This window comes from Lithobates pipiens, unplaced genomic scaffold (genome assembly GCF_037356315.1).
Source record: "Lithobates pipiens isolate NorthernLeopardFrog02 unplaced genomic scaffold, aLitPip1_a1.2 Scaffold_30, whole genome shotgun sequence".
NCBI lineage: Eukaryota > Metazoa > Chordata > Amphibia > Anura > Ranidae > Lithobates > Lithobates pipiens.
Genome location: NW_027507791.1, coordinates 184,020,073 through 184,308,430, shown reverse-complemented (window position 1 = coordinate 184,308,430; position 288,358 = coordinate 184,020,073). Strand labels below are relative to the sequence as shown.

General features: G+C 46.4%; 1 protein-coding gene and 1 long non-coding RNA gene across 4 annotated transcripts; one reads left to right on the top strand and one right to left on the bottom strand.

Annotated features, from left to right (window-relative positions):
* Window positions 1-68,389: 68,389 nt before the first annotated feature.
* Window positions 68,390-192,178, bottom strand: LOC143943382 (receptor-interacting serine/threonine-protein kinase 3-like). Of its 3 annotated transcripts, none has more exons than XM_077465116.1 (11): window positions 191,722-192,178; window positions 165,069-165,342; window positions 134,234-134,561; window positions 124,308-124,438; window positions 104,589-104,638; window positions 100,945-101,106; window positions 95,785-95,885; window positions 92,844-92,898; window positions 74,534-74,580; window positions 70,284-70,338; window positions 68,390-68,769 (listed from the first exon to the last, which is right to left on the bottom strand). In XM_077465116.1, the coding sequence occupies exons 2-11, from the start codon at window positions 165,200-165,202 to the stop codon at window positions 68,489-68,491; spliced, it is 1,344 nt and encodes a 447-aa protein (XP_077321242.1). In that variant the 5' UTR covers window positions 165,203-165,342; window positions 191,722-192,178; the 3' UTR covers window positions 68,390-68,488. The 3 variants fall into 3 exon arrangements, with proteins under 3 accessions (XP_077321242.1, XP_077321241.1, XP_077321243.1); XM_077465115.1 differs by lacking the exon at window positions 191,722-192,178 and adding an exon at window positions 174,672-174,808; XM_077465117.1 differs by lacking the exons at window positions 100,945-101,106; window positions 191,722-192,178 and adding an exon at window positions 174,672-174,808.
* Window positions 192,179-248,587: 56,409 nt separating this feature from the next.
* Window positions 248,588-266,757, top strand: LOC143942302 (uncharacterized). Its single transcript, XR_013264752.1, has 2 exons — window positions 248,588-248,721; window positions 266,458-266,757. It is a non-coding gene; the product is annotated as an uncharacterized LOC143942302 (long non-coding RNA).
* Window positions 266,758-288,358: the final 21,601 nt, after the last annotated feature.

Genomic DNA, 288,358 nt, shown 5'->3' with positions numbered 1-288,358 from the left:
AGACAAGTGAAAATATCATATAATAAAGGAAGTCCTCAGAAAGTGCTTGTATCCTTAAGGGTTTATTCCTCATGGCATCACATGAAAAATACACCCGAAAAGTAGTGACCCATTCCAAGAGAGAAGTCCTCCACCTCTACACACACTGTCGCTTACCAGATTTTATGATCTCTTTTCAGGGAGATCTACACAGGCATGTAATCTTTTCACAAGCAGGAGTTCACTTTCAGGTTTGCAAAAGCAGCTCTCATAGGAACGTCACAGATGGCACAGAGATATTTTAGGCAATGATCCTCCCCCATGCAGAAAACAAAAATGCCTCTAGTGTAATTCGTACAAACAACAATTTATTTAAAACAAAGTATTGCACTTACACACATATTCTTTCTCATACGCTCTCTTAGTAAAATCAACAAGCCAGCCGGCTCAGTTAAGCGCTGCCCGTGTCTTCCGGATCCACCACAGTACGCGGTGACGTCAGCACGTCGCTCCTCCCTACGCCGTTTCGTCACAACTGACGTCTTCCAGGGGCACGTGCTGATTTTACTAAGAGAGCGTATGAGAAAGAATATGTGTGTAAGTGCAATACTTTGTTTTAAATAAATTGTTGTTTGTACGAATTACACTATGGAGGCATTTTTGTTTTCTGCATGGGGGAGGATCATTGCCTAAAATATCTCTGTGCCATCTGTGACGTTCCTATGAGAGCTGCTTTTGCAAGCCTGAAAGTGAACTCCTGCTTGTGAAAAGATTACATGCCTGTGTAGATCTCCCTGAAAAGAGATTATAAAATCTGGTAAGCGACAGTGTGTGTAGAGGTGGAGGACTTCTCTCTTGGAACGGGTCACTACTTTTCGGGTGTATTTTTCATGTGATGCCACGAGGAATAAACCCTTAAGGATACAAGCACTTTCTGAGGACTTCCTTTATTATATCATATTTTCACTTGTCTGATTGGACGTTTTGAGAATTTGCATATAGAACCATTTTCTTAAACACTGATTTCTTTGGCGAGTGTGTCACTTATTGATTGATCACAATCAGCTATACATGTATATTAACATATTTTTTTGTTATTAGTCATGTAAACACTTTTTCAGCGGGGCTAATTGGTTTGTAATAACAAAAGTATTAAGTGAATCTGGGATCGACAATGACAAGCATTCTTTTTTTATCTGTGAAATTTTGACAATTCAGGAGCGCATGAAGGCCATGGAGGAGAGGAAAGGTCAGGGCAGGGTATGAAGATGGTGCAGGACATGATCACCCGAACCGTGATAGAGAGCTCTGACACCAGCACAGTGATAGAGAGCTCTGACACCAGCACCAAGATAGAGAGCACTGACACCACACCAGCACCGAGATAGAGAGCACTGACACCAGCACCATGATAGAGACTGTCCCTCAGTCCCTACACTGATAAAAGACAGCTGCAGAATCAGGCAGCAGTCAAGTATAATATTCTTTCTATATTTGAAAGAAAGTAGATTATACGTGTACAACCCTATATACTGTACCAGTCCTTAAAAGGACCTTTGTGGACCTAGTAGCTAGTGATTTGCAGACTGTCCCTCAGTCCCTACACTGACAAAAGATAGCTGCAGAATCGGGCAGCAGTGCACTCAGCAATCACCAGCACCCTATATACTGTACACCTATACCAGTCCTTAAAAGGACCTTTGTGGACCTAATAGTAATAGCTAGTGATTAAACGGACTGTCCCTGCTCCACACAGCATCCTGTCCCTACACTGACAAAAGACAGCTGCAGAATCAGTCAGCAGTGCACTCAGCAATCACCAGCACAGCAGTGCACCGAACCCTATATACTGTACTACACCTATACCAGTCCTTAACCACTTAAGGACCGCCGTATTGCCATTATACGTTATCAGAATGGCACAGGCAGGCACAAGCACGTAGATGTACGTGCCTGCCTTCCAGTGGGTGGGGGGTCCGATCGGACCCCCTCCCGCTGGATACGGTGGTCCGTTTCCCTCCGGGAGCGATCCGTGATGAGGGGATGGCCGTTGGTTTCTGGCCACCCCCTCTCGATCGCTCCTGGCCAATGACGAACTTCCTCCCACTGTGTATTGTTTACACAGGAAGGAGGAAGTGATGTCATTCTCCTCGGGGCGGTCTTTTTGACCGGACTACGAGGAGAAGACTAAAAGTAAGTGCACCAAAACACTACACTGACACATAGGTACACAAACCCCCCCCCCCGTTCCCCCCCGATCGCCCCCCGACCCCCCCCCCCCCCATTCACAGTGTCACTGATTGCATTGATCATTTCTTTACTGATCAATGCATTCAGTGTCAGTTGTAAAAGTAAAAACTGTCAGGGCAGTTAGTGTTAGGTCCAGGAAGAAATCATTTTTGATGAAACGACGTAGGGTGAGCGGCGTGCTGACGTCACCGCATTTCCACGTTAATCCGGAAGGGCGGGCAGTGCAAACAAGAGAGAGCCGGCCGGCTCGTTTTTTATACGCTATACGCTTACACTCTGCTGGGAATTCGTGAGTTGTTACTTTACTTTTTATATTTTAATAAATCTTTACGGAATTATGCTATATGGGAGCTTTTTTTCTTCTCTCTTTGCCGTACTAAATGATTGTGGTGGAACGAGATATACCATAAAGAGGGAGCAGATAGATTGGTGTTACCAACAGAGCCCAGTGTGGGGACCAGGAACGTAACATTTTACAAGCCCGTATGATCTCCTTAAAAAGAGATCTTGACAGCTGGTAAGCCTCCTCTAATTTGGTGGTGGATAATCTCTTTCTACTCTGGGTGCACCTGCTACGTGTGTAAAGGGTGGTTTTTGAGAGTCACCGAAAATGGACTAAGATTCAGCATCCTATCCATCTTTCCTTTTCTTTGGACTGCTTATATGCCTGGAAATTATTACTTTGGCACTATTTTTGCATGTTTTTGGGATTTTTTGTAAATTAGAAAAATTATGTCACTTTATAATTTTGTTTTATAAGTTTTAGCGCAGCCATATTTTTTGACCCTATCACCCCCCAATAAAGATTTAACCCCCTGATTGCCCCTAGAGTTAACCCTTTCACCCCCTTTTGCCAGTGTCACTAAGCGATAATTTTTCTGATCGCTGCATCAGTGTCGCTAGTGTCGCTAGGTAGCTAGTTATTTTTTTAGGTTCACCGCCATGTTTTTATATCGCTAGGTACCCCGATATACTACCCAATAATGGTTTTAACATCCTGATTGCCCCTAGTTAACCCTTTCACCCCCTTTTGCCACTGTCACTAAGCGATCATTTTTCTGATCGCTGCATCAGTGTCGCTACTGTCGCTAGGTAGCTAGTTATTTTTTTAGGTTCACCGCCAGGTTTTTATAGCGCTAGGTACCCCGATATACTACCCAATAATGGTTTTAACATCCTGATTGCCCCTAGTTAACCCTTTCACCCCCTTTTGCCAGTGTCACTAAGCGATCATTTTTCTGATCGCTGCATCAGTGTCGCTACTGTCGCTAGGTAGCTAGTTATTTTTTTAGGTTCACCGCCAGGTTTTTATAGCGCTAGGTACCCCAATATACTACCCAATAATGGTTTTAACATCCTGATTGCCCCTAGTTAACCCTTTCACCCCCTTTTGCCACTGTCACTAAGCGATCATTTTTCTGATCGCTGCATCAGTGTCGCTACTGTCGCTAGGTAGCTAGTTATTTTTTTAGGTTCACCGCCAGGTTTTTATATCGCTAGGTACCCCGATATACTACCCAATAATGGTTTTAACATCCTGATTGCCCCTAGTTAACCCTTTCACCAGCGATCACAGTATAAGTGTCACTGGTGACGATGGTTAGCCAGTTAGTTATTTAGGTTCCCCGTCAGGTTTTTATATAGCGCCAGGGACCCCCATATACTACCTAATAAAAATTTGAACCCCCTGATTGCCCCTAGTTAACCCTTTCACCAGTGATCACCGTATAAGTGTTACGGGTGACTCTGGTTAGTTTGCTTTTTATAGCATCAGGGCACCCACCATTTATTACCCAATAAAGGTTTAACCCCCTGATCACCCGGCGGGGGATATCAATTAGGTTTTAGAGTCAGGGTCTGCGTCGCCCCAGGCAGCGCTAGGTTAGTGCCAGTACCGCTAACACCCACGCGCAAAGCATACACCTCCCGTAGTGGTATATAATCTGAACAGATCAATATCTGATCTGATCAGATCTATACTAGCGTCCCCAGCAGTTCAGGGTTCCAAAAAAACGCATTGTTAGCGGGATCAGCCCAGATACCTGCTAGCACCTGCGTTTTGCCCCTCTGCCCAGCCCACCCAAGTGCAGTATCGATCGATCACTAAAACACTAAACACATAACTGCAGCAATCGCAGAGTCAGGCCTGATCCCTGCGATCGCTAACAGTTTTTTTGGTAGCATTTTATATTTAAATCCGGAAGGCAGTGCTTGGTTTTCGGGGTCCCGTACGTGGCTAGGCTCCCAAAAAGTCCCCCACATGTGGTATCCCCGTACTCGGGAGAAGCAGCAGAATTTATTTTGGGGTGTAATTTGACTTCTGCCCGAAGCATGTGTGAGCAATATATCATTTAGTGACAACTTTGTGCAAAAAAAAAGTTTGTAATATTCCCGCAACTTTTGGCAAAATATAAAATATTCCATGGACTCAACATGCCTCTCAGTAAATAGCTTGGGGTGTCTACTTTCCAAAATGGGGTAATTTTGGGGGGTTTTGTGCTATTTTGGCATTTTATGGCCTTCGAAACTGTGATAGGTAGTGAGGAGTTAAATCAAAAATTTGCACCCTTAGAAATCCTGAAGGTGGTGATTGGTTTTCGGGGTGCCGTGCGCCACTAGACTCCCAAAAAGTCCCACACATGTGGTATCCCCATACTCGGGAGAAGTAGCGGAATATATTTTGGGGTGCAATTCCACATATAACCATGGCATGTGTGAGCAATATATCATTTAGTGACAACTTTTTGTAAAAAAAAAATTATTTTTTTATTTTTTGTCATTATTCAATCCCTTGGGACAAAAAAAAAAATATTCAATGGTCTCAACATGGCCCTCAGCAAATAGCTTGGGGTGTCTAATTTCCAAAATGGGGTCATTTGGGGGGGTTTTGTGCCATCTTGGCATTTTATGGCCTTCAAAACTGTGATAGGCAGTGATAGGTAGTGAGGAGTAAAATAAAAAATGTATGCCCTTAGAAATCCTGAAGGCGGTGCTTGGATTTTGGGGTCCCGTACGCGGCTAGGCTCCCAAAAAGTCCCACACATGTGGTATCCCCGTACTCAGGAGAAGCAGCAGAATGTATTTTGGGGTGTCATTTCACATATGCCCATAGCATGTGTGAGCAATATATCATTTAGTGACAACTTTGTGCAAAATAAAAAAAGTTTGTAATATTCCCGCAACTTGTGGCAAAATATAAAATATTCCATGGACTCAACATGCCTCTCAGTAAATAGCTTGGGGTGTCTTCTTTCCAAAATGGGGTCATTTGGGGGGGTTTTGTGCTATTTTGGCATTTTATGGCCTTCGAAACTGTGATAGGTAGTGAGGAGTTAAATCAAAAATTTGCACCCTTAGAAATCCTGAAGGTGGTGATTGGTTTTCGGGGTGCCGTGCGCCACTAGACTCCCAAAAAGTCCCACACATGTGGTATCCCCATACTCGGGAGAAGTAGCGGAATATATTTTGGGGTGCAATTCCACATATAACCATGGCATGTGTGAGCAATATATCATTTAGTGACAACTTTTTGTAAAAAAAAAATTATTTTTTTATTTTTTGTCATTATTCAATCCCTTGGGACAAAAAAAAAAATATTCAATGGTCTCAACATGGCCCTCAGCAAATAGCTTGGGGTGTCTAATTTCCAAAATGGGGTCATTTGGGGGGGTTTTGTGCCATCTTGGCATTTTATGGCCTTCAAAACTGTGATAGGCAGTGATAGGTAGTGAGGAGTAAAATAAAAAATGTATGCCCTTAGAAATCCTGAAGGCGGTGCTTGGATTTTGGGGTCCCGTACGCGGCTAGGCTCCCAAAAAGTCCCACACATGTGGTATCCCCGTACTCAGGAGAAGCAGCAGAATGTATTTTGGGGTGTCATTTCACATATGCCCATAGCATGTGTGAGCAATATATCATTTAGTGACAACTTTGTGCAAAATAAAAAAAGTTTGTAATATTCCCGCAACTTGTGGCAAAATATAAAATATTCCATGGACTCAACATGCCTCTCAGTAAATAGCTTGGGGTGTCTTCTTTCCAAAATGGGGTCATTTGGGGGGGTTTTGTGCTATTTTGGCATTTTATGGCCTTCGAAACTGTGATAGGTAGTGAGGAGTTAAATCAAAAATTTGCACCCTTAGAAATCCTGAAGGTGGTGATTGGTTTTCGGGGTGCCGTGCGCCACTAGACTCCCAAAAAGTCCCACACATGTGGTATCCCCATACTCGGGAGAAGTAGCGGAATATATTTTGGGGTGCAATTCCACATATAACCATGGCATGTGTGAGCAATATATCATTTAGTGACAACTTTTTGTAAAAATTTTTATTTTTTTATTTTTTTGTCATTATTCAATCCCTTAGGACAAAAAAAATAAATATTCAATGGGCTCAACATACCCATCAGCAATTTCCTTGGGGTGTCTACTTTCCAAAATGGGGTCATTTGGGGGGGGTTTGTACTGCCCTGCCATTTTAGCACCTCAAGAAATGAGATAGGCAGTCATAAATTAAAAGCTGTGTAAATTCCAGAAAATGTACTCTAGTTTGTAGACGCTATAACTTTTGCGCAAACCAAAAAATATACGCTTATTGACATTTTTTTTACTAAAGACATGTGGCTGAATACATTTTGCCCTCAATGTATGACTAAAATTTAGTTTATTCGATTTTTCTTATAACAAAAAGAAGAAAATATCTTTTTTTTTCAAAATTTTCGCTCTTTTTCCATTTATATCGCAAAAAACAAAAATCGCAGAGGCAATCAAATACCATCAAAAGAAAGCTCTATTTGTGGGAAGAAAAGGACGGAAATTTTGTTTGGGTGCAATATTGCATGACCGCGCAATTACCAGTTAAAGCAGCGCAGTGCGAAATTGGAAAAAGACCTCTGGTCCTTAAGGTGTTTATTGGTCCGGAGCTGAAGTGGTTAAAAGGACTTTGGTGGACCTAATAGCTAGTGATTTGTGTCACTGCAGTCTCTCCCTGCTCCACACAGCGTCCTGTCCCTACACTGACATAAGACAGAGTGTAAAATGGCCGCCAGATCAGGTCTATTTATAAGGTAGGGGGAATGTCCAATTGTCCATGTGCTGAAATGTCTCAATTGGCTGTCCTGTACCCCATGATGGATGTGTCATCATGGGTCAAAGTTCTTTCACAATGTAAACGCATATGCCCGCCGGGTGAACAGCGCCAGAAGTCCGCCGGTTTGGCGAATTGCGAACACGCAAAATTCGCCCCGAACCGACCGCCGGGCGAACCGCAAGGCCATCTCTATTCAGAAGGCATGGGCGGGCAGACCTTGGAGACCGCCTGATGCAAAGTTCACCATGTTTACCCCTTTACAGATGCATCAAGTACAAATAAAATATGTGTTGATCTGTCTGCCAGAAATTAGGTGTGCTACTGAGCTACCCAACCAGTGTTTCAACCCTGCCTGCTGGACTACAGAACTCAGCATGCATACAATATTTTATTTTTTTGTAAAAAAAAAAAATGCTGCTGGTTTGACTCCAAAAGCCTACCCACACACTATGTGTAGGGGAAGGGCTTTGTGAGATGTAGTTCTGGGGACATGCCTAAATCAATAGGAACTGAGCTTTCAGCAGTTGACCCTAAATAAATGTTTGGTAATGATGTCACATGGATCAATGAAAGTTGTTTTTTTTCACTACAGTTACAAGGTAAATTAAAGGAGCTCTTTTTTTATTAATTCATATTTCTCCTTTCGTCTTCCAGGATAGCCTCTGAGACATAGGGCTCTTCCCTCCGGGACAGGTAACGTTCACCCAAAATCTAAAATGTGGTTCTCCAGGCCTCTCCTTTCAGTTTTTTGTGTTTACTGCCATATGGGAAGGGAGCATGTAGGAACCTTAGGGACAGCTCTATGCTCAAGGCTATCCTAAAGGAGCCCTTGCCGTACCTTCCCCTCCATCCAGTCAGGGAGGAGTGGTGCTGCGCGTCCCATGGTGCCTTAAGCTTGGGGAGAGCAGGGCCCCTGGAGTTTGTTGTGGTCCCCACCGCACTATGCAGGAGCTTCTCATAGTAGGGGTTACCTGGTCCAGGATTCTTGGAATCGTGGGGATGTTTCCTCCTCAGCCTACCCTCCCTGAGGGAGGACGGGGAAGAGGGCGCCGTTTCACCAGGGAGCTCGAGGTTTAGACAGGTCTGTGTCCCTTTCTGATGTTGATGTGCTGGTCAGAGCGGATGGATTATTTCTTCAGTTTCCAGCACATGCCCATTCAGCCCCGCTCACATGTTCTTCTGCCTTGGCTCAAATCCCGGCCTGCCTGCTTATTTCCTTGTCTTCCCCGGCAGAGTCATTTTCCTCCTCTCCCCACGCAGTAGTAGTCGGAGCCCGAAGAGTGAGACCTGAGAGGCTATAAGGCGGGCGGCGGCGACGGGCAGAGAGAGGCAGCTGAGCTCAGCTGACGATGTCCAGCAGCAGGAATAGAGGGGAAACAGATCCAATCGTGGGGCTGCCAGTGCCTTCAAGGCTTCAACACAGGTGTGCTTTGGGGGTGTCTGTGAATAGACTACATTGCACTGTGCCTGTCTCTCTGGCATAATGGGTGGTATTAGAACTCACAGGCAGTAGGCACTTATTGGTCATAAGTTAACAAAATCAGCACCCAGCAGCCATGTTATGTGACACACTGTGACAGAGCCAGCCAGAGCCATGACAGAGTGCCAGATTTACTGGTACAGGCCGTGATACTGCATTTCTGGGTATTGGAGCCAATCAGCTGACTTGCCTAGTGGTCAGCCTATGTAAACAAGGCAGTTCACCATTCTGTCAGTATGGAAGGCATTGATCCTGTGTTCCTGCAAAGCAAGTACAGGGATCTATGTCTTCCCTTAGTAAAATCACCCACAGTGAGAAAACACTTGTTAGGCACACATTTAACCCATTGATTGCCCTAGATGTTATCCCCTTCCCAGCTAGTGTCATTAGTACAGTGGCAGTACATATTTTTAGCACTGATCACTGTATTATTGTCCCTGGTTCCCACAAAGTGTCAAATGTGTCACTAATGCCGCGTACACACGAGCGGAATGTCAGACAGAAAAAGTCTGACAGAATCTTTTCATCGTATATTCCGATCGTGTGTATTACTCATCTGACTTTTTTTTTTTTTCGAAAATTCTGACCTGCCTAGAAATAGAATATGTTCTAAATATTTTCGACTGAACCATTTCCTATCAGGAAAACCGCTTGTCTGTATGCTGTTCCGGCGGACCAAAAAGCACGCATGCTCTGAAGCAAGTACGAGACAGAAGCTTTTGGCTACTGGCTATTGAGCTTTCTTTTTCTAGTCCCGTCGTATGTGCTGTACATCACCGCGTTCTAAACGGTCGGACTTTAGTGTGATCGTGTGTAGGCAAGACGGTTTCAGTGGAGCTCCGTCGGAACTCTGTCGGAAAAACCTTTGGAGTTTATTCCAACGGGAAAACCGGTCGTGTGTACAGGGCATTAGTGTCCGATTTGTCCACCGCAATATCGTAGTCCCGCTATGAGTCACTGCTGCCATTACTAGTATAAAAGAAAAAGTATGTCCCCGGATTTCATTTTAAAAATCTGGTCACCTTAGCCCATGGCTTACTCTGGCGTGTATCCTTACTTTCCCTAGTCCCTGGGTGGGGAACCACAGGTGACGGGGGGGAGGACTTTTTTCTGATAGACCCCAAGCACAGTGGTGGTGAGGGTCCGGAGCACACACTTATGGGCAATTGTCACTCTGAATTTGGCCTTTAGGTTAAAGCCCAGGACAAAGCCCAGATGCAGCCTCCCAGAAGAAGATGTGCCATGTGCAGCAAAGATGAGCACCAACTGGGAAAAGCCTCTTTGCCCTGAGTGTGTCAGTAGTCTGGTCAGGGACAATTCGATGACTGCGTGTCATAAGATCCTTTTGTCCGTTAAGGATGAGATTGCATCCACTTTCCAGTCTTTTAAAGGGATGATGGATAGGATGCAGGGTCCCTCTATTTCCCTATCCAGGGCAGCTAGCATGCCCTCTCTGGCAGAGCCTAGTCAGGAGGATAGTGAGAATAGGGAGAGCGAATCCAGGTTGCTTGCCTCCACCCAGGCAGACTCGGGTCTTATTTAGAGGGAGAAGAGGATTACTTCAGGGGGTCCAGGTACAGGTTGTCGCTGGACAACCTAGATGACTTACTCAATGCGATCTACGACACTTTGGAAATTGGAGAGGAGTCGGTATAACTTTCATAGCACAACATCATGTATCAGGGGTCCGGTGCACAGAAGGCCAGGACATTCCCCATGCACAAATCTCTAGTGGAGTCAATCTTGCTGGAGTGGGAACACCCTGAAAGGAGACCCTTCTCGAAAGGGAACCTGCGTTTAGGGCTGCCTGAGAAGAAGGACACGGCCCATCCTTGGAACAAGATTCCCAAGTTGGATGCACCGTTGACCAAGGTCTCTAAAAAGACAGATTTGCTATATGACAACCAAGGGTCCTTTAGGGACCCCATGGCTAAAAGAGGACATGCTGCTTTAAAGGGCTTGAGATGCCTCTTCCATTGGGCTTAGGCCAGCTCTAGCATTTATTTGTGTCACCAGGAACTTTGAGTGCTGGATAGCGCAGTTGCAGTCTCCCATTTTGGTAGGCATGTCCAGGCAGAAGCTACTTAAGTCATTCCCATTACTGTTTAAGGCAGTTGGCTTCTTAGCGGATGCCTCAGCAGAATCAGTAAAGCTGCCAGCCAGGACTGCAGCACTAGTGAATGCCACGAGAAGGGTTGTGTGGTTGAAGGCTTGGGGCAAGGGGATGCAGCGTCCAAGCTGAAACTGTGGAGGTTACCTTATTAAGGTGATCACCTCTTTAGGCCGGGTCTACAGGAGGCACTGGAGCAGACCCAGGACAAGAAGAAGGCGTTCCCAGAAAAGAGAAAAAAGGCAGAGGGTAAATGCTTTTTCTTTATCGTACATCACGGGACACAGAGCCACAGTAATTACTGTATGGGTTCTATAGGCACCTTTAGGTGATGGACACTGGCACAGCCTAGCCTGGCACAGCTTAGACAGGAAGTTTAACTCCCTATATAACCCCTCCCCTTACCAGGAGTATCTCCGTTTTTTTCGCCAGTGTCTTAGGTGTTGGTCACGAGTAGAGATGTGCTGTGCTGTGCTGAGCTCCGCTGGAGTAACCCTTGCTGGGGCAAGCCATGCAAATGGATCCATTCAAAGTGTCTTTTTAGGCCAAATTGAATGGTACCCGGGCCTCGTGTCGGTGTAACGCTTCTCTTTTTTTAGAGAGCAGGATCCAGTACTTTGGTTTTTTCAGCCATATTTCCTGGCGGGGTGCTATAAGGGTCCAAGGGTGTTGAACCCCTGATAAAAAAGGGGCCCCGGTCCTTGAAGGTTTTTTTAATGGAGTCCGCCGTGAGGGGTGAAGATTGGGTCTGTTTGGTTTACCACAGAACCCTGCAGCAGGATAAGGTAAGTGGAGATTCCTAAACATTTTTTTTAATTCTTATGGGTTTTCTCCTTTAAGTAAATGTTGTTATGCCTAAAGTCGCCACCGGGGCTGTTAAGAACATGTACTTCTTCCATGCTTGTCAGTCTCGCTCTGTGTCAGTACAAGCTGCAGGCTTCTTCTAGTCCCAAGCCTCAGGTAAGATGTTGGAAGGGGTTTTTTTTCTTTTTAAACATCCCTCACCCGGACAGAAGTATCTCTTCTCTCCAGGAGGCAGAGGGAGCACGGGCCAGTCGGCGGTATGCTACACCGCTCCCGCTGCCACCATCATAGTATGGTGGTTCTCCTTCCATCGGCTCTCCTACAGCCCACCCTCCCCCCACATGCCAATCAGAGGCCCACTCACACGGGAAAACAATCTTTTTTGAAAAGAGTGGGGGGGGGGGGGGCACGGTGGGAAGTCGGAGGAAGGGGGGGCAGGGCTTAGCATGGCATTAACGTGCCTCAAACGTTCACAATGCAGGGCTGTGTAGGCAATAAGTGCACCTTTTGCAGGTGCATTCAGCTGAATGGGCAGATGGGGGCATGTGAGTGTTGGTGACACAGGCATTCCCAATGCACGTTTACTTAGCATCAGGCTGAGCATTAATAGCAGAGGCAGTTGCTGGACTATTTGCTCAGCAGTGAGTGCATTTTTGGCAGTACCTCTGCATTTGTGCTTGGCACTATGGTCAGAAGGGGAGGTACAAATACCCCAAAAAACAAGGGCTCAAAGGGATCGCCCTCAGGCTCTGAGGACCCTCCCTCTGCAACACCATACCCTCCTGAAAGGCCTAGGGAGGCTGGTCAGAGTGAGCCATTGGGTTCGTCAGGGGTTGCAACTGCTTCCAACATTTCAGCCCCTGTCTATATTACTGAGGAGGTTTTCTCCTCAGCCATGACTGGATTTGAGGAAAGGTTAGCAGCTTTAATCGCATCTTCCCAGTATGGGAGAAAATGCATTAGGTCCCCTTCTACCACCCAGGACCCTCAAACAGAGGAACAGTGGGAGGGGGAAGATGAATCCCCCTCAGGGGACCGTGAAGAGGCTGATGACTTCTCTTCCAAGGGATCAAGTGGGGAAGGACCTTCTTCAGCTTCACAAGCTGAGAAATTGCTGGTGCAATCTCTTACTGAAATGGTCTGCTCCACATTTTAAGCTACCCTTAACTAAGTCGGTTGAAAAGCCCACTTCTTGTTTGGGTTCACTAAAGCCTCCTCAAGCTTTGCATGCCTTTCCTGTACATTCATTGCTGGAAAAGCTTTTTCCCTCCTAAAAAGTTTTCAACACTTTAACCTATGGAGGAAAAATTTACTAAGATGTGGGGTATACCAAAAATTGACGCCGCTGTATCCTCTGTGAATAAAAGTTTGACTTGTCAAGTTGACAACGCACAAATGCTTATGGATCCAACTGAAAAAAAAATTGGAATTCCTCAGGGGTTAAGTCCTGGGAAAATAAGTACAGGAACTCATCCAAGATCCCCCACCCCCCACCTCAAAAATACAAAATGTGTGTATATCGCCTTTACATCAGGGTCTGCAGAGTTCCCCCTTGCAGTGTAAGGGGGAATCCTGCAGACTCTTACGTAAAGGGGAATGCTGGGAACTCTGCCCCCTTCACTCTGCCCCCTAGTGTTCTCTGTATCCTTCACCCCCCCATTAATGTCCTCTGTCCCCTTCACTCCCCCCAGTAATGCTCTCTGTCCTCCCCCCCCAGTAATGTCCTCTCTCCCCTTTACTCCCCCCCCCCCCCCAGATATAATACTAAAGTGCAAAGTACTCAAGCGCTGGTGTGGTAAAAAATACTCAAAAAATTACTAAAAAAATTAATAATAAGAATAATAATAAAAGCTGCACCAAAATGTCAGTGATCCCTCACTCGTACAAATGTAAAAAACGATATAAATATTAGTGCACTAATATCAATACTCAATAAATACTTGTGCCATAAACATCTGTAATTATGTGAATAGATTGATAAAAAATGACCGTATATGTGAATAAATGAATTAAATGTGAATTATAAATAAATTAATTCTCCATAAATAAATACACCTCCTCCAGATATGTACTCTGTCCCCTTCACTCCCCCCCCAGTAATGTCCTCTGTCCCCTTCACTCCCCCCCAGTAATGTCCTCTGTCCCCTTCACCTCCCCCCCAGTAATTTCCAGTTCCTGGAAGAGTGGGGGCTGGTGAGATCTCAACTGAGCTGTCAGCGAGGGGGTGAGCTGTCAGTAGTGTGGTTCTTTTCCTTCGTTGACCATGAGGTGGCAGCAGTGGCCCTGTAGAGCGGAGGCTAGGTGGTATCGGTAGTAGTGGAGATGGGTGAAGGATGAGGGATTGAGAAGGAGAGTGGAATGGGGCACACCTATGACATCACACACCAGGCATGCCGATTCTATGAGGTTTGCCATTACACCAGGACACTCACAGCCAGTGTTTGGGACTCGGGAGTTGTAGTTTCCTCCTGCGCTGCTCAGTTCTCTCCAGTCTCCACCCACTGCCACCAGAAACTTGAGAGTGGTCCAGACTACAACTCCCGGAATGCAGTGCAGCAAACTGCCCTCCCAGCTCAGCCCGCCCCTGTTCAAAGGCCAGTCCTGCTAAAGGGAACTGCGTTCCTGCTATGGAAAAAGTACAGGAACGCCGTTCCCATGCGGTCCCGCAGGACACGAGCTCTGGAATTCCTGATGAAATTTTTTTTCTCTTTGGCAGGTTCAGTAGCTCGACAGTGGAGGCAATTGGGGTATGTCAATCCTTGAGAGACCATTTGAAACAGGTGCTCAAGGTTTTCCTTGAACAGCAGTCCCAGGATTTATGTGGCTTTGGGGGCTTTGTGTTTTTTAATTGACACAATCAGAGATTCTATTATTTAGACCTCTCGACTTACCCTTGGGTTGGTACATATGTGTAGAATCTTATGGTTGAAAAGTTGGTCAGCCGAAGCTCCATGCAAAAAAACTCCTGGCTGGTTTTCCTTTCCGCGGTGAAAGGCTGTTTGGAGATGATTTGGACAAATATATCCAAAAGATATCAAGTGGGAAAAGTACCCTTTTGCCAGTTAAGGAAAGGAGTAAACACCCCTCATTTAAACAAGCTCCTTCTCCACAGCCAGGGGCATCAGCCTCCAGGCAGTCGCGACGGCCTCTACCAACAGGTTCAGAGGTAAACCTCAGGGTCAACCTCAGGGACTAAAGAAGTCCTGGGGGAGGAAACCTACAAGACAGAACACTAAAGCCTCTTTATGAAGGGGCACCCCCCGCTCACCCAAGTGGGGGGAAGACTTCTGCAATTCTCAAGGGTCTGGCAGGAAGAGTTTCGAGACAGATGGGTGGTCTCCACAATAACTCTGTTACAAACTAGAGTTCCAAGAATTCCCATCTCCTCGTTTCCTCAGCTCAAACGTCCCTAAATTTCCAGAGAAAAAGAAGTCTCTCTTTCAATCATTAGACCGACTTTTGTCTCAAAAAGTGATCATGGCGGTCTCCGTGAAAGAACAGGGGTTGGGGTTTTATTCAAACTTTTTCACTGTGCCAAAACCAAATGGGGATGTCAGACCCATTCTAGATCGCAAGGATCTAAATGGATTCCTGAATATCCGCTCTTTTCGCATGGAATCAATCCGATGTGCTTGGAACAAGAAGCGCTAGATTTTCCAATGCGTTTGTCACCAAAGGTGCGCCAGTGCCTCAGTTGTTGGAGGATATACAAGAATCTGCAGAAGGGGAATTCCTTCTTACCAGATACCTGGAAGGTGGTAACAACAGATGCCAGCCTGTCAGGTTTGGGAGCAGTCCTGGAAGAAGCGACCGTCCAAGGAAAATGGCCCAGGACCAAAAGGACCTTGCCCATCAACATTCTAGAGATTTGAGCAGTGCGCCTAGCCCTAAGGGCCTGGACATTCAGGTTGCAGAATTATCCTGTCAGAATTCAGTCTGACAATGCCACAGCAGTGGCTTATATCAATCACCAAGGGGGCACCAGAAGTCATGCAGCCCAAGAAGAGGTAAACCATATCCTAGCCTGGGCTGAAAAGCATGTGCTGTGCATATCAGCATTTTTCATTCCAGGGATAGAGAATTGGCAGGCAGACTACTTGAGTTGCCAGCAGTTGTTCCCGGGGGAATGGACCCTTCCCCCGACATCTTCCTGGCTATATGCAAAATATGGGGAGATCCCGGATGTAGATCTGTTTGCGTCCAGGTTCAACAGCAAAGTCAACAACTTTGTGTCAAGAACAAGGGATAAACTTGCATGCGGAACAGATGCGTTGGTGACCCCGTGGGATCAGTATTCACTGATTTATGCATTCCCTCCTATTCTGCTGCTACCACGACTTCTTCGCAGGTTCAAGCAGGAAAAGAAGTCGGTGGTGCTTGTGGCCCAAAAGATCTTGGTATGCAGAGATCATAAAGATGGCGGTAGGGGACTCATGGACCCTACCACCACGTCCAGACCTGCTTTTACAGGGACCAGTGTTCCATCCTACCTTCCAAACTCTACATTTAACGGTTTGACTATTGAAACCCACATTCTGAAGAATCATGGGCTTTCAGGCTCAGTGATATCTACATTGATTAATGCAAGGAAGCCAGCTTCCAGAGTCATTTATAATAGAGTCTGGAAGGCATATGTTTACTGGTGTGAATCCAGGGGTTGGCATCCCAGAAAGTATATCACAGGTAGAATCATTGCCTTTCTGCAAATGGGGTTAGAGATGAAGCTGGCCTTGAGTACTATCAAAGGCCAGGTCTCAGCCTTATCAGTATTGTTTCAATGACCACTTGCTTTGTAGTTTTTGGTCCATAGCTTTATACAGGGGGTAATCCACCGGTTAGGTCACCCCTGAACCCTTGGAACTTGACTTTAGTTAGTTAGTTTTGTGTCGGTGTTACAGAAACAGCCTGTTGAGCTGATACGACATATTCTCTTGGTCCTTTTGACAAGGAAGCTAGTTTTTCTGGTAGCCATATCTTCTGCAAGAAGGCTGTCAGAATTGGCTGCTCTTTCTTGTACAGAGCCATATTTAATTATTCACAAGGATAGAGTAGTATTGCGTCCTCATCCTAGCTTTCTGCCGAAAGTGATTTCCGCTTTTCATTTAAACCGGGATATTGTTCTACCTTCATTTTTTTCAGAACCCTTTTCTATGGAAGAAAAGTCACTACATTCTCTGGATGTAGTGAGAGCAGTCAAAATCTGTTTGGAGGTGACTGCTCAGATTCGGAAAACGGATGTTTTGTTTGTGTTGCTTGAAGGTCCTAGGAAAGGACAGGCAGCTATTAGCTACTATTGCTAAGTGAATTCGGCAAGTAATTATTCAAGCTTATGGTTTGAAGAGGACAGATCCACCTTTTCAAATCAAAGCGCACTCCACCAGGGCTGTTAGTGCTTCATGGACAGTGCATCACCAAGTCTCCACGGCTCAAATCTGCAAGGCCGCAACTTGGTCTTCAGTCCATACATTCACTAGATTCTATCAGGTTGATGTAAGAACGCATGAGGATATCACCTTTGGGCACAGTGTGCTGCAGGCAGCAGTATAGGTCCTCAGGTCTAATTGCACCCTACTTCTTTGTGTCTCCCTCCCCTCAGATAGCATTGCTCTGGGACATCCCATACAGTAATTACTGTGGCTCTGTGTCCCGTGATGTACGATAAAGAAAATAGGATTTTTATAACAGTTTAACTGTAAAATCCTTTTCTTGGGGTACATCAAGGGACACAGCGGTCCCTCCCCTCTTTTGATACACGTATATTGCTTTGCTAAAAAACTGAGGTATTCCCGGTAAGGGGAGGGGTTATATAGGGAGTTAAACTTCCTGTCTAGGGTGTGCCAGTGTCCATCACCTAAATGTGCCTATATAACCCATACAGTAATTACTGTGGCCCTGTGTCCCGTGATGTACTCCAAGAAAAGGATTTTACAGGTAAGCTGTTATAAAAATCCTATTTTTCAAGGCCACAATCAGCAGGCCCAGCAAGAGAGAGTTGGTCACCCCAAAAATCACTGGACCAGGTCACAAGGGATGAGGAAAAGGAGGAATCTTATTCAATCCTCAGACCGCCACAAAGCCCCAATGATGCCTGCGTTCCAGTGGGAGGAAGATTGGGGGACTTCCTTCCACAATGAACTACGACAACTTCAATCCGTTCATATTAGAAGTTATAAAGAATGGCTAAAAGTTGGAATTCAATTCAATTAAAATCCCCTTCCAGTTGTCTTGTCACCCCATTACCCCACGATCGTGAAAAAGCAGGGGCTATGAGTCTACTGTTAGGGGAGATGTTGGATCAGCAAGTCCTCACACAGGCGACCCATGGAGAACGCTGCCAGGAAGTTTGTTCCGACTTATTCGTGGCTTGGCGCATGGAGGAGACGGCAGCTTGAGACCTCAGCTCCCGCTCCACATCACGGAACGGCGCACGGCACAGCCATCCATCACTTCGCAGCCTTTCCCCATGAGCAGGAGAGGGACCGGAGACACCCCCCGAGCCTCGGGGGACCTCAAATCCAAAGAAATCGGCAGTTATTTTGCCACGAAAGGTCCCGCAGGCCGGACCACGCCGGCTTCCAAGATGGCGGCGACCCGCGCGGCGGCAGCACAAGCGGCCCTCACTGCCTCTCAGGTACCCGCACAGCTACCTACACCCTCCCCTCCCTCACCGCAATCCCCTGGATCAGGGAACCGGAGCCCCCACAGCCCTCCATGTCCCGGGAGCCCTCCGCCCCAGCCATACACTCAGCCTGGGACATGGGACATGGAGAGTTACATCAAGGCCCTCCCCACTAAAGGGGACATTGAGGCCTACATCAGCAGGCTTGAGCGCTCCTACAAGCGTGAAATCACTGACCTACACCATGATATAGGACAGCGCTTTGATGATATTGAAGCTACTGTGGAGGAGTCTGTGACCAGAATTATCGAACATGATCACATCCTTCAAGAACACACTAATCAGATCCAACAATTGTTTTACGGTCTCGACGACCAGGAGAACAGAAGTCGTCGCAATAATATTCGCATCCGAGGGGTACCTGAATCTGTTGAAAACAAAGACCTTGTTAAAGCAGCCACCACAATGTTTAATCAGCTACTGAACAAACCTAAGGAAGAGCACCTAGAAATTGACAGAATTCACAGATCCCTGGGCCCCCGCAACCCTAACCCTGCTTACCCCAGAGACATTATATGCCGCATTCACTTCTTTCATATCAAGTCTGAAATCATGCAGGCCGCCCGGAATCAGGAATCCATCTTTTTCAATGGCTCTCCCATCATGCTTTTGACGGACCTCTCCCGGCAGACTCTTCTTATGCGGAAAGCCCTGAAGCGGCTCACGGTCGCACTCCACTCCAAGCAAATTAAATACAGATGGGGCTTCCCTTTCCACTTGTTTGCATCCCATGAGGGTAAATCGGCCACATTTCGCACCCTGGGAGATCTACCTAACTTCCTAGGGGTATTTGAACTACCGCAGATTAGGATTCCAGATTGGCCATTGGAGGCGGCTACTCCCGGGTTCCCTAAAGCACCTAGATGGGAAAAGCAATCCAGGAAGAAGCGATCCAGATCTCGCACCTCTAAGTCTCCACCGGGATGATTTTTTTGTCCCCCCCCCTTTTTTATGGGGGTCCTCCCCCCTTTGTGTTTTTTTTCCCTTTGCACTTGTTGGTTTGAAGGCCTGACCCTCCGTTTTACAGTATTTTCCTTTCCTCCTCTGGGAGGCCATTGGTCGGGCCAATAAACACTGCTGACAAGTTCTGGCCTGAGAAGTTTTGCCTTTTCTACAGGACTGCCTACTGGTTCTACCTATTTTTGCCAACCCTTTGTAGAGCTATGCTCGACATAGGCCCCCCTGCGGGCCACTTAAGCCATGGGTGGATACCGGCTTTGAATAAAGACATAGACTGTACTTTAGTCACTTTGTTACTGACTTTGCACTGTTCAATGCTGATTTGAATGCTCTGAATGCACTGTGCTGTGCGCTTTAGACAAGCACTTTTTCTTTAGTATTGTTTGTTTTGTCATGTTGGGGCGGAGCCCCTGAGAATTGCCTTTCCACGTTCCCCACGTTAGGGCGTGCAGAGTCTTTACTGCCTCTGTTTCTTGATATTTCCTAGGAAACCTGTGTAGTGTTCACTTCCCTTCTCCCCCCTGAACACTAGAGGGTGGGGCTTGACTGGGCCCTACCCACCCTTCCTGAGGGCACCGTATCCCAACGCACCCATACAGGCTCGCCGGGGCCCTCCCGGGGGTGCTGTTACCCCCTGTGTGTTTTCCCTGAACGGTAGTATCACCCCTCTGCTGGAGGGGGTAACTGGTTGTTTTTCTTGACGCCCTCCCCTCTCCTAAACCTACAATCCATTCACTGACCTTTTGCTTCCTCAGCTGGAGGCTACCTCCTCTGGCTCCCATGACAGAAACCCTAGCACTCCCCCCTCGTCCCCCCCTCTTGGTATGTCCTCCCTAGGCATAAAAATCTCCTCTCTCAACTGTAGAGGGTTCAATACCCCAGAGAAACGTAGACAGCTCCTACACCACTTCCACAAAGCTAAAACGCACATTCTACTGCTGCAGGAAACTAATTTCAGGTCGGACAAGCTCCCTACCATCTCTGACAAGCGCTACCCGACTTGGTTTCACAGCACCAACCCCGACGCTAGAACACGGGGGGCCTCCGTGGCCTTCCATAATTCCTTTAACCCAACCGTCCTTGACCAGGAAATAGACCCCAAAGGTAGATATGTGTTTTTGAAACTGCAGGTTCAACAAACGGTTTTAACCATTGTTAATGTTTATTTCCCTAACCAGAATCAGTACCGATTTCTCTCCTCCGTGGCATCCCGCCTCCGTGTATTTGGAACTCATAATTTGATCCTGGGAGGAGATCTGAACGTACCGTTAGTACCGAGACTGGACTCATCCACTGGTAAGTCAACCATACCGCCTTCCACACTGATTAATATACGCTCCGCTCTGAAAGACCTCTCCCTAGTAGACCCATGGCGGGTACTCCACCCGTCTGCGCGGGATTATACTTACTACTCCCCTGCACATAACTCCTACAGCCGGCTCGACTAGTCTCCCAATCGTTGTTCGACTGTGACCCTACATGCAAGATCGGACTGAAAATCTGGTCTGACCAAGCCCCGGTGCATCTGACACTGGGGAGACCCCCACACCTCCACAGACACAAATCCTGGAGACTGAATGATAACCTCTTGCGGGACTCTGTTTGCAACGCAGCGATAAATGCGGCGATCACAGAGTTTAACCTGACCCATGCTCACGACGAAACCTCTAGTCTAACCAAATGGGAAGCACTTAAATGTGTTCTTCGAGGCATTTTGATTCAGCATGGTTCTAGGTTAAAAAAAAAGCCCGTACTGCCGAAATTCATAGACTGTTCACGCTGATCTCTACTCTTGAAGATTCCCATAAACGTTCCCTTGACTCTAGGACACTGGCAGAACTCTCTAATGCACGTAGGGATCTCAAACGGATTTTCACGGAACGTTCGGTGATTGCCTGTACTAAAGGCAGACATATCTACTATGCTCATGCGAACAAATACGGGAGACATTTAGCCCGCACGCTCCACCCCCAACAACGTAGACAAAATATCTCCCACCTTATGTCCCCTACCCACGTCAAACGCTCCAAAAACTCGGAAATAGTTTCGGATTTCCGTGACTTCTATTCATCCCTATACAACCTACAGTGGTGTGAAAAAGTGTTTGCCCCCTTCCTCATTTCCTGTTCCTTTGCATGTTTGTCACACTTAAGTGTTTCGGAACATCAAACCAATTTAAACAATAGTCAAGGACAACACAAGTAAACACAAAATGCAATTTGTAAATGAAGGTGTTTATTATTAAAGGTGAAAAAAAATCCAAACCATCATAGCCCTGTGTGAAAAAGTGATTGCCCCCCTTGTTAAAACATACTATAACTGTGGTTGTCCACACCTGAGTTCAATTTCTCTAGCCACACCCAGGCCTGATTATTGCCACACCTGTTCACAATCAAGGCATCACTTAAATAGGAGCTGCTTGACACAGTAAGGTCCACCAGAAGATCCTTAAAAGCTACACATCATGCCGAGATCCAAAGAAATTCAGGAACAATTGAGAAAGAAAGTAATTGAGATCTATCAGTCTGGAAATGGTTATAAAGCCATTTCCAAAGCTTTGGGAATCCAGCGAACCACAGTGAGAGCCATTATCCACAAATGGCGAAGACATGGAACAGTGGTGAACCTTCCCAGGAGTGGCCGGCCGCCCAAAATTACCCCAAGAGCGCAGCGACAACTCATCCAAGAGGTCACAAAAGACCCCACAACAACGTCCAAGGAACTGCAGGCCTCACTTGCCTCAGTTAAGGTCAGCGTTCATGCCTCCACCATCAGGAAAAGACTGGGCAAAAATGGCCTGCATGGCAGAGTTCCAAGGAGAAAACCACTGCTGAGCAAAAAGAACATCAAAGCTCGTCTCAATTTCTCCACAACACATCTTGATGATCCCCAAGACTTTTGGGACAACATTCTGTGGACCGATGAGACAAAAGTGGAACTCTTTGGAAGGTGTGTGTCCAAGTATATCTGGCGTAGAAGGAACACTGCATTTCATAAAAAGAACATTATACCAACAGTAAAATATGGTGGTGGTAGTGTGATGGTCTGGGGCTGTTTTGCTGCTTCAGGACCTGGAAGACTTGCCGTGATAAAAGGAACTATGAATTCTGCTGTCTACCAAGAGATCCTGAAGGAGAATGTCCGACCATCTGTTCGTGTACTCAAGCTGAAACGAACTTGGGTTCTGCAGCAGGACAATGATCCTAAACACACCAGCAAGTCCACCACCGAATGGCTGAAGAAAAACAAAATGAAGACTTTGGAGTGGCCTAGCCAAAGTCCTGACCTGAATCCTATTGAGATGTTGTTGTATGACCTTAAAAAGGCCGTTCATGCTCGAAAACCCTCTAATGTAACTGAATTAGGACAATTCTGCAAAGATGAGTGGGCCAAAATTCCTCCAGGACGCTGTAAAAGCCTCATTGCACGTTATCGCAAACGCTTGGTTGCAGTTGTTGCTGCTAAGGGTGGCCCAACCAGTTATTAGGTTTAGGGGGCAATCACTTTTTCACACAGGGCCATGATGGTTTGGATTTTTTTTTCACCTTTAATAATAAACACCTTCATTTACAAATTGCATTTTGTGTTTACTTGTGTTGTCCTTGACTATTGTTTAAATTGGTTTGATGTTCCGAAACACTTAAGTGTGACAAACATGCAAAGGAACAGGAAATGAGGAAGGGGGCAAACACTTTTTCACACCACTGTACCAGTAGCCAACACGTCCACCACCTCCTCGCATCTGGACCTCTTACAATATGTACGTGACACCTCATTACCATAGTTACCCCCAGATGCAGCAACAGACCTGGAACAACCACTGTCCACATTAGACTTTTTAAACGCCATAAAGGGGCTCAAGAAAGGCAAAAGTCCGGGTCCTGACGGTTACACGCCTTTGTTTTTCAAACAATACGCCCAACAATTGGCCCCACTGATGGCAAAGGCATTTGAGGAGGTTGACGACGACCACCCACTATTCGTCGCACTTCTGCAAGCCCAAATAGTGGTGATCCCCAAACCTGGGAGGGACCATGCACTGTGCGGTAACTATCGCCCTATATCCTTATTGAATGTCGACCTGAAACTTTACGCTAAAATTCTTGCCACACGCTTAGCCCCCCTCCTTCCCTCTTTGATACACGGGGACCAAGTGGGGTTTGTCCCGGGCCGAGAGGCCAGGGACAACACCACGAAAACACTCCACCTGATCTCTTACGCTAAAGCACATAATATTCCTACCTGCCTCTTGGCCTGCGATGCTGAAAAGGCGTTCGACAGGGTGAGCTGGAAGTTCCTCAGAGCATCCCTGCAACAAATAGGCTTAGGTCCCAAATTACTGTCGAAGATCATGGCCCTGTACTCCCATCCTACCGCTCGAGTTTCAGCTAATGGGGAATCGTCCGCACCATTCCAAATTAGCAATGGTACCAGGCAGGGCTGTCCTCTTTCGCCCTTGCTGTTCGCAATCACGGTGGAACACCTGGCACAGGCTATCCGTAACAATGCCTCTATTCATGGTATTCCCACTCCCTCGGCTCCCCGCAAGCTGTCACTTTATGCTGACAACTTACTTTTGTACGTCACGAAACCCCACACTAGCATACCGCACATTCTCGCGGAATTAGACCGCTTTGGTAGCTACAGTAACTTCAAACTTAATATCGCAAAAACAGAAGCCCTGAACATTTCTCTACCCCACCAGGAACTGACGGCCCTACAAGGAAAATACCCGTTCCGGTGGCAATCACGCTCAGTTAAATACCTAGGGACCGCAATCCTGAGGGACCTGCAGGACATCTACTCCTTGAACTTTAGCCCCCTGTTGACTAACCTTAGGCGCTCCCTTGACTCGTGGCACAAACTGAAACTTACTTGGTGGGGGAGGATGAACGCCATTAAAATGGATATACTGCCTAAAGTCTTATATCTGTTCCAAACCCTCCCCATACTCCTCCCTAGGACTTTCTTCCTCTCCCTCCGCTCTGCGATAATCAAATTTATATGGCTAAACCACCCTCCCAGACTGAAACATAAGGTCCTCTGTGCCCCCAAGCTTAGAGGCGGTACTGGCTTGCCTGACTTTCAATTGTACCACACGGCGTCCTTACTATCCAGGCTATTGGAATGGTTCCCGAGACCCCTGACTAAACCCTCAGTGATTATTGAACAAGACATGACTCCCATTGATCTTAGGGCCCTTTTATGGGGACATCACGCTAAACTCCGCTCGCTCTGACAGGTTTCCCCTCTGACGGTCGCGGTCCTGACCAAATGGTATGAAGTGTCTAAAAAAGGGGGCTTGTCCACGGATCCCAGCCCTCTCTCCCCCCTCTTTGATAACCCACTCCTTCCTACTCTCCTCTCGGCAACCCATGTAGGGGCATATCACAGAGAGGACTGGCCCACGGCTAATCAATTTGTTCACCCTTCCACAGGTCATCTAAGGGACCCGGCAGCATTATCACCCTCGCCCAGCTTGGACTGGCTTTCCAAGCGATCCCTAAACCAATTTTGTAAATTGCTACATATATCCGGTAATATCCATAGGCCGCTCACCCTGTTTGAGGAATTTTGCACCCTCCCCCACACTCCTAAACACACTCTATCTCTCTTCTATAAGGAGATCCAATCACTCACCTACACCTCTCTTCCTATATACACTAATAAGTGGTCCGCTGACGTTGACACGGAGATTACCCCAACACAATGGCATACAGCCTTTATACTTACCCATCAATCCTCCAGATCAGGATTCACTCAGGAAAAGAATTATAAACTGCTGTCACGGTGGCACAGAGTTCCAGTCTCGGTGCATAAGATGTTCCCCGGATCAACGGATGTGTGCTGGAGGTGTCACGGAGCAACAGGTACATTTCTTCATATATGGTGGGACTGTATTATGGTCCGTCCTTTCTGGGATAAGGTTTTTGAGACGTATAATGCTATGTATCAGACTGCCATGTCCCCCTCGCCCTTGGTTGCTCTACTGTCCATCATACCGGGCTCCATTAAATCGCACAAAAATTGCCTCCTTAGATTCCTCCTTTCTGCTGCCCGCCATAGCATCACCCTTTATTGGAAAAAAGATCGTACCCCATTGGTAATTGGCTGGGTTGACATTCTTAATGATATGATGGTCATGGAGGAGCTACTGGCGAGGGCTGATGACAGGTGTGACAAGTTCACCGCCCTGTGGTCTATTTGGCGCCATCACTCAGCCTCGCTGAGCTTTCTGGATGGTCTATGCTCGGGAAGCGTTCCGTACTGAAATTTCATGTTTACCGGGGACACCATCCAGAGGGTCACACGGTTCAGGTGTCTGACCTCCTGGTTGTCTACACACACCCATTTTTAACTGGTTCCTTCTCTCCTCCCCTACCCTTCTCTGAGACAATCTATGCTAGAAGTAAGGTCATTACCCTGGGGCTGCCCCGGTGGTTGTAAAGAGAGTCCCGGAGCAGAAGGACAGAAAAGAATTAGCGCAGGGACGGCATGACAGGTGTGGACAGCACAGTCAGGCTATTGGGAAAGAAAAAGGTGTCCCCTTTAAGAAAAGGGGAGTGGCCGGAGCAGGGGAGGCACTTGGGTTAGGAAACTAGGAGGAAGGAGGGGGAGTGACATCAGCAGTGAGCGACGGTGGAGAAGATTGCACACACTCTCTCCGCTCGTTCTCCCCATCCTATAAGCTGCAGTAAGGGCGGCAGAGGAGGCATCCCAGTGCGACCAAGAGCAGCGGCGCAGGGGGACAGCCTGTGACAAGCGCGGGTGTGGGGCCAATCTGTGCTGAGGGTAGCGAGCGGCGGTGGAGAGGATTACACACGCTCTCACCGCTCGTTCTCCACCTGCTATGACCTACAGTAATGGCGGCGGAGGAGGCCTTCCAAAGCGACTGTGAGTAGCGGCACAAGGGGATGGACTGTGGCTGGCACGGGTGAGGGGGCCAGTTTTGTGGAGAGAGAGCAGCGCCAAAACGGAGGAGGGGGGGGGACCAGTGCCTCCGCGTGCTCAGCAGTCATTACCGCTGGAGTACTTCGGCACGATACCTCGACAGGGGAGCGGTGGCTGGCACTCACAGCCATGGAGAGGGAGAGAACGTCCACCCCTCCCCCCCTCCAGTGAGCGGCGGCCCCAGGGATCCAGGAAAGGTGATCGAGACTTGCACGGCGCTGGGACAGGAGCACAAGGGTGGGGGAGCACAGCTCAACGCATGGCTCGGCTCCACACCCCCACACCCCCCCCCCCGACCGGGAGGCCAGGGTTACAGGAGAAGGTCGGAGCAGCCAGATGGCCCTGCAGGGGAGAGTCATGATGCGGGTCAGGCGGCTGGGTAGGCCCGCTGTCCCATGTGACCAATGGGAGTACGGGAGGAGCGCTGTGAAGGCGGGAGTGAGGTCCGAGGTCGAGCGACAAATGCCTAGGCCGGGAGTGGGACCAGGGGCCCCGCTAGGCGGGCACGAGCTAGTCTGGTGCATCAGGACGGAGAGAAGAATGAGAACAGCAATGCAGACCCCTCGGCAACCAGCGCTGGACCCTCTGGGGTGTAGCCAGGGGTCGTTCATCCAGGGGATGACAACGACGGATCGAAGTGAGAACTGTCCTGGTCAGGGAGGGTCGAGGACCAGGGACATCCGGGAGCGGCGGTTTCCGGAGTGGCGGCTGGTGGGCCCTGTCCTGGGCAGCCCGGTGAGTGCTATTCTTTCTTACCTGTTTCTTCTTTATTAACAAAAATGGAAAAAAAAAAAAAAAAACTAAAACGTAATTGGATCAGGGTGGACAGCAGGGTCCCCGATTGAGGGTAGTTTGTCAGGGAATGGAAGTCTAAAGGGGAGAATAGGTGGAGGGCTTGACATTAGTGCCGGTAGAGCAGTTCGCTCTGGTGAGTGAAACGCAGGGATCTGCTATTCCTCATACCTTTTTTCGACTTGGTTACAGGCGTTTGCTTTCTTGGGGGGTTGTTGGTGTACCTGAAGGCCATTGGCGAGACGCGTCTGACGAAGGGTGTTAGGGCATGGCTGCGGTGCAGCGAACAATTTTGACAACGATGGGGCCGTCCTATAGCTACGCCGATAGAGATTACGGGGATATTCGCCTGGGTATGTAGCTCAGGACAGCGGAGCGGGCTCCTGATCAATTTCAGGTGGGGTCGGAGGTACCGCAGCCTCTGGACAATCCACTGGAAAAGGTAAGTTTGGGGTTAGCTGTCGCTCCAATCGCACGCCTTCTGGTCGCGGGGGTTCCGATGCACTGGTAGGTGGTTCAGGGGACAACGCCGGTGGAGGGATCGGACACTTCCTTTTTCTCAGTAAGTGCCCCGGCCACAATGCGGCTCAGGTGTTGGAATCGGGTTTCTCGAGCGGTCTCGAAAATAAAATGCTCATTAGTGTCGGGTTTTACGTTTGGCCCAACTACATCTCACCGAGGTCAAATAAGCTCTGCTTGATTCACCACCTTACCTTCCTTAGGGGGTTGGTTAATTATTAGAGTGCTCCAGAGGGTTGGGCGGTGTCATAGACTGGTTTGGTGCAGCAATATCTTGGGTTCGTCGTTATGGGTAGGGGTCACGGTTTGAAAGCGGATATTGACTCGTCTTTACGGCCTTTGCCAGTTCGTCCAGACAATTGCCATCTGCCAGGCTGTACTTGGAAGGTGGCGTACTACATGGATCGTTGTCTTCCATGGAGAGGCTCCACATCAGGCATTTTCTTCATAAATTGGGTAGAACGGGAAGTCCCCGGGATCAACGCAGTCATTCCTTATATGGGTGACTTCATATTCGTTTTTCAGCCAGGTTACAACATAGGCATCAGTGGGGGGACATTGCAACATATAGTGGTACATTTGGGGTCCCGTTAGCGAATCCCCACGTCTACCATTGTTTTCCTGGGGATTGCAGGGGATTCGTGGAATGGTATGCCGATTGTCGACGGAAGAGCAGAAAATCTCAAGGCAGGAGTCGTGGGACCTTTACTAGGCGTGAGTACAGCAGCGTCAGTTACAATTGCTGTGGGGAAGAAAACTTTTGCTTGCCGTATATTTCCCATAGGTAGGTTTTGACCGCCAACTGTCAGCAGCGTCTGCTGTAGTCAATGCCCCCGATGTACTTTGTGAGCTCAACTGTGAGCACGGAGGGCTCTTGCGGGGGTGCAGGGGTTGCTGGAATTCCTGGGGTAGTTAATGGGCACGCTTTACGGATGACGAGTTAGAGTGTTCACTTACGCTTCAGGCTCCGCGTGCTATCGGGCCTTCTGTCGGGAGAAACGTAGCGCCACCGTCTGCCCCCCAGCGTGGGGGGGTAGGCCTGTTCTTGAGGAAGTTTGTTCTCCTGGAACTGTTTCCAATGGTGATAGTGATGGAAGCGTGGGTGGAATCCTTCTGGAACTTGCAGGTGCATTTCATTTGTGGCAACCTGGGGGTGGCGGTTCGTAACGGCTGGTCGGCAGCGTCCGGGCCGTGGTTCGGTGGTTGGGACATTGGGCAGTGTGCTGCTTGCACAATGGAAAGCTTTCGATTACGCGGTGTACCTGCCAAGTATTGATGACATCTTGGCGGCAGCTTTGTTTGTTTTCAGCAGGCCAGGTGCTGGGAGTTGGCACCGGACGTGGAACAACACGAGTCAGCTGTTCTGACTTAGGTGGAGCATTGCTTTGGGGGATCGCAGCACAGGGGATTAGAATCCATGTGGTTGCGACAACTTGGGGGGGGGCTATTCCACGGCAGGGCAGTTATGTGGAGTAGGCTGGTACAGGCGCAGCACTGCCTCTGAGGGTCGATAGGCAGGCCACGCAGATCTCTAATTTTCTTAACCTAGGATTTGAGAGAGGGATGGCGGCAGCCGCCTTTGATCGTTAATTGGCAGAATTGGCCTTTCTTTTCAAAGTATGAGGCAACCAGTTCCATTGCCATGCTACACGGTCTGATTTCGGGGCTGAGCAACATTGGTAGCTCAGAGTATAAATGTCCCGTATTCTGCTCGGCCTTCACACTGATTTTCTTTGGGATGTTGCGGATAAGCGAGTTTGGCGAACCCCTTTAAATTGTCTCCAGGGGGACAGCTGATGGAGGGCTGTGGGTATTTGCGGGATTCGGTCAGTAGGTGGGTAAGGCGGTCAAAGAACATACAACCAGTCTGACCGGCAAGTACATGCGACTGGAAGGTTCCGGACTACTGAGTCACACATTTGTCCGGTAAGAGGAGCATGATCTTTAGGGACAAGTGGCCTGGGTTCACAGGCTCTGTGCGGAGATATAGTGATGGGTCGTCCTTGCCAATGCTACAGTTCATAGCCAGGTTTTGAAAATGGTTGACAGCGGTGGCTATGATCCAAAAAAATGTGGGCCTCCCAGTTCTTCTGGACTGGGGCGGACACGGAGGCTTTATGGGCCGTCCTCCGTCATGAATCACATAAGCGCCTTGGTGTGTGGGGCTCGAACAGATTTGAGTTGTATAGTCTCCCATATTCATGGCAGAATTGGTTTACAGATGTTTTTTCAGGCTTTATTTTGGTGTTAACTATGGGGGAAAGTGCTGGTTGGTCTGTCATTTTGTTGTTTACAGGTGCAGAGGTTGGCCAAGTGGATCCTGGGTCACTCATATGTTTCCTGGGGTGGGCCAGTAGAGCTTATGTTCAGCTGAACAGTGGGGCATCTCCAGTCAGGAAGCTCAGCCGGGATGGTTATTGGTCAGATATGGCGGGAAGTACGTCTTGTACAGCTAAAAAGGTTGATGGGACCCGAGTGGAAGTAAACACGGAAGTGAGTAAGTTTGTGATTAGGAACAGGGGTGCGAGCATACGTCAGGGAGTGCTATAAGTGGTTAGAGGGAGGTATCTTAGAAGCGATGGGGTGCACTTTAATGAAGTGGGAAACGATCTTTGGACTCTGGGTTTGCAGGTAAGCATACAGCGAGCAAGGAGGGTGTGGAGGCGCACGCAAGGGTAAGGTTTTACCCCTTTCGTGCTGTGGCAGTGGTTGGGTCTTTGGAGGAGGAGAATATGGATGTTATATGCATATATAACATGGTTGGTACCCATCTGTGGCATGGGGTTAACATGGTTGGTACCCATCTGTGGCATGGGGTTAACATGGTTGGTACCCATCTGTGGATGGGGTTAACATGGTTGGTACCCATATGTGGTATGGGGTTAACATGGTTGGTACCCATCTTGTAGTATGGGGTTAACATGGTTGATACCCATCTGTGGTATGGGGTTAACATGGTTGGTACCCATTTGTGGTATGGGATTAACATGGTGGTACCCATCTGTGGATGGGGTTATCAGGTACCTTCCGGTTAATGAGGGGTTAACCTGGAAGGGGTAAAAGGTCACTGCGAAAGTTGAGTACCGTCTCCGGGTCAGGGGGCTTGCGACTGGAGGCCTAAAGTTAAAAGAAGTTTGTCGCAGTGACCAGTGATGTGTGTTACCCTCGAATACCCCAAGAGGACATAAGTTGGGTTAAGATTTATTTTAAAAAAAAATGTTATTTGTTTAAGTTTAAAGGAATTGTTAATAAAAGGCCGTCAAGGCCATTTACTCCAAAAAATCTTGTCATGTCATTTGTGAGGGGTTTGGAGGTTTTGGATATTATGTGTAACGGGTGGCTTAACCGACTGTGGATTAGGTCCTTCACATGTCAAGTTTATTCGAGTGCTTTTCATTCTAGGGTTCCTGTCTACCTTGCTTTTCCCCTGCTCCCTTCCCACTGCATCCCCCCCCCCCCCCCCTGTCCTCTCTATCAACTTATTCCTCCGTCTGTTTATGTTTAGAATCGGATATTAACAAGTTCTGTTATACACGAAGCTCTCTCTCTCTCTCTCTCTCTCTCTATATATATATATATATATATATATATATATATATGTACCTCAGCACTTGTGTATTTTTGGAAATGTTTTGCCATTTTGTATTCCTGACTTGCACTGAACTTGAAATAAAAATATGTTCAACCTTATTCGTGGTCAAAAAGCCATGAGGCATGTTTAGGCCAATCCGCAATCTCCTTCCTCTAAATAGATTTCTATGGTACGAACACTTCAGGGTGGAGTCCATCTTCACAGTAACAAATCTTCTGTTTCCAGATTGCTATATGGCAATGATCGATCTCAGGGATGTGTACCTCCATATACCAATACATTGAGATTTTCAGTAATTTCTCAGGTTGGCGGTCAGAGTGAATTCTTCATTTTTAGTTATGGGCACTGCCATTCGGACCAGCGTCCTCACTGAGGATTTTTTACAAAAGTCCTGGCAGAAGCCTTAGCACCGCTGCGCATCAAGGTCATTACAATGATCCCCTACTTGGATGATCTGCTGTTCGTCACCCGATCCCATCATCAACTGGAGATGTACTTGGAAGAAGCACAGGATTTCCTGCAGTGTCTCGGTTGGCTGATCAACCTGAGCAAGTTCCAGCTTGTTCCAACTAAAGAAGTGCATTATTTAGGCTACAGGATCTCCTCAATAGAGAGAAAGATCTTTCTCCCTCTTAAAAGATTGAGAAGATGGGTCAGGAGGTGGCACTGCTTCAGACCAATTGGCAAGCCCAGATTAGAGAGGTAATGAGGGAGGTAGGACTAATGACATCCTGTTTCCCACCAGTAGGGATGAGCCGAAAACCCCCCGGTTCGGTTCGCACCAGAACCTGCGAACGGACCTAAAGTTTGCACGAACGTTAGAACCCTATTAATTAGAATGGGCGCCAACGTTTGAAATCTAAAGTGCTAATTATAACGACCAATATGCATGTTATTATTTGGGGACCCGGGTCCTGCCCCAGGGGACATGTATCAATGCAAAAAGAAGTTTTAAAAACTGAAGTTTTTTCTGGAGCAGTCATTTTAATGATGCATAAAGTGAAAAAAAAGTAAAATATTTCTTTAAATATCGTACCTGGGGGGTGTCTAAAGTATGCCTGTGAAGTGGCATGTGTTTACCATGTTTAGAACAGTCCCTGCACAAAATGACATTTGTAAAGGAAAAAAAGCTGTTTAAAACTGCTTGTGGCTTTAGGGCCGGTTCACACTGCGAGCCGCGGCGAGGCGTCTCCGACTTCCTCGCCGCGACTTGCAGGGGGGGTCAGCGGCGACTTGCAGAGGACTTCTGCATAGAAGTCAATGCAAGTCGCCCCCGAAGTCGCCCCGAAGTAGTACAGGAACCTTTTTTCTGAGTCGGAGCGACTCGAGTCGCTCCTCTCAGAACGGTTCCATTGTACTCAATGGGGACGACTTGCGGGAGCGAGGCGAGGCGAGCCGTGTCGCCTCGCCTCGCGCCGCAGTGTGAACCGGCCCTTAATGTAATGTCTTGTTCTTGCAATATGGATGAAAATCTTTGAGAAAAATGGCATGGCTACCCCATCAGCCCCCTTACCCCAGCCCATTACCAGCCCGTTTGGGTCTTGTAGGGATATTAAGGGGAACCCCGCATCCAAAATATGTTATGTTAAAGTTAGGCAGATGCCTGTGTTGCACAAATCAACTACACAACACCAGCAATGAGGTGGGGTAGATTCAGGTATATGCTGTGCAGGAGGCACACTACACCCACTGTAACAGCGCTAGGTTAGGAAGCAAAGCAAAGCTGACACTGTCCCTGCCTATCTTGCTCTCTCCCTGAACACTACACTCGCTGTAACAGCGCTATCTAAAGAAGTAAAGCACAGCTGACACTCTTCCTGCCTATCCTTCTCTCTATGAATGCCGCAACACACTACACAAGGCCGCCGCGCTGTCAGCCTTAAATAATGTGGGGTGTGTACTAAACCCCGTGAGCTATAATTGGCCACAGGCAACCTGTGGCCAATTTTGGCTCTCCTCGCTGCCGGCGCTGTGATTGGCCAAGCATGCGGGGTCACAGTGCATGCTTGGGCAATCAGCCAGCAATGCACTGCGACTGGCGCAGTGCATTGTGGGCCGTTCATATCACACAAATTTGATGCAAATGGCCCACAAAGTTCTGGTTTCGACGAACGGACGAAGGGCCGATGTTCGATTCGAACATGGGTTCGAATCGAACACCGGGGTCATCCCTACCCACCAGTCCACTGGGCAAGGTTTCACCTGCTGGACAGGGGTTGGACCAGCCTACCGTCCAGAGTCAACTGGAGCGCTGTGGTTGTGGTGAGCCAGTCACAATCTAGACAGGTTTATTGTGGTAAAGACCGACAGCCCTGATAGTGACAACAGTTGCCAGTTCTTTCAGCTGGGGTGCCCAGTTGGAGGAAAACTTAGCTCAAGGAACTTGGTCTCCAGTGGAAGCCAGACAGACCTTCAAATCAGAGAGAGTTGCTGGCAATTCAGAAGGTTCTAGAAGCCTTCCAGTCATAAATAAGGGGGCAGAACCTTCAGTTGCGGATGGACAATGGGCAGCAGTCGCATATATAAACAAACGGGGGGGGGCGGGGGACGGACCAGGAGCCCTGCCTTACAATTAATTAAAATTTTCAGCTGGGCTGAACTAAACCTAGCTTCATTGATTGCCATCAACTTAAAAGGGACTCAGAATTCTCTAGCGGATTTTCTCAGCCACCAACTCAACCACTTGAGGATATTGGGCGGTCATGGGGCCGGCCAGAGGTGGACCTCTTCGCCTCAGAGAGCAACAAGTTCACCCAGTTCTTTTCCTTGCATCCACGGGATTGAGCCAGGGGGATAGATGCCCTTGCCAATGCATGGGAGTTCAGCCTTTGCCAGGGCCGGACTGGCCTACCAGGATACCGGGAGATTTCCCAGTAGGCCGTCTGCCCTGGGGCCACTTTGCAGCTACAGGGCTCCCTTCTCTCCTGCTCCTGTGGATCACAGAGCTCGGTCTGTGTTCAGCGGCTGCACTGTAACAAGTTCCCGCCCCTCTAGATCGACTCATGTGATAGAAGATAGAATATCACACAAGCCGGTCTAGGGGGGCGGGACCGTGTTACAGCACTGCACAGCTCCGTGATCCCCAGGAGGAAATGCCCACCCTGTGTGCCTGGATAGGGGGGCGGCATATAGAGAAAATTAGCTTTCTATATTCCTCCATGCACCCGCTGAATGCTTGCAGGAGGAAGAGGAGAATTTAAGCATTCAGCGGCTGCATGGAGGAATATAAAAAGCTAATTTCCGCTATATGTCTGCCGATCCCAATCCTATCCAATCCAACTTCCTTTACTGCCCCCCCCCCAGTTCTCCTTGTGCTCCTTGGCTCCCCCCAGTGCTCTTCTACCCCACCACACATTCCAGCCCCTCCCCCACAGTTCTCTCAACCCCTGTTCTTTCTGCCCCCCCCCGCTCTCCAGCTCTCCCCATCCTTCTCTAGCCACCATCCCAGTGCTCTCCACCCCTGTTCTTTCTCCCCCCAGTGATCTCCAGCTCTCTCCATCACTCTCCAGCCCCCACCCCAGTGCTCTCCACCCCCCACAGTGCTCCTCACCCCTGTTCTTTCTGCCCCCCAGTGATCTCAAGCTCCACCCATTGCTCTCCAGCCCCCCCCCCCCAGTGCTCTCTGCCCTGTGTTCTCCACCCCTGTTCTTTTTGTCTCCCCCTCCAGTGCTCTCTCAAGCTCCCCCTCAGCACTCTACGCTGCCCACCCCTGTACTCTCCACTCCCCCTGCATTTTGCCCCCACCCATGTGCTCTCCAACCCTGTCAGTGCTCTCCACCCTCCCATAGTGCTCTCCAGTCCCACGTGCTTTCCACCCCTGTTCTTTCTGGGCCCCACTGGTGCTCTCAAGCTCCCCCCCATTGCTCTCCACTCCTCCCTGCTCTTTGTACCCCCAGTGCTCTCCAGCCCTGTTCTGCCCCCCCAGTGCTCTCAAGCTCCCCCCAGTGCTCTTTGCCCCACTCCACCCTCTAACCCCCCCAGTGCTCTCAGCCTCCCGTGTTCTCCACCCCTGTTCCTGTTGGCCCCCACCACTGCTCTCAATTCCCCCCTAGCACTCTCCACTCCCCACCCCTGTGATCTCCACTCCCTGCTGCTCTTTGCCCCCACCCATTTCCTCTCCAACCCCACCAGTACTCTCTGCTCCCCCTTCTCTCCAGCTCCCAGCCAGTGCTCTCCACTTCCCCAAGACCAGAGGACAGGCTGACTGGGGCCGGAAAATTAGGACAGCTGAAAGTGCATGTGGCCAGGGACCAATTCATCTCACAGCAAACAGATCCTCTGGAAGGAGAATCGTCCCCATCCAAAACGAGAACAGACTCTGTCTGCTGCTGGCCGTCATGCTGGCATGCAAGGTACTGTACCGAGCATCAAAATACCTTCCCACAGACAGGGACTGCAGACTGGGACATGGGGCACAGGAGGGGCTGCAGACTGGGACATGGGGCATAGGAGGGGCTGCAATGATGGGTACAGTGAGGCTGCATTTGTGGGCACAGTGAGACTGCATTCACAGCACAGTAAAGCTGCATTTGATGGGCACAGTGAGGCTGCAATGATGGACACAGTGAGGCTGCAATGATGGGCACAGTGAGGCTGCAATGTTGGGCACAGTGAGGCCACATTTATGGGCACAGCGAGGCTGCAATGATGGGCACTGTGAGGCTGCAATGTTGGGCACAGTGAGGCCGCATTAATGGGCACAGTGAGTTTGCATAACGAGCAGAGTAAAGCAGCATTTGATGAGCACCGTAAATCTACATTTGATGAGCACAGTGAGGCTGCATTTGATGAGCACCGTAAATCTACATTTGATGGGCACTGGTGAGGCGGCATTGAGCTCTTCTATCATGTTTGCAGTCTCTGACCATCTCCTGTATCATGTCTGCAGTTTCTGACCATATTCTGTATCATGTCTGCAGTTTCTGACCATCTCCTGTATCATGTGTGCAGTCTCTGAGGGAGTCTGGAGAGGGGTCAAGAGTGGGAGCGCCACCAGGATGGGGGTCGTGGGAGAAGTCGGACATGGGTGGGCTGTGGAGAGGAGGCTATAGGATAAAACCAGAGCCACCAAGCTGGAGCTAACTGACTGAGCCCTGCATGGTGCACCTGAGAGGTCAGTGACAGCACTGCCTGGCCAGTCTGAAGGGGGGTCACTGATGTAAGGGGGGAGTGAATACAATAATGTAAGGGGGCACTGATATAAAGCTGATATAGGCCCCTTTCACACATGCTGACCGTACATTCGATCAGTTCAGTCACGTTTTTTATCATCAGTTGTCAGTTTTCATCCTTTTCATTTCAGTTTTTCATCCGTTTTTCATCAGTTTATGTCCGTCTTCATCCATTTTTTGTCAGTTTTTCATCAGTTTTTGTCAGTTGTTATCCGTTTATGTCCGTTTTTCATCAGTTTTTGTCCATTTTTCATCCGTTTTTGTCCGTTTTTCATCCGTTTTTCATCCGTTTATGTCCACTTTTTTAGAACTGTATGCAATAATTTGTTCATGAATTATGTGGATTTTCCCATGATTCCTTGTTTTCCCCAGCATGCATTGTGCTTCCCATGCTGCTTTGTGGTTTTAGCTGGCTTTGTGCTTCCTGATTCCTTGCTGTAGTGTATGTGCTTATTTAGCAATGGATTTGGACAGATTTTTTGAGCATGTGACATTATTTGTCATGCTATCTTATTTGAGGAGACAGAAACGCATGAGCAGGAACAAATCTGCAATAAGACACAGGTACTGGACACATCCCATGCTGCTGAAGAGGCCCACTGAAGGGTTTTTTGCTCTGCACTATGCAGATCTGCGACAGTTCCCGCAAAAATTTTTTCATTTTACGCGAATGTCTCTACCAACGTTTGAATTTTTATTAGAAAAGTTGCAACCCCGTTTGGAAAGGATGAACACGGATATGAGACGTTGTGTGCCTCCAGAGGAGCGACTTCTACTTACCCTGAGGTAAGCCAGCCAGCCTTTCTGCTTATGTCCAGCATAATGTATGGTTCCTTTCATTATTTGTTCTACTCTTCCCAGGTTTCTGGCATCTGGACTATCCTATACGTCCCTAAACCACTACTTTTTGTTGGGAATCTCTACAATTTCTGGAATTGTGCACGACACCTGTCAAGCAATATGGGAGGAGCTTCGGTGTACTGCAATGCCTGTTCCAGATACATCTATGTGGCAGGAAATTGCAAATGGGTTTTGGAATAAGACCCAATTCCCTAATTGTGTTGGAGCCCTGGATGGGAAACACATCCGAATTCAGATGCCACCTGGATCTGGCTCACAATATTTTAACTATAAGAAATACTTCTCCCTTGTGCTTATGGCAATCTGTGACAGTAATTATAAGTTTGTAGCTGTAGATATTGGGGCGTATGGATGTACTGCAGACTCAAGAGTGTTTACAGCATCAAAAATAGGGAGAAGACTACTTGAGGGCCACTTCCATTTTCCATCAGACAAACCTCTTCCAGGAACTGTGGGGCCAGATATGCCAGATGTACTTGTAGCTGATGAGGCATTTGCACTTTCTATGAATCTCCTAAGGCCTTATGCCAGGCACAATCTAACTCCCCCCCAAAAAAATTTGTAACTATCGGTTGAGTCGCGCAAGGCGACTTATTGAATGTACCTTTGGCATTTTGACCAGCAAGTGGCGCAAATTCCATACAACAATTCAACTGAGCCTGAAGAATGACGAACTAGCTATACAAGCATGTTGTGTCCTCCATAACATTATACGTGAGAAAGAAGGAATTACTGTTGAGGAAGAGGACGAGATCGATTTACCTTCTGTACGGTTTACTGGACTGCAACCAACAATTCAGTTGTTACCATGCGTGATAAGTTTGCCAACTATTTCATGTCCCCAGAGGGAGAGGTTCCGTGGCAGTATCAACATGTGTAAAAACACTCACCAGACACTTTATTAGGTATACCTTTGTTAGTACATGTTTGACCCCCTTTTGGTACCCTGCATTGTATTTGTTTTCCCACATAAACTGGAAATGCAATAGTTTTAAGAAATAATGCATTTTCATGTTAGACCCCTTTCACACTGGGGCATTTTTCAGGCGTTTTTCAGGCGCTTTAGCGTTTAAAAAAAGCGCCTGTAAAGCGCTTGAAAGAAGCCTCATCTGCAGTCCCAATGTGAAAGCCCAAGTGCTTTAAGAACCCTTTCACAATGTCAGCGCCCGAAAAACGCTCGTAAAGCGCTGCTTAAACTAGCAGCGCTTTACCAGCGTTTTTCGAGCGTTATTGGGGCGCTTTTAACCCCTGCTAGTGGCCAAATAAAGGGTTAAAAGCGCCCACAAAACGCTGCTGCCAATAGCGTTTTTCAGGCGTTTTTCTGGCGTTTTTTTCAGGCGCTTCCCATTGATTTCAATGGGAAGGGGCGCTTTAGGAGCGTTGTATTCACCGCTCCAAAAGCGCTGCAAAGAAGCTGCTTGCGGGACTTTTTTTGACGCCCTGCCAGCGCAGCGCCTTGGTGTGAAAGCACTCGGGCTTTTACATTGAGATTGTAGTTGCAGCTTCTTTCAGGCGCTTTTTTTAACGCTGAAGCGCCTGAAAAACGCCCCAGTATGAAAGGGATCTTGGTGTGAAAGCACTCGGGCTTTTACATTGGGATTGCAGTTGCGGCTTCTTTCAGGCGTATTTTTTAACGCTAAAGCGCATGAAAAACGCCTGAAAAACGCCCCAAGTGTGAAAGGGGTCTTAGCAGTATAGCAGTCTTGTAACTGCTATCAGTGTATAAAGCTTGTAGTTTTCATTCTCCTAGTGCCAAGATCAATCACCATTGACCCTATGACCATCACATTCTTTTGTATCAGTTGTTTTTGTGTTATATAGAGTACAATAAATACAATAAAATATTCCATGCAGTCAATTATGTTTATTAATGTCAGTGACGACAACATAGAAATGCAAAAATAAATTCAAATCTACAACCATATTTCCAAAAATATATATAACCCAAAAAAAAAAATATTGCTGCAGTGCAAACTGGGTGGCCAACTACAATGGGGCAACATAAAATGTTTTTTTTTTAAAGGTCTTGATAACAAGGACTGTGGGAAGTGGGATAGGGATTGGACGACTGGGGAGAACTAAGGTAAGAAGTGGCCGGGGAACTGGATGACTCAAAGGTGGGTGCCACTTGACGTGGGGGTGCAAAATTTTGGGCAGTGGGGGCTGGAGCACGTTGGTGATGGGGGATAATGCCTGGGTGGTGATATGGATGGGGATAAGGATGCTGCGGAGCTTGCTCACCATATGGACGTTGGGGATGGCTAATAACTGGTGGCATGGGATCTCCAGATAGTGCAGCCCTTACGCACACACCAGTGAAATTGAAGATGGCCATGTGAACGTCCATTTTCCGTGCAGTGGGAACCTTTGAAATGTGGTGGTATAGGTTTTTCACAAAACTTGCATCTTCGTTATTGGAGTCGGAAAATGGATCGTTGCTATCCGCCCGTCTCATTGCCCTCATTTCTTGCATAAACGACAGCATAGCTCCATCCATGTCAGGCCTATGCTGTCCGTGTCGTTTGCTTCTGGAAGCAGTAGTTCCAACAGAATGAATCTGAGGGTTGGAACATTTATTAGCACATTTTATTCTATCAACATTTCAAAATGGGACATTTTATATAGGATACTTACAGGCACACGTTATGGCACACGTCTTTCAAGCGTGGCTGTAGATTGTGAAGATGGGATTTCCTCAGGAGCTTGCTCCCTACCACCAACTCCAATGTCTTCCTCTGCCGCAGGCTGGGTATCCACTGCACCCCCCTCCTCTTCTGTATCCGAAATGTTGCTGGTGGTACTGTAAAATATTTGTTAATAGATGGATTACAGGTGAGTACAGTAGAGTTATTACAATACATGGATCCATGTGTGTCATTAAAGTGGACCACTTATACATACAGGTAGGTGCAAGAAATATCCCCTAAACCTACACGGTTTGGAGATTTTAGCAGAAAACCCGTAGACAACGGCGCCTAAGCGTGCCATTTCTGAAGACGATTGTGCCATGACTGGTGGATCCCACGTGCATGACGTCATTGTGGCTAGGGCCAGTCAAAGTACCGAAGCCATGATACGCAGAAGTCACTCAGGGAGTGATGGCGGCAACGGAGGAGGGGAACGGGGACCACAGCGGGGGCTTCCATCACAGGTAAGTAATTCATAATGAGCTAGCATGCTTGTACTTTTCTGTACGTTTGTACTTCCTCTTTGGAGTATATCATTTTTTTTACTCGGCCAAATAATTTAATATAGGGGAGAAATAATGTATTTACTTACTTTCTTAAGTTCATAACACTTCTCAAGAAGTCCAGTGACTCAAAAAAGGGGCTTTTTTTTGTGGATGGTCCTGCTCCGCTCCGGCTTTCTCTTGCCTCCTCCTTTAGCTCCCGTCTGTAGAGGTCTCTAAGGGATCTCCACCTTGTGATGATTTTATCACCTGTATAGGAACAGTAGACACAATGACCTGATAGAACTCCAACATGACAATTACTTATAATATGAGGCCACGTGGCCTCGTGACCATGTGGCCACGTGACATGCCACATGGCCACGTGACATGCCACATGGCCACGTGACCACGTGACCATGTGGCCACGTGACATGCCACATGACCACGTGACCATGTGGCCACGCGACATGCCACATGACCACGTGACATGCCACGTGAAATGCCACGTGACATGCCACGTGAAATTCCACGTGGCCACGTGAAATGCCACGTAACCACGTGACATGCCACGTGGCCACGTGACCACGTGACATGCCACATGGCCACGTGACCACGTGATATGCCACGTGAAATGCCACGTGACCACGTGACATGCCACGTGAAATGCCACGTGACATGCCACATGACCACGTGGCCACGTGACCACGTGACATGCCACATGGCCACGTGGCCACGTGACATGCCACATGACCACGTGGCCACGTGACATGCCACATGACCACGTGGCCACGTGACATGCCACATGGCCACGTGACATGCCACATGGCCACGTGACATGCCGTAACCACGTGGCCACGTGACATGCCACATGGCCACGTGACATGCCACATGGCCACGTGACATGCCACATGACCACGTGAAATGCCACGTGACATGCCACGTGAAATGCCACGTGACATGCCACGTGAAATGCCACGTGGCCACGTGACATGCCACGTGGCCACGTAACCACATGGCCACGTGACATGCCACATGACCACGTGACATGCCACATGGCCACGTGACATGCCACATGACCACGTGACATGCCACATGGCCACGTGACATGCCACATGGCCACATGACCATGTGGCCACGTGACATGCCACATGACCACGTGGCCACGTGACATGCCACATGACCACGTGGCCATGTGACATGCCATGTGAAATGCCACGTGACATGCCACATGACCACGTGGCCACGTGACATGCCACATGACCACGTGGCCATGTGACATGCCATGTGAAATGCCACGTGACATGCCACGTGAAATGCCACGTGGCCACGTGACATGCCACATGGCCACGTGACCACATGACATGCCACATGGCCACGTGACATGCCACATGACCACGTGACATGCCACATGGCCACGTGGCCACGTGACATGCCACATGACCACATGACATGCCACATGGCCACATGACATGCCATGCCATGAAATGCCATGTGTTTAACCATGCCAAGCCACAAACTGCTTACCACGTATCCGACTGTGCTTATTACTAAGCGACAACCAGTTTGGTGTGACCTCCTTGAAAATCTCCTCCCACTTCATACTGGTGATGTTGCGGTCACTGTACTCAGCACATGTTTTGTCCCATAAGCCTGGCCTGGCATGCACGAGCTGAATGAGCCTTTCATGGGAGACATCTCTGGCCATTTCTTCACTTCTCTCCAGGCTGCTCTCCTCTCTCTCTCTCTTGGCAGGTCTCCTCTCTCTTGGCAGGTCTCCTCTCTCTTCAAATCACACAGGTTCAGGCAGATTTCTCTCTACAGTAGGCAGCTCTCTTTCTATGCACTCTCCTCTCCTCTCTCCACTCTCTCCACTAGCAGCATGTGCTTGTGCATGTGACTGACCACTACCTGGGTCAGAGGTCACCTGTACATTAATGTATATTTTTTGCTTAAAAACGGATGTCCACGGAACGGATCGTCCGCAAACGTCAGTTTTACGCCCGTTCCGTTTTTTTGACGGAAGAGAAAATAGGGTTTTCTTCCGTTCAGAAAACCGGAGCTGAACGCTAACGTCCGCAATGCCATTGACATGCATTGTGCTCCGTTTTAATCCATAAACGGATGTAGGGAAAAACGGACGGTCCGCACATGTGAAAGGGGCCTTATATCAGTAACCAACCCCCTTCCCCCCCTTACCTTAGTGCATTCTTTTTCCAGAAGGTGCTCCCACCTCCCCCCCACCCCCACACACACATTCTGAGTTCCTGGGGTCCCAGGTTCCTGGAATTTGCTATATATATATATATATATATATATATATATATATATATATATATATATATATATATATATATATATATATGTGTCATTACATGTCTGTCTTATCTATATATAATACACTCTTCAAATGTGATTTAAAATTTATGGTTTTCCCTTTTATGAACAAGAAAAATAAAATGAAAATAATATAAAAAATAATGACATTATGCTGTTGTGCTGTTATAATAATGCTGTGGGGCTGGCATAAAAACATTTCCAGGGCTGGATTTTATTCCCAGTCTGGCCCTGGCCTTTGCTTTGCCTTCCCACCAGTAATACTAGTGTAATGGAAATTTGTAGGTTCTGTATATAATTGTATTCTATTTTATATGCCCTCACTGTGCACACGGCACTAATAATGTTTTCAGTACATGTTTTGCATTCTTTCGAGTTCTGATTAGAATAAGCCTGCCTATGTAACGCCCCTTGTTACCATAAACGTACAATTGTAATATTAATGTGATACCTACGTAATCATGTGTATAAAAACCTTCACATGCGTCATAATAAAGGAGAACGGTTATTTGGAAAGATGCTGAGCGTATCTTTTGTGTCTGTTCCCTACTGCAGTAGTTATTAATTTGGAACCACTAATCAATATGAGGATAGGAGTTGCCTATCATCAAAATATCCATTTCAGGTGGCGAAGCCAGCCCGCAGGGGTTATTAGGTGACCCTGAGTATCCGAAACGAGGAGCTTGAGACGATCCGGGAATTTCTGATAATCAGCCGGCTGAGGTAAGCCTTTTGCTTACATTTGAGTTATCAGACTTCCTTGATCGGTAAGGCATTTTCGGGACAAAGGGTACCTATTTTACTCCCCTTAATCGAACTGTATTGATTGGTGGTTATATGTTATGTTGTCACTGTCTACTGTCCATCAGAGTGTTATAGAGAAAGGGAAGAATAGTGCTGTTCACAGGTATATGTAGTACATCTGCTAGATAAAGTAGTTTAGAGGCAAGAGGGTATAGGCACACGTAGAGGAGACTGGCCAGTCATTATGGGCATTAAATTAAGTAAGGGAATGAAGGGTAAGAGACCCTCAAAAATGCCCAGCGCAAGAGGAGCACTATATATGAACCGAAGGTGCGGTTCCACCTATACTGAGCCCCTAGATTAATGGTTAAAGTGGACAGGGATCCACAATGGGTAACTGGGTTACCACCAAAGTCCGCAGGGACAAAGAATCATGCAGATTATACAGCTAGAGAAACAGCTATTTATGTGAGCAGGATGGATCAAGAGTGACATTAACACTAGACAGAAAGGGACTTTTTGATGTTAAGTTGTGGGATGAATTTGGGGTCAGGCACTACAACTAGTAAAGTCAAGAAACAAATGAGAGTTAAAACAGAATGCTTTATATGTTGTCAGAGAGGGAAGATGGGATGAGCACTATAGCTGCCCGTCTGATCATAGAAGGTACAGTATGTGAAGTATGGAATTACAATACATTGGATGCAATAGGAAGTATTTAAAAAGCGTTAAAATAAAGAGAGAATGAAATGCATGTGTTGTGTACAAATGGGAATAATGTAAGCGATTTTAGAGCGATACTTGTGTATGTTTGTGAATGCTGGAACTTTTAGTTCTATCGCTTGTGTCATGTACGCAGATGTGGCCCCCTCCTTTGTGCTCTCCTGAAAGAATGTAGCTGAGATGAGAGTTTAGTGATAAGCTGGAGGACACCATGCCAATTTCAGTTTTTTAGACAAAACATTTATAACAAAATGTGCCGGGTTAACGAATCTAATGATAAACAATGTGATCACAATTATTTTTTAATCTGTTTTCCAAACATGGTAAATTGAAGGTTACAAATTAACCGTGTCTTACACAAATTTAATATCCTGTGATAGTGGAAACAGTGCATTAAAAAAAAAAAGAGAGAGAAATTTAAAATTAAGTAATATGTCCCCCTTTAAGGACATTTATCTGTGCATATATTTTAGTGTGTGATATTGAAATTATCATATGAGTATTAATTTCTAATATGAGTTTAACAATTTTATTAATAAATATAGATATATTGAAACTGGTTTAGACAACCTTTGGTTGGAAATGAAATCAAGGTTAATGGGGAAATTGGTAAAAATGGAATTAGTTTAGATTAAGATTAAGATTTTATATTTATTGAGTGGAAAGAGAAAAAATTAAGATGAGGTTGTTAATTTGAATACAGCTGCAATAATGTTTAACAAAGCCAAGATGGATGGGATACATAAGGAAGTTTTTCTACAGAAATTAAATCTTAAAGTCTGATAATAACTTAATGTGCGGTCCATGATGTGAGAGTAATAATAAAATTTAAATATAACAGACCCATCACATCAAGTCCACACACCCTGTTAGGATAGCTGCTGCCTGCAGCCAGGTGGTTTATAGTTTTTGATGTCCAAGTGCTTTCTGGTCCGTCATACATATTGTTGGTCCTTTTGTTTTTATGTATTTTTATTTTTGAAATCCAAAGCAGAATGTGTGGATTGTGAAATGATGTGCCCCTTTTCCTTGTAAGTGCAGTGGGTATAAGTAGAAGAATATTTTGGATTTATGGACATCTCTGCATGACTGCAGGGTATTCTTATCATTTATTATAATATTGCCAGGAAAAAGTTGTCTTTTTGAAACATGAAACTGGAGTTCTTACACAAACAGCATGATAGAAAACAAGCCATTGTTTATGCAAGCTGGACCCAGTAATGAAGGGTTCACTCTGATATATCAGAGCTGTAGCTTTATGCAAAGGTGCTATTAGACAAAGTTAGGCCGCGTACACACGCGCGGACTGTTCGCCCAACCTTGTTCGGCAAACAGTTTGTCAAACAGTCCGCTCAAAATTTGCATGAGCGGACTTGCCCACACACGAGCGGACTGTTTGACGAACAAGGTTGGGCAAACAGTTCGCTCAACTTTTGAAATGAACGGACTCGCCCACGTAAGGAGGAGGCAAATCCGCCCATTTCGAGCGCGTGTACAGGTAGGCGGGGCCCGCGAGGGATACGTCGCGGGCTCCGCCGCCTGGAATGGGCTTAAAGGGGAACCCCAACGCCGAAAAAAATCGGCGTGGGGGTTCCCCCCAAGTCCACACCAGACCCTTGTCCGAGCACGCTACCCAGCCGGCCAGGAAAGGGGGGCGAGCGAGCGCGCCCCCCCTCCTGAGCCGTACCAGGCCGCGTGCCCTCAACATGGGGGGTGCCTTGGGGAAGGGGGGGCCGCGCGGCCCCCCCACCCCAAAGCACCTTGTCCCCATGTTGATGAGGACAAGGGCCTCTTCCCGACAACCCTGGCCGTTGGTTGTCGGGGTCTGCGGGCGGGGGGCTTATCGGAATCCGGGAGCCCCCTTTAAGAAGGGGGCCCCCGGATACCGGCCCCCCACCCTATGTGAATGAGTATGGGGTACAATGTACCCCTACCCATTCACCTGTGAAATAAAGTACAAAAAAAAACACAACACATAGAAAAAGTATTTTATTGCACAGCTCCGGGGGTCTTCCGTCTTCGGGGGTCTTCTCGCCGGACTCCTCCGCTATGTGTGTGTAGCTCTTTTGCTAGCGGAGGAGTCCGGCTTTCTTCCTCCCCGCCGCCGGCCTCTTCTCCCGACTTCGGGGGTCTTGTCCCCCTCTTCGGTTCTTCTGCCGGGCCACCGCGCCTGGTCCGGTGGCCCGGTCTTCTGTCGCCGTCTTCCGTTCTTCTGTCGCCGCCTTCGGTTCTTCTGCCGGGCCACCGCGCCTTCTTGTAGCTCTTTTACAGGCGGTGGCCCGGTCTTCTGTCGCCGCCGCCGCCTTCCGTTCTTGTTCTTCTTCTTGTTCTTCTTCTTCTTCTTCTCCTGGAGATGTTGACTCGACGAGCTCTCCGGCCGGAATGCCAGGGACGCGCTCTGCTGCCACTTATATAGTGACAATGGGGCGGGGTCACATGGTATATGTCACATGGGTTGGTCACATGGGTTGATGTCACATGGGGACTATGACATCGTAAGGGGGCGGGGTCACCATGTGACCAACCCATGTGACATATACCATGTGACCCCGCCCCATTGTCACTATATAAGTGACCGCACAGCGCGTCCCCGGCATTCCGGCCGGAGAGCTCGTCGAGTCAACATCTCCAGGAGAAGAAGAAGAAGAAGAACAAGAAGAAGAACAAGAACGGAAGGCGGCGGCGGCGGCGGCGGCGACAGAAGACCGGGCCACCGCCTGTAAAAGAGCTACAAGAAGGCGCAGTGGCCCGGCAGAAGAACCGAAGGCGGCGACAGAAGAACGGAAGACGGCGACAGAAGACCGGGCCACCGGACCAGGCGCGGTGGCCCGGCAGAAGAACCGAAGAGGGGGACAAGACCCCCGAAGTCGGGAGAAGAGGCCGGCGGCGGGGAGGAAGAAAGCCGGACTCCTCCGCTAGCAAAAGAGCTACACACACATAGCGGAGGAGTCCGGCGAGAAGACCCCCGAAGACGGAAGACCCCCGGAGCTGTGCAATAAAATACTTTTTCTATGTGTTGTGTTTTTTTTGTACTTTATTTCACAGGTGAATGGGTAGGGGTACATTGTACCCCATACTCATTCACATAGGGTGGGGGGCCGGTATCCGGGGGCCCCCTTCTTAAAGGGGGCTCCCGGATTCCGATAAGCCCCCCGCCCGCAGACCCCGACAACCAACGGCCAGGGTTGTCGGGAAGAGGCCCTTGTCCTCATCAACATGGGGACAAGGTGCTTTGGGGTGGGGGGGCCGCGCGGCCCCCCTTCCCCAAGGCACCCCCCATGTTGAGGGCACGCGGCCTGGTACGGCTCAGGAGGGGGGGCGCGCTCGCTCGCCCCCCTTTCCTGGCCGGCCGGGTAGCGTGCTCGGACAAGGGTCTGGTGTGGACTTGGGGGGAACCCCCACGCCGTTTTTTTTCGGCGTTGGGGTTCCCCTTTAAGCCCATTCCAGGCGGCGGAGCTCGCGACGTATCCTTCGCGGGCCCCGCCTACCTGTACACGCGCTCGAAATGGGCGGACTTTCCGAGCGGGAACAGTCCGCTCATTTCGAAAGTACAGCGGACAGGCCCACACACGGGCGGACTGTTCGCTCAAACACAGTTTCAGCGGACAGTTTTTCGGAATTTCCGAAAGACTTTGTCCGTCCAACTGTCCGCTGAAGCTGTCCGCTGAAAGCCCACACACGAGCGGACTGTCCGCCCAAACACTGTTCAGCGGACAAGGTTGGGTGAACAGTCCGCCCGTGTGTACGCGGCCTTACAGATATTATTTTGGTTGAATATTTAATTTTTAATGGTCCGACATTATGCACAGCAAATATATAACTAAGTGTTTGTCTAATGAAAGGTTCAAAATGTGAATTTGTTTTGTGTGTTTATGTACAAATCTAACAATGAAAAATGTGTACATTTGAATCCAGCCACCTTATTGCCTCTATTGGAGGAGGCTGGAGACAAAAAAAAAGCACATGTGTTAAATTGATGACGTGGGAATCAGCTGCTGTGAGCCCAGTGCAGGACACACTCCCTGAAGTCCCGAGTATTTACTTTTTTGTAGTGTTATTCCTGGTTTTATACCGAGGATGAAGTTTATCACCCAGAAGTATTCCCTGTATTCAGAGTCATTGGATCCTTTTTCCCCAGCTCAAGAAGCAGAGCTCCATGTTTTAGAAAAGCCCGTGAGCTATAAAAAGAGTATATATTTATATAGATAGTCAAGATGGAGAGCTTTTGGTTCCATTTGAAGGGCCAGAAGTTTGTTTTTACTTCGGCAGGTAAAGCAATCAAGCATGCCAAGTTAATTTGATTGGCTGTTTTCAGCCTTCCAGGTTCTTGCTGAGGTAGCCATACTAACAGTAAAACTCACACATGGAAGCAGACCAGGCGACTCTAAGGGTGCTGCATTTACAGCCCCGGACACTTGCTGGGTCTGTGCAACTCACAGATTCCACCCTAGTTCTGGCCCAGTATAGCTGGGATTAATAATTGAACTTTAAGGACCCCAGAACGAGAAGCACAAGTGGTCCACAGAGGGCAACTTCTTACGAAACAAGACTTTGGAAAAGGTGATCATTTATGTCTGCCAGACACTCTTTTCCCTTCAGCTTGACACATGGACCGTGTCATCAGTCACAAGTAGTTATGGCTGCCTTAGTAAATGAGCGTGGGATAGGGCCAGGGTTCAACACAGTTGTTTTTATAACATACCACTTCTTGTTTTACCTGTTACCAAAGGTGTTACCAAAAGCTGAACATCCCTTCCAGAGATAGCAAAAAGATATATCCAGATGCCCAAGTCAGGATCTTACGAGTATGTATTTTGTGTGTATGGACATGTTTTCTGGATGTCCAGTGGCAAATGCTACTGCAAAGGCCACAGTGTTATCAGAAGTAGTTTGTAAGTACAGAGTGCAGAATCTACAGAGAGTAACAGAGGAAATCATTTTTATAGGAGAGTCCTTATTAGAAGTTTTGAGGTTTTATTTTTTACACCCCCTACTGTCTACAATGTAGCGGACAAAGTAGAGTAAGAAACTAGAAAACTTTTGCCTGAATGTTTTATTATATTTTATCAAGCCCGTAGGGGGATGTTGGACTCTCTCCCTATGGGATTTGGTTTGGGAGTGTGTTACTCACTTGCTTATATTTGGTCTCAGCAGCTGAAGTCCTCCTTTCGGATCTCACAGAGAATGGTGCTGATTTTTTAAGGTTTTTGACAAACTCATTTATGTGTTTTCTCCCCAATTCCAGATCCTAAAAGTTTGGAAGGATCTAAAACTAAAGCCAGTTGACTTGTGGATTGTTAAGAGACATATATATATATATATATATATATATATATATATAAGGAAATGTTTGGTGACTCAATACAGCATCTATTTCATGTACAGTTTTGCAAAACTTGAAAGAAAAGTCACCTGGATCCACACCAGACACTGCAAAAATGACTAAATGAAAGAAATCTCTGTGTTTGATTTGTTTCCTTCTTGCGATCACAGTCTAGGGTACTTTTTGATTCAATTACTTTAATTGTAAGGGATACATATATTTGAAAAGTAGTCTAGCCATGTTGAAGTCATATTTGTCTTTTGTACCTCCATTTTATGTAGAATCGTCTGTGTTTACATATGCTGATAAGTCAGCATACCAGCAATTACGCTAGAAGGCCATTCTGGCCACAGGAGTGTACAGCCAGTACTCTGTAAATATGTCTTATCAATCATTTGTTTTTCACAGTGAAAAGTCATTTTGTAATGAAAAAAGCTGCTCGGCTATTATTTTCTCCACAATGGAATTTTTGCTTCTTTGGCCAGGACTACCTCCACCTAAGCGTGTGGAAGTTCCAGGTTAAAGGTGAGAGCAGGTATGGTTAGTGATCAAAATATTGATCAAAAGAGAGGAGACTGTAATGGAAATTTGTAGGTTCTGTATATAATTGTATTCTATTTTATATGTATTGCACAATGCCCTCACTGTGCACACGGCACTAATAATGTTTTCAGTACATGTTTTGCATTCTTTCGAGTTCTGATTAGAATAAGCCTGCCTATGTAACGCCCCTTACATAGTTACATAGTTAGTCAGGTTGAAAAAAGACACAAGTCCATCCAGTTCAACCAAAAAATAAAAATAAAAAATAAAATAAAATATACTATACATACATATACACATATACATATATACATATTGTAATATTTGGGGGTTATTTTAGCTTAAAGGTAGAGCTTACCAGTGAGCTGGATCCACACCAGATGTCGTTTAAGGGCTCGTAGGCCCACTTTTATTAAAGAAAGAAAAGTCAGATAACAAAATAGTTGCCCACACAGGGGTTTCAGCTTTCCACAGCAGTAATGTATGTAGAACCAAAAAATACCAAGCCACCTGGCTCTCTTTAGCAGCACTGCTGCTCAGACTTCTGCTGCAGCCCTCTTGGCTCTTTAACAGAGTTCCCGTACACCCAGTACCTCAGCACTCTTTAACAGCTTCTCTTTCAGCCCACAAGCTTGGACCCTCTGTCTACTCTGACAGACCGACCTGTGCAGACATGCACACTTCTTCTCCCTTACACGGCTGGACTCCTCGGGAGGGTGGAGCCCAGAACCATGGTGTTGGCTTTGTTTTAAGCCCAAGACCCACCTGTGCAATCATGCAGCCAGACTTCTGGCTGTTCCCAAAACCCGGTCCCAGGATTGGAGATTCCGTACTACCACATATCCCCCCCCTTTGTTTCGACCCCGAGGGCGGAACACCCAAGTTACTTTTGGCACCTCTGTGCCAGATACCATTTACAGAAGTACCCTCCTGTCCAACCTCGCTTCTCCTAACGGGGAACTCCACCCAATGCCTCCTTTGGTGTCTCCCTCTAAGCCTTACTGTCACTCTGCTATGAGCTTTGATGCGACCTTCCCAACTTTTCTTCCGAATGAATTTCCATAAGCACTTCCTCTCCTGAAATCTAAATGGGTTCCCGTTGGTCTTTCTACCAACCCTTCTGCCTCCACGCTTCAGTTTCCCAGGTTTCCCCAAAACTCTCTCAGCAGCACTGTTCTGAGACTGTAGGGGGCCCATTTCTATAGTGTTTAGAACGGAAACCCACCTCTTATTTCTGGTACCTGACGCAGCAGTCACTAACTGATTACCAGGTTTACCTGTACCTTTGGACACCACATTATCATGTACCATTAACACATTATTTGGTTCATCATTGACAGACATATTCAAACCAACATTAGACCTCTCAATGTTGCCCATGTCACCAATGCCTTTTTTTTCAAAATTTGCTAGGGCAGAGTCTGCAGAGGGCACACATACTGGAGGGCTGCCATCACCCACAGGAACCTCACAGGACGCCACCTCCCCTGGGTTCACCCACTCTGCAGGCAGCTGTCCTATCACTTGACCCGTTCTGATGCCATCTGTATTTTTATCCACCGGAACAGGCAAGCTCTGGTCTGATCCACATACAATTTTTATCACACTCCTTGTCCATTCCCCTGTCCTGGGGACCTTAATAGGTTTGTCACCTAAACCAACCACTGGACTGGGGACCCAGGTCTCTTTAACCACCTTTGTTTGAGCACTGGTCAGGATCTCTGCTGCTTTCAGGTTCACACTTGGCCCTTCCATCTCATGTGGTTTTTCTACCGGTGCAGTAAACGCGCCCTTAATCGATAACTGACCAGCACCACACTGGACCATAGCAGCAGAAATGCTTCCCATCTGGCTGTTAGGAGGTGAATCCACAGACATTTTAGGCTTATTTACAACTTCTCCAAAGTCTGTCTCAAATATTTCTTCTGCACGTAGTCCAGCAGCATACATAGCAGCAACTTTTAACAAAATTAGCAAATTTAGGAATAAACCATTCCTGTCCTGTTTGGCTTTGCTCTGTACAGCCTGCCATACAGTGCTCCACCTAGTGGTACTGCGCAGTACCAGCCCATCAGACTGTGGAGGAGACACACTAGTATAGATTGGCTGTACATCCCAAAGTTCAAGCATCTCTTTTAATGCTTCAGTTATAAACCAGGCCCTTGACTCCAGACCCAAGTCCTTCCTGGGGACTTTCATGACCCTGGGGATGCAGAGAGACTCACTTGCTGAGACTTGAAAAGTTGCAATGGTTAACGGAACCTCCTCCCGGCTGGAGGTAAACACAGCCTGATGCTCCACCAGAGCGCTGCCAGGTACTGGACTCATACTCAACTTCTCAGGCTCAGCATCAGTGAACTGCTCCAGCACATTACCAGTGACGTCACGTTGACACTCCATGTCAACCTCAGTTTTGTGGGTCACGGACAATGTCTCTGCTGCGCCCTTATTTGGTTCATCCTGCTCACCAGGGTTAACCCCTGCAGCAGCCACCGTGCCCTCAGGTACAGGCTGTTCTGCAGCCCCTCCTGCTGGCCCAGCAGAAACCGTGTCCACCTTATCTTTGTGCATAAAAGCCTCATCTATCAGGGAGATAAGATTTTTGCTCCAACTATCCCAATCTGTTGTATGTGCGCTCCCTTCTGCGGTACTCCTCAGCACCGATCCATCTGCCCAAGGAGACACATAAGAACAGACTGGCTTAGTTGCAGACTCATTACACCAGTCATTGTAAATCATGTCAGACTGTGGTAGCACAGGTTGCAATACACCATATTCACCACCTTTCTCTGCTTGCATTTCATAAGCCTCACACACCTTTGCATTTTTCACAGGTTGTGTTAATCCACCATTTACCTGCACATTTTTAGTACTAGCAGTTTGCACCAACACATTACTATTACACGGTACAGTTCCATTCTGTCCCACCAGAGTGACATCGCAGTTGTCCAGGGCAACCTCTGACTCCAACACATGAAGTTCCCTGGAGATTCCTGTGGACAACTGTGCTGTCTTACCACCAGTTGCTACAGGCAACCGCCCATTTTTCATAACCCCAGGTTCTTTCAGAGCAAAAGTTTTCCCAACAGCATTAAACTTTTCATTAACAGTAACACTTATAGCATTTTTCACATTTGTAGGCTGTCCTAGCCCATGGTCAACTTGAGCCTGATAGTCATTAGACACAACACTTTTAGACATCAACACAGGTTCTATGTGGATTTTAACCCTTGCATTCCCACTATATAGGGAAAAGTCATTCTCAAGTGCACATTCAGTGGCCCCACTAACTGGGGTCACTCTCACATCATCATGGACAGTCTCGTAACCAGTCCTTTTATACATGAAATCAGCAGTTCCAGCCATCATTTCATTAAAGACAGTCTTACCCACCGCAGTAGTTGGGGTCACCATCTTCATTTGAGTACGTCGTCTTATGCACCAGTCCTCTGCTGCACTTTTACTGGCCAACTCCTCCTGGGGGCCATGGGATGAAACTACAGCAGGCATCTCCCACCGTTTAGCACCCCCTGCAGGCACAACAGGAAACTTCTTGTTGCTAGGGGTGACTGCAAACATATTTTCACCGGAATCTGGGCCTACAGACAAAACTTTCTCAGCAACATTATCTCCAGCCGTATTCCACAACCTAGGGCAAGAAAACATGCCATGCCCCAGCTGGCCACATTCCAGGCATGTTACTGGACGACTTTTTCCCAAAGCGATTCTCTCCTGGTGATTCCCAGCTGGCCGGAATGCACAGGCCTCTTTGTGGGGACGCTGAACCAAACCTCTACTGCAGCTCCTTTCAGGCATAAATTTCACTCCGGTTGCCATGGGAGACCGCACTCTCCCAGCAGAACTTTGCTGGCTCTCTCCAACATAATAAACTGGCTCCTCCTTAAGCCACTTTCCACGATCCTTATTAGACATAGCCCATGGTACAGAGACAGCCCGACTGGCTTCCTCTGCGTTGCTATGGGCAACCACTCTCATCCTCAGCCTTTGATCAGCCTCTCTCCTTGCATATAGCATGGGCTTCTCTCTGCTGGATCCCGTCTCATGCTGTGACACATTCACATCTTTCACAATAGCTGTTTTAACTGCATCAGCTTTGCCAGGGGCAACAACAGCCCTCTTCCAGTTATGGACATCCAGCGGCTTTCCCCTTGCACTGAGGGTTGGCTTCCTTTCCTCTGTAGCTTGGTTCAGTGCTGCTAAATGCCGTTTGCACCAATCCACTGCAGATTCAAATGCTGATGGACTCTCCATAACAGCAGTCACCTGTGCACTCATTGCACCAGTGTTGCTAGGGACAACCCCAGCCCTTTTTCTCCTTGATACACTCTGATCAGGTATGTATGGGGCTCGTTCAGGCGGTAACATCCCCTCCAACCACAGAGCTCGGTCTCTCATTTCAGCAAACCTGGCTTCTTTTAAGAGCTTTGACCGCCCCATACTTAGAGACTCCAGAGCAACTTTAAACAGTCCAGGAAAATGAAAGTGTCTCTTTTAAAGCAAGTTGCTTTTCTCTTCAAGCAAGCTTTCCTCACCTGCACATTGCACACACTGATTGTGCTGTCTCATGCACACAAACACAGTTCATAGCAAGAGAAAAAAAAATAAAAAATAAAAAAAAAAATTTGACTTTTCATTCACAGGTACACCACCTGCAACACGCAATGCCTTTTGCCTGGCTGCACTTCCACACACAGCCAATAGTTCCTGACTTGAACTTACTGTGGAGCAAGGACCCGGATTCCACCGTCTTCTGCCCGCATTCGAACACCACTTGTAATATTTGGGGGTTATTTTAGCTTAAAGGTAGAGCTTACCAGTGAGCTGGATCCACACCAGATGTCGTTTAAGGGCTCGTAGGCCCACTTTTATTAAAGAAAGAAAAGTCAGATAACAAAATAGTTGCCCACACAGGGGTTTCAGCTTTCCACAGCAGTAATGTATGTAGAACCAAAAAATACCAAGCCACCTGGCTCTCTTTAGCAGCACTGCTGCTCAGACTTCTGCTGCAGCCCTCTTGGCTCTTTAACAGAGTTCCCGTACACCCAGTACCTCAGCACTCTTTAACAGCTTCTCTTTCAGCCCACAAGCTTGGACCCTCTGTCTACTCTGACAGACCGACCTGTGCAGACATGCACACTTCTTCTCCCTTACACGCCTGGACTCCTCGGGAGGGTGGAGCCCAGAACCATGGTGTTGGCTTTGTTTTAAGCCCAAGACCCACCTGTGCAATCATGCAGCCAGACTTCTGGCTGTTCCCAAAACCCGGTCCCAGGATTGGAGATTCCGTACTACCACAATATATATACATATATATATATACACACATACATACACACATACATACATATACCAGCCCATATACCCAATTCTATACCCACAGTTGATCCAGAGGAAGGCAAAAAACCCCAGCAGAGCATGATCCAATTTGCTAAAGCAGGGGAAAAAATTCCTTCCTGATCCCCCGAGAGGCAATCGGATTTTCCCCGGATCAACTTTACCTATAAATTTTAGTACCCAGTTATATTACGTACACTTAGGAAATAATCCAGGCCTTTCTTAAAGCAATCCACTGAGCTGGCCATAACCACCTCTGCAGGGAGTCTATTCCACATTTTCACAGCTCTTACTGTGAAGAAACCTTTCCGTATTTGGAGATGAAATCTCTTCTCCTCTAGACGTAAAGAGTGCCCCCTTGTCCTCTTTGTTGACTTTAAAGTGAATAACTCGACACCAAGTTCCCTATATGGACCCCTTATATATTTGTACATGTTGATCAAATCCCCCCTTAATCTCCTCTTATCGAGAGTGAATAAATTCAGTTCCTCTAATCTTTCCTCATAGCTGAGTTGCTCCATGCCTCTTATCAGTTTGGTTGCCCTTCTCTGCACTTTCTCCAGTTCCCCGATATCCTTTTTGAGAACTGGTGCACAAAACTGAACGGCATATTCCAGATGAGGTCTTACTAATGATTTGAACAGGGGCAAAATGATATCTCTCTCTCTGGAGTACATACCTCTCTTAATACAGGAAAGGACTTTGCTCGCTTTGGAAACCGCAGCTTGGCATTGCATGCTATTATTGAGCTTATGATCTACCAAAACCCCCAGATCCTTCTCCACTATGGATTCCCCCAGTTGTACTCCCCCTAGCGTGTATGATGCATGCATATTCTTAGCCCCCAAGTGCATAACCTTACATTTCTCAACATTAAACCTCATCTGCCACATAGTCGCCCAATTAGACAGAGCATTGAGGTCTGCTTGTAAATTGGTGACATCCTGTAAGGACGTTATTGCACCACATAGCTTGGTGTCATCTGCAAAGACGGAAATGTTACTCTTGATCCCAGACCCAATATCATTTATAAAGATATTAAAAAGTAAGGGTCCCAGCACTGAACCTTGGGGTACACCACTCATAACCTTAGACCATTCAGAGTAAGAATCATTAACCACTACTCTCTGAATTCTGTCTTTTAGCCAGTTTTCTATCCATCTACAAACTGATGTTTCCAAACCTGTAGACTTTACCTTACACATGAGCCGTGTGTGCGGAACAGTATCGAATGCTTTTGCAAAATCCAAATATATCACGTCCACCGCCACCCCTCTGTCCAAGGTTTTACTTACCACCTCATAAAAAGAAATCAGGTTTGTCTGACAACTTCTGTCTTTCATGAATCCATGCTGTCTGTTGCTCAAAATATTTTTTTCCTGCAAGAACTCATCTATGTGGTCTTTTATTAATCCCTCCAGTATCTTCCCAACTATAGAAGTTAAACTAACGGGTCTATAATTACTTGGTAAAGACTTTGTTCCCTTTTTAAATATAGGCACCACATTGGCCCTGCGCCAATCCAGTGGTACTATTCCTGTCATTAATGAGTCCCTAAAAATTAGATACAATGGCTTTGAAATTACAGAGCTCAATTCTTTTAGGATCCGTGGGTGGATGCCATCAGGTCCAGGTGCTTTCTCCACCTTTATTCTGTCCAAATATTTCTGGACCATATCACTTATGAGCCATTGTGGATTAGGGGCTGTGTCAGTACCACCCCCATTGTGGACATGAGCTCCCCCATGCTCCTTTGTATACACAGAGCTGAAGAAAGTATTTAATAAGTTAGCCTTCTCTTTGTCCCCAGTCACCCACTCCAGATTATTTTGCAAAGGGCCTACATGCTCAGACTTAACCTTTTTACTATTAATATATTTGAAGAATTTTTTGGGGTTTGTCCTACTGTCTTTTGCAATTTGTCTTTCATTTTGAATTTTTGCATCCTTGATTTCCTTTTTACATATTCTGTTAAATTCCTTGTAACATTTAAATGACACTAGTGTTCCTTCATTTTTATATTTTTTGAAAGCTCTTTTTTTTATAGTTTATAGCTTTTTTAACTTTGGCCGTGAGCCACATCGGCTTTATTTTTAACCTTTTAAACTTATTGCCCATGGGAATATACTTTGCCGTGAGATCACAAACAAGCTTTTTGAAGAATTCCCATTTCTGTTCTGTGCCCATTGGTGCCAATATTCTCTCCCAGTCTAAGTCCTGGAGAGCAGCCCTCATCCTTGGAAAATTTGCTCTCTTGAAATTAAGTGTTTTTATCTTTCCCGTATGTGATTTTTGCTTACAGCTAACATCAAATGAAATCATGTTATGGTCACTGCTACCCAGATGTTCCTTTATCTGAACATTAGTAATACGTTCTGCATGGTTTGAGATTACCAGGTCATACAGAGCATCATTCCTAGTTGGGGCCTCAATAAACTGTACCATAAAATTGTCCTGTAATAGGTTTACAAATTTTTGCCCTTTAACTGTCCCAGCAGTGCCATTACCCCAGTCTATTTCTGGGTAGTTAAAATCCCCCATTATTATCACTGTCCCAGCCCTTGCAGCCCTTTCTATCTGTGCAAGGAGCTGAGTCTCCACCTCCTCATTAACATTGGGTGGTCTATAACAAACTCCAATGATTAACTTTGAACTACGCGCATCTGTATGCAGTTCTACCCATAATGCCTCAGACTCATCACACTCTCCGCCCACCAGGTCCTCTTTCTCACTTGCTTTGAGATTATTTCTCACATACAGACAGACCCCTCCACCTTTCCTTTTTACTCTGTCTTTCCAAAAGAGTGCATAGCCAGGAATATTAATAGCCCAGTCATGTGAGGAATGAAGCCAAGTTTCAGCAATACCGATTACATCATAGCTCTCCTGATGCACCAGAGCTTCCAACTCGCCTATTTTGCTTGGCAGACTTCTGGCATTGGCAAACAAACATTTTAATGTATTAATATATTTTGACCGGTCACACACTATCCTCTTGGGTGTTCCAAGATTACAACTAGGACTTGCTACTATATTTACCTTGGGTTTATGTGCTTCGGTTACCCCACCACTAATGCCCCTAATATTACCCTCTGGAATATGCTCCACGCTGACTATCTCTGTCTCTGAACCCACCCCCCCATCACCTAGTTTAAAAAACCCTCTAACTTTTTGGCCATCCTCAATCCCAGCTGATCTGCACCCTCCTCATTTAGGTGCAGTCCATCCCTTCTATAGTACCGGTTGTCGACTGAGAAGTCGTCCCAGTCCTCCAGGAACCCAAACCCCTCCTTACTACACCAGCTTTTGAGCCACTTGTTTACTTCCCTAATCTCCCTCTTCCTTTCTGGTGTGGCTCGATGTACTGGTAGTATTCCTGAGAATACTACCTTGGAGGTCCTTTTCCTCAACTTAGCTCCCAAGTCCCTAAAATCATTCTTTAGGACACTCCATCTGCCTCTGACTTTGTCATTGGTGCCAACGTGCACCATGACAGCTGGGTCTTCCCCAGCCCCTCTCAGTAATCTGTCCACCAGATCCGTGATGTGCCGAACCCGAGCGCCCGGCAGACAACATACAGTTCGGCACTTCAGGTTGTTGTTACAGATTGGCCTCTCTGTCCTCCTAAGAATTGAGTCCCCTACCACCAGAATCTGTCTTTCCTTTCCCTTCTCTCCCCCCCCACTCTCACTGGAGGAGTTCTTCTCCTGGCAGCTAGGAGAATCCCTCAGCTCCAGCAGTGCTGGTCCCTGACTGGGATCACCAATGTCACTCAATGGAGCGTACTTATTGGGATGCTCCAGCCCTGGATCGGCCTCCCTGGCACTTGCCCCTCTACCCTTCCTGACTGTCACCCATCTACTCTCTGCTACTGCCTGCACCTTCTCGTCTCCACCCACCTCTGTGCTGGCCCCTGCCGGCACCTGCCGTGTACTATCCTGGTTCTCATTTAGGGTGGAGGGGCCTCTCAGTGCTGACAGTTGCTTCCCCAGATTCAGAACCTGGGCTTCCAGGGAAACAATGTGCTTACATTTTGCACAGCAGTATTCACCCTCGATCAGATGATCAAGGAACGCATACATGCCGCAAGATGTACACCGAGTCGCCTCTCCACACCCGCCAGTCATCGTACCTATTAATTTAATGAGGATTAGAGATTATACCCAGTCCAAATTACATAACAACTAGCTTCCTGACACTAATACTCAACAAGACAGTACACAGGTACTCACAGACCACTGTGCACCCACAATACACAATTACTAATGATACACACACACTACTCAGACAACACTCAGGTACTCACACTACACAGGTACTATGACCCCTGTTATAACCTCCTGTTTTCAACTCTGGGTTTTAACTCACCACTTTGACCAGTTCCACTTAGAGAGAGTTCTCACAAACTCAAGATGAGCAGGCTCAAATGAGTTCAACCCAAGCTTATATAGACCTCAAGCACCTGTGCCCAATTAAACCCTCCCCTTAATTAGTAGGCTGAAGGAAGGAAAGGCCCCTTGTTACCATAAACGTACAATTTTAATATTAATGTGATACCTACGTAATCATGTGTATAAAAACCTTCACATGCGTCATAATAAAGGAGAACGGTTATTTGGAAAGATGCTGAGCGTATCTTTTGTGTCTGTTCCCTACTGCAGTAGTTATTAATTTGGAACCACTAATCAATATGAGGATAGGAGTTGCCTATCATCAAAATATCCATTTCACTAGTTACTGAAGTTCTCCAGAAGTTTTTGAGCTTGGTTTGCTAGCCTAATGAGGCTTCCCATATATCTCCTGATTCCTATCCCAGTGAGGGAGGATCTTGTCACACACGGACCAATTTGGCACCCTCGGGTATATAGCGCTCTTCTCCTGATGGGCAGACGCTATTATTTTTTCAAATTTCGTTGTCTGAAGCTGTAGTTTGGCTCAGACTAATTCTCTCTAAAAGTTCTGGTTTCTATACCAGTCCAGCTGGGTTACACTGGTTCCCACTTGACCATAGGTGTCGCTCTCACCGCAGGTAAGTGTGGAAATGCAGCAGGCTGGATGCATTGGATGCCCCCTCTTGCTTGGAAATAGCTCAGTGGGAGTGGTTTGCCTGTTGTGCATTCTGGGAGAGGGTATTTAAGGTACAGACACCATTTTTGTTTGTCTCTTTCTGGGGTCCGCTATTCCGACCTCATGGCCCTCCTGGCCTGGGGTCTGTGTCGCATGGTTCTGTGCCTCTGGGCCGGCTGGCCCGAGCCCTTGCAACTGAGAGTGTGGGCCCAAAAATGTCTTGGGGCCTGTTGATCCAGGGGTGTTCCTGTGCTGTCTCGCCTGCAGGGAGAAGCCAAGAAAACTGGAGGATCCAGGGGAGGACTTCTCCGGTGGAGGACCAAGTGCAAGGCTGGTGTCTCTGGAGGAGCCTGGAAACTCAGTTGGAGGACGCAACCCAGATCAATACCCATACAGTATTGCCGGGTCAGCTGAAAGAATCTGGTACTGTATGGTAGTTCTTCTCAAACTCTCAAGATTTCTAAGTTCAATTGACAAGTCTGTGGCAGAGACTTTGTTGAGCATCTCATTGGCTGCTAGGTCAAGTGAGAGGGGCCTATTTGGTGATTGCTGCTATTTTTTGCTAAACAAATAAAAAGTTTTGCTTTTGTTTGTATTATAAAATGTTGTAAATAAGTTTTCTCTTTCTGATGGGCACTGATAAGGCGGCACTGAGGGGCACTGATAAGGCAGCACCGATGAGGTGGCACCAATGAGTGGGCACTGACAGACAATGGGCACTGGTAGGCGGCACTGATATGCACCACTGATGCGGCACTGGTGAGCACTCATGGGTGGCACGGGTGGGCACTGATGGGCAATGATAGGCGACACTGATGGGCACTGAAAAGATGGGTACTTATGGGTGGCACTGATAGGCGACACTGCTGGGCACTGATAGGCGGCAATGATGGGCATTGATACTTGGCACTGATGGGCACTGATACACGGCATTGATATGAGGCACTGATGGGCATCCCTGGTGGCACTGGCAGTGGTAGGCATTGTCAGTGGGCACTGATTGGCAGCTGCCTGGGCATTGATTGGCAGCTGTATGGGCACAGATGTGCATTTCCCTTGGGGTCTAGGGGGGAATACCTGGTGGTCCAGTGTGGATGGCCATCCTGGTGGTCCTGGGTGGCATGATGGTGGTCCTGGGCGGGATCTGAGGGGGACTGCACTGATAAACAATCAGCACAGACCCTCCCCTGTCAGGAGAGCCACCTATCAGCTCTCCTCTACTCGCGTCTGTCAGAGTAGTCTGTCACACGCGAGTGAGGAAAAGCCGATCACCGGCTCTTCCTATTTACATCGTAATCAGCCATGATTGGACACGGCTGATCACGTGGTAAAGAGTCTCCGTCTCAGACTCTTTACCTAGATCGGTGTTGCGTGGTGTCAGACTGACACACTGCAACAACGATCACCGCGATGCGTGCCCCCGGGGACGCACAGCGGCTTGATATCCTGAGGACGTCATAAGACGCCCAGTCTCGATATTGAAACTACTGTGCCAACGTCATTCTGTTATATGGCGGGCGGCAAGTGGTTAAATTGCCTACACCAACCCTTATCATAAAAATCAGTTAAAAATAATATCTGACCAGAACTTGTAATGAGGACTTTCCACAGACATGGATCAACAAAATTTTGAGTCAACAAAATCACAAAATAATTAGCCAGTAAAGAGAATAGCTGTATACATATTTGTTTGTTGGCCACTTTTGGTAAAATATCATGCTATGGCAGTTGTCCAATTTTACAATTACAGCTGAGTGGAATAGTGCGCCCCCCTCTGGCTGCTGTGGTTCTTTCCAACTATGTCAGCAGGAGGAACCAGAGTGGTCAACCAGGGTACCCACTCTTCTACCAGCCTGAGGAGTCAAATTGGATCAGCATGGGAGCTCTGCTACAGAGTTAAACCCCGTACACATGGGCTTAATGTTCACACTCTGGCTGTTCTCCTCACACAGGCACATCATGTCTCATAGCATGTCTCTGTGCAATATCACCAGGTAACTATCCCCGTGATGTCTTCTCTATCACCAACACTGCACACCTCTTTATTCTTCTTCACCCTTTTCCCTTTTTCACTTTTTATTTTCTTTTCTCTTTGTGATATGATTCCCTTCACTTTGTAGCAACTACGCTTTTCACTTTTTCAGGCAATAATGGGTGATGGTTTATTTGTTCATAAATACTGTATGTATATACTGATATAATTCACACGTATAGGTCCAATATCATTTACTCTACAGACATACAGTGTTTGCATTTTTACAACCTTTGCCTATTACATTTGGAGGGTGCTCCTTGGGTGTGTTGGTGAGCTTGCTTCTTCCTTGGGTTCATTCCCTCAGCTCCTGGGACAGAATTGCCTCGCAGATCCTGACTTGCAACGCTGCTTATTTAGAACAATTTATATGTAAGTGTAGCACTGACTCCTGAAGGAGCGGCTGAAATTATTGGGCTTACCGTTACCTTCTTCACCTCATATGCGTCTAGGGGTTTCCCGAGGTAGATGGCCCAAAAACTGCAGAGACTGATGACAGATCCACTTAAAGGTAGTTAACAACACAGTCTCTCAGTATAGGATCAGAAGGTTTAGGTGAAAAGTCCAGGTACTCTTAATGTTAAATTCAGTATGAAAATTCTCTCACTTTGAATATATCCAGAGAATGGCCATTCATAGCTGGATCCTCACCCTAATTGGATAGTCCTTCTCTCACCAGGACTAGCAGCCAACAGGGTGCTTGAGTCAGGAACAAGTCTCTGCCACAGACTTTGCTATTGAACACGTGAGGGAAACTTGAAAAACTTGTAGGACACTCGTGTGGTACCAGTATCTTGTAGCCAGTCCGGCGATACCACCCGAGGTTGGATTCACTTGGGTCCTTCAGCTTGTCCAGGCTCTTGTTGAGAAGCCAACCCTTGCGTGGCCTTCTCCCGAAGAGTCCTCCCCTGGAAACTTCACAGTTGCTGGGCCTCTCCACTAACCGAGACGGCACCGGACCACCTCCGAATCCTTCTTTCAGTTTCCTCGCCTCGAGCTAGCCAGCCCCGGGACTTAAAGTCAGGTGGAGCAGCACCCCAGATCATGGAAGTCCTGGGAGCTGGTCAGGAGGACCAGGACCATGCAGTCAGAACATACTTCTGGACCAGAAACCCGAAACACGTGACATCCGCACCTTAAGTATCCTCTCCCAGAAGGCACAGCAAGAGTGACACACCCACTGGGCTGGTTCCGAGAGAGAGTAACGTTAATGCACCCAATTAGAGTTTCCATGCCTGCCAAAAGTGACAGCGCCCCCTATGGCCAGGCAGAATACCCTGCAGTCCAGTCAGACTGATGCTGAGGTCAAAAATTTAGAACAATTAAACCCAAACCAAACTGCGGTTTTAGGGTAACATTAAATTGCAAAAACAAATAGCGCGTGCTCTTCAGGAGTCGGCGCTACATAAGTATTCCAGGGAGATATAAATATTGTTTCCCCTTGCCCCTCACCTTCTTTCTTACAATCTAGGCAAAACATTAGATCCTATTTGGTACCTTTTTTCATTTTGTTCAGATACGCTATGCGTTTTCTTCCGGATGAGTGGCAACTGGTCACGAAACGCGTCAAGTCTAATCAATGTCATCATGTTCGCAACACATAGCTTGACCTCAACTGTGATTCATTTGTATCCTATAACCCATTTTTATCCACTACTCAATAAGCATTTGGCTTTTTATACTAGTTACTTCCATGGGATACTATGCGATGTCAGATGCCATCGCCTTGTATATCCACTTTCAGATCGGACCATTTTGCGGGCTTAAGACCAGACCACTTTTTGCGATTCGGCACAGCGTCACTTTAACTAAAAATTGTGCAGTCGTGCGATGTGGCTCCCAAACAAAATTGACGTCCTTTTTTTCCCACAAATAGAGCTTTCTTTTGGTGGTATTTGATCACCCCTGCGGTTTTTATTTTTTGCTATAATTTTGAAAAAAAAACATTATTTTTTACTTTTTGTTATAATAAATATCCCCCAAAAATATATAAAAAAAACATTTTTTTCCCTCAGTTTAGGCCGATGCATATTCTTCTACATATTTTTGGTAAAAAAAATCGCAATAAGCGATTATTGATTGGTTTGTGCAAAAGTTATAGCGTTTACAAAATAGGGGAAAGTTTTATGGCATTTTTATTAATAATTTTTTTTTTTTACTATTAATGGCGGCGATCATCGATTTTTTATTGTGACTGTGACATTATGGCGGACACATCGGACATTTTTGACACATTTTTGGGACCATTGTCATTTATACAGCAATCAGTGCTATACAAATGCAGTGATTCCTGTGTAAATGACACTGGCAGTGAAGGGGTTAACCAGGGGATGGCAGTGTAGGGGTTAAGTGTTCCTAGGGGCGTGTTACTTAGACCCCTTTCACACCAGGGCGTTTTGCAGGCGCTATAGCGTTAGAAATAGCGCCTGCAATAGCGCCCTAATAAAGCTGCACCATTGTGTGTAGTGTGAAGGCCCGAGGGCTTTCACACTACAGCGGTGCGCTGGCAGGACGTCAGGGAAAAGTCCTGCCAGCAGCTTCTTTAGAGCGGTGAAGGAGCGGTGTGTTTACCGCTCCTCCACCGCTGCTCCCCATTGAAATCAATGGGGCAGCGCTGTAATATCACTGGCAAAACGCCGCTATTGCGGCATATTGCCGGCGGTTTTAACCCTTTCTCGGCCGCTAGCGGGGGTAAAAGCGCCCCGCTAGCGGCCGAACTGCGCCGCAAATCCGGCGGTAAAATGCCGCTAAAAATAGCGGCGTTTTACCGCCCACGCTATGGGCGGTGTGGTGTGAAAGGGCTCTAACTGTGGGGGGCTGGGCTTTGTTTTAGTGAACACTGATCTCTGCTCCAATCACATGGAGCAGAGATAAGCGTCACTTGTTGCTAGGCCGAAAGGGAGGATGCTGTTTACAACAGCATCTCCCCGCTCAGCTGCCCCGTGAGACGATTGCGGGTATCCCCGCGGTGATCGAGTCCGCGGGACCCGCGGCCGGACTCACAGGGGTCCTGACCGGCGCGCAATGGCAGGGCGGAATATAAAAATGGATGTACCTGTATGCCAATATGCCTGCCCGTGCCATTTTGCTGACGTACATCGGCATGCGCCGGTCGGGAACTGGATATAAATAAAAATGCTCATGTTCAACCATGTATCACATGTTTATGAAGTATGCTTTGTTTATGTGCCAATTAAACAATTTTTACAATTTCTTCTACCACGTGTCAAAATCCCTCAAAAAAAACTTTCTTATGGGCTGAATGTCATGAGACATTCGGCCCATGTGTATGGCACCTGGTCTGACAGAAGCCAGACGAACTGTCAGACGAACATGCTGGAAAACCAGCAGTTTATCGGCTCCCGGTCAGTGCTTTCAGCCAATGGTGGAGTTCGCTGATCACAGTGTGCTGGCCTGGCACGCGGGGGGCAGTCTCCCGGTCAGAACACAACAGCTCAGTGGGGGTGGGGTCACTGTACTAACATCAGATTGTTGTCAGGTTAATTATAGTTTGTATCAGGCATTAGGTTTTAGCACACAGACAGGTAAACAGTATATATAAAGTTGTTTTCTTCACCGGATATTTATTTTGTGATTTTAATGATTATCTGTCATTTCAATAACAGTAAGGGTCCTTTCACATTGACGTCCCGTTCAGGCCCGCCTGTCAGTTTTTCAGGCGGACCTGAACGGGTGCTCCATAGAGGTCTATGGAGCGTCGGATGTCAGCGGTGACATGTCCGCTGACATCCGACTCGCTCCGATCCGAAAAAGTGTAACGGAGGAAAAAGCTATTTTTCCATCCGTTTGCGGATCGGATCGGGTGACGACGGGCACTGCGGTCCGTCGTCATCCGATCTCCCATAGGGGAGAGCGGCGCTGTGACAGGTCCGTCCCTGCACAGTGTGCAGAGACAGACCTGTCATCTGCCTGCTCAGCGGGGATCGACGGAGTGATCCCCGCTGAGCAAACGGATATCCACGGGGCGGATCAGAACTGATCCGCCCCGTGTGAAAGGACCCTAACTGTTTCGTATCATAAAAAGATGTATTTATTTACCATTTTTTATAAGAAAGTCACAGCAGTTATCAATGTATCGACTTGCAGAAAGTGAATATATAGTGGTAAAAAGTTTATGAAAAAAAACGTTAAACTTGATATGCGTTTTTTTTTTTTTCATTTGCTAAATAAGTACCTAAGATACATATATATATATTGAAGTAGACATATCCTTAGGATTTACTGTAGGTACAAACACTCATTCCAGTCCACCACAGTTAAAGTAGAACTATGGTCTCATTAAAACAATCTGTACTCCAGCACTCAATTAAAGTACATCTGCACCTCTTTGGCAGAGGTGGCCAGCTATGCCACGGTTTTAGTGCCGTCACAGCTGGAGGAGGTAGTTCACATGCTGTGCCTGCTTGCACTGTAGTGGGATAATGTTTTTGGTAGGGATGGGGGGAAAGGGTAGTGGTGGGGGGTGACAGAAGTGAAGTGACTGTCAGCAGATAATAAGGGGGTTGAAATAATAGTAATAGGCTTACCCGATTTGAAGTGAGCAGGGGGCGTGGTAAGGTGTGGCAAGGTGGGACAGGGTGGGGCCAACGGTGGTCTAGGCAGAGAGGGGGAGTTGACTGAGGGTCAGTTGGAGCCAGGCAGGCAAAAAGAAACTTTTCCCTCCCTCCCCTAAGGTTAAAATTTGTAGTTTCACCCTTCTCTTTTTTTGGTGGCCTTCCCTATAGACACTTGGAAAGGGATGGGGTGCGTTAGTTGCAATGGTATTTTGTGAGGGGATCTGATGGAGTCATAGCAGTGGGCAGGGGTCTCAGGGTTTTGAATGTGGGCATAGCCAATATTGTCTGTGGAGACTGATGGGAGGGGTCCATCTTTGGTATGTGTACCTTCCCAAATAAGCGACGTCAGTAAGGCGATATCGGTATTGGGGCTGTATCAGGTGGTAATGTAGTAAAGAATTGTCCCCGAGTTGGTGTATAGTAGCTGGGGACCATGGTATGGAACTGGTGCTTGATACAGCTGATTCGGTAGACCATCCTTGCCTCCAAATACCTAAATACCCGTACTAAGAGATTCATTCAGTAATGCCTTGTACACACGGTCGGACATTCCGACGACAAAATCCATCAGATTTTTTCAGACGGATTTTGTTCCAAACTTGTCTTGCATACACACGGTCGGACAAAGTTGTCGGAAAATCCAATCGTTCGGGACGAGGTGATGTTCGTTGTGTAAGACTGGACTACGTAGAGGCTTGTAGCCAATAGCTTTGGTCTCATAATTTAATCTGAGCATGTGTGACACTTTGTCTGTCGGAATTATCTACAAACGATCAGAAAAAGTACGATCGAATTTTGTTGTCGGAAAATTTTAGATCCAGCTCTCAAACTTTTTCCGTTTTCGGACAGAAAAAGTCAGATAGAGCCCACACACGATCGGATTTTCCGACAACATAATCCGATCAGACCTTTCCCGTCGGAAAATCCGACTGTGTGTACAGGGCATTAGTGTACATTAGTGGGGTGAAGTTTTATCTTCATGGAATGTAATAAAAGATGTATTGTTAATGGTGTTTTTTGTAAATAAAAAACTGCTATGGCTGTTTAAATCCCTTCTACAGTTGTCATGTCTTATTCATATAAGGTGGGAAGTCAAGTGTGGTCACGGCACCCGGTACATCAGCAATACACCAGTCATGTTGCTGCAACCCTCCTACTGTGAGCTCTGCAGTGTCTGGGAGGGGGGACACATAAATGAGCAATGATTTGGCTCAATCATGGAGGGTAAAATAATTTTTTGTTCACTTTATCAGACTTGTGCATGATATTGCATAGATTTGGGGCTTGTTTGGATAGAAGCCTTTAATTATACTTAAAGTTTACTCTCAAGAAGTCTTGCCAGTTCCTTGTTACCATATAGGCTACATGTTCTCGTATAATGCATCAACGCCGGTGAAAAGGATCCACGTTAGCAGGAACTGTCAGTGCTCTCATCAACGAAGGGTGGTGACGGTTCATGAGCTGCAGTAATGTCCTGCAGCTTTCTTTTCCCTGCTTCATAATCATTATTAGTGTCTCTCTGATTTGCTCCTGCACCACGTCGGAGCTTCGTACATGAGCCAGTTGCTCGTCTGTAAAAATACTTTGTGAAACAAGCTCATCCAAAATATAGCTCCATTCAGGTTTTGCTTTAATGATTGCAGCAAAATTTATTCTAAGAAACCCTGTAAAAAATAGATAAGAATGTGTTATGGTTGGACGTTCATAAAGCAAAACTCATGATACAGATTTCGTTTTTTAAGGCAGAAATATTGGCAGCTAAAATCAATACGTGATTGTGATATGTTTTAACAGGGAAACAGCAATAAAAACAGACAAGCTTTGCCTTTAGTTGTGCTTTAAAAGATTAAACCACCGTGTCACAATTGCCTGCATTGCACGTGGTTGCAGAGCGATTGCGGCACCCATTTTACTACTCCTTGGCCACCTGTGCGAACAAGGTCTTAGTCATTAGGTGGCCTAGTTTTAGAGGAGACTTTTTTTGGCTAATGACATAGTAGTAGCACCTGGTGGTGTATGTGTTACATAAAACTTTTAAATTAGTGAAGCAGCTGACAGGTTTACTTTAACCACTTGGCGCCCACACTATGTCTATTGACGTCATGGGCTTTGTGGTGGTATATCTGAATGATGCCTGAGGCCACAGGCATCATTCAGATATCGGCGTTTTCAGCCGGCGATTCCCTGCACCATAAGAATGATCATAGTGGCTGTTCCGCCGCTTGATCGTTCTTACGGAGGCGGGAGGGGGCATCCCCTCCTCCCGCCGCCCTCCGGTGCTTCTACCGACTCACCGCTTCCATCAGTGAGTCCGTCACAGGATCCGCTGGCCCCCGGAAGTTACCATAGAGATTTCCGGCAGACCAGATCATCCTCAGAGTCTCTATGATCGCTCGGAGGCCGGGCGCGATGTTATGACGTCACGCCCGGCCTCTGCATTCAAATTAACGGCGCCGTTTTGGCTGGGAGGCCAGAATCGTTTTTTTTATTTTTTTTTATTTTAGGTTTCCCAGCCTAGAGATGAGATATGAGGTCTTATTGACCCCCATATCTCACTGTAAATAGGTCCGATCGTGCCATATTCCTATTACAAGGGATGTTTACATTCCTTGTAATAGGAATAAAAGTAATCAATTTATTATTTTTTTTAAGTGTCAAACTAAAAAAAAAAATAAAAAAAATTAACAATAAAAATTTTTTTTAAAGCGCCCCTGTCCCCGTGAGTTCGTACGCAGAAGCGAACGCATACGTAAGTCCCGCCTACATATGAAAACGGTGTTCAAACCACACATGTGGGGTATTGCCGCGAACGTTAGAGTGAGAGCAATAATTCTAGCTCTAGACCTCCTCTGTAACCCAAAACATGTAACCAGTAAAAAAATTTAAAACGTCGCCTATGGGGATTTTTAAATTGGGCTAACTTTACTGTTTTTTGTTTTTTTTAAGCATGCGTGTTCGAAAAATTGCTGTACAAATACTGTGCGAGATAAAAAGTTGCAACGCCATTGTATTCTCTAGGGTCTTTGCTAAAAAACATATATAATAATATATATTGGGGGTTCCATGTAATTTTCTAGCAAAAAAATTATGAATTTTACATGTAGGAGAGAAATGTCAGAATTGGCCTGGATGCGAAGTGGTTAAGAACCAGATAAAAAAAAACATAAAAGAAACTTACTTTCAGCATCCTCATAGACAATTGTTTCAACTGTAACAAAGTCCATAGTTGTGTCCTACGGAGAAAAAAAATGATTTTGATAAATCTGTCAAAATTTGGTCAATGAAAAAGAGTCAGACACAAACATTTTCTGGGGTTTTACTGTGTAAGGCTCCGTTCCCACTAGTGCGCACTGTTGTGCGACTTTGGACACATAAAGTCGCATGGCAGGTCACAGCACATTGATTTCAGTGACATCCGTTCCAATCTATACGACTTAACGTTGCAGCAACTTTGAAAAGGTGCCTGCACTATTTGATTTTGATGCAACTTTGTCTCAACGAATGTAAAGTCAGATCAAAATTGTATCAAGGTGGAACTCCAAAAAGTCACACTTTAAATTGCACGACTTTGGAGGCACACTAATGGAAATTTAGCCCTATTCCCTCCCTTGCCAACATGTTGGGTATCTTCCTGACAAGCATTGGAACTGAAGAAGTAGCTTGGTGAGCTATGCATTGTCTCCAACATTACAGAACAAGTCCAGTTGAAGGTGATCAACTATCCCTTAGCTTCTTTGCTACCATGATGATAAGTCTCTTTGGGGCTCTATTGTTCTTTTTTATTGATTTTTTTGGATATTGTAGTTTCTGATTAAATGTTTACATATTGAGTGTTTTACATTTATTATTAGATTTTTTTTGTGATTAATTTTATAATTTTTTTGAGGTTGGGTTCAACCAACCATCTATTAACAATTTTTCCAACCACTAGATGGCACTATGAGCTTTACCTATCATGGGTTTATATTGGCGGTGTCACATAATGAAAAGATTTCTTAATTAATACTCACCCAACACCAGCGCTATTCTTTTTAGGCTGGTAATTTTTCATTTTAGTCATCTCAGTGTGATTAGATTGACTGCTTTTCTTTAATGATAGGCAGTCTTTGTCAGAAAACTGTTAAAACACCCCACTTCATCCGAGTGGTTTTAACTTCTGCTTTCCAGAACGTTAATTGTTTGTGTGTATATATATATATATATATATATATATATATATGTATATATATGTATATATATATGTATATATATGTATATATATATATATATATATATATATATATATATATATATATATATATATATATGGCAACTCTCGTATACATAACCATGCCCCTGATGATGTCTGTTTGTGATGAAACACGTGGGAGGAGTCAGGTCACGTGTCGGCCATCTTACTGGTTGGAAACATTGATTGTGTCTATTGGATTTACATGCGCTTAATTACTATGATGTTTGTGAGTATTCTGGCTTTTGCTGTGCTCTTAATAAATGTACTTGTCAGTAATACTGCGAAATTATGTTTTTTATGCCTATTTCCATGACAATCTGATGCGATGATAGCTTGTCCAAGGAGGATCCTATTGGTGTTCACACAATTTATCTCTCCATGTGTCTGGTGATATCGAAGTGGATAATTTTTAAGCGCTGTTGACCGCTTTTGACAAAGTGGTCCATTAGTTGGGGTAAGAGTCATTGTGAATTTTTCCCTCTAGGTGACGGATCCTTCCCAGTTCTTCTTTGTGTGGACTTGCACCCATTGGACTGTTTTTATATGGAAATGCTTCATCTTTCTAGTATTGGGACTTTATATTAGTTTTCAGCGCTGCACTTGTGATTTATGTCACCATGATGATAACGTTGTCTTTCTTCCTTTAGTACAACATATAAGGAAGTATATCTACAGTACTTCTATCAAGTAGCCTTGGATGCAATTCTATGTTTGCTCATGGTAACATTCTCAAAAGCTTAGCCTTTTATAGGACAGCTATCAAAAAACAAGTTGTTAAACTTCATATGGGTATAATACCAGCAATTTTGCACCTAAACAATACAGGTGAATAGAAGCATGACAGAGTCAGGCTAACATGACCAGAAGACCACTAAGAATAGTCTTGCAGATTTTGCAGATGGACTGGACCATGAGAGTAAGGTGGTATGGTAAGCAGATCATATCCTTGTGCTTTGGACCACTAGCTTGTTTGTGCTGAAGACCATGCTGGACTGACTGGATCAGTTACTGGTCATGGGTGGGTTATTGTGTGGCTAAGTAAGATGTCCCTCCGTTATGCCCAATGGTGGATACTGGCGTTGAACCCTCTTAGGCCTTGGGCTGCTGCCTTTCTGGTATGGCCTTAAGGGCGTTTCCACATATAGACTAGCAATGGGAATAATAAGAAAGGAAGTGTGCCTGATGTCTAAAAGAATGCAAGTTCAATGGTAAATTAAGAGGTGTTTATTGAGAATAGCGACAAGTATATCAAGCTAATGCGTTTCAAGAGAAAAGGGTTCTCCCGTCTTCATGGCTGGTGCTGCACGCTATTAAATGGGAATGATTACCATGCAGGTTGCCCCTGGAACCTCAGTCACTTTGTCAATTTTACCTCAGAAACCTTGCAAATATATAACTGTGTGGGAATCATTCCCATTTAATAGTGTACAGCAACAGCCCTGAAGAAGGGAGAGCCCTTTTCTCCCAAAACACGTTGGCTTTATATACTTGTCGCTATTCTTAATAAACGCCTCTTTACTTACCATCAAACTTGCATTCTTTTGCACATCAGGCACGCCTCCTTTCCTATTATTCCAAGTCTACTGGTGCTTTGGACAAGGATCCCTTTTACCATAAATTTTTTTGCAAACAAGCAAATATCTGAGGATATAAATGACATTATAAATAAAAATGATGAAAACCCTAACTTTAAATTTGAAAACATGTGAGACCCATGGGCCCAATGTATCCAGAACTGAGTGCTTTCTCCAAGTTGAATAGATCTAGCACCGGGTGAGGACATTCAGACCTAATTCTCTTCATGTTTACTTTCCCTTCTTTGGTTCTTTTTTTCTTTCCCTTTATTTTCTCACTATTTGTTTCTTCTTGGTTATTGCCCTACTTGAGAAAGAGGCTTGGGTGACCTTGAAATGCATAGCTCTGCCCTCGGAAATCCCAATGACATCAATTCTCCACCATCTTGTTGGTTTCCATTTCCTCCTCTAAGCTGTCATTCAGCCTGATGTCTGGACTTTCCAAGCTGCAAGTTGTAGGAAGAGGCTTCCCATCCCAGATGCATGAGCTGACCACTTACGGATTACATACAAAAAGTGACAGTTCTTCTTCCCATGAGAGTTTCTAATTTACTAGTGTTTCTTAGTACATTTAAAGAGGAAGTAAACCCTGATGGGTTTACTTCCTCTTTGATTCCCTGCAAAGGTAAAGCATAATGGACTACTATGCATCGCATAGTAACCCATTATGTGTCACTTACCTGACACAGGAGCCAGCGAAGTCACAGTTGTCCCCTTGTGTACGGAGCCTCCATCTTCTTGGTGGGTCTTGCTGCTCCGGCGCTGTCATTCGACGGAGCCGCAATGACATCACTCCCGCGCATGCTCACGGGAGCCCCCACTCACGGCATATCGCCATTAACAGCGGCACGCTCAGTGCGCCTGCGCACCGCTGTCTACGGCACGGTGCCTGTCTTTTGGCAAATATATCCTAAACTGTGTAGGTTTAGGAGATATTTCTTGGACCTACAGGTAAGCCTTAATCTAGGCTTACCTGTAGGTCAAAGTGGTTTGTAATGGTTTACAACCACTTTAATGCTGCACTTAGTTTGGTGCCCCCTGGTGTGTTCTCTTGGCCCTGCAGGTGTATCCATCTACCCTGGTCTGAGGTTCCCTGTTGTTGTGAGACTGACCATCAGAAGCCCTTACTATGTGATGAGCCTGATTATATGTGAGTTGCCATTTATCCTTTCACCACAATAAATCTGTTAATATTCTACACTCGGGTTGCACACTGCTGCGTTTATCTAATGTGTATATTCATGTATGACTGAAACCGTTGCTTGTGTTTCATAGTATGTAGCAAAACTTTTTTGGAATAGGCTTTCCTTGTTTAATTGGCTACTGGCTATTGCTATTTGATGCCTTATGGAAACTGAGGATATCCTATGTAGTCTGTTATTCAGTTGTCTATATTGTACTCCCTGCTAATGTCTCCTGCTGTTTATGCAAAAGTATCTTGTATATACTTTGAAATTTTGAATAAAAAACATTGAAACTAAAAAAAAAACCTTTAAAAATATTACTGTCAACATTTTAGGCAAATTAAGTTTAATAAAAACCATGTTCATTATGAAGTAATTTAATAGATAGCTACTGTTATAAATATTGTTGGACTACCCAGCCTGCTGCTGTTGGACCTACCCTTCTGGAGTTGTTGATAAACTGTTCTATCCTGGAAGCCTTGATGTCTAAAACAGAACAAAGAAGTCACAATAAGTTTTCTATTAACATGTAAAATTACTAAGACAAAAACCTGCAGTTGAGTAGCTTCATTGCAACATAGTGTAAACAGGGACAGGCCGAATTTCGATCCATCTATGGCCATTTCTGGGTAACACGGATATGCAACTTCTGAATTTGACATAGAAAATCTATTTTAGTCCACACTCTGTCCACTCATGCCTCACTATTGGTATCTCGGAGTAAAAAGGGGCCACACTGACCAATAGTAAAGCACCTATGGGCTTTCAGCACCCGCTGCTGGTTTAATTGGTTTTTCTAGTGTGCCAGGTTTTCTTTAAATTTACACTGCCAGCAATAAACTATCAGGGTGTTCATATCAATAATATGTATGAAATTAGACTGATGCTGCCCTTGATATAGCAATTCTAACAGTTTACATTTATTATTTCTAGCATTATAGCAAATATTACCAGTAAAGCCTCATACACACGTTCGGACTTTGTACAAACTTTCCTGTGGATTTTTGTACAAAAGGGCGTCGGCCATGAACTTGTATTGCATACACACGGCAGGACTTTTTCAGCCAACTTTCACTAAATCATGTGGTTTTTCTGCTCTTTACCGCCACCTTTGGTCAACTTCTGTATTGTTGTCTGATCTTTTGCATTGGTTCTGAGCATGCGTGTTTGTACTTTGTATAAAAGTCCTATGGTTTTCTGTACAAACGATCGGACTTTGCTCCATTGGACTTTTGTTGCCGAAAAGTTTGTACGTTCATACAGCCAACAAAAGTCAGATGAAAACCGAAAAAAGTTTGTCCAATGGAGCGTACACACGGTCGGATGTTGCCTTAACACAGCTAATTTGCATGTTTGTTGTCAAAAAGTCAGATCGTGTGTATGGGCCTTAACAATGCTGTAGTTCTCTTCCAAAAGTATTAAGCCCCATACACACTATCAGATTTTCAGCTTTTTTCCTTCAGATTTACCAAAACCATGTAGTGCAAGGGCCTGTCTGATTGCATACACATTGAAACTCCTAAGGCAGGGGTCTCAAACTGGTGGCCCTCCAGCTGTTGTGAAACTACAAGTCCCATCATGCCTCTGCCTGTTGGAGTAATGCTTGTAACTGTCAGCCTTGCAATGCCTCATGGGACTTATCGTTTCGCAACAGCTGGAGGACCGCAAGATTGAGACCCCTGTCCTAAGGTTTGACCTCATATTATATGGTTGTGGTAAATCTAAAGGAAAAAATCAGTAGAAAATCTGATAGTGTGTATGGGGCTTTAGAAGTATATCTTTCTGTAACAGACAGCCAAATGATTCTTGGTTGTAGACCACTACCTGTAAAACCACTGGCACCCTTCAATGACAGCATAGAGCATGTGTGTTGTGTAATAAATAAAATAAAATGAAAGCACCACACTACTGTTTAGGCCCCTTTCACAGGGACAGGACCGTTCGGGTCTGCCTGTCAGTTTTAGGAGACAATTGGACCATCCATTGCCCTCTATAGAATGGCGGGTGTCAATGGACATGTGTCCGTTTATACCCTACCTCCCATAGAGGACTGCTGGCTGTGTCTGCTCTGCATAAGTGGAGTGGACATAGACAAGCCATCTGCCTGCTCAACGGGGATCAGCGAACAAATTTACTGCTGAGCAGGTGGACTTCTAATGGAGTCTGCCTCATGTGAAAGAAGGCCTAAGAGGTCCAGATACAATTTTATTCCATTAAAATTAAGGGATAAAATTAAAAAAAAAGTGTTTTGGGGGTTAGACATGTGCAAAAGGAAAAAAATTGTTTAGTTTCGTTTTAATTCATTAATTAATTAATTTCGTTTAGTTATATTAGTTAAATGAGTTAAATTCGTTTAGGATTTCGTTTAGTTTTCTACTGAATTCGAAAAATCGGTCGCATTTGAAAATATTTCAACCAAATTCAAAAATATTTCTACCGGATTCGAAATGATTTCAACATGATTCGAAATGATTTCAACTGCATTGGAAACTATTTCAACCGGATTCGAAAATATTTTGCGACCCGACTTTAGGGCCATGTATCTCGGGGTCACTTGGAGATTTTGTAGTGCTAAGTCTACTGTGTTTGCATACCTTATTTGGGGTGTCTAGCTATAAGTGGCCTGAGATACGTGGCCCCAAAGTCAGGTCGCAAAATGTAATTCTCTGCTGCAGAAAAGTACTTGGCATATTGCCCATATCTGGGGTCACTTGGTGGCAGGTGACGTGGCAAGTGGACAATCCACAACTTGGCGATGTGGCACTCGTGGCCGGTCACATGGCACTCGTGTCAGGTCACGTGGCACTCGTGGCTGGCCATGTGGTAGGTCACGTGGCACTCGTGGCCAGCCATGTGGCACTCGTGGCCAGCCATGTGGCACTCGTGGCCGGCCATGTGGCACTCGTGGCAGGTCACGTGGCACTTGTGGCAGGTCACGTGGCACTTGTGGCAGGTGACGTAGCAAGTGGACAATACACAACTTGTGGCAGGTGACGTAGCAAGTGGACAATACACACCTTGTGGCAGGTGACGTGGCAAGTGGACAAATACAATACACAACTTGTGGCAAGTGGACAATGACAAGTATGAAAAGTTGATGTGACAGATATATATAAGTAAGTAACTAACCATCTTCCAAAATTTCTAATTCAAATAGAAAAGATTAGAACAGAATAGAAAAAAATATAATTTAATAGATTAAAATAGAAAGAATATACAACCATCTTCTGAAATTGGAATTTGAATAGAATAAATTAGAATTTCGAATAATATGAATTCAAATTTTTAAATGAATTAATTTTAAATTTGGATAGAAAAGATTATAATAAAATAGAAAATAGACTAGAAAAACAATGGAACAGAATAGAATATATTATACTTTATTCTGTTCTGTTCTATTGTTTTTCTAGTCTATTCTTTTATATTCTATTAAAATCTTTTCTATTAAAATCGAAATCATTATATACTAAATTCCAATTTCGGAAGATGGTTATATATATATATTTCTTTCCGACATTCAAATTTCGTATAGAATGAATTTGAATAAGAAAGATTAGAATAGAAATAGACAATAGACTAGAACAATCGAACAGAATAGAATATAGATACTATCTATTTCATTTTACATTTTTTTGCAGATTACCATTTGTTTTAATAAGATCTCCTGCAGACTATTAGCATTTATTTCATTTTTTTGCAGATCTCCTGCAAACTATTAGTATCTATTTCATTTTTTTAACAGATCTCCTGCAGACTATTAGCATCTATTTCATTTTTTTTTGCAGATCTCCTGCAGACTATTAGTATCTATTTCTTTTTTTAGCAGATCTCCTGTAGACTATTAACAGCCATGTCACTTATTTTTTGCAGATCTCCTGCAGACTGTTAGAATCAATTTCATTTTTCTTTTTTGCAGATTACTATTTATTTCCATCAGATCTCCTGCAGTATATTAACATCTATTTCATTTTAATTTTTTTTTGCATTAGAACAGCCATTTCCTTTAGTTCAGCAGATCTCCTGCAGACTATTAGCATCTATTTCAATTTTTTTTGCAGATTACTATTTATTTCCATCAGATCTCCTGCAGATTATTAGCATTTGTCAGAAAAAGTTCCCTCCGCTGGTAATATCAATCATTTGGCATGCAGTACTGCGATCCACCAGCAGGTGTCTCCTGCTGGAATTATGTCATCTTTGGTCCGCAGTACTGGTGTCCACCAGCGGAGGGATCCTGGCAGTATGGAGCAGGTATTGCCCTCTGCAGTCAGGCGTCACATGACTGACAGCAGCCATTATAAATACCCGGCAAGTTCATATACACTTCGCCTTGGTATTGTCCTTGAGCCCTGACCTGATACCTGATACCTGATACCTGATACCTGATACCTGATACCTGATACCTGATACCTGATACCTGATACCTGATACCTGATACCTGATACCTGATACCTGATACCTGATACCTGATACCTGATACCTGATACCTGATACCTGATACCTGATCCCCGATCCCTGTTTCCTGTATCCTGCCTCTTGTACCTGTTCCCTCTCTCCTTGTCCCCCTATTCTGCTTACCTCATATTTATGACCCCGGCCTGGCTTGACTACGATTCTGGTTCTCCCTTTTGTTACATTATACTGGTTTACTTGCTTATCTGCACTGTTTGGTTGTTAGTTTGTTCACTTAGTTTGTATTGGTGGTGTGTTCACATTTATATGCGTTTGCTTAATAAATTTACCTTCACTTATTTGTGTCTGGTTCACTTGTCGCAGTCACACAGTTCTGGTCACATCTGGTTCATGACAGAATACCAAGGCCATTCCTGACCAGAAGTGGCTGCACAGGGGAACCATTTGCTTTAGTTTGGTTGCAAACATGAATGCTGATGAGATCATTTATTTTTCTCTGCTGGCATCTGAGAGTGGTGATTATTGCCGCCAGGTTTTGAAAGAATGGTCTAGTGACCAGTTGTTTGCAGCTATGCGTTTGGCTCACTCCCTGGTCGATCAGGGTTATACATTGTTTGAGGAGGTGCAGCCTTTGATAAAGATCTGTACTGAGCTAGCCCTGCCCTGTATCCCAGATGGCCGTGATGATTTCACTCCTCCTTTTGATATGAATCAGGTTGTATCTTTAGTATGGCTTTTTGAAGATGATCCTTCTGATTTTTGTGAACACTACTCAGCCTGTTCCCCACAGGTGATTGCTGAGTGCATTGTATCTGCTCAGTCTTTGGTTAGACAGGGAGGCTTAAAACTTCAGTTTGTACAACCCATACTTTCAGCATGGTCTGACATGGTGCAATCATCCCCAGCCAAACAATCCACCTCTGCCATCAGGTATGAGCCTACCCAAAAGTATGTTTCCCCACCAGCCATGTCAGCCTCAGTTGCACCCCAGTACACGCTGCTCCCAACCAAATACTCCTATCCAGTCTCTACTCCCTGTACTTATCCTGCATTCAACCCACCTGCTTCCTCTCCGCTGTCTACAAACCCACAAGTTCTTTCCCCAGCTACTGGTACCTCTTCTCTGCCATATCACAATCCTCCTTTCCAGTCTGCTGCACCCCTTATTTACAGTCCTGTAGTCACCTACAGAGCTTCAGTGGCTAAGCCAAAGAAAAAACGAAAGTTTTTCCCAACCAAAATGGTCTTACCATTAACCCAACCTGCCTCCACACCTACCAATCTGTCCCAGCCCGGAGTGCCAGAGCCAGAGCTCCAGCCCGGAGTGCCAGAGCCAGAGCTCCAGCCCGGAGTGCCAGAGCCAGAGCTCCAGCCCGGAGTGCCAGAGCCAGAGCTCCAGCCCGGAGTGCCAGAGCCAGAGCTCCACCCCGGAGTGCCAGAGCCAGAGCTCCAGCCCGGAGTGCCAGAGCCAGAGCTCCAGCCCGGAGTGCCAGAGCCAGAGCTCCAGCCCGGAGTGCCAGAGCCAGAGCTCCAGCCCGGAGTGCCAGAGCCAGAGCTCCAGCCCAGAGTGCCAGAGCTCCAGCCCGGAGTGCCAGAGCCAGAGTTCCAGCCTGACGCCTTCCAGCCTGATGTGCCGGCCTTCCAGCCTGACGCCTTCCAGCCTGATGTCCCGGCCTTCCAGCCTGACGCCTTCCAGCCTGATGTCCCGGCCTTCCAGCCAGACGCCTTCCAGCCTGATGTCCCGGCCTTCCAGCCAGACGCCTTCCAGCCTGATGTCCCGGCCTTCCAGCCAGACGCCTTCCAGCCTGATGTCCCGGCCTTCCAGCCAGACGCCTTCCAGCCTGATGTCCCAGCCTTCCAGCCAGACGCCTTCCAGCCTGATGTCCCGGCCTTCCAGCCAGACGCCTTCCAGCCTGATGTCCCGGCCTTCCAGCCAGACGCCTTCCAGCCTGATGTCCCGGCCTTCCAGCCAGACGCCTTCCAGCCTGATGTCCCGGCCTTCCAGCCAGACGCCTTCCAGCCTGATGTCCCGGCCTTCCAGCCTGATGTCCCGGCCTTCCAGCCAGACGCCTTCCAGCCTGATGTCCCGGCCTTCCAGCCAGACGCCTTCCAGCCTGATGTCCCGGCCTTCCAGCCAGACGCCTTCCAGCCTGATGTCCCGGCCTTCCAGCCAGACGCCTTCCAGCCTGATGTCCCGGCCTTCCAGCCAGACGCCTTCCAGCCTGATGTCCCGGCCTTCCAGCCAGACGCCTTCCAGCCTGACGTCTTGCAGTCTGATGTCCCGGCCTTCCAGCCTGACGTCTTGCAGTCTGATGTCTCGGCCTTCCAGTCTGACGTCTTGCAGTCTGATGTCTCGGCCTTCCAGTCTGACGTCTTGCAGTCGGATGTCTCGGCCTTCCAGTCTGATGTCTTGCAATCTGATGTCCCGGCCTTCCAGTCTGATGTCTTGCAGTCTGATGTCTTGCAGTCTGATGTCCCGGCCTTCCAGTCTGATGTCTTGCAGTTTGATGTCCCGGCCTTTCAGTCTGATGTCTTGCAGTTTGATGTCCCGGCCTTCCAGTCTGATGTCTTGCAGTTTGATGTCCCGGCCTTCCAGTCTGATGCCTTCCAGTCTGATGCCCCGGCCTTCCAGTCTGATGCCTTCCAGTCTGATGCCCCGGCCTTCCAGTCTGATGCCCCGGCCTTCCAGTCTGATGCCCCGGCCTTCCAGTCTGATGTCCCGGCCTTCCAGTCTGATGCCCTCCAGTCTGATGTCCCGGCCTTGCAGTCTGATGCCTTCCAGTCTGATGTCCCGGCCTTGCAGTCTGATGCCTTCCAGTCTGATGTTCCGGCCTTCCAGTCTGATGCCTTCCAGTCTGATGTTCCGGCCTTGCAGTCTGATGCCTTCCAGTCTGATGTTCCGGCCTTGCAGTCTGATGCCTTCCAGTCTGATGTTCCGGCCTTGCAGTCTGATGCCTTCCAGTCTGATGTTCCGGCCTTGCAGTCTGATGCCTTCCAGTCTGATGTCCCGGCCTCGCAGTCTGATGCCTTCCAGTCTTATGTCCCGGCCTCGCAGTCCGACGCCTTCCAGTCTGATGTCCCGGCCTCGCAGTCCGACGCCTTCCAGTCTGATGTCCCGGCCTCGCAGTCCGACGCCTTCCAGTCTGATGTCCCGGCCTCGCAGTCCGACGCCTTCCAGTCTGATGTCCCGGCCTCGCAGTCCGACGCCTTCCAGTCTGATGTCCCGGCCTCGCAGTCCGACGCCTTCCAGTCTGATGTCCCGGCCTCGCAGTCCGACGCCTTCCAGTCTGATGTCCCGGCCTCGCAGTCCGACGCCTTCCAGTCTGATGTCCCGGCCTCGCAGTCCGACGCCTTCCAGTCTGATGTCCCGGCCTCGCAGTCCGACGCCTTCCAGTCTGATGTCCCGGCCTCGCAGTCCGACGCCTTCCAGTCTGATGTCCCGGCCTCGCAGTCCGACGCCTTCCAGTCTGATGTCCCGGCCTCGCAGTCCGACGCCTTCCAGTCTGATGTCCCGGCCTCGCAGTCCGACGCCTTCCAGTCTGATGTCCCGGCCTTGCAGTCCGACGCCTTCCAGTCTGATGTCCCGGCCTTGCAGTCCGACGCCTTCCAGTCTGATGTGCCTGCTGTCCAGCCTGATGTGCCTGCCTTCCAGCCTGACGTGCCGCTGCCCGCCTTCCAGCCTGACGTGCCCCTGCCCGCCTTCCAGCCTGACGTGCCAGCTTCCCGGCCCGATGTGGTTCTGTCTGCTGCCCTGCTTGAAGTGTCTATTACCCAACCTAATGTGACTTTGCCCATAGCCCAGCTTGACGCAGTGGACTTTCCCCAGCAACTGCTAGTTGGAGCGTCCGGAGGTCGCTCCTTTGAGGGGGGGTACTGTCAGGAAAGGTTCCCTCCGCTGGTAATATCAATCATTTGGCATGCAGTACTGCGATCCACCAGCAGGTGTCTCCTGCTGGAATTATGTCATCTTTGGTCCGCAGTACTGGTGTCCACCAGCGGAGGGATCCTGGCAGTATGGAGCAGGTATTGCCCTCTGCAGTCAGGCGTCACATGACTGACAGCAGCCATTATAAATACCCGGCAAGTTCATATACACTTCGCCTTGGTATTGTCCTTGAGCCCTGACCTGATACCTGATACCTGATACCTGATACCTGATACCTGATACCTGATACCTGATACCTGATACCTGATACCTGATACCTGATACCTGATACCTGATACCTGATACCTGATACCTGATACCTGATCCCCGATCCCTGTATCCTGCCTCTTGTACCTGTTCCCTCTCTCCTTGTCCCCCTATTCTGCTTACCTCATATTTATGACCCCGGCCTGGCTTGACTACGATTCTGGTTCTCCCTTTTGTTACATTATACTGGTTTACTTGCTTATCTGCACTGTTTGGTTGTTAGTTTGTTCACTTAGTTTGTATTGGTGGTGTGTTCACATTTATATGCGTTTGCTTAATAAATTTACCTTCACTTATTTGTGTCTGGTTCACTTGTCGCAGTCACACAGTTCTGGTCACATCTGGTTCATGACAGAATACCAAGGCCATTCCTGACCAGAAGTGGCTGCACAGGGGAACCATTTGCTTTAGTTTGGTTGCAAACATGAATGCTGATGAGATCATTTATTTTTCTCTGCTGGCATCTGAGAGTGGTGATTATTGCCGCCAGGTTTTGAAAGAATGGTCTAGTGACCAGTTGTTTGCAGCTATGCGTTTGGCTCACTCCCTGGTCGATCAGGGTTATACATTGTTTGAGGAGGTGCAGCCTTTGATAAAGATCTGTACTGAGCTAGCCCTGCCCTGTATCCCAGATGGCCGTGATGATTTCACTCCTCCTTTTGATATGAATCAGGTTGTATCTTTAGTATGGCTTTTTGAAGATGATCCTTCTGATTTTTGTGAACACTACTCAGCCTGTTCCCCACAGGTGATTGCTGAGTGCATTGTATCTGCTCAGTCTTTGGTTAGACAGGGAGGCTTAAAACTTCAGTTTGTACAACCCATACTTTCAGCATGGTCTGACATGGTGCAATCAGCCCCAGCCAAACAATCCACCTCTGCCATCAGGTATGAGCCTACCCAAAAGTATGTTTCCCCACCAGCCATGTCAGCCTCAGTTGCACCCCAGTACACGCTGCTCCCAACCAAATACTCCTATCCAGTCTCTACTCCCTGTACTTATCCTGCATTCAACCCACCTGCTTCCTCTCCGCTGTCTACAAACCCACAAGTTCTTTCCCCAGCTACTGGTACTTCTTCTCTGCCATATCACAATCCTCTTTTCCAGTCTGCTGCACCCCTTATTTACAGTCCTGTAGTCACCTACAGAGCTTCAGTGGCTAAGCCAAAGAAAAAACGAAAGTTTTTCCCAACCAAAATGGTCTTACCATTAACCCAACCTGCCTCCACACCTACCAATCTGTCCCAGCCCGGAGTGCCAGAGCCAGAGCTCCAGCCCGGAGTGCCAGAGCCAGAGCTCCAGCCCGGAGTGCCAGAGCCAGAGCTCCAGCCCGGAGTGCCAGAGCCAGAGTTCCAGCCTGACACCTTCCAGCCTGATGTCCCGGCCTTCCAGCCAGACGCCTTCCAGCCTGATGTCCCGGCCTTCCAGCCAGACGCCTTCCAGCCTGATGTCCCGGCCTTCCAGCCAGACGCCTTCCAGCCTGATGTCCCGGCCTTCCAGCCAGACGCCTTCCAGCCTGATGTCCCGGCCTTCCAGCCAGACGCCTTCCAGCCTGATGTCCCGGCCTTCCAGCCAGACGCCTTCCAGCCTGATGTCCCGGCCTTCCAGCCAGACGCCTTCCAGCCTGATGTCCCGGCCTTCCAGCCAGACGCCTTCCAGCCTGATGTCCCGGCCTTCCAGCCAGACGCCTTCCAGCCTGATGTCCCGGCCTTCCAGCCAGACGCCTTCCAGCCTGATGTCCCGGCCTTCCAGCCAGACGCCTTCCAGCCTGATGTCCCGGCCTTCCAGCCAGACGCCTTCCAGCCTGATGTCCCGGCCTTCCAGCCAGACGCCTTCCAGCCTGATGTCCCGGGCCTTCCAGCCAGATGCCTTCCAGCCTGACGTCTTGCAGTCTGATGTCCCGGCCTTCCAGCCTGACGTCTTGCAGTCTGATGTCTCGGCCTTCCAGTCTGACGTCTTGCAGTCTGATGTCTCGGCCTTCCAGTCTGACGTCTTGCAGTCTGATGTCCCGGCCTTCCAGTCTGATGTCTTGCAGTCTGATGTCCCGGCCTTCCAGTCTGATGTCTTGCAGTTTGATGTCCCGGCCTTTCAGTCTGATGTCTTGCAGTTTGATGTCCCGGCCTTCCAGTCTGATGTCTTGCAGTTTGATGTCCCGGCCTTCCAGTCTGATGCCTTCCAGTCTGATGCCCCGGCCTTCCAGTCTGATGCCTTCCAGTCTGATGCCCCGGCCTTCCAGTCTGATGCCCCGGCCTTCCAGTCTGATGTCCCGGCCTTCCAGTCTGATGCCCTCCAGTCTGATGTCCCGGCCTTGCAGTCTGATGCCTTCCAGTCTGGTGTCCCGGCCTTGCAGTCTGATGCCTTCCAGTCTGATGCCTTCCAGTCTGATGTTCCGGCCTTGCAGTCTGATGCCTTCCAGTCTGATGTTCCGGCCTTGCAGTCTGATGCCTTCCAGTCTGATGTTCCGGCCTTGCAGTCTGATGCCTTCCAGTTTGATGTTCCGGCCTTGCAGTCTGATGCCTTCCAGTCTGATGTCCCGGCCTCGCAGTCTGATTCTTTCCAGTCTGATGTCCCGGCCTCGCAGTCCGACGCCTTCCAGTCTGATGTCCCGGCCTCGCAGTCCGACGCCTTCCAGTCTGATGTCCCGGCCTCGCAGTCCGACGCCTTCCAGTCTGATGTCCCGGCCTCGCAGTCCGACGCCTTCCAGTCTGATGTCCCGCCCTCGCAGTCCGACGCCTTCCAGTCTGATGTCCCGGCCTCGCAGTCCGACGCCTTCCAGTCTGATGTCCCGGCCTCGCAGTCCGACGCCTTCCAGTCTGATGTCCCGGCCTCGCAGTCCGACGCCTTCCAGTCTGATGTCCCGGCCTTGCAGTCCGACGCCTTCCAGTCTGATGTCCCGGCCTTGCAGTCCGACGCCTTCCAGTCTGATGTCCCGGCCTTGCAGTCCGACGCCTTCCAGTCTGATGTCCCGGCCTTGCAGTCCGACGCCTTCCAGTCTGATGTCCCGGCCTTGCAGTCCGACGCCTTCCAGTCTGATGTGCCTGCTGTCCAGCCTGATGTGCCTGCCTTCCAGCCTGACGTGCCGCTGCCCGCCTTCCAGCCTGACGTGCCCCTGCCCGCCTTCCAGCCTGACGTGCCAGCTTCCCGGCCCGATGTGGTTCTGTCTGCTGCCCTGCTTGAAGTGTCTATTACCCAACCTAATGTGACTTTGCCCATAGCCCAGCTTGACGCAGTGGACTTTCCCCAGCAACTGCTAGTTGGAGCGTCCGGAGGTCGCTCCTTTGAGGGGGGGTACTGTCAGGAAAGGTTCCCTCCGCTGGTAATATCAATCATTTGGCATGCAGTACTGCGATCCACCAGCAGGTGTCTCCTGCTGGAATTATGTCATCTTTGGTCCGCAGTACTGGTGTCCACCAGCGGAGGGATCCTGGCAGTATGGAGCAGGTATTGCCCTCTGCAGTCAGGCGTCACATGACTGACAGCAGCCATTATAAATACCCGGCAAGTTCATATACACTTCGCCTTGGTATTGTCCTTGAGCCCTGACCTGATACCTGATACCTGATACCTGATACCTGATACCTGATCCCCGATCCCTGTTTCCTGTATCCTGCCTCTTGTACCTGTTCCCTCTCTCCTTGTCCCCCTATTCTGCTTACCTCATATTTATGACCCCGGCCTGGCTTGACTACGATTCTGGTTCTCCCTTTTGTTACATTATACTGGTTTACTTGCTTATCTGCACTGTTTGGTTGTTAGTTTGTTCACTTAGTTTGTATTGGTGGTGTGTTCACATTTATATGCGTTTGCTTAATAAATTTACCTTCACTTATTTGTGTCTGGTTCACTTGTCGCAGTCACACAGTTCTGGTCACATCTGGTTCATGACAGAATACCAAGGCCATTCCTGACCAGAAGTGGCTGCACAGGGGAACCATTTGCTTTAGTTTGGTTGCAAACATGAATGCTGATGAGATCATTTATTTTTCTCTGCTGGCATCTGAGAGTGGTGATTATTGCCGCCAGGTTTTGAAAGAATGGTCTAGTGACCAGTTGTTTGCAGCTATGCGTTTGGCTCACTCCCTGGTCGATCAGGGTTATACATTGTTTGAGGAGGTGCAGCCTTTGATAAAGATCTGTACTGAGCTAGCCCTGCCCTGTATCCCAGATGGCCGTGATGATTTCACTCCTCCTTTTGATATGAATCAGGTTGTATCTTTAGTATGGCTTTTTGAAGATGATCCTTCTGATTTTTGTGAACACTACTCAGCCTGTTCCCCACAGGTGATTGCTGAGTGCATTGTATCTGCTCAGTCTTTGGTTAGACAGGGAGGCTTAAAACTTCAGTTTGTACAACCCATACTTTCAGCATGGTCTGACATGGTGCAATCATCCCCAGCCAAACAATCCACCTCTGCCATCAGGTATGAGCCTACCCAAAAGTATGTTTCCCCACCAGCCATGTCAGCCTCAGTTGCACCCCAGTACACGCTGCTCCCAACCAAATACTCCTATCCAGTCTCTACTCCCTGTACTTATCCTGCATTCAACCCACCTGCTTCCTCTCCGCTGTCTACAAACCCACAAGTTCTTTCCCCAGCTACTGGTACTTCTTCTCTGCCATATCACAATCCTCCTTTCCAGTCTGCTGCACCCCTTATTTACAGTCCTGTAGTCACCTACAGAGCTTCAGTGGCTAAGCCAAAGAAAAAACGAAAGTTTTTCCCAACCAAAATGGTCTTACCATTAACCCAACCTGCCTCCACACCTACCAATCTGTCCCAACCCGGAGTGCCAGAGCCAGAGCTCCAGCCCGGAGTGCCAGAGCCAGAGCTCCAGCCCGGAGTGCCAGAGCCAGAGCTCCAGCCCGGAGTGCCAGAGCCAGAGTTCCAGCCTGACACCTTCCAGCCTGATGTCCCGGCCTTCCAGCCAGACGCCTTCCAGCCTGATGTCCCAGCCTTCCAGCCAGACGCCTTCCAGCCTGATGTCCCGGCCTTCCAGCCAGACGCCTTCCAGCCTGATGTCCCGGCCTTCCAGCCAGACGCCTTCCAGCCTGATGTCCCGGCCTTCCAGCCAGACGCCTTCCAGCCTGATGTCCCGGCCTTCCAGCCAGACGCCTTCCAGCCTGATGTCCCGGCCTTCCAGCCAGACGCCTTCCAGCCTGATGTCCCGGCCTTCCAGCCAGACGCCTTCCAGCCTGATGTCCCGGCCTTCCAGCCAGACGCCTTCCAGCCTGATGTCCCGGCCTTCCAGCCAGACGCCTTCCAGCCTGATGTCCCGGCCTTCCAGCCAGACGCCTTCCAGCCTGATGTCCCGGCCTTCCAGCCAGATGCCTTCCAGCCTGACGTCTTGCAGTCTGATGTCCCGGCCTTCCAGCCTGATGTCTTGCAGTCTGATGTCTCGGCCTTCCAGTCTGACGTCTTGCAGTCTGATGTCTCGGCCTTCCAGTCTGACGTCTTGCAGTCGGATGTCTCGGCCTTCCAGTCTGACGTCTTGCAGTCGGATGTCTCGGCCTTCCAGTCTGACGTCTTGCAGTCTGATGTCCCGGCCTTCCAGTCTGATGTCTTGCAGTCTGATGTCTTGCAGTCTGATGTCCCGGCCTTCCAGTCTGATGTCTTGCAGTTTGATGTCCCGGCCTTTCAGTCTGATGTCTTGCAGTTTGATGTCCCGGCCTTCCAGTCTGATGTCTTGCAGTTTGATGTCCCGGCCTTCCAGTCTGATGCCTTCCAGTCTGATGCCCCGGCCTTCCAGTCTGATGCCTTCCAGTCTGATGCCCCGGCCTTCCAGTCTGATGCCCCGGCCTTCCAGTCTGATGTCCCGGCCTTCCAGTCTGATGCCCTCCAGTCTGATGTCCCGTCCTTGCAGTCTGATGCCTTCCAGTCTGATGTCCCGGCCTTGCAGTCTGATGCCTTCCAGTCTGATGCCTTCCAGTCTGATGCCTTCCAGTCTGATGTTCCGGCCTTGCAGTCTGATGCCTTCCAGTCTGATGTTCCGGCCTTGCAGTCTGATGCCTTCCAGTCTGATGTTCCGGCCTTGCAGTCTGATGCCTTCCAGTTTGATGTTCCGGCCTTGCAGTCTGATGCCTTCCAGTCTGATGTCCCGGCCTCGCAGTCTGATTCTTTCCAGTCTGATGTCCCGGCCTCGCAGTCCGACGCCTTCCAGTCTGATGTCCCGGCCTCGCAGTCCGACGCCTTCCAGTCTGATGTCCCGGCCTCGCAGTCCGACGCCTTCCAGTCTGATGTCCCGGCCTCGCAGTCCGACGCCTTCCAGTCTGATGTCCCGGCCTCGCAGTCCGACGCCTTCCAGTCTGATGTCCCGGCCTTGCAGTCCGACGCCTTCCAGTCTGATGTCCCGGCCTTGCAGTCCGACGCCTTCCAGTCTGATGTCCCGGCCTTGCAGTCCGACACCTTCCAGTCTGATGTCCCGGCCTTGCAGTCCGACGCCTTCCAGTCTGATGTGCCTGCTGTCCAGCCTGATGTGCCTGCCTTCCAGCCTGACGTGCCGCTGCCCGCCTTCCAGCCTGACGTGCCCCTGCCCGCCTTCCAGCCTGACGTGCCAGCTTCCCGGCCCGATGTGGTTCTGTCTGCTGCCCTGCTTGAAGTGTCTGTTACCCAACCTAATGTGACTTTGCCCATAGCCCAGCTTGACGCAGTGGACTTTCCCCAGCAACTGCTAGTTGGAGCGTCCGGAGGTCGCTCCTTTGAGGGGGGGTACTGTCAGGAAAGGTTCCCTCCGCTGGTAATATCAATCATTTGGCATGCAGTACTGCGATCCACCAGCAGGTGTCTCCTGCTGGAATTATGTCATCTTTGGTCCGCAGTACTGGTGTCCACCAGCGGAGGGATCCTGGCAGTATGGAGCAAGTATTGCCCTCTGCAGTCAGGCGTCACATGACTGACAGCAGCCATTATAAATACCCGGCAAGTTCATATACACTTCGCCTTGGTATTGTCCTTGAGCCCTGACCTGCAGCTTGTCTGATACCTGATACCTGATACCTGATCCCCGATCCCTGTTTCCTGTATCCTGCCTCTTGTACCTTTTCCCTCTCTCCTTGTCCCCCTATTCTGCTTACCTCATATTTATGACCCCGGCCTGGCTTGACTACGATTCTGGTTCTCCCTTTTGTTACATTATACTGGTTTACTTGCTTATCTGCACTGTTTGGTTGTTAGTTTGTTCACTTAGTTTGTATTGGTGGTGTGTTCACATTTATATGCGTTTGCTTAATAAATTTACCTTCACTTATTTGTGTCTGGTTCACTTGTCGCAGTCACACAGTTCTGGTCACATCTGGTTCATGACAGCATTTTTATAATTTTTTTGCAGATCTCCTGCAGACTATTAGTATCTATTTAATTATCTCATCAGATCTGCAGACTATAAGCATCTATTTATTTTTTGCTGGTCTCCTGCCGACTATTAGCACTGCAGCCATTTCCCTGTGTATAGAGATATAAGCGGTGATGTCTTTCTTGTTGTCTCTTCCTCATACCGTTCCTCCATTCATAAATGAAATAGTTGCTAATAGTCTGCAGGAGATCTGCTGAAATAAAGGAAATGGCTGCTCTAATGCAAAATAAGAAAAGAAAATGAAATAGAGGCTAATAGTCTGCAGGAGATCTGCAAAAAAAATGAAATAGATGTTATTATACTGCAGGAGATCTGATGGAAATAAATAGTAATCTGCAAAAAAATGAAATTGATTCTAACAGTCTGCAGGAGATCTGCAAAAAAAAGTGAAATGGCTGTTAATAGTCTACATGAGATCTGCTAAAAAAAAGAAAAAAATGCTAATAGTCTGCAGGAGATCTGGTGAGAAAATGAAATAGATACCAATAGTTTGCAGGAGATCTGCAAAAAATGAAATAGATGCTAATAGTCTAATAGTAACAAATAGTAATCTGCAAAAGAAATAAAAAATGAAATAGATAATATCTATATTCTATTCTATTGTTTTTCTAGTCTATTCTCTATTTCTTTTCAAATCTTTTCTATTCAAATTCAAATTCATTCTATACGAAATTTGAATGTCGGAAAGAAATATATATTATAAAACCACCATCTTCCGAAATTCGAATTTAGTATATAATGATTTCGATTTTAATAGAAGAGTTTTTAATAGAATATAAAAGAATAGACTAGAAAAACAATAGAACAGAACAGAATAAAATATAATATATTATATTCTGTTCTATCGTTTTTCTAGTCTATTTTCTATTTTATTATAATCTTTTCTATCCAAATTTAAAATTAATTAATTTAAAAATTTGAATTCATACTATTCGAAATTCTAATTTATTCTATTTGAAATTAGAATTTCAGAAGATGGTTGTATATTCTTTCTATTTTATTCTATTAAATTATATTTTTGTTCTAATCTTTTCTATTTGAATTAGAAATTTTGGAAGATGGTTAGTTACTTACTTATATACATCTGACACATCAACTTCTCATACTTGCAGTGTACCAGTGCAAAAAAACACACACATCTTATTTCACTTATATTTATCACATCAATGAATTTGTCAGCATGCCTGATTGAAGAAGTCACGGATGTCGATCGCAAGGCAAGTACATATGCTGTATGTCATTGTCCACTTGCTACATCACCTGCCACAAGTTGTGTATCGTCCACTTGACATGACACCTGCCACGAGTGCCACATGACCAAGTTGTGGATTGTCCACTTGCCACGTCACCTGCCACAAGTTGTGGGGTTCCTAGCACCAAGTGACCCCGAGATATGGACAATATGTCAAGTACTTTTCTGCAGCAGAGAATGAGCTTTTGGAACCCGACTTTGTGGCCAATTTCAACAAAATTTGAAAATATTTCTACCGGATTCGAAAATGATTTCAACATGATTCGAAATTATTTCAACCGCATTTGAAACTATTTCAACCGCATTTGAAACTATTTCAACCGCATGTGAAACTATTTCAACCGGATTCGAAAATATTTTGCGACCTGACTTTAGGGCCATGTATCTCGGGGTCACTTAGTGCTAGAAACCCCAAATTTGGAGAGGTTGTAGTGCTAGTTCTACTGTGTTTGCATACCTATATTTGGAGTTTCTAGCTGCAAGTGACCCTGAGATACGTGGCCCCAAATTCGGGTCACAAAATGTAATTTTTCGAATTTGATTCGAATTTCGTTTGAATTCGTTAGCATTGTAATTTGGTAATTCGGATGCATCCGAATGTCCGAATAATGAAAATTCGTCCGAATTTCGATTCGGAACGAAACGAAATGCACATGTCTATTGGGGGTGCAAGAGCATCCCCCTCATATCAGGGCATGGCTAATAATAATATGAACAACCAGAAGCGAGTTGGTATTTTTTCCAGCCCTGATAAGGTGCGTGTGTGTGCGTGCGTGTGTGTGTGTGTGTGTGTGTGGGGGGGGGGGGGTGACCGCGGACTCCCAAAATACACTATTTTTTAGATTGTAATAGAATAAAGGTGAATCTGGTCCTCTTAGCAGAGTGGTGTTTTCATTTCATTTTTTTGTTACATTACACTGCAAGCCAAGCAGCCTATAGAGATCTGGAGGGTAGAAGCTGCATGCCCAGGATCCATATATTTTACATCAATACCTTTATAAAACACCAAAGATATAACACAAGCACTATCTTTTCACTTTCCTCAACTAGAGGATGTGTGTCGGAGAGTGCTTGAAAACTCTTAGTAACAACAACGCACAGGTAGAGTTTTCTTTGCCAAGCATCAGAAACTTGTCACTGGAAGTCTAACAGTGCATGTATGTACAGTACCTCTCCAGAACATTATGGGTTACCAGCAGTGTAACAAAGTGAGGTTTTGGAAACAATTCTCTCATTCATGCAGCCTCTGTGCTATCGCTATAAAGCCCTGGAGGATTTACTTGCAGTGGCCAACCAACCTGGTGACATCAAGACATGAGATGGGGACAATGGGAGCTGTCTGCTACATGAAGCCTCTAATACTCTTAGAAGTTTGGATTGTACCAAACTCCTGAACTCAATCTCTAATTAACCCAGGGTTTGGGTTGATTTGGGTTGATTTTTACCATAAAGAAGTGCTCATTGTTCATTTTTTTGCTGTCACTAAATGATTATACCTAGTAATGCTAAAATTGCTCAGAGATGCTGTTACACTTACTGACCTGCACGCATTGGATTCAGATTGGGACTCTCCATTTCAATAGCCATATTGGAAACCTGAACAAGAGAGAGACAGAATAAACCTCAGCATGTAAATAAAAACAGAGGAAAACGCTATATAACTTTATATATACAATGCCTCTCTGTAAATAGCTTTCAGCCAATGAGCTGTTATTTGGGGAAGTCTATACACCAAGGATGTGATCTTACAAGGCACAGTTTCCTAGTTACATCAGTCAAAGTTTTTATTGCCATTGTGCTTCCATTGTAGGGGAGGATTAGGCTGAGGAGCACCGAGATGATATGCTCTACCATTCTGACCTCAATCAGTTGTGAGTGACAGCTGCTGGGCTTCCTGTACTTATCCGTCCCGAGCTGCTCCCTGGTCAGGCCTGCAATCCCGGGATTGAGAAATGGGTTTCAACATTTCTGGCTCTGATGTTTTATGCAACTGAATGCAGACCCGGGCTGTACAACATCTTGGTGATAGGGTATAGCTAGTTGGGAAAATAATGGTAATTAAATCCCTAATAATACTTGGTTTACCATAAATAAATAAAAAAAAAAAAAAAAAATCCGGCACTGTAAAAATGAAAAGGGCTACAAAATATTATTATAAACAGCAATCATTACCCACTTTACCTAGCTGCTTTGTTGACGTTTTCAAAGTACTTAAACTGATGGCACCATTATCTCCTGATTCAAGCAAGGTCCTTTAATGCACCCTTAATGCATTAAATGAGGCCCACCCTGACTCACAAAGGGAAGGAAGAGAGGCTGGTGTCAGGGGTAGCACACCTTAATGACCATTCAATGCTACAGTCTGTGGGGATAGGTAGAGCAGAGATGCTATGCCTCAGCAATTTAAAAAGATACAGCAGGAAATTGTACTTACATTTAAACTAAAATTGTATGATATATGAATCTACCTAATATGGGAAAATATGCATAGTTTGTGAGATCCACTTGGTTCTAAAAGTCCACGCTCTGAATGGGCACCAACAGTGACATCTTACATCAAAGATGACATACTGATGTGCGTAACTGGGGAACAATGTGCCTTATGCCGCATACACACGGTCGGGCTTCATCTGACTTTTTCCATCGGAATTTCCGACACACAAAGTTTGAGAGCTGGACAGTTCTGACAGACAAAGTGCCACGCGTGCTCAGAATAAATTACCAGATGAAAGCTATTGGCTACTGGCCCATTTATAGTCACGTTGTACGTGTTTTACGTCACTGCGTTCAGAACGATTGGATTTTCCAACAACTTTCTGCGACCGTGTGTATGCAAGACAAGTCCGACCGTGTGTTAGACTTCCAGGGGAATTGGGGCAGAGCCAACAAGCAAAATGTGTTAATAGTAGTGGGCCCATGTAGCATGCAGTATTAAAATTTGGGGATAGTGTGCAATGGCAAATTGAACGCTTTAACAGTGGCACATGTAGCCCCCTTGTCCTAAGCAGCGGCTGCTACCCTAAATTTCATTTTTGTTTGTGTAGAAGTCAGCCCAGACTAGTTGTGTAGAGCTTTGTCTGGTCTTCCCTAAACTTAGTAGGGTTGTGATTTCTCAATTTCACCGGTAGTTTCAATGGTATCGCTGGCCATAGTATGATATTTCATAAACAAAACTGAGTTACAAATCTTTATATTTCCTTCAGCCAACCAAGTAGGAGGGTTTAGGCTACTGTTGCATCCTGAGAAGGAAAAAATATTTGGGACAGATCACGTGCTTGCTCTTTTTTTTTCTGGGCTGGAGCCTGGCAGGGTGCTGCTGGATGGAGCTCTGCTGTTAGGTCCAATAGCCTGTTTGGGACCTAACATGAGCAGAAGTGGTCCTGAAGCCATTCCAAGGACAAGATCCAGGGGAGGCCCCTTGCTGGAGAAAGCCAGGAGGAAGGCTGGTCTCTCAGAAGGGCCTGGTGACTCACTTGGAGGACATAATGAAATTTGGGAATGCGTTTACACAGTTACCAACTTGGCTCATAGAAATGGGCTCAGGCATGTTCAGATCGTACTTGCCAAAAAGCCGTCACTACACACCGACAATCATAAGCAGTGAGGCATTTTCCGGTCCGCAGCTGCACATACACATGCTGCCTATGTTTGGCGATGTGCAGTGATGGCTTCCTGACAGGTATGATCAGAACACGCCTGAGCCCATCATTATTGGCTTAAAGGTTCTGACACTGTGAAGCTGGACATTGATCTGGAGAGTGTGTAAGTGATCCACATGGTATCCAAGACCCCTAACCCTTATCTCTGACTGTTCTACAATAAAACTTTAAAATGGCAAAGTGACCGGTACCCAATGTTCTGTCTCAGTCCCCCATTTTAGCCATGGACTCAGCCCTTGGGTGAAATTCTAGCCATCCCTTGCCTTTGGAGTTGCCATCCTGCCTTTGGGATGTCGGGGGGGGGGGGGGGGGGTGCTACACTCACATGGTGAGCCAAGGTAAAATATTACAGTGAAGTTTGATAAATTATAGTAATACATGGCAAAATGCAGACAATTAATAGGTAATGGTAACCAAATGCAGACAAGAAATGGACAGTCCATATCTTTTGCTAGAGACAAATAGGCAGTGGGTGTCAATATGCAGGCAACAAATGGAGAATCGTAACAATAATGGCTATAGTGACAATACTAGGCAACAATTGGGACTCTGGGTGAAAGCTGGAGAGATCCAATCTTTGTTGATATCTAGTGCCCATAATTATATGCTCTAAAGTATATGACACAAATTATATTACGCCCCAGACATGGTGCCGTTGTCCACCCCCTCCTTCTTTAGCTCTGGTGGGGCATTTGTGCTCCATGAACCTGAATCACAGAATCACCCCATCCTCTTCTGTGGAACAGAGTTCAGCAAAGTTGCCATATTAGCTGTAACAGTTGCAAATTCTTTTGTACCCCCTCCCCCCAATAACAGATTGTACCTTAGAAAAATAGTCTTTGAGTTTTTTCAAAACATCAAAAACAACATCCAAAATTTCCCCGGCATATTGTTCATTCATCTTCTCTAGCAAGTTCGCACATTCTGCAAGATAGTCATGAAGACAATCAGAAATATGTACTCTTAAATCAGTGCTCTAACATCAAACATAGTAGAAAAATAGTATGTAAAATTGAAAGAAAATGGGTGCTAAAATTAAATGTTCATTAAATGTTCATACAGTTGGTTGGTGCACTGAATCCATCTATGAAAAATAGAAAACAGACATAAATGCATGCATTATATATATGATAAGCTACCTGCAGGTATGATATAATCTAATATATTATTGTATTTTAATTAGAAAGTGTTATAGGGACTTAAAGGGTTAGTTTCTTTAACATAGATAGGTGCCTTTAGATAAAAACAAGGATAATATGATTGTACTAATGAGCAAACCAATAACTAACACTAGTGAGTAGATACCAACACGAAATATGTTCCCACACAGTGATAATTAAAAATAAATGTGGTGCTTTTTCAGTGACCAAAGTGCTAATGCTATATAAATCCTCAAGTAATACCAAAATAACCAAATACCGGTATACACAAGCAAATAAAACAATTCATCAACAGCCAGAATAATAAAGCGCTAAGTGCAAATAATCTTCAATACAAAAATAATTCCATAAATAAATGTTGTCAATCACAGTGCGGAGTAATGATTTATAATAAAAATATGATAGTGCAATAATATTCAATGAGTTCATAAATATAAGTAAAGTGCAATAAAGCCCAGGAAAATTTGACCTGTTATGGGCTCCTTGGTTGAATACCCCAGGACTATCCCCACTAGAATTGGTAATCGACAGATTGCTTCTTTAAGATATGTGATAATGGGTCACGAGAGAACTGTCTATTTGTATGAAGACAGATAATTGTACAGGATTGCCTAGGTGAAAAATGTTGAGGCCTAGTTGGCCATATACCTATTGAATGTCAGGTTGTGGTATGTAAGAGAAACAAATTCATTTATTCTCCAATGTTACACTGGAATGACTAATTTTTTTGAACTTGTATGTTACTTTTTATACGAATAAAATTCCTTTTTTGAAAAAAAAAAATGGGAATAAAATGGGATTTCGATATTCAGAATATATGCATTTTATTTGATTTTATTAAATATCTGTTATATTAACTTGGATCTATTGTGTTATACGGTATACCTGTGGTTAATTTGAGATGTGCCAAATAACCGTGTTTGGTGTTATGGGAACAAAGGACTGTATTTAAGTCGGCCTAGTTCATCTGACTCCATACCCTTGATGAAGTCCCGTGAGCAGTGACGTAACACGTAGGGAGGAGCCCGGTGAATGTCACCTCCGGTCGTGGCCAAGACTGGAAGTCCCTGATAGATGTGAAAGCTGCCAATTGTGAATCTATATGTGAGTTACTATGTTTTTAATAAATTATTTGTGTTGGAATTCTACACATGGAGACTTATTTTTTTTACATGTGAGCCTTATTGGAGAAAAGAGGAGGAGGTGGAGCAGATAGTTAAGTTTTAGTGGAAATTCCTGCCTGTATCTGAGAACACCACTGGGCTGATCTAGCAGAGGATTACAAGGAAAGAGCTTACTGCTGTAGATACATATGCGAGATTCATCAAAAATGTGATTAGACCAGTAGGGGTCTTCCTTTGAGGTGAGAGGTTGGGGCACACTTTACACACGGATGGTGAAAGCACTATTTAGGAATTGGATATATTGGTTTGCACTGTGATCGTTCACACAGTAGTGTTTATGAACTACTCCCTGCACTGAAGATTTACTGCACCAAGCACTTTATGGACTTTTGTGTTATTACAAGTTACTATTGCACTGTTCTATTGCACTTTAATTATATTTATGATGAACTCATTGAATATTATAGCACATAATATAGCACATCATATTTTGATTATATCATTAACCACTTCAGTTCCGGACCAATAAACACCTTAAGGACCAGAGGTCTTTTTGCAATTTCGCACTGCGCTGCTTTAACTGGTAATTGCGCGGTCATGCAATATTGCACCCAAACGAAATTTGCGTCCTTTTCTTCCCACAAATAGAGCTTTCTTTTGATGGTATTTGATTGCCTCTGCGATTTTTTTTTTTTGCGATATAAATGAAAAAAGAGCGAAAATTTTGAAAAAAAAAGATATTTTCTTCTTTTTGTTATAAGAAAAATCGAATAAACTAAATTTTAGTCATACATTGAGGGCAAAATTTATTCAGCCACATGTCTTTAGTAAAAAAAATGTCAATAAGCGTATATTTTTTGGTTTGCGCAAAAGTTATAGCGTCTACAAACTAGAGTACATTTTCTGGAATTTACACAGCTTTTAATTTATGACTGCCGATCTCATTTCTTGAGGTGCTAAAATGGCAGGGCAGTACAAATCCCCCCAAATGACCCCATTTTGGAAAGTAGACACCCCAAGGAAATTGCTGATGGGTATGTTGAGCCCATTGAATATTTATTTTTTTTGTCCTAAGGGATTGAATAATGACAAAAAAAAAAAAAAAAATTTTTTTTACAAAAAGTTGTCACTAAATGATATATTGCTCACACATGCCATGGTTATATGTGAAATGACACCCCAAAATACATTCTGCTGCTTCTCCCGAGTACGGGGATACCACATGTGTGGGACTTTTTGGGAGTCTAGTCGCGCACGGCACCCCGAAAACCAATCACCACCTTCAGGATTTCTAAGGGTGCAAATTTTTGATTTAACTCCTCACTACCTATCACAGTTTCGAAGGCCATAAAATGCCAAAATAGCACAAAACCCCCCCAAATGACCCCATTTTGGAAAGTAGACACCCCAAGCTATTTACTGAGAGGCATGTTGAGTCCATGGAATATTTTATATTTTGCCAAAAGTTGCGGGAATATTACAAACTTTTTTTTTTTTGCACAAAGTTGTCACTAAATGATATATTGCTCACACATGCTATGGGCAGAAGTCAAATTACACCCCAAAATAAATTCTGCTGCTTCTCCCGAGTACGGGGATACCACATGTGGGGGACTTTTTGGGAGCCTAGTTAACTAGCTACCTAGCGACACTGATGCAGCGTTCAGAAAAATTATCGCTTAGTGACACTGGCAAAAGGGGGTGAAAGGGTTAACTAGCGGAAATCAGGGGGTTAAAACCATTATTGGGTAGTATATCGGGGTACCTAGCGCTATAAAAACCTGGCGGTGAACCTAAAAAAATAACTAGCTACCTAGCGACTGTAGCGACACTAATGCAGCGATCAGAAAAACGATCGCTTAGTGACACTGGCAAAAGGGGGTGAAAGGGTTAACTAGCGGCAATCAGGGGGTTAAAAACATTATTGGGTAGTATATCGGGGTACCTAGCGATATAAAAACCTGGCGGTGAACCTAAAAAAATAACTAGCTACCTAGCGACACATGCAGCGATCAGAAAAATTATCGCTTAGTGACACTGGCAAAAGGGGGTGAAAGGGTTAACTAGCGGCAATCAGGGGGTTAAAAACATTATTGGGTAGTATATCGGGGTACCTAGCGCTATAAAAACCTGGCGGTGAACCTAAAAAAATAACTAGCTACCTAGCGACTGTAGCGACACTAATGCAGCGATCAGAAAAACGATCGCTTAGTGACACTGGCAAAAGGGGGTGAAAGGGTTAACTAGCGGCAATCAGGGGGTTAAAAACATTATTGGGTAGTATATCGGGGTACCTAGCGATATAAAAACCTGGCGGTGAACCTAAAAAAATAACTAGCTACCTAGCGACACTAGCGACACATGCAGCGATCAGAAAAATGATCGCTTAGTGACACTGGCAAAAGGGGGTGAAAGGGTTAACTCTAGGGGCAATCAGGGGGTTAAATCTTTATTGGGGGGTGATAGGGGGCTACCCTGGACCTAACACTAACTGTCCTGACAGTTTTTACTGTCACAACTGACACTGAATGCATTGATCAGTAAAGAAATGATCAATGCAATCAGTGACACTGTGACTGGGGGGGGGAGGGGGGCGGGGGGGGATCGGGGGGCGATCGGGGGGGGGGGGATCGGGGGGGGTTTGTGTGCCTGTGTGTACCTACATGTCAGTGTAGTGTTCGTGCACACTTACTTTTACTCTTCTCCTCGTAGTCCGGTCAAAAAGACCGCCCCGAGGAGAATGACATCACTTCCTCCTTCCTGTGTAAACAATACACAGGGGAGGAAGCTTCTCATTGGCCAGGAGCGATCCAGAGGGGGTGGCCGAAAACGAACGGCCATCCCCTCATCACGGATCGCTGCTGGACCGAATCGGACCGCCGTAACCAGCGGGAGGGGGTCCGATGGGACCCCCCACCCGCTGGAAGGCAATCACGTAGATGTACGTGATTCTGCCTGCCTGTGCCATTGTGCTGACGTACAATGGCAATACGGCGGTCCTGAAGTGGTTAATTCACACTGTGATTGACAACATTTATTTATGAAATTGTTTTTATTGAAGATTCTTTGCACTTAGCACTTTATTATTCTGGTTATTGATGAATTGTTTTATTTGTGTGTATATTTGGTTATCATTTCATTATCACTTGAGGATTTTAATAGCATTAGCACTTTGGTCACTGAGAAAGCGCCAAATTTATTTATTTTTAGATAAAAACAAACTGTGCAGCTTTGACTAAAGTTGGATAGTGCCCTTGGTATAGGTCAGAGTTCTCCAAATTTTCTAAACAAAGGACCAGTTTACAGTCCTTAAGACTTTTGGGGGCGGGGGGGGGGGGGGGGGGGTCAGACTATGGCCAATGGGTGTAGAAAAGACTATAGCAGTAATTTTGCTCTGGATATGGTATTTTGTCCAAATAAACTCAGTAGCATTTGGATGCTAGTTGGAGGAACTGTTTCATCACCCATATGCCCCACAGGGACATCATTCGCACAACTTTTATAAAATACATTTTGAGAAAGTAAAACCACTACCATATACAGTAATTTCAACTGTGTATTTAGCTGTTTGCCTAAGTTTAGCTTTAAGTGTACTGATTGCCCCATATTTTATTATTAACTCCTTTTTTCTTTGGCTGGACTAAGTAATAAAGGAAGGTAAAATAAGTCATGCATGAATGCATATTATGAAGTCCTTACCAACAAAGCTTGGTCGTTTATTGGACTCATGATGCCAACATTTCTCTATCATCTCTATGGCTTTTATCCCAGCGATCGTCTCAGCTTTGCATTGATCCAGATGTTTCATTAGGGGTCGCTTTTTATTAAGTACACAATTCTTAATTATAATTTCATTCCTAACTAAACACATAAAGACATTGAATAAATTAAAACATAAAAAAAAAAAAATGTTTTTTTTAGTTTCGGATAGATTCATTATGTTACTAATTTAGTTTCGTTAAGGAATTTGTTAAGTTTGGTTTTGTAATTTAAGTTTAGTTTTCCTTAAATTTCATTTAGTTTTCGTTAGAAAAGTAATAAATGAAATAAATTTTAACGAATTCCAACTTTTCAGAACGATTAGAATTTGGATTGGTCGAAAAACGATCGACCGATTTGTATTCTGTGTGAAGAAATAGCTGGTTGTTAAGCAGTGGGCCAGGAAGCTGGCCACCCGGGTCCTCAACAATCATGAGTCATCATCTGTCAGTGGGCTGACAGATGAATGTAAAGAAAAGAATGCTGTCAAATACCCAGCAATAGAAAAATGTAAAAAAAATTTTTTTTTCAAACTGGCGTGGGGGTCCACCCCATAATCCATAACAGACCCTTATCCGAGCATGCAGCCTGGCAGGTCAGGAAAGGGGGAGGTATGAGCGAGCACCCCCCTCCTTAACCATACCAGGCCATGCGCTCTCAACATGGGGGGGTGGGTGCTTTGGGGCGGTGGGGCTCTGCCCACCCCCACCCTAACGCACCTTGTCCCCATGTTGATGGGAATTCCTTCGACCGATCTTAATTTGAATCTTTGAAATTTGAAAAGTTGAAATTCGTTAAAAAAATGAATATAATACAATAAATATGCGATGCAATATGTGGGCAGGACCAAAAGACCCATATGGAAGCGCCTATGTGAACACATACAAAATATCTGCAGCGGCTTCCCAAAACATAGTGTTTCACACCATTTCTCAGAGGTTCATAACAAAGACCCCTCCCAACTTAGGTTCTGGGCTATTGATAGGTTTGACCCCCACTGGATATATATTTTATATTTTTATATTCTTTTATATACTTTTTCAATTCTTCATTTTTTTTTTAATCGTATTTAACAGTATTTCTTTGTGCTAATAATAATAATTTGTTTATGAATTTGGGATTTTTGATGGTCATATGGTCAATTTGGGATTTGCTGATCTTTATTCAGCTCCCCCCCCCCCCCCTCTATCTCTCTCTCTCTTTTTTTATTCCTGTTTTTTTGTCTCTCTCCCCTATTTTATCGTTTTTTTGCAGGTGATAATAATACATTTTTTATGATATAAATAAAAAAAAATGTCCTCATTATATTTTATACATTATTGGTTATATATTTTTTAGAATATTTTTTAGAATATTTTTTAATGATTAGATATAAATTACTACTCTGTATTTGGTATTTATATATAGTATTATGGCATGGTATTTCCTACATATATATTCCTATTTAGGATATGTGTCATTACTAATAATAAGCTGATATTCATGGCAGTTTCCTTGGTATCCAGCGGAGGGAGCTCTTAATATCTTTTATCTGAGCATTCATATTTTTATTTCATATTAGAGTTGTATTATAATTCTTTAAACTGTTTGTAATACAATGTATCTTTTACCTGGTTTGTTACATATTAATAAAGCTTTTGAGCCAGCGCAGAATGGAAGAATGATTACTTTTTACAGCTGTACGGCGGGGAGTGCGGAGCCACACACTCGTGCATATAAGTAGAAAGAGTCATGGGTCTCCTAGCAACCCTTTGAAAAAGTCACGTGTTGGTGACGCAACGCGTGAGGGAGAGGTGACCTGACAGCGCACGAGTGATTCTGGCAGAGCAGCGGCTGCAGGATCATGCAGTGATCTGACCATTCGTATTGCGCTTTCATTCTTCTGGACATGTGAGTGGCTCTCTATACTGATTCAGCGGTGTTTGTTGTTACAATACTGCGCAATGTTACCTTTCTTTTTTTTTTAAACGGACGGAACTACCGGATTGGAGGAAACAAGAACTATCTCCCACCTCTTTTTCTTGTGGCTTATTTCTACTGAAGGAGGATAAGTGTGGCGATCTTCCCTGGGATATCTTCATTGATCTGAATTTGCTTATGCACCCAGGACGAGTCCCCATCCCCCCCCCCCCCCCCCCTTAGCCCTTGTACACACGGTCGGAGATTCTGTCGGAATGTTTTCTATCGGAGCGTTTTGTCGGATATTCCGACTGTGTGTGGTTTGCATCGGACTGTTTCCGTTGAAACATCCGTCGGACCAACTTTTCCAACTTGCCGGAAATATTTTCCGACAAAATGCTCTGATCGGACATACTCCGATCATGTGTAGCCTACTCCGAAGGACAAGGTGCCACGCATGCTCAGATCAAAAACCTACACCAAAGCTATTGGCTACTAGCCTGAACGTAGTCCCGTCCTAACGAAATAACGTCATCACGTTATGTACAATCGGATTTTCCGACAACTTGGTCCGACCGTGTGTATGCAACATCACTTCCGGACCTCTTACGGAATTAATCCGTCAGAATAACTCTGATGGATTTGGTTGTCGGAATCTCCGACCATGTGTACAAGGGCTTAGTGTGATCCTCCATGGATAAGTACATTTTTACACATATTTGCATAATAATACTTCCTATCGATGCAAACTTTTTTTCCGGATGATTATTATAATTTTTACTATAATTATTGAAAATATTTTTTATATTATCTCTATTAACTCTTATTGGGCACACTGGTTGTGTTGCTCTGCACTATTTATCTATATTGTTTATTAATTTTAATATTTTTTATTTTTTTAAATACCTGGTGGGTATATGATCCTTATCACAATTTATTTTATTCACTTATCGCCCGTTATATTTTGGGATATCATTATTAATTTATGTTGGTGCTAGGTTGTGGATTTATTCACAATTCATTTATTTATTTATATATAATTATATAAATATACAATATTAGTATTACTATTTAAATAATTTTTTTTTCCTTTCACCTGTATCCCATTTTGATCACAGGGATATTAGGAGTGGATTACTTTGAGGAGGTTTTGTTCCTTCACTCCTTAACAAGATTAATACTAAGGATCTTTAGCCCCTTTTTTTTTTAGCACTTGGTACTTTTATCTAGCACTTTTCAATTATTTATTCTGCACTTTTGGTTGTTGTGGCCAGATTGCGGAAAGCACACCATATGTTGTACTTCTCATGGGATAATTTAATATAATATATTCCTTGATTTATATTATTTTTTGATATATTAGACACTTGGCACTTTATTATCGAAGATAGCGCAGCACTATCTATTGTATTATATTTATTTTTGGTTGGCTGGCTTGTTTTGAGTGTTTGCAGCTGTTTTCTCTTTCTTTATTTTATTTTATTTATTATTCTTTTTTGTACTTAATATTTCTCTATTCATTACTTGCGCTTGAGTATTTTTTCTTTTCTTTATTAAAAAATGAATTTTAACTTATTTCAACAAAATTTGTTACTATTTCATTCAGAATCAAAACAAAAAATTGTCTGAATTTGCTTTCGGAGCAAAATTAATTGTCTAAAAATTATGAAATGGCTTGGACATACCGGGATAAGGCTCACGACCTGACAATACTGACCAGGTTAGGATGCCAAAGCTGAAACACAACAGGAAAGATTCATTATAATTATCAGATGACCAGCATCATACTTACCTGTCCTCTAGAATTTTTTTTGCCGCCTCTGCAAAATCTATCCAGATGTATACATACATATACAGGTATACGTCACTACTGGACTATTATAGCATAGCCATTTAGAGCTTCTGAAATATGTCCAAAGCTCATCAATAAACATCAAGCATTTTAGTTGGCCTGCAGTAGTTAAAACGTATGCATAGACTAAACAGTTTTCTGCTTTTAGCTGAAGTAGAGAAGACTTTGAAGCGGTCAGTTTTTATTGTGACCCAAACTTAATTTACAGGTTGCTGCTCAAGGCTCCACCAGGTCCTCTAACTGTATGTACAACCGTTTGGAGTGCAGACAAGGACAGAGCTCATCCCAGCTCTGGGCATCTAAAGGAAAAGGTAACATTTCTAGAAGTTGCACATCTCTGTAAAACCCTGTAAGAAGGTGTATGAGAGCCTTGGCCTGGGGTCCAACCAGGCTACACCCCCCAATGCGTTTCACTCCGCCCACAGAGCTTAGTCAAATGACGGCTATCATACACCTTCTTATGTGGTTTTGCAGACGTGCGATTTCCAGGACTTTTACCTTTTCTATTAGTTGTTTGTTTTTATTGCTGTTTGTGTCTCCTCTGGGTAGATGGACCCTCTCTCTTTATGTCCTGATGAAAACTATCACTAAGTTAGAATAATAATAATAATAATAATAATAATGGGCAGTTCTAAATTATAGTTGTAACCAGGAGGGGAGTAAAAATCTTTTATTGGGGAAATCTGTTTGGAAGACAACAATCCTGCTGTGTCTCCAGGACAGGAAGTGAAGGAATATCTCTCCAACAGGGTAGTCAGTAAAAAATAAACTGACAGGGGTCTCAACCTATATTTATATAATTAGTCAGGTTGAAAAAAAAGAAACAAGTCCAACTACTTCAACCATGAGAAGAAAAAAATAGAAAACCACAACTTATTCAGAAAAGATAAAAAAAAACAAAAAACAATAAAGCATGATCCAATTTGATCAAGCAGGGCAGGGGGAAAAATACTTCCTGATCCCCCAAGAGGCAATTGGATATCCCCTTGAAATTGGTGTTATTACCTCTAAATGTTATTATCCAGTTATATTTTATGCATTTAGGAATGCACCCAGCTCTTTTTTTAAAACTACTGGGCTGGCCAGAGCTAGTTCTTGAGAGAGTCTATTCCACATTTTAACAGCTCATACTGTGAAGCTGAGGTCCTCCTCTTATCGGATTGGTTGCCCTTCTCTGCACTTTCTCTAGTACTCCCGATATATACTTTTTGTGAACTGGTGCCCAAAACTGAACTGCATATTCAAGAAGAGGTCTAACTACAGGAAGTCCCTGAGTTACGAACAGACTAGTGACTGTAGGTTTGTTCTTAAGTCGAATATGTTCGTAAGTCGGAAGCACATGCACAGAAAGGCAGAGATGTTGTTTTCTGATGTTCTGTCGAAAGTGCCTGCCTCCGAAAAGTGGCCGCGCATGCGCAGAATGGCAGACACGTCACACCGCCTCCCGTTTGTAAGTAGGAGTCATTCGCAAGTTGGGTCTTCGTAACTCGGGGACTGCCTGTAATGATTTGTACAAGGGCAAAATTATATATCTCTCTCTGGAGTACATACCTCTCTTAAGAAAGGATTTTGTCCCCTTTGGAAACCGCAGCTTGGCATAGTTACATAGTAGGTGAGGTCGAAAAAAGACACAAGTCCATCAAGTCCAAGCTATGTGTGTGATTATATGTCAGTATTACCTTGTATATCCCTGTGTGTTTTGGTCGTTCGGGTGCTTATATAATAATTTCTTGAAACTATTGATGCCCCCCGAAGGGAATTCCACATCCTTGTCGCTCTTACAGTAAAGAACCCTCTACGTAGTTTAAGGTTAAACCTCTTTTCTTCTAATGTTAATGAGTGGCCATGTGTGTTGTTAAACTCCCTTCCGAGAAAAAGTTTTATCCCTATTGTGGGGTCACCAGTACGGTATTTGTAAATTGAAATCATATACCCTCTCAGGCGTCTCTTCTCCAGAGAGAATAAGTTCAGTACTCGCAACCTTTCCTCATAACTAATATCCTCCAGACCCTTTATTAGTTTTGTTGCCCTTCTTTGTATTCGCTCCATTTCCAGTACATCCTCCCTGAGGACTGGTGCCCAGAACTGGACAGCATAATCTAAGTGCGGCCGGACCAGAGTCTTGTAGAGCGGGAGGATTATTGTTTTATCTCTGGAATTAACCTTTCTAATGCATGCCAATATTCTGTTTGCTTTGTTAGCAGAAGCTTGGCATTGTATGCCATTGCTTAGCTTATCATCTACTAGGACCTCCTGGTCCTTTTCCATCCTAGATTCCCCCCAGAGGTTCTCCGCCCAGTGTATAGATTGCATTCATATTTTTGCCACCCAAATGCATTATTTTACATTTTTCTACATTGAACCTCATTTAGGCCATGTAGTTGCCCACCCCATTAATTTGTTCAGATCTTTTTGCAAGTTTTCCACATCCTGCGGAGAAGTTATTGTCCTGCTTAGCTTAGGATCATCTGCAAATACAGAGATTGAACTGTTTATCCCATCCTCCAGGTCGTTTATGAACAAATTAAACAGGATTGGTCCCAGCATAGAATCCTGGGGGACCCCTGACCATTCCAAGTACTTCCCATTTATCACCACCCTCTGAACTCGCCCTTGTAGCCAGTTTTAAATACATGTACTCACCCTATGGTCCATGCCAACGGACCTTATTTTGTACAGAAAACATTTATGGGGAACTGTGTCAAATGCTTTTGCAAAATCCAGATACACCACATCTACGAGCCTTCTTTTATCTAGATGGCAACTCACCTCCTCATAGAATGTTAATGTTGGTTTGGCAAGAACGATTCTTCATGAATCCATGCTGATTACTGCTAATGATACCGTTCTTATTACTGAAATCTTGTATATAGTCCCTTATCATCCCCTCCAAGAGTTTACATACTATTGATGTTAGGCTAACTGGTCTGTAATACCCAGGGATGTATTTTGGGCCCTTTTTAAATATTGGTGCTACATTGGAGAAAAGCCAATCAGCTGGAACCATTCCAGTCAGTAGATGGTTAGTAAAAATTAGGAACAATGGTCTGACAATTACTTGACTGAACTCCCTAAGTACCCTGGGGTGTAAGCCATCTGGTCCCGGTGTTTTTTTAATGTTAAGTTTCCCTAATTCTAATTTTAATTCTGTCCTCTGTTAACCATGGAGGTGGTTCCTGTGATGACCTGTGCAGATACAGACACTGCCCTTTTGCATCATCCAGGAGGAAACTGCTCTGCATGTTTTCTGGGAGTGTCCCTTTGCACAGGGCCTGTTGAGGGCTCTGGGACCTGATCTCAAAGACTTTGTTCCACAGACTGCTATCACACACTTTGGTGTGTTGAACGGACTCTTTTGTGGAACTCATTCACAGGAGGACATTGATAGTGCCTGGCGGGTGCTGTGTTGCTTTAAGGACGCTGTTTGTTGTGCCAGAAAGCGCCTCATCCACCAGAGGGAGAGGATGTCCAGCGAGGACTGTCACAGACTGATTCACAGTCTTCTCAGAGACTATCACTTGATGGACTTTAATTAGGAAGAGGAGGTCTGAAGATCCCCCCACCACCACTATGTATCCTTTGGCAGTTCAATAAAGCTTCAGGCCTGTGAACTCTTTTTCCCCTCCCTACCCCACCTTCTCCACCCCCCCCCCCCATCACACATGTTGCTCATTGAAATGCAATGAAATTTGACTTTGACAATGACAGTATGACCTGTTTTTTCTGACATGTTTTCTGTAATGCTTTCAGGGTAATGCGGCGTCATGCATGATGTGATGTTTCAGGGTATTATTACTCTGCGCAAGATATCAGGAATCATACCGTAGGATGAATGTAATTTATTTGTATGCTTGGAACTGTATTGTTATGTAGTGTATTTATGCGCTGCGTCGCAGTACAGAGTGGAATGTACCCTGTTCAAAGTATTTGTTTTTTGTATATTTTCTTGCAAAATAAAGTATACATTTTCAATCAAAAAGGTGGTTCCTGTGATGTTTCATGAGGATAAACACTGCAGTTTTGCTTACTGAAGCCCCCTGATTCCCTTACGAAGACTGGGGAGAAGAATAAATGCAATACCTTCGCCATCTCTGCATCCTTTGTAACTAGATGTCCTTCCTCTGTCTTTATGGGGCAAATATGGTCTGTCCTTCCTTTTTACTGTTTACATACTGAAAGAATTTCTTCTCCTCCACTATGTGTCTTTCATGTTCTATCTTAGCCATCCTTACTGCCCTTACATTTCTTATTGCATTCTTTATAAAGTCTGAATGCTGATGATGATCCCTCAACCTTGTATTTTTTGAAGGCCTTCTCTTTTGCTTTTATATGCATTTTTACACTGGAGTTGAGCCATGCAGGACTTTTGTTCGCTCTTTTAAATTTATTACCGAATGGGATGCATTGGCTAATGCCCTTTGTTCCTAAGATTTTATCCCAATTTATGCCTTCTAGCAAGGTTCGCAATTTAGGGAAGTTGGCTCTTTTGAAATTCAGTGTCTTTGTATACCCCTTATGTTTCCTATTTGTGTGATTTATACTGAAGCCAATTGATCTGTGATTGCTGTTGCCTACATTGCCTCATATTTTCACATCCGTAGATCCAGTAATGCTTTATTTCTAGTTGGTGTGTCTACCATCTGACCCATAAAAATTGTCCTGCAAGACATTTAGGAACTGGCGAGCCTTAGATGAATGCGTGGTTCCCTTCGCCCAGTCTATGTCTGGATAATTTAAATCCCCAATCCATTATGATAACACTTCCCATTCTTGCTGCTAATCCAAATTGTGTTAGGAGATCTGTCTCCCCTTCCTCCTTCAGGTTAGGGGGTCTATAGCATACTCCCAGTATTATTTTCCCCTTAGCTTCATCCCTTTGGAGCTCTACACATAAGGATTCCACCTCCTCCCTAGCTCCCTTAGTAATGTCATCTCTCACATTCACTTGTACACTTTTTTACTCTCTCTATCCTTGCGAAAAAAGGGTATACCCTTGAATGGTTGCCAGCCAATCATGAAAGCTGTTGAACCAGGTCTCTGAAATTCCCACAAAATTCAAATCCTCCTCATACAACAGTATCTGTAGTTCACCCATCTTGTCCGCCAGGCTCCTGGCATTGGTGAACATGCCATGTAGTTTAGACCAGTCGCATATTATCCTCTTATTGGGTGTTCCAAAATTGCAACTAGGACTTGCTACTATAGTTACCTTGGGTTTATGTGCTTTGGTGAAGCTATCACTAATGCCCCCAATACGACCCTCTGGAATATGTTTCGCACTGTTTAAAAACCCATCGCCTAGTTTAAAAACCCCTCTAACTTTTTGGCCATCTTCATTCCCAACTGATCTGTACCCTCCTCATTTAGAAGCAGTCCATCCCTTCTATAATACTGGTTATCGACTGAGAAGTCGGCCCAGTCCTCCAGGAACCCAAACCCCTCCTTACTACACCAGCTCCTCAGCCACTTGTTTACTTCCCTAATCTCCCTCTGCCTTTCTGGGTTGGCTGTATGTACTGGTAGTATCCCGGAGAATACTACCTTGGAGGTCCTTTTAATCAATTTAGCTCCCAAGTCCCTAAAATCGTTCTTTAGGACACTCCATCTGCCTCTGAATTTGTCATTGGTGCCAACGTGCACCATGACAGCTGGGTCTTCCCCGGCCCCTCCCAGTAATCTGTCCACCAGATCCAAGATGCATTGCATGCTATTATTAAGCTTATGTTCTACCAGAACACCAAGATCCTTCTCCACCATTGATTCCCCCAGTTGTACTCCTCCTAGTATGTATGATGCATGCATAGTCTTGGCCACCAAGTGCAAACTTTACATTTATCAACATTAAACCTCTTTTGCCACATAGATGCCCTATTACACAGTGCATCCTGTAAGGACGTTATTCTACTACATAGCTTGCTCTCATCTGCAACTTTGAAATTGTACTTTTGATCCCAGACCCTATATCATTTATAAATAGGTTAAAAAGTAAGGATCCCAACATTGAACCTTGGGGTAAATCACACCTTAGACCATTCAGAGTATGAATCATTAGCCACTACTCTCTGACTATGGTCTTCATGCCATTTTTCTCTCCCTTTACAAACTGAATTTACTAAGCCTGTAGATCTTAATTTTCACATTAGCCTTGTGTGGAGAACTGTGTCCAAAGCTTTTGTAAAATACAAGTATACTATGTCCACAGCCACTCGTTTCTTTAAGTTTCCGCTTACTTTCTCATAAAAATAAATCAGATTTGTTTGAGAACCTTAATCTTTTCTAAATCCATGCTTGCTACCACTTAAAATATTGTTTTTGGCGAACACTCCTCTATGTGAACTTTTATTAACCACTTGCCGACCAGTGCACAACGATATACATCGGCACAATGGCATGGCTGTGCAAATGAGCATACAGGTACGTCCCCTTTAAGACGCGGCATTGTGGGGGCGAGCGCCCACTGCATGCTCCTTGATCAAGCCCACGGGTCCCATGGACTCAATGTCCGCCGGTGTCACGCGATCGTGTCATGGAGCGCCAGAACGGGGAAATGCAAACAAGGCATTTCCCTGTTCTGCCTTGTGACATGACAGAGATCTACTGCTCCCTGTCATCAGGAGCAGTGATCGCTGTCATGTCAGTGGTAGCCCATCCCCCCACAGTTAGAATCACACTCTAGGACACACTTAACCCCTTGATCGCCCCCTAGTGTTTAACCCCTTCCCTGCCAGTGTCATTTAAACAGCAATCAGTGCATTTTTATTGCACTGATCACTGTATAAATTACAATGGTCCCAAAATAGTGTCAACGTGTCCGATGTGTCCGCCATAATGTCGCAGTCACGATAAAAATCGCAGATTGCTGCCATTAATAATAAAAAAATAAGAATAAAAATGCCATAAATCTATCCCCTATTTTGTAGACGCTATAACTTTTGCGTAAACTAATCAATATACGCTTATTGCCTTTTTTTTGCCAAAAATATGTAGAAGAATACATATCAGCCTAAACTGAGAAAGACATTTGTTTTTTTATATATTTTTGGGGGATATTTATTATAGCGAAAAGTAAAAAATATTGTTTTTTTTTCAAAATGGTTGCTCTTTCTTTGTTTATAGTGCAAAAAAAATGCAGAGGTGATCAAATGCCACCAAAAGAAATCTCTATTTGTGGGGAAAAAAAGAATGTAAATTTTATTTGGGTGCAACATCGCACAACTGCGCAATTGTCAGTTAAAGCGACGCAGTACCGTATCGCAAAAACTGATCTGGTCAGGAAGGGGGTAAATTCTTCCGAGGCTGAAGTGGTTAAAGTGGTTCTAAAGGCAGGTTTTTTTTTACTTTAATGCATTTAAGGTAAAAATACTTTTGGGTGTAGTTCACCCCCAGCCCACTTTATACTTACCTGAGCCCCATATGGGTCCAAAGATGTGCATGAGAGCAGCGGCTCTCCCGGGCCTCTCTCTCACAGCAGTGGACCTATGAGAAGAGAGTGGGGGCAGGGCTGAGCCATGCTCTGTGTGTGAATTGACAATGTTGAGTCTTCTCGAGTGCCCTCATGACAAGAGGCTTGCTATTGGGGCACTCGGCATGGGGGAGGATTGGTAAGTAAGTATATTGGTAAGTATAAAATATTATTATTTTTTAATTACAACTTCTAGAATCACTTTAAACTCTCAAGTATATTCCTGTCTATAGAAGTTAAACTAACCGGTCTGTAGTATTTTGATAAAGACTTTAACCGCTTTTTAAATATATGCACCACATCGGCCTTACGCCAATCCAGTGATGCTATACCAGTCATTAACCACTACAATACAGGGCACTTTCTTGATCATACATCACGGGACACAGGAGCTTCATTACATAGTGGGTTATATAGGCACCTCTGGTGATTGGACACTGGTTGACCCCAATTTAGGAGAATTCCTCCCCTATATAACCCCTCCCACATGGGAGGCACCTCAGTTTTTTCACCAGTATCTATGGTGGTTGGTCACGTAAAACTTTAGCTCTATGCAGGTCCCTAAGGGCTACAACAAAACCGGATCCATACCTCGGGCCGATATTTGACTCCCAAGATGGTATGGTACCCGGGCCTCATCAGCCGAAGAAGCGAGGTTTAGCCTGTAAGTCCTCTCCTATTGGAAGACTGGGCTCTGGGAAAACCAGACTTGGTGTACTGTTTATACAGAGCGCACGAAAGTTTCTGGCAGAGTCTTTTACATGGTCCAGGTAGGAGGCTCTTCCGAGAAAGAGCCCCAGATAAACCTGAAGGTTGGCTAACACTACCCGCTGTGATGGGTGAAGGCTGGAATTTGTCTGTTTCAGCAATTCCTGCGGCGAGGACAGGTAAGGGAAGTAAATCCTATATACATATTTATGTGATGGATTTCTTCGTTTTGAGTAGTTGTATGTCTTAACTGGTTTCCACCACTAGAGGGAGTAAGAGCAGCCTGATGCATACTTACATGCCTTTCAATACACACGCTCAGTGAAGCCTGGTTCTCCAGCTGTCTCACGTCTCCATTGCAGGCCCTGCCACATCAAGGTAAACACAGGGGTCCCACGTAGTCTGGGGGTCCCACGCAGCTCCGGTGGGGTTCTCCTTCCCCTGGATTCCGCAGTCTTCGTGCGCGCGCCGGGCTCGTTTCCCGGCCTAATGGAGGAGGAGGGAGTGTGGTTGTGAGCCGTGCACGTCAGTGTGCACGGCGCTGTACTGCGCAGGCGCCAGGCGGCATATTTAAAAAGCCCAGAGCGTCAGGGGGCTGTAATTGGAGACACAGGAGCTGTGGGCAGTAAGCATCCGTGGGGATTGGATCCAGGCAAACCTTAGACACCTACTCAGCATCAGGTTGTGCAGTTTAAAGCGGGAGTCCACCGGGACTCCGCGTTTTTTTTTTTTTTTAAAGCCAGCAGCTACAAATACTGCAGCTGCTGACTTTTAAAATATTGACACTTACCTGTCCAGTGCGCCCGCGATGTCGGCACCCGAAGCCGATCTGTAGATCGTTTCTCGGGTGCTGCTGCCGCCATCTTGGGTATGGGAATCAGGAAATGGAGCCTTTCGGCTTCATTTCCCGGTTCCCTACTGCGCAATAAGGACGGTCCCCGCTGCCTCTGGGATCTGTGTGTTTTCCCAGCAGGCAGCGGGGCACTTGCGGAAAGGGGCGTAATATACGCCCCTTTCCACAGAGAGCTATCCCGGAAGTGGGTGCAGAATACCTGTACTGTACAGGTATCTGCACCCCCCTCCCCCCTGAAAGGTGCCAATTGTGGCGCCGGAGGGGGGGAGGGTTCCGATGAGCGGAGGTCCACTTTAGGGTGGACCTCCGCTTTAAGCATTTATATTTATGGTGAGACTTTAAGCACAACAGTGATTGCACTTGTACTAGTACCTCTGCTTTGTAGCTTAGGACTATGTCTCCTCGTAAGAGGGTCTTGGGGAGGTAGCAAAGGCACTGGTAAATCACTGTGTAGGTCCAGGGGTTCTAAAAGTGCCTGTAAGTTACCATCCCCCCTGCAAGACTGGAGCCAGCCTCTCAAGACGAGTCAGTGCCCCTGTCAGGTTTTGCAGCCTCTCCTAATGTCTCAGCCCCGGTTTATGTCACTGAGGACTCCCTTAAGGCTACATTGGAGGGTTTTGAAGGGAGAATAATGAATTTTATTTCTGCTTCCCTGAAAGATAGCAGGAAAAGGGGTAGACCCCCTCCCTCTGCTGAAATCCCTCTCTCAGATGTTTCTTATAAAAATGAGGAGAGATCTCTATCTTGGGATAGGGATCATGAGCAGTCGGATGAATCAGAGGAAGAGGAGAGAGTCCCCTCCTCCCAGGCGCTCAGAAAACAGGTTGCAGTATTATACTGAATTGGTGCGTACCACATTCAGAATGCCTGCTGCTGAAGTCGCTACGTCCTCTGTTTCTTCCCTGGGAGTCAGGAAAGCCCCACAGACTGCCTATTCCTTCCCAATTCATCCCTTAATGGATAAATTGATGTATGAGGATTGGGGACATCCCGATAAACTATTTGCTCCTCCTAAAAGGTTTTCTGTGCATTATCCTCTGGAGGAAAGTTTCACCAAGAAGTGGGGGGTCCCATCTGTCGATGCAGCTGTTTCTTGCGTGAATAAAAACCTGACTTGTCCGTTGGATAATGCCCAGGTATTTAAAGATCCAACTGATAAAAAGCTGGAAACCTTATTAACCACTTCCCGACCAGCGCACGATGATGTACGTCGACAGAATGGCACGGGCAGGCATATTGGCATACAGGTACGTCCAATATTCAATGCTGCCCTGCCATCGGGAGCGCGCCGCCGGCGGCGCGCTCCCGCGCTGGTCGGGACCCCCGTGAGTCCGGTCGCGGGACCCGCGGACTCGATCACCGCGGGCATCCCCGCGATCGTCTCACGGAGCGGCCGAATGGAGGAAATGCTGTGTAAACAACATTTCTCCATTCTGCCTAGCAACTAGTGACGCTGATCTCTGCTCCATGTGATTGGAGCAGAGATCAGTGTTCACTAAATGAAAGCCCAACCCCCCCACAGTTAGTAACACACCCCTAGGAACACTTAACCCCTACACTGCCACCCACTGGTTAACCCTTTCACTGCCAGTGTCATTTACACAGGAATCACTGCATTTATATAGCAGTGATTACTGTATAAATGACAATGGTCCCAAAAATGTGTCAAAATGTCCGATGGGTCCCCTACAATGTCGCAGTCACAATAAAAATCGCTGATCGCCGCCATTACTAGTAAAAAAAAAAATAATAAAAAATTATTAATAAAAATGCTATAAAACTATCCCTATTTTGTAAACGCTATAACTTTTGCGCAAACCAATCAATAATCGCTTATTGTGATTTTTTTTAACCAAAAATATGTAGAAGAATACGTATCGGCCTAAATTGAGGGAAAAAAATGTTTTTTTATATATTTTTGGGGGATATTTATTATAACAAAAAGTAAAAAATAATGCGTTTTTTTCAAAATTGTCGCTCTATTTTTGGTTATAGCGCAAAAAATAAAAACCGCAGGGGTGATCAAATACCACCAAAAGAAAGCTCTATTTGTGGGAAAAAAAGGACGTCAATTTTGTTTGGGAGCCACGTCGCACGACCGCGCAATTGTCAGTTAAAGCGACGCAGTGCTGAATCGCAAAAAGGGGTCTGGTCTTTGACCAGCAAATTGGTCCGGTCTGCAAGTGGTTAAAAGCCTCCTTTTCCATGGCTAGCGATGTAGTGCAACCTACAGTCGCAGCCGTGGGGTTGTGCCAGTTCCTCAAGGAACAGGTTAAGCAGATGCTTGGGCTCCTTCCCAGTGAGGAAGTAGAAAATTATGCAGAAATGCCTCATATTCTGTGTTTCATGATTGATGCGATTTTGGATTCTGTTCAACAAGCATCACGTTTGTCTCTCATGTTGGTTCACATGCGAAGGGCCCTATTGCTAAAGAATTGGGCAGCTGAGCTGTCATGCAAGAAGTATTTGATTGGGTTCCCGTTCAAAGGGGAACGTTTGTTTGGAGAAGAATTAGATAAATTCGTCCAAAAAATCTCAGGAGGTAAATCTACTCTCCTTCCAGTCAAAAGGAGCAAGCGTCCTTCATTCAGGCATGCTCTCTCTCCCGAAGAATCAAGCTCTAAGCAGTGGCAACGGCCTTCTCAGCCCTCCTCTACGGGAAAGGCTCAGGGCCGAGCCCAGGGGCAGAAAAAGACTTGGGGGCGAAAGCCTGCCAAGCAGAGCCCAAAAGCTTCCTTGTGAAGGGGCGCCCCCACTCGGCCGAGTGGGGGGAAGGCTCCTGCAATTTGCAGGAGCCTGGCGGGAAGAGATCCGGGACAAGTGGGTGATCTCTTCGGTATCTCTGGGCTACAGGCTAGAGTTTCAGGAGATTCCACCTTCTCGTTTCCTAAGGTCAAGGATCCCCAGGGATCCAGTAAAGCAAAAAAAAAGGTTTTTTTTTGGCCTTGGATCACTTACTATCCCAGGGGTTGATAATAGAAGTGGACCCAAAAGAACAGGGTTCAGGATTTTACTCGAATCTCTTCACCGTTCCGAAGCCAAATGGAAGTGTCAGACCTATCCTAGATCTGAAGGATCTGAACCGGTTTTTACGCGTCCGGTCCTTCCGAATGCAGTCAATCCACACTGTAGTTTCCTCCCTGCAAGGGGGAGAATTTTTGGCATCAATAGACATCAAAGATGCATATCTCCATGTGCCAATTTTTCCCACACACCAAAGATTTCTAAGGTTTGCGGTAGAGAAGCACCATTTTCAATTTGTGGCCTTGCCGTTCGGGCTTGCTACGGCCCCACGAGTCTTCACGAAGATTCTGGACCCTCTCTTGGCAAACCTAAGAGCTCAGGGTATAGCCGTCATGGCTTATCTAGACGATTTACTTCTCATGGAGAAAACAGTAGCGTTCCTGAACCGCAGCGCTACCAGAACGCTAGAACACCTGGAATGCCTAGGTTGGATTATAAACCTAGAAAAGTCATCCCTACAGCCTGCCACCAGGTTGGAATACCTGGATATGGTCATCGACACTGCTCAGGGCAGGGTGTTTCTTCCAAGGCCAAAAGCCTTGGCCATTGGGGATCTGGTGCGCCTAATTCTGGGCAGGAGATCATCCCCCATTCGATTATGCATGAGACTGTTAGGGAAAATGGTCGCCTCCTTCGAGGCCATCCCATTCGCCCAGTTCCACTCAAGGCCTCTGCAAAGATGCATCCTTGCGGCTTGGAACAGGAAGCCCCAATCCTTGGATCTTCCTATGTGTCTATCCCCAGGGACATGCAAGAGTCTCGTATGGTGGTTACAAACCAAGAATTTGCTGAAGGGCAAAACTTTTCTTCCTCTTCCATGGAAGATTATCACGACAGATGCCAGCCTGACGGGCTGGGGAGCAGTGTTGGAGGAGACGCGCTCGCAGGGGAAATGGTCTGCGATCAAGAGGCTATTGTCCATAAATGTCTTGGAGATCCAGGCAGTTTATATGGCTCTCATAAGGTGGTCTTACAGGCTACAAGGTCTCCCTGTTCGGGTTCAGTCCGACAATGCCACAGCAGTGGCTTATATCAATCACCAGGGCGGTACCAGGAGTCTGGTGGCCCAAAGAGAGGTGAATCGCATACTTGTCTGGGCAGAAAAGCATGTTTTGTGTCTTTCTGCAGTCTTCATTCCAGGAGTGGAAAATTGGCAGGCGGATTTTCTGAGCCGCCAGCAGTTGTGCCCAGGAGAATGGGCTCTACACCCCGACGTGTTCAGGAACATATTTCGCAGGTGGGGTACTCCAGACGTAGATCTGTTTGCATCCAGGTTCAACAGGAAACTGGACAATTTTGTATCAAGGACAAGAGATGCACTTGCTCAGGGGTCAGATGCTCTGACAGTTCCCTGGGATCAGTACAATCTGATCTATGCCTTCCCCCCGAGCCCGCTTCTGTCGCGGTTCCTGGGAAGAGTCAAGAGGGAGACAAAATCGGTCCTTTTGGTGGCCCCGGCTTGGCCCAGGCGACCATGGTACGCAGAAATCATGAAGTTGGCAGTAGGCAGGCCATGGATCCTCCCTCTCCGGCCAGATCTGCTCTCACAGGGTCCAATTTACCATCCTGCTTTACGCAGTCTGAATTTGACGGTCTGGCTGCTGAGACCCACATTCTGAGAGACCGTGGCCTTTCGGGGTCAGTCCTTTCTACTCTGGTCAATGCCAGAAAGCCGGCCTCCAGGCTTATTTATTACAAAATCTGGAGGGCATATGTTTCCTGGTGTGAACTCAGGAAATGGCATCCTAGAAAGTATGTCATTAGCAGGATCTTGGCCTTTCTCCAGTCAGGCCTAGAAATGAATTTGGCCATAAGCACTATCAAGGTGCAGATTTCGGCCCTGTCGGTGTTTTTTCAGAAGCCACTTGCATCACATTCCCTTGTGCGGGCTTTCATCCAGGGGGCTATACGGTTAAGACCGCCAGTCAAACCTCCGGTATGCCCATGGGATCTGAATTTGGCTCTATCGGCTTTGCAGGGGCAACCATTTGAACCTTTGCATCTGGCTTCATTAGTTCTCCTGACTAAAAAATTGGTCTTCTTGGTAGCCATATCCACGGCTAGAAGAGTATCAGAGCTAGCAGCTCTCTCCAGCAAGGAGCCGTATCTAATTATTCATAAGGACCGGGTGGTCATGCGCCCCAACAGGTCCTTTCTACCTAAGGTGGTTTCGGGATTCCATTTGAATCAAGACGTAATCCTACCATCCTTTTTTCCGGACCCACAGTCCGCAGAAGAAGAATCTTTGCACACTTTGGATGTGGTTAGGGCAATCAGTATCTATCTTCAGGCAACTGCTCAGATAAGGAAAACTGATTGCTTGTTTGTTTTGCCAGAAGGCCCTAGGAAAGGCCAGGCGGCGTCAAAATCCACTCTCTCAAGATGGATTAGACAGGTTATTTCTCAGGCCTATAGTGTAAAAGGGAAGATACCTCCTTTTCAAGTTAAAGCGCACTCAACGAGGGCTGTAAGTGCTTCTTGGGCAGTGCATCACCAGGACTCCCTGGCTCAGATCTGTAAGGCTGCAACTTGGTCATCAGTCCACACATTCACCAGATTCTATCAGGTGGATGTCAGAGGGCAAGAGGATATCGCCTTCGGGCGCAGTGTACTGCAGGCTGCAGTTTAGGTCCTCCGGTCCCTGGCGGTCTATATTTATGATCTGTGTCTCCCTCCCCTCAATCAGCATTGCTTTGGGACATCCCACTATGTAATGAAGCTCCTGTGTTCCGTGATATATGATCAAGAAAATTGGATTTTTATATACAGCTTACCTGTAAAATCCTTTTCTTGAGAGTACATCACGGGACACAGGGCTCCCGCCCCTCTTGGGTTTTACGTGGTTTCTTATTGCTTTGCTACAAAACTGAGGTGCCTCCCATGTGGGAGGGGTTATATAGGGGAGGCATTCTCCTTAATTGGGGTCAACCAGTGTCCAATCACCAGAGATGCCTATATAACCCACTATGTAATGAAGCTCCTGTGTCCCGTGATGTACTCTCAAGAAAAGGATTTTACAGGTAAGCTGTATATAAAAATCCAATTTTCGCCCCCTTCCTTCCCAGCCCAATTTTCAGCTTTCATCACTCTCGCACTTTCAATGACAATTGCGCGGTCATTCTACACTGTACCTAAATGAAATTTTTATCATTTTGTTCGCACAAATAGAGCTTTAGTTTGGTGGTATTTATTCACGACTCCGTTTTTTATTTTTTGCGATATAAGAGCAAAAAAGCGGAAATTTGGAAAAAAAACTATATTTTCTTTTTTCTATTTTAAAAGAAATCCAATAAAATCAAATTTTGTCATAAATTTAAGCCAAAATGTATTCTGCTACATGTTTTTGGTAAAAAAAAATTCCGTTAAGTGTATAATAATTGGTTTGTGTGATCACGGACATATGTACGCAAATGATCATGTACAGATGTGTGCAGGTGATCACGTATATATGTGTGCAGATAATCATTGGAACATGTGATTTTAGTGGGACATATGTGGGGGACATGTGTTTTGTGTGTGGTGATGTGTGTATTACACTAGACTAGTGATCAGTGAGAAAAAAGCTGTAAAAACAGCTCATACTCACTGATCACCAGCCGGCTGCAGCGATCTGCTCTCCTCTCCTCAGCGATGACTTCTGTGTGAGGAGAGGAGGAGCCGATTGCCTAGCAACCGGATGTTTGTTTACATCACATGACGGCCGTGATTGGACACGGCCGTCATGTGATCAGGAGGGCCAATCACAGAGCCCTCCTGCCGATCCGAGATGCGCCGTGTCCGGGTGACACGAGCACATCGGGATCGCGCCGCTGCGTGGGCACGCGCGCGCGCGCGATCCCCCTCCTTCTGAAGGACGTTCCTGAATGTCCTATCAGAAGTAGACGGCTCCCACCCGGCCGTATATGTACATTGGCCGGGTGGGAAGTGGTTAAAGAGTCTCTAAAATGATAAATAACGGCTTTGAAATAACAGACTCTTTGAGGACATGTGGCTGTAAGGCATCTGGTTAAGGTGCTTTATTCACATTTATTTCCTCTAAATGTCTCTGGATCATGTCAGCTTTGAGCCATTATGGATCTTATGGGGCTAATATATATATATATATATATATATATATATATATATATATATATATACAATCCCCATTAAGGACTTGAGCTCCCCCATTATCCTTTATATACACAGAGCTGAAGTAGTTATTTAACCACTTGCTTACTGGGCACTTAAACCCCCCTCAGTCCCAGACCAATTTTCAGCTTTCAGCGCTGATGCACTTTGAGTGACAATTACGCGGTCATACAACACTGTACCCAAATGAAATTGTTATCATTTTTTTCCCACAAATAGAGCTTTCTTTTGGTGGTATTTAGTTACAGCTCGGAGTTTTATTTTTTGCTAAACAAACAAAAAAAGATGCAAAAAAAAAAAAATCATGTTTTAATAGTTTGTTATAAAATTTTGCAAACGGGTCATTTTTCTCCTTCATTGAAGTGCGCTGATTAGGCGGCACTGATAGGCTGCATTGGTGGGCACTGATGGGCTGCATTGGTGGGCACTGATGGGCTGCATTGGTGGGCACTGTTAGGCTGCACTGGTGGGCACTGATAGGCATAGTTAAGGCGGCACTAATAGGCACAGATAAGGCGGCACCGATGGGCACAGATAAGGCGGCACTGATGGGCAAAGATGGGCACAGATAAGATGGCACGGATGGGTGGCACGGATAAGTGGCACGGATGGGTGGCACGGATGGGCACTGATAGGTACCACAGATAGATGGGACTGATGGGCACTGATAGGTGGCACTGATAGGTGGCTCTGATAGGTGGCACTGCTGGGCACTGATGGGCGGCACTGCTGGGCACTGATGGGCGGCACTGCTGGGCACTGATGGGCGGCACTGGGGTGCAGCACCTTTGAGGCAGATTTTGGGTGGCACTGTGGGTGGCACTGCTGGGTGGCACTGTGGGTGGCACTGTGGGCACTGCTGGGTGGCACTGTGGGCACTGCTGGGTGGCACTGTGGGCACTATGGGCACTGCTGGGTGGCACTGACAGGGGGGCACTTACTTTATTTCAGGATGGCACTGCGGGTGGCAGGTGGGCACTGGCAGGGGGCAGGTGTCCGCTTAAATTGCTGGCCGTGATCGGGACTGATGTCCCGAACACGGCCGCCGGCGATCGGCTCCGTTTTATCACATGATCAGCTGTCATTGGCTGACAGCTGATCACGTGATAAGGGGTCGGGATCGACCCCTTACACGGATCGGTGATCAGGCGAGTCTCACGGACTCGCCGATCACAGAGCGCGCCGCGCGCGCCCCTCAGGGGGCGCGCAGGCCGCTCGTATCCGGGACGACGTCAATAGACGTCGTCCCGGAAATGTGGGTCCGCGCTGTTGCCGTCATTTTGCAATAGCGCGGTACCCAAGTGGTTAAAAAAAAAATGCCTTCTCTATGCTCCCAGTCACCAACTTGAAATTATCTTGAAAAGTACTTCATGGTCAGACCAAATCTTTTTTAATGTATTTGAAGAATGTTTTGGGGTTTGTCCTACACTTTTTTGCAGACTTTCAATTGTTTTGATTTTTTGTGGCCTTAATTTTATTTTTACCTACTATGTTATATTCTTTGTAACTTTTAAATAATGATAGTGTTTATATTGTTTCTAAAATTTTGCAAGTGAGCCACATAGCTTTTTACATGTATTGCCCATTGGAATATACTTTATTTTGCACCTACAGGCGATTTTTGAAGCATTCACATTTCCATTCTGGGTTCTTTAATGACATCATCACCTCCCAGTCTTAGAGAATAGCCCTTAGTCTATTTCAACCCTTACCTACTCTATCCAAAATTAGAAAAAAATGGCTATACATACACTTTAATACAATTGTATGTGTAGCACCCTCCTAGTATAGAGTAGGTTGCAAGGCAGATTTAGTGAGCTCCACTGTAATTAGAAAAGCAGGATTTGATTATTAAAGGCTGCTCAGTGTTTCACAGGCTGCTGCTCTGTTACTTCCCCTTGTCTTCTGGAGGATTCTGGATGGCATCACTGGTTAGCGTTGGCCAGAAATTACGTTGACGCGCTTCGCCCCCTCCTCCAGGGCATTATCAAAGACATCCAGGGATGCATGACAGTATTGCATGACTGCGCAATTGTCATTCAAAGTGCGACAGCGCTGAAAGCTGAAAATTGGCCTGGGCAGGACAGGGGTGAAAGTGCCCGTTAGGCAAGTGGTTAAGCACAGCAACCTAGCATAAAGATGATATTGTGCCCATAAAGATGATATTGTGGCCTTATAGAATTTAAGATCCCCACTGGCTTAAGCCAATGCAGGTGTAGTTTTTTTGTAATTGATCAATTGCCTAATTGTATGTTTATTTATACCTTCACTTGCTGTGGTTGCAGCATATTTTACATGGTTTTGTGATGTGGCTCAGATTGCAACAGCAAAAGCAGGTACATTCTCCCCCCAAAAACATGCCGAATGTGGCTGTGGATGGGGGAGGGATCTGGATGTGCTTAGGTCAAATTTCATGAATGGGGTTTACAACCACTTTAAGCCTTGTACACACAGTGGTCAGACCAAATGTTGTACTAGGCTTAAATAAAAGTCCCTTTTTGTATTAAGAAAGGTATGGACTACACACAGAGAGAGAGACAGAGAGGGAGAGAGAGAGAGAGAGAGAGAGATCATTTAACCCCTGTACATTAGTAAGACCTCATCTGAAATATGCAGTTCAATTTTGGGCTCAAGTTCTCATAAAGAATATTGGAGAACTGGAAAAAGTGCAGAGAAGGGCAACCTTGTGGAATAGACTCCCACGTGAACTTGTTCTGGCCAGTTTAGTAGATTGTTTTAAAAAGGAGCTAGATGCATTCCTAAATACACAAAATATAACTGGATATTAAGAGGTATAAGTAATAACACCAAAGGTTGCTGATCCAAGGAATAACTGATTGCGTCATGGGGGATCTCCCACTGGAGTAAATTGGACCATGTTTTTTTGCCTTCCCCTGGCTCAACTGTAGGTATAGGATTGTGCATATTGGGGTTTTATATTTGTTTATTTATGTTTTATCTGTTGAACTATATAAATTTGTCTTTTTTCAACCTGACTAACTATGTGAACTTCACATATGGTGCATCTGTGTGGCCATTTTGTTGCCTTGCTAATCTACCCCTACTTCAAACCTGCTGCAAACATTTTTGAGTCAGATAAGGAGGGAGAAAAATAGGGCTGCATGGTGACAGATAGATATACCTGTATTCTCCACTAGTATTACAGGTTCAAAATACCTTTTGGACTTTAGCAGACTCAAAAAATGTAACAAAGTATTTATTTTATTTCTGTACTTTGAAGCAAGCAGGATCAACTAAATATAATATTATAAAGGCCTCTCATTTTTGCTTGTGTTTTTTTCCCACTCTGTTTCTTGGATACCCATCAAAAACATTGCTCTGCATTGAAGGTTTACCAAACCCTCTATAAGACTCACCTGTAGACATCAAACTCTTTAGTGGGTTTGCAATCAACAGATTCCAAGGCCTCCGGAGGCATATAGGAAAGCGTACCAGCTTTACTTGATAAAACTGATGTTTCAAGTTTGGCAAGGCCAAAATCTGTCAACTAAAAGAGAGGTGAGTTCAGCTTTTAGAATATCTAAGTCATGACTTTAGCGTACATAAGAAAACTTTGCATTCACATAATTTTCTGAGTAAATGATAGGTATTTGGACCACTAGAAACACAAATTGGTTTTAGTGTAAATCCAAAACATAGGTTATTGTGATGAGTGTTTAGACCTTGTTCAGATCGTAGGCTGTTAGCTCTCTGAACATGATGTAGAAACCACTAATCAGAAGATAAAATTCCATATGTGTGGTTGGGTGCGCCTAGCAGAAATGATCATCTCCACTGGAAATGTTTTAAATTGTTCCTTGAACAAGAACATCAGATACAGCCAACACATTTCAGAAAATGGGTACCCCCCTTCTTTGAGTCTATAATATAAAAAAATATATATATAGATTCATGCCGCTTACATACGATTGGACATTCCAACAATAAAATCCATGTTTTTTTCCCGACGTATGTTGGCTCAAACTTGTCTTGCATACACACGGTCACACAAAGTTGGTCGGAAATTCTGAACGTCGAGAACGTGGTGACGTACAACACGTACGGCAGCACTATAAAGAGGAAGTTCAATAGCCAGTGCGCCACCCTTTGGGCTCCTTCTGCTAATTTCGTGTTTATCTTGTGTTAGCAGAAGTTTGGTGAGAGACGATTCGTACTTTAATAGACTCATGCTTTTCCGATCGTTAGTGCTCTTCAGTTTGTGCTTGTGGGTTCGGATCTGGTTTTCCATGCGCGTAGTCAGTTCACATTTGATTTTATAGTACATAATTGAATTTGCAGTGCATTCTTGTCGCCTTGTTTCTGATTTTCAGCTCGCTCTTCTCAAGCCTTTGTTTTTCCAGTGCGTTCTGTTAGTTCGTTCTGACCAGCTGACCGTTTTGAAGCCATGTTGTGTTTACGTACTTATCATAGAGTTTGGGCTTGTGTTGGTGTTCTTGCTTTGACACAAGCCTAGTCCATGAACAGGGTCGGGAGGAGTTCATGGATGGAGAATTGGTTGCAGGGGGCGTGACCAATTCTCTCAAATGCCTTTGTTACGGGAGATCCGTGAGCATAATCCTGATGATTTCAGGAATTATCTCCAGATGACAGACCCCATTTTTCACCGTTTGTTAGATTTTCTGTCCCCTTATATTAGCAGGCAGGACACCTGCATGCAGCAAGCCATCACTCCGGAACAGAGGCTAGTTGCCACGTTGCGGTACTTGGCAACAGGGAGAAGTCTGCAGGACATCAAGTTCTCGACAGGCATCTCCCCCGAGGCTCTGGAGATCATTATTCCAGAGACCTGCTCTGCCATCATACAGGTCCTGCAGAAGGACTATATTAAAGTAAGATTTCTCCTTTAACATCGCATTCTATGTATTTAATGTTTGCTAATATAGTGTATTTCTTTCATCATTCCATAATTACCATGATTGTAATATGCTGTGAATGTCCCCTTTATCCTCATGCATTTTGGAATTTTTTAAACTTCCTTTTTTGTCCTTCATGCATATTTGCCTTCACGAACCTGCCCAGCATGGTATCCTGGGCCCATACCCACCTAGCCTAGTCACTTAACAATGCATTTTGTCAGCTCCAAAGTAATGCTTTACCCTAAACACCCTCTAAAATGTGTACAAATGTTATTTGTGTGCTTAAATTCAGGCAGAGTGCCAGAGGCTTTTTTTGTGGTCCCAAAATCATTTGGAACTCTCCTTCCTCTCAACCGCTAAGTCAACTGATACCAATCCTCTATCTGCTGACTTTGCCCAACCCATACACACTATACCTACCTCTTTTGTGTTCATATTTCTGGATGAATTCACCAAAGCATGTAGTGAAAGGTCCTGCCTGAATATTTTCAAATGGTACTGTTTAAAGTTTTGTTCTCCTATTATGTTGATAGGTAATTGCAGAATGTAAAAAAGTGCTTCAATTTGTACAGTGTGTATTTATATTTTCGTATTATGACACTTCTTACCTGTCCAGTGGGATACCAATAGTGTAAAGTAAGGAGGGGCTGGCCAAAGAAACACGCATTATTTATGCATTCAGCTCTCAAAGAAGTGGAGAGGGTTACCTGTCCAAAACATCACCAGCCCCCAATAACATTTTTACAATGGGCCTTCAGAGGGGGTGAGTAATCTGATAAGTGGACCTTAGATTTTTGTCTTTAAGTACTCCTTAAAATAAATGTTATACTGATGTTGGCCAAGAATGTCTGTGTCTAATCTACGTGCAATGTTCAAATGTACTATTTTTTTTTCCTTGTTTGATTCCACAGTTGCCTTCAATGAAACAGGAATGACAGACTGTGGCACCTCACTTTGCCCAGCGGTGGGACTTTCCCAACTGCGGAGGGGCAATAGATGGGAAACACATCCACATCGTGCCACCCCCCAACTCGGGGTCATACTATAATAATTACAAGGGGTTTAACAGTATTGTGTTGTTGGTGGTGGTGTCGGCTACTTAAAAGTTCCTGTATGTGGACGTGGGGAAAAATGGCTGAATGTCAGTTGGTGGAGTCATCGCCCACACAGAGTTTTACCCACGGCTCCAGAATGGCAGCTTGGGCTTGCCACCTCCGGAAGACAATGTGATAGGACTCCCGTTTATGACACCAATCCACATGGTGGAATATAAACTCAACCATATTGTGTTTGCCTGCTGCATTCTGCACAATTTTCTTAGAAAAAAATGCAACAAACTATGTGGCCTCAGTTGGGACTGAGTCCGGATTTCCTGATCCTTCAACCCTGATGGCACTTGAAGCTGGCCGCCCTGGCTTGCCCCCCCAAAGCACCCGCGAAGTGGGACAAAAATATCTGGAGTCCTTTTCGGGTAGGGGGGGCCATTGATATGCCACAGAATCAAGAAACATTTTAAAATATTTTTTGGGGGATAAACTGAAATAATATTTCCTTGGATTTACTGCTTGTGTTTCTTTCTTTTGTGTTTTTTTTGGTAGTCACGAAAACGGCGTGATGGTGGCAAATTAAAAAGCACTGTGTGAGTTATTTAATAAAGGAAAATACACTTTGCAGTTTGCACTCCAAGTGCACTGCAAAAGTGCACTTGAAACTACAATGAAAGTGCACTTGTAGTACAAAGTGGAGTTTCCTTTAGTAAATAACCCCCATTGTCACTGTAAACACCAACTTACTACAAAAACTGCTTTTGAGCATTGAAATAAGAAGCCACACATTGTTGAGTAGAAAACATTTTACTCAAAGCACATTCACATGTGCTTTAGAAAAGGGTTTTTGAACAAACCAACATCTTTGTTGTATAAAAAATGTTTTGTCACATTAGAAATAGCCTTTTTTTGGTTAAACAGGCATGTTTCCAAACAGAACATACACAACTTTGACAAAGTGTAGGCAATATCAGACATTAGTATGTCCAAACTGTGTTGATATTGCCTTCATCAGATGGGGTGATGTCACCGCTGTAAAAGCCAAATTTCGAAGATGCACACAAATTGTGATTCCAAATGGGGATTTCCCTCCTGATCCCATGCCTAATGTCAACATGTGCTACCTCCCATCATGGGGGATCAATGGATGTGTTTTGGGGGTGCAACCCCTTCCTCTCACCTACTTCAGTTGCACCCACAAAACGCGTCCATTGATATCCCGTGATGGCAGAGAGCACATGTTGACACACCCGTGTGCATCTTTAAAATTTGGCTTTTAAAATATTTTAAAACTTGTTTTTAAAAGCAAAAATACATGATAAAATGGTATAATTTTTGTGTGTTTTTATATTCTGCCTAAAACATCAATGATGTTCTTCATTTTTTTGTTGAATATCATTGATGTTTTCCTTTATCTTTTCTAAATCACGATTGCACACCATTATCTCCCCGATGAGGATCTGGGCACTTTTCACTTGTGAAATGAGAAATTCTTCTTTCACAACATCCACATCACCTAAAAAAAACACACCATGTATTATAAATATGCAGGCATCCATCTATTACCTGAAGCTGTGGTGTCAGGGACCTAACAGCAGTAGACAGGCGCATATGCTGCATGCGCCTGCGCACCCCTCCGTGAACTGAGCAATGGCATCCGTCCATTACTGTGCATTAGCACGTCCCTCAGGCGCACGCGTGCGTTAGTCACACGTGTGTGCGTGTTAGCGATGTTTGGCACCACTGGGTGCATAAAGTATCCTTAGCTGCACTGGTGCATCGCTGTTTCGTCTTCAGCTTCTGTGACCTGCTACCTGTATCCAATTGCCTTCCTGCTATACTGACCCAGCTTTGTCTGACCTCTCTGCTCTCTCCGATCTGACCCGGCCTGCCTGACCCTGCTATTGCCTCTGCCTGGGATCCGTTGCCGACCTCTGCCTGTTTTACCGACTCTGCCTTTGCCTGCTGTTTACACCTGCCTGATTGCCTGCCGACTCGGACTGTCTGATCCTGCTCTTGCCTGCTGTCTGTTCAGTGTGCTGCTGTACTCCCGGCTCTCCTCACACAGCTCCAGTGACCGCTGCCTCTGCGCTCATTGGCTCTTCAGGCTGCTGCCAACCTCTGTCCACCATCACCTGCAGTCCAGCCATCCCGGAGCGATCTCTACTCTGCTACCAGTACCAGTGGCTACTATATTAACAGACATTCCTACCCACTGTGCTCACGAGACCACTGTTCCCATTCCAATGGCTCCTGAACCAGCGTTGTAAGAGAGATCTCCTCCTGCAAGTCGGGCTCCACTTCCAGGTACCTAACATGTGCTCTCAGACACTCACCTGTTGTGGTGACTATTTTGCTCACTTCATAAACGTCTCCCCCCTCATCCTCTGCTTGTGGTTTGGGGATTTCCTCTTCTTTAGGAGGTGTGGGGTTCCTGGTGTCCTCAGATGTCCTGAGTCTTTTCTCCCATATGTGAATAAAAAAAAGGTATACATAGCACAGATATTTGAGGCCAGAAATAGGAATATGAAACATTGCTTGGAAGTGTCGTCCAATTGTCTGTTTTGGCAGAGTTCCAAGCTGAAGAAATGTTTAGTTCCTTTGTAAAGCTGGAATATTTACCTTTTTTGTACAAGTTTCATACATGGAGACACCCCTATAGTATCCACTGGAGCACTTGTGTGGGACACCCTAAAAAGTTTGTTATGGTGTCCCACACTAGTGCTCCTGCATCCAGATGTGTAAACAGCTGCTGAGTGTCCTCTCCTTGAATGGATCACCTTATCTCCTTCTGGATCACCCATGATCTGCATACAATCACCTCCTGTGCTCAGTATATGCTCACCTCCAGACAAGACCCGAATTGCTATTCAAGGGTCAGATGCGCTTTTGCGCATCTATGGAAGAAGCCTGTGGATCGGGTGTAACACATTTCTGTTTAGAAAGTGCACTTCCCGTTAGAATTTTCTCTTCCTGATTTACCTGTGGGTGTGGATTCTTGCCATACACTGTAAGACAGCTGATTGGAGGAAAGGCACACACCCCCTCTCTACATAGGCAGAAAAAGGAAGACACAATGCAGAGCTGTGCTGTGAATAGACCAGCTCTCAGGAAGAGAAAATTCTAACGGGAAGTGAACTTTCTAAACAGTTCATAAAGCTGACGACAACAGATACACATGTAAAACTTATGTAGGAGGATTTTTATCACAGTTGACAAAGAACTTGTCAGAATTTTTCATGATGATAACAGAAGAACTGAGCAGGAGAAAGCCAGGGGACTTAGGGCTTTGAAGAGAGATAACAAAGCACTGCAGATATATATGCCCAGCTCAAATTTCATAAATGGGTTTTACATCCACTTTAAGCTCATGATCTACCAGAACACCCAGATCCTTCTTCAGCATTGACTCCCCCAGCTGTTCTCCTCCTAGTATGTAATATACAGCATGTTTCTAGTCGCCAAGTGCAGAACTTTACATTTATCAACATTAAACCTCATCTGCCATATAGTTGCCCAATGAAACTGTACATTGAGGTTGGCCTGTAAATTGGTCGTTATTCCACTGCATGGAGTCCCAGAGACAGCGCGGACCGTTCCTAGTGCGCTGCGCGACTCGTGCATGCGCAGTAGGGAACCAGGAAGTGAAGCCGCAACGCTTCACTTCCTGATTCCCTCACCCAGAATGGCGGCGGCAGCAGCCGAGAGCTGAGCGACCGATCGGCCTCGGCTGCCGACATCGCTGGACCCCGGGACAGGTGAGTGTCCATTTATTTTAAAGTCAGCAGCTGTAGTATTTATAGCTGCTGGCTTTTAATATTTTTTTTTTCAGTGAAATCCCTCTTTAAAGTGATTGATTGAAACAATCCATTCACTTAAAAATAGAAATGAAAGGCAAAACATTTGTGTATAGATATTTATAATGTTTTTTTATACTTTTGTTTTTCTTTTTTATATGATCACATTCCCTCTGTTCTCAGCTGCATAAAGAGCTGGCGGGAGGACAAGCAGCAGCACACTGAGCTTGCCAGTGAATGGCTGTGCAGCGGGGGCGTGTTAGGACAAGTCTGATCATTGGAGGAGAGCAGGCTAAGTTCCCAGCATAGCTAGAGAACTGACGACGGTGTGCTCTCCTGCTTAGTGTGGTCAATTTGTAATAGGAAAGCAGAGGGACTGGCATTTTACACTAAGAGAGGAATACAAAGAGAACAGGATACTTTCTCATACAAGTACATGGTAGTGAATGAAAAATTTACTTCACTGGATAAAAAATGCACCCTGTGCATTTTGTTTCTGCAATTGTGCAGACCATCATCAACATCTTATGGGTCCTATAGGTGTGGATTGTGGGTGATTGCCTGTTTCAATATTATAGATCTTTACACCCTTTTGGGGGGAGTGTAAGATTAGCGCAAAATGATGTTATTCCCACCCTGAATCAACAGCCTGATGCAACACTCAGCTGGGGGTTAGGTCATTTAAGGCTGGCAAACAGTGGCGGAACTACCACCATAGCGACCCGTGCGGTCGCTATGGGGCCCGCAGCTGAGAAGGGCCCGGTGAGCGGGCGGCGGGTGAGCCGCCGAGCTGCCTATCCGCTCAGCTCTCGTACAGTCACACTGACTGTACGAGCGGGCGGAGGCGGCGGCGGCGGCGGCGGCGGGGGGGGGCGTGGCGGGGAAGCTGCCAGCGGGGAGGCTTGGTGGGTGGCCAATCAGCGAGTGGCGGGGCAGAGAGATGACATCTTCTCTCACCGCCCAGCGCCCGCCCTGCGAACTGCCAGCTCCACCCTCACTCACTGTGCTGGCAGCAGAGAGATTACATCATCTCTCTGCTGCCTGAATCTCTCTGCCAGCTCCACGCTCACTCACTGTGCTGGCAGCAGAGAGATTACATCATCTCTCTGCTGCCTGAATCTCTCTGCCAGCTCCACCCTCACTCACTGTGCTGGCAGCAGAGAGATTACATCATCTCTCTGCTGCCTGAATCTCTCTGCCAGCTCCACCCTCACTCACTGTGCTGGCAGCAGAGAGATTACATCATCTCTCTGCTGCCTGAATCTCTCTGCTGCCTGACTCAGACGTGACAATCCCATTCCCCACCTTAAAAGGAAAGTGACAATCCACAACTTGTGGTAGGTGATGTGGCAAGTGGACAATCTGCAATGGGTGGCAGGTGACGTGGCAAGTGGACAATCTGCAACTTGTGGCAGGTGACGTGGCAAATGGACAATCCGCAACAGGTGGCAGGTGACGTGGCAAGTGAACAATACGCAATGGGTGGCAGGTGACGTGGCAAGTGAACAATACGCAATGGGTGGCAGGTGACGTGGCAAGTGGACAATCCGCAACTTGTGGCAGGTGACGTGGCAAGTGGACAATACGCAATGGGTGGCAGGTGACGTGGCAAGTGGACAATCCACAATGGGTGGCAGGTGATGTGGCAAGTGGACAATCCGCAACTTGTGGCAGGTGACGTGGCAAGTGGACAATCCGCAATGTGTGGCAGGTGACGTGGCAAATGGACAATCCACAATGGGTGGCAGGTGACGTGGCAAGTGGACAATCCACAACGTGTGGCAGGTGACGTGGCAAACAGACAATCCGCAACGGGTGGCAGGTGACGTGGCAAGTGGACAATTTGCAATGTGTGGCAGGTGACGTGGCAAGTGGACAATCTGCACCTGGTGGCAGGTGACACACTCGGGGCTTCCACTGATTCTGCATTATGGTGAGTTGAACTATAACAATGTAATAATAGAAATAATGTGTTTCAATCATCCTTACACCATAACACAAATGGTGCCGTGACAATTGAAGCGCCAACATCAGCCATTGCCCCAATAAATTGCCCCCCCAAAAAAGTATTTTTTATCAGTGCCCCTCCCGAGACTAGACTCTGGATCCGCCCCTGGGTGAGGGGGGGGGGGGGGGGCCCATACAACATTTTGCTATGGGGCCCTGTGATTTCTAGTTACGCCCCTGCTGGCAAATAGTGTGATAATAAACATTTCAACATATCAAAAACCTTATTTTTACAAAGAGTTGTCCACCTTGTTGGATTCTCCACCCTATCACACTGTTCAAGGAGGAAACTGCCTGGTATAGAGGTAAAACTGGAGAACACAAACTACAGCCCTCTACAAGATTGTATCTGATCGGCAGCAACTCTGTAAAATAAGGAGATCAGTGCATTCACTGCAGTCAGCCATGACCCTCCACTGGTCCCAAATGCAGATTTTCCCTGCCCCTCCCTGCTGTGATTGGTTGCTAGGATCACCTGCATCTTAGAAACCAATGATGTCATTGCCCCTTCCCCCAAGCACTTACAGGAGGTCCTGAACTTTTGTTCAGACCTGCCCCATCTTCCAGCTTCCACCCTATTGCTCTGTCTTCTGAAAAGTAAGTAGGAACTCTGCTGGGCACACATGGATGTAAGAGGGGACTCAGATGTGGACTCCTGGATGTACGGGGGTAATATGCTGGACACTCCAGGATGTAAGAGGGGGTCTTTTATGTGCACTCCTGAATGTAACAGGATAACTTGCTTAACCTCCCTGGCGGTATGATTCATTCTGGTTTTAGATACTGAAAGCGGTACAATTATTTTGCATGGAAATTTGCCGTTTTATATTGTAGTCCTGTAATTCTTAGGAATAACTCTCTTAAATCTGTTCAAACCAGAGTCTAGCAGACATCCCGGGTATGATAACGTTTATAATATAATAAAGAATAATAAAAAATATTCAATAATGTAATCAAATCCTAAAACACTGAAAAAGGGACACTTTTTGGTTGCTATGGACAATCTCCAAACTTCAGGCAGAAAAAACAGTATTTATAAAAGAAAAGTGCATGCAGGGCATTGCACAGACCACTAGGGACAAAGGGGGTGTGTAATTTTTTAATACAGTACTGTAATCTGTAAGATTACAATACTGTGTGTGTTTTGTGTCTTTTTACTTTTTTGAATTTGGCGCCGATCTCCGCTCCCGTGCGCCGTAACATCGCAGGGAATGGAGCTCGGCGGCATTCGGCACTGTGTGAATCGAGCGGAGGACAGCTCAATCACACAGCGCGGAGGACATCGCTGGATCCAGGGGACAAGGTAAGTAACTCTCCTTGTGTCCTCCCTGCATCCAGCGATGCGATCCCGAGTCTGGCTCTGGGTTACCGCTCGTGATAGTAAAATCCCAACCCGAGCCAGACTCGGGATTACCGCTAGGGAGGTTAATTAATAAATGAATTTATAAAAACATTTTTTTTTCAGCCCACCAATATTTGTAAAAAATACCATATGGTCCTCTTACTGAAAAGTTTATACTCTTATAGCATAATGAGAAGATTCAAAGCACTTAAAAAAATTGTCAGTATTACTAACCCGAACATTTAAAAACTGGTCCAACAGGACATTCTGGGGCTTGATATCGCAATGAATTATAGGCGGTGTAAGACTGTGGAGAAAAGTCATTGCTAGTGCCACTTGGTGAAGTATCTGAAATCTCAAAGCCCATGGGACGAAGTCATCATTGTTGTCGAATGTGTCGAAGAGTAAGTGCAGAGAACCATGATGCATATATTCCATCACCAATCCATACTCAACGTTGTTTTCAACCTTTTTTTCATATGTGGCCAAAACACGAAGCACATAGGTGTCATTCGCTTTCAACATCATGTCTTTTTCATTCATGAGATTTTTAAACTTGTCGCTGACAAATAAAATAGAAAAATAAACTTTAAAAACATTGATACTGATGTAGCCAGGTATCTTACCTACAGTTACAGAAGACACTTTGCAACATTGCTTCAGTAAAACTGTTTCCCTCTAGTAGCAGCAAAGACTCTGTGTCATCACATCCTGCCAGCAGAGTAATTACTAACAGGAAGCAAAGCATACAGGGAATTGTAGTTCCAGGACTCAAGTTTCACATTGAGATTGCACTGTTTTAGGACTACAACTTCCAGACTGCTGAGAAGAGAAGGGGAGACTGCTGGGAGAGGATATAAAAAGGCTGGTCTATGACTAGATCGCTCTCTTGGAACCCCAGCCTGGATCTGCTAGCAGTGACTCCTTGTGTCTGTATGTGCTGTGGCCGAGTCACGGCCTGCGCAAGAAAGAGTCATCAAGCTGATAATCAGAGGGTCATCTGCAGACAGCATCGCCTCCCTATCTGGCAGCAGTCTGGAGGCCGTTCCTGCTCCATCCATGCTACCCGCACATCAGATCCGGATGGGCCACGGTGCAACAGAGGTTGGACGCCATCCCCTGGGCCAGGGCCCAGAGGGAGATTCTGAAAAGCCATCACCATCTTCATGACTACTTGCAACCTCAATTACAGTATTGGTGAGCGGGCACCTGCCCATTTAATCACATAGAAACTGCATACAGACACCATTGTCTTTGTTCACATCTCTGGTATTTGTAGTACCACGGGATGCAAGCTAATTTAATCCCAAAGACACTGTATTCAGGCAACATTGCCTTACCAGTGCTCACATTTTTAGGAAAACTTACACCCTGCTGAACAGTCACTGAATTTCATCAACCTTACCAGGATACTGCTAGTAACCTACATTCCACTTTGCCTTACCAGGATATTTTCAAGTACACTTTGTTTATCCTGCTCAACAGGACACCAAGTGCACCAACTCCAGGCTAGCTAAAGATCCTGGATATCTCCATTGTGAGGACCCTTTCTGTTAAACTTTCAGTATCAGTAATTTTGTGATTTCACTGATTACCCTTTAAAGGGGAATTCTCACATTAATTGTTAAATTGATCATTTGCATTCGTGGCCTATTGCATCACATGATCATTACCTGGGTCTGTGTCGGGATTTGAGGGAAACAGACTGACAGTTGTTAACCACTTCAATACAGGGCACTTATACACCTTCCTGCCAAGACCAATTGTCAGCTTTTAGAGCTGTTGCACTTTGAATGACAATTACGTGGTTATGCTACACTGTACCCAAACTAAATTTTTATCATCTCCCACAAATAGAGCTTTCTTTTGGAGGTATTTGATTTCCTGATAAACAAAAAAAGGCAGAAAATTTTGAAAAAATAAGTAAGTTTTCTCCTTCACTGATGGGGCTGCACTGGCAGGCACTGATGAGGTGGCACCAATGAGGTGGCACTACTGAGGTGGCACTGATGGGCACTAATATGCAGCACTGATGGGGCACTGATAGGCGGCACTGATATGCAGCACTGATGGGTACACATAGGTGGCACTGAAAGGCAGCACTGATAGGCCGCACGAATGGGCACTGATAGGTGGCACAGATGGGCATGGATGGGCACTGATATGTGGTACTGAAGTACACTAATGGATGGTACTGATGGATGCCAATCAGTGCCAAACAATGCCTGTCAATCAGTGATGCCCATTGTGGGCACTGATTGACATCCATTGTGAGCACTCATTGGCAACCATTGTGGGCACTGATTGGCATCCCTGGTGGCCATGGGTGGCATATCTGGTGGTGACTAGTGGTGGGCATCCCTGGTGGTCCTGGTGGCGTCCCCGGTGGTCCAGTGTGGGCTGCGCTGATAATCAGCACAGATCTCCTCTGTCAGAAGAGCAGCCGATCGGCTCTTCTCTACTTGCGTTTGACAGACGCGAGTGCGGAAAAGCCATTCAACGGCTCTTCCTGTTTACATCATGATCAGTTGTGATTGGACACGACTGATCACATGGTAAAGGGTCTCCATCAGAGACTCTTTACCTAGATCGGAGTTGTGTTGTGTCATACTGACACACCACAACAACGATCGCCGTGATGCGTGCCCCCGGGGGCGCGCAGCAGCTTGTTATCCTGAAAGATACCATATGACGTCCGGTCAGGATAACACAACCGCTTTGCCGATGTAATTTTGTTATATGAGGGGAGGAAAGTGGTTAAGCTACATATGTTCCCCTTTATGCCTGAGTGCATAGGCCACTTTACAGTAATTTAAGTTGCTTTACTGTGCTATTTTGAAGTCTGCATTTGGTTTTGATTTACATCGATAAAGATCAAACTTTTGTATTCTTACTATTGAGTTATCAGACTACTGTTTGTTTGATTGTGGAAAGTCTCCCAGTAAACAAACTCCTGTTCACTATATTTGTGTCTGTATTACTGAATTTGCAAGTACACTGTTTGCTAGGTGTGCCAGAGGGGCTGGGACAGTCCTTGGGGTTGAGAGGCAGAGTACGGAACCAAAAGTGAAACTTCCGCTTTAAGCACTCCTCGCCCCTTGGCATGTAATTTTTTTTTGGGGGGGGGGGGGGCGGGTGTACCTTATTTTTAGTGGGACTTCTTGTCCCACTTCCTCCTTGCTCTTTTTGGCCACCTAGGCGTCTCCTCCTCTCGCCCTAGGCAGCCCCTCCCTGCCAGCGATCTTCTGAGACACAGCACAGGTCCCAGAACATTGGCTGGCCAATAGCAGAGTGCAGCGCGACTTGCGCGTGCACAGTGCATGCCCGGCCGTGAAGCCGTAAACCACAGTTGCTATGACGGCGCCGAGGAGGGGGAGAGGAGCAAGCTTCTGGGCAGCCGCATCGCTAGACCGTGGGACAGGTAAGTGTTGGTTTATTAAAAGTCCGCAGCTACACTTTTTGTAGCTGCTGACTTTTAATAAACTAAAAAAAACGGGTGGAACTCGGCTTTAAATAGCTCCTGCGGGGGTAGCGCTACACCACAAATCCACAATGGTTAAAGTTGGTGCAACAGGTGATAAAGCATTTGTTTTATAAGTAAAAAAAAAAAGTTAATCTTCTCAGAAGTTCAGCGTCTTGTGCTCTCTGCCTGATTTATCTCAGAGTCTATTTAGCCCTCCTAGTTCCTGTCTTAAAGGGGTTGTAAACTCTTGTGGTTTTTTACCTTAATGCCTTCTATGCATTAATGTGAAAAACCTTCTGTAATGCAGCAACCCCCCAGAGCCCCCTTTTACTTACCTGAACTCGATCTTTCCAGCGATGAGAATGAGCACACACAGCAGCTCCAGCCGCTGTCTCGGGTCCTCATTGGATAGATTGATAGCAGCAGCAGCCATTGGCTCCCCCTGCTTCAATCAAATCCAGTGACAAAGGAGCCAGGGGTTGGGGTCGGGTCCTGCTATCTGTGTCAATGGACGCAGCAGCAGGACTCGGGAGCGCACCCGTCTGGGTGCCCCCTTGGAATGCTGGTCTCCGAGGGGGCACTTGATGCAGGGAGGAGGCAGAGTCAGGAGCACCACTGAAGGACCACAGAAGAGGACGATTGGGGCCACTCTGTGAAAAACCCTTGCCCAGAGGAGGTAAGTATACCATGTTTTTTTAGTTTTTTTAAAATAACAAACAACCTTTACAACCCCTTTAAGCTGGCCATAGATTGTTAGTATTCTTGTTCCGTCTGGGGGCTTAATGAAAAAAATGACATCCACGAGCGAGGTGGATGAAGAAATCTCCCCTTCAGGACATTGTATTCTGACAGCTGCATCCGTCTTTGGCTAGCTGTAGAACTACAAGTCAATTAGCACCTATGCTTCTGAGCTGCAGACAGTGGGAGTAGCTGAGTAGTTTAGGAGAATAAACTAGGCAGGGCTTGTGGGAGGAACCAACTCGCCTGATGCACATGGAGCTTTTTTACTTTCTTTCACTCTTCTCCTTCCGTCGGACTCTCCGCTGTATGCCCTCACTGATACCCAGGACGAGGCGGGCCACGTTCATGTGAGATCAACATTATGGTGGTACCCCGTCTTAGACCGAGCCATACACCCTGGTATCTCTGTATCATAACCTGATGCTGTCATACAAGTGCCTCTTGGTCCCACAATACATACACCTTCTCAGGATGCGACATTTGAAGGAGACACCAGAGAGCGGTGTCTCATTCTATCAGTCCAGCTTGACTCTGCCACCTATCTCCCAGTGACAGAATGGGTTCAGTTTATCGGGGTTCTGTGCCACCTGGACGGCTGTCTGGGTAGACGTGTGTTGTGCTGCCCCGGGCTGCTATGCCAGAGCCTGCTGCCTATCCTGGGGTCATCTGCCTGTCTAAAGGGCCTATCCAGAAGCAAGAGAGCAGCGTAGGGTTGGGATTGCAAATTGCCGTCCAACCAGAAGTGACGGTTCTGCCGGCCAGATAACTTGTCATGGTCGAAGGTAGAGGGGAAGCTGTCTCCACTAAGGGACCATCCACCTTACTACCAGGGACCACTGTGAAAGAAGTACCAGAGCAGTATTCTCACCAACCGGGGGAACGGTGAGGAATTGGGAAACTCCAGCAGATGTCAAGCCTGCGACCCAGCCAGTGGGGGTGATGCTTGCAGAGCAATATCGTATGTCAAGCCAGGGACTGAGCAGGCTAGTGAGGTGACGCTTGAGGAGTATCTGTGAGTGCCAAGCCAGGGACCGAGCAGGGACGCAGGGGTGCTGCTTGAGGAAAATACTGAGTGAGAAGTTTGGAAGAGCTCAGGGCATCCAGTGGCAGTGGATTGGCAAGTCTAATAAAAGACTGAGAGCTCAGTTGAGTGAAGATCTACAATAGGAGATTGTAAAAGAAGTGAATAAGTTCATTATCACCTTTGTTAGAAACTTTCAAAATTGTTGCCAGGAGACAGTAGTCCTACTCACGCAGATGTGGTGTCCTGCTGGATGCCTTTCCCTGCGTGGCTGTCTACCTATAGAAGTCTTGTTGTCTGCTAAAGTAACATTGCAACTACTAAAGGCTGTCTTGGCCCTAACCCTCTCTCCCACAGTTTTGTTTAACGGCTTCCCGACCACCTCACGCAGATATACTGCGGCAGAAGGGCACATACCGGCAGAATCACGTAGCTGTATGTTGCCCCTGAAGAGGCGGGTTGCGGGCGCGTGCCCGCCGGGGGATTTGCGAGCACGATTGCGGGTCCCACGGACTTGATGTCTGCGGGGATACCCACAATTGTCTCACGGAGAGACGCTAATGTATACAAACATTTTGTCAGGGCTGGCTTAGCCCTTCCTTCTCTGGGCTGGCCGCTCAGCTGTCGGCTAATTGCCAGCTCTCTTCTCTCTCTACAGTTACCAGCTGTTCCTGATGATGCTCGTCTGACCTTAAAGCCTTCCAGCTCACTTCACCTCTGCCTTCACCTTGGTCACATCACTAGAAACCATCTCCTGCGGTTTGTTTAAAGACTGGCTTGCTGACATCCCTTCTGGCTCCTTATCCTGCTTGCTGTTGCTCTACTTGGATCCCTGACTTCTGAACTGGCTGATTACCCGATCTGGTTACTGGACTCTGGCTATGCTTTGACTATGCTTTTTCTATTTACCTTTTTATTTTTATTAATAAACAAGTGTGATTTAATTGTACTTCTGTCTCAGTCTGATTCATGGTTTCTGACAGTAGGCGAAGGCCATGAATGCAGAAGATACAGTCAATCCACTTGTTGGTAATATTTTTTCCAGATTGGATGAGCAAGATCACCGCATGGATCAGTTTGCCTTGGCGTTACAAACGCTCCTGAATCGCATGGCTCACCTAGAATCCCCCACGGTGGCTGCTCCAGTACAACCTGAGCTGCAGGCCGTCCCTGCTGCTGCGCCAGTCTCTGTGCAGGCACCCGCCTCGAGTTTTACCTCTATAAGAGGTATGTCTGGTTCTGCTCCGCTTCCCCAGCGATTTGGGGGCAATCCAGTTCAATGCAGAGGGTTTCTCAATCAGGTTGAGATATACTTCGAGATGCCGCCCCAGACATTTTCAACGGACAGAAGCAAAGTAGGTTTCCTGATATCTTTGCTTTCTGGGAGAGCCTTGGCCTGGGCTAACCCTCTATGGGAGACACAAAAACTTGTTGTCTTGAGTTACCCTCAGTTTGTGGCCTCCTTTAAAAGGGTATTTGACATTCTCGTACGCTCCGCTTCTCTTGCCAAGTGCCTCATGTCCATCAAACAAAGTACGAGAACTGTTGCCGACTACATCATTGAATTTCCGTACTCTGGCCTCAGAGGTTGCTTGGAACAATGAGGCCCTCGTGGCTGCTTTTTCTCATGGTCTCTCGGATTCCATCAAGGATGAGATAGCAGCTTGTGATATACCCACTGAATTGGAGAGCTTCATCTTGTTTGCCATCCTCATTGACTCCAGACTCAGAGAAAGACTTTCGCTTAAGGAGTGCTTGCGGAAGCCTCCTTTACGTTTGTCTCCGAACTTTGTAGTCCCACCCATGACTCCCTCACCTCCCATGCCTCCTGGTACCGAGTTGGTCAGTTAAGATGAACCCATGCACCTGGGCTTCATGCATCTCTCTGCGGATGAGAGAGCCTTTAGGAAGAGGGAGAGATTGTGCCTTTATTGTGGCCAGGCAGGTCACTTTTTGAAGTCTTCTCCTACCCGTCCAGGGAACGCCCAAACCTTGAGGTCCTGTCATGGACAGACCTTAGGTGGCGTTGTTTCGTCCCCAGTTATCCAGCAGGATAAGCCCCTGGTTTTGGTCACCCTTTCTTGGGCTGAGTCATCCATCGTGATACAGGCTCTAATTGACTCTGGGGCTGCAGGCCTGTTCATTGATGCTGCATTTATTTCGCAGCACTCGATTCCACTGCAGTTGTGTGAGGCCGCGTACACACGGGCGGACTGTTCGCCCAACCTTGTCCGCTGAACAGTGTTTGGGCGGACAGTCCGCCCGTGTGTGGGCTTTCAGCGGACAGTTTCAGCGGACAGTTGGACGGACAAAGTCTTTCGGAAATTCCGAAAAACTGTCCGCTGAAACTGTGTTTGAGCGAACAGTCCGCCCGTGTGTAGGCTACTTTCGAAATGAGCAAACTGTTCCCGCTCGGAAAGTCCGCCCATTTCGAGCGCGTGTACAGGTAGGCGGGGCCCGCGAGGGAGACGTCGCGGGCTCCGCCGCCTGGAATGGGCTTAAAGGGGAACCCCAACGCCGAAAAAAATCGGCGTGGGGGTTCCCCCAAAGTCCACACCAGACCCTTGTCCGAGCACGCTACCCGGCCGGCCAGGAAAGGGGGGCGAGCGAGCGCGCCCCCCCTCCTGAGCCGTACCAGGCCGCGTGCCCTCAACATGGGGGGTGCCTTGGGGAAGGGGGGCCGCGCGGCCCCCCCACCCCAAAGCACCTTGTCCCCATGTTGATGAGGACAAGGGCCTCTTCCCGACAACCCTGGCCGTTGGTTGTCGGGGTCTGCGGGCGGGGGGCTTATCGGAATCCGGGAGCCCCCTTTAAGAAGGGGGCCCCCGGATACCGGCCCCCCACCCCATGTGAATGAGTATGGGGTACAATGTACCCCTACCCATTCACCTGTGAAATAAAGTACAAAAAAAAACACAACACAGGGAAAAAATATTTTATTGCACAGCTCCGGGGGTCTTCCGTCTTCGGGGGTCTTCTCGCCGGACTCCTCCGCTATCTGTGTGTAGCTCTTTTACTAGCGGAGGAGTCCGGCTTTCTTCCTCCCCGCCGCCGGCCTCTTCTCCCGACTTCGGGGGTCTTGTCCCCCTCTTCGGTTCTTCTGCCGGGCCACCGCGCCTTCTTGTAGCTCTTTTGCAGGCGGTGGCCCGGTCTTCTGTCGCCGCTGCCTTCCGTTCTTCTGTTGCCGCCTTCGGTTCTTCTGCCGGGCCACCGCGCCTTCTTGTAGCTCTTTTACAGGCGGTGGCCCGGTCTTCTGTCGCCGCTGTCGTCGCCGCCGCCGCCTTCCGTTCTTGTTCTTCTTCTTGTTCTTCTTCTTCTTCTCCTGGAGATGTTGACTCGACGAGCTCTCCGGCCGGAATGCCAGAGCCGCGCTGTGTGGTCACTTATATAGTGACAATGGGGCGGTGTCACATGGTATATGTCACATGGGTTGGTCACATGGGTTGATGTCACATGGGGACTATGACATCGTAAGGGGGCGGGGTCACCATGTGACCAACCCATGTGACATATGTCCCCTTTAAGCCCATTCCAGGCGGCGGAGCCCGCGACGTCTCCTTCGCGGGCCCCGCCTACCTGTACACGCGCTCGAAATGGGCGGATTTGCCTCCTCCTTACGTGGGCGAGTCCGTTCATTTCAAAAGTTGAGCGAACTGTTTGGCAAACAGTTTGCTGAAACAGTCCGCTCGTGTGTGGGCAAGTCCGCTCATGCAAATTTTGAGCGGACTGTTTGCCGAAACTGTTTGACGAACAAGGTTGGGCAAACAGTCCGCGCGTGTGTACGCGGCCTGACACTCCACTTGCCATTGAGGCTCTTGACGGGAGACCTTTACAGCCTGCCCATGTGACTCATGAGACGGTTCCGTTGTCCATGGCCGTAGGGGCTCTTCACCATGAGGTAATCCAATTCCAAGTTATTTTCTCACCCAGGTTTCCGCTGGTTATTGGTTATCCTTGGCTACAGAGGCACAACCCCTCTTTTGATTGGCTCCATGCTGAGGTTCTCTCCTGGTCACCACAATGCAGGGAGACATGCTTCCTGAAGGTATCCAAGGTCCTGTGCACCTCTTCACTCTCCTCCCTGCCGGAGGAGTACCATGATTTTAGCGATGTCTTTGATAAAGGTCAAGCTGGTAGTTTGCCTCCACACTGGTCTTATGATTGCACAATTGACCTTCAACCTGGTGCCATATCTCCTGGTGGCCGGGTTTACCCTTTGTCGGTCTTGGAGAATAAGGTCATGGAGGAGTATGTTGCTGACGCACTTTCTCGAGGTTTCATCCGCAAATCCTTGTCTCCTGTTTTGCCTAAGGCTCCAGTAGTCCTGTGCTCCAGTTACAGCGTTCCAAGACTGACTCCGGCTTCTGACCCTGGCTCTGCTTATCCTTTATTCTGACTTCTGGAATCCCTGACTACGGCTTTACTTTGACTATCCCTTGGCTATTCATGTCAAGCCCCCGTGCTCAGATTCACAGCCCAAGTAGCTTATCTCTTTGTTATCGTGAACTGTGTTTATTTGTAAGGGTGAGCGTACATCTCTGCACCATGGACTCCAACCTAGGTAAGCCCTCACACATTTCCCCGTTCTACCTAGTGACACTGACACTGATCACAGCACCCTGTAATCGGGAGTGGTGATCAATGATATGTCACACACCGCCCCCCCCCCCCAGTTAGAATCACTCCCTAGGACACGCTTAACCCCTACACCACCTAGCGGTTAACCCCTTCACTGCCAGTCACATTTACACAGTAATCAATGCATTTTTAATCACATTTATACAGCTATCAGAGTGAATGGTCCCAAAATAGCACCAAAACTGTCCGATGTGTGTGCCATAATGTCGCAGTCATGATAAAAATCGCTTATCACTGCCATTATGAATAAAAAAAATTATTAATAAAAATGCCATAAAACTATCCCCCATTTTGTAAACGCTAGAACTTTTGCGCAAACCAATCCATAACCGCTTATTGAAATTTTTTTTTACCAAAAATATGTAGAACAGCTATCGGCCTAAACTGAGCAAAAAAAAGTTTTTCTATATATTTTTGGGGGATATTTATTATAGCAAAAAGTAAAAAATACTGCTTTTTTTTTCAAATTGTCGCTATTTTTTTTTCTATAGCGAAACAAATAAAAACCACAAAGGTGATCAAATACCTCCAAAAGAAAGTTCTATTTGTGGGAAAAAAGGGACGTCGATTTTGTTTGGGAGCCACATCGCACGACCGCTCAATGGTCAGTTAAATCGACACAGTGCCGAATCGCAAAAAGTGCTCTGGTCTTTGGCCAGCCAAATGGTCTGGGACTTAAGTGGTTACATAGTTACATAGTAAGTAAGGTTGAATAAAGACACCAGTCCATCCAGTTCAACCTGAGTGAGTGTCTACAATTGTCCCTATCCCTGTATATTGCACACTCACATTGGTCCCTACCTTCAAGGAGCCCACAATCCAAAGTTCCCATTCATATACTAGGGCCAATTTTGGACAGAAGCCAATTAACCTACCTGCATGTCTTTGGAGTGTGGAAAGAAACCCACGCAGGCACAGGCAGAAGATGCACACTCCAAACAGGTAGTGTCAGGGTTGGGGTTGGGATTCAAACCAGCAACCCTTTTTACTGCTAGGTGAGAGTGCGATACCCACTAAACCACTGTGCCACTCCTGGTTAAGAGACAATAAATCTCTTTGCATTCAAGAAATGTCTGCCGCACATTAATCTACCTTGCTTTGCACCCACCATGCTTCGTAACACCACTCTACAAAGAAGGATGTCCCTAACTCTGGTGGTCACTATAGGCCTGGAGAGGCTTGGCTACATGATGAAGAAATTAGATTTTTACATTTTTTTATTGGATGTGTTTTATAGCAGAAAGTAAAAAATATAGGTTTTTTTTCAAATTGTCAGTGTTTTTTTGTTTATAGCAGAAAAATTGAAAAACCGCAGAGGTGATCAAATACCACCTAAAGAAAGCTCTATTTGTGGGGGAAAAAAGGACGTCACTTTTAGATTGTAAGCTCTAACGAGCAGGGCCCTCTGATTCCTCTTATACCAAATTGTAATGTAACTGTAATGTCTGCCCTCTGCCCACAAACTGTTGGTGCTATATAAAACCTGTATAATAATAATAATAATAATTATCAGAAGGGGAAGAGAGGCAGAGCTCAGTAGAAAGTGTGGGAAACAGGTTAACTGTTCCCCTCCTGGCTGGGGCAGCAGCTGTCTCACTAACCTGCTTACAGGCTGACATCACTCAAAAAGTGAGTTCACAAAAATGTCGTGTGTTAATCGACAAAATTGCTGCTCCCGCAAAATGGAATTACAACTTTGCTTTGGTGCATGTCCCTCAGGGCATTGCCAGCGCCCCCCCCCCCCCCCCCCCCAATGCCCATAGTGTGACAACCTTTGTCCTATTAGCCTAGAAAATGGCCATTACAGATTTTGTACCTTAAGCTTCCATTAAATTCAAAGGGGTTTGGATAAGGACTTTCCAGGAAAATTTCACTGATGTACCCCTAATTGAAACCAATTTGCATTTGGCTCGTCACTACCAGGGCCATCTTTAAGGAAGGACAAAAGGGGCAGCTATCCGGGGCCCTGGGCTCTGTCATTGTTGTGGGGCCCAAAACAGCTACCTCTACCCCTGTTTAAATTCCCATCTCTTGAAGTTTTAATCCTGTGCTGTTTCCTGATATCTCAGTGTGAAGTGCTGCGCCTGATGCTGCCAAACTCTGCCCTTTTGTTTTGTACAGATGACTCACCTGCAGACCCTGTGTTTACATGTAAATAACCTGCATTCATATGTAAATTGAAGCAGAATTCATATGTAAATAGCTGCATCTGGCAACATAGATAAGTAAATAAAGGCAGCATTCATATGTATGTCATGCCCCCTGCAGTGAGGAGATGATGTGCTGTAACCTCTAGCAACCAATAAGTGAGCAGTATTGCTGTACAGTAACCTCTAACAACCAATACGTGAACAGTATTGCAGTAAAGTAATCTCTAGCAACCAATCAACAAGCAGAAATCATGTGTTGTAACATATAGCAACTAATCAGTGAGCTGTAATGTCTGCTGTAACCTCTAGCAACCAGTCAGTAAGCAGCAATGACACACTGTAACTTTTGGCAACCAATCGCAATCGATGCTTGATATGATACCGTAAACTGAGTATAGCTGCTACTTATTGTATGTCTCAGAGCAGATGGAGAGCGAAATTGTATTGGTGGGGGGGGGGGGGATGTTTGCCAAGGGTCCAATTAATATTAAAGACGGCCCTGATCACTACACAGTAAAAGTACACTATATTACCAAAAGTATTGGGACTCCTGCCTTTACACGCACATGAACTTTAATGGCATCCCAGTCTTAGTCCGTAGGGTTCAATATTGAGTTGGCCCATCCTTTGCAGCTATAACGGCTTCAACTCTTCTGGGAAGGGTGTCCACGAGGTTTAGGAGTGTGTCTATGGGAATGTCATGTTGCAACAGGAAGGGGCCATCACCGAACCTATCCCCACAAAGTTGAGAGCATGAAATTGTCCATGATCTCTTGGTATGCTGACACACTAAATTGTAAAGTCTCATTTAAAAAAATAAAAATAAATAACAAACGTCACACTTACCTGCTCTATGCAGTTGGTTTTGCACAGATTAGCCCAGATCCTCCTCTTCTCGGGTCCTGACCCCTCCTTCCTGTTGAGTGCCCCCATAGCAAGCAGCTTGCTATGGGGGCACCCCTAGCCGAGTCGCAGCGCCATGGGTCTATTTAGACATGGAGCACTGACCCGCCCCCCCTCTCTCTTCTAAATTGGCTAACTGACTTTGATTGACAGTTGTGGGAGCCAATGGCGATGCTGCTGTGTCTCAACCAATCAGGTGGAGAGTCTTGGACAGCTAAGACGCTTGTGGAAATCTCTGGACAGAGATGGGGATCAGGTAAGTATTTACAGGGTGCTGGGGAGGCTGCTACACACAGAAGGTTTTTTATCTTAATGCATTAAAGTGTTTGTAAACCCTTACAAACCACTTTGACCTACAAGTAAGCCTAGATTAAGGCTTACCTTTAGGTCCAATAAATATCTCCTAAACCTATACGGTTTAGGAGATATTTGCCTGAAGACAGGCACCGCTGTCTACGGCGCAATGACGAAGATGCCGCGCGATGCCGCGAGTGTCGGCTCCCGTGCGCATGCGTGGGAGTGACTTCATCGCTGCTCCGGCGAATCACAGAGCCGGAGCAGCAAGACCCACGGAGACCCACCAAGAAGATGGACGCTCGGAAATTCAGGGGACAGCGGTGACTTCGCTGGCTCCTGTGTCAGGTAAGTGACACATAATGGGCTACTATGCGATGCATAGTAGTCCATTATGCTTAACCTTTGCAGGGAATGAAAGAGGAAGTAAACCCATCAGGGTTTACTTCCTCTTTAAAGTGGGTGTAAACTCTTACATATACCTAGTGAAGTGAACAGCCTCAGATGATACACAGAGATGAAACAAATCTCCCTACATATGTTTTACATGTATATCTGCTCTCTTCATCTTTATATACTGTTTAGTAGACATGTGCATTCGTTTTCGTCCGAATGCATTTTCGTCCGAATTTCAGCTATTTTGTTTTCGTTTTGACAAACGATAACGAAAGCACAGAATCCGAAAAACAAAAGATCCGACATAAATAAATGCTTTATTTTCGTTTTCATTGTTACAACAGTTCGATATAGAATAGGAGATTCGACGTGACTCTGACAATAACAATCTGTGTCTGTAGAACCTGTGGTCGAATGTGCCTAACCTTTCCTCTATTAGTCTAAGATTATATAGAGAAAATATTCGACAGAGAAAAAAGATTTGACAGAGAGAAAAGATTCTGCAAGTTACTGTCCTAAAAAGTGTTTGGGGACCCGGGTCCTGCCCCAGGGGACATGTATCATTGCAAAAAAAAGTTTTAAAACAGCCGTTTTTTCAGGAGCAGTGATTTTAATAATGATTAAAGTGAAACAATAAAAGTGTAATATTCCTTTAAATTTCGTACCTGGCGGGTGTCTATAGTATGCCTGTGAAGGGGCGCATGTTTCTGGTGCTTAGAACTGTCCCTGCACAAAGTGTCATTTATGCAGGAAAAAAAGTCCTTTAAAATCACTCGCAGCTATTATGAATTGCCCGCTCCGTAATACAGAGAACACTCATTGAAAGTCATTGATAATAAAAAAATAAAAAATAAAAAAAAAAGCGTGGGGGTCCTCCAAATTAAATTACCAGGCCCTTCAGGTCTGGTATGGATATTAAGGGGAACCCCACACCAAATAAAAAAAAATTGACGTGGGGGTCCCCCTAAAAATCCATACCAGACCCTTTATCCGAGCACGCAACCTGGCAGGCCGCAGGAAAAGAGGGGGGGACAAGAGAGCGCCCCCCCACCCTCCTGAACCGTACCAGGCTACATACCCTCAACATTGGGAGGATGCTTTGGGGGTCTGTGACCCCTCAAAGCACCTTGTCCCCATGTTGATGAGGACAAGGGCCTCATCCTCACAACCCTGGCCGGTGGTTGTGAGGGTCTGCGGGCGGGGGGCTTATCAGAATCTGGAAGCCCCCTTTAACAAGGGGACCCCCAGATCCCGCCCCCCCGTTTGAAATGGTAAGGGGGTATAAAAGTACCCCTACCATTTCACAAAGAAAGTGTAAAAAATAGTTAAATAAGACAAACACACTTTTGAAAAATTCCTTTATAAAAAATAAAAAAATAAAAAAAAATATTCCGGAATCCCCGCAGTGTCTCCTCAGTGGAGACAGAAGATGGATGGATTTGCTGCGCTGATTCAGATGAGCCATCGCTGGACCCTGGAGAGATGATCGTCCGTCGCTGGATAGCAAGAGTGGATTACCACCGCTGGAATCTTTTTTTTTTATATTTTTTTTATTTTTAATAAAGGAGTTTTTTTTTTTTTTTTTATCAATAACTTTCAATGAGTGTTCTCTGTATTACGGAGCCGACAATTCATAATAGCTGCGAGTGATTTTAAAGGACTTTTTTTCCTGCACAAATGACACTTTGTGCAGGGACAGTTCTAAGCACCAGAAACATGCGCCCCTTCACAGGCATACTATAGACACCTGCCAGGTACGAAATTTAAAGGAATATTACACTTTTATTGTTTCACTTTAATCATTATTAAAATCACTGCTCCCGAAAAAACGGCAGTTTTTAAAACTTTTTTTTTGCATTGATCCATGTCCCCTGGGGCAGGACCCGGGTCCTCAAAAACTTTTTAGGACAGTAACTTGCAAATTAAACTTTAAAATTAGCACTTTAGATTTTGAACGTTCGAGTCCCATAGACTTTAATAGGGTCCACACGAAGTATACTATATACTAGCTCCGTCGAATCTTCGTTATACATTCGACAGACACCATAAGCCTTCAAAGGCAGATTCGACCGTAATCCATGTGGATTTTCGGACGAATGCAATTTTTGAACGAAAAACAAAATAAATAAAAACAAATTTCGGGAGTAACTAAATAAATTCATTTTTCCGACGAAAACGAAATTCCGAAACAAAATTTTTTACTCTGTACATGTCTACTGTTTAGAAAGTTCACATCGTGTTAGGAGATTTTCTCCTCCTGGTTAGCACTGCAGTGAAGTCAGGCATACAGCCAAGACAGCTGACTGGAGGAAAGGCACACTCCCCCTCTTCTCATATGTAGACACTTTCAGCTCTGTTCGTTGAATCGTTCAGGGTTCTGCTAATCTATTTATAGCATCCTCCCCAACACAAAACTCAGACTGCTTTCATCACATGTGATGGAGAATTTGTCAGATGTTATCAGGCTGATAACAGAAGAACGGACCAGGAGACAGCTATTGGACATAGTGCTTTGGAAAGAGATAAGAAAACACTGCAGATATATGTGCCTAGCTCAAATTTTGTGAATCGTGTTTACATTCACTTTAAGGTAAAAAAAAACTTCTGGCTTTACAACTCCTTTAAGAGTTCCTGTCACTGGAACTAAGGGGCCAAGTCCAACCCCTGAAATACAATCCCACACCATAATCCCCCTCTCTACCGAATGATTTTGACCAGTGCACAAAGCAAGGTCCATAAAGTCATGGATGAGTGAATATGGGGTGGAGAAACATGACTAGCCTGCACAGAATCCTGACCTCAACCCGATTGGAATGAACTAGAGTGGAGACTGCAAGATAAGCCTTTTAGTCCAACATCAGTGCCTGACCTCACAAATGCGCTTCTGGATGAATGGTCAAACATTTCCATAGACACACTCCTAAACCTTGTGGACAGCCTTTCCAGAAGAGTTGAAGCTGTTATAGCTGCAAAAGGGTGGGCCAACTCAATATTGAACCCTACGGACTGACTGAGATGCCAATAAAATTCACGTGGGTGTACAGGCAGGAGTCCCAATAATATAGTCACTCTGGGATAGATGGCGGCATTGGAGGAGGAGAACGAGGGTCGCTTCGGGGGCTTCCATCTCAGGTAAGTTATTCATAATGAGCTAGTATGCTATGCATACTAGCTCATTATGCCTTTGCCTTGCAGGGTGTATTTTTATTTTTTTATTTTTTTGTTTGGCTTTACTTCCTCTTTAACCACTTGGCACGGGCAGGCATATGGGCGTACCTGTACGTCCCTACCTTCCCGTGGGTGGGGGGCCCGATCGGGCCCCCCCCCCGGTGCCAGCGGCGGTCGGTATCCTTGCAGGAGCGATCCGGGATGAGGGGGCGGCCATTCATTCATGGCCACCCCCTCGCGATCGCTCCTGACGAATGGAAGTGAAGCATTGCATCACTTCCTCTCCTGTAATGTAAACACAGGCAGAGGAAGTGATGTAATCTCTCCTCCGTGTCGGTATTTTTCGTTCCGGCACCGAGGAGAGAGGATCGGTGAGTTGCACCAACACGACACTACACAGTAGAACATGCCAGGCACACTCACACCCCCCCTTCACCCCCCGATCACCCCCCCCAATTACCCCTGCCCCCCCCCCCAGTCACAGTGACACCAATTGAATTTTTTTTTTGCATTGGTGTCATTTGTGACTGTAATAACTGTTAGGGCAGTTAGGGTTAGCCCCCTTTAGTTCTAATGTACCCCCCTAACCCCCCCAATAAAGGTTTAACCCCGTGATCACCCCCCGTCGCCAGTGTCACTAAGGCTGGGTTCACATTGCAGCGGTTTATGAGAACGGATGTGATTCGCACCGCACTGCAGTGCAAATCACATCCGATCTCTGTGCGATTCGAGTTCAGCCATACAGATAGTATGGCTGAATTCGCGCCGCACCCGCCGCAAACTCGCACGGGACCCTTTTTTTGGTCCGCAGCAGAATCGGATCGCATGGGTGTTCACACCATGCGATCCGAGTTTGCAGATCGCACTGCGATATGCAAACTGATCTGGGGGTGTCATTAACATTTCACTGACACTCCCAGCAGTTCGCATAGGGCAGTGTGAACTGCCGCCAGGAGGCATGCAATGCGGGAACCCGCCGCGGATTCGTGGCGTTCCCGCATCGCTCCAGTGTGAACCAAGCCTAATAAGCGATCGTTTTTCTGATCGCTGTATTAGTGTCACAGGTGACGCTAGTTAGGCAGGTAGGTATTTAGGTTCGCCGCAGCTTTTTATAGCGCCAGGGACCCCCATATACTACCGCATAAAGCCCCCTGATTGCCCCCTAGTTAACCCTTTCACCAGTGATCACCATATAACTGTTACAGGTGACGCTGGTTGGTTAGTTATTTTTTTTATAGTTTCAGGGCACCCGCCATTTATTACCTAGTCTCACTAGTGTATCCCTAAATTTAGGGGTGTCTACTTTCCAAAATGGGGTCATTTGGGGGGGGGGGGGTTTGTGCCATCTTGGCATTTTATGGCCTTCAAAACTGTAACGCCCTTAGAAAGCCTGAAGGCGGTGCTTGGTTTTCGGGGCCCCGTACGCAGCTAGGCTCCCAAAAAGTCCCACATATGTGGTATCCCCGTACTCAGGAGAAGCAGCAGAATTTATTTTGGGGTGTCATTTCACATATGCCCATAGCATGCGTGAGCAATATATCATTTAGTGACAAATTTGAGAAAAAAATAAATAAAATAAAAAAGTTTGTAATTTTCCCACAACTTGTGGCAAAATATAAAATATTCCATGGACTCAACATGCCTCTCAGCAAATAGCTTGGGGTGTCTACTTTCTAAAATAGGGTCATTTGTGGGGGTTTTGTGCCATCTTGGCATTTTATGGCCTTCAAAACTGTGATAGGTAGTGAGGAGTAAAATGACATATGTATGCCCTTAGAAATCCTGAAGGCAGTGCTTGGCTTTCGGGGCCCCGTACGCGGCTAGGCTTCCAAAAAGTCGACCACATGTGGTATCCCCGTACTCAGGAGAAGCAGAAGAATGTATTTTGGGGTACAATTCCACATATAACCATGGCATGTGTGAGCAATATATCATTTAGTGACAACTTTGTGTAAAAAAAAAATATATATATATTTTTTTGTCATTATTCAATCGCTTGCGGCAAAAAAATAAAATATTCAATGGGCTCAACATGCCTCTTATCAATTTCCTTAGGGTGTCTACTTTCCAAAATGGGGTCATTTGGGGGGGGGGAGGTTTGTACTGCCCTGCCATTTTAGCACCTCAAGAAATGAGATAGGCAGTCATAAACTAAAAGCTGCGTAAATTCCAGAAAATGTACCTTAGTTTGTAGATGTGACAACTTTTGCGCAAACCAATAAATATGCAGTTATTGACTTTTTTTTTACCAAAGACATGTGGCTGAATACATTTTGGCCTAAATGTATGACTAAAATTGAGTTTATTGGATTTTTCTAATAACACAAAGTAGAAAATATAATTTTTTTTCAAAATTTGCGGTCTTTTTACGTTTATATCGCAAAAAATAAAAATCGCAGAGTCAGTCAAATTCCTTTAAAAGAAAGGTCTATTTGTGGGAAAAAAAGGACGCAAATTTCGTTTGGGTACAACATTGCATGACCGCGCAATTACCAGTTAAAGCAGCGCAGTGCCAAATTGTAAAAAGACCTCTGGTCATTTACCAGCAAAATGGTCCGGTCTGAAAGTGGTTAAGAAAAAAGTACAGTTATTGCTTATTAGCAGCTTCGGTTTCATTTCTATGTAAGTGACAGGGAGACTTCTGCTGGTCACGATTAGGGATGAGCTTCGTGTTCGAGTCGATTCGTCCGTTCGGCGAAGTCCGAACATTTTGGTCCGTTCGCGCCAAATTCGTGTGGCGCTCACGGCCCACAATGCACTGCGATGGCGCAGTGCATTACTGGCTCATGATTGGCCAAGCATGCACTGTGACCCCGCATGCTTGGCCAATCGCAGCACCAGCAGCGAGGAGAGCCATGATTGGCCACAGGCAGGATGCCTGTGGCCAATCATAGCTCAGGCTGTGTAGTGCACGCCCCACACTATATAAGGCCGCCATCGCGGCGGCCTTGTGTAGTGTGTTGGCGTCTGAAGCAGTGGGTGTTCTGTGTACCTTCAACACAGTACACACCGATCGTTTTTGGCCGATTTTCGATCTTGCTGTTGTGTAGTGGTTGTTGTCTGCGTGCCCTGACCGCAGTATACACCGCTATATTCACCTCACCTATATAGCTAGTGATCTATCTTTTATAATAGAGCTTGCAGTCAGTAGTGTTAGAAGCTTGTGCGTGCTGTCTGCGTGCTCTGTACCCAGTACATACCGCTATATCCACCTACATAGCTCTTCTCTATTTGAGACCACTTGCCATCTGCAGGAGTTATTGGAAGTTGTGTGTGCCTCCAGCACAGCACAGTATACATCTGTATATACCCCTTTATCTCTGGTGTTCTATAATAAAGGCATCTGCAGGAGTTAGTGGGTGTTCTGTGTACCTTCAACACAGTACACACCGATCGTTTTCGGACGATTTTCGATCTTGCTGTTGTGTAGTGGTTGTTGTCTGCGTGCCCTCACCGCAATATACACCGCTATATTCACCTCACCTATATAGCTAGTTATCTATCTTTTATAATAGAGCTTGCAGTCAGTAGTGTTAGGAGCTTGTGCGTGCTGTCTGCGTGTTCTGTACCCAGTACATACCGCTATATCCACCTACATAGCTCTTCTCTATTTGAGACCACTTGCCATCTGCAGGAGTTATTGGAAGTTGTGTGTGCCTCCAGCACAGCACAGTATACATCTGTATATACCCCTTTATCTCTGGTGTTCTATAATAAAGGCATCTGCAGGAGTTGGGGTGGGTGTTGTGTGCCTCTAGCACAATATACACTACCCAACTGCTTTTTTACCCAACTCCCTTCAGGCCATTACCATGTCTGGAAGGCCAGCAAGAAGAGGCAGACAGGCGCGAGCCGATAAAAGAGGGCAAGCAGGCTCTGTGTCTAGAGACAACAGTGCTGGTCGTGGACGCAGTGCATTGTCATCAGCACGTGGCCATGGGACACGCTTGTCCTTTTCGGCAGCTGGACATGTTGAGCCGCAACATGCCAACGACTTGGTAGAGTGGATGACCAAGCCCTCTTCATCCTCCTCATCCTCTCTCACCCAGTCTCAGGGTACTAGCAAAGCAGCTGCCAACGCATCGTCTTCCCTCCTCTCAATGTCATCATCAGTGACTCCTTCCCTAGACCCACCACTTCCTCCTGAGGAGTCTCCTGAACTCTTTGAGCACAGTGTTGGGTACATGCTCCAGGAGGATGCCCAGTGTTTTGTGGGCTCTGATGATGACACTCAGCTAGAGGAAGGCAGTAGCGTGAGCGCAGAGAGAGGGGATGCTCAAGAAGGACAGCAATCTGGCAGTCATGTTCCACAAGCTGCAGCATACTGCCAGGTTTTCTACAGCGATGAAGAGGGAGGGGATGATGAGGGCACTGACTCCATGTGGGTGCCTGGAAGGAGAGAGGAGGAGGAGACACATGTCCAACGAGGCAGGATGCCCTCCGGGGGCCAGCTTAGGGGCAGCACACCGACTGAATCACACCGCAGAGCTCCGCCTGTGCAGGGCGCTGCCTCTGCGCGTTATTCTAAAAGTTCTTTGGTGTGGGCCTTTTTTGAGACGAGTGCATCAGATCGCACCGCTGCTATTTGCAACATATGTCTCAAGCGTATCTCGCGTGGCCAAAACATCAGCCGCTTGGGCACCACATTCTTGACCAGACATATGTTGACCTGCCATGCAGCTCGTTGGCAAGCGTACCTCAAAGACCCACACCAAAGAACAAAGCGGACCTCTCCTTGCTCCTCATCAGCTGGCATCTCCAACCCCACTAGACCTTCAGTCCTCTCTGAAACCTGCTCTGAGAGGAATGAAGGTGTAGAATTAGGTGTGTCACAGCCAAGTGCTTCCGGGAACTCTGCTAGCGGTACACCCACGTCCGATTATAGCAGGCAAATGTCCCTGCCCCAGCTGCTGGACCGGCGAAAGAAGTTCACTCCCAGCCATCCACATGCCCAGCGGTTGAATGCTAGCTTGGCTAAATTGCTAGCACTTCAACTGCTGCCTTTTCAGTTGGTAGACTCGGCCCCCTTCCGTGAGTTTGTACAATGTGCGGTTCCTCAGTGCCAGGTCCCCAAGCGCCACTTTTTCTCACGGAAGGCGATTCCGTCTCTCTACTGGCATGTGGAAGGCAATGTCCTTGCCTCGCTGGACAGGGCGGTCAGCGGTAAGGTGCATATTACCGCTGACTCATGGTCCAGCAGGCATGGACAGGGACGTTACCTGTCTTTCACGGCCCATTGGGTCACTCTTCTGGCAGCTGGGAAGGATGCAGGACAAGGTGCAGTAGTGTTGGAGGTTGTTCTGCCACCACGCCTCCAAAATGCTACTATTGGTTGTGACACACCTCTCTCCTCCACCCCCTCCTCTTCTTCTTCCTCCATGGCCTCTTCCAGTGCTCTGTCCTCAGAACCAGCGGTGCTTCGTAGGCGTTCCAGGGGCTACGCAAGTACGCAGGCAAAACGATGCCATGCCGTGCTTGCGCTGGTTTGTTTGGGGGACAGGAGCCACACTGGGGCGGATGTTTTGTCAGCTCTGCAGGGGCAGGCCGAGAGGTGGTTGACGCCACGCCAGCTTAAGCCAGGAATGGTGGTTTGTGACAATGGCACCAACCTCCTCTCCGCCCCCTCCGACAGGGACAACTGACCCATGTGCCCTGTGTAGCTCACGTCCTTAACCTGGTGGTGCAGCGGTTCTTGGGCAGGTACCCCGGCTTACAGGATGTCCTGAAGCAGGCCAGGAAAGTCTGTGTGCATTTCCGCCAATCATTTAATGCCTGTGCTCGGCTGGCTGAGCTCCAAAAGGAGTTGAACCTGCCCAAGAACCGCCTTATATGTGACATGCCCACCAGATGGAACTCAACGTTGGCCATGCTGCAGCGGCTGCACACGCAGCAGAGGGCCATCAATGAGTACCTGTGTGACTACGGCACCAGGACAGGGTCAGGGGAGCTGGGTTTTTTCTCACCACGCCAGTGGGGCATGATCAGGGATGCATGCACTGTCCTGTCACCGTTTGAGGAGGCCACAAGGATGGTGAGCAGTGACAGTGCATGCATCAGTGACACTGTACCTCTTGTCCACCTCTTGGAGCATACGCTGCGTGGAATAATGGACAGGGCACTTGAGGCAGAACAGAGGCAGGAAGAGGAGGACTTCCTTGCCTCTCAAGGCCCCCTTTATCCAGACAGTGTTCCTTCTGTGCCACCCATCACACAGGAAGAGGATGAGGAGGAGGAGGATGATCGTGTCAGCATGGAGGTGGAGGCTGGCACTCAGCAGCAGCAGCAGTCTTGTAGGGATGATTTACAGTCCCAAGAAACACGTGGACTTGTACGTGGCTGGGAGGAGGTAGCTGCGGATCATGTTGTCCTTAGTGACCCAGAGGACTCTGGACCGAATGCCTCAGCTAACCTACGCTACGCTGCGGAAGGATCCTCGTATTCTTCGGATCAAGGAGAGGGACCATTACTGGCTGGCCACTCTCCTTGATCCACGGTACAAGGGTAAGGTTGCCGACCTTATCTTGCCATCGCAGAGGATGAGACATCTCCGGGAGGCCTTGCAGAAAGGTCTGTGCAACGCGTTCCCAGAGACTGGGAGGTTACAAACTCCTGGTCCTGGACAACGTGTTGCTGAGGCATCGGTCAGAAGGTGGTCGTCTGACTGATGCTTTCAGACAATTTTTTAGTCCGCAGCCCCAAGGTATGATCGGTTCCAGCACCCATCGCCAGCGTCTGATTTACATGGTGCAGGAATACCTAGGGGCAAGGTCAGACTTGGACACCTTTCCCACCGAAAATCCTCTGGCTTACTGGGTCTTGAGGATGGATCACTGGCCAGAGCTTGCACAGTATGCAATTGAGCTACTGGCCTGTCCTGCACCTTCAGTGCTGCTGGTGGCTTTGTTACCGATCACAGGGTGCGCCTGTCCACCGAATCAGTTGATCAACTGACCTTCATCAAGATGAATCGGTCTTGGATCACCCACAGCTACCAAGCACCTGAAGCTGATGTAACAGAATATTTTTTTTTTAAATATCACATCCCTTCAAGACTGCCTATGCTGAGTGACTGTCCTGTTATGTTGATTGTCTATCCTCTTCCTCCTCCGCTGATATGTTGGAAGAACATTTCTGGTTCTGGGTGATGTTATCAGCCCAATTTTTCTGCCCCTGTTTAACAGGGGTGTTGTTAGGACCTGGGCTTGAACCTGGGACCTCTGGTGTGTCTGGCAGTGACTCTGCTTGCTGAGCCACCTGGAATGCTGGACAGCTCCTTGGACAGCTCCTTGGACAGCTCCTTGGACAATTCCTTTAGTGATCTTGTCTTGAATCTTGTTTGTCTTGAACCTTGAACCCTTTGCTCCTCCCATGAACTTCCTGATATAAGCCATGTCTCTGCACTTCCTCCTTGCCAGAATATTGTGCCTTTACCAGCCAATATCTTGCTTCTATCTCTCCTGCTGCCGACCGTATCCTCGCTACCTTTCGTTACCGACATTTGGCTTGCTCCTGGACTATGCTTCTGCTGAATCCCAACCTGCAACTATTGGTTACCAACTTTTGGCTTGTTTCTCAACTACGCTTCTGCTTGATCTCTACCTGCTATATCTGCTACCAGACCCCCGGCTTGCTCACCTCCTGGTGGGGCTATCCTGAGGACCGCGACCTGGCACTAACACGCAGCCAAGCCCATCTCCACCTTTGGGAGCTCTGGTGAATACCGGTTAGTGCTTAGACGCCGCACCTCAGGTGAACCCGTGCCATCAGCCAGGGTGACCTGTGTGAATATCTGCTCTGCTGCTATAGCTACTGGTCTCTGAGCCTGACTCCAGATCGTGACGGAATATTCTGGCCAAAAACATGGAGGCCGTTGTAGCAGCTGCCGTGGCTCCTCTCAGGGTTCAAATTGCTGAGTTACAGGCATTTGGGGTTGACTACCAGGAAAAATTTTCTGAGTTACAAATTGAAGTGAAAGGTCTACAAGAGGAAATCCTTGATCTACACAAACAATTGCTGGATTTTCATGCCCGAGATACTGCTGTCATAGAAACGAATGCACGAATGCCCCTACCACTCAAGTTTAGCGGAGACCGCCGCCATTATAGAGGATTTCTTAATCAATGTCGTATATACTTTCAGATGCAACCTGCTGCATTCACTTCTGACAGGAAAAAAGGTGCTGTTTATTATCAACCTCCTGACTGAGGAAGCCTTAGCCTGGGCCTCCCCTTATGTGGAGAAAGATGATGTCATCCTGGATAATTTTGATTCTTTTGTGACTGCGATGAACCAAGTTTTCGATGATCCTAACCGCTGTGCTACTGCTGAGGCAAAATTGCACAATTTACGGCAGGGAAGACGCTCTGTTGCAGAGTACACAACTGAATTCCGACGTTGGATCTCAGATACCAATTGGAATCCAGCAGCACAGAAGAGTCAGTTCCGTCAAGGACTCTCGGAACAAGTAAAAGATGAGCTTGCCAGAGTAGAAAGTCCTGATGACCTTGAAGCTTTTATTAAATTATGTATTCGAATTGATCAGAGACTTACTGAAAGGAGAAAGGAGAGACTGGGAATCCTATGCAGTAATGGTGGCATGCGTTTTTCTACTACTCAGTATCCTCCTAAGGGTCCAAGAGTTTTTCCTGATTCTGACACTCCTGAACCTATGTAGGTGGATGCTATTAAAAGATCTATTACTACTCAGGAGAAAGAAAGACGACGTTCAGAAAACTTATGTCTTTATTGTGGAGACTCTGGACATTACGCAGTTAATTGTCCCAATAAATTTAAAAGAACAATTGCAGCAATGGATCTTACAGTATCTGAACAAATAAACTCAATTTCTCAGTCCATCTCTCCTTTGATTCAGGAAGCAAATAAAGTTAATTCTTTATCAACTCATTTTGTCATCCCTATAAAGCTTATTGTTGAAAGCAATGAAATACCTTGCTCTGCTATGCTGGACTCAGGGGCTGGGGGAAACTTCATTGACATCGAATTTGCCCAAAGTAATAACATTCAAATAAGAAATAAACTTGCCCCAATTGATATGGAAACTGTGGATGGCTCACCTTTGACTTCAGGCCCTGTTACCCACGAGACAATCCCACTTAAACTCCTGATTGAAACTGACCATCAGGAGACTATCAGCTTTGAGCTGATTACATCACCCAAGTTCCCTATTATCCTGGGCATTCATTGGTTCTCTATCCATAATCCCTCCATCAACTGGGAGACACGTTCTTTAAGCTTTACGTCTGACCATTGCAAGAAACATTGCAAAGAATCTTATCAAATAAGCCCTCCACCAACCCAAGATTTACAAGCAGTTTTGGCAACTATCCAGTCATACGACAAGCTACCTCCACAATATCTTGAGTTTCGGGACGTTTGTGATAAAAAGAACGCAGATCAGCTGCCTCCTCATCGCTCTTATGATTGTCCCATTGAATTGCTTCCAGGGGCAGAAATACCATTTGGTCGCCTTTATTCTTTATCAGAACCTGAACTGAAAGTGCTCAGGGAGTGGATTAATGAGAATCTTGAGAAGGGTTTTATCAGACACTCAACCTCTCCTGCTGGCGCAGCCTTATTCTTTGTGACGAAAAAGGACTCCACCCTGCGTCCATGTATTGACTACAGAGATTTAAATAAGATCACAATTAAGAATCGCTATCCACTCCCACTGATTCCAGAAATGCTTGAGAGACTCCGCTCTGCCAAGCTCTTTACCAAATTAGATTTACGGGGGGCATACAACCTTGTCCGCATTCGTTACGGTGATGAATGGAAAACTGCTTTCAGAACCAGATATGGACATTTTGAGTCTTTGGTCATGCCCTTTGGGCTTTGCAATGCCCCTGCAACTTTTCAACATTTTATTAATGATGCTTTTCGAGATTTGCTTGATCAGTTTGTAATAGCATATTTGGATGACATTCTCATTTTCTCTGATACTTTGGAAGAACACCGCAAGCATGTCTGTATTGTTTTCGAGAGATTAAGGCGAAATCAACTTTACATAAAATTAGAGAAATGCGAGTTTGAACAAACTCAGATCCAGTTCTTGGGATACATAATCTCTTCTGAAGGGGTAAGCATGGATCCCGATAAGATCAAAGCTGTGGTGGATTGGCCCGCCCCTAAGAATGTTAAAGAGATACAGCGATTTGTTGGATTTGCCAACTTTTACAGAAGATTTATAAGGAATTTCTCTAGGGTAATTGCTCCAATCACACAGTTGACAAAGAAAGGGGTGCCCTTTTTGTGGTCACCTGAGGCACAGGCTGCCTTTAGTAAACTGAAAACTCTCTTCACTTCTGCACCAATACTGGTACATCTAGATCCAGAACTAGCTTTCATCGTAGAAGTTGATGCTTCTAATTCTGCTGTGGGAGCTATCCTTTCTCAGCGAATGGGAGAAAAAATGCAGCTTCATCCTTGTGCTTATTTCTCTCGACTGATGTCTTCAGCCGAGATGAATTATGACATTGGAAACAAGGAGCTGCTGGCAATTAAGGAAGCATTTTCTGAGTGGAGGCATCTGCTGGAAGGAGCTAAGCACCCTGTAACCGTTCTCACAGATCATAAAAATTTAGAATTTATTAGGTCTGCTAAAAGGTTGTCATCTAGACAAGCACGTTGGACCCTTTTCTTTTCCAGGTTTAATTTTGTTATTTCATACCGCCCTGGGTCAAGGAATGGTAAGGCTGATGCCCTATCACGGATGTTGTCTGGGTCTCTCCAGGAAAGCACCTCTGAATGTACAATCCTGCCTCAAAAGAACTTTTTAGGGGCCATGAGTTCAAAGACATTTCTTAATCTTCTCAAGGAGGGGTATGAGAATGACCCACTTCTTAATAATCCTCCTAAGGACATTAACCTCAAGTACAACAATGATTTTTGGACTCAAGCGCATTGCCTCTATGTACCTGAATCAGTTCGGGTAGAAGCCCTCAGGTTGGTACATGACTCTAAGCTTGCTGGTCATTTTGGGGTTTCTAAAACAGAAGAACTCTTATCACGTTCCTTTTGGTGGCCTGGGTACAAGAAAGATGTTAAGAGTTATGTGGCTTCATGTCTAACCTGTGCTCGCAATAAGAAACCTCGATCTTCTCCTCTGGGGTTACTTCTACCACTACCTGTTCCATCAAGACCATGGGGGTCAATTTCTATGGACTTTGTGGTTGACCTTCCTCTTTCAAAAGGGATGACCACCATTCTGGTAGTCGTTGACCGTCTCACTAAGATGGCTCATTTTATTCCAGTTAAAGGGGTACCCTCCGCCGAACATACTGCTGAGGTAATGGTTAGAGAAGTTTTTAAACGTCATGGAATTCCTGATGATGTGGTGTCTGACAGAGGGGTACAGTTTACCTCAAAATTTTGGAGAAGTTTTTGCTCAGCTTTGGGTGTAACAGTTAATCTGTCCTCGGCTTTTCATCCGCAGTCTAATGGTCAGACCGAGAGGACCAATCAAACTCTGGAGCAATACCTTCGATGCTTCGTGAGTTATCTTCAGGATGACTGGGTGGACTACCTTCCTACGGCAGAGTTTGCTTATAATAACTCTAAACATAGTTCCACATCCCAAAGCCCATTTTTCTTAAACACCGGGTATCATCCAGTTTTTATTCCTGATCTCCCCATCTCAACTTCAATTCCTGCTGTTACCAACAGACTAACTTCATTACATGAGATCCAGGAGAAATTGACTGATACATTGAAGGAGGTGCAGGAATATTACAAGAAGGCTGCTGACAGACATCGTAGGTCTATTCCCACTTTTCAAGTAGGTGAGAAAGTTTGGTTATCTACCAAAAATTTAAAAGTTCAAGTTCCATGTGCTAAGTTGGGTCAAAAGTTTATGGGACCTTTTGAGATTTCTGCTCAAATCAACCCGGTCACTTTTCGCCTAAAACTTCCTGACAATATGAAGATTCACCCTGTGTTTCATATATCACTACTCAAACCATTTCATGAAAATACTTTTTCTGGAAGAATTCATCCTCCTCCCCCACCTGTCGAGGTACAGGGTGAAGAATTTGTGGTGGAAAAAATTCTTGACTCCAGGATCTCTAGGAACAAATTGCAATATTTGGTTCAATGGGAAGGATATGGGCCAGAAGAAAATTCTTGGGAGCCTGAGGAGAATGTTCATGCCCCTAGATTAACAAGGGAATTCCACCAGAGGTTTCCTCAGAAACCTGGCCCTAAGACGTCCAGGGGACGTCCTGGGAGGAGGGGAGTACTGTTAGGACCTGGGCTTGAACCTGGGACCTCTGGTGTGTCTGGCAGTGACTCTGCTTGCTGAGCCACCCAGAATGCTGGACAGCTCCTTGGACAGCTCCTTGGACAGCTCCTTGGACAGCTCCTTGGACAATTCCTTTAGTGATCTTGTCTTGAATCTTGTTTGTCTTGAACCTTGAACCCTTTGCTCCTCCCATGAACTTCCTGATATAAGCCATGTCTCTGCACTTCCTCCTTGCCAGAATATTGTGCCTTTACCAGCCAATATCTTGCTTCTATCTCTCCTGCTGCCGACCGTATCCTCGCTACCTTTCGTTACCGACATTTGGCTTGCTCCTGGACTATGCTTCTGCTGAATCCCAACCTGCAACTATTGGTTACCAACTTTTGGCTTGTTTCTCAACTACGCTTCTGCTTGATCTCTACCTGCTATATCTGCTACCAGACCCCCGGCTTGCTCACCTCCTGGTGGGGCTATCCTGAGGACCGCAACCTGGCACTAACACGCAGCCAAGCCCATCTTCACCTTTGGGAGCTCTGGTGAATACCGGTTGGTGCTTAGACCCCGCACCTCAGGTGAACCCGTGCCATCAGCCAGGGTGACCTGTGTGAATATCTGCTCTGCTGCTATAGCTACTGGTCTCTGAGCCTGACTCCAGATCGTGACAGGCGTTTAAGTACAATTTTTGATGCAATGCTTTGCAGCAGGGCTAATTCCTGCAATAAAACTAGAGTATATGGGAGAGGTTGCAGTGTGGTGGCACCAGCAGCAGTGCCTAAGGCCCAATTTTTCTGCCCCTGTTAAACAGGGACATGTAATTACAATTCTTGATATAATATTTCACAGGAGGGCCCCTTCCTGTGCCCACCCAGAGTAACGGTGAGGACTTATAGTGTTGTGGCACCAGCACCACAACCACCAAAGGTCAATTTTTCTACCACTGTTCAACAATGGCATATAATTACAATTCTTGATATAATCGTTCACAGCAGGGCGCTCCAGCGCCCACCAAGAGTCACTTTGAGGGCTTACAATGTTGTGGCAAAACCAACACCTTGTTCCGCCATTTCTGCAGAGCATATAGGGCAGGCCCCTACTTTCAAACATCCAATTTACAAACATCTCCTACTTGCAAACGGAAGGAGACAACAGCAAATGAGATGAAAAAAGATGGACGACAAAACAAATTATACAGGGGTGATAACCCTTCCCTATGTTTTCCAAAAAGCTTAAAAATAGTTTTTTTGACTGGAGCTACACTTTAAAAATGTACCAGTTGAAAATTACAAACAGATTCAACTTAACACAACAAACCTACACAGTCCCTGTCTTGTTTGCACCGCCTGTATACTGCTGTTCTGAGTATATAGGGCCTGGGGGCCACACGCATTTCCTTTTTTTAATATGGGTACAGGGTTCCCCTTAATATGCGTACAAGACCCAAATAGGCTGGTAATGGGCAGGGAGGGCTACCCATGCCCTTTTTCTCTAAGATTTTCAACCATATTGCAGGAACCAGATATAACATTAAAACCGCAAGCAGTTTTAAATGGTGTTATTTCCGTTTAATGTCATTTTGTGCAGGGACTGTTCTAAACACGGGAAACACGTGGCACTTCACAGGCATACTACAGACACCCCCCAGGCACCATATTTAAAGGAATATTTCACTTTTTTTTCACTTTAATCGTCATTAAAATCAGTGCTCCCGCCAAAACGGCCATTTTTAAAAACATTTTAGGCATTGACCCATGTCCCCTGGGGCAGGAGCCAGGTCCCCAAACCCTTTTTAGGACAGTATCTTGCATATTAGTCGTTAAAATTAGCACTTTTAATTTCGAACGTTCGAGTCCCATAGACTTCAATGGGGTTCTAAAGTTCGTTCGAATTTGGGGTCCGTTCGAAAGTTCTGGTGCGAACCGAACCGGGGAACTTGTTCGGCTCATCCCTAGTCACGCTTTGTATATATGTACACATATGCATACAATGTATACCAGTACTATGTGTGTGTAATATATTTTCATACAGTGGTTGCCACTTACCTACTTTGGCCACGTAAAAACTTTATGGCAACATCCCTGCTCAGCTTCTTGCTCCTTCCTTTGTAAACTGTCCCAAATCCTCCCCACCCCAGCTGATCCATCTTCTCCAGGTCTCCGGCTTGCAGTGGCTCCATGTCTCCCCGCTATAGTTTCCACCTTCTGCCTCCTGTACCCATCCAGGGACCCCGATCAGCAGCACCTGTGCGTTGAGCCTTGCTTCTCCTCTGAACACTGGATGAGGGCAGTTCCACTGATGGCAACCTGTTATCGAAATCTAGAACAGAGAAGAGGAAGTTGTCAGGTTTGGGTAATGTTAGGCCTCATGCACACGGACATTTTTACAGCCGCTTTTTTGAGCGTTTTTTGCAGCTTAAAAATGCCTGTCCATGTTAGTCTATGGCTTCATGCCCACCTAGGCGTTTTTGAGCTGCAAATGGCATAGGCGTTTTTAAGCTGTAAAAAAAACCCAGGACCAGTGCGTTCCGTGACGTGGAGCTAGAGCTGTAAAAACGCGAATCGTGGAAAAATGTGAATAAATGCGCATAAACGCGTAACATATTTTCTTTGTTTTCTGTAGCATTGTGGGAAATTTGGGAGTGCTATAGCCAAGAGATGTGTTTCTTTAAAAAACGCTACTTAACGCTAATGCTAAAAAAACGCGCAAAAACGCCAATGAAAAACGCGGTACAAATCGCGTTTTTAACACCGACTTTTCCAGGCGTCGGAGCTAGCTTTGCAGCCAGTTGTTTAAAACGTCCATGTGCATGAGCACTAATCCTTCCCTGTACTACAGCCATGTGTCATATTTCACCCTAAAGGCGACCGTTGCTTGTAAAATTACACAGACTAAAAGCTTGCCATACACATACAGATTTTTTTTCTGGCTGAATCTCGACAGATACCTCCATCCATGCAAATTTTGCTCTGGCTATTGTATATTGACGTGAGAATAGCAAGGCGTCTATGAGATTATGCACAGTTTGACCAGGCACCTGTGACACTACACAGTCAGCTAACTCTAGCGCAGGAGTGTGTTGTTCTATTCTATTGTACTTTGGCACCTAGTTCTGCTATGTTGTGTGCTGGGACTTGTAGTGCTACATAGAGGACAAATATACATATAATATGCTGGGACTTGTAGTTCTACAAAGAGGATAAATATAATATTCTGGGACTTGTAGTTCTACGTAGAAGACAAATATACATATAGTATGCTAGGACTTGTAGTTCTACACAGAAGACAGATATACATATGTAGCACCCTCTAGTAGCGTGCTAGAGAGGTTAGGTAAATTTAAACAGGCCTGGCTGATTGCTAGGCCTGTTTGTTTTCATTTTTCTTCTTCATTCATTTCACTGACTGCTTTATGTCTCGGAGTGTCTGAGAGTGAATGCAGGGCTAGGCAGGGTGACAGAAAAACCACATCATTTAGCCCCTGCGGGGGTACCACTACACATATACTATGCGGAGACTTGTAGTTCTACATAGAGGACACATATACATTAAGTATGCTGGGACTCAGGGCCAACTTTGTACATCTTAGGGCTGTGTACAGTCTACTTGACAGCATATGGGCAGGGTTATCTGCGCCCATGCATGTGGGGACACCTCTCAATCTTATCGGTGCCTGGGATCAGGCGGAGACTGCGGTCATGTGAAGAATCTAACATTAGGTCAGTTCACCAGTTTAGAGATGAGCTGTGTACAGTGTTCACTGTGTACAGTAATAAAGTGCAAAGTTTCTCTGAAAATCGACTTGTCCCATAACATCACACATTGTAACTTGTATGTTTGCATTAGGAGGGATGTGCTGAACCTGCACACACTTCACCAGTCCAGTCGCTCTGAGTTCTGAGGTAAGAACAGATGATGCTGGAGCTACAGCCTCTTCTGGGTCCAATGTCGGAGACATGATAACCTCAGTTGAGGTGGGACGTTCCTCCTCACTACTATCAAACATTAGACCCCATTCACACCTGAGCGTTTTGTAGCTTGAAGCCTGAAGCTACAAAACGCTAGAGGGGAAAAAAATCTATTATTCTCAATGGAGATGGTTCACATCTCCACTCCATGTTGACTGAAGCCAAACGCCTGAAGCTCAAACAAGTTCTGGACCCTTTTTTGTCGCTCGAATCGAGCAGATTTGGGCGTTTTTCTTCTTTTAACATTGGTGACATTTTGTCCTTCACAAAATTGCGGGAAATCGTGGTAAAAAACGCTGCAAAATCGCGGTAACTTCGCATGATTTTCTGCTTGAAAATGCTACGCTCAGGTGTGAATGCAGCCTAAGAGTACTCCAGGATACCATAACAAAACTTCTCTTGGCAAATGGGTGAAGGCTGTGGAGACTCTGGTGAGACAAGTGAAGTTGTAGCAAGAAAAGCTTCCAGGAGTAGCAGTAAGGGTATTTCATGGTTAACACTAGCAAGACCTCAGTGCTGGTGATGTCCAGGAGTGGCTCATGTCATGTCACTCTGGATGCCAAAAGGGCAATGACAAAGAAAGGCCCGGAATAGGAGAGCAGGGACTAATGGAAGGCCGGGCATGACAAATGGGGACAGTGAGTGAGAAGGTGTTAAGTGTTTGTAAAGCAAGAGAAGGAGGAGAGCAGGCAGGGGCGATGTTGGGACGGTGGGAGGAGCGGTATAAAAAAGGAGGAATGGCTACGGACAGGAAGCAGAGAGGGGGAGAACGTGTGGAGACAGGAAGGTTTCCCACCCACCCTCTCATTATTAAGGGTTTGGGGTTGTTTTCTGTGTTGTGTTGTGTTCTTCTCTTTGCAGGTATTGGGAGAGCGGGTCGTCCTAGCAGTGATAGCAGCGGGGTCTTTTGATCTTTGATGGTGGCAAGTAAACTGATGTGATGGAATGGGGGGGGGGGGGCTCATAGGTGGTATGTGCCCCCTTTTTGGTGTATCCCAGCGGAAGGGTAGGCTAAAATACGGAAATGGTTGCACTGCGGGAAAGGGGGTTGTCTCCGCGCTGATAAATGGCCGGAGGCCTGTTATGGTAAAGTGGGTCCCGCAGTGTACTGGTGAAAAAGTGTTTAAGTGGAAAGGTGAAAAGTCGGGTGCCGTCAAAGACCAATAGACTGGGAGAAAATTACTGTCGGGGGGAAAAAAAGATTGTACATGAGTTAATGAGGTTAATTTTATATTGGTTTTAAGATATTGGTTAATAAAAGGCTGCTAAGGCCAGTTACACTCCAAAACTCCTGTGTCGCCTATTTATTTAAGGTAAAGGCTATTAGAATGGTAAAATAAGGGTAAAAAAGTAGTAGGGGAGCCTGTTAAAAGGTTGGAAGGAAGGATATCTGAAATACATTAGTCAAGGTGCTGGCAGAGTCCTGTGGACAGGTGGTAGACTGTTCCAGACAGCGGCAAGACAGACATAGTCATACATCACAGTGGTAGAAAATGATGGTGGAAGTTAGGTCGTTTCAATTACTTAAGAAGACAATGATAGTATATTGATATGAGAATGTATGTCCATTTGATATACACTAGTGGGATTGTTTCAAACCGCAAATCGGTAACCTTCCGTAAGTAGGGAGAACTAGGAGAGAAGGCAGAGAAGAAGAAAGATGAATTGAAGAAGAAAAAAGGAGGAAGAGGGCAGGTTGAGAAGAAGATAGATAAGAAGAGGTCCTATCGGTGCCCGTTACTTAACAAGGTTTGGCTTGATCCTACGAGGTTGTCAGGGAGATGTGCATATCATCAGCCCATGGTTCCCAGGTCGCCTCAAATTTCTTAACTGTATCTTGGAGGATACTGATTATCTTTTCCTGGGCCATGATCCATAGTATTTTTTGTTTTGCCAGATTACTGGAGACAAAGGTCTGTTTCCATGCTCCTCCTACTTTTAGTGGTCGTTAGAACTTTTTAGGTCTGCCTCCATCAGAGATGTATTGAGGATTCCTCAGTTTGAATATGTTATCGTTCTGTGCCAGTCATCCAATTCCCATTTCTGGTTGAGATCTTTCTCCCAGGCCAACATATAGTTTGGTTTAGTGTGTACTGTAGAGAGTGATCCCTCCCCTCTGCTCCGTAATCTGGCCACACCATTGTTTGTATGGTGTGATACTGGGTGGTAAGGATTTGGACTTCCGTATGGTGTGATATTTGTTGAAATCTAAATTTTTCAGTTGTTGTCATTTCAAGTTAATTAAAGAGGAAGTAAACCCTGATGGGTTTACTTCCTCTTTGTCTCCCTGCAAAGGTAAAGCATAATGGGCTACTATGCATCGCATAGTAACCCATTATATGTCACTTACCTGACACAGGAGCCAGCGATGTCACCGCTGTCCCCTGTAGTCCAGAGCGTCCATCTTCTTCCTGGTATCACTGCTCTGGCCACTCACAGCGCTGGAGCAGCGATGACGTCACTCCTGCGCATGCGCATGAGAGCCGCCACTAACGGCACATCACCATTAGCAGCGGCATGCCGCTAACGGCGATAGTGCACCTGTGCGCCACTGTTTACGACGCATGCACCATCGACAGCTGTCATTTTCTTTTAGTAAATATCTCCTAAACCATGTAGGTTTAGGAGATATTTCTTGGACCTACAGTTAAGCCTTAATCTAGCCTTACCTGTAGGTCAAAGTGGTTTGTGAGGCTCGGTTCACACAGGGGCGACTTGTCCAGGCGACTTCGCCGCCTGACAAGTCGCGCTCCGTTCTGTACTATGGAATCGTTGTAATAGGAGCGACTCAAGTCGCTCCGACTTAGAAAATAGGTTCCTGTACTATTTTTGGGGCGACTTCAGGCGACTTGCATTGACTTCTATACAGAAGTCGTTTTGCAAGTTGCCGCTGATCGTGTGCAGGTCGCGGCGCTGCAAGTCGTGCCGCCCCTGTGTGAACCGAGCCTAAGGGTTTACAACCACTTTAATGCAGTGGTTTAGGGTAAGTGGACCTGTTGAGTATAAATAATGGCCAATTCTGTACAACCCTGCCTGAGGGGAATTGGGGTTCATGGAAGAAATGGGCTAGAGGACGAATCGGAGAAACCAACTCTGGATGAACTTTGAGTTTGTCCCATAATGTAAGGGAGTGAGAGAGTGTTGGAGCGAGAATCGCTGGTCGCTTTCTTGGGTGACTCCACATCAGGTAGTCCAGTGTGAATTGTGGTACCACTTCTCTTTCCATGAGCACCCAACCGGGTTTAGCAGTCCGAGAGTAGACAATTGAAATATGGGCCAACTGGGCAGCTTGGTAATACCAGAGTAGGTTAGGTAATGACATACCCCCTTTGTTTCTGGCTCTAACGAGGATCCCTTTTGCTAATCGGCTGTCCCTTTGAGCCCCAGACAAAGGCTATGATCTTTGCCTGGAAGTGTCACAAATGATTCTTAGTAATGGGTATGGGTTCAAAAAAGGTAGAGGATTCGTGGAAGCAATGTCATCTTAATAGAATGCACCCTCCCCAACCATGACAGATTGAGTCGAAGCCAGTCACCAAAATCCGTTTCCAGTTTTTTATATATTAGCGGGAAATTGGTTGCATATCTTTGATCTATCCTGGATGGGAAGTGCACACCCAAATAGGAATAGTAGAATCACTTTAGGAAAAAATAAAGTGACTCTTCAGCTGAGAGACTAGTGAATCTGGCACATTTATGGTAAGGGCTTGTGACTTGGAGGAGTAGTGAATCTAGCACATTTATGGTAAGGGCTTGTGACTTGGACATATTGACATGAAGGCCTGAGATGTTTCCGAAGTTGTCTGACATTTGGTAGGGAGATAAGTGGTGATGTAATGAAAACGATCAGATCATCTGCAAAGAGTGCACATTTGTGTGTATGTGGGCCATAGGGATGAGCTAAATACCCCCCGGTTCGGTTTGCATCCAGAACATGCGAACAGGCAAAAAATGTGTTTGAATACGCAAACACCATTAAAGTTTATGGGACACGAACATGAATAATCAAAAATGCTAATTTTAAAGGCTTATATGCAAGTTATTGTCATAAAAAGTGTTTGGGGACCCGGGTCCTGCCCCAGGGGACATGTATCAATGCAAAAAAAAGTTTTAAAAACTTCAGCTTTTTCGAGAGCAGTGATTTTAATAATGTAGAAAGTGAAAAAATAAGAAATACTGTATATATTATTTTCGAAGAATGACATGTTAGGGATCTATCTCGACGTAACACCATATTCCACATTATACAAAAAAATTGAGCTAACTTTACCGTATTTTTTTTATTCATGAAATTGTCTTTTTTACAAAAAAAAGGGCACTCGAAAGGCCGCTGCGCAAATACCGCGTGACATAAAATATTGCAATGATCACCATTTTATTTTCTAGGGTTTCTGCTAAAAAAATATATACATAATGTTTGGGGGTTCTAAGTAATTTTCCTAGCAAAGAATACGGATTTTAACTTTTAAGCAACAAATGTCAGAAATAGGCTTTGGCATGAAGTCACCGGGTGCCTTATCTGCATTAAATTATCCTCGGAACCCGTGTAATTCATATGTGTTTGGGTTTAAAGGGATGAGGTAGCAACCCTAGAGTGCACGCACATACGCTCTCCTCTCCTCCTTGTTGCTGACCTGGAAAGTGCTTTTTTTAGTGCCAACTGAAGCACAACAATGATAAAAGTCATAAGAAGCTGAATGAGTTGCTCATTCCTTAATCACAGTTTTACGGCAGCTGTTTGAAGGAGGATATCGTTGTTATGGCAGCAGCTAGCTGCCATAACCCCGGTATCCCTTCTTTAGTGGGCGGTCCGCTACAAGATAAAAGTGGTCCCTGCGGTGGATTCGCTGTGAGATCACTTTTATCGGTGGTGGGAGAGGGGCTCCCGCCACGATCTGGTGCCCTCCGCCACTTACCGGAGGTCTGAGGACTTTTTGACCAAAGATCTCATATTTAACTGGTTCCCGACCGCTTCACGCCGATATACGTCGGTAGAAGGGCATGTATAGGCAGAATCACGTACCTGTACATTGCCCTGTAAGAGGCGGCGGGTGCACTCGTGTGCGCCGCCCGCGGGAGGCTCCGTGAGTCGGGTTGTGGGTCCCGTGGACTCGATCACTGCTGGGATACCCATGATCGCCTCACGGAGAGGAAGAATGGGGAGATGCTGAAGTAAACAAGCATCTCCCTGTTCTGCCTAGCGACAGTGTCACTGATCTCTGCTCCCTGTGATTGGAGCAGAGATCAGTGATGTGTAAAACACAGCCACACCCCCCATAGTTGGCAACACACCCCTAGGACAAACTTAACCCCTACACTGCCACCTAGTGGTTAACCCCTTCACTGCCAGTGTCATTTACACAGGAATCAGTGCATTTGTATAGCACTGATTGCTGTATAAATGACAATGGTCCCAAAAATGTGTAAAAAATATCCGATGTGTCCTCCATAATGTCACAGTCGCGATAAAAATCGCTTATTGCCGCCATTTAAAAAAAAAATTTATTTATAAAAATACCATAAACTATCCCCTATTTTGTAAACTTTTGCACAAACCAATCAATAATCGCTTATTGCGATTTTTTTTTTTTTTTTTTTTTACCCAAAATATGTAGAAGAATACGTATTGGCCTAAACTGAGGAAAAAAATACGTTTTTTTTATATTTTTTGGGGGGATATTTATTATAGCAAAAAGTAAAAAATAATGTGTTTTTTTTCAAAATTGTCACTCTTTTTTTGTTTATAGCGCAAAAAATAAAAACCGCAGGGGTGATCAAATACCACCAAAAGAAAGCTCTATTTGTGGGAAAAAAAGGACCTCAATTTTGTTTGGGAGCCATGTCGCACGACCACGCAATTGTCAGTTAAATCGACTCAGTGCCGAATCGCTGGTCAGGAAGGGGGTAAATTCTTCCGGGGCTGAAGTGGTTAAGAGGTCCTGTCATGCTTTTTTCTATTACAAGGGATGCTTAAATTCCTTGTAATAGGAATACAAGTGACAATTTTTTATTTTTTCAGTTTAAAAATAAAAACTAAAAGGTAAAATAAATAATAATAATAATAAAAAAAAATTTTTAAACGCGCCCTGTCCCGCCAAGCTCATGTGCAGAAGTGAACGCATACGTGAGTAGTGCCCGCATATGAAAACAGTGTTCAAACCACACATGTGAGGTATCGCCGCGATCGGTAGAGCGCGAGCAATAATTTTAGCCCTAGACCTCCTCTGTAACGCAAAACATGCAACCTGTATAATTTTTTTAACGTCGCCTATGGAGATTTTTAAGGGTAAAAGTTTGTCGACATTCCATGAGCGGGGGCAATTTTGAAGCATGACATGTTGGATATCAATTTACTCGGCGCAATATTATCTTTCACAAAATAAAAAAATAAAAATGAGTGAATTTTACTGTTGTCTTATTTTTTTAATCAAAAAAGTGCGCTTGTAAGACCGCTGCACAAATACGGTGTGAAAAAAAATATTGCAATGACCGCCATTTTATTCTCTAGGGTGTTAGAAAAAAAACAATATATCATGTTTGGGGGTTTTAAGTAATTTTCTACCAAAAAAAACCTGTTTTAAACATGTGAACACCAAAATCTCAAAATGAGACAGGTCCTTAACCACTTCCCGACCAGCGCACGACGATGTACGTCGACAGAATGGCACGGGCATATTGGCGTACATGTACGTCCAATATTCGTTGCCGCCGTGCCATCGGGAGCGCGCCGCCGGCGGCGCGCTCCCGCGCTGGTCGGGACCCCCGTGAGTCCGGTCGCGGGACCCGCGGACTCGATCGCCGCGGGCATCCCCGTGATCGTCTCACGGAGCGGCCGAATGGAGGAAATGCTGTATAAACAACATTTTCCCATTCTGCCTAGCAACTAGTGACGCTGATCTCTGCTCCATGTGATTGGAGCAGAGATCAGTGTACACTAAATGAAAGCCCAACCCCCCCACAGTTAGTAACACACCCCTAGGAACACTTAACCCCTACACTGCCACCCACTGGTTAACCCTTTCACTGCCAGTGTCATTTACACAGGAATCACTGCATTTATATAGCAGTGATTACTGTATAAATGACAATGGTCCCAAAAATGTGTCAAAAATGTCCGATGGGTCCCCGACAATGTCGCAGTCACAATAAAAATCGCAGATCGCCGCCATTACTAGTAAAAAAAAAAATAATAAAAAATTATTAATAAAAATGCTATAAAACTATCCCTATTTTGTAAACGCTATAACTTTTGCGCAAACCAATCAATAATCGCTTATTGCGATTTTTTTTACCAAAAATATGTAGAAGAATACGTATCGGCCTAAATTGAGGGAAAAAAATGTTTTTCTATATATTTTTGGGGGATATTTATTATAACAAAAAGTAAAAAATAATGCGTTTTTTTCAAAATTGTCGCTCTATTTTTGTTTATAGCGCAAAAAATAAAAACCGCAGGGGTGATCAAATACCACCAAAAGAAAGCTCTATTTGTGGGAAAAAAAGGACGTCAATTTTGTTTGGGAGCCACGTCGCACGACCGCGCAATTGTCAGTTAAAGCGACGCAGTGCCGAATCGCAAAAAGTGGTCTGGTCTTTGACCAGCAAATTGGTCCGGTCTGAAAGTGGTTAAGTGGTCAACGGGCAAGGCACATTGTGTAGAGACCATCATAGGTGACTCACCGAGGAAGGTAGGTGGCAAATATTCACCCAGCCAGGTTCCACTGAAGGAAGAGGGGTCCCATCACAGGGTGTATCTCCAAGGGGTGGTTCCTGATGGCTGCCAGATTCCCGCAGTACGAGGAAATAGAAACTGAAAGTGATATGGTTCCTCGAGCAGGAAGTGATGTAAGCTGTCGGAAAGCCAGCTAAACAAGCACATATTTCTGCTGCTATACGCATGCAGCACAACTGGTTTTCTCACAGCGAAAAAGAAGGGGGAGGGGATTTAAGACAAGAAGAGGCTGCAGAACATGCAGTAGGTTCAATTAAAAAAAAAAAAAAAACGAAGGGGAGAACAGTAAATCAAGGAATATTTAATGTAACCACCCCAATACACTTTTAGCCCCTTCCTGCCCAGGCCAATTTTCCACTTCAGCGCTGTTGCACTTTGAATGACTATTGCGCAGTCATGCAACACTGTACCCAATCTCAATTTTTATCACGCAAATAGAGCTTTTATTTGGTGGTATTTAATCACCACTGAGCTTTTTATTTTTTGCTAAATAAAACATTAAAAAAACATTAAAAAAAAAGTTTTTCTTTGTGTTAGAAACGTTTGCAAATAAATAACATTTCTTCATGATTTTAGGCAAAATTTATTCTGCAACTATTCTTTGTTGGAAATAACCCAAATCAGTGTATTATTTAGTCTGTAGGAAAGTTATAGTGTGCACAAACTATGGTGTATATATATCTGAAAATGTATCGATCCTGATGTACTGACTGCCTCATCTCATTTCCTGAGGCCTTAAAAACACCAGGACAGCACAAATACCCCCCAAATGACCCCTTATATTACAACAAGGGGTCATTTGGGGGTTATTTGTGCTGTCCTGCATTACGTTACAGTAGACAGTCTAAGGTATTTAGTAAGAGGCATGGTGAGTTTTTTTAGTTGAAACTTCTAAGAACTTTAAGAAGTTGTAACTTCTTGTTATTTTTTAGAAAATTAAGAAATGTAAAATATACAGTGCCTTGCAAAAGTATTCCCCCCCCCCCCCCCCCCTTGGCTTTTTACCTATTTTGTTACATTACAGCCTTTAGTTTAATGTTTTTTTTTTATCTGAATTATATGTGATTGATCAGAACACAATAGTCTAAGTTGGTGAAGTAAAATTTGAAAAATATATACATAAAACAATTTTTCAGAAATAAAAAAATGATAATTGGCATATGCGTATGTATTCACCCCCTTTGTTATGAAGCCCATAAAAAGCTCTGGTGCAACCAATTACCTTCAGAAGTCACATAATTAGTGAAATGATGTCCACCTGTGTGCAATCTAAGTGTCACATGATCTGTCATTACATATACACACCTTTTTGAAAGGCCCCAGAGGCTGCAACACCTAAGCAAGAGGCACCACTAACCAAACACTGCCATGAAGACCAAGGAACTCTCCAAACAAGTAAGGGACAATGTTGTTGAGAAGTACAAGTCGGGGTTAGGTTATAAAAAAAATATCCAAATCTTTGATGATCCCTAGGAGCACCATCAAATCTATCATAACCAAATGGAAAGAACATGGCACAACAGAAAACCTGCCAAGAGAAGGCCGCACACCAAAACTCACGGACTGGGCAAGGAGGGCATTAATCAGAGAGGCAGCACAGAGATCTAAGGTAACCCTGGAGGAGCTGCAGAGTTCCACAGCAGAGACTGGAGTATCTGTACATAGGACGACAATAAGCCATATGCTCCATAGAGTTGGGCTTTATGGCAGAGTGGCCAGAAGAAAGACATTACTTTCAGCAAAAAAACAAAATGGCACGTTTTGAGTTTGCAAAGAGGCATGTGGGAGACTCCTAAAATGTATGGAGGAAGGTGCTCTGGTCTGATGAGACTAAAATGTAACTTTTTGGCCATCAAAGAAAACGCTATGTCTGGCGCACCCCAACACATCACCCAAAGAACACCATCCCAACAGTGAAACACGGTGGTGGCAGCATCATGCTGTGGGGATGTTTTTCAGCAGTCGGGACTGGGAAACTGGTCAGAGTTGAGGGAAATATGGATGGTGCTTAATACAGGGATATTCTTAAGCAAAACCTGTACCACTTTGTGTGTGATTTGAACCTAGGACGGAGGTTCACCTTCCAGCAGGACAATGACCCCAAACACACTGTGACACTAGTCAAAGCCCAGACCTCAATCCAATAAAAAATCTGTGGTGAGACTTAAAGATTGCTGTTCACAAGCACAAAACATCCAACTTGAAGGAGCTGGAGCAGTTTTGCAAGGAGGAATGGGCAAAAATCCCAGTGGTAAGATGTGGCAAGCTCATAGAGACTTATCCAAAGTGACTTGGAGCTGTGATAGCCGCAAAAGGTGTCTCTACAAAGTATTGACTTTAGGGGGGTGAATAGTTATGCACATTGACTTTCTCTGTTAGTGCCCGTTCACACTACCGCAACTTGTCAGGCGACTTAGCCGCCCGACAAGTCGCGCTCCGTTCTGTACTATGGAACCGTTCTAATAGGGGTGACTCAAGTCGCTCTGACTTAGAAAAAGGTTCCTGTACTATTTTTGGGGCGACTTCAGGCGACTTGCATTAACTTCTATACAGAAGTCGTTTTGCAAGTTACTGCTGAAGTCGTGTGCAGGTCGCGTCTGTGAGTCGCGCTGCAAGTCGTGTCGCTCCTGTGTGAACCGGCACTTATTGTGTCCTGTTTGTTGTTTGCTTCACAATAAAAAAAAAAAACATCTTCAAAGTTGTGGGCATGTTCTGTAAATTAAATTGTGCAAATCCTCAAACAATCCATGTTAATTCCAGGTTGTGAGGCATAAAAACACAAAAAATACCAAGGGCGGTGAATACTTTTGCAAGACACTATATATATATATATATATATATATATATATATATATATATATATATATATATATAATTTTTATTTATTTTTTTCATATTGTCACCAGTGCAGTACAGCGTCATCATGTAACTGGTGTGGCAGTGATCCGAGACACTGACTGGTGACAGTACAAAAAAACACTTTTTAAAAAAAAAAAAAATTTATTGTATTTTCTTTTTCTTATGATTTTTTGTATTTTAAACACTTTGACCAGAGCAATATAATGTTACCATAGTAACATTATACTACTCTAGGGAAGTGATCAGTATTTTATTTTTTTACACATTATGTTTGCATATACCGAGTGAAGGGTAAAAAGTATTTGATCCCCTGCTGATTTTGTACATTTGCCCACTGACAAAGAAATAATCAGTCTATAATTTTAATGGTAGGTTTATTTTAACAGTGAGTCTCTTAAAGGGAGTGCTCCTAATCTCAGCTTGTTACCTGTATAAAAGACACCTGTCCACAGAAGCAATCGATAAATCGGATTCCAATCTCTTCACCATGGCCAAGATCAAAGAGCTGTGCAAGGATGTCAGGGACAAGATTATAGACCTACACAAGGCTGGAATGGGCTGCAAGACCGTCGCCAAGCGGCTTCCTCTAGGGTAACAACAGTTGGTGCGATTATTTTCAAATAGAAGAAACACAAAAGAGAGATTTAAATCGGGTTATAACTAATCAGAGGCGTATTAGGGAATACATTTTTGGAAATTTTTGTGAGACCCGCAGACAAAGGGGATGGGCGTAGTCATTGGAAATAGGAAATGTTGTTAGATCAAACCACATATAAAAAGTTGGTAAGGGATCCCACATTAGGATATAGGGAAGAGTAAAAAAACATTGGTAGATTATGGATATAGATTTAAAAACATTGATCGATTATGGATATAGGACTAATGTGTTACCAAAAAAAAGAAAAGATATCTGGTACGTAGAGTTCCGATAATCTATACTCTACCAATAATACATAAAGACTCACAGTGCCCCACAGACCATCCCATTGTTAATAGGATCAGATCAATAACAGCAAGATTGGGGGGGTATTGTGATACATTTCTGCAGTCAAGTGTAAGAGCCGGTTCACACTGCGGGCGATGCGAGGCGAGGCGACACGACTCGCCTCGCTCTCGCAAGTCGCCCCCGTTCTGTACAATGGAACCGTTCTGAGAGGAGTGACTCGAGTCGCTCCGACTCAGAAAAAAGGTTCCTGTACTACTTTTGGGCGACCTCGGGGCGACTTGCATTGACTTCTATACAGAAGTCATTTGCAAGTCGCCGCTGAGGCCGCGGCAGGTCGCGGCGAGGCAAGTCGGAGTCGCCTCGCCTCGCCTGCAGTGTGAACCGGCCCTTATTCAAACTAGGGCTTATTTGAAAGACACCAAGAATTTTTTACAGGTGATTAAAGATATTAAATTACAGGACATGATCCCAACTTATTTGGTAACAGTGGACTTGTCTTTATATACTATCATACAGGATTATGGTGCCCTATTGGTATTAATGGTCTAGCGCTACAGTAATGTTATTACTACTCATTAGCCATTAATATATAAATCTGATGGTACCATCTACAAAACACCTCCCTCTTTTATGTTAGTGATACTGTGGATTTCTAAATTCAATAGGCATCTGTAGTGAATTAAAGCATACGAAATTAAGGGGTGCATGGTCTAATAAAAAAAAAAAAAAAAATATTGGCACAAACTACAATACACCTCTCCCTTAGGCCCCTTTCACACATGCGGACATTATGTCCGTATTTCATCGATCCGTTTGCTGATGAAATACAGACATACATGCATTCCTATGGGATAGCGGGTGTCTGCGGATGAACATCCGCAGACACCCGCTATTGTCCGATTCTGCAGACGGAGGAAAATCCTATTTTTCTATCCGTCTGCAGAGCGGATCGGATGAACATGGACAGACGGTCCGTGCTCATCCGATCCCCATAGAGGAGAGCGGAGAGCTGACAGGGCGGTCCGGGCACAGTGTGCAGAGACCGCCCTGTCCGCCGCCGGCTCAGCGGGGACAACGGAGCGATCCCCGCTGAGCGAGCGGATCATCACAGGGCGGATCATTACTGATCCGCCCCGTGTGAAAGGGGCCTCACATGATCAAGGTGAAAAAATTATAAATGTAGACTGGATAAAAATTTCAACATTTAAAGCACATCCTCCTATTGGATGTACTGAAGATACACCTATTCAGTAGGGGACTACAACGCACCTCCACAAGAACAATATATATACTGTAAAGTATATATAACCTAAAATATAAATAGTTCTGAATCAATAGTCCATAGGTGATACCGTGTTAAAGCGGAGTTCCAATTAAAAAAAATGAATGAAAAATGAAACGTCAGCAGCTATAAATACTGCAGCTGCTGACTTTTAATAATTAGACACTTACCTGTCCCAGGGTCCAGCAATAAGGGGGTGGCACGAGTGCCTGTAATGCCGCGTACACATGACCGGACTTTCTGGCAGACTAGGTCTGACGGTCTTCCCGACAAACTTTCCGAATGAATGGACCTGCCCACACACAAACGGACTAAGTCCGTTCGAAAGTCCATTCATGTTGAACGTTATGACATAAGACGGCACTAAAAAAGGAAGTTCAATAGCCAATAGCCGCTCTTGCATTGTGTTTGGACCAGCACACAGACGAACAGTTTTCCCGATAGGAATTGAGTCCAGACAGATTTTAAACATGTTCTATTTCTAGGTCCGTCTGATTTTTTTTTTTTTATGAAAAATGATTGGATTAGCCCACACACGATCGGAATGTCCGATGGACTGATTCCGTCAGACCTAGTCTGCTCGAATGTCCGGTCGTGTGTACGCAGCATTAGTCTTGCTAGTAGCAGGGCAAGTGTCCACACTGGGCAGGGAAAGTCGTCAGAGGGCTCCAGTAAGCAGGCAAGCTGGTATGCAGCAGATTGAGGCAAGCTGGTACTGGCAAAAGCTGGCAACTGAGACAGTTGCTGGTAACAGACTGTAGGTCATCCGGAACAGAAGGATGATAGACGTGTTCCCCTGACAGCTGGCAGAGTAGCAGAGTTAGACAGGCCAGGTCATAGACAGGATGGACAGGGTACAATGCACAAGCAGGAGCGTGGTCAGAAAACAAGCTGGGCCTGGAACTGATCAGAGAAACAGGAGCCAATAGAGCAGACAGAACTGGAGGTCCGAGGACAAGCCAAGGTCAGTTCAGGCGGAGTTCAGAGAGTGGACAATACAAGCCGGATACACAGGAGGCTGAAGACAAAGTAGCACTGGCCCAGTTTAAATAGCCTGTTTGGTGCCAACATCTGTCACATGAGCGCCAGCGCGTACAGGTAGGTGCATGCGCATTAGCAAGTGCCAAATTTCTATAAGCACGAAAGGGAACATGTATTAGTTTGGGCACAGACGTTCGTCCAGAGGAGCCATCTTGTCTATTGCATGCCCTTCCTTACAGAAGCGGAAGTGACGTAGAGACCATCTCAAGGTGGTGAGATTAGGGTTGTCACATCATCACTTTAATCCAGGACACATGAATTGCACAGGTTCTGAGGCTGAATTAATGCAGATAAGGCACCAGGTGAGTTTAATTACTACCTTAATCAGCCACAGAACCTGTGTAATTCAAGTGTCCTGGATTGAAGCGATGATGTGGCAACCCTAGGTGAGATACTGCTATAGACTGGCCTGATGCAAATTTTATGTCATGAGCTATATCATTAGGGTTTTAAATGCGAGTGGTTTTCTTTTAATAAATGGATGTAATTTGAAATACTACACGATTAAAGGTGTTTTTATTTTCTCCTATATGTTTTAATGGCTTAAGAGCGGGATAAAGGAGTTGGAGGGGTTGAAATTCCCGATGTGGAATGTAATCATCATTACAGGTGCTATTGCCAATCATGAGTGGCCATTGGGTCCGGCCAGCGATACTCTGAAGGGAGAAGGACCTATACATTCACTTTGGTGGTGGGTTTATATTTATTGATTTTATTGAGAAGAGGCAAGACACTTTTTTTTCCATTTTATGGATGTTTGATTGAAGGACTTATTTATGATTTTTTTTTTTTTTATATAATGTTTCATTTGCACTACTGTGGAATGTTATTGGATGTTGTGGTGGTGGTGATCAGTGGTGATTTTTCACCTTTTTTTTAAACAGAAAAAATATAATATTGATTATTTTAACAAATGATTTATAATTCTGTACAGACAATCGGCTTATTTAAACACATTCAACAGCTAGATAATAGACAGGGGACCTACAGATCTGATCAAACAATTCATCCTCCTGGTTCAGCAGTTCTAAGAGAGACATTTATTATTTTCTGATCTATGATGCCATCTAGTGGATCTTTATAAGAATGTTCCCAAGAAATTGCATTACAAGAATTCCATTCACTTTCATTGAAACAGAACATTGTGAAAGAACCTGGCAACAAAGGAAACTGGAACCAGCAATTATTTGTTTTTGAAGAGGAAGTGAGGGAGCGCCAAACAAAAGGGGGTGAAGACAACACATTCAGGGACAATTTACACGTCTGTGTGCATTAAAGCAGTATTAAACCCAAAAGGAAACATTTATTATATTGCAGCTTACCAATTAATAGATGTGATGGCTGCATTTGTTTCTTTTTTTATGCTTTCTTTCTTTTATTTTAATCTGGTGATCCAGCCAGCAAGTCTGTTTTTTAAAAGCACAAGCTCTTCAGCAGATTGCATCAATTTACATGGATGAGATAAACCACTTAACACTGGCAAGGATTATTACAATGACCATCTTTTATTTCATAATTTTTTTATCCTCATTCATGCAAAACTGTTACCCCAAAAGAAAAAAATAAATAAATTGTGCTGCAACCAATTATAAAGTGTGAACTGGAATTTGGCTTCAATTCGCTATATTCTGGACCAGGCCTTTTTCTCACATTTGCTGTTTATAAGTATATATATATATATATATATATATATATATATATATATATATATATATATATATATATATATATATATTTATATATATATATATATATATATATATATATATATATATATTTATTTATTTATTTATTTTTTGCTGTTTATAAGTTTAAATTAGTATTTTTTTTGTTAGAAAATGTATTAGAATCACCAAACATTATATATATATATATATATTTATACACACAGGTGTACATGTAAATTACCGGCATTCATATGTAAATGGGGGGTGGCCGGCGGCATTGATATATATATCATGCCCCCCTGAGGTCATATCCACAGTAATCTCTAGCAACCAATCAACAAGCAGAAATCATGTGCTGTAACCTCTAGTAACTAATTAGTGAGCCATAATGTGTGCTGTAACCTCTAACAACCAGTCAGTGAGTGGTAATGATACACTGTAACCTCTGGCAACCAATCGCAATCGCTGCCTGATCTGATTCAGTAAACTGATTTTGGGTCTAGCTGCTAATTATAGTATGTCTCTGAGCAGGTGGAGAACAAAACTGCATGAGGGGCCCCCAAGAAAAGTTTTGCCCAGGGTCCAATCATTATTAAAGACGGCCCTGACTAGCTCCCCAGCATATGAGGATATTTTTGTAAACGTATTAATGCTATGAAAATTGTAAGCAATTGAAGTGTAGGAAAAACATATTTTAGTTTGGGGTGAAGCAGGGATCCCCTTCCAATTGGTATTGTTGTTGTGCTTCTGCTGGGGAGATTTGTCTCCAGAAAAAAAGGTGAGAGGAAAATCTTCCAACTGAGGCACCAGCTGCAGTGATGACCGTCTAAGGCAGTGGTGTCACTAGGGGTGATGTCACTTGGTGTTTTTACATAGCGAGGCACTGTTTACCATTTTTCAAAACTTTAATGAAACCTCAAAGTGAAATTCCATTATTTGTATGTGTGGCCACTCAGCTGAGTTCAGCAACCGCACATAAAGACACAGGATCACACAGAGACCTGTGGAGTGGAGTGGAAATCTGCTCGGGTGCACGGGGACAGCTGCAACGATCCATTCAATTATTTTCTATTCCTTTATTTTATAGTTTGTTTTATTCTATTCTTTTAACCACTTCAAGACCAGGCCTATTTCTGAAATTTGTTGTTTACAAGTTAAAATCAGTATTTTTTGCTAGAAAATTACTTAGAACCCCCAAACATTTTATATATATATATATATATATATATATATATATATATATATATATATATATATATATATATTAGCAAAGACCCTAGAGAATAAAATGGCAGTCGTTACAAGCGTGACATAAAATATTGCATTTGCGCAGTGGTTTTTCAAACGCATTTAAAAAAAAAAAGCACTTTAACTGCTTCCCGACTGGCTCACAGCAATGTACGTCGTCAGAATGGCACGGACAGGCCCATGGGCGTGCAGGTACGTCTCTTTAAATGTGCCGCCGTGCCATCGCGTGCGCGCACCAGTTGGGACCTTCCATGAGTCCGATCGCGGTTCCCGCGGACTCAATCGCCGCGGGGATTTCACGGGGAGGAAGAACGGAGAGATTCTAAAGTAAACAAGCATCTCCTCGTTCTGCCTAGCAACAGTGACACTGATCTCTGTCCCTGTGATTGGAGCAGAGATCAGTGATGTGTAAAACACAGCCACGCCGCCACAGTTAGCAACACGCCCCTAGGACACACTTAACCCCTACACTGCCACCTTCTGGTTAACCCCTTCACTGCCATTGTCATGTACACAGGAATCAGTGCATTTGTATAGCACTGATTGCTGTATAAATGACAATGGTCCCAAAAATGTGTCAAAAATGTCCGATGTGTTCGCCATAATGTCGCAGTCACAATAAAAATCGCTGATCACCGCCATTACTAGTAAAAAAAAAATTATTAATAGAAACGCCATAAAACTATCCCTTATTTTCTAAACACTATAACTTTTGTGCAAACCAATCAATAATCGCTTATTACGATTTTTTTTTTTACCAAAAATATGTAGAAGAATACGGATCGGCCTAAACTGAGGGAAATTTTTTTTTATATATTTTTGGGGGATATTTATTATAGCAAAATGTAAAAAATAATGCGTTTTTTTCAAAATTGTCACTCTTTTTTTGTTTATAGTGCAAAAAATTAAAACCGCCGGGGTGATCAAATACCACTAAAAGAAAGTTCTACTTGTGGGTAAATAATTTTGTGTGGGAGCCACGTCGCACGACCGAGCAATTGTCAGTTAAAGCGTCGCAGTGCCGTATCGCAAAAAGTGGTCTGGTTTTAGGCCAGCAAAATGGTCCGGTCTGAAAGTGGTTAATGAATAAAAAAAAAACTAAACAGTAAAGTTAGCCCAATTCTTTTGTATAATGCATAGAATGTATAATGTGAAAGATGATGTTACGCCCAGTAAATGGATACTGAACATGTCACGCTTTAAAATTGCGCACACTCGTGAAATGTCGTCAAACTACAGTACCTAAAAATCTCCATAGACGATGTTTTAAAAACATTTTCATTGCAATAAGTTTTTATTAAAATTTTTTATAAGATAACAGGTATATACCTACATACATACAATTGCAATATTCCGGTTTACAGTATATAATAGTAGTATATGATGACTAACATGGGATATATAACGTAAAGAAAGATACAGAAAGAACAGAACCGCATCACATCTGTTTTACCAGTACAGTAGTCAGGGGGTAACATGGATTACCTGTGTATCCAGTAGGTTCCCCATTATGAAGAGGAGACCCTCCCTCTGGCACCCCTAGTGGGTACTCGCTGTGCCTAGAGAGGGAAAACCTCCACCTTCCCCTGGTTCGGCAATCAAATCTGGTGAAGCTTGTTGTACTGCATCAGTATTTGAATAATACGTCTTGTAGACAATTGAGAAAGAATGATGGATGTTTAACATAAGAGAGTTTTAGAGAGTAAAGAATAAAACAAAGATAGAATTAATAAAGGATAAATAGAACAAAGGAAATAATAAAGTGATAGAATAAAAATAAAGAAAAGAAAATCTAGAGGTTCGGAGTTTCAACACAGTTTGCTATATGACCTTTCACAAGTCTTGGTTATTATAGAGCAATAATCATATCAGTTTAGTATTTGTAAACCAGTCAGTCCACCTTTTCCAACTTGCTCTGGCCACGATAAGCTTGCCCTGGGTTGACGCAAACAGGGTTTCATACATGGCATGCGTGTCAGTAATCATGATAATTTCTCTTAATGTTGGTGCGTTATGATCTTTCCAGTGGCGCGTTAGAGCCAGTTTGGTACTCAACATAATATGGGAAATAATCATTCTGGCGGGTTTGGGTATTTGATCTATGTTTAGGAATAAGATGGCCAGTGCCGGGTCAGCGGGGATGTGAATCTGCGCTATTTGTGAGCATAAGTGAAATACTTTGTTCCAAAGTGTTTGTATTTTAGGAAATTCCCAGAGGATATGATACAGGGTGCCGGGGTGGTTACACTGCCTCCAACAGAGTGGAGAGGCATTGGGAGCAAATTTGGAAATCCTATATGGAGTAATGTACCAGCGTCGCAGTATTTTTTGCGTCAATTCCCATACATTTAGTGGATGCGTAGGCTGTTCGCAGCGCTGTTTGCCATTGGACTTCCGTGAATGTCTCACCTAAGTCTTTCTCCCAAGCACTAATATTAGATGTCTTGCGGAATGTCAGTTTGTCATTGAGGGCATTATAGAATAGAGAGATCCCCTTTAAGTTAGTAGAGGGTTTGGTGAGATATAAAACAATCTTCCAGGGGAGTTGTATGTCGGAGAGATTGTGTGATTGGAGAAGATGCTTAATTTGGATGTATCTGTAGTTATCAGAATCTGTCAGTCCATATTCAATTTGTAATGTGCGAAATGTTTTCATTGCTGGTCCTATCCTAAGATCCTCAATAAATGTGATACCCTTTTCTTGCCAGTGAGATATTTGCAGATTGGGGATGAGTCCAATAAGACTGCTAAGAGGAATTTTTAAAGTAGAAGTAGGGGTGGTAAAAGCTTGTGTAAGGAGTATCCTCCAAGCTCGTAGAGACGCTACGATAGAGGGAGCCAAAGCTGTGATGCGGGAAGCATTAGTTACGTGTGTCAGTAAATAATTGTATAAGCTAGTGCTGGGGATTTGGCTTTCTTCAAGTTCCTGCCATCTCGTTTGGGGCGAATCTGGGAACCACGTCCTCAGTTGCGCTAGTATGGAGGCTATGTAATAGTCATAGATCAGTACATTTCCCACTCCCCCGGCCGTTCTCGCTGTCAGCGAGCTTTTAAAGGCCCACCTAGCCTTTTTCCCTTTCCATAAAAAGTTGTTTATTACAGCTTGTACCTTAGTAAAGTATTTAATGGGGATGGGGATAGGAAGGGACCTGAATAAGTAGAGTAGTTGGGCTGGACAGTGGCAGTATCGTCTTTTAAGTTATAGAGGGAACCATAATAGTTGCTAAATGCGTTGGCAATGTCTTGTGGATGCAACATTTTTTGTTTGTTATTGGGATGAAGGATGTAAGGGATCTTTGATTTTAATCTATGACCTTTAAGTTGGTGTGCAAGTAATTTCCCTGCCCTATTGCCCTGTGTGTAGTATGTCATCTTTAGTCTTTTTGTCTGTTTTTCAAAAGAGTCCAGTAGAAGGAGTCTCAGGTCATGTCTCAGTCTGTTGAGCTGTTCAGTCAAAGATTGGGATGTGTCTCGTTTATTTTGAGATTCTAGGTCGCGGATCTTGTCAGTAACTTCACGTATCCTCTGCTGCCGCCGCCTCCTCTCCCCAGCTCCCAATTTTATAAAAATTCCCCGAATATATGCCTTATGGGCATTCCAGAGCACAAATTTGTTAGGGATCGAGGGCCCGTTGAGGGAGAAAAATTCCCCCAAATGGTCCTCGATTTGCGACTTATATTCAGGTAATTGCATAAGGTAAGAGTTCGCCCTCCAAAGAGGAATGGATTCAAATGTAGAAGAGTTTTTCAACGATAGCGTAATAGACGCGTGGTCTGACCACGTGATGGTGTTGATAGATGCCGATATTGCTTTGGACAGTGTGTGTTGGTCGACCAAGAATAAGTCTATTCGCGAATACGTATGATGAGGGGCAGAAAAAAAAGTAAAGTCTCGTTCAGTTACATGTAGGCATCTCCATACATCATAAACATCTTCTCTGTGCAATGTACTACCCAGAGATGTGGTTAGGCGTCTAGAATTGGATGTTGTGTCAATGGACGTATCGGGTACGACATTAATGTCACCACATAGCACCAGCGAGCCTCTGCTGCATTTTCGGGCCTTCTTCATAATTTTGTGAAAGAAACAAACTTGCCGGGTATTAGGAGCGTAGACATTTACAATGGTGTAAGTCGTTTGATTAATATCGCATACCAAAATCAAATAGCGACCTTGAGTGTCTGCAATTACCGTATGTAGATTGAAAGTAACAGAGTCCCTGATCGCTATCATAACTCCTTTCGTTTTAGAGGTGGCATTCGCAAAAAAGGTGTGTGGTAAATTTTTATGTTTGCAGACTGGTGCCGCATGTTGACAAAAGTGGGTTTCTTGGGCGCAGAGAATATCTGACCCATTAGATAATGCTTCCTTCCACATGGACTTCCTTTTCATGGGGTGGTTGAGCCCCTTGGTGTTGATAGATAAAAAGTTAATGGCCATGGGGATGGACGGAGGTTGAGATTAGTGTAGGCTCTATATTCATAAAGAGAAGGCAGAAATTTCCCCCTAGAAGTGTCTGCAGGGGTGAGGTGGCCATTCCGTGGAATGGGTACTCACAGTTAAGCCGGGGTTGAGTCCGTTCTGTGGGCTGCGTTTGAAGCTGTTCGTGGAAGCTGCTATCCGTGCGTTGAAGAAGCGCTCTCAAGGTGAACTGCCGGTCCTGCAGGTACTGGCAAAACTCCAGAAGAAAAAATAAAGGTAGATTAAGTGAAAGAAAAAAAACAAAGAAGTTCCAACTTTTACAAACATAACTGAGAAAACGGAAACCATTATACATGGTAAGTTCCAACATAGGTCTAAGACACCCCTCAAAAGGGAAAGGGGTGGATCGTATGCAACCAAATGTTGCTCAGGTGGATCGGGGTAAAAGTTCAGGCCTAACGGTCGTCCTGCTTCCCCGTCGGGAGGAAAGATGACTCCGTTAGCATATAGTCAAGCATGTGAGCTGGCATTTTGTGGTGTCACTGTCTTCCAGTCTGGGCTGGGCAGCCGGCGAGTGGAGGCATCCGCATTATTATCCTTAGCGTCAGGAAGGATCTTCCAGTCCCTTAGCAAGGCAAGACCTTTATCCAAGGAGTCTACGACAAACGGACGGTCCTGGTAAGTGATCGTGATTTTGGTGGGATAACCCCAACGATAGGGGATTTGGTGGTTTCCGTAATATTTTTGTGATCGTGTTCAGGTTTCTCCACTTTTGCAATGTATGCTGGGACAGGTCAGCATAGAACTGCAGGTGTTGGTATTGGGGTGGAAGCTGCTCCTGTTTGCGAACGTATTGCATCAGTTGTTCTTTTGAGTAGTAAAAATGCATACGAAGGATCACATCCCTGGGGATTTTGTCTGGGAGGTAGGCCGGTTTTGGTAACCGGTGTATCCTGTCAATAGTCAGTTCAATGGCGGAAAGATTGGGTAGAAGAGAGGCAAACAGGTCAGCGGCATAGGAGCGTAATTCTGAGGTTTGGATGGATTCGGGAATACCTCTAATCTTGAGGTTGTTCCTCCTAGACCTGTCCTCGATGCCGGCCAGCTTGTCTCTTACCCATGATGATTCCCCTTCCTGCAGTTCGTGGGCATCTACCAGGTCATTTATGGTGGAAGCAAATTCCCCCATCTTGCCTTCCAGGTGATCTACTCTGTCTTCCACTTTCCTCACAGCTCCACTAAGCCTGTTCATGCAGCCCATCATGTCAGCCTGGAGTGTGCTCCTCAGTGAGACTAGCATGTCCTTCAGTACTGTATCCAGCACTGGCTGGTTGGTAGTAGGATAGTTGGAAATAGAATCATGGAGCTCCCTGGTGTCATCCTCAGAGTCTGCCGCCAGGCTCAGCGCGGGGCTGCATCCAGAGCCATCCAGCTTTAACTTTGCTTTAGCTGGGCTCCCCGAGGGAGAGGATGCTGATGGGGAGGCCTGGTCACTATAAGAGTCCAGATTTTTAGGGGATGAGGTATTAGTGGGCAGTTTCAGATTGTGTTTGGCAGTCAGTGAGGATGGATGGTCAGCGCCATCTTGCCTACCGTTATGGCGCGGCTGTAGGAAGAAGTCCGTTAGCCGTTGTGGCTTCGACGAGCCTTTTCGCTTGCCCATCATGCTCTCTGGGTATGCCCCTCTCAAAACGCCAGGTATATGGGGGATAAACGGGGTCCTGTTAGCCGCTTGTCGCTGTTGTATCCGCGGGGAAGCAGGAGTTCTGGAATCAGACGTCCATTCGGTTCCGCTGCAGGCCACGCCCCCGTTTTAAAAACATTTTAACTGATATCTGTTTAGCGTTACAGAGGAGCTTTTTAAATTTGCAGCCGCGACTTACGTATGCGTTTTCTTTGGCGCGAGATCACGGAGGGATGGGGCGGAGGGATGGGGGCGCTCTAAATTTTTACTTTTATTTTTACACTGTCCACCTAAAACAAAAATGTCTGATCACTATTATTGCTGTCACAAGGAATGTACACATTGTGACAGTAATAGGCAGTGACAGGTAATCTTTATATAGGGATCTGGGACCCCAAGCCCCTTCTCACTGGAAGTGGCGTTGCTTCCAGGTTTCTACATCAGAGAACCGATCTGAATCCGGCTTTTTTTCGGGTCTCCGGCCAGCCGATGGATGTGCCTGGGCAGAGCGGCTGAAGGTGGCGGGGGGGGGGGCTTCACCCCTGCTGCTTGTAATAACAGCCGTGCGGCTACATAACTGCATCTGTTATTACAAGAAAGCCTGCAGCTGCAGGCATCATTTCAATACAACTACTTCAGCAAAATGATGTACAAGTATGTGATTTTGCATGAAGTGGCAAAGAAGCCTAATGCCGCGTACAGATAATCGGACTATCTGGCGGACTTAGACCGGAGTCCGCCGGACAATTCGATCGTGTGTGGGCTCCAGACTTTTTCTTCCCCTTTCTTCCCCTTACATCAACTGTCCCCATCAGAGTGCCCCCTTACATCAACTGTCCCCATCAAAGTGCCCCTTACATCAACTGTCCCCATCAGAGTGCCCCTTACATCAACTGTCCCCATCAGAGTGCCCCCTTACATCAACTGTCCCCATCAGAGTGCCCCTTACATCAACTGTCCCCATCAGAGTGCCCCCTTACATCAACTGTCTTCATCAGAGTGCCCCTTACATCAACTGTCCCCATCAGAGTGCCCCTTACATCAACTGTCCCCATCAGAGTGCCCCCTTACATCAACTGTCTTCATCAGAGTGCCCCTTACATCAACTGTCCCCAATATGCCCCCTTACATCAACTGTCCCCATCAGAGTGCTTCATGAATCAATGAATGCACACTTAGAGCCCTAGGGGGCACAGCTAAAATCTAGGGGAGGCACAGCCCACTCACCAACCCCCTATATCCGGACCTGTTATGTCTATTGTCACTGACCCGTCTGACTGACCACTGCCTATGGAAAAAGTCTATCAGGTGAGAACTGGGTAAAAATGTCAGGTCTATGAGAGGCCTCAACCCTTCTGGCCAGCAGCTGCCTGCAGTATTAGTACTGGGTGGGAAGCTAGTGACAATCTCACATCTACGAGAGGCTCCTGACCCTACTGGCCAGCGTTCATCTGAAAGACCATCGTATCTGATAGGAATCAGGTGACATTCTCATGTCTAAGGCCCCTAACCCTACTAGCTGGCTACTGTCTGTAGCAACAGTCTAATGTATGGGAATCGTCTTTTGACTCTAATGAATAGCTCTTGTCTGTAGAGACAGTCTATTGGGTGGCAATCAGGTGAAAATTGAACATCTATGGCATCTAATGCCGCGTACTGTTAAAAAGTGAGTAAAAGAGTAAATACAAATGTAGTGTAAACGTAGTAGAAACTCTACATACTCACTCACAGGGGCGTTTCTTAATGAATAGCAAAGTCTTTGTGTAATATGTGAATCAGTATCCCTTCTCCATATGAGGGTGTGTATAGCGAAGATATGTATTTCTCATCCAAGGCATTTCAAACGTACTTTCAGGAGTAGAAATTGAAGAATCCTTCGTCCGTTCAATAGTTGGTTTATTTTTCAGAAAGACAAGATTGACATCTGGTAACATATGGCATGGTGATGGCTTCAGAAGGAGGAATGGGTCATCTGATCTACATTCTCCAAAGTGTAGAATCCTTTCTCTTCCCACCGATCCTCCCTTTCCTATCACCCTAGTCCATTCTTATACTGTTTCAAGATGTTATGTCAGCATATCCTAATAACACCCACATTTGCATATATACCCAATATGGTTCAGTCTATAGATAAGTAGCATAACTCCACCCATTGTTCTGACTAGTAACTCAAAAATAGATACCTACTCAGCAAATCCCCTCCTCCCTATATGATCTGCTGTTGTGTGACCTTCAGAAACCATCACTCACCACCAAACATATAACTTACATATATTTTCAGAAACTTTTATCTTTTAAGATATTAATTACCTCAAAAACACGTACACACGATCAAACAATCCGGTGGAAAATTCCGGTGGACTCAAGTCCGCCAGACAATCCGCCAGTGTGTAGGCTCCGGCTGACTTTTTTTAACCAAAAGTCCGGCGGACTAAGAAAGTAGTTTTGCACACAAATCTATCCGCCGGACTTGCATTTTGGCGGGCAGTACGGCCGTGTGTGTGCCAGTCCGCCGTACTTTAGAAATTAATGGACTTTTCCCGCCCGGAGAAAAGTCTGCTCATTTTGAGCGCGGCTCCAGGTAGCTGGGGCCAGCGAAGGAGGAGTCACTGGCCCCGTCACCTGGTATAGACTTAAAGGGGAATCCCTACGCCGAAAAATCGGTATGGGGTCCCCCACTAGGTCCATATCAGACCCTTATCCAAACACACTACCCGGCCGGCCAGGAAAGGGGGTGGGGACGAGCGAACGACCCCCCCCCCTCCTGAGCCGTACCAGGCCGCGTGCCCCCAACATGGGGGGTGCCTTGGGGAAGGAGGGGCCACACGGCCCCCAACCCGAAAGCACCTTGTCACCATGTTGATGAGGACAAGGGCCTCTTCCCGACAACCCTGGCCATTGGTTGTCGGGGTCTGCAGGCGGGGGGCTTATCGGAATAAGGGGGCCCCCGGATCCCGGCCCCCCACCCTATGTGAATGAGTATGGGGTACAATGTACCCCTACCCATTCACCTGTGAAAAAAAGTAAAAAAAAAAAAAAACACAACACACAAGGGTTAAAATAGTCTATTGCACAGCTCCGGGAGTCTTTCTTCTGCTAGCTCTTTCACGAGTGGAGGAGCCTGGCTTTCTTCTTCTTCGCCGCCCTCTTCTTCCGATTTCGGGGGTCTTGTCCCCCCCTTCGGGGGTCCTGTCCCCCTCTTCAGTTCTTCTTGCTGGGCCACCGCGCCTTCTTCTAGCTCTTTTACAAGAGGTGACCCTGTCTTCTTTTGCCGCTGTTGCCGTCTTCTGTTCTTCTCTTCTGGAGATGTTGCCTCGTCGCTGTCTCCGGTCACTATGACAGGACACGCGGCGTGCAGCGACTTATATAGGGACATCACGGGATGATGTCCCCGCCCATTATGATGTCACAGTCCCAGAGGATATTGGCATGCTTAAAAAAGGGATCAACTCCAGAGATAAAATGATAATTCTCCCACTCTACAACAAAATAAAGTGCTAGTGCGCACAACCCTAAAGATGAAATCTAAAACTCGTATAAAGAATAAAATAATAATACTAATGCGCTCCACTTGTGCTAATATGAAAAATCAATAAGGTGAAGCAGCCAGCATAGAAAGTGATCTCAACACCAAAATAAAATATATATAAAGAAATATGCAGCGCTACCCAACTTCCTCAAAAAACTGAAATAACATGAAAAATAAAGAAATAACGATAACCCTGATGCAAAGAAAATGTGCAAATCAGCAAAATTAAAATGGCAACAAAAAGTGATAAGTGCAATATGATGCAATCAATAAAATTCTAAATACAATATAATAAAAAATACTATAAACTATAATACAAAATCAAAGTGCAGTGTAGTCCATAATATCCACACAAATAATCAGTGCAGTGCAGTATCCAAATAGCAGCAGTATTCATAAAAGTGCAAAAAGTGCAGATGATTCATAAATCACACAAACAATCAGTGCAGTATAAATTCCAAGATGCTGTGATCCTATAATAAATCCATGCAGTGGAAAATAAAGCTGCTCCAAAGAACTGTGACAGTCCACCAATAATTCAGTGCTTAGGCTTGTGCACCACTTATTTCCCCCAGCCTCTCACCTCCAATGAAGACCATTAATGGCCAAATCCAGCGTAATGTGTGTGTCCCACTGGCTACTTTCTCCTCTCCTCGTAATGTCAGCCCATCAATGTATTAGGTCCACCAGTCATGCACCGGATAATAAAGAACACAAGAGGGGGGCTCCCATGTGTAGAACGTATTGTAAAGCACTTTATTAAAATAATATCCACACTTACAGTTAGGTAGAAACACTTGCGAAATAGTAAACACAGGAACTTCCGCTCTCGGCCGCGACCGGAAGTGACGATCGTGACACCTGGCTCCTCCCTGAGGCGTTGCGTCACAGACACGTGACTTTTTCAAAGGGTCAAGGAGTCAGGTGCCGAAGGAGTTTAAATAGAGCAAGCGGTGCTGCCATAGCAACTGCAGAAAACTACCGCTGCATACATGAATAAAAAATCAGTTCCTAATACAGCTCAAAGTAAAAACCTATATCAACTACTTACATATTTATTCATAATAATCCCCAAAACGCCACATAATAATTAAAAATCACTCTGCTTAAATGAATATAAAATCCCATTATAAATATACCATTTCAATACCACTGCCATCTTGTGGTGAAAAGGCATATTACATCAATTTATAAAGGCAATGCTTGGCTATACATATATAGATCCATAGTAAAAACAAATGTGACAGTACCATATTATAAATAAAAGGGGTAGCTAGCTGATCTCAACGTTGAATTTGATTGAGCAAATTAATAAAATAATATATCCCGGGAAAACCGAAAAAATGGGGACATCGAACCCCAATGGTAATAAATAATAATATATAAAAGTCTTTAATAGATATAAAATTTAATATATCAATAATTAGAAATAAAACAATTAAGATCAAAGTCAACGTTGTGTCTGAAAGGTTTCAAAGTGCATAACTCATGGATCCATCGGGATTCAGCTTGGCTTATCCTAATTACTTTGTTATCACCTCCAGTGGGGCTTATATTTTTGAATCCCTCAGATTTGTAAGGATGAGGGGTCTTTTTTATGGAACTTAACATAGTGTCTTGATAGGCTATTCCACCCTAAAGTGGAACCTCCGCTGATTGGAACCCTCCTCCCCTCCGGTGTCACAATTGGCACCTTTCAGGGGGGAGGGGGGTGCAAATACCTGTCAAAGACAGGTATTTACACCCACTTCCGGGCAGACTCCCACGGGAGTCTATGCCTCTTCCTGTCCCTGCGCGCTATCTGCTGGGACACACACGGGTCCCAGAGACAGCGCGGACAATTCCTATTGCGCTGCGCGACTCGCACATGCGCAGTAACGAACCGGGAAGTGAAGCTTCACTTCCTGATTCCCTCACCTAAAATGGTGGCGGCAGCAGCCGAGAGCCGAGCGATCGATCGGCCTCGGCTGCCGACATCGCTGGACCCAGGGACAGGTGAGTGTCCATTTATTAAAAGTCAGCAGCTGCAGTATTTGTAACTGTTGGCTTTTAATATTTTTTTCCACAGTGAAATCCCTCTTTAATTCTGGTGGCAAAGCAGCTTAAGGGTCCTTTCACACGGCCAATCCATTTTCTTCATTCGTTCGTCACGTTTTTTATTTTTTTTGGACGAAAATCTGATAAAAGCGGATGCAGACTTTCGTTTTTACATCCGTTGTATAAATCTGTTTTCTAACAAATTTCACATTTTTGGAATGATTAGAATTTGAATCGGTCAAAAAATTGATCGATTGATCCAAATTTTATTTAACCACTTCAATACCGGGCACTTAAACACCCTCCTGCCCAGACCAATTCTGAGCTTTCAGGGCTGTCGCACTTTGAATAACAATTGCGCGGTCATGCTACACTGTACACAAATGAAATTTGTATCTTTTCCCACAAATAGAGCTTTCTTTTGGTGGTATTTGATAACCTCTATGGTTTTTATTTTTTGCTAAACAAATAAAAAAAAAACGAAAATTTTGAAAAAAATATATTTTTTTTTTGTTTCAGTTTCAAAACTTTGTAAATAAGTAAGTTTTCTCCTTCACTGATGGGCACCGATGAGGTGGCACCAATGAAGTGGCACTGATGAGATGGCATTGATGGACACTGATATGTGGCACTTATAGGCGGCACTGATGGGGGACACGGATGGGCACTGATAGGTAGCACAAATTGGCACTGATAGCTGGCACGGATTGGCATGGATAGGCGGTACAGATGGGCATGGATAGGCGGCACAGATGGGAACGGATGGGCACTAATAGGCGGCACAGATGGGCACCGATAGGTGGCATTGTATTGTTTTATACTGTACTAATGGGTGCCAAACAATAATGCATGCCAATCAGTGATGCCCATTGTGGGCACTGATTGGCATCCATTGTGGGCACTGATTGGCGTCCCTGGTGGTCCAGTGTGGGCATCCTCGGGGGGACTGCGCTGATAGTCGATCCCCCCTGTCAGGAGGAGCAGCCGATCGGCTCTCCTCTACTCGCGTCTGACAGACGCGAGTGAGGAAAAGCTGATCAACGGCTCTTCCTATTTACACTGTGATCAGCCGTGATTGGACACGGCTGATCACGTGGTAAAAAGTCTCAATCAGACTGACACCCCGGAACAACGATCGCCGCGATGTGCGCCCAGCGGCTCAAAATCCTGATCACGTCATATGACGTCTGGTCAGAATTTTGAAACCACTATGCCGCCGTGCTTTTGTTATAGGGCGGGCGGCAAGTGGTTAAAGAATAGCTGGCTGCTAAGAAGCAGGCTCACAAGCCGGCCGCCACATCCTTATCAACTGATCCCCGCTGACAGCTTAATGTAAAAAAAAACAAAAAACGCATTGCCGGCAATAAAATCATTGTGAAAAAAAACAGCGTGTTCCCTCCCCCCCAATTTATACCAGGCCCTTTCTTTCCCCGCTGACAACTGAATGTAAGACAAGCTGGTTGCTAAGGATCGGGCCCTGAAGTCTGCCGCCATTACTTAACTGATACGATGAGTCACCCGCTGACAGCTGAATGTAAATAAAAATAAAATAAAAAAATAATATAAATATATATTTAAAAAAAAATTGTGAAAAAAATATACACATACATATATATATATATATATATATACATACATATAGGCCCTTAAGGTCTGGTATGGATTTTAAGTGGAACCCCACGCCAGAATGAAAAAAAATCCATACCAGACACATGCCTTTTGCCCACAACCAGGGCAGTGGTTGGGGCGGTCTGCAGGCAGGTGGTTATCGGTCTATGGAAGCCTCCTTTAACAAGGGGTCCCCCTGAGTCATGGGCCCTCCATATGAATGAATAAGGCCTACCTATTAACCCAAAAAGTGAATAAAGACACAATACGAGTTTTTGACAATTCCTTTATAAAAAAAAAATCAAAAACAATGTCCCCCAGATGTAGATCCATCATTAATCAGGATGCCCGTCCGATCCAAAAAAAAACCCTTCAGTGTCATTGAAGGCTCCCTGCCAACTGCCTGCTCCACCGCCAGACAAATAACTGAGTGGTGGAGTCATCCAAAGATGTCAGCGGGTGACCCAGCCCAGACTCGGATAAGCCCCCTGCCCGAAGACCCCACAACCACTGCCCAGGGTTTTAGGGTCCTTGTACCAATCAACCAATTAACATGTGGACAAGGTGTTTTGGGGGGTGCTCCATAGAATCGCCCCCACATTGAGGGCCTGTGACCTCATATGCTTTGGGGGTCCTTAGTCATTTCCCCCACTTTCCTGACCTGCCGGGCTGTATGCCCGGATAAGGGTCTGATGTAATGGCCAAAAAATAATGAAGTATAGCCTCCCATATAATAACTATTCATATAGAAAGTACCATCATCCAGTAATAATTCAAGGGGAAAGGAGGTAGATTGAAAATTGTGAAGGTAGGGGAGATGTGATAAAGAGCTCTTTATCACATCTCCCCTACCTTCACAATTTTCAATCTACCTCCTTTCCCCTTGAAGGGTCTGATGTAGTTTGGGGGGGTCATGTCTTTTTACCTTTTGGCATGAAGTTCCCCTTAAAATTAATACCAGACCCTAATATTGGGGGGGGGGACTCCCCACGCTGTTTTTTTTTTTTAACAATTTGTGACCAGAGATCACCTTATATCAGATTGCACAGCATTCCCTTTACATCAGGGTCTGAATAGTTCCAACTTGCATTTAAAATGATAACTCTAATGTGCGGGGGGACGACTCTTGTCAGAGATGGTCAGACACTGTGAGGACATGATACAAGAGATGGTCAGAGACTGTGCAGGCATGATACAAGAGATGGTCAGAGACTGTGCGGACATGATACAAGAGATGGTCAGACACTGTGCGGACATGATACAAGAGATGGTCAGACACTGTGCGGACATGATACAAGAGATGGTCAGAGACTGTGCGGATATGATACAAGGGATGGTCAGAGACTGTGCAGACATGATACAAGGGATGGTCAGAGACTGTGCAGACATGATACAAGGGATGGTCAGAGACTGTGCAGACATGATACAAGGGATGGTCAGAGACTGTGCAGACATGATACAAGGGATGGTCAGAGACTGTGCAGACATGATACAAGGGATGGTCAGAGACTGTGCGGACATGATACAAGAGATGGTCAGAGACTGTGCAGACATGATACAAGGGATGGTCAGACAGTATGCGGACATGATACAAGAGATGGTCAGAGACTATGCGGACATGATACAAGAGATGGTCAGAGACTGTGCAGACATGATACAAGAGATGGTCAGAGACTGTGCGGACATGATACAAGAGATGGTCAGAGGCTGTGCGGACATGATACAAGGGATGGTCAGAGGCTGTGCGGGCATGATACAAGAGATGGTCAGAGGCTGTGCGGACATGATACAAGGGATGGTCAGAGGCTGTGCAGACATGATACAAGGGATGGTCTGAGGCTGTGCGGACATGACAACTCCTGCCATGCACAACAATGCCGGCTTTGGGAGAAGGCTAGGACGGCATTAGAGCTCGACATTGGCTACAGTTGATGAGATGTTCTGTGTGGGGGAGGGGGGTTCAGCTGGCTGGAACCTTCATGGCTTTACCCCAGTGTGTGCCAACCTCCTCACCCTGCACACCTGGGGACACCCCGAGCCGTCTTTAATACTGACTGGACAAACATCTTCCTGGCTCCCCCACTCCTAGCAATTTCGCTCTCCACCCCAACATCCCAGAAATCAAACACACACATAGACTTAAACAAAAAAACTTTAATAATGTAAACATAAAGATTTGGTTCACACTCACCGATTGGTTGCTATAGGTTACTGTACAATATTACCACTCAACGATTGGTTGCTAGAGATTACTGCAAATCATTACCTCTCACTGGGTGGCAGGGCAGTATTGTGGTGTGTGATGCAACTGTTGGGGTGCACTTGGCTGGATAACAGCATGGGGGGTGAGAGGAGATGATATCTCCCCTATAATGGTAGGATGCCAGAGGTGGGGTAGAGAGGGATGATGTGATTGCTGATGACAATGGGCGGGGTGGTAGGAAGCTGGCAGTGGGGTATAGGGGGAATGGAGAGAAGGATGATGATGGGGTAGGGTGGTTGGATGCTAGTGGTGGGGAACAGGGGGAGGATGGGGATGATGATAGTGGGTGGGGTGGTAGAAACCTGGCAGTGGAGTACAGGGGGATGAAGATGCCGGAGGTGGGGTGTAGCAGGGGATAAAGATGCCAGGGGTGGGGTGTAGCGGGGGATAAAGATGCTGGGGGTGGGGTGTAACGGGGTACAAAGATGCTGGGGGTGGGGTGTAGCAGGGTACAAAGATGCCGGGGTGGGGTGTAGCGGGAGATAAAGATGCCACCCGTGGTGTGTAGCGGGGATAAAGACGCAGCGAGTGAGGTGTAGCGGGCGATAAAGATGCCAGGGGTGGGGTGTAGCAGGGGATAAAGATGCCGGGGTGGGGTAGCATGGGGGATGAAGATGATGGGGGTGGGGTAGGATGGGGGATGAAGATGACAGTGGAGTACAGGGGGGTGAAGATGCCGGAGGTGGGGTGTAGCGGGGGATAAAGATGCCATGGGTGGGGTGTAGCGGGGGATAAAGATGCCAGGGTGGGGTGTAGCGGGGGATAAAGATGCCAGGGTGGGGTGTAGCAGGGGATAAAGATGCCACGGGTGGGGTGTAGCGGGGGATAAAGATGCCACGGGTGGGGTGTAGCGGGGGATAAAGATGCCATGGGTGGGGTGTAGCGGGCGATAACGATGCCACGGGTGGGGTGTAGCGGGCGATAACGATGCCGGGGGTGGGGTGTAGCGAGGGATAACGATGCTGGGGGTGGGGTAGCATGGGGGATGAAGATGACGGGGGTGGGGTAGGATGGGAGATGAAGATGACGGGGTGGGGTAAGATGGGGGGATGAAGATGGCGAGGGTGGGGTGTAGCGGGGAATGAAGATGCCGGGGGTGGGGTAGCATGGGGGATGAAGATGACGGGGGTGGGGTAGGATGGGAGATGAAGATGACGGGGGTGGGGTAAGATGGGGGGATGAAGATGGCGGGGTGGGGTGTAGCGGGGAATGAAGATGCCGGGGGTGGGGTAGCATGGGGGATGAAGATGATGGGGGTGGGGTAGGATGGGGGATGAAGATGGCGAGGGTGGGGTAGGATGGGGGATGAAGATGGCGAGGGTGGGGTAGGATGGGGGATGAAGATGGCGAGGGTGGGGTAGGATGGGGGATGAAGATGGCGAGGGTGGGGTAGGATGGGGGATGAAGATGACAAGGGTGGGGTAGGATGGGGGATGAAGATGACGGGGTGGGGTAGGATGGGGGATGAAGATGACAGGGGTGGGGTAGGATGGGGGATGAAGATGACGGGGGTGGGGTAGGATGGGGGATGAAGATGGCGGATGCAGATAACGGGGGTGGGGTAGGATGGGGGATGAAGGAATGGCACCAATGTTCAGTTTCTTCAAAGTACATGCGCTGGTGACGTCACTGGCTGCTGCTCACTGGAATATCTCCTAAACAGTGCATGTTTATTAAATATTCCTATTACCTACAGGTAAGCTTTATTATAAACTTACCTATAGGTAAAAATGTCATAAAAGACTTTACTATCGCTTTAATTCAGAGTGGATAATCCATCTCCATCTAGTGGTCAAATTTTATAATGACACGTCAATCTATACAATTCGTATTCGTCTTGAAAGGCAGCACCCTTTACAAAATCCATGATCACCTCCTAACCACTTCGTGCCCACTCTATAGCCAAAAGATGGCTACAGAGCGGACGCTAAGTGCCGGGAGGGCATCCCTGGATGTCCTCCTGTTTACTTCCCCAATGCGCGCCGCCGCAGACGCGCATCTGGGAAGTTCTGTGTTGGCCATGTCCCTCAGACACAGCCAATCACAGATCGTGCTAAATGGCCAATCACAGCGGCCATTTAGTACTTGATCGGCCTGTCCAATGAGTGGTGATCTCATATGTAAACATATGAGATCATCTCTCATCGCCGGCTCCCCTCCTCACACAGAGACAGAGTGTGAGGAGGGAGAGCTTCCGTGCTGCAGCATCAGTGACAGTGAGTGTACACACACAGTAAAACACACACAGTAAAACAGACACACAGTGAAACACACACACATGCCCACCTGTCCCCAGTGCCACCTATCAGTGCCATCTGTTCCCTGTGCCATCTGTCCCCAGTGCGATCTGTCCCCAGTGCCTCCTATCAGTGCCATGTGTCCCCAGTGCCACCTGTCCATGCCATGTGTCCCCAGTGCCACCTATCAATGCCACCTGTCCCCAGTACCATCTAACAGTGTCATCTGTCCCCAGTGCTATGTGTCCCCAGTGCCACCTGGCCCTAGTGCCATGTGTCCCCAGTGCCACTTGCCAGTGTCACGTGTCATCAGTGCCACGTATTGGTGCCATCTGTCATCAGTGCCACATATTGGTGCCATCAGTGTCAGGTGTCATCAGTGCCACGTATTAGTGCCATCTGTGCCACATCAGTGTCACGTGTCATCAGTGCCACACATTAGTTCCATCTGTCATCGGAGTCAAGTGTCATCAGTGCCACGTATTAGTGCCATCTGTCATCAGTGTCACGTGCCATCTGTGTCATGTATCAGTGCCATCTGCCATCAGTGCCACGTCAGTGTCACGTGTCATTGTCCTGGTGCTACAGGGCCTTCAAAAGTGTAATAGGTAGTCAACAAGTTAGATGTGTAATTTATGCTCCTAGAACACGTGATGGCGCTCCCTGCATGTTGGGCCTCTCTAAGTGGCCAGGCTGTGAAAAAGTCCCACACATTTGGTATCGTAATACTCAGGAGGAGTAGCAGAATGTATTTTGGGGCATTATTTGTGGTATACACATGTCATGGGAGAGAAATAAACTATTACAATGACAATTTTGTGGGGGGGGGGGGAAAGAAAAAAAATCTTCATTTGCAAAGAATTGTGGGAAAAAATGACAACACCAAAAACCTCACCATTCCTCTTACCTAATACCTTGGAATGTCTACTTTCCAAAAAGGGGTCATTTGGGAGGTATTTATACTTTCCTGGCTTGTTCGGGTCACAAGAAATGAGATCGGCCACCAGTACATCAGGTGTGATCAATTTTTTATGATTCGCACCACAGCTTGTGGACTCTCTAACTTTCAGAAAGACCAAATAATATCCACTATTTTGGGTTATTTTTACCAAAAATATGTAGCAGTATAAATTGTGGCCAAAATTTATGAAGAAAAATTAATAATTTGCATAATTTTATCACAGAAACAAAGAAAAATGTGTGTTTTTTTCAAAATTTTTCATTTATAGCGCAAAAAATTAAAATCCCAGAGGTGATCAAATACCACCAAAAGAAAGGTCTATTTGTGGGGAAAAAAGGACAAAAAATTCATTTGGGTACAGTGTTGGATGACTGAGTAATTGTCATTGAAAGTGTGAGAGCACAGAAAGCCAAAAATTGGTCTGGGCAGGAGGGGTGTTTAAGTGCCCAGTAAACAAGTGGCTAATCAATATCATCAACTAAAAATCTAACAAATAAAAACAGACCGCAGGTGAAACGTGTTCCCCTTCCACAAAATGTACTCAGAACGCCCCTTTCCTGTGTGAACAGACCCTCAATGTCACCCCAAACCCGGGTAGCAGTCTTGTGACAAAATATGCTTGGCTCTCTGCTGAAAAAAAAAGTACAGGAGCTACTTTGGCGCTGGCTGCCCTGTGCTGTCACACAACAAATGCACCAAAAAAAAAGCAATGTGTCGGCCAGGTGTGAAGGCGGCCTGATTGTTAATGGCAATTAAATATATGGCACATTGAACAATCTTTTCAGTCTTTTAATTGTATAGATCATTATTTTTCAAACTTTTATCAGTCAAGGCACCCTTTAAAAAATATGGACAGTCTGGGGGCTCCCCATTTCAAAAGGTAAAAACTATTCTAATAGTTTTGCATAACACAGCAGCATCCACACATGTAGGACCCCCAACATTAGGGGGGATTTATTCTTCCAAAGCAAATCATCTTTTATAAACTGGTATTGACTAGGATTCCAATGTTTCTCTTTTCCCTCAAATTTTCTCCATCACTCAGCTAAAGTGCCCTCAAGAAGGTTGTAATGGTGCACAATGGAAACCTGTGGCTAAAAGGCAGCTTTATCCACATGCTGGCTTGTATGCAATTTTGGGGCAATTTTCAGGCATTTTGCCAAGGCACCTCTGCAGAAACCTCACGGTGCCCCAGAGTGCCTGGACATCCTGGCTGATAAAAGCTGGTATAGATAATATGGTTATATATATAACATTGTTTTAAGTCCCTCTTATGCTGCCTTGTCTCTGCCAAGACAATCCAGTGTTGTCTTGCTGCGATCCGCTACTCAGTTGTCACATCCTGGGTCCCATGCTGCCATCCTGGTCATTGAGAGTTGGCTGCCTCTTCTGGGTTCAGGCACAAGCCCCGCCCCCACCCCTCCAGATGATCCACACCAGCACGCCACGTCTGCCTATCAGATGCTGCGGATCCCTTCTCCTGTAGCCTCCTAGGATACATGATGTGGTATCCCAGGAGAGTGGTATGAAAAAAGTTAACTGAAGAATAGCATTTTACTATACAGAGGGGGGTGGGCAGGGCTGTGAGTGCATGTAGGGGGGGTCATTTTAGGATTGCAGGCTCCACTTTAACCACTTGCCGACCGCCGCACGACGATATACGTCGGCAGAATGGCACGGGCAGGCATATGGGCGTATATATAAGTCCCTGCCTGCCCGCGGGTGGGGGGCCCGATCGGGCCCCCCCCCGGTGCCTGCGGCGGTCGGCATTCCTTCGAGAGCGATCCGGGATGAGGGGGCGGCCATTCATTCATGGCCACCCCCTCGCGATCGCTCTCGACGAATGGAAATCCCCCGTGACATCACTTCCTCTCCTGTAATGTAAACACAGGAGAGGAAGTGATGTATTCTCTCCTCCGTGTCGGTATTTTTCGTTCCGACACGGAGGAGAGCGGATCGGTGAGTTGCACCAACACTCTACACACACAGTAGAACATGCCAGGCACACTCACACCCCCCCTTTACCCCCCGATCACCCCCCCAATTACCCCTGCCCCCCAGTCACAGTGACACCAATGTCATTTTTTTTTTTTTTTTTTTTTTGCATTGGTGTCATTTGTGACTGTAATAACTGTTAGGGCAGTTAGAGTTAGCCCCCTTTAGTTCTAATGTACCCCCCTAACCCCCCCAATAAAGGTTTAACCCCGTGATCACCCCCCGTCGCCAGTGTCACTAAGGCTGGGTTCACATTGCAGCGGTTTATGAGAACGAATGTGATTCGCACCGCACTGCAGTGCAAATCACATCCGATCTCTGTGCGATTCGAGTTCAGCCATTCGCCGCACCCGCCGCACCCGCCACACCCGCCGCAAATTCGCACGGGACCCTTTTTTTGGCCCGCAGCAGAATCGGATCGCATGGGTGTTCACACCATGCGATCCGAGTTTGCAGATCGCACTGCGATATGCGAACTGATCTGGGGGTGTCAGTAACATTTCACTGACACTCCCAGCAGTTCGCATAGGGCAGTGTGAACTGCCGCCGGGAGGCATGCGATGCGGGAACCCGCCGCGGATTCGCGGCGTTTCCGCATCGCTCCAGTGTGAACCCAGCCTAATAAGCGATCATTTTTCTGATCGCCGTATTAGTGTCACAGGTGACGCTAGTTAGGCAGGTAGGTATTTAGGTTCACCGCAGCTTTTTATAGCGCCAGGGACCCCCATATACTACCGCATAAAGCCCCCTAGTTAACCCTTTCACCTGTGATCACCATATAACTGTTACAGGTGACGCTGGTTGGTTAGTTCTTTTTTTATAGTTTCAGGGCACCCGCCATTTATTACCTAATAAAGGTTTAACCCCCTGATCACCCGGCGGGTGTCATTTGTGACTAATAACTGTTAGGGCAGTTAGGGTTAGCCCCCTTTAGTTCTAAGGTACCCCCCTAACCCCCCCAATAAAGGTTTAACCCCGTGATCACCCCCCGTCGCCAGTGTCACTAAGGCTGGGTTCACATTGCAGCGGTTTGAGAACGGATGTGATTCGCACCGCACTGCAGTGCAAATCACATCCGATCTCTGTGCGATTCGAGTTCAGCCATTCGCCGCACCCGCCGCACCCGCCACACCCGCCGCACCCGCCGCAAATTCGCACGGGACCCTTTTTTTGGCCCGCAGCAGAATCGGATCGCATGGGTGTTCACACCATGCGATCCGAGTTTGCAGATCGCACTGCGATATGCGAACTGATCTGGGGGTGTCAGTAACATTTCACTGACACTCCCAGCAGTTCGCATAGGGCAGTGTGAACTGCCGCCGGGAGGCATGCGATGCGGGAACCCGCCGCGCATTCGTGGCGTTCCCGCATCGCTCCAGTGTGAACCCAGCCTAATAAGCGATCGTTTTTCTGATCGCTGTATTAGTGTCACAGGTGACGCTAGTTAGGCAGGTAGGTATTTAGGTTCGCCGCAGCTTTTTATAGCGCCAGGGACCCCCATATACTACCGCATAAAGCCCCCTGATTGCCCCCTAGTTAACCCTTTCACCAGTGATCACCATATAACTGTTACAGGTGACGCTGGTTGGTTAGTTATTTTTTTATAGTTTCAGGGCACCCGCCATTTATTACCTAGTCTCACTAGTGTACCCCTAAATTTAGGGGTGTCTACTTTCCAAAATGGGGTCATTTGGGGGGGGTTTGTGCCATCTTGGCATTTTATGGCCTTCAAAACTGTAACGCCCTTAGAAAGCCTGAAGGCGGTGCTTGGTTTTCGGGGCCCCGTACGCGGCTAGGCTCCCAAAAAGTCCCACATATGTGGTATCCCCGTACTCAGGAGAAGCAGCAGAATTTATTTTGGGGTGTCATTTCACATATGCCCATGGCATGCGTGAGCAATATATCATTTAGTGACAACTTTGTGAAAAAAAAAAAAAAAGTTTGTAATTTTCCCGCAACTTGTGGCAAAATATAAAATATTCCATGGACTCAACATGCCTCTCAGCAAATAGCTTGGGGTGTCTACTTTCTAAAATGGGGTCATTTGTGGGGGTTTTGTGCCATCTTGGCATTTTATGGCCTTCAAAACTGTAATAGGTAGTGAGAAGTGAACTCAAAAATTTACGCCCTTAGAAAGCCTGAAGGCGGTGCTTGGTTTTCGGGGCCCCGTACGCAGCTAGGCTCCCAAAAAGTCCCACATATGTGGTATCCCCGTACTCAGGAGAAGCAGCAGAATTTATTTTGGGGTGTCATTTCACATATGCCCATGGCATGTGTGAGCAATATATCATTTAGTGACAACTTTGTGAAAAAAAAAAAAAAAAAAAAAAAGTTTGTAATTTTCCCGCAACTTGTGGCAAAATATAAAATATTCCATGAACTCAACATGCCTCTCAGCAAATAGCTTGGGGTGTCTACTTTCTAAAATGGGGTCATTTGTGGGGGTTTTGTGCCATCTTGGCATTTTATGGCCTTCAAAACTGTAATAGGTAGTGAGAAGTGAACTCAAAAATTTACGCCCTTAGAAAGCCTGAAGGCGGTGCTTGGTTTTCGGGGCCCCGTACGCGGCTAGGCTCCCAAAAAGTCCCACATATGTGGTATCCCCGTACTCAGGAGAAGCAGCAGAATTTATTTTGGGGTGTCATTTCACATACGCCCATAGCATGTGTGAGCAATATATCATTTAGTGACAACTTTGTGTAAAAAAAAAAAAAAAATTTTTTTTTGTCATTATTCAATCGCTTGAGGCAAAAAAATAAAATATTCAATGGGCTCAACATGCCTCTTATCAATTTCCTTAGGGGGTCTACTTTCCAAAATGGGGTCATTTGGGGGGGTTTTGTACTGCCCTGCCATTTTAGCACCTCAAGAAATGAGATAGGCAGTCGTAAACTAAAAGCTGCGTAAATTCCAGAAAACGTACCTTAGTTTGTAGATGTGACAACTTTTGCGCAAACCAATAAATATACAATTATTGACTTTTTTTTTACCAAAGACATGTGGCTGAATACATTTTGGCCTAAATGTATGACTAAAATTGAGTTTATCGGATTTTTCTAATAACAAAAAGTAGAAAATATCATTTTTTTTCAAAATTTGCGGTCTTTTTACGTTTATATCGCAAAAAATAAAAATCGCAGAGGCAATCAAATACCATCAAAAGAAAGCTCTATTTGTGGGAAGAAAAGGACGCAAATTTTGTTTGGGTACAACATTGCATGACCGCGCAATTACCAGTTAAAGCAGCGCAGTGCCAAAGTGTAAAAAGACCTCTGGTCATTTACCAGCAAAATGGTCCGGTCTGAAAGTGGTTAAAGTGTATCCCCAGCCAACTTTCACAAGGTGGCCTTCCTTATTGCCATCATGTCTGTGAGGTGAGTGCTAGCAATATTGTCTTGTATAAAACTTGTATGGACAAGGTTGTCTTGAGGCCTGGAGCCTCCTTTCATCGTAAAGTGGATGTAAACCTGATTCATGAACTTTTTTCATGTGCTCTGATTAAACCAAGAGTCCTTTGGTGAAATCGATTGGTCAGAAGTGACGATCTAGTGATCCTCTCTCCCAATCGCTAACATACTTTTGACCAATAGATTCCAAGCCTGCCCACCACGACAAGGTAGACTCTTCTAGGGCAGGACCTACACTAAACTACACTAAGCTACCCTACTGGATGCTAGTCATCGTTTTTCTAATGTTGGATGTATGTTTGTAGTAGGCCTCATCCTATAATCTGTGTGTGTGATCTGCTCTCTCCTAATCAGTCGTTTTCTTTCCTTTAACCCCTCCAAATCTTACAGTGTATGGCTATCTGAATGTGCTTCTAAAGCCCTAAGTTTTATCACCTTAATGCATTCTATGTACTAAGGAGAAGGACCTTCTCTGCTGAAGCTGCCCACCCAACCCCCCCTTTCCTTACCTGAGCCCATCCGATCCAGCTTCCACCGCTGTCTCTCTCCTCATTGGACAGACTGATAGTAGTGGGAGCGATTGGCTACAGCTGCTCTCAATTAAATCCGATGACATGGGGGTGCGCGGTGGCCCGAGTCCCGCTTTCTGTGTCAATAGATGCAGCAGCGTGTCTCGGGAGTGAGCACGCACAGGTGCCCCCAGGGAAAGCGGCTTTCCGTGGGGGCACCCGATGAAGAGGAGGGTCCGGGAGTGCCAGTGGGGGGTACCCAGAGGGGCTGCTCTGTGCAAAACCATTACATACAGCAGGTAAGTATAGGCATGTTTTGTATTTTTTTTTTTTTTTATAAAAATACCCAGTCTAAAAAGAAAATATCTGTTATTACTATACTTATACATTCACACAATTCTTTTTTTTGTTTTTTTTCTCAAAACATCAATTACTATAAAACTGCTAGAAGTATGCTGTATAGAGGAAAGATGTTATATATTTATACATTTACATGTATACATTTTCTATACATTTTTTTCAAACCCTTAACTATTAGGCCCCCTTCACACGGGACGAATCGGATGGATGGGCTCCGCTAGCTCAGTGGGGAATCGCTCTGTTGATCCTCGCTGAGCCGGCAGATGACAGGTCTGTCTCCACTCCCTGTGCAGGGATGGACCTATCAGAGCCCCGCTGTTCTCTATGGGCAGATCGGATGAAAATGGACTGCATGACCGTTCTCATCCGATCCCATCTGATCCGCTGGACGGATGGCAAACGTATTGCCATCTGTCTGTTTTGAGCAGATCTTGTCGGATCGGATGGCAGGCGGGTGTCAGCGGACACATCTTCACTCACATCCGTCTGCCCATATGAGTCAATGAGTGGCCGGCTCAGATCTGACTGAAAATGGATCCGAGAGGGTCAGTCGTGTAAAAGGGGCCATACAGTTGTCACCAAACTGCAGCCCTGGGGCCAGATGTGGCCCTTTGCTTGCTTTTATCCTGCCCTTGAAGCATTATTCCTCCCACTGACACCAATGACGGGGCATTATTCCTCCCACTGAATCCAATGATGGAGCACTATCCCCCCCCACTGACTCCAATAATGGGGCACTATTCCCCCACTGACTCCAATGATGGGGCACTATTCCCCCACTGAATCCAATAATGGGCCACTATTCCCCCACTGACTCCAATGACGGGGCACTATTCCTCCCACTGACTCCAATAATGGGGCCCTATTCCCCCCACTGACTCCAATAATGGGGCAAAATTCCCCCCACTGACTCCAATAATGGGACACTTTTCTCCCACTGACTCCAATAATGGGGTCCTATTCCCCCACTGACTCCAATGATGGGGCACTATTCCTCCCACTGACTCCAATGATGGGCCACTATTCCCCCCACTGACTCCAATGATGGGGCACTATTCCCCCCACTGACTCCAATAATGGGGCACTATTCCCCCCACTGACTCCAATAATGGGGCATTATTCCCCCACTGACTCCAATAATGGGGCACTATTCCCTCACTGATTTCAATAATGGGGCACTATTCCCCCACCGACTCCAATGATGGGGCACTATTCCTCCCATTGACTCCAATGATGGGGCACTATTCTTCCCATTGACTCCAATGATGGGGCACTATTCTTCCCACTGACTCCAATAATGGGGCACTATTCCCCCACTGACTCCAATAATGGAGCACTGTTCCCCCCACTGACTCCAATTGTTATATCCTCTGTGTTGTGAGGGACACAAGACTCTGGTCTGGAACAATGGAAGTTTATTTCCAGTACTCAGTGTACACTGCAACATGCATCTCAGGACAGTACATCTTATTAGGCTGCTTACATGTGTCCAAGATGGCTACTATACCCCTTGACCCTTGGCATCACTCCTGGGTGGAGCCAGCCTTAAAGTGGCAGTACATGTGGAACCCTTCAGGTATAACATCTCCATTGGGCATGGTCCCGAAAAAGGAGCCCAACAAGTTCAGGCTGATCCATCACCTGTTTTTCCCAAAAGGGGGTTCGGTTAATGCACCCGCGCACCCGGACGCCGGCAGACACACCAGCGGCACCCGAAGTGCCCACAACAGCGCGCACCGGGGGGGCATACACCAACGTGCACCAGCGCCCACAGGAGCGCGCAACACCGCGCGCACAGGAACACGCACCCCAGCACGCACCGCAGGACATCGGCGCACACCAACACGAGCAGCACCGTGACCATCCAGGTAACGACCCTGACAGTGCCCCCTCCTTAAGGGCAGACTCCGGCTGCCCAGGTGAGCCGATCTGGAAACCTGGCGGTTCTTGAAGGCCCGCAAAAGTTCTTGAGCATGCAGATTGCCCTCGGGCTCCCAGGAGTTGTCTTCAGGGCCATAACCCTTCCACTTGATAAGGTACTGGGTTACATTACCCCTCTTCCTACAATCAAGGATTGCTTTGACCTCAAACTCCTCTTCATTGTCCACTATAACAGGTTCGGGTGGGCCAGTAGTGCGGTCAGCAAAGGGATTTGGGGTAACGGGTTTCAGTAAGGTCACGTGAAAGACCGGGTGCACTCTAAAATGAGTCAGGCAGGTTAAGTTCATAGGCAACTTCATTTATCCTCCTCTTTACTGAGAAAGGGCCCATGAATTTAGGGCCTAACTTCCTGGAGGGACAGGCCATCTTAAGGTTGGCTGTAGATAACCATACTTGGCTGCCGGGCGCAAGAACGAGTTCTCCACGTTTCTTCTTGTCAAACGCCCGTTTATAGCATTCCTGGGACCGGGCCATAGTCTCCTTTAGGAGTTTGTTGTTTTTAGAAAAGAAGTCCAATGTCTCGGAAACTACCGGAACAAGGCATTCTGGGACTGAGCTGGGTAAAAAAGCTGGGTGGAAGCCGTAATTGGCAAAGAACGGTGTTTGGTTGATGGCGGAATGCAAGGAGTTGTTATATGCAAACTCTGCCATAGGTAGTAGCGAGACCCAGTCATCTTGCGAGAAAGAAGAAAAACAGCGGATGTACTGCTCCAGGGACTGATTGGTTCTTTCCGTTTGTCCATTTGTCTGGGGGTGATAAGCAGAGGAAAAGGCCAATTCAATTTCAAGAGACCCGCAGAGCGCTTTCCAAAACCTTGAAGTGAATTGGGCACCTCGATTGGAAACAATACTTGCCGGGATCCCATGCAGCCTTACAATTTCTTTGATCAAGATCTTGGCCGTCTCCATTGCCGAGGGGGTGCCCCCCATCGGGAGGAAGTGGGCCATTTTGGACAGCCTATCTACAACAACAAAGATAGTAGAGAACCCCTCGGATAGGGGAAGTTCCACGATAAAGTCCATCGAAATCATTTTCCACGGTCTCTCAGGGACAGGCAAAGGTTTCCGTAGACCCCAAGCCCGTGTCCGGCTGTTTTTACTTCGGGCACAAGTGCTACACGAGTCCACATAGTCCTTGCAATCCTTGAGAAGTTGAGGCCACCAGAAGGTGCGCTGAACCAGTTCGGCAGTCTTCAGGGTACCAAAGTGTCCGGCCATCTTATGGTCGTGGCAGAGTTCCAACACGTTCACCTTCAAGGCTTCAGGGACCACAATCTTGCCTTTATGCCAGAACAACCCCTCACTACAGCTGACCTCAGGGCTCGGGGGCATTCCAACAGAAGCCTGTCTGATCCGGGAGATAAGGTCCCCTTGGAGGAGCAGGAAGTTCCCAGAAGGGAGAATTGTATCAGGAGGCCGAGTCTTTTCAGGGTTAGAAAACATACGTGACAGGGCATCCGGCTTGACGTTCTTAGAACCAGGTCTATAGGTGATGTGGAATTGAAACCGGGGGAAAAAAAAGAGCCCATCTGGCTTGCCGTGGTCTAAGTCTTTTGGCAGTTCTCAAATATTCCAGGTTTTTATGGTCGGTGTAGACCAGGATGGGATGTGCAGCACCTTCCAATAGATAACGCCATTCCTCCAGAGCCGCCTTAATGGCCAGAAGTTCTCGGTCCCCAACATCATAGTTCCTTTCGGATGACGACAGTTTGTGAGAAAAGAACGCCACCGGAAAAAGAAGGGCCTTGGCACCCTGCCGTTGGGATAACACCGCCCCCACAGTGATTTCCGAAGCATCCACTTCAAGAACGAAGGGTAAGGCTGGGTCCGGATGTTTCAGAATAGAGGCAGAAGTAAATAGCATCTTGAGTTTTTCAAAGGCCAGCTGAGCCTCAGGGGTCCAAGAGAATCGGGTACCCTGCCTGGTCAGTTCGGTGATGGGAGCAATAATTGCATAGAAACCCCTGATAAATTTCCGGTAGAAGTTGGAAAAGCCGATGAAGCGCTGTACACCCTTCTTGTCCACAGGCGCAGGCCAGTCCAGGATGGCAGATACTTTCTGGGGATCCATCTTGATGCCCTCCACAGATATAACCAGGCCCAGGAATTGGATGGACTGGCGTTCAAACTCACACTTTTTGAGTTTTGCGTAGAGCCCGTGTACCCTGAGACGAGCTTAAACGCTACGGACATGTCTACGATGGTCTTCCAATGATGAGGAAAAGATTAGGATATCGTCCAGGTATGCAATTACATATAGATCCAGGTAGTCGCGAAAGATGTCATTGACAAAATGTTGAAAGGTCGCGGGTGCATTACACAACCCGAAGGACATGACAAGGTACTCGAAGTGCCCAAAACGAGTACGGAACGCTGTCTTCCATTCGTCTCCTTCTCGGATACGGATTAAATTGTAAGCTCCGCGAAGATCCAATTTCGAAAAGATGACTGCAGACCCCAGCCTTTGGAATAACTCGGGTACTAGGGGTAAAGGGTGGCGGTTTTTGACAGTTTTCTTGTTCAATTCCCGATAGTCAATGCAGGGGCGTAGGGAATGGTCCTTTTTTTCGACAAAAAAAATGCCAGCACCGGCAGGGGAAGTAGAAGGACGGATAAACCCTTTTTTCAGGTTTTCATCAATATACTCCTTCAGCGTGCCTAACTCCTGCTCCGTTAATGGAAAAATTCTCCCAAAAGGGACTTCAGTACCTGGTAACAGTTCAATAGGGCAGTCATAAGGCCTGTGGGGGGGAAGAGTGTCTGCCCCTTTCTTACTGAATACATCCAGAAAGTCCTTTATAGGGTTCAGGAACGGACTGATGCAATTTTGGATCGACATCCAAACAGAGAAGTTGAGAGGAATTGTATGTTGGTTGGGCCAAGCAGTGTTGTTGACAGTACTCGGAAAGAAACTTGACTTCTCCTGTGGCCCAGTTAATGCTTGGATTGTGGGCCTGCAACCAGGGTATCCCCAGGATAATGGGAAACAAGGGGGAGGAGATGGCATCCAGACGCAGGTGCTCCTGGTGACAGGTGCCCATAGTAGCCAGCAAAGGGACAGTCTCTTGCGTGACAGGACCGGAACTAAGAGCGGAGCCATCGGCTAGATGTACAGCAAGTCCCTGAGCCTTAGGTATGAGCGAGATGTGATGGTTGGCAGCGAAAGTCAGATCGATAAAGCAGCTGCATGCTCCGGAATCAATGATGGCTGACACTGGGAAACTCCCTCCTGGAAGCTGCAAAGTGAGGAGAAGGGCAAGGTGAGAACTGGGTTTTCGTAGAACAGAGGCACACATGAAGGAAGAGGAAACACACTTGCGTGTCTTGTTGGGGCAAGCCCTGACATAGTGCCCAGGTTCCCCACAGTAGAGACATAAGTTATGGGCACGTCTGCGCTGCTTTTCTTCAGGGGTCAACGAGGGCCGAAGTAACCCGAGCTGCATTGGTTCAGGAGCTTCCAGAGCGGGAGCAGAAGAGGTAGAAGAGAACTGACCAGCAGAAGTGGGAACCTTGGGGAGCACCCAGGTGGGACGGAAGTGGCTGGAGGACCTCTCCGGCGTTCCCTTAAACGGCGATCAATCTGAATGGAGAGGTTGACTAACTCATCCAGGGTTTGTGGTATTCCTACCCGTGCCAACTCATCCTTAAGGGGGTCAGAAAGTCCCATCGGAAATTGGTGGTGCAAGGCGGCGTCATTCCAATCCGTGTCGGAGCTCCAATGGCGGAATTCCACTGCATAGTCCTCGGCCGCTCTGCGACCTTGTTGGAGAGAGTGCAGTGCGGCTTCTGCAGTCGCAGTCAACTGGGGGTCCTCATATAGCTGAGACATGGCCAAGAAGAAGTTATCAAGGCTATCCAGGGTTCCAGATTTCTGCTCCAGCAAACGGTGGGCCCAGGTCTGAGGCTCGCCGGACAACAGGGATATTACAAAGCCCACCTTGGTTGCCTCTAGAGAGAATGTCCGGGGCTGCAGTGCGAAGTACAGTTCGCAAGAGTTGCGAAACGCACGATACTTGGTGCGATCGCCAGAAAACCTCTCGGGCGTAGGTACCCTTGGCTCTGGAGGAAGCATCACTACGGAGGGTGCAGATGAAAGACCGGTGGAAGAGGTTCCTTGAGGGTTAGATGAGGAGGACAAGGCTTGGACTTGCTCCTCCAACCTTGAGTAGCCATCCTGGAGACTCTTCACGGCTTGGGTCAGACCGGCCAAATGTCTGCATAACTCATCCATGGGGGAGGCCCCCTGCCCGGACTCAGTCATGGCTGCCTGATACTGTCAGACTGGCACTTACCAAACCGGTGAGTCCGCTTGGGCAGAGGGTGGTCTCCCGTACGTGTCCGACTTACAACCCCTGATAGAACAGACAGGTGGCTGAGAGTGCGGAGTGGTAAGAGAGCCTGTGGTATGGCTCCAGGAGCAGGAACTTGCAGGAAACTTCCAGCAGCAGGTGCGTAGGTAGGACACAGGCAAACTGGGTACGGAGCAGGAGCAGAGCAGGCAGGTCCGGGTGCAGGCAGGGTATGGCAACAGGCGGGCAGCAGAGGCACAGAAGGAGCAGGCAAAAGAGGTCAAACAGGCCGAGGTCAGGTGCAGGCAGAGGTCAGAGGTGTCTAAGGAGAGCCGGGTCATCAGGAGATCTGCAAACAGGAACACAGGATACGGACAACGGGACAGGAACCGAGAAGCTGTTGATCAGGCAGCACCTGAATGATCACAGCAGCAGGCCTAAATAGGCCGATTGGCGTCAAGCACCGCGCACCGTTTCGGGAGGCGCCTCTCCCCAACTTGCTGGTCTCTCCATTGGGCATGGTCCCGAAAAAGGAGCCCAACAAGTTCAGGCTGATCCATCACCTGTTTTTCCCAAAAGGGGGTTCGGTTAACGACGCCATTTCGCCAGAGGTATGTGCGGTTACGTACACTTCCTTTGACGCAGCGGTGTCGTGGGTCCGGCGTTATGGCCAGGGGGCGCTGATGGCCAAGTCGGACATCGGGTCGGCTTTTCGACTCTTGCCGGTGCACCCGGAGAGCTTTCGGCTACTGGGGTGTACCTGGGAAGGAGAATTTTATGTTACCTGCCCATGGGTTGTTCGGTTTCCTGTGCACTTTTCGAACAGTTCAGTTCCTTTTTGGAGTGGGCAGGTAAGGATGTGTCGGGCATCAACTCGGTCATTCACTACTTGCATGACTTTCTGTGTGTTGGCCCGGCGGGAATGAATGTTTGCGCGGTCTTCTTGGGGACACTGCAACACCTGGCGGAACGATTTGGTGTCCCTTTGGCGCCGGGCAAGACGGAAGGTCCTGCAGCCTGCATCACTTTCTTGGGGATCGTCATTGATTCGGAGCAGATGGAATGCAGGCTGCCCTTGGACAAATTGGAACTGCTGCAGGAGGAAATTCGAGGGACTGTCGGAGTTCGGAAGTTGCAACTGCGTAAGTTGCAATCTTTGTTGGGCAAGCTTAATTTCGCGTGTTGGATTATTCCAATGGGGCAAATTTTCTGCCACCGGCTGGCGGCGGCTACTGTGGGGATACGGGCACCTACCCATTATTTGACCCTAAAGCAGGACCACAGGGACGACCTGAAGGTGTGGCAGGAATTCCTGACATTGTTTAATGGCCGGGCCATATGGATGTCGGGCCCCATTAGTAATTGGGACCTGGAATTGTTTACAGATGCCGCGGGGTCCACGGGCTTCGGGGCTTACTTTAAAGGGCAATGGTGTGCGGAGCATTGGCCCCCGGAGTGGGCGGAGGCCGGGTTCTTTAAGAACCTGGTTCTCTTTGAGTTATTCCCCATTGTGGTGGCCATGGAAATCTGGGGGGAGTCTTTTAGGAACTTGAAAGTGCGCTTCAATTGTGACAATTTGGGGGTGGTTCAAGTGGTCAATCGGCTGACGGTGGCCTCTGGGCCGGTGGTCAGGCTTCTACGCCATTTGGTTCTTCGTTGCTTGCAGGTGAAAGCTTTCATCTATGCTGTGCATCTGCTGGGGGTTGACAACACGTTGGCTGACGCTCTGTCTCGTTTTCAGTGGGACAGGTTCCGGGGTCTGGCACCGGAGGCAGAGCGTCACGGGATCAGCTGCCCGGCATGGATTTGGGCCACAGCGTTGGAGCCGTCGCAAGGTTGATCGAATTTTCTGTGAGCAAGGCTACCTGGAAGGCCTATTCGAGGGTATGGCAGGAATGGTCGGAGTGCTTGGCAGCGATCGGCATGGCCCCGGGTGAGGCGGGCATGGCTCAGGCGGTATTCTACTTCCTTAGCACTGCTATGGACCAGGGGGGGGGGCTTCGGCAGCCTCTATTGACAAAAAGCTTGCGGGGTTGGCCTTTCTCTTTAAATGGGGAGGACAACGGCATTACACTAAGGAGTTCTGGCTGTGGCAGGCGGCGAAGGGTTACCGGAAGGCACATAGGCAAAGGGATGGGAGGCGCCCAGTTTCCTTTGAGGTGCTCTGCGGCCTGTGTCGCGTGGTGGGGACGGTCTGTAGTTCCGAATATGAGCAAGTCCTTTTTCGGGTGGCTTTTTCCCTGATCTTCTTGGGGGCTTTTTGGATTGGTGAACTGTTTTGCCCAGCCAGGTGGAAAACATGGGGGTTTGGAGGTGGGTGAGGTAGAACTGGGCCGAACCGTGGTTAGGATTTGGTTGAGAAGGCCCAAGATGGACCAGGAGGGAAAAGGAGTACTTGTAGAGGTGGGAAAAATAGAGAGCAGCATCTGCCCGGTGAGGGCGGTGGAGGCTTTTTTGCTCCTGCGGCCAAGGATCCTGGGCCCATTTTTCGTGCAAGCGGATGGTTCTTTCCTGTCTAAATTTCAGTTCAGTGTGGTCTTTAAGAAGTGCGTGGTGGGGGCGGGGTTCGACCCGTGGAATTTTTCATCCCATTCCTTCCGCATTGGTGCAGCTACCGAGTCGTCCAGGGCCGGACTGAGTTCGGAGGCGGTTAGGAGGATTGGGAGGTGGGATTCAGAGCGGTTTAAGCTGTATGTTCGCCCAAAACTGATGGCTTGAGGTTTTTGTTTGGATGGGAGGGGTTGTGGTGTTGTTGTTGTTATGCAGAAGGATGTGTTTTTCTTCCGTGTATCTAATTCTTTTTGTTTGCAGGTTATGAAGCTGGCCTGGTATGGATTTTGGGCCATTCCTAAGATTTTTGGGGTTCAAAGAGAGCTGACATTCGGCCGAACGGCAGACAACTTCGGATACCCAGGGATGAGACGCAGATTGTGTGGAACGGGGTCCCTGGTATGCGGTGGAACAGGGTTTTGGGCGAGGTGCATAGATTCGCTCGTCTGGGCCGGCTGCCAGATGTCTTGCTTCTGCATGTGGGGAACAACGAAATGGGGGTGAGGTCTATGAGGGACCTCACCCGGGACATAAAGTGCGATTTTCTTAGGTTGAGGGATTCCAACCCGGGAATGGTACTGGTGTGGTCCGTTATGGTTAGCAGGACGTCGTGGAGGTGGGGGCTGTCGGACAAAAAGGTGGACAGGGCCAGGATTAAGGTCAATAAGGAAGTTAGTAGATTATTTATCAAGAATGGGGGGGCTGGCCATTCGCCATCGGGAGTTAGAATTCAAGACCTGGAAGTATTTGAGGAGTGATGGGGTACATTTAAATGATGTAGGTACAGACATGTGGGCCTTGGGCCTTCAGGAGGGGATTCAGCGTTGGCTGTTGGTGTGGCGTTGCTCAAAAGGGTAAGGTTTTACCACCTTTCGAGCTGTGGCAGTTGTTGGGGGTCAGTTGAGGAGGTTAAGTAGTGCAAGTAGAGAATATGTTTGTACCCATCCATGGTGATGGGGGTGGTTTGATCTGTACTTCCCGGTTACATGGGGTTAACCGCGAAGGGTAAAAGGGGTAGGTCACTGCACTGGTTTGGGTATAGCCTCCGAGACATGGGATTCCGTCTGGAGGTCAAGAGGTTAAAGTACTGACTGATGTAGTGTGCAGTGACCAGTAGGTGGATGGGTATACTTATGACCCATGATACAAGACAAATTAATAGTTGTTTACATGTTTAATAAAGTTATTTATGAAAAGTTTATTTTTTGTTATATATATATAGAGAGATATATATTTTGATTAATAAATCAAGGCTGGATGGCCATTTACTCCAAACGCAGTCTGGTCATTGCTTATGGGGGGTCGGGTTTGGAGGGGAATTGGGGGTGAGGGGTGTTAAGGTTGGAGCACGGGAGGTGTCAGGCAATACAGATGTCATGCACTGGGAGCATGCATGATCCTTATCCATAGAGGACACATCTACAGAATGATGGATCTGTTGTCAGCAAGGACCGGACTCTGTTACCTCCTGCTGTGTCTGCTCAACTTCAATCCATTAGAAGGTTTATCCTCCTCGGGGACCAGCAATCCAGGGGATCAGTCCACCTCCCACCATAGGGTCACCCCTGCTGAGACTAGGCTGCCAGTCTTCACCTTCCCACCCTCTCTGCGGGAGCACAGCGGCAGTGGCACTTACCTTGCTGACTGTGTTGTCCTCTCCTCTCCTGCGGTGTCTCCTTCCAGCGGTGATGGAGGAGTCCACTCCTAATACTTCCCGTTTCCTCTCTCGGGTGCAATTAGAGAAAACAGGAAGTGACATCTAACACAGATGTCAATCAAACCGCCCAGCCATAGTAATATATACTATGGGCGCTGGGCGGGAGCTACTCCGTGCTTCAGAAAGCGACGCAAGGCGGGCTAGACACCGCAAGTGAAACGCAACATCTGCAATCTCGTCTCGTGATTGCATAGATGTGGCGCTTACCATAGTGCACTGTGTCTGGTGTCTGAACACACTGCACTTACTTAAAGGACTTTTTTTTCAGAGGGGCCGTTTTAAAATATATATATATATATATATATATATATATATATATATATATATATATATATATATATATATATATATATATATTTTTTTTTTTTTTTTTTTACTACACAGGTGGGGGAGGGCGGGGGCGGCCCCTATGGACGGGCTACCACTGTGGCTGAACCATCCCTTAGAGCTCGCATAGATAGGGGTAATACTGCCCAGTGAAAGACACCCTTCTTCTCTACATCCCGGTGCGGGATCGAAAGACTTCTACAGACCACAGGTATGCTCCATCTCCCTTTTTCCCTACACCCTCCCCCCTCAGCTTTCCCTTCCCCTCCTCTAATCTCTTCCTTTCTCTCTCTCTTTATCTTCTGTTCATTAACTATCCAATGCCTCCCTGGTACCAGGATGTGGTTCTATGTTTTACCTTTTAAAATAACTGGAGTTATGGTCATAGTGGCTAGCTGTGAGGGGGAATGAATCCCCTTATTGTGACTGGCATCTGTATCTCCCCCTACCGCAAACATGAGACCGATGGGGCATGCCCTGCTGGAGTGGCGGAAATGTTTCTAAATAAAGATTTTACAAAACAAAATAAATAAATCCGGTCTCCTCCACCTCTTAGCCTCTCCTTTTTTCTGAGATGTTAATAAAGTGAATGTCTGGAGCGTTCACCTAATAGGTGGTAGCTCAATCAGGGTAAAGCGACTCTTTTTTGGCATTGAATGTCTGGAGTGATCACCCGAGAGGTGGTAGCTCAATTAGGGTGAAGCGACTCCTTTTCGGCAGTGAATGTCTGGAGTGATCACCCGAGCGGTGGTAGCTCAATTAGGGTGAAGCAACTCCTTTTCGGCAGTGAATGTCTGGAGTGATCACCCGAGCGGTGGTAGCTCAATTAGGGTGAAGCGACTCCTTTTCGGCAGTGAATGTCTGGAGTGATCACCCGAGCGGTGGTAGCTCAATTAGGGTGAAGCGACTCCTTTTCAGCAGTGAATGTCTGGAGTGATCACCCGAGCGGTGGTAGCTCAATTAGGGTGAAGCGACTCCTTTTCGGCAGTGAATGTCTGGAGTGATCACCCGAGCGGTGGCAGCTCAATTAGGGTGAAGCGACTCCTTTTCGGCAGTGAATGTCTGGAGTGATCACCCGAGCGGTGGTAGCTCAATTAGGGTGAAGCGACTCCTTTTCGGCAGTGAATGTCTGGAGTGATCACCCGAGCGGTGGTAGCTCAATTAGGGTGAAGCGACTCCTTTTCAGTGGTGAATGTCCGAAGTATATTTTTTTTTTAGGCATCATCTACTATAAGCAGAAACAGCAAAAAAATATACATATTGTTATACATTACCCCATGTTGTTTCCAGGGGATCAGAAATAGAATACAATACCGTCTAGATTTCCAGGATGGGGTCTCCATTTTCATCATGCCCCATGACAGGATACAGGAACTCGCCGTCTTCATGTGGAACAACCAAAAAATATGGAGTAAACGCTCGGCACAGAGGACAAGTCACGTTCAGTTGGAGCCATCTGTTGATACAATCGGCATGGAATACGTGATCACAAAATAAGGTAATAGACTCCTCTGCACTATACTCACTGAGGCAGATGGTGCACGGTGGTCTCTGAGGAGGCTGCTCCAGTGCCGGTGGTCTCTGAGGAGGCTGCTCCACTGCCGGTGGTCTCTGAGGAGGCTGCTCCACTGCCGGTGGTCTCTGAGGAGGCTGCTCCAGTGCCGGTGGTCTCTGAGGAGGCTGCTCCAGTGCCGGTGGTCTCTGAGGAGGCTGCTCCAGTGCCGGCGGTCTCTGAAGAGGCTGCTCCAGTGCCGGCGGTCTCTGGGGTGCTGGTTGCTGATCCCTGATGTGGTCTCCAGGAGGATGGCGCACGTTGTTGGCTTCGTACTCTCGTCTCCTCCGAAGCTGTGCTCGTGTGCGGTGGGCGATGGGTGCCTCTCCTCCCTCCTGGCGGGATCGCCTTCCACGGGGCCGTTGACGCGAGAGTCGTGGCATCTTAATGACGGTGTAACTGAAAAAAATAACAAACTAAAAATATTAATATGAATAATAATATTAATATATACAATAATAATAGAAAAAATGTAAATAAAAATGCTAATAATCGCAGGAAACAATCTGACAATTGTGAAAATGAAGTGTCACCCTTGCTCTATGATAAATGAAGAATCAGTGATCAATAAGAGCTGCTCCCCTCAGACAAACTTGAGTAATATGTAACATTGATGGGGGGGCGATTAATAAAGTGCTAATAACTGATCACACCAACTAATACTTTTCAGGCCTGGAAACTTTGACTGGGAATACCTCGGTCATGTAACACTGTAGCCAAATAAATGTTATATCATTTTATAGATTTTATATATATATATGGAAATTTTACCACTTCAGTCCCGGAAGATTTTACTCCCTTAATGACCAGAGCACTTTTTGCGATTCAGCACTATGTCGCTTTAACTGATAATTGCGCTGTCGTTCGACTTTGTACCCAAACAAAATTAACGCCCTTTTTTTCTCCACAAATAGAGCTTTCTTTTGGTGTAATAAGTAACTTATTATTGTATGTGACTTCATACTGTGTCACTGAATGATCCTGAGCAGGGCCATCATCAGGGTTGTTCCACGGTTCTCCTGTAGGGGGCTCGGACAGCAGGTGGATCAGACGGTGGGGTGGGTAAGAGCAATTGCAGAACGATGCCCTGTGCTGCTCTCTGCAGCATCTTAAAGCTGGTTTCTTCCTCTCGCCAGCTTTTAGCTGCTAGATGGAGAGACACAGACAAGGCGGATCCATGGGGGTGCTAATTTCCACCCAGATTTCAGTCGTGCCCCTCCCCAGCCCTTCCTTCCATGTGCTAGAGGAATAGAGGAAGTGATTGGGGGGATTTGTGCTAGAGGAAGTGATTGAGGGCATTTGGGCTAGGAGGATGGATTGGGGGGGGATTTGTACTAGGGGGATTGGGGGATCTATGCTAGAAGAAGTCATTGGGGGATTTCTGCTAGGAGGAGCAATTGGAGGGGATGTGTGCTAGGAGAAAGGATTGGGGGGAGTTGTGCTGCAAGGAGATTTTTTTTGGTGGGGGGTTTGTGCTACGGGGAGGGATTGGGGTGGAGTTGTTGCTAGGAGGAGGGATTTGTGCTTGAGGAGGGATTGGGGGGGGGATTTGGGCTAGGACAAAAGATTGGGGGTATTTTTGTTAGGAGGAGGGATTGGGGGGTATTTTTGCTGTGAGGAGGGATTGGAGGGGAATTTGTGCTAGAAGGGGGATTGGGGGGGATTTGTGCTGTGAGCAGGGACTAGGAGGATTTGTGCTGTAAGGAGTGATGGGAAGATATGTGCTGGGAGGAAGGATTGAGGCAATTTGTGCTGGCAGGAGTGAATGGGGGGGGGGGGGGGGGGGTCTGTGCTAGTGGAAGTGATTGGGGGGGAATGTATGCTAGGGGGAGGGATTGGGGGAGATTTGTTCTAGGGGGAGGGATGGGGGGATTTGTGCTAAGGGGAGGGATTGGGGGGGGGGATTTGTTCTGGGAGGAGGGATTGGGGCAATTTGTAATGGGAGGAGGGATTTGGGGGATCTGTGCTGGGAGAAGGTTTTTTTGTGGGGGGGCAGGACGTCAGTTAAGAGGAGGGATGGGGGGGTTGTGCACACCATGTGTGATGTGCATCCCTGTTACCTGCTCTCCCTTCCATGTATCCATCTATAAACTATACACAGTGACAGGCCTCAGATGATTGCACTGGGTGTGTGTCTCATCTCTGCCCCCCTCCTCCTGTGTGTCTCATCTGCTTTGAAGCCACAAGCTGTCACAGCCGGGTGCCCCTAGTGAAGATGCCAGCGATGGGGACCGCGGGTGACACTGGCTGAGGTGAGCACCCCGCTGGATCATGGGACGGGTGAGTGTTTTGTTTTTTTAAAAGTCAGCAGCTGCGGTTTTTGTAGCGGTCGACTTTCAGTTTTTTCCATAGGTGGCTGGAACTCCTCTTTAACCGCTTCCCGCCCACCACACATCACATGACGTCATCGGGTTTGAGCGGTGATATCTGAATGATAGAAAAAATCTGCGCTTAGTAAAAAACAATAAAGAAATCAGCAGCTGAACACCATAACCAAGATACTAGGCACAAAAAATATATAAGAAAAAAGTGCAGCGCTTGGCCAATAATTATGAAAGTGACCAAAGAAAAGTTGCAAAAAATATATATGTAAAAGAAACTGTGAAGCCAAATACTCAAATGCTATTGAAAAATAAAAAATAAACTCAAGTGTCCATAAAAAAAATAATCAAATGTCCATACATAAATTAATACACAAAAAAGAAAATGTATATAATGTCCAGTGTGTATATAAAAATAACTGTGGAAATAACTGGAACTTGCTTATTCAATCAAATTATATTTGACCACGTGGACCCGACACCTCTAAACACCGCTATTAGATGGAAGCTTACCAGATTCCCAGTGACCCCCCTGTTAGGGGAGGTCAAACTGCGCAAATTCGATCACAGGTCACATAATCTCCGGGATCTGGATATCTGGACATCTATGTGACCTGTGATTGAATTCGCACAGTTTGACCTCCCCTAACAGGGGGTCACTGGGGATCTGGTAAGCCTCCATCTAATAGCGGTGTTTAGAGGTGACGGGTCCACGTGGTCAAATATAATTTGATTAAATAATCAAGTTCCAGTTATTTCCACAGTTATTTTTATATACACACTGGACATTATATACATATTTATTTTTTGTGTATTAATTTATATCTGAATGATGCCTGCAGCTACAGACATCATTCACATATCTTCTTTGAGCGCCAGCGATTCTCTACACATAAGGATGATCATAGCGGCCGCTTGATCATTCTTACAGGTGGCGAGAGGAAACTCCCCCCACTCCCACTGCTTCTACCGACTCGCCACTGCCATTGGTGAGTTGGAGAAGGGAACCGCTGGCTTCAAAGAAAAGGATTTTACAGGTAAGCCGTTTTTATACATCAGGGGACACAGAGCCATAGTAGTTACTCCCATACATGCCATAGCAATGGCAACTGAAGGGAGGGAGACACAACAAAAAGGGTAGGGCATTAAGAGGCTAGAGGACTTATACTGCAGCCTGCAGTACACTACGCCCAAAGGCAATATCCTCCTGACCTTTTACATCGATTTGATGGAATCTGGTAAATGGATGGCCTGAAGACCAAGTTGTGGTCTTGCAGATCTGAGCCATGGAGGCCTGGTGATGTACCGCCCAAGAGGCACTAACAGCCCTGGTGGAGTGCACTTTAACATGAAAAGGAGGAATTTTCTTTAGACCATAAGCTTGAACAATCACTTGACAAATCCATTTGGAAATAGTAGATTTTTATGCTGCCTGTCCTCTTTTAGGACCTCCTGACAGTACAAACAAAACATCTGTTTTGCAAATCTGGGCTGTCTCCTTTAAATAGACCTTGACCACTCTCACTACATCAAGAGAATGTAGTGACTTCTCTATATCGAGGCTCTGCAAAAAAAGAAGGCAGAACAATATCCTGGCTTAAATGAAAATCTGTCTCTACTTTTGGTAGGAATTCAGAATGAGGTCGCAATACCACCTTATCCTTACGCATAATCAAATATGGCTCTTTACAAAACAGAGCCGACAATTCTGATACCCTTCTGGCAGAAGATAAAGCAACCAAAAAGATTATTCTCCTCGTCAAAAGAACCAAGGGAATTTCCTGAAAAGGGTCAAAGGGCTGTTTTTGTAAAGCCGAAAAGACTAAATTCAAATCCCAAGGATTCAAGGATGCCCTGATGGGAGGATTCATTTTCGTTACCCCCTGAATAAAACTACGTACTAGAGAGTGAGAAGCAAGAGGCCATTGAAAGAATACTGATAAGGCCAAGATCTGGCCCTTGATAGTACTCAGGGCCAGCTTCATTTCCAGTCCAATTTGCAGGAATTCAAGGATCCTACCTATGACGTACTTTCTGGGGTGCCAACCCCTGGATCCACACCAGGAGATATATGCCTTCCAGAATCTAAAGTATATGACTCTGGAGGCCAGCTTCCTAGCATTAAACAAAGTAGACACTACTGAAGGAGATAACCCACGGTCCTTTAGAATGTGGGTTTCAATAGCCAAACCATTAAATTTAGTGTTTGTAAGATCAGATGGAATACCGGACCTTGTGCGAGAAGGTCTGGCCACAGCAGGGTCCAAGGATCCCCTACTGCCATCTTTCTGATCTCAGCAAAACAAGATCTGGGCCAGGCTGGGGCCACCAGAATCACCTCTTTTCCTTCCTGATTGATCCTGCAAAGAAGACGCGGAAGCAGCAGAACTGGAGGGAAGGCATATATCAGTGAAAACTGATCCCATGAAAAGACCAAAGTGTCTGTTCCGCATCCCAGTGAATCCCTTGTCCTTGAAAAAAAGTTGTGGACTTTGTTGTTGAATCTGGAAGCAAACAGATCCATGTCCGGAACACCCCATTTTTGACATATCGACAGAAAGATGTTGGGGTGAAGGGACTCAAGTAGTCTGCCTGTCAATTTTCTATCCCATGATTGACCTCATTTTGGGCTGCACGACTTCTCACGTCCCCTTGGTGATTGATGTAAGCCACAGCCGTGGCATTGTAGGATTGAATCCTGACAGGAACATTTCATAATCTGAGCGTCCAGGCCTCTAGGGCCAGACATGCCGCTCAAATTTCTAGAACAGTGATGGGTAAGGTCCTTTCTGACTTGGACCACTTCCCCTGGACAGAAGCCTCTTCCAGGACTGCTCCGCAGCCTAGAAGGCTGGCATCCATAGTTACCACTTTCCAGAATACTGGTAGAAAGGATTTCCCCTGTTGGAGGTTGCTGGATATCAACCACCAATTGAGGCTCTGATGCACTTCGGGAGATAAACGCATTGGAAAGTCCAAAGCCTGGACTTTCTTGTTCCAGGCCGACAGAATGGCTTTTTATAGCAGTCTTGAATGAAACTGTGCATAAGGAACAGCCTCGAAAGAGACCACCATCTTTCCTAACAATTTCATGCACAGCCGAATGGAATGTTTTGAATAGTCAAATCAGTTCCTTTATGGAGCGGACTCCTGCCTGGGGTAAGAATGCCTTCTTTTGAACAGTATCTATGATCAGCCTTAAATACTGTAATCTCCTTGACAGTTTTAAGGAAGATTTTTCTAGGTTGAAAATCCAGCCTAGGAATTCCAGGTAGTTTATAGCTGAGATTAAACTTTGGTTTAGACCGGTGACTAATTGCTCTAATAAAAGCAGATCGTCTAGATAGGCTAGGATAGTTATACCCTGAACCCTTAACCTGGCTAACAGAGGTGCCAGGATCTCTGTGAACACACACGGAGTGATGATTAGACCAAACGGCAGAGCCACAAACTGAAAATTATGATTTTCTACCTCGAAGCGTAGAAATTTGTGATATCGGCATGTGGAGATCTGATATTGATTGATGCTAAAAATTCCCCTCCTTGCAGAATGAAACAACCGGATCAGATTGACTCCATGCAAAAGGACCGAATATTCAAGTTCCGGTTCAGACCCTTGAGATCTAGAATGGGTCTTACCTCCCCGTTCGGTTTTGGAACCGTGAAGAGGTTTGAATAAAACCCTGAACCCTGCTCTTCCGTGGGAACTTCTGATAATCACCTTCTGGGTCAAGAGATTATCCAGCGCTAGAGAGACTTCCTTTTCCCTGGATCTCTGGGAACGTTTGATCTTAAAAAACGAGGAGACAGGAATTTTCTTAACTCTAGTTTGTAACCTAGAGAAATTGAGGAAGCCACCCAGCTGTTTCCCTTCATAAGGAAGCTTTAGTATTTTGTTTTGCGGGATTCCTGCCCCAAGTCCTCTTTTGTCCCTGGGACTGCCCCTGAGGTCTTCCTCTTGAGCTCGATGGTGGAGGCCGTCAAGACTGTCTAGAGGCAGATGCTCCTGGCACTGGACAAGATGCACGTTTAAAGGAGAAATGCCTAAACTTCTTTTTCACTGATAAAAGAGAACTTTTTCCCATTAGAAATCCTTTGGATATATTTATCGAAATCGTCTCCAAATAACTGTTCACCATGAAATAGGAAACTGGCCAAGAGCTTTTTACACGGCGCATCAGCTGACCAATTTTTCAACCATAGGACTCTGCGTGTATGTACCAGTCCTAGCATAAGCTGTGAGGCTTGAATAGTAGAATCTTTCATAGCATCCACTGTAAAACATGCTTCTGATATGCCAGCCCATTGCTGGGCTTGCTGATTAGGAATAATTTTAAGTATCTCTACAAACTGGTCCTTTATGGACTGAGATACTCCAATTGCCGCAAGAGCCGGCTACACCACTGAACTTGCCAGAGAAAAGTTGTTCTTAAAAAATAAATTGCAACTTTTTATCTGTTGGATCCTTCAACATTTGCGCATTGTCTACAGGACAAGTGAGGTTTTTATTTGCCAAGAAGATTGCACCATCGATTGCTGGAACCCCCCCATTTCTTATAGAATTCCTCTTCCATAGGATAAAGTATAGAATACTTTTTTTGGAGGAAAAAAATGCTTATCTGGGTGTTCCCATTCAGAATACATCAACTTTTTTTTAGCCACCAATGGATAGGAAAGGCATCCCCAGAAGGGGGAGGCTTTAGTGATCCAAAACCAGAGGTGGGCTCATCAACAGATTGCGCTACAGGCAGCAAAAAAGTTGAGCGAACCAACTTAGTAAGGGAGTGTACCAACAGTCTTTCTTGTGAGACTGCTCCCTCCATATTAGGATCCTCGGAAGAGGAGATATCAGTGTCTTCCTGATCTTTTGGAAGAACTTCCTGATCCCCTGCCCCTTGCACCTCAGTATGAGGGTCCTGAGCACTGGATGGGGGATCTGCTATGCTTGGAACCATTGGGAAGCAACCATAGCATTAAGCATGAAGTGTCCAGTGTTGCTGTAACACCAGTCCCCCCCTGACAGCTCACTCTGACCGGCCGCATCACTCTCAGAGGAGGATGATTCTCAGACATAGATTTAGGTTGTCGTATAACAATTGATCTTTTGAGGTGTTCCTTTCCCCCCTTCCGCTCATAGCTTGATGCACAAAGCAGAGGCACTACCAGAAGGAATGCATACACTGCTAAGGCTATAGTCCAGCAAAAATGGCTGCTATTAATGCCCAGCCTGAAGCAGTAACAATGTGTCAAAAGGAAATGCCTGTGTCACCAAACCTGATAATGCCACCTCTTTGCTCGTGTCCCTCCACAGCCTGCAGCTGTCTGCTTTTAAACACTTGCCTCCGTGTGCACCTGGCATCAGAGAACACCGACGATGTTAGCCCCGCCCCCACCGCGTTGCCTACGGCTCCACCCCCATTTCAAAAGGAAGGGTTTTCCTGCATGAGCGGCAGACTACAGGTCCTCTCAGACCCAGAGAGAGCATGGTGGGGGGGTTACAAAGCCGCCGCTGCGCTTTCCCTCTTTCTTTTTTTTTTTTAATGAATCTGAGCGTTTTTACCCCACGATTCCATTCCAGCATTTAGCACAGAACCAATCTTCACCCTTCATGGTGGGCTCTGTTAAACCTTCAGGACCAGGGGATCCTAGAGGAAACCCACAATCCTGGACCTGCAACAGCACACTGCCAGTAAAAAACGTTATGGACTACCAAAAAGTACTGGATCCCAGGGTCCAGCTCTCTAAAAAGAGAAGCAGTCACAGCAAAAGCCTGATTTCTTCGGATATGAGGACTGGGTACCATTCAATTTGGCCCAAAACAGGACACTTTGAATGGATCCGGTCAGCATGGCTAGCCCCAGCAAAGATTGATCCAGTGGAGCTCAACACAGCACATCTTTGCTCCCATCCAACACCTTAGACACTGGCGAAAAAACTGAGGTACTCCCCATAGTGGGAGGGGTTATATAGGGGGGCAAATTCTTGTCTTAGGGCGTGCCAGTGTCCATCACCTGAAGGTGGCCTATAACCCACATAGAAACTACTATGGCTCTGTGTCCTGTAATGTATGAGAAGAAATGATGATTTTTACATGTAGGAGAGAAATGTCAGAATTTGGTCTGGTAGGCAAGTGGCTGAGCGGTTAAATTGTCTGCACAGCAGAGAATCCTTCAGCTAATCCCCGCTGAGCAGGCAGATGGCTGGTCCATGCCCGCTCTGCTTATGCAGACACAGCCCGCTCTATGGGCAGCCGAATGTAAACGGACCAATTGTCTAACCCGACTGTTATCTGATCCGCCAGATGGATGGGGAACGGATCCCCTTGTTTTTAGTCGATCAGATGTCCATAGAGCAGACTGGAGGTCCAATTGGGTCCTCCCGATAAATTGACAGGTGAACCAGATCCGTCCTCTAGTGTGAAAAGAGCCTTAAAATATCAATATCCTACCCATTTTCTGGATGAAATGTCAGAGATCTTAATATAAAAAAATCTGCAAATGCGTGCTCAAAAATAAACCATAAAAATAAACACACACATGGCAAAAAGTCCCAGCGATCTTTTATGCATGAAACGCAACGTATTATTGTGCTGCCATCCCAGTAAGTGGGAAAACATAAAGGGGTCCGATTTATATAACAAGCATTTGCCCATCCTTCACAGATTCTGACTGTATTTTGCTTAATTCAGTGACCTCATCGGCTCTATCTAGCAGCCATAATGCAGTATTTTCCTGATTGAAGTATTCCAGGAAAAGTACCACATTATGAGCATTAGATGGCGCTGATGATTATAGGAAATCAACATATAAAAGTGATACTAAAGTCTTGTTTTTTTTTGTTTTGTTTTTTAAATAACAAACATGTTAAACGTACCTGCTCTGTGCAGTGATTTTGCACAAGGCAGCCCAGATCCTTCTCTTATTGGTTCCCTAGCCAACATATCTGGCCCTTCCCTCCTATCGAGTGACCCCCACAGCAAACAGCTTGCTCTGGAGGTCCCCCCGAGCCGCTGCTTTGTGTGTCCATTCAGACACGGAGCCGTGGTTCAGCCCTGCCCCCTCTCTCTCTCTCCTCAAGTAACACTGTAGCCAAATAAATATTATATCCATTTTTAGATTTTACATATAATTAACCACTTATCTACTGGGCACTTTCACCCCCTTCCTGCCAAGGCCACTTTTTAGCTTTCAGCGCAGTCACACTTTGAATGACAATTGCCCGGTCATGCTACACTGTAACCATGTGACGTTTTTAGAATTTTCTTCACATAAATAGAGCTTTCTTTTGGTGGTATTTAATCACTGCTGGGATTTTTATGTTTTTCCTTAATAAATAAAAACGAAAATGTTGAAAAAAAAAAAGTTTTTCTTTCGGTTAGTAAATGGGCATTGATGAGGTGGCACTGATGGGCACTAATAGGCTTCACTGATGAGGTGGCACTAATATTCTGCACTTATGGGCACTGATAGCTGGCCCTGATGAGCACTGATAGGCGGCATTGTTAGGTGGCACTGGTGGGCATTGATAGGTGGCACCGGTGGGCACTGATAGGTGGCACTGGTAGACACTGATAGCTGGCACTGGTGGGCACTTATAGGCATCATGGATAAGCGGCACTTATGGCCACTAATGAGCATTAATGGGTGGCACTGATGGGCTTTACTGATAGACATCACTGATAGGCGGCATTGAAAGCCAGCACTGACTGGCATCATTAATGGGCACTTATTTCTGGCTGTGGTGGGCACTGTTTGTTGGCACTGGTTAGCATGGGTTGCTGGCACTGGTGGTGCTCTAATGTAATCAGGACACCGATCATCAGTGCCCCGATTACATTTCTCACTGTCCCCTGTGATAAAATGCTGCTGATTGGCTCTCCTCACCACATTCTCTGTCAGTGGGAGGCGAGAAGAGCGGATTACCGGCACTTCCTTGTTTACATGTGACCGGCTGTGATTGGACACAGCCGATCACATGATTAAAGAGCCGCATCAGCTTGACATCGCAGGAACGGCCGTCCTGGTGCGCTATCATATGGGGTCTACCCAGAACAAGAGCCACAGCATCCTGCCATCATTTGACAGGTGGGTAAGCAAGTGGTTAAACTGTACTATGGTCATTTTAATGGCTGAGCATAATTCTCAGTATCTGTTCTTATTCTGTATGTATGGGCCCTGCACAGTACCACTTCTCTTGTCCCCTATGCTGGGTATAATTCTCAGTATCTGTTCTTATTCTGTATGTATAGGCCCTGCACAGTACCACTTCTCTTGTCCTGTATGCCAAGTATAATTCTCTGTATCAGTTCTTATTCTGTATGTATGGGCCCTGCACAGTACCACTTCTCTTGTCCCCTTTGCTGGCTGTAATTCTTAGTAACTTATTATTGTATGTGACTTCATACTGCGTCACTGAATGATCCTGAGCAGGGCCACCATCAGGGTTGTTCCACGGTTCTCCTGTAGGGGGCCTGGACAGCAGGCGGATCAGACAGTGAGGTGGGTAAGAGCAATTGCAGAACGATGCCCTGTACTGCTCTCTGCAGCATCTTAAATCCGGTTTCTTCCTCTCTCCCTCTAGCCATCTTTCAGCTGCTGGATGGAGAGACACAGACAAGGCGGATCCAGGTGGATGCTAATTTCCACCCAGATTTGTGCTAAGAGGAGGGATGGGGGGGATTTGTGCTGAAAGGAGGGATGGAGGGGATTTGTGCTGAGAGGAGGGATGGAGGGGATTTGTGCTAGAATGGAGGAATTGTGGGGGTTATGTAAGGAGGAGGGATTGGGGGGTTGTGTAAGGAGGAGGGATTGGGGGGGGTTGTGTAAGGAGGAGGGATTGGGGGGTTGTGTAAGGAGGAGGGATTGTGTAAGGAGGGGGGATTGGGAGGATTGTGTAAGGAGGAGGGATTGGGGGATTGTGTAAGGAGGGAGGAATTGGGTAAGGAGGGGGGATTGGGGGGTGTAAGGAGGAGGGATTTGGGGGGTTGTGTAAGAAGGGGGGAAATGGGCGGTTGTGTAAGTAGGAGGGATTGGGGGGGCTGTGTAAGGAGAAGGGATTGGGGCGGTGTAAGGAGGAGGGATTGGGGGTTGTGTAAGGAGGGAGGGATTGGGGGGATTTGTGCTGGTTGGACGAATTAATGGGATCTGAGCTAGAAGTAGTAATTGGGAAGTATTTGTGCTGTTATGGGGAATTTTGGGGAGTAGATTTCTGCTGGGGGGGCGGGGATGATGTGATTTGGGATTGGGGGGCAAACACTTGAACTGGGAGGAGGGGGGGCTGTCAGGTAGGGTGTTCGGAGGGCCCTGTGATCTCTAATGGCAGCTCTGATCCTGAGTGTGAAAAGTGATTTCTCTTCCCTCAAACCAGAAAGGAGGAGAGAAGAGAAAACACGGACAGGTCATGACAGCACAAGCCGGGTCCAGCTCTCTATTGCCCTGGGATGAGGACACAGAGGCGGCTGGTGAAGTTTTAGGATAGGGGGGTGCCAGACCCACCACTCCTTTTTAACTCCAGACCCACCGGGAGGCTCGATTGACAATCTGACAATTTTGACAGACTGGCACGAAGCTGGAAACGGCTTTGTGCCAGTCTCCTGGATGTAAACACAGAATCGATGTCACAATGTCACTTCCTGTTTACTCGGCTGCCAATGGCGCCAGATTTTAAATATACAGTATTAAGATGCACTGTTTTCGGTGATCTGAATACTATGACGTGCAAAGGAGGGATCGGGGATAACTTTACTGTTTTTTTTTTTTTTTAATTCATGAAAGTGTCCCTTTTCCCAAAAAGTTGCGTTTAAAACACAGCTGCACAAATACCATGTGACATAAAATATGCAACAATCGCCATTTTATTCTCTAGATTCTCTGTAAAAAAAAAATTATATATATATATATATATATATATTTGGGGGTTTTCTGGCAAAAAAATATGGATTTTAACTTGTAAACACCAAATGTCAGAAATAGGCTTAGTCATAAAAGGGTTAAAGAAAAAAAAAGACATAGCCTGTCTTGTGCAATACTCTGCGGAGATCTCTGATCACCAATATCAGCCCCACATAGCCTGTCTTGTGCAATACTCTGTAGAGGGAGTGATGATTTCCCGCCCCTCCCAGCACCAGGAGGCTTACCCGTACCCTCTGGTCCCAATGTTATTAGGGACCAAAGGGATCAAGGGGACCAGGTGGTTGGAGATTGTATTAGACAGGATAATGCGAGTGAAGTTATTCTACCACCATAGAAAGAGATCACACCACAAGAGGGGGGACTAGATCTATCTTTGATGACACATCTAAATATGGATGTATCAAAGAAACAGGAGCCTGTTCAAGGACCAAGACCCCATGATTTATTGGGTACAGGAAAAACTACCAATACCAAAGGACTAGAATTAAATGATGAGATTTCTTTTTTGTGGAAGGAGCTGCGGGAAGGACAAAACCTGCAGCACAGCAAAACAGTGCACCCCGATCACTACCACCCCCAAACACCAGGAGGCAACAAAAGCAAACGAGAAGAGGTTGCAGGGGAGGGCAGAAAAATACAAAGAAATCTAAAGCAGTAGATATTCTACAATTAAAATATTGAATCTGTCGAAATGTGAATTCATAGAATCAGAGCTCAAGTTGCTTAGAAGAGGTCCTAACTATGCTCCAGAGAGTCCTTCCAATTTGTTTGAACTCTTCATAGATCTTAATAAGTTTGTACGAAATCTCACTGGGAAACGCCACTTCAGGCTGAAAGAACTTAATGGAGTAGCCGATATGAGTGCTGCAATAACTACTCCTACTTCTCCCAGTGAGTCCTGTGACAAAGGAATATTGGAGACCCTAGAGGAGCTATATGTGGAAGAAGGTCAAGTGTCTATGGATGAGATCTCCTCCCTGATCTTTGAAGATAAGATGATTAACACCGGGTTTAGACCAAGATCCTGCTTTTACCCCCATTGGAATAAGGGTAACTTTATACCGACTTTCTATCAGGAGGTGATGGAAGGATTCAGAAGGTTGTGTGGAAGCCACACTCGTAAATACAATAAGGGCCATGAAGTGTTTTTGGATGGCCCTCTAAATAGCCTGAGAAAAAACTCAGAAATCGTAATAAGGAAGGCAGACAAGAGGGAGGCTTGGTGATACAAGATAGGGAACATTACTTGGAGGAAGCATTAAGACTAATTGGGGATAAGAATACGTATGAGAGGCTCACTTGGGATCCTACGGCCATTTACAGTATTGAACTTAAAGAGCTCTTGGATAGAGCACTATCCAACCAGGTTATTACTCTGAATGAATACCAATTCTTGTACTCCAAGCACCCAGTAGTCCCCTATCCTATCATATTCCAAAAGTAAATAAGGATCTGGAGAAGCCCCCAGGCAGACCAGTTATTGCCGGAATGGATAGCTTGACCAGCAATCTTGGCAGTTATATTGATCACTTCCTCCAAAGGCTGGTAATTAATTTGCCATCATTTATAAAGGATTCTGGCCATGCCCTGGATATCCTTAGTGCGTACACATGGGAAAAAGGCTACAGATGGTTGTCGCTAGATGTAGCGTCATTGTACACTTCTATCCAGCATGAATTTGGCCTGAGAGCAATTGAGAATTATCTGGCAGAAGCATACCTGTTTAAACCTGTGCAGGCTAAATTTATACATGAATGTATCAAGTTCACTTTGACTCACAACTATTTTACGTTTATGGAAGGCTTCTATAGGCAAGTAAAAGGCACAGCTATGGGGGCTAGGTTTGCCCCTAGTTACGCTAATCAATTCATGGGCTACTGGGAGCAAGTCCTGCGCGAACGCATGGGAACGGAGTTCCTGTACTTTTTCCTCAACAGGAACTCAGTTCCCATTAGCAGCCGCGTCTTGCATATGCCTGAGTAACTGGTTGCTAGGCTGAGCAGCGCCTCTGACAGAGCAGCCAGCCACAGACACCACACCAGACAGAGCCACACTTACTGCTGGTAAGGATCCAGCCTGTGCCCACTGCCCAGTCAGTGCCAGACAGTCCCGGGGCCACCGCCAACTACTCCTGCAGCCGCTGTAGCACATTGCCAGCCCAACTCTGAGCTGCCAGACTTCTCCAGTTCAACGTCTCCTCTCCTGAGCTGAGCCTCAGAGTCCTCCCGCCCCCAAGGTCTGCCGTGAGTTTGCCACCCGCCAGAGTCATTGACAAACTTCCAGGTTAGTGTGTTGCACACACTTTGTTAGTTACAGTGAGCATGGTCCCCCTCCGTTCTGCTGCTGTGTCCCCCACTACCCCTCCGTTCTGCTCCTGTCCCCCCCACTCCCCCACCATTCTGCTGCTGTCTCCCCCAGCATTCTGCTGCTGTCTCCCCCAGCATTCTGCTGCTGTCTCCCCCAGCATTCTGCTGCTGTCTCCCCCACTCCCCCTCCGTTCTGCTGCTGTCTCCCCCACTCCCCCTCCATTCTGCTGCTGTCTCCCCCAGCATTCTGCTGCTGTCTCCCCCAGCATTCTGCTGCTGTCTCCCCCAGCATTCTGCTGCTGTCTCCCCCACTCCCCCTCCGTTCTGCTGCTGTCTCCCCCACTACCCCTCCGTTCTGCTGCTGTCTCCCCCACTCCCCCTCCGTTTTGCTGCTGTCTCCCCCACTCCCCCTCCGTTTTGCTGCTGTCTCCCCCACTCCCCCTCCGTTCCGCTGCTGTCTCCCCCACTCCCCCTCCGTTCCGCTGCTGTCTCCCCCACTCCCCCTCCGTTCTGCTGCTGTCTCCCCCACTCCCCCTCCGTTCTGCTGCTGTCTCCCCCACTCCCCCTCCTCCGTTCTGCTGCTGTCTCCCCCACTCCCCCTTCGTTCTGCTCTTGTCCCCCACCCCCCCTCCATTCTGCTCCTGTCCCCCACTCCCCCTCCATTCTGCTCCTGTCCCCCACTCCCCCTCCATTCTGCTCCTGTCCCCCACTCCCCCTCCGTTCTGCTCCTGTCTCCCACTCCCCCTCCGTTCTGCTGCTGTCTCCCCCACTCCCCCTCCGTTCTGCTACTGTCCCACTCCCCCTCCATTACACCCTCCATTCTGCTGTCCCCCTCCGTTCTTGTGGTGATTATTCTGTTAGCTTGACAAGGTAACTTATTTTGTTTTTGTAAACTGGCACTTTACAATAAATGTTGCACTGTATTTTCTGTGAAATATATATGCATATGAGCGTATCATTTAAAAAAAAAAAAAAAAAAAAAAAAAAAAAAATTATTGGTGGGGGAGTGGATCTTGGGTGGGAGTTCCCACACTTTTTTCCCCAGGACTTGACCCCTGGAGCAGAACTATATTTGGGCCAACAATCCTTTTGGAAGGAACTTAATACTGTAGAAGTATTCTGTCAGAAACCATGAATCAGACAGAGACAGAAGTACAATTAAATCACACTTGTTTATTAAATAAAAATAAAAAAGGTAAATAGAGTAAGCGTAGTCAAAGCATAGCCAGAGTCCAGTAACTGGATCGAGTAGTTAGCCAAGCCAGAGTTCAGAGTTCAATAACCAGATCGGGTAATCAGCCAGGCCAGAAGTCAGGGATCCAAGTGGAGGAATAGCAAGCAGAATAAGGAGCCAGAAGGGATATCAGCAAGCCAGTCTTTAACCAGGTACGCAGGAGATGGTTTCTTGTGATGTGACCAAGGCGAAGGCAGAGATGAAGTGAGCTGCACAGCTTTAAGTAGGCAGGTCAGACGAGCAGGAACAGGAACAGCTGGTAACTGTGGAGAGAGATGAGAACTGGCAATTAGTCTGAGCAGCCAGCCCAGAGAAGGAAGGGCTAAGCCAGCCCTGACAGTACCCCTCCTCAATGACCCCTCTCCCTCGGAGGGCCACTGAGCTTGAGGGGAAAAAGTCTATGGAACTTGAGGAGGAGGACAGGGCATTGACCGTCCGAGGATGAAACCCCTTCCAATGCACCAGGTACTATATGCGCCCACGGAACCTACGGGAGTCAACAATGGATTGTACCTCATACTCCTCATGGTTCTCAACCTGAATAGGGAGAGGACGTGGCACTGAGGTGGTAAATCGGTTGCAGCCCAACGGTTTCAATAAGGAGATATGAAACACATTAGGAGATGTGCATACTAGGAGGAAGGTCCAACAAATAAGGCACTGGGTTAATCCTGCGAAGGATACGGAAAGGCCCAATAAACCGAGGTGCAAACTTCAGTGAGGAAACACGAATTCAGAGGTTGCGAGATGACAGCCAGACCCTATCCCCAATCTGGTAGGAAGGTGCAGGCAGGCGTCTGCGGTCAGCATGGAGTCTGTACCTATCATTAGCATGACGCAAAGCCTCCTGGACTTGTACCCAAGTGGAACGAAGACCACGAAGATGCTCCTCTAATGCAGGAATACTCTGCAAAACAAATGAGTCAGGCAACATGGAAGGTTGGAAACCAAAATTCACTATAAATGGAGACAATCGGGAGGCAGAATTCAAGGCACTGTTGTGAGAAAACTCTGCCCATGGTAATAGGTCTGACCAGTTGTAATGTTGGTCAGAAATATAGCAACTTAGGAATTGCTCCAAGGACTTATTGGCTCGCTCTGCAGCCCCATTAGACTGCGGGTGATACGCAGAAGAGAAAGCAAGCTGGATTCCCAACTGTGCACAGAAGGCTTGCCAGAACTGGGAGACAAACTGACTGCCCCTGTCCGAGACAATCACCTTGGGCAGCCCATGTAAGCGAAACATCTCCCAAGCAAAAATGGAAGCCAGTTCTTTAGAAGTAGGTAACTTCTTAAGTGGAATAAAATGACACATCTTTGAGAACCGGTCAACCACCATAAGGATAACCGTGTTTCCTTGGGAGTTGGGCAACTCCACAATGAAATCCATTGACAGGTGGGTCCAGGGCCTCTCTCCATTGGGTATGGGTTGTAGGAGGTCCACTGGAAGGTGTCGTGGAGTCTCACTCTGAGTATACACAGAACAGGCATCTACAAAGGCACTGACATCAGCCTGTAGACTAGGCCACCAGAATCGTTGGGGAAATGGCCCAAATGAGTTGATTCCTCCCAGGATGACCAGTGGCCTTGGGAGAATGGCAAGTCTGGAGCATGGCAGTACGGAGACTCTCTGTGACAAAGCAGCGGTCACAAGGTTTATCAGGAGGAGCATGGACCTGAACAGCAAAACTTTTGTTACCCAAAGTAGAAGTAAGACTGGTGCGAACCGTAGCCAAGATACGATCAGGAGGAAACACAGGAACCGGTACAGACTCCGAGTTGGAAGGGGAGGAAAATTGATGTAACAAGGCATCAGCCCTTACATTCTTAGTACCGGGTAAGAATGAGACAATGTAATTAAAATTCGAGAAGAAAAGAGCCCATCGCACCCTTCTGGGAGAGAGGCGCTTAGCCTCAGACAAGAATGTAAGATTCTTATGATCAGTAAGAATAAGAACCGGTACAGTGGTACCTTCAAGGAGATGTCCCCATTCTTTCAGGGCCAAAATGATCGCCAATGGCTCTCTGTCACCAATCTCATTGTGGTGACCAGGAGAGAACCTTAGCACGGAGCCAATCAAAAGAGGGGTTATGCCTCTGTAACCAAGGATAACCAATAACCAGCAGAAACCTGGGTGAGGAAATAACTTGGAACTGGATTACCTCATGGTGAAGAGCCACATGGGCAGGCTGTAAAGGTCTCCCGTCAAGAGCCTCAATGGCAAGTGGAGTGTCACGCAACTGCAGCGGAATCGAATGCTGCAAAACAAATGCAGCATCAATGAACAGGCCTGCAGCCCCAGAGTCGATTAGAGCCTGTATCTCGATGGACGACTCAGCCCAAGAAAGGGTGACCAAAACCAGGGGCTTATCCTTCTGGATAACTGGGGATGAAACAACGTCACCTAAGTTCTGTCCATGACAGGACCTCAAGGTTCGGGCGTTGCCTGGACGGGTAAGACAAGACTTCAAAAAGTGACCTGCCTGGCCACAATAAAGGCACAATCTCTCCCTCCTCCTAAAGGCTCTCTCATCCACAGAGAGACGTGTGAAGCCCATGTGCATGGGTTCCTCTTCACTGACCGACTCGGTACCAAGAGGCATGGGAGGTGAGGGAAGCACGGGTGGGACTGCAAAGCTCAGAGGCAAATGTACAGGAGACTTCGGCAAGCGCTCCTTAAAAGAAAGTCTTTCTCTGAGTCTGGAGTCAATGAGGATGACAAACAAGATCAAGCTCTCCAGCTCAGTAGGTATATCTCGGGCTGCTATCTAATCCTTAATGGAATCCGAGAGACCATGAGAAAAAGCGGACACAAGGGCCTCATTGTTCCAAGCAACCTCTGCTGCCAGAGTACGGAATTCAATGGCGTAGTCGGCAACAGTTCTTGTACTCTGTTTGATGGACATGAGACACTTGGCAGCAGAAGCGGAGCATATGGGAACGTCAAAAACCCTTTTAAAGGAGGCCACAAACTCGGGGTAACTCAAGACAACAGGTTTTTGCGTCTCCCATAGAGGGTTAGCCCAGGCCAAAGCTCTCTCAGAAAGCAAAGATATCACAAAACCTACTTTGCTTCAGTCCGTGGGAAACGCCTGGGGCAGCATCTCAAAGTATATCTCAACCTGATTGAGAAACCCTCTGCATTGAACTGGATCACCCCCAAATTGCTGGGGAAGGGGACCGGGAGATGGTTTCTTGTGATGTGACCAAGGCGAAGGCAGAGATGAAGTGAGCTGCACAGCTTTAAGTAGGCGAGTCAGACCAGCAGGAACAGGAACAGCTGGATAACTGTGGAGAGAGATGAGAACTGGTAATTAGCCATCAGCTGAGCAGCCAGCCCGGAGAAGGAAGGGCTAAGCCAGCCCTGACAGATTCCTAACACGTAATGCAGAAAATCCGTTTGGAATTACATTTACGCATGTGGTGGATGACGTTTCTCTGGTTTTCCTGGATTTGGAGCTGCGTGTTGACGATGAGGGAAGAATTTGTTCAAAAACTCATTTTAAGCCAAGTGCTGGCAATTCATATCTTCATGCACATAGTCATCACCACCCCAGATGGATTCGAAATGTCCCTTTCGGACAATTTTGTAGACTGAGCAGACCTGTACCCTCAAACGAGACTATGAAGAACAAAGTCTTGTCCTTAAGAGTAAATTCAAGGAAAAGGGATACAAGGATGAGCATATAGAGGAAGCCTGTTGGAAATATCTGTTTTTGTACCACAATGCTGGGGCGGAAGGGGGGAAAAAAGATAGAACCCCATAGTGATCAACAACTACAGGTACGTTTTTGTACTAGGTTCAGCAATAAGGCCCCTGCAATACAAAAAATCCTCAAAATGAACTGGAGGATATTAGAATCAGATCCCATCCTGAGGACCAGTCTTGCTCCACGCCCAAATGTGCTCTTTAGGAGACCTAAGGACCTGAGGAGTATCATTGCCCCAAGTAGGGTGAAAAAGATTAGAAATAGTGGCCTAAATAGCCTTTGGACAGCGGTATTCAATCAAAAGGGCAGCTACAAATGTGGGAGTACCAACTGCGGGAATTGTACATACATGTACCATAGGAAGAAGGATGTAGTAGGTGTTGACGGCAGAACCCACAAGATCAACCAATTCATAAATTGCGGTACCCCATATGTAGTCTATGGCCTCCTGTGCCCATGTGGCCTCCTGTGCCCATGTGGCCGTCCTTCAAGGCCAACGAGAACCAGAATTAATGAAGCAACATTCTGACGAAGGATAAATATTCGATACCAAGACATTTTAAGGAGATCCACGCCAGTAATGTAGACGGTCTTAGGGTGTTTAGTATTGAGGCCATGCCAAATGATTTGGACAATGGCAAAAAACACCAGCTATTGTGTAGTAGAGAGGCCTACTGGATTTTCTCCTTAGGGACTATGGCCCCAAAGGGCTTGAACAAAGAAATTAAATTGCATAATCTCGTATGAGATCTGCTGTCTCTGTGAGTCTGTGGAATGTCTTGGGGTATGGCTATGTTCACTGGGCTTGTTTACTGGATCCATTTGCTACATGAGGGCCCCATCCTTTCAACGAGGTTCAGCACTTAAAATAACTTATTGTGTAGCCATTATATCTGATAGTGTATTGTTGTGTAGAACTAGGGTATCACTTTTGTCGAGTATAGGCTCTCTTAGTTGGGATCTATTGGGATTCCTTTGAATAGGTAGGCAGTTGTTGCGTTAGGTTTAGGTGCAGACAGGTTAGGGAGTTACACCAGTTTTGTTTTTGGTTCTGTTTTTGTTTCGTCTTATTTCTCCTTCTTTTACCTTTCTGTATTTCTGTAACACTATGCTTACTGTGCTATTGGTCTATGCAATTGGTAACGGGTATTTGGTTTCTCTGTAGGGAGTTATTCTAAATAAGTCCCCTCGAGCTATTTATATGCATGATCATTTTTTTATTATATGTCTACATAGATATAGCTAGTTGTAGTCCAGGCTTGTCGATGTTCGGAATAGTGGATTCTGCTTTATTGATTATGCCGTCTATCAATACTCGTTTGTGAGTGTATATTTTACTGTGTTGTACTAAATAAAGCTCTATTAGTGGTAATGCACTAGATTGATGCGTACTCCTTTTCTTTTTTGCAATACTCTGCAGGAATCTCTAATCACTGATATCAGCCCCACATAGCCTGTCTTGTGCAATACTCTGCAGGGATCACTGATATCAGCCACACATAGCCTGTCATGTGCAATACTCTGCAGGGATCTCTGATCACTGATATCAGCCCCACATAGCCTGGCTTGTGCAATACTCTGCAAAGATCTCTGATATCAGCTTCACATAGCCTGTCTTGTGCAATACTCTGCAGGAATCTCTGATATTATCCCCACATAGCCTGTTTTGTGCAATGCTCTGCACATATTTCTGATCACTGATATCATACCCACATAACCTGTCTTGTGCAATACTCTGCAGGGATCTCTGCTATCAACCCCACATAGCCTGTCTTGTGCAATACTCTGCAGTAGGGCTGCAACGATTAATCGATAATAATCGATAATGAAAATCGTTGTCAACGATTTTCATTATTGATTAGTTGGTCCGCACCTTCCGCTTGTCTGTTCATTGAAAAAAAAAAAAATCCTCCCCTCCTATGTCATCCCTCCTGTGTCCTCGGCGGCGCTCTCTGTGACCAGGCACGCACTCGCCGCTGCATGTCCGCGGCGCGCCTCTCCTCGCTGATGTCACATGATGATCATTCACACAGATCTCAGCCCCGCCCGCTGCTGCCTCGAGGGAACAGAGAGGCGAGGGCGAGAATCTGTGAGAAGGACACTGAGCCGAGCTGCACACAGAGTGAAAAAAAGGGTAGCAGCTATCGGCAAGTTGTACCCAGTAAAAGCACACACAACATTCAGTGCCCCATCATCATTTGCTTTCCTGGGAGGGAGAGGGGGGGAAATAGAGCCACATTGGTGTTTCTACAAGGGGGGGGATAATAGTGCCCCATTGGTGTTTCTGGGGGGGAGAGATAGTGCCCCATCATTGGTGTCCCTGGGAGGAGCAGCGCCTCTCGGGGACACCAATGATGGGGCACTATCCCCCCCCCGGCTGAAACACCAATGTGGCTCTATTATTCCCCCCCCCCGAAACACCAATGCGGGAGGAATAACACCCCATCATTGGTGTCAGTGGGGGGAATAGTGCCCCATCATTAGTGTCAGTGGGGGGAATAGTGCCCCATCATTGGTGTCAGTGGGGGGGGGGATAGTGCCCCATCATTGGTGTCAGTGGGGGGGGGGGGATAGTGCCCCATCATTGGCGTCAGTGAGAGGAATAGCGCCTCGTCATTGGTGTCAGTGAGAGGAATAATGTCCCATCATTGGTGTCAGTGAGAGGAATAGCGCCTCGTCATTGGTGTCAGTGAGAGGAATAATGTCCCATCATTGGTGTCAGTGAGGGGAATAGTGCCCCATCATTAGTGTCAGTGGGGGCGAATAGTGGCCCATCATTGGTGTCAGTGGGGGGAATAATGCCCCATCATTGGTGTCAGTGGGAGGAATAATGCCCCATCATTAGTGTCCCAGATTTTTCATTATTACTTTTAAATAAACGAAAAAATTGAACATTACGTTTTTTTTTGTGATTTTATCCGATTAATCGAAAAAATAATCGGTCGATTAATCGATTATGAAAATAATCGTTAGTTGCAGCCCTACTCTGCAGGGATTTCTGATCACTGATATCAGCCCCACATAGCCTGACTTGTGCAATACTCTGCAGAGATCTCTGATATCAGCCTCACATAGCCCGTCTTGTGCAATACTCTGCTGGGATCTCTGATAACAGCCCCACATAGCCTGACTTGTGCAATACTCTGCAGGGATCTCTGATATCAGCCCCACATAGCCTGACTTGTGCAATACTCTGCAGAGATCTCTGATCACTGATATCAGCCCCACATAGCCTGGCATGTGCAAAGCTCTGCAGGGATCTCTGCTATCAGCCCCACATAGCGTGACTTGTGCAATACCCTGCAAGGATCACCGATATCAGCCCCGCATAGCCTGACTTGTGCAATACTCTGCAGAGAACTCTATCAGCCCCACATAGCCTTTCATGTGCAATACTCTGCAGGGATCTCTAATCACTGATAACAGCCCCACATAGCCTGGCATGTGCAATACTCTGCAGGGATCTCTGCTATCAGCCCCACATAGCCTGACTTGTGCAATACTCTGCAGAGATTTCTGATCACTGATATCAGCCCCACACAGCCCGTCTTGTGCAATACTCTGCAGGGATGTCTGATATCAGCCCCACATAGCCTGGCATGTGCAATACTCTGCAGGGTTCTCTGATATCAGCCACATATAGCCTGTCCTGTGCAATACTCTGCAGGGATCTCTAATCACTGCTATCATACCCTCATAGACTGTCATGTGCAATGCTCTGCACAGATTTCTGATCACTGATATCAGCCCCACATAGCCTGTCTTGTGCAATACTCTGCAGAGATCTCTGATATCAGCCCCACATAGCCTGTCTTGTGCAATACTCTGCAGAGATCTCTAATCACTAAAATCAGCCCCACAAAGCCTGTCTTGTGCAATACTCTACAGAGATCACTACTATCAGCCCCACATAGCCTGGCATGTGCAATACTCTGCAGGGATCTCTGCTATCAGCCCCACATAGCCTGAATTGTGCAATACTCTGCAGAGATCTCTGATCACTGATATCAGCCCCACATAGCCTGACTTGTGCAATACTCTGCAGGAATCTCTGATCACTGATATCAGCCCCACATAGCCTGACTTGTGCAATACTCTGCAGGAATCTCTGATCACCGATATCAGCCCCGCATAGCCTGACTTGTGCAATACTCTGCAGGGATCTCTAATCACTGCTATCATACCCACATAGCCTGTCTTGTGCAATACTCTGCAGAGAACTCTGATATCAGCCCCACATAGCCTGTCCTGTGCAATACTCTGCAGGTATCTCTAATCACTGCTATCATACCCACACAGACTGTCATGTTCAATGCTCTGCACAGATTTCTGATCACTGATATCAGCCCCACATAGCCTGTCTTGTGCAATACTCTGCAGGGATCTCTGTTATCAGCCCCACATAGCCTGTCTTGTGCAATACTCTGCAGGGATCTCTGATCACTGATATCAGCCCCACATAGCCTGTCTTGTGCAATACTCTGCAGGGATCTCTGATATCAGCCCCGCATAGCCTGACTTGTGCAATACTCTGCAGGGATCTCTGATATCAGCCCCACATAGCCTGTCTTGTGAAATACTCTGCAGAGATCTCTGATCACTGATATCAGCCCCACATAGCCTGTCTTGTGCAATAATCTGCACAGATTTCTGATCGTTGATATCAGCCCCACATAGCCTGACTTGTGCAATACTCTGCACAGATTTCTGATCACTGATATCAGCCCCACATAGCCTGACTTGTGCAATACTCTGCAGGAATCTCTGATCACTGATATCACCCCCACATAGCTTGACTTGTGCAATACTCTGCACAGATTTCTGACCACTGATATCAGCCCCACATAGCCTGACATGTGCAATACTCTGCAGGGATCTCTGATATCAGCCCCACATAGCCTGACTTGTGCAATACTCTGCAGGGATCTCTGATATCAGCCACACATAGCCTGTCATGTGCAATACTCTGCAGGGATCTCTAATCACTGCTATCATACCCACATAGCCTGTCTTGTGCAATACTCTGCAGAGATATCTGATCACTGATATCAGCCCCACATAGCCTGTCTTGTGCAATACTCTGCAGGGATCTCTGATATCAGCCCCGCATAGCCTGACTTGTGCAATACTCTGCAGGGATCTCTGATATCAGCCCCACGTAGCCTGTCCTGTGCAATACTCTGCAGATATCTCTGATCACTGATATCAGCCCCACATAGCCTGTCTTGTGCAATAATCTGCAGAGATCTCTGATCGTTGATATCAGACTCACATAGCCTGTCTTGTGCAATACTCTGCAGAGATCTCTGATATCAGCCCCACATAACCTGTCTTGTGCAATATTCTGCAGGGATCTCTAATCACTGATAGCCCCACATAGCCTGTCTTGTGCAATACTCTGCAGAGATCTCTAATCACCAATATCAGCCCCACATAGCCTGTCATGTGCAATACTCTGCAGAGATCTCTAATCACCAATATCAGCCCCACATAGCCTGTCTTGTGCAATACTCTGCAGAAATCTCTGCTATCAGCCCCACATAGCCTGTCTTATGCAATGCTCTGCAGGGATCTTTGATCACTGATATCAGCCCCACATAGCCTGTCTTGTGCAATACTCTGCAGGGATCTCTAATCATAGCCTGTCTTGTGCAATACTCTACAGGGATCTCTGATATCAGCCCCGCATAGCCTGTCATGTGCAATACTCTGCAGAGATCTCTGATATCAGCCCCACATAGCCTGTCTTGTGCAATACTCTGCAGAGATCTCTGGTCACCGATATCAGCCCCACATAACCTGTCTTGTGAAATACTCTGCAGAGATCTCTGATCACTGATATCAGCCCCACATAGCCTGTCTTGTGCAATACTCTGCAGGGATCTCCGATATCAGCCCCACATAGCCTGTCATGTGCAATACTCTGCAGGGATCTCTGATCGTTGATATCAGACTCACATACCCTGACTTGTGCAAAACTCTGCAGGGATCTCTGATATCAGCCCCACATAGCCTGACTTGTGCAATACTCTGCAGGGGTCTCTGATATCAGCCCTGCATAGCCTGACTTGTGCAATACTCTGCAGGGATCTCCGATATCAGCCCCACATAGCCTGTCATGTGCAATACTCTGCAGGGATCTCTGATCGTTGATATCAGACTCACATACCCTGACTTGTGCAAAACTCTGCAGGGATCTCTGATATCAGCCCCACATAGCCTGACATGTGCAATACTCTGCAGCGATCTCTGATATCAACCCCACATAGCCTGTCCTGTGCAATACTCTGCAGGGATCTCTGATATCAGCCCCACATAGCCTGTCATGTGCAATACTCTGCAGGGATCTCTGATCGTTGATATCAGACTCACATACCCTGACTTGTGCAAAACTCTGCAGGGATCTCTGATATCAGCCCCACATAGCCTGACATGTGCAACACTCTGCAAAGATCTCTGATATCAGCCCCACATAGCCTGTCCTGTGCAATACTCTGCAGAGATCTCTGATATCTGCCCCACATAGCCTGTCATGTGCAATACTCTGCAGGGATCTCTGATATCAGCCCCACAAAGCCTGACATGTGCAATACTCTGCAGGGATCTCTGATATCAGCCCCACATAGTCTGTCTTATGCAATACTCTGCAGGGATCTCTGATGTCAGCCCCACATAGCCTGTCTTGTGCAATACTCTGCACAGATCTGAGATTAGCCCCACATAGCCTGACTTGTGCAATACTCTGCAGAGATTTCTGATATCATCCCCACAAAGACTGTCATGTGAAATACTCTGCAGGGACTTCTGATCACCGATATCAGCACCACATAGCCTGACATGTGCAATACTCTGCAGAGATCTCTGATATCAGCCCCACATAGCCTGTCCTGTGCAATACTCTGCAGAGATCTCTGATATCTGCCCCACATAGCCTGTCATGTGCAATACTCTGCAGGGATCTCTGATATCAGCCCCACAAAGCCTGTCGTGTGCAATACTCTGCAGGGATCTCTGATGTCAGCCCCACATAGCCTGTCTTGTGCAATACTCTGCACAGATCTGAGATCAGCCCCACATAGCCTGACTTGTGCAATACTCTGCAGAGATTTCTGATATCATCCCCACAAAGACTGTCATGTGAAATACTCTGCAGGGACTTCTGATCACCGATATCAGCACCACATAGCCTGTCATGTGCAATACTCTGCAGGGATCTCTGATATCAGCCCCACATAGCCTGTCGTGTGCAATACTCTGCAAAGTTTATTGATCAAGGATACCAGCCTCTTAAGAAAGTTATCTGTGTAATACTCTGCAGAGTTCCCCATTACCAGCCCCCCCCCCTCCCCAATCAGTCCTGTGCAATACTCTGCAGGTTCTCCAATCAGTGGTACCAACACCTATAACCCAGTCCTGTAAAATCTCCAGGTTTCTCTGATCACTATGCAATACTCTGCAGGGATCCCTCATACCAGCTCCCTAGGATCAATCATGTGCGATGCTCTGCAGAGTTCTCTGATCACTCATAGCGGCCCATATGGGACGTTTTCAGTGCAATACTCTGCAGATTTCACGGATAGAAACCCCTACAGAGTTCCCTGATCAGTGACGGCAGTCCTGTGCGATGCTCTGCAGGTGATCACCCGGACAGGACAATGTTCTTGGCCCCCCACATCTGTATTGGATGTCCCCCCTGAGCACCGGCAAAGATTACATGGACAGAAATTACTTACTATATCTCCGATGGAGGAGCGGAGGGCGTAGTGTCAGAGGATGCCGCTATAGGGCGCTGTCCTGATCTGTCACCGGAGCTCTCTGAAGACACACCTCCTTTCTGGTTGCCAAGGAAGATAATGGCGCCCGCTCAGCCTTCGGTTGCCTGATAATGCGGCTGCGTCACAGCCCTCCGCCAATCAGAGGCAGCGCGAGCCATTGGTTGAGAGAGAGAGAGAGAGAGAGAGAGAGAGAGAGAGAGAGAGAGAGAGAGAGAGAGAGAGAGAGAGAGAGAGAGAGAGAGCGCGCGCGGGACATAGGGGGGACCTTTCGCATAGATGTGTTTATGGCCACAACTTATTTACATGAAGGTATGAGACTGTCTGACTCCGAGCACTCCCCTCCCTCAGCTCCTCCCCCTCTGCCGGCCTCTGCTCTCATTTCCTGTCATGTGCAGAGCTGGGAGGTCGGATAATGTGTGCGGAGATCTGTTCAATCCGCTCTCCAGGAGCCCATAGCAGACAGTCCAGATGTATGTGATAGTCTACAGGTTGCCCCCCCTCCACAGTGTCCCCCTGTGTCCTCCCCCCCCCCCCAGTGTCCTCCACTTAAATTGTCCTACAGTATTCTCCACTCTCCCCCCCCCCCATGGTGTCCCCCCACGTCCTGCTCTCCGCTCACCCACCCAATTGCCCCCCTGTATCCTCCAACCACCCAAATTGTCCCACAGTGTCCTCCACCCCCCCCTCCCCCTCAGTGGCCCCCTGTGTCCTGCTGTATTCTCTATCCCCCCCACAATGTCCCCCTCTATCTTCCACCCACCGAGTCCTCCTGTGTCCTCACACACAGTGTCCACCACCCCCCCCCCCCCATGTTGCCCCCCTGTATCCTCCACCCACCCAAATTGTCCCACAGTATCTTCCACCCCCCACAGTGACCCCCCTGTGTCCTGCTGTATTCTCTATCCCCCCCACGGTGTCCCATTTTGTCTATCCTCCACCCACCCCACAGTGTCCCCCTGTGTCCTCCACACCCCCCCCCCCCATAGTGCCCTCCACCCACCCAAATTGTCCTACAGTATCCTCCACCCCCCTACGGTGTCCCCCCACGTCCTGCTCTCCACTCACCCATGGTGTCCCCCTGCGTCCTCCAACCCCCACGGTGTCCTCCTGTATCCTTCACTCACCCACCCAATTGCCCCCCTGTATCCTCCACCCACCCAAATTGTCCCACAGTATCTTACACCCCCCACAGTGACCCCCCTGTGTCCTGCTGTATTCTCTATCCCCCCCACGGTGTCCCATTTTGTCGTCCTCTCCACCCACTCGCCAACTGTGTCCCCCTCTATCCTCCACCCACCCCACAGTGTCCTCCACACCCCCCCCCCCCCCCCCACAGTGCCCTCCACCCACCCAAATTGTCCTACAGTATCCTCCACCCCCCTACGGTGTCCCCCCACGTCCTGCTCTCCACTCACCCATGGTGTCCCCCTGCGTCCTCCAACCCCCACGGTGTCCTCCTGTATCCTTCACTCACCCACCCAATTGCCCCCCTGTATCCTCCACCCACCTAAATTGTCCCACAGTGTCGTCCTCCACGTCCCCCTGTGTCTTCCTGTGTCCTTACACACAGTGTCCACCCCCCCCCAATGGTGTGCCCCTGTATCCTCCACCCACCCAAATTGTCCCACAGTGTCCTCCACCCCCCACAGTCACCCCCTGTGTCCTGCTGTATCCTCCACTTGCTCGCCCACGGTGTCCCCCTGTGTCGTCCTTCGCTCGCCCACGGTGTCCCCCTGTGTCGTCCCCCGCTCGCTCGCCCATGGTGTCATCCTTTCCACTCGCCCGCCCACGGTGCCCCCCCTTTGTCGTCCTCTCCACTCGCCCGTCCACGGTGCCCCCCCCCCTTTGTCGCCCGCCCACGGTGCCCCCCCTCTTTGTTGTCCTCTCCACCCGCCCGCCCACGGTGCCCCTCCCCCTATCTCGTCCTCTCCACTCGCCCGCCCACGGTGTCCCCCTCCGTCGTCCACCCCCCACCAACCAAATTGTCCTCCTGTCCCCCCCACAGTGACCCCCCGTGTCCTGCTGTATCCTCTCCACCCACAGTGTGCCCCCGTATCCCGGTGTCCTCCACCCACGGTGTCCCCTTGTGCCTTCTCCCCCACGGCTGCCCTGAGAGACGCTGTGTCTAGAGGATCCCAGTGCTCTGCTGTGTGCCCTGTGTTTTGGTTTGTGCCCTGCTATTTTCCCTACTGCTTACCCCGTGGCATGTAATGTGCCCCATGCCCTGCTGTATACCACCTGATGTGACCTACTGTGTGCCCTCTGTCATCTTCATACCCCACCCCAGGCATCTTCATCCCCCTGTACTTCACTGCCAGGTTCCTACCACCCCGCCTGCTATCATCATCCCCATACCCCACCTCTGATATCCTACCACCCTGACCCCTGTCATCAACATCCCCATCCTCCCCCCTGTTCCCCACCACTAGCATCCAACCACCCTACCCCATCATCATCCTCTCCATTCCCCCTATACCCCACTGCCAGCTTCCTACCACCCCACCCATTGTCATCAGCAATCACATCATCCCTCTCTACCCCACCTCTGGCATCCTACCATTATAGGGGAGATATCATCTCCTCTCACCCCCATGCTGTCATCCTGTCATCCAGCCAAGTGCACCCCAACAGTTGCATCACACACCACAATACTGCCCTGCCACCCAGTGAGAGGTAATGATTTGCAGTAATCTCTAGCAACCAATCGTTGAGTGGTAATATTGTACAGTAACCTATAGCAACCAATCAGTGAGTGTGAACCAGATCTTTGTTTACATTATTAAAGTTTTTTTGTATAAGTCTATGTGTGTGTTTGATTTTTTGGATGTTGGGGTGGAGAGCGACATTGCTAGGAGTGGGGGAGCCAGGAAAATGTTTGTCCAGTCAGTATTAAAGACGGCTCTGGGTATCCCCAGGTGTGCAGGGTGAGGAGGTTGGCACACACTGGGGTAAAGCCATGGAGGCTCCAGCTGAACCCCCCTCCCCCACACTGAGAACATCTCATCAACTGTAGCCAATGTCGAGCTCTAATGCCGTCCTACCCTTCTCCCAAAGCCGGCATTGTTGTGCATGGCAGGAGTTGTCATGTCCGCACAGCCTCTGACCATCCCTTGTATCATGTCCGCACAGCCTCTGACCATCCCTTGTATCATGTCCGCACAGCCTCTGACCATCCCTTGTATCATGTCCGCACAGCCTCTGACCATCCCTTGTATCATGTCCGCACAGCCTCTGACCATCCCTTGTATCATGTCCGCACAGTCTCTGACCATCCCTTGTATCATGTCCGCACAGCCTCTGACCATCCCTTGTATCATGTCCGCACAGCCTCTGACCATCCCTTGTATCATGTCCGCACAGCCTCTGACCATCCCTTGTATCATGTCCGCACAGCCTCTGACCATCCCTTGTATCATGTCCGCACAGCCTCTGACCATCCCTTGTATCATGTCCGCACAGCCTCTGACCATCCCTTGTATCATGTCCGCACAGCCTCTGACCATCTCTTGTATCATGTCCGCACAGCCTCTGACCATCTCTTGTATCATGTCCGCACAGCCTCTGACCATCCCTTGTATCATGTCCGCACAGCCTCTGACCATCCCTTGTATCATGTCCGCACAGCCTCTGACCATCTCTGACAAGAGTCGTCCCCCCCACACACACACACATTAGAGTTCTCGTTTTAAATGCAAGTTGGAAGTATTCAGACCCTGATGTAAAGGGAATGTTGTGCAATCTGATATAAGGTGATCTCTGGTCACAAATTGTGTGTTTTTTTTTTTTTTTAAACAGCGTGGGGGTCCCCCTAATATTGGGGTCTGATATTAACCCCTTGCCGCCGAGCGTACGCAGATATGTGTACTCGGCTTCCGGGGGTTATACCGGGATGATGCCCGCACCTGCAGGCATCATCCCGCTACCGATTTTGGGAGCCGCTCTTACTGGTGCTCCCGCTCAATCAGGAGCACCGATGCACAATCCGCCACTTCCAGCGGCTGGGGAGGGACTGGAATGACGCCGTAAGCGGCTTTATTCCAGTCTCATTGTAAACACGGAAGTGACGTCATAACGTCACTTCCCGTTTACTCTGCTGCCAATTGCGCCGGATTTAAAATTATATACAGTATTCATAGTCGCCGAAAAATACTGAATACTTTGAAGTGTAAAGGAGGGGTGGGGGGTCTTTTAGACCCCTGATCCCTCCATAATGAGTACCTGTCACCACCTATTACTGTCACAAGGGATGTTTACATTACTTGTGACAGCAATAAAAGTGATCAAAAATATATTTAAAAAAAAAACAATTTATTAATTTTAAAATAAGAAAAACATTTTTTTTTAAAGGGGCCCCTCATCTCCGCGAGCTCGTGCAGCAAAGAAACCGTCGTCCCCGCATATGTAAACGGTGTTCAAATCACACATGTGCGGTATCGCCGTGATCGTGAGAGCGAGAGCAATAATTCTAGCACTAGACCTCCTCTGTAACTCTAACCTGGTAACTGGATTTATTTTTTTAAAGCATCGCCTATTGAGATTTTTAGGTACCGTAGTTTGTCGTCATTCCACGAGTGCGTGTGATTATAAAGTGTGACATGTTTGGTATTTATTTACTCGGCATAACATCATCTTTCACATTATGAAAAAAAATTGGGCTAATTTTACTGTTTCGTTTTTTTAAAACTCATGAAAAAGTGTAAATTTTTCCCAAAAAGTTGCATTTAAAACACCGCTGCGCAAATAACATGTGACATAAATATTGCAACAATCGCCGTTTTATTCTCTAGAGTCTCTGCTAAAAAATATATATATATATATATATATATATATATATATAGTTTGGGGGTTCCAAGTAATTTTCTAGCAAAAAATATGGATGAACTTGTAAACACCAAATGTCAAAAATAGGCTTAGTCATGAAAGGGTTAATTTTAAGGGGAACTTCATGGCAAAAGGTAAAAAGACATAACCCCCCCCCCCCCAAACTACATCAGACCCTGCATACAGCCCGGCAGGTCAGGAAAGTGGGGGAAATGACTAGGGGCCCCTGAAGCATACGAGGCCACATGCCTTCAATGTGGGGGCAATTCTATGGAGCACCCCCCCCAAAGCACCTTGTCCACATGTTGATTGGGACAAGGACCTCTTCCCCAAAACCCTGGGCAGTGGTTGTGGGGGTCTTCGGGCAGGGGGCTTATCTGAGTCTGGGCTGGGTCACCCGCTGACATCATCGCATTACTCCACCGCGTAGTTATTTGGCGGTGGAGCAGGCAGTTGGCGGGGAGCCTTCAATGACACTGAAGGTTTTTTATTTATTTTTTTTGGATTGGACGGGCATCCTGATTAATGATGGATACACATCTGGGGGACATTGTTTTTGATTTTTTTTTTTTTTTTTTTTAATAAAGTAATTGTCAAAAACTCATGTTGTGTCTTTATTCACTTTTTGGGTTAATAGTTAGGCCTTATTCATTCATATGGAGGGCCCATGACTCGGGGGACCCCTTGTTAAAGGAGGCTTCCATAGACCGATAACCACCTGCCCGCAGACCGCTCCAACCACTGCCCTGGTTGTGGGCAAAAGGCCCTTGTCCCCATGGGAACAAGGTGCTTTGGGGTGGGGGGGGGGGGTAGAGCCATGTTGAGGGCATGTGGCCTGGTATGGTTCAGGAGGGGGCGATGCTCGCTTGTCTCCCCCCCCCCCTTTCTTTGCCTGCCAGGCTACATGCTCTGATAAGGGTCTGGTATGGATTTTTTTTTCATTCTGGCGTGGGGTTCCACTTAATCTCCATACCAGACCCTGCTGATGACAGCCGATGACTCATCAGTTGATAAGGACGTGGCGGCCGGCTTGTCAGCCCGCTCCTTAGTAGCCAGCTATTCTTTAAATCAGGGCTCGACAAATCCCAGGCGCCAGGTCGCCGTTGCGACTAGAAATTGTGCCCTGGCGCCTGGGTTTTTGTCACTGACAGGAGCCTCTGTTGCTCTGTGTCTGGTAGTCGGGATGGAGCAGGAAGAGAGCGGCTCAGCAGCCTCTGACATCCTCCTCCCTTCTCCACACACTGTTGGCAGAGCAGCGCCGCAGTGTGTGGAACTGTGTGTAGAGAGGAGCTGTCACAATGGAGGCTGAATGTCGGGGTGGGCGGGACCCAGCTTTCCAACACCAGCCAATGGGATGGGATCTGGGCGGACCAATATGTGTATGTGGCCCCTCCCCTTTCTTAAAGTGGAGGGCCACCCTGAAAAACAAAGGAAGGTAAGTCGGCTTATTAACCAGTTGCCGACCGCCGCACGACCGGTGCCAGCGGCGGTCGGAATCCGTTCAGGAGCGATCCGGGATGAGGGGGCTGCCATTCATTCATGGCCACCCCCTCGCGATCGCTCCTGACGAATGGAAGTGCAGCATGACATCACTTCCTCTCCTGTAATGTAAACACAGGCAGAGGAAGTGATGTAATCTCTCCTCCGTGTCGGTATTTTTCGTTCCGGCACCGAGGAGAGAGGATCGGTGAGTTGCACCAACACTACACTACACACTAGAACATGCCAGGCACACTCTCACCCCCCCCCCCCCGATCACCCCCCCAATCACCCCTGCACCCCCAGTCACAGTGACACCAATTGCATTTTTTTTTTATTGCATTGGTGTCATTTGTGACTGTAATAACTGTTAGGGCAGTTAGGGTTAGCCCCCTTTAGTTCTAGGGTACCCCCCTAACCCCCCCAATAAAGGTTTAACCCCGTGATCACCCCCCGTTGCCAGTGTCACTAAGGCTGGGTTCACATTGCAGCGGTTTATGAGAACGGATGTGATTCGCACCGCACTGCAGTGCAAATCACATCCGATCTCTGTGCGATGCGAGTTCAGCCATACAGATAGTATGGCTGAATTTGCATCGCACCCGCCGCAAACTCGCACGGGACCCTTTTTTTGGTCCGCAGCAGAATCGGATCGCATGGGTGTTCACACCATGCGATCCGATTCCTGTCCGAGTTTGCAGATTGCACTGCGATATGCGAACTGATCTGGGGGTGTCATTAACATTTCATTGACACTCCCAGCAGTTCGCATAGGGCAGTGTGATGCGGGAACCCGCCACGGATTCGTGGCGTTCCCGCATCGCTCCAGTGTGAACCCAGCCTAATAAGCGATCGTTTTTCTGATCGCTGTATTAGTGTCACAGGTGACGCTAGTTAGGCAGGTAGGTATTTAGGTTCGCCGCAGCTTTTTATAGCGCCAGGGACCCCCATATACTACCGCATAAAGCCCCCTGATTGCCCCCCAGTTAACCCTTTCACCAGTGATCACCATATAACTCTTACAGGTGACACTGGTTGGTTAGTTATTTTTTTATAGTTTCAGGGCACCCGCCATTTATTACCTAATAAAGGTTTAACCCCCTGATCACCCGGCGGGTGATATAAGTTTGAGGGTCAGATAGGGTCTGCGTCACCCCAGGCAGCGTCAGGTTAGTGCCAGTACCGCTAACACCCACGCGCAAAGCATACACCTCCCTTAGTAATATAGTATCTGATCAGATCTATATTAGCGTCGCCAGCAGTTTAGGTTTCCCAAAACGCATTGTTAGCGGGATCAGCCCAGATACCTGCTAGCACCTGCGTTTAGCCCCTCCGCCAAGCCCAGCCCAGCCCACCCAAGTGCAGTATCGATCGATCACTGTCACTTACAAAACACAACACACATAACTGCAGCGTTCGCAGAGTCAGGCCTGATCCCTGCGATCGCTAACAGTTTTTTTTGTAGCGTTTTGATACAGTTGCTGACAGCCTAGGTGCTTTTTTACCTGTGAGTCTCACTAGTGTACCCCTAAATTTAGGGGTGTCTACTTTCCAAAATGGGGTCATTGGGGGGGGGGGGTTTGTGCCATCTTGGCATTTTATGGCCTTCAAAACTGCGATAGGTAGTGAGGAGTGAATTAAAAAACGTACACCCTTAGAAATCCTGAAGGCGGTGCTTGGTTGTCGGGGCCCCGTACGCGGCTAGGCTCCCAAAAAGTCCCACATATGTGGTATCCCCGTACTCAGGAGAAGCAGCAGAATTTATTTTGGGGTGTCATTTCACATATGCCCATAGCATGTGTGAGCAATATATCATTTAGTGACAACTTTGTGAAAAAAAAAAAAAGTTTGTAATATTCCCGCAACTTGTGGCAAAATATAAAATATTCCATGGACTCAACATGCCTCTCAGCAAATAGCTTGGGGTGTCTACTTTCTAAAATGGGGTCATGTGTCTGTGTTTTTTGCCATCTTGGCATTTTATGGCCTTCAAAACTGTGATAGGTAGTGAGGAGTGAAATTACAAATGTATGCCCTTAGAAATCCTGAAGGCGGTGCTTGGTTTTCGGGGCCCCGTACGCGGCTAGGCTTCCAAAAAGTCGACCACATGTGGTATCCCCGTACTCAGGAGAAGCAGCAGAGTGTATTTTGGGGTACAATTCCACATATAACCATGGCATGTGTGAGCAATATATCATTTAGTGACAACTTTGTGTCATTATTCAATCGCTTGAGGCAAAAAAATTAAATATTCAATGGGCTCAACATGCCTCTTATCAATTTCCTTAGGGTGTCTACTTTCCAAAATGGGGTCATTTGGGGGGGTTTTGTACTGCCCTGCCATTTTAGCACCTCAAGAAATGAGATAGGCAGTCATAAACTAAAAGCTGTGTAAATTCCAGAAAACGTACCTTAGTTTGTAGATGTGACAACTTTTGCGCAAACCAATAAATATAGTTATTTACTTTTTTTTTTACCAAAGACATGTGGCTGAATACATTTTGGCCTAAATGTATGACTAAAATTGAGTTTATTGGATTTTTCTAATAACAAAAAGTAGAAAATATCATTTTTTTTCAAAATTTGCGGTCTTTTTACGTTTATATCGCAAAAAATAAAAATCGCAGAGTCAGACAAATACCTTTAAAAGAAAGCTCTATTTGTGGGAAAAAAAGGACGCAAATTTTGTTTGGGTACAACATTGCATGACCGCGCAATTACCAGTTAAAGCAGCGCAGTGCCAAATTGTAAAAAGACCTCTGGTCATTGACCAGCAAAATGGTCCGGTCTGAAAGTGGTTAAGTCAGCAGATGCAGTGTTTGCAGCTGCTGACTTTAATTTTTTTTTTAACCGGCCCTCCTCTTTAAGCAGCCCAATCATTGGCTGGATAGCTGCCGGATCCCGCCCACCTCTGACATCACGCTGAATTTGTGAGCTCCTCTCTCTCTATACAGTTTCACACAGTGCAATACTGCAGGGAGCATTCAGTTTCACAGTTACATGATCGGCTGTGAAACCTGCCAGTGCCACCTGCCAGTGCAATCCAGTGCCACTTGCCAATCTGTGTCACCCACCAGTGCAATCCAGTGCCACCTGCCAATGCCATCTGCCAGTTAGTGCCACTTGCCAGTGCCAATCAGTGCTACCTGCCAGTGCCAATCAGTGCCACCTGCCAAAGCCAGTTAGTGCCATCTGCCAGTGCCACCTGCCAATGCCAGTTAGTGCCAGTGCCATCCAGTGCCACCTGCCAATGCCAGTTAGTGCTGCCTGCCAATGCTGCCCATCAGTGCCACCTGCCAGTTCCCATTAATGGCACCTCAGTGCTGCCTATTGGTGCCCATCAGTGCCACTTGTCAGTGCCCATCAGTTCCAACCTCAATGCTGCCCCATCTGTGCCCATTAGTGCAGCCTATCAAAGCACATCATTGAAGGAGAAAAAAAACTTATTTGCAAAATCTTATAACAAAACAAAAGTTGATTTTTTTCTCATTTTTAAATATTGTCTTTTTCTCTTGGCATCAGGCATGAGCAATTCTTATTGTCCGATGCCCCAGACATGCAGCGCTGGGCAGAGGATTTAAATAACTGGCTCCTAACTTTTTCAGCTGGCTCCTAGATTCTAAGCAAATTTGTCAAGCCCTGGTCTAAATAGTATTTAGATCAATCGATCAATTTTTTTGATCGATTCAAATTCTAATCGTTCCAAAAATGTGAAATTTGTTAGAAAACAGATTTATACAACGGATGTAAAAACGAAGGTCTGCGTCCGCTTTTCATCAGATTTTCTACCAAAGACAAAAACGTGACGAACGAATGGAGAAAATGGATTGGCCGTGTGAAAGGACCCTTAGGCTGCTTTGCCACCAGAATTAAGGAACAACCTATAATGAAGAGCAAAGCCTTCACCCCGGTCCTCTGAGGGTACAGGATAACCCGACTCATTTCTATAGAAAGTGCCTCACAGTAGCCATATTGTCAGTGTGTTGAGCTTTTAGGTAAAGCTAAAAATTCTGCAGAGAGAAACTTTTTTTTTTTTCTAATATTATATAGTTACATAGAAGGTTGAGGTTGAAAAAAGACACACGTCTATCCAGTGCAACTTGTGTGTGAGATTATATGTCAGTATTACATTGTATATCTCTGTATGTTTTGGTCTTTAATTTAAAAAAACTATAAGATGAATATCTTATTGATGGTCCCTGCTGATAACACCGCTTGTGGAGGAGAATTCCACATCCTCACCGCTCTGACAGTAAAGAACCCTCTACACAGTTTAAGGTTAAACTGCTTCTCTTCTAATTTTAGTGAAAGTCTTTTTACATTTCTTTTCACTGAGAAGTTTTATCCCTATTGTGGGGTCACCAGTACGGTATTTGTACATTAATATCATATCCCCTCTCAAGCGTCTTCTCCAGAGAGAATAAGTTCAGTGCTCGCAGTCTTTCCCCATAGATGAGAGCCTCCAGTCCCTTAATTAGCTTTGCTGCCCTTCTTTGTACTCGCTCCATTTCCAGTACATCCTTCCTGAGGACTGGTGCCCAGAACTGGACAGTATACTCCAGGTGCGGCCGGACCAGAGTCTTGTAGAGCGGGAGAATTATCATTTTATCTCTGGAGTTGATCCCCTTTTTAATGCCAATATTCTGTTGGCTTTGCTTGCAGCAGCCTGGCATTGCATGCCATTGCTCAGCCTATCATCTACTAGGACCCCCAGGTCCTTTTCCATCCTAGATTCCCCCAGAGCTTCTCCCCCTAGCGAGAAAATTGCATTCATATTTTTGGCACCCAAATGCATCATTTTACATAATTCAACATTAACCGGTTCTCGACCGGCGCACGGCGATGTACGTTGGCAGAATGGCATGGCTGGGCAAATGTGTGTACCTGTACGTCCCTTTAAATTTGTCGCCATGCCATCTTGTGCGCGCCGCCGGCTGGGACCTCCGTGAGTCGGGTCGCGGGTCCCGCAGACTCAATCACCGCGGGGATAACCGCAGTCGTCTCACGGGGAGGAAGAACGAGGAGATGCTAATGTAAACAAGCATCTCCCTGTTCTGCCTTGTGACAGTGTCACTAATCATAGCTCCCTGTCATCGGGAGCAGAGATCAGTGATGTGTCACACGTAGCCACGCCCCTCCCCCCACAGTTAGAAACATGCCCCAGGACAAATTTAAACCTTACCCTGCCCCCTAGTGGTTAACCCCTTCACTGCCTGTATCATTTAAATGACAATGGTCCCAAAAATGTCCGATGTGTCTGCCATAATGTCGCAGTCACAATAAAAAACGCTGATCGCCGCCATTACTAGTAAAAAAAAAAATTATTAAGAAAAATGGCATAAAACTATCCCCCATTTTGTAAATGCTATAACTTTTGCGCAAACCAATCAATAAACGTTTATCGATTCTTTTTTTACCAAAAATATGTAGAAGAATACGTATCGGCCTAAACTGAGGGAAAAAATTGCTTTTTTTATATATTTTTGGGGGATATTTATTATAGCAAAATGTAAAAAAATGTTTTTTTTTCAAAATTGTCGCTCTTTTTTTGTTTATAGCTCACAAAATAAAAACCGCAGAGGTGATCAAATACGACCAACAGAAAGCTCTATTTGTGGGGAAAAAAAGGACGTCAATTTTGTTTGGGAGCAATGCCGCACGACCGCGCAATTGTCAGTTAAAGCGACACAGTGCCGAATCGCAAAAAGTGCTTTGGTCAGGAAGGGGGTAAATCTTCCGGGGCGGAAGCAGTTAAAGTGGTTGTAAACTCTTACAGACCACTTTAACCTACAGGTAAGCCTAGATAACGGCTTACCTGTAGGTGTAAGAAATATCTCCTTAACCTACACGGTTAAGGAGATATTTCCCCAAAAACGGGCACTGAGGTCTATGGCGCAGGCGCACTGAGCGTGCCGTTAGTGGCGGCTCCCACGCCCATGCGCCGGAGTGACGCCATCGCTGCTCCGGCCAGTCACAGTGCCGGAGCAGCGATACCCGGAAGTCACGCCGGGTTTCATGGCGGTGATGGAGAACGTGGACGAGGGTTGCTTTGGGGGCTTCGATCTCAGGTAAGTAATTCATAATGAGATAGTATGCTATGCATACTAGCTCATTATGCCTTTGTCCTGCAGGGTGTTTTTATTTTTAGAGAGGGTTTACTTCCTCATTAAACCTCATTTGCCATGTAGTCGCCCACCCCATTCATTTGTTTAGGTCGTCTTACAAGCTTTCCACATCCTACGTAGATGTTATTCCTCTGCTGAACTTTGTATTGTCTGCGAATACTGAGATTGGGCCGTATATCCCATCCTCCAGATCGTTTATCAATGAATAAACGTTTGTTTATTTTCATTTTTGTTTTGTTTTGGCATGCCCTCCATGCCATTCCCAGCTCCCCATGTCTTTTGTATGACATTGGCTTTCTGCTCCTACAAGTGGGCAGAATTGTAATAATAGGATTTGCCATCTATAAGGCCCATACACATAATAATGGCGCGTACACATGGCTGGACTTTCCGGCAGACCAGGTCCGACGGTCTTCCCGATGGACTTTCAGAGGAGTTCCGGCGGACTTCCGAACGAGCGGACGTGGCCACACACAAATGGACTAAGTCCGTTCAAAAGTCCGTTCATTTTGAATGTGATGACGTAAGACGGGACTAGAAAAGGAAGTTCAGTAGCCAATAGCTTCCCTTGCGTCGTATTTGGTCCATCGGCCAGCACACAGGCGAACGGTTTTCCGATAGGAATTGAGTCCATCGGACAGATTTGAAACGTTCTATTTCGAGGTCCGTCAGATTTTTAAATGAAAAACGATCAGATTAGCCCACACACGATCGGATTGTCCGACAAACTGATTCCGTGGGACCTGGTCTGCTGGAAAGTCCGGTCGTGTGTACGCGGCATTAGAAGATCGGAAGAAAAATGTTGGAGGGCGAACAATCGGCCGATTATCTGATCGTTAACATAGTGCTTATGACAGCCGATTCCGACTTTTCAGACAACAAAACCTGAAGGTGCGCTAGACAATGTTTATCGGAAGTGAACATAACGTCTGATATTCGTTTAATCCGTACTGCTTTCCTCCGAAAAAAGACGTAAGAGCAAGACTGCGCATGCTCGGAAGAGAAAGAATACATTACAGAACAATTCAGCACATTACATCTCCCGAGGTTGTATTCTGTTGTGTGGAAGTTTAGGACCCTCTTCATTTTCCATATGAGATTAGCATAAAAAACAGAAACGATTATTTGTCGGATAATCTCATGGTGTGTACCAGGCTATAGACTTCTATTGGCCGACTCTGAGGACGATTCCCACAACTGTCTGCAGACTAAACCCCGGCAGATTTGCTGATCCCAAACCCCTGTGTAATGGATGGAAAACCTATTTGGTGCTAACGAAGGATGAAAAGAAACAGTAAAGTGAATGGGAAAGTTGAATGTGTTGTTCCTGGAGGGACTTGTGTAGTTTCAGGAATACAACTTGAATCGGGAGTTCCGCAGCTACAAATACAGTTCAGTGACAAAGTCAGCAGCTACAAATACTGCAGCTGCTGACTTTTAAAATAAGGACACTTACCCGCCCAGCGTGCCCGTAATGTCGGCACCCGAAGCCGATCTCTCGATCGTCTCTCGGGTGCTGCCGCCGCCATCTTGGGTATGGGAATCAGGAAGTGGAGCCTTGCGGCTTCACTTCCCGGTTCCCTACTGCGCATGCGCGAGTCGCGCTGCGCAATAAGGATGGTCCCCGCTGTCTCTGGGATCCGTGTGTTTCCCAGCGGACAGCGGGGGACCCGCAGGAAGTGGCGTAAATATCCGCAGATTCTGCGGATATCTATACCAGAACTGGGTGCAAATACCTGTACTGTACAGGTATCTGCACCTCCCTCCCCCCTGAAAGGTGCCAATTGTGGCGCCGGAGGGGGGGAGGGTTCCAATGAGCGGAAGCTCCACTTTAGGGTGGAGCCCTGCTTTGAGTTCAGCTCTGAAAGCACAAAGAGTCATCAGGATCATTAGAAATATCCTTGATGGCTCATTACCAGCATGTCACTATCACAAGGTCATGCCCAAGGGTATGCCAGATTTCGCAATATCTACTGCATATTCACTGAATTCCAATGCAATACTGACTCATCTTGGCATCACATGAAGGTACGTATTAACCACTTCAACCCCGGAAGATTTTACCCCCTTCCTGACCAGAGCACTTTTTGCGATTCGGCATTGCATCCCTTTAAATGACAATTGCACGGTGAGTGCGACGTTACACCAAAACAAAATTGACGTCCTTTTTTTTCCCCATAAATAGAGCTTTCTTTTGGTGGTATTTGATCACACACAGGATAAACTTTAATGGCATCCCAGTCTTAGTTTGTAGGGCTCAATATGGAGTTTGCTCACCCTTTGCAGCTATAACAGCTTCAACTGTTCTGGGAAGGCTGTCCACAAGGTCTAGGAATGTGTCTATGGGAATGTTTGACCATTCTTCCAGAAGCGCATTTGTGAGGTCAGGCACTGATGTGAAAGAGAACGCCTGGCTCGCAGTCTCCGCTCTAATTCATACCAAAGGTATTCTATTGGGTTGAGGCCAGGCCAGTCAAGTTACTCCACCCCAAACATGCTAATTCCAGGCTTTATGGATTGTGCTTTGTGCACTGATCCGAATCATTTGGTGGCCCCTTTTCACAGGAACTAAGGTGTCAGCATACCAAGACATTTCTGACAATTTCATTCTACCAACTTTGTGGGAACAGTTTGGGAATGGCCCTTTACATGGATGAGCGAGTGTGCAGGCCAGTCAAGTTTCCCCATCCCAAAGAGTCCTGACCTCAACCCGATAGAATACTTTTGGTATGAATTAGAGCGGAGACTGCGAGCCAGGCCTTCTCATTCCCATCAGTGTCTGACCTCACAAATGTGCTTCTGGAAGAATGGTCAAACATTCCCATAGACACATTCCTAGACCTTGTGGACAGCCTTCCCAGAACAGTTGAAGCTGTTATAGCTGCAAAGGGTGAGCCAACTCAATATTGAGCCCTACAAACTAAGACTGGGATGCCATTAAAGTTCATGTGCGTGTAAAGACCCAATACTTTTGGTAATATAGTGTAGATTAGCAAACAGCTAGCACGCTACAAGACTTTGCCTACATTCACATGGCCAGTAGATTCTTGCTGGTGGTTCTAAATGCTGCCTGCACACACTGTGTACCACCAGCAGTGACTGTCAACAATGGCTGTCAGATTAGTATTCTGTACCAATCAATGGTCAGCATTGCTGCTGTTCAGATGTAACCGCTTATACAGGTAATAGAGCCTACACTTCTGTAGCATCCTATCCAGAGCTAAATCAGTCAATTTGTATGCGGCTTTAGCACATGATGTTGCTGTATCTAGAGGACCCATGGGTGTGCTCAGATCCATTCAGCAGGGGATCCATGAAAAGATCCTCTGCTGATTCAGAGCAGAACGGAATGGATGTCCCTTTTGTGACATCTATGCCATTCAGTTTTTTCTTCCTGTAATTTGACTGCAGACGTTTGTGGACCTGTGTTCGATCTATGGACTCCCGATTGTAAATGGACTTGTGTCTTTCTACATGAGGCTGCCTCCAATCCATCAACTGCAGTGCCAATGCAGAGAGAGGAAGTCATGAGGAACATGGTTTCCTAAGTCACTGGGGGGGAGTGATCCTATTGAATGATGGCTGCCCATGTGACTCTGGCTGCCATTTTGGGTGTGGCAGAGCCTTTTTGGACCCTTTTTTCTCGGTTTGGAGCACATTCGCATGTGGGTAGTGTTTGGGACAGGTTACCCATCTGTCATGAACAGTATTAGCAGCAGGGAAAAGGTTCCAGATGAGAAGGGAAAGCTTAGGGCTCACAATCTCTTTGGACATCTTCCAGTTTGGGCACAAGATGGCCAGGCCGCATTCTGCCCCTCCAAGCAGACATTGTAGCAGAGCAGGTACCAGCCGAACTGACACACTATTTGCATCAGTGAGTGTTCTCGGTTGGGCCTTCTCCCACCGGGTTTGTTGTGAATTATTCTGCCTTTACTACAACACAAGTTCTACTAATTGCACCTGGACTGCACCAATGCACCTCACACACAAGCTGGGTGGACTTGGAGGTAGGTTGATTTAAAAGGACACATGTCTGTTTAGATCTGCCTCCTGCCCATAGAACTACATGGACCTTCCAATCAGATCCACCTGAAAAACTGCCCGACAGGCCTATTGGGAAAGCCTGCTTGAAAGAACCCGAATGTTCCAGTTTTATGTTCTGGTAACTCCTACAAGGGTGAACTTTCTTTGCTGAGTTTGCTCTGCGGAGAAATTAAAAGGGGGCAAGAAGCATCGGATGTCTGCCTCCTTGTGAGCTCTATTCTTGAAGCTAGTACTCACAACACCCTTCAACTGTCTGGAAAAGCAACACCTTTCAGCACATATTATTTAAGCAAAGGAGACGCCTCTGTCACGTGCCAAGTCACCCATACCGTAAAGAATTAAAGTGCTTGTAAACCCTTACATGTACCCAGTGAAGTAACTGACCTCAGGTGATAGAGAGAGGAAACAAATCCTCCTACATAAGTTGTACCTGTTTATCCGCAGTCTGTTTTTCCCTACAGCCATTCAAAGTGCTGAATTTATACAGCTTCTCTGAACTTCCAGAAAGTAGGGGTCAGTGAGCTGCAGTTGCACTCTGCAGAGCTTGGAGCTGTTTGTTTTGGTGGTTCATCTACGACCAAGCAGAGAAATTGCCCTTTGTCAAGACAAATACACACTATAGAGGGTTATGCTTTGTTCATATTTCATGTCTGAGGTTTACAACCACTTTCATTACCAATATTTGTTGGTTAAACCCATAAGTGCTTTCCTTTACCAATAACATTTCAAAATAACAAATGTGATAAGAGGTTAGATGCCATAAATCACTCTGATGGATTATTATTTTTTTAATAGAGATTTATACATCAGACCAAAAAGAGATACAACTGAGGAGGAAAGTGGGCCAGAGGGATTTTGTTCACATGAGGAACAATTGAGATCTGTGAATGACTATTCAGGCCCCTTTCACACTTTTGTGACTTGTCCTGCGACTTGGGACTGCAAAGTCACATGAAAAGTCGTAGTCCATGATTTCAAATGAATACTATTCATATCTGCGTGACTTCAAAGTAGTCCCTGTACTGCTTTGGTCCATAGACCTCAACTTTACACAGACATTCCCTGAAATCGCGTGACTTTCAAGTCGTGGTAGTGTGAAAGGGGCCTAACCAAAGACAGAAGACTTCACTAGCTCTAGGGCCATTTGTAAGGCAGGACAAAAGGGGCAGCCGCCCTGGGCCCTGCCATTGTTGTGGGGCCCAAAGCAGCTGCCTCATACTTGACAACTACCCTAGTTTAAATTCCCTCGACCATTGAGGTTTTAGTCCTGTGCTATGTCCCAATATCTCAATGTGAAGTGATGCTACTAATGCTGCCCAGCTCTGCCCTATTGTTGTGTAAAGATGACTCACCTGTAGACCCTGTGTTTACATGTAAATTACCGGCATTCATATGTAAATAGGGGTGGCCGGCGGCATTGATATGTATATCATGCCCCCCTGAGGTCATATCCACAGTAATCTCTAGCAACCAATCAACAAGCAGAAATCATGTTGTCAGGGCTGGCTTAGCCCTTCCTCCTCTGGGCTGGCCGCTCAGCTGTCGGCTAATTGCCAGCTCTCTTCTCTTTCCACAGTTACCAGCTGTTCCTGATGATGCTCGTCTGACCTGCCTATTTAAAGACTTCCTGCCCAGGAACCATCTCCTGCTGTTTGTTTCAAGACTGGCTTGCTGACATCCCTCCTGGCTTCTTATCCTGCTTGTGGTTGCTCTCCTTGGATCTCTGACTTCCGGCCTGGCTGATTACCCGATCTGGTTAATGAACTTTGGACTGGCTGACTACCCGATCTGGCTACAGGACTCTGGCTATGCTTGACTACGCTTTTTTCTATTTACCTTTATATTTTTATTAATAAACAAGTGTGATTTGATTGTACTTCTGTCTCAGTCTGTTTCATGGTTTCTGACACATGTGCTGTAACCTTTAGCAACTAATCAATGAGCCGTAATGTGTGATGTAACCTCTAGCAACCAGTCAGTGTGTGGTAATGATGCACTGTAACCTCTGGCAACCAATCGCAATAGCTGCCTGATCTGATTCAGTAAACGGATTTTGGGTCTAGCTGTTAATTATTGTATGTTTCAGAGCAGGTGGAGGGTGGAATTGCATGGGGGGTGGGGGGCCCCCAAGAAAAGTTTTGCCCAGGGTCCAATCAATATTAAAGATGGCCCTGACTAGCTCACCGGCATATGAGAATATTTTTGTAAACTTATTAATGCTATGAAAATTGTAGGCAATTGAAGTGTATGTGTAGGAAAAACATATTTTAGTTTGGGGTGAAGCAGGCATCCCCTTCCAATTGGTATTGTTGGTGTGCTTCTGCTGGGGAGATTTGTCTCCAGAAAAGGAGGTGAGGGGAAAATTTTCAGACTGAGGCAACAGCTGCAGTGATGACCGTCTAAGGCAGTGGTGTCACTAGGGGGTGATGTCACTTGGTGTTTTTACATAGCGAGGCACTATTTACCATTTTTCAAAACTTTAATGAAACCTCAAAGTGAAATTCCATTATTTGTATGTGCGGCCACTCAGCTGAGCTCAGCAACCGCACATAAAGACACAGGATCACACAGAGACCTGTGGAGTGGAGTGGAAATCTGCTCGGGTGCACGGGGGACAGCTGCAACCATCCATTCAATTCTTTTCTATTCCTTTATTTTATAGTTTGTTTTATTCTATTCTTTTAACCACTTCAAGACCAGGCCTATTTCTGACATTTGTTGTTTACAAGTTAAAATCAGTATTTCTTGCTAAAAAATTACTTAGAACCCCCAAACATTTTATATATATATATTTTAGCAAAAACCCTAGAGAATAAAATGGCAGTCGTTACAGCGTGACATAAAATATTGCATTTGCGCAGTGGTTTTTCAAATGCATTTTTTTAAAAGAATGCACTTTAACTGCTTCCCGACTGGCTCACAGCGATGTACGTCGGCAGAATGGCACAGACAGGCACATGGGTGTACAGGTACGTCCCTTTAAATGTGCTGCCGTGCCATCACGTGCGTGCGCCAGTTGGGAACTTCCGTGAGTCCAATCGCGGGTCCCGCGGACTCGATCACCGCGGGGATACCTGCGATTGTGTCACAGGGAGGAAGAACGGAGAGATGCTAAAGTAAACAAGCATCTCTCCGTTCTGCCTAGCAACAGTGACACTGATCTCTGTCCCTTTGATTGGAGCAGAGATCAGTGATGTGTAAAACACAGCCACGCCACCACAGTTAGCAACACGCCCCTAGGACACACTTAACCCCTACACTGCCACCTCCTGGTTAACCCCTTCACTGCCAGTGTCATTTACACAGGAATCAGTGCATTTGTATAGCACTGATTGCTGTATAAATGACAATGGTCCAAAAAATGTGTCAAAAATGTCCGATGTGTCCGCCATAATGTCGCCGTCACAATAAAAAAATCGCTGATCACCGCCATTACTAGTAAAAAAAAAATTAGAAACGCCATAAAACTATCCCCTATTTTGTAAACGCTATAACTTTTGCGCAAACCAATCAATAATCACTTATTGCGATTTTTTTTTTTTTTTTTACCAAAAATATGTAGAAGAATACGGATCGGCCTAAACTGAGGGAAAAAATGTTTTAAATATATTTTTGGGGGATATTTATTATAGCAAAATGTAAAAAAAGAATGTGTTTTTTCTAAATTGTTCGCTCTTTTTTTGTTTATAGTGCAAAAAATAAAAACCGCCGGGGTGATCAAATACCACTAAAAGAAAGTTCTATTTGTGGGAAAAGAAGGACTTCAATTTTGTGTGGGAGCCACGTCGCACGACCGGGCAATTTTTAGTTAAAGGGACGCTGTGCCGAATTGCAAAAAGTGGTCTGGTTTTAAGCCAGCAAAATGGTCCGATCTGAAAGTGGTTAATGAATAAAAAAATACTAAACAGTAAAGTTAGCCCAATTCTTTTGTATAATGCATAGAATGTATAATGTGAAAGATGATGTTACACCCAGTAAATGGATACTGAACATGTCACGCTTTAAAATTGCGCACACTCGTGAAATGTCCTCAAACTACAGTACCTAAAAATCTCCATAGACGATGTTTTAAAAACATTTTAACGGATACCTGTTTAGCGTTACAGAGGAGCTTTTTAAATTTGCAGCCGCGACTTACATATGCTCTTTCTTTGGCGCGAGATCACAATTTTTACTTTTAGTTTTACACTGTCCACCTAAAACAAAAATTTCTGATCACTATTATTGCTGTCACAAGGAATGTACACATTGTGACAGTAATAGGCAGTGACAGGTACTCTTTATGGAGGTATCTGGGACCCCAAGCCCCTTCTCTGCATTAGAAACTTTTCAAAACGCCAAGATCAGCGTTTTTTAATACAGACTTTTTTAAAAAACTGGATCTGTTGGCTGCCAAGTAAACTGGAAGTGACGTTGTGGCGTTGCTTCCAGGTTTCTACATCAGAGAACTGTAATAACAGCCGTGCGGCTACATAACTGCATCTGTTATTACAAGAAAGCCTGCAGCTGCAGGCATCATTTCAATACAACTACTTCAGCAAAATGACGTACAAGTATGTGATTTTGCATGAAGTGGCAAAGCAGCCTAATGCCGCGTACAGATAATCGGACTATCTGGCGGACTTAGACCGGAGTCCGCCGGACAATTCGATCGTGTGTGGGCTCCAGCAGACTTTTTCTTCCCAAAAGTCCGGCAGACTTAGAAATAAGACTTACTTCAAAATTGTCCGGTGGACTCGGCTTTTAGCGGACAATCCGTTCGTCTGTGTGCTAGTCCACGGACTAAAACCGACGCTAGGGCAGCTATTGGCTACTGGCTATGAACTTCCTTATTCTACCTCATCACGTTCGAATCCGTCGGACTTTTGGAGTGATCGTGTCTGGCCAAGTCGGTTCACTTGAATGTTCGGCAGACCTCAGCTGCAAAGTCCGCCGGATAGTCCGATTGTGTGTATGCAGTATAAGTAGGAATCATCATCTTATTTCACTTTCATACCTTACCACATTTTTTTCGTTTAATATCTGTTTATTGAAGAGACTAGCGAACAGAGTAAGCAACGGTAATACAAGCATATTGTGTAAATACATGCATAAGTAAGCAAATATCATCCAAAGACCGTCAGGAACGGAAGACCTAAAAATAGGAGATAAAAGGCAAAGCCTCAAATAATAACCTGGGTCTGGGTGGGCATGTGGAAACTTATTAGCAATCTAATATTATGGTAGGTAAAGTGAGAATTTGAGGGGAAAGAGAAAATAAAATGGAGAGGGGGAGAAGGAGGAAGAGCAAAGGAAGAGGAGAGGGTGGGTAAGGGTAGGGAGAAGGTAATAGGGTGCTGGTAATTGATGGGGTGAACAAATCTGTATGAGTAAAAATCGTAATATTCCACATCGGAAAATAAGAGACAATATCTGGCTGTACAACTTAAGGGATTGCACACATAATATCTTTATAGAAGGAGCTGGACTTGAATTTAAACCAGAGGTCCATAGTTACATAGTAGTTACATAGTAGGTGAGGTTGAAAAAAGACATCAAATCCAATCTATGTGTGTGATTATATGTCAGTACTACATTGTATATCCCTGTGTGTTGTGGTCGTTCAGGTGCTTATTTAATAGTTTCTTGAAACTATCGATGCCCCTCACTGAGTCCACCGTCTGTGGAAGGGAATTCCACTTCATTGCCACTCTTAGGGTTTACTTCCTCTTTAAAAGAGGCTTATGTACTGTCCTGTAAAACCCTGCTCAGCCTCCTCTTCCCCACCCTCACTCACCTTAACCAGTTGCCGACCGCCGCACGCCGATGTACGTCGGTACAATGGCACGGGCAGGCATAAGGACATACATGTACGTCCCTTGCCTCCCGCGGGTCGGGGGCCCGATCGGGCCCCCGCCCGGTGCCTGCGGCGGTCGGTATTCGTTCGGGAGCGATCCCGGACGAGGGGACGGCCATTCATTCATGGCCACCCCCTCGCGATCGCTCCCGACGAATAGAAATCCCCGGTGACATCACTTCCTCTCCTGTAATGTAAACACAGGAGAGGAAGTGATGTATTCTCTCCTCCGTGTCGGTATTTTTCGTTCCGACACGGAGGAGAGCGGATCAGTAAGTTGCACCAACACTCACACACACAGTAGAACATGCCAGGCACACTCACACCCCCCCTTTACCCCCCGATCACCCCCCCAATTACCCCTGCCCCCCAGTCACAGTGACACCAATGTCATTTTTTTTTTTTTTTTTTTTTTTTTTTGCATTGGTGTCATTTGTGACTGTAATAACTGTTAGGGCAGTTAGAGTTAGCCCCCTTTAGTTCTAATGTACCCCCCTAACCCCCCCAATAAAGGTTTAACCCCGTGATCACCCCCCGTCGCCAGTGTCACTAAGGCTGGGTTCACATTGCAGCGGTTTATGAGAACGAATGTGATTCGCACCGCACTGCAGTGCAAATCACATCCGATCTCTGTGCGATTCGAGTTCAGCCATTCGCCGCACCCGCCGCACCCGCCGCAAATTCGCACGGGACCCTTTTTTTGGCCCGCAGCAGAATCGGATCGCATGGGTGTTCACACCATGCGATCCGAGTTTGCAGATCGCACTGCGATATGCGAACTGATCTGGGGGTGTCAGTAACATTTCACTGACACTCCCAGCAGTTCCCATAGGGCAGTGTGAACTGCCGCCGGGAGGCATGCGATGCGGGAACCCGCCGCGGATTCGCGGCGTTTCCGCATCGCTCCAGTGTGAACCCAGCCTAATAAGCGATCATTTTTCTGATCGCCGTATTAGTGTCACAGGTGACGCTAGTTAGGCAGGTAGGTATTTAGGTTCGCCGCAGCTTTTTATAGCGCCAGGGACCCCCATATACTACCGCATAAAGCCCCCTGATTGCCCCCTAGTTAACCCTTTCACCAGTGATCACCATATAACTGTTACAGGTGACGCTGGTTGGTTAGTTCTTTTTTTATAGTTTCAGGGCACCCGCCATTTATTACCTAATAAAGGTTTAACCCCCTGATCACCCGGCGGGTGTCATTTGTGACTAATAACTGTTAGGGCAGTTAGGGTTAGCCCCCTTTAGTTCTAAGGTACCCCCCTAACCCCCCCAATAAAGGTTTAACCCCGTGATCACCCCCCGTCGCCAGTGTCACTAAGGCTGGGTTCACATTGCAGCGGTTTATGAGAACGGATGTGATTCGCACCGCACTGCAGTGCAAATCACATCCGATCTCTGTGCGATTCGAGTTCAGCCATTCGCCGCACCCGCCGCACCCGCCGCAAATTCGCACGGGACCCTTTTTTTGGCCCGCAGCAGAATCGGATCGCATGGGTGTTCACACCATGCGATCCGAGTTTGCAGATCGCACTGCGATATGCGAACTGATCTGGGGGTGTCAGTAACATTTCACTGACACTCCCAGCAGTTCGCATAGGGCAGTGTGAACTGCCGCCGGGAGGCATGCGATGCGGGAACCCGCCGCGCATTCGTGGCGTTCCCGCATCGCTCCAGTGTGAACCCAGCCTAATAAGCGATCGTTTTTCTGATCGCTGTATTAGTGTCACAGGTGACGCTAGTTAGGCAGGTAGGTATTTAGGTTCGCTGCAGCTTTTTATAGCGCCAGGGACCCCCATATACTACCGCATAAAGCCCCCTAATTGCCCCCTAGTTAACCCTTTCACCAGTGATCACCATATAACTGTTACAGGTGACGCTGGTTGGTTAGTTCTTTTTTTATAGTTTCAGGGCACCCGCCATTTATTACCTAATAAAGGTTTAACCCCCTGATCACCCGGCGGGTGTCATTTGTGACTAATAACTGTTAGGGCAGTTAGGGTTAGCCCCCTTTAGTTCTAAGGTACCCCCCTAACCCCCCCAATAAAGGTTTAACCCCGTGATCACCCCCCGTCGCCAGTGTCACTAAGGCTGGGTTCACATTGCAGCGGTTTATGAGAACGGATGTGATTCGCACCGCACTGCAGTGCAAATCACATCCGATCTCTGTGCGATTCGAGTTCAGCCATTCGCCGCACCCGCCGCACCCGCCGCAAATTCGCACGGGACCCTTTTTTTGGCCCGCAGCAGAATCGGATCGCATGGGTGTTCACACCATGCGATCCGAGTTTGCAGATCGCACTGCGATATGCGAACTGATCTGGGGGTGTCAGTAACATTTCACTGACACTCCCAGCAGTTCGCATAGGGCAGTGTGAACTGCCGCCGGGAGGCATGCGATGCGGGAACCCGCCGCGCATTCGTGGCGTTCCCGCATCGCTCCAGTGTGAACCCAGCCTAATAAGCGATCGTTTTTCTGATCGCTGTATTAGTGTCACAGGTGACGCTAGTTAGGCAGGTAGGTATTTAGGTTCGCTGCAGCTTTTTATAGCGCCAGGGACCCCCATATACTACCGCATAAAGCCCCCTAATTGCCCCCTAGTTAACCCTTTCACCAGTGATCACCATATAACTGTTACAGGTGACGCTGGTTGGTTAGTTATTTTTTTTATAGTTTCAGGGCACCCGCCATTTATTACCTAGTCTCACTAGTGTACCCCTAAATTTAGGGGTGTCTACTTTCCAAAATGGGGTCATTTGGGGGGGGTTTGTGCCATCTTGGCATTTTATGGCCTTCAAAACTGTAACGCCCTTAGAAAGCCTGAAGGCGGTGCTTGGTTTTCGGGGCCCCGTACGCGGCTAGGCTCCCAAAAAGTCCCACATATGTGGTATCCCCGTACTCAGGAGAAGCAGCAGAATTTATTTTGGGGTGTCATTTCACATATGCCCATGGCATGCGTGAGCAATATATCATTTAGTGACAACTTTGTGAAAAAAAAAAAAAAAAAAAAAAGTTTGTAATTTTCCCGCAACTTGTGGCAAAATATAAAATATTCCATGGACTCAACATGCCTCTCAGCAAATAGCTTGGGGTGTCTACTTTCTAAAATGGGGTCATTTGTGGGGGTTTTGTGCCATCTTGGCATTTTATGGCCTTCAAAACTGTAATAGGTAGTGAGGAGTGAAATCAAAAAATTACGCCCTTAGAAAGCCTGAAGGCGGTGCTTGGTTTTCGGGGCCCGGTACGCGGCTAGGCTCCCAAAAAGTCCCACATATGTGGTATCCCCGTACTCAGGAGAAGCAGCAGAATTTATTTTGGGGTGTCATTTCACATATGCCCATGGCATGCGTGAGCAATATATCATTTAGTGACAACTTTGTGAAAAAAAAAAAAAAAAAAAAAAAGTTTGTAATTTTCCCGCAACTTGTGGCAAAATATAAAATATTCCATGAACTCAACATGCCTCTCAGCAAATAGCTTGGGGTGTCTACTTTCTAAAATGGGGTCATTTGTGGGGGTTTTGTGCCATCTTGGCATTTTATGGCCTTCAAAACTGTAATAGGTAGTGAGAAGTGAACTCAAAAATTTACGCCCTTAGAAAGCCTGAAGGCGGTGCTTGGTTTTCGGGGCCCCGTACGCGGCTAGGCTCCCAAAAAGTCCCACATATGTGGTATCCCCGTACTCAGGAGAAGCAGCAGAATTTATTTTGGGGTGTCATTTCACATACGCCCATAGCATGTGTGAGCAATATATCATTTAGTGACAACTTTGTGTAAAAAAAAAAAAAAATTTTTTTTTTTGTCATTATTCAATCGCTTGAGGCAAAAAAATAAAATATTCAATGGGCTCAACATGCCTCTTATCAATTTCCTTAGGGGGTCTACTTTCCAAAATGGGGTCATTTGGGGGGGTTTTGTACTGCCCTGCCATTTTAGCACCTCAAGAAATGAGATAGGCAGTCGTAAACTAAAAGCTGCGTAAATTCCAGAAAACGTACCTTAGTTTGTAGATGTGACAACTTTTGCGCAAACCAATAAATATACAATTATTGACTTTTTTTTTACCAAAGACATGTGGCTGAATACATTTTGGCCTAAATGTATGACTAAAATTGAGTTTATTGGATTTTTCTAATAACAAAAAGTAGAAAATATCATTTTTTTTCAAAATTTGCGGTCTTTTTACGTTTATATCGCAAAAAATAAAAATCGCAGAGGCAATCAAATACCATCAAAAGAAAGCTCTATTTGTGGGAAGAAAAGGACGCAAATTTTGTTTGGGTACAACATTGCATGACCGCGCAATTACCAGTTAAAGCAGCGCAGTGCCAAAGTGTAAAAAGACCTCTGGTCATTTACCAGCAAAATGGTCCGGTCTGAAAGTGGTTAATGTGTTAACGAAATTCTTTGGTAACACCTATTGTTATATTATTGAAGCACTTGGAATTCACTGTCCCCAACAGAGTGCCCCCTTACATCAAATGTCCCCAACAGAGTGCCCCCTTACATAAACTGTCCCCATCAGAGTACCCCTTACATAAACTGTCCCCATCAGTGCCCTCTTACATCAACTGTCCCCATCAGAGTGCCCCTTACATCAACTGTCCCCAATATGCCCCCTTACATCAACTGTCCCCATCAGAGTGCCCCCTTACATCAACTTTCCCCAACATGCCCCCTTACATCAGTTGTCCTCATCAGAGTGCTTCATGAATGCACACTTAGAGCCCTAGGGGGCACAGCTAAAATCTAGGGGAGGCACAGCCCACTGACCAACCCCCTATATCCGGACCTGTTATGTCTATTGTCACTGACCCTTCTGACTGACCACTGCCTATGGAAAAAGTCTATCAGGTGAGAACTGGGTAAAAATGTCAGGTCTATGAGAGGCCTCAACCCTTCTGGCCAGCAGCTGCCTGCAGTATTAGTACTGGGTGGGAAGCTGGTAACAATCTCACATCTACGAGAGGCTCCTGACCCTACTGGCCAGCGTTTATATGAAAGACCATCGTATCTGATAGGAATCAGGTGACATTCTCATGTCTAAGGCCCCTAACCCTACTATCTTGCTACTGTCTGTAGCAACAGTCTAATGTACGGTAATTGTCTTTTGACTCAAATGAATAGCTCTTGTCTGTAGAGACAGTCTACTGGGTGGCAATCAGGTGAAAATTGAACGTCTATGGCTTCTAATGTCGCGTACACACGATCAAACAATCCGGTGGAAAATTCCGGCAGACTCAAGTCCGCCAGACAATCCCCCCGTGTGTAGGCTCCGGCTGACTTTTTTTAACCAAAAGCCGGACTCGCATTTCGGCAGACAGTACGGCCATGTGTGTGCCAGTCCGCCGTACTTTAGAAATTAACGGACTTTTCCCGCCCGGAGAAAAGTCTGCTCATTTTGAGCGCGGCTCCAGGTAGCCGGGGCCAGCGAAGGAGGTATCACTGGCCCCGTCACCTGGTATGGACTTAAAGGGGAATCCCTACGCCGAAAAATCGGTATGGGTCCCCCACTAGGTCCATATCAGACGCTTATCCGAACACACTACCCGGCCGGCCAGGAAAGGGGGTGGGGACGAGCGAGCGCCTCCCCCCCTCCTGAGCCGTACCAGGCCGCATGCCCTCAACATGGGGAGTGCCTTGGGGAAGGAGGGGCCGCGCGGCCCCCCACCCCAAAGCACCTTGTCCCCGTGTTGATGAGGACAAGGGCCTCTTCCCGACAACCCTGTCCATTGGTTGTCGGGGTCTGTGGGCAGGGGGCTTATCGGAATAAGGGGTCCCCGGATCCCGGCCCCCCCACCCTATGTGAATGAGTATGGGGTACAACGTACCCCTACCCATTCACCTGTGAAAAAAAGTAAAAAAAAAAAAAAAAACACAACACACAAGGGTTAAAATAGTTTATTGCACAGCTCCAGGAGTCTTTCTTCTGCTAGATCTTTCACGAGTGGAGGAGCCCGGCTTTCTTCTTCTTCGCTGCCCTCTTCTTCCGATTTCGGGGGTCTTGTCCCCCCCTTCGGGGGTCCTGTCCCCCTCTTCGGTTCTTCTTGCCGGGCCACCGCGCCTTCTTCTAGCTCTTTTACAAGGGGTGGCCTGGTCTTCTGTCGCCGTCTTCTGTTCTTCTCTTCTGGAGATGTTGCCTCGTCGCTGTCTCCGGTCACTATGACAGGACACGCGGTGTGCGGCGACTTATATAGGGACATCACCGAATGATGTCCCCGCCCATTATCATGTCACAGTCCCAGAGGATATTGGCATGCTTAAAAAAGGGGATCAACTCCAGAGATAAAATGATAATTCTCCCACTCTACAACAAAATAAAGTGCTAGTGCGCACAACCCTAAAGATTAAATCTAAAACTCGTATAAAGAAAAAAATAATAATACTAATGCGCTCCACTTGTGCTAATATGAAAAATCAATAAGGTGAAGCAGCCAGCATAGAAAGTGATCTCAACACCAAAATAAAATATATATAAAGAAATATGCAGCGCTACCCAACTTCCTCAAAAAACTGAAATAACATGAAAAATAAAGAAATAACGATAACCCTGATGCAAAGAAAATGTGCAAATCAGCAAATTTAAAATGGCAACAAAAAGTGATAAGTGCAATATGATGCAATCAATAAAATTCTAAATACAATATAATAAAAAATACTATAAACTATAATACAAAATCAAAGTGCAGTGTAGTCCATAATATCCACACAAATAATCAGTGCAGTGCAGTATCCAAATAGCAGCAGTATTCATAAAAGTGCAAAAAGTGCAGATGATTCATAAATCACACAAACAATCATTGCAGTATAAATTCCAAGATGCTGTGATCCTATAATAAATCCATGCAGTGGAAAATAAAGCTGCTCCAAAAAAGCTGCTCCAAAGAACTGTGACAGTCCACCAATAATTCAGTGCTTAGGCTTGTGCACCACTTATTTCCCCCAGCCTCTCACCTCCAATGAAGACCATTAATGGCCAAATCCAGCGTAATGTGTGTGTCCCACTGGCTACTTTCTCCTCTCCTCGTAATGTCAGCCCATCAATGTATTAGGTCCACCAGTCATGCACCGGATAATAAAGAACACAAGAGGGGGGCTCCCATGTGTAGAACGTATTGTAAAGCACTTTATTAAAATAATATCCACACTTACAGTTAGGTAGAAACACTTGCGAAATAGTAAACACAGGAACTTCCGCTCTCGGCCGCGATCGGAAGTGACGATCGTGACACCTGGCTCCTCCCTGACGCGTTGCGTCACAGACACGTGACTTTTTCAAAGGGTCAAGGAGTCAGGTGCCGAAGGAGTTTAAATAGAGCAAGCGGTGCTGCCATAGCAACTGCAGACAACTACCGCTGCATACATGAATAAAAAATCAGTTCCTAATACAGCTCAAAGTAAAAACCTATATCAACTACTTACATATTTATTTATAAGAATCCCCAAAACGCCACATAATAATTAAAAATCACTCTGCTTAAATGAATATAAAATCCCATTATAAATATACCATTTCAATACCACTGCCATCTTGTGGTGAAAAGGCATATTGCATCATTTTATAAAGGCAATGCTTAGCTATACATATATAGATCCATAGTAAAATCAAATATGACAGTACCATATTATAAATAAAAGGGGTAGCTAGCTGATCTCAACGTTGAATTTGATTGAGCAAATTAATAAAATAATGTATCCCGGGAAAACCGAAAAAATAGGGACATCGAACCCCAATGGTAATAAATAATAATATATAAAAGTCTTTAATAGATATAAAATTTAATATATCAATAATTAGAAATAAAACAATTAAGATCAAAGTCAACGTTGTGTCCGAAAGGTTTCAAAGTGCATAACTCATGGATCCATCGGGATTCAGCTTGGCTTATCCTAATTACTTTGTTATCACCTCTCCAGTGGGGCTTATATTTTTGAATCCCTCAGATTTGTAAGGATGAGGGGTCTTTTTTATGGAACTTAGCATAGTGTCTTGATAGGCTATTCCACCCTAAAGTGGAACTTCCGCTGATTGGAACCCTCCTCCCCTCCGGTGTCACAATTGGCACCTTTCAGGGGGGAGGGGGGTGCAGATACCTGTCAAAGACAGGTATTTACACCCACTTCCGGGCAGACTCCCACGGGAGTCTATGCCTCTTCCTGTCCCTGCGCGCTGTCTGCTGTCCCAGAGACAGCGCGGACAATTCCTATTGCGCTGCGCGACTCGCACATGCGCAGTAACAAACCGGGAAGTGAAGCTTCACTTCCTGATTCCCTCACCTAAAATGGTGGCGGCAGCAGCCGAGAGCCGAGCGACATCGCTGGACCCAGGGACAGGTGAGTGTCCATTTATTAAAAGTCAGCAGCTGCAGTATTTGTAGCTGTTGGCTTTTAATATTTTTTTCCACAGTGAAATCCCTCTTTAATTCTGGTGGAAAAGCAGCTTAAGGGTCCTTTCACACGGCCAATCCATTTTCTTCATTCGTTCGTCACGTTTTTTATTTTTTTGGGACGAAAATCTGATGAAAAGCGGATGCAGACTTTCGTTTTTACATCCGTTGTATAAATCTGTTTTCTAACAAATTTCACATTTTTGGAACGATTAGAATTTGAATCGGTCAAAAAATTGATCGATTGATCCAAATTTTATTTAACCACTTCAATACCGGGCACTTAAACACCCTCCTGCCCAGACCAATTCTGAGCTTTCAGCGCTGTCGCACTTTGAATAACAATTGCGCGGTCATGCTACACTGTACCCAAATGAAATTTGTATCTTTTCCCACAAATAGAGCTTTCTTTTGGTGGTATTTGATAACTTCTATGGTTTTTATTTTTTGCTAAACAAATAAAAAAAAACGAAAATTTTGAAAAAAATAAAAAAAATTTTTGTTTCAGTTTCAAAACTTTGTAAATAAGTAAGTTTTCTCCTTCACTGATGGGCACCGATGAGGTGGCACCAATGAAGTGGCACTGATGAGATGGCATTGATGGACACTGATATGTGGCACTTATAGGCGGCACTGATGGGGGACACGGATGGGCACTGATAGGTAGCACAAATTGGCACTGATAGCTGGCACGGATTGGCATGGATAGGCGGTACAGATGGGCATGGATAGGCGGCACAGATGGGAACGGATGGGCACTAATAGGCGGCACAGATGGGCACCGATAGGTGGCATTGTATTGTTTTATACTGTACTAATGGGTGCCAAACAATAATGCATGCCAATCAGTGATGCCCATTGTGGGCACTGATTGGCATCCATTGTGGGCACTGATTGGCATCCCTGGTGGTCTAGGGTGGCATACCTTGTGCTTGGCATCCCTGGTGGTCTGGTGGCGTCCCTGGTGGTCCAGTGTGGGCATCCTCGGGGGGACTGCGCTGATAGTCGATCCCCCCTGTCAGGAGGAGCAGCCGATCGGCTCTCCTCTACTCGCGTCTGACAGACGCGAGTGAGGAAAAGCTGATCACCGGCTCTTCCTATTTACACTGTGATCAGCCGTGATTGGACACGGCTGATCACGTGGTAAAGAGTCTCCATCAGACTGACACCCCGCAACAACGATCGCCGCGATGTGCGCCCAGCGGCTCAAAATCCTGATCACGTCATATGACGTCTGGTCAGGATTTTGAAACCACTATGCCGCCGTGCTTTTGTTATAGGGCAGGCGGCAAGTGTTCCTGTTATACACAAGAAGCACGGTGTTGCTGTATATTTTGTTTGTTGGACTGTTTGTACCACGAATAAACGCCAAGGTCTGCTTTATAAATTCCAAGTCTGCTGTGAACTGTGTCCAAACTCACCCTACCCCGGGAAGATCCCTTACAACTCCTTCAGCGTGCCTAACTCCTGCTCTGTTAATGGAAAAATTCTCCCAAAAGGGACTACAGTACCTGGTAACAGTTCAATAGGGCAGTCATAAGGCCTGTGGGGGGGAAGAGTGTCTGCCCCTTTCTTACTGAATACATCCAGAAAGTCCTTATAGGGTTCAGGAACGGACTGATGCAATTTCGGATCGACATCCAAACAGAGAAGTTGAGAGGAATTGTATGTTGGTTGGGCCAAGCAGTGTTGTTGACAGTACTCGGAAAGAAACTGGACTTCTCCTGTGGCCCAGTTAATGCTTGGATTGTGGGCCTGCAACCAGGGTATCCCCAGGATAATGGGAAACAAGGGGGAGGAGATGGCATCCAGACGTAGGTGCTCCTGGTGACAGGTGCCCATAGTAGCCAGCAAAGGGACAGTCTCTTGCGTGACAGGACCGGAACTAAGAGCGGAGCCATCGGCTAGATGTACAGCAAGCCCCTGAGCCTTAGGTATGAGCGAGATGTGATGGTTGGCAGCGAAAGTCAGATCGATAAAGCAGCTGCATGCTCCGGAATCAATGATGGCTGACACTGGGAAACTCCCTCCTGGAAGCTGCAAAGTGAGGAGAAGGGCAAGGTGAGAACTGGGTTTTTTTCGTAGAACAGAGGCACACATGAAGGAAGAGGAAACACACTTACGTGTCTTCTTGGGGCAAGCCCTGACATAGTGCCCAGGTTCCCCACAGTAGAGACATAAGTTATGGGCACGTCTGCGCTGCTTTTCTTCAGGGGTCAACGAGGGCCGAAGTAACCCGAGCTGCATTGGTTCAGGAGCTTCCAGAGCGGGAGCAGAAGAGGTAGAAGAGAACTGACCAGCAGAACTGGGAACCTTGGGGAGCACCCAGGTGGGACGGAAGTGGCTGAAGGACCTCTCCGACCGGAGTTCCCTTAAACGGCGATCAATCTGAATGGAGAGGTTGACTAACTCATCCAGGGTTTGTGGTATTCCTACCCGTGCCAACTCATCCTTAAGGGGGTCAGAAAGTCCCATCCGAAATTGGTGGCGCAAGGCGGCGTCATTCCAATCCGTGTCGGAGCTCCAACGGCGAAATTCCACTGCATAGTCCTCGGCCGCTCTGCGACCTTGTTGGAGAGAGTGCAGTGCGGCTTCTGCAGTCGCAGTCAACTGGGGGTCCTCATATAGCTGAGACATGGACAAGAAGAAGTTATCAAGGCTATCCAGGGTTCCAGATTTCTGCTCCAGCAAACGGTGGGCTCAGGTCTGAGGCTCGCCGGACAACAGGGATATTACAAAGCCCACCTTGGTTGCCTCTAGAGAGAATGTCCGGGGCTGCAGTGCGAAGTACAGTTCGCAAGAGTTGCGAAACGCACGATGCCCGGACTCAGTCATGGCTGCCTGATACTGTCAGACTGGCACTTACCGAACCGGTGAGTCCGCTTGGGCAGAGGGTGGTCTCCCGTACGTGTCCGACTTACAACCCCTGATAGAGCAGACAGGTGGCTGAGAGTGCGGAGTGGTAAGAGAGCCTGTGGTATGGCTCCAGGAGCAGGAACTTGCAGGAAACTTCCAGCAGCAGGTGCGTAGGTAGGACACAGGCAAACTGGGTACGGAGCAGGAGCAGAGCAGGCAGGTCCGGGTGCAGGCAGGGTATGGCAACAGGCGGGCAGCAGAGGCACAGAAGGAGCAGGCAAAAGAGGTCAAACAGGCCGAGGTCAGGTGCAGGCAGAGGTCAGAGGTGTCTAAGGAGAGCCGGGTCATCAGGAGATCTGCAAACAGGAACACAGGATACGGACAACGGGACAGGAACCGAGAAGCTGTTGATCAGGCAGCACCTGAATGATCACAGCAGCAGGCCTAAATAGGCCGATTGGCGTCAAGCACCGCGCACCACTTCGGGAGGCGCCTCTCCCCAACTTGCTGGTCTCTCCATTGGGCATGGTCCCGAAAAAGGAGCCCAACAAGTTCAGGCTGATCCATCACCTGTTTTTCCCAAAAGGGGGTTCGGTTAACGACGCCATTTCGCCAGAGGTATGTGCGGTTACGTACACTTCCTTTGACGCAGCGGTGTCGTGGGTCCGGCGTTATGGCCAGGGGGCGCTGATGGCTAAGTCGGACATCGGGTCGGCTTTTCGACTCTTGCCGGTGCACCCGGAGAGCTTTCGGCTACTGGGGTGTACCTGGGAAGGAGAATTTTATGTTACCTGCCCATGGGTTGTTCGGTTTCCTGTGCACTTTTCGAACAGTTCAGTTCCTTTTTGGAGTGGGCGGTTAAGGATGTGTCGGGCATCAACTCGGTCATTCACTACTTGGATGACTTTCTGTGTGTTGGCCCGGCGGGAATGAATGTTTGCGCGGTCTTCTTGGGGACACTGCAACACCTGGCGGAACGATTTGGTGTCCCTTTGGCGCCCCGGGCAAGACGGAAGGTCCTGCAGCCTGCATCACTTTCTTGGGGATCGTCATTGATTCGGAGTGGATGAAATGCAGGCTGCCCTTGGACAAATTGGAACTGCTGCAGGAGGAAATTCGAGGGACTGTCGGAGTTCGGAAGTTGCAACTGCGTAAGTTGCAATCTTTGTTGGGCAAGCTTAATTTCGCGTGTTGGATTATTCCAATGGGGCGAATTTTCTGCCACCGGCTGGCGGCGGCTACTGTGGGGATATGGGCACCTACCCATTATTTGACCCTAAAGCAGGACCACAGGGACGACCTTAAGGTGTGGCAGGAATTCCTGACATTGTTTAATGGCCGGGCCATATGGATGTCGGGCCCCATTAGTAATTGGGACCTGGAATTGTTTACAGATGCCGCGGGGTCCACGGGCTTCGGGGCTTACTTTAAAGGGCAATGGTGTGCGGAGCATTGGCCCCCGGAGTGGGCGGAGGCCGGGTTCTTGAAGAACCTGGTTCTCTTTGAGTTATTCCCCATTGTGGTGGCCATGGAAATCTGGGGGGAGTCTTTTAGGAACTTGAAAGTGCGCTTCAATTGTGACAATTTGGGGGTGGTTCAAGTGGTCAATCGGCTGACGGTGGCCTCTGGGCCGGTGGTCAGGCTTCTACGCCATTTGGTTCTTCGTTGCTTGCAGGTGAAAGCTTTCATCTATGCTGTGCATCTGCTGGGGGTTGACAACACGTTGGCTGACGCTCTGTCTCGTTTTCAGTGGGACAGGTTCCGGGGTCTGGCACCGGAGGCAGAGCGTCACGGGATCAGCTGCCCGGCATGGATTTGGGCCACAGCGTTGGAGCCGTCGCAAGGTTGATCGAATTTTCTGTGAGCAAGGCTACCTGGAAGGCCTATTCGAGGGTATGGCAGGAATGGTCGGAGTGCTTGGCAGCGATCGGCATGGCCCCGGGTGAGGCGGGCATGGCTCAGGCGGTATTCTACTTCCTTAGCACTGCTATGGACCAGGGGGGGGGGGCTTCGGCAGCCTCTATTGACAAAAAGCTTGCGGGGTTGGCCTTTCTCTTTAAATGGGGAGGACAACGGCATTACACTAAGGAGTTCTGGCTGTGGCAGTCGGCGAAGGGTTACCGGAAGCCACATAGGCAAAGGGATGGGAGGCGCCCAGTTTCCTTTGAGGTGCTCTGCGGCCTGTGTCGCGTGGTGGGGACGGTCTGTAGTTCCGAATATGAGCAAGTCCTTTTTCGGGTGGCTTTTTCCCTGATCTTCTTGGGGGCTTTTTGGATTGGTGAACTGTTTTGCCCAGCCAGGCGGAAAACATGGGGGTTTGGAGGTGGGTGAGGTAGAACTGGGCCGAACCGTGGTTAGGATTTGGTTGAGAAGGCCCAAGATGGACCAGGAGGGAAAAGGAGTACTTGTAGAGGTGGGAAAATTAGAGAGCAGCATCTGCCCGGTGAGGGCGGTGGAGGCTTTTTTGCTCCTGCGGCCAAGGATCCTGGGCCCATTTTTCGTGCAAGCGGATGGTTCTTTCCTGTCTAAATTTCAGTTCAGTGTGGTCTTTAAGAAGTGCGTGGTGGGGGCGGGGTTCGACCCGCGGAATTTTTCATCCCATTCCTTCCGCATTGGTGCAGCTACCGAGTCGTCCAGGGCCGGACTGAGTTCGGAGGCGGTTAGGAGGATTGGGAGGTGGGATTCAGAGCGGTTTAAGCTGTATGTTCGCCCACAACTGATGGCTTGAGGTTTTTGTTTGGATGGGAGGGGTTGTGGTGTTGTTGTTGTTATGCAGAAGAATGTGTTTTTCTTCCGTGTATCTAATTCTTTTTGTTTGCAGGTTATGAAGCTGGCCTGGTATGGATTTTGGGCCATTCCTAAGATTTTTGGGGTTCAAAGAGAGCTGACATTCGGCCGAACGGCAGACAACTTTGGATACCCAAGGATGAGACGCAGATTGTGTGGAACGGGGTCCCTGGTATGCGGTGGAACAGGGTTTTGGGCGAGGTGCATAGATTCGCTCGTCTGGGCCGGCTGCCAGATGTCTTGCTTCTGCATGTGGGGGACAACGAAATGGGGGTGAGGTCTATGAGGGACCTCACCCGGGACATAAAGTGCGATTTTCTTAGGTTGAGGGATTCCTACCCGGGAATGGTACTGGTGTGGTCCGATATGGTTAGCAGGACGTCGTGGAGGTGGGGGCTGTCGGACAAAAAGGTGGACAGGGCCAGGATTAAGGTCAATAAGGAAGTTAGTAGATTATTTATCAAGAATGGGGGGGCTGGCCATTCGCCATCGGGAGTTAGAATGCAAGACCTGGAAGTATTTGAGGAGTGATGGGGTACATTTAAATGATGTAGGTACAGACATGTGGGCCTTGGGCCTTCAGGAGGGGATTCAGCGTTGGCTGTTAGTGTGGCGTTTCTCAAAAGCCTTTCGAGCTGTGGCAGTTGTTGGGGGTCAGTTGAGGAGGTTAAGTAGTGCAGGTAGAGAATATGTTTGTACCCATCCATGGTGATGGGGGTGGTTTGATCTGTACTTCCCGGTTACATGGGGTTAACCGTGAAGGGTAAAAGGGGTAGGTCACTGCACTGGTTTGGGTATAGCCTCCGAGACATGGGATTCCGTCTGGAGGTCAAGAGGTTAAAGTACTGACTGATGTAGTGTGCAGTGACCAGTAGGTGGATGGGTATACTTATGACCCATGATACAAGACAAATTAATAGTTGTTTACATGTTTAATAAAGTTATTTATGAAAAGTTTATTTTTTGTTATATATATATATATATATATATATATATAGATATATATTTTGATTAATAAATCAAGGCTGGATGGCCATTTACTCCAAACGCAGTCTGGTCATTGCTTATGGGGGGTCGGGTTTGGAGGGGAATTGGGGGTGAGGGGTGTTAAGGTTGGAGCACGGGAGGTGTCAGGCAATATAGATGTCATGCACTGGGAGCATGCATGATCCTTATCCATAGAGGACACATCTACAGAATGATGGATCTGTTGTCAGCAAGGACCGGACTCTGTTACCTCCTGCTGTGTCTGCTCAACTTCAATCCATTAGAAGGTTTATCCTCCTCAGGGACCAGCAATCCAGGGGATCAGTCCACCTCCCACCATAGGGTCACCCCTGCTGAGACTAGGCTGCCAGTCTTCACCTTCCCACCCTCTCTGCGGGAGCACAGCGGCAGTGGCACTTACCTTGCTGACTGTGTTGTCCTCTCCTCTCCTGCGGTGTCTCCTTCCAGCGGTGATGGAGGAGTCCACTCATAATACTTCCCGTTTCCTCTCTCGGGCGCAATTAGAGAAAACAGGAAGTGACATCTAACACAGATGTCAATCAAACCGCCCAGCCATAGTAATATATACTATGGGCGCTGGGCGGGAGCTACTCCGTGCTTCAGAAAGCGACGCAAGGCGGGCTAGACACCCGCAAGTGAAACGCAACATCTGCAATCTCGTCTCGTGATTGCATAGATGTGGCGCTTACCATAGTGCACTGTGTCTGGTGTCTGAACACACTGCACTTACTTAAAGGACTTTTTTTCAGAGGGGCCGTTTTAAAATATATATATATATATATTTTTTTATTTTTATTTTTTTTCTTTTCTTTTTTTTACTACACAGGTGGGGGAGGGCGGGGGCGGCCCCTATGGACGGGCTACCACTGTGGCTGAACCATCCCTTAGATCTCGAATAGATAGGGGTAATACTGCCCAGTGAAAGACACCCTTCTTCTCTACATCCCGGTGCGGGATCGAAAGACTTCTACAGACCACAGGTATGCTCCATCTCCCTTTTTCCCTACACCCTCCCCCCTCAGCTTTCCCTTCCCCTCCTCTAATCTCTTCCTTTCTCTCTCTCTTTATCTTCTGTTCATTAACTATCCAATGCCTCCCTGGTACCAGGATGTGGTTCTATGTTTTACCTTTTAAAATAACTGGAGTTATGGTCATAGTGGCTAGCTGTGAGGGGGAATGAATCCCCTTATTGTGACTGGCATCTGTATCTCCCCCTACCGCAAACATGAGACCGATGGGGCATGCCCTGCTGGAGTGGCGGAAATGTTTCTAAATAAAGATTTTACAAAACAAAATAAATAAATCCGGTCTCCTCCACCTCTTAGCCTCTCCTTTTTTCTGAGATGTTAATAAAGTGAATGTCTGGAGCGTTCACCTAATAGGTGGTAGCTCAATCAGGGTAAAGCGACTCCTTTTCGGCATTGAATGTCTGGAGTGATCACCCGAGCGGTGGTAGCTCAATTAGGGTGAAGCGACTCCTTTTCGGCAGTGAATGTCTGGAGTGATCACCCGAGCGGTGGTAGCTCAATTAGGGTGAAGCGACTCCTTTTCGGCAGTGAATGTCTGGAGTGATCACCCGAGCGGTGGTAGCTCAATTAGGGTGAAGCGACTCCTTTTCGGCAGTGAATGTCTGGAGTGATCACCCGAGCGGTGGTAGCTCAATTAGGGTGAAGCGACTCCTTTTCGGCAGTGAATGTCTGGAGTGATCACCCGAGCGGTGGTAGCTCAATTAGGGTGAAGCGACTCCTTTTCGGCAGTGAATGTCTGGAGTGATCACCCGAGCGGTGGTAGCTCAATTAGGGTGAAGCGACTCCTTTTCGGCAGTGAATGTCTGGAGTGATCACCCGAGCGGTGGTAGCTCAATTAGGGTGAAGCGACTCCTTTTCAGTGGTGAATGTCCGAAGTATATTTTTTTTTTAGGCATCATCTACTATAAGCAGAAACAGCAAAAAAATATACATATTGTTATACATTACCCCATGTTGTTTCCAGGGGATCAGAAATAGAATACAATACCGTCTAGATTTCCAGGATGGGGTCTCCATTTTCATCATGCCCCATGACAGGATACAGGAACTCGCCGTCTTCATGTGGAACAACCAAAAAATATGGAGTAAACGCTCGGCACAGAGGACAAGTCACGTTCAGTTGGAGCCATCTGTTGATACAATCGGCATGGAATACGTGATCACAAAATAAGGTAATAGACTCCTCTGCACTATACTCACTGAGGCAGATGGTGCACGGTGGTCTCTGAGGAGGCTGCTCCAGTGCCGGTGGTCTCTGAGGAGGCTGCTCCAGTGCCGGTGGTCTCTGAGGAGGCTGCTCCAGTGCCGGCGGTCTCTGAGGAGGCTGCTCCAGTGCCGGCGGTCTCTGAGGAGGCTGCTCCAGTGCCGGCGGTCTCTGAGGAGGCTGCTCCAGTGCCGGCGGTCTCTGAGGAGGCTGCTCCAGTGCCGGCGGTCTCTGGGGTGCTGGTTGCTGATCCCTGATGTGGTCTCCAGGAGGATGGCGCACGTTGTTGGCTTCGTCCTCTCGTCTCCTCCGAAGCTGTGCTCGTGTGCGGTGGGCGATGGGTGCCTCTCCTCCCTCCTGGCGGGATCGCC

Excerpts from the sequence above, each read along its gene's own strand:
- LOC143943382 (XM_077465116.1), bottom strand. The coding sequence starts at position 165,202 with ATGGAGCCACTGCAAGCCGGAGACCTGGAGAAGATGGATCAGCTGGGG. Across the intron at positions 124,439-134,233 it reads ACCAGTTTTTAAATGTTCGG|TTGACAGATTTTGGCCTTGC; the intron begins GTTAGTAATACT and ends CCTCTCTTTTAG. Across the intron at positions 95,886-100,944 it reads TAAACGACCAAGCTTTGTTG|AATGTGCGAACTTGCTAGAG; the intron begins GTAAGGACTTCA and ends ACTATCTTGCAG.